This window comes from Caretta caretta, chromosome 7, assembly GCF_965140235.1.
Source record: "Caretta caretta isolate rCarCar2 chromosome 7, rCarCar1.hap1, whole genome shotgun sequence".
Lineage (NCBI taxonomy): Eukaryota > Metazoa > Chordata > Testudines > Cheloniidae > Caretta > Caretta caretta.
In genome coordinates, this window is record NC_134212.1 from 31,629,417 (window position 1) to 31,859,975 (window position 230,559).

General features: G+C 51.3%; 12 protein-coding genes and 1 long non-coding RNA gene across 45 annotated transcripts; 9 read left to right on the forward strand and 4 right to left on the reverse strand.

The window, feature by feature from the left end:
- The first annotated feature begins 639 nt into the window (after positions 1-639).
- On the forward strand, positions 640-11,785 carry LOC125639764 (dual specificity protein phosphatase 10-like). Of its 2 annotated transcripts, XM_048857443.2 has the most exons (5): positions 643-785; positions 3,317-3,390; positions 4,933-6,098; positions 8,278-8,601; positions 9,422-11,785. In XM_048857443.2, exons 1-5 carry the CDS (start codon positions 780-782, stop codon positions 9,691-9,693), a joined length of 1,842 nt encoding a protein of 613 aa, XP_048713400.1. In that variant the 5' UTR covers positions 643-779; the 3' UTR covers positions 9,694-11,785. The 2 variants fall into 2 exon arrangements, with proteins under 2 accessions (XP_048713401.1, XP_048713400.1); XM_048857444.2 differs by lacking the exon at positions 3,317-3,390 and having other exon boundaries at positions 640-785.
- A 935-nt stretch (positions 11,786-12,720) lies between these two features.
- Positions 12,721-18,132, reverse strand: SPINDOC (spindlin interactor and repressor of chromatin binding). Of its 3 annotated transcripts, XM_048857449.2 has the most exons (8): positions 18,053-18,132; positions 15,839-16,025; positions 15,436-15,696; positions 15,074-15,187; positions 14,814-14,960; positions 14,536-14,655; positions 14,018-14,161; positions 12,721-13,768 (listed from the first exon to the last, which is right to left on the reverse strand). In XM_048857449.2, exons 1-8 carry the CDS (start codon positions 18,122-18,124, stop codon positions 13,326-13,328), a joined length of 1,488 nt encoding a protein of 495 aa, XP_048713406.2. In that variant the 5' UTR covers positions 18,125-18,132; the 3' UTR covers positions 12,721-13,325. The 3 variants fall into 3 exon arrangements, with proteins under 3 accessions (XP_048713406.2, XP_074986507.1, XP_048713408.2); XM_075130406.1 differs by lacking the exon at positions 15,436-15,696; XM_048857451.2 differs by lacking the exon at positions 15,074-15,187.
- Positions 18,133-18,410: 278 nt separating this feature from the next.
- ZFTA (zinc finger translocation associated) lies at positions 18,411-30,833 on the forward strand. Of its 2 annotated transcripts, XM_048857442.2 has the most exons (6): positions 18,411-19,705; positions 20,608-21,072; positions 24,342-24,737; positions 25,096-25,521; positions 26,258-26,378; positions 26,694-26,871. In XM_048857442.2, the coding sequence occupies exons 1-6, from the start codon at positions 19,639-19,641 to the stop codon at positions 26,740-26,742; spliced, it is 1,524 nt and encodes a 507-aa protein (XP_048713399.2). In that variant the 5' UTR covers positions 18,411-19,638; the 3' UTR covers positions 26,743-26,871. The 2 variants fall into 2 exon arrangements, with proteins under 2 accessions (XP_048713399.2, XP_048713398.2); XM_048857441.2 differs by lacking the exon at positions 26,258-26,378 and having other exon boundaries at positions 18,415-19,705; positions 26,694-30,833.
- Positions 30,834-33,439: 2,606 nt separating this feature from the next.
- Positions 33,440-73,060, reverse strand: RTN3 (reticulon 3). Of its 7 annotated transcripts, none has more exons than XM_048857416.2 (9): positions 72,802-73,060; positions 57,719-57,769; positions 46,391-48,682; positions 40,566-40,773; positions 38,868-39,006; positions 38,272-38,341; positions 37,588-37,634; positions 37,145-37,203; positions 33,440-35,383 (listed from the first exon to the last, which is right to left on the reverse strand). In XM_048857416.2, the coding sequence occupies exons 1-9, from the start codon at positions 72,827-72,829 to the stop codon at positions 35,338-35,340; spliced, it is 2,940 nt and encodes a 979-aa protein (XP_048713373.2). In that variant the 5' UTR covers positions 72,830-73,060; the 3' UTR covers positions 33,440-35,337. The 7 variants fall into 7 exon arrangements, with proteins under 7 accessions (XP_048713373.2, XP_048713372.2, XP_048713374.2 ...); XM_048857415.2 differs by lacking the exon at positions 72,802-73,060 and adding an exon at positions 68,830-68,962; XM_048857417.2 differs by lacking the exon at positions 57,719-57,769.
- ATL3 (atlastin GTPase 3) lies at positions 69,075-94,413 on the forward strand. Of its 3 annotated transcripts, none has more exons than XR_007357592.2 (13): positions 69,075-69,227; positions 81,947-82,164; positions 82,307-82,450; positions 83,075-83,179; positions 83,785-83,835; positions 85,702-85,758; positions 86,928-87,020; positions 87,723-87,861; positions 89,351-89,478; positions 90,730-90,786; positions 91,412-91,483; positions 91,859-92,328; positions 92,816-94,413. XR_007357592.2 is itself a non-coding variant. In XM_048857445.2 (13 exons), exons 1-13 carry the CDS (start codon positions 69,173-69,175, stop codon positions 92,900-92,902), a joined length of 1,638 nt encoding a protein of 545 aa, XP_048713402.1. In that variant the 5' UTR covers positions 69,075-69,172; the 3' UTR covers positions 92,903-94,413. The 3 variants fall into 3 exon arrangements, 2 of the variants coding, with proteins under 2 accessions (XP_048713402.1, XP_048713403.1); XM_048857445.2 differs by having other exon boundaries at positions 91,897-92,328; XM_048857446.2 differs by lacking the exon at positions 69,075-69,227 and adding an exon at positions 73,287-73,392 and having other exon boundaries at positions 91,897-92,328.
- Positions 94,414-96,333: 1,920 nt separating this feature from the next.
- On the forward strand, positions 96,334-102,676 carry LOC125639768 (phospholipase A and acyltransferase 3-like). 5 transcript variants are annotated; one of them, XM_075130407.1, is made up of 6 exons: positions 96,334-96,543; positions 97,585-97,707; positions 98,660-98,781; positions 100,383-100,485; positions 100,783-101,001; positions 101,689-102,676. In XM_075130407.1, the coding sequence occupies exons 2-6, from the start codon at positions 97,608-97,610 to the stop codon at positions 102,132-102,134; spliced, it is 990 nt and encodes a 329-aa protein (XP_074986508.1). In that variant the 5' UTR covers positions 96,334-96,543; positions 97,585-97,607; the 3' UTR covers positions 102,135-102,676. The 5 variants fall into 5 exon arrangements, with proteins under 5 accessions (XP_074986508.1, XP_048713409.1, XP_074986509.1 ...); XM_048857452.2 differs by having other exon boundaries at positions 96,350-96,543; positions 100,783-101,051; positions 101,689-101,992; XM_075130408.1 differs by lacking the exon at positions 96,334-96,543 and adding an exon at positions 98,470-98,548 and having other exon boundaries at positions 97,583-97,707.
- Positions 102,677-103,788: 1,112 nt separating this feature from the next.
- On the forward strand, positions 103,789-110,160 carry LOC125639769 (phospholipase A and acyltransferase 3). Of its 2 annotated transcripts, XM_048857455.2 has the most exons (4): positions 105,550-105,678; positions 107,025-107,127; positions 108,041-108,309; positions 109,893-110,160. In XM_048857455.2, exons 1-4 carry the CDS (start codon positions 105,664-105,666, stop codon positions 109,992-109,994), a joined length of 489 nt encoding a protein of 162 aa, XP_048713412.1. In that variant the 5' UTR covers positions 105,550-105,663; the 3' UTR covers positions 109,995-110,160. The 2 variants fall into 2 exon arrangements, with proteins under 2 accessions (XP_048713411.1, XP_048713412.1); XM_048857454.2 differs by lacking the exon at positions 107,025-107,127 and having other exon boundaries at positions 103,789-105,678.
- Positions 110,161-114,609: 4,449 nt separating this feature from the next.
- LOC125639830 (phospholipase A and acyltransferase 2-like) lies at positions 114,610-124,887 on the forward strand. Of its 2 annotated transcripts, none has more exons than XM_048857565.2 (5): positions 114,610-114,721; positions 119,298-119,357; positions 121,233-121,335; positions 121,960-122,228; positions 122,843-124,887. In XM_048857565.2, exons 2-5 carry the CDS (start codon positions 119,343-119,345, stop codon positions 122,954-122,956), a joined length of 501 nt encoding a protein of 166 aa, XP_048713522.1. In that variant the 5' UTR covers positions 114,610-114,721; positions 119,298-119,342; the 3' UTR covers positions 122,957-124,887. The 2 variants fall into 2 exon arrangements, with proteins under 2 accessions (XP_048713522.1, XP_074986516.1); XM_075130415.1 differs by lacking the exon at positions 114,610-114,721 and adding an exon at positions 116,214-116,359.
- A 5,065-nt stretch (positions 124,888-129,952) lies between these two features.
- Positions 129,953-132,494, forward strand: LOC125640043 (phospholipase A and acyltransferase 3-like). The gene is made up of 4 exons (XM_048858106.2): positions 129,953-130,055; positions 130,580-130,747; positions 131,358-131,626; positions 132,396-132,494. Exons 1-4 carry the CDS (start codon positions 129,953-129,955, stop codon positions 132,492-132,494), a joined length of 639 nt encoding a protein of 212 aa, XP_048714063.2.
- Positions 132,495-154,822: 22,328 nt separating this feature from the next.
- LGALS12 (galectin 12) lies at positions 154,823-182,690 on the reverse strand. Of its 9 annotated transcripts, none has more exons than XM_075130414.1 (11): positions 182,534-182,687; positions 181,299-181,459; positions 179,092-179,454; positions 177,300-177,388; positions 172,737-172,947; positions 171,596-171,715; positions 171,086-171,124; positions 169,929-169,955; positions 169,314-169,402; positions 168,089-168,251; positions 164,128-164,784 (listed from the first exon to the last, which is right to left on the reverse strand). In XM_075130414.1, the coding sequence occupies exons 3-11, from the start codon at positions 179,143-179,145 to the stop codon at positions 164,638-164,640; spliced, it is 939 nt and encodes a 312-aa protein (XP_074986515.1). In that variant the 5' UTR covers positions 179,146-179,454; positions 181,299-181,459; positions 182,534-182,687; the 3' UTR covers positions 164,128-164,637. The 9 variants fall into 9 exon arrangements, 8 of the variants coding, with proteins under 8 accessions (XP_048714020.2, XP_074986515.1, XP_048714018.2 ...); XM_048858061.2 differs by having other exon boundaries at positions 181,273-181,459; XM_048858067.2 differs by lacking the exon at positions 177,300-177,388 and having other exon boundaries at positions 181,273-181,459; positions 182,534-182,690.
- On the forward strand, positions 169,931-201,179 carry LOC125640019 (solute carrier family 22 member 6-A-like). Of its 5 annotated transcripts, XM_048858057.2 has the most exons (12): positions 177,378-177,463; positions 182,588-182,656; positions 187,050-187,908; positions 193,962-194,065; positions 194,695-194,849; positions 195,433-195,601; positions 196,238-196,361; positions 197,086-197,201; positions 197,856-198,070; positions 198,505-198,613; positions 199,019-199,222; positions 200,247-201,179. In XM_048858057.2, the coding sequence occupies exons 3-12, from the start codon at positions 187,507-187,509 to the stop codon at positions 200,329-200,331; spliced, it is 1,683 nt and encodes a 560-aa protein (XP_048714014.1). In that variant the 5' UTR covers positions 177,378-177,463; positions 182,588-182,656; positions 187,050-187,506; the 3' UTR covers positions 200,332-201,179. The 5 variants fall into 5 exon arrangements, with proteins under 5 accessions (XP_074986512.1, XP_048714015.1, XP_074986513.1 ...); XM_075130411.1 differs by lacking the exons at positions 177,378-177,463; positions 182,588-182,656 and adding an exon at positions 169,931-170,296; XM_048858058.2 differs by lacking the exon at positions 182,588-182,656 and having other exon boundaries at positions 177,374-177,463.
- Positions 201,180-204,350: 3,171 nt separating this feature from the next.
- On the reverse strand, positions 204,351-206,585 carry LOC125640411 (uncharacterized). Of its 2 annotated transcripts, XR_007357775.2 has the most exons (3): positions 206,501-206,585; positions 205,676-205,850; positions 204,351-204,801 (listed from the first exon to the last, which is right to left on the reverse strand). It is a non-coding gene; the product is annotated as an uncharacterized LOC125640411 (long non-coding RNA). The 2 variants fall into 2 exon arrangements; XR_012669239.1 differs by lacking the exon at positions 204,351-204,801 and having other exon boundaries at positions 205,500-205,850.
- Positions 206,586-206,713: 128 nt separating this feature from the next.
- LOC125640331 (solute carrier family 22 member 6-A-like) lies at positions 206,714-221,076 on the forward strand. 2 transcript variants are annotated; one of them, XM_048858797.2, is made up of 10 exons: positions 206,714-207,579; positions 208,908-209,011; positions 210,303-210,457; positions 211,681-211,849; positions 214,167-214,290; positions 214,945-215,060; positions 216,213-216,427; positions 217,442-217,550; positions 218,915-219,118; positions 219,398-221,076. In XM_048858797.2, the coding sequence occupies exons 1-10, from the start codon at positions 207,178-207,180 to the stop codon at positions 219,480-219,482; spliced, it is 1,683 nt and encodes a 560-aa protein (XP_048714754.1). In that variant the 5' UTR covers positions 206,714-207,177; the 3' UTR covers positions 219,483-221,076. The 2 variants fall into 2 exon arrangements, with proteins under 2 accessions (XP_048714754.1, XP_048714755.1); XM_048858798.2 differs by having other exon boundaries at positions 219,404-221,076.
- The last annotated feature ends 9,483 nt before the right edge of the window (positions 221,077-230,559 follow it).

The following is a 230,559-nucleotide window of genomic DNA, read 5'->3' on the forward strand; positions in this document are numbered from 1 at the left end:
GTGGGTGGACAGATGGATGGACAGACAGATACCAGGATAGATGTGTATGGGGATGGATGGATAACTAGATGTGTGCAGGAATGGATGGGTAGCTGGATAATAGGATGTGTATGGGCACTGATAGGTAGATAAATAGATGTGGGGGGTTGGATGAATGGAGATCTGGTTAGATGGACCTGCATGGGGATGAATGGATAAATAGACTTGGATGGATGGATGGATGGATCTAGGGTCCTATGGGGTTAGGTAGATTGGTTGCTTCTATGGGGGTCAATGGATGGATGGATGGATCCAAATCTCTGTGGGGTTAGGGAGAGTGGTCGCTCTCTATGGGGGTGGATGGATCTGGGTCTCTATGGGGTTAGGTAGATCAGTCGGTCTCTATGGAGTTAGGTAGAGCGGTCCGTGTGTTTCTCCAGAGCCCTCCCCCGTGGACAGACAAACACACAGACAGACAGACTGATCCAAGGGGGGCTCCTTCCTTCCTTTCACAATGAATCCAAGCTTGGGTCACGTGCCTCTGTGCCTCACCATCCCGGAGATCCGGGCTCGCTCTCATTGGCTACAGATGATGTCACCCCCTTAGCCCCTCCTCCTCTCCCTGCTCCCTCCTCCCATCAAAGCAAAGCTTCAGCACCAGATAGTGGTGGGGGTGGGGGGAGTAAATAGACAACCCGGGAGGTGGAACCTGCCTAGCCATTGGGGGGACGCAGGGGCTGGCTTCCAAGGACCCCCCTAACCTCTACGCACATGGGCATGAGCCACAGCATAGGGATCTGATGCAGGTAAGAGGGTGGCTGGGTATCCTGTACCCCCTCACCCCTGGGGACTTGGGGGGCTCTGATTGGCACTCAGTGGTGCTAGGGGCTTGGCATGGGGGCTGCCTCTCCCCGGGGGATTTGTTTTGGGAAGGGGAACGTTCTGGGCAAAGGGGGGGGCCAACATCTGGCTGGCTCAAGGGGGCCGGGGTGCGAACATGTGGGGGGAAGGGCGCAGCGCTTTGTGGGCAAGGGTGCAAAGATTTGGAGGTAGGGATAAAGGCGAGCGCGCGCGCGTGTGTGTGGGGGGGGGAACATCCCCGAAAGTGGTGACCCCGCAGCGTAGGGGTTCCTAGCATGGTAGCAGCTTGGGGGTGTATTGTAAAACAGCTGCTGGGGGGGCACACATCTGGAGCGGGGGCGCCGGGCGCTAATGAAGGAAGCTGGGGCCGGGGACCGGTCGGCACCAGGGAAAGGTTAAGCTGTCAAAGGTGGTGACTGGCAGGCGGGGGGTGAGGGGGATCCTGCTGTCTGAACCGAGGGGACACGGGAGGCAGGGGTGCGGGGAGCGGGGATACCCAGCAGAGCTTGTGGTGGCTGGCAGCACGGCTTGTTACGGCAGAGCTTTGGGGCGCGTAGGAGGGGAAGGCTGGAGCCGCGATCATGGGTGACAGACGGGCTCCCACTCCAGGCAGGGAATGCCAGGCAAGGGGGAAGATATAGAACCGTGATGCCAGGCTGGAGGGGGTGATGCCAGGCTGGAGGGGGTGATGCCATGTTGGGGAGACGGGGCAATGCCAGGCTGGAGGGTACCGGGGCAAAGCAAGATTGCAGGGGTGGGTGGGTGCAATGTCAGACTGCGGGGGGGGGGGGCAGTGAATGGATGTGGGATGATGCCAGGCTGTGGGGGCCATGGCAGACTGGGGAGATGGGGAGTGATGCCAGGCTGGGGGGATGGGTGGCAATGCCAGGCTGGGGGTGCAGGACAAGTGTGATGTCAGGCCTTGGAGGGGGCTGAGTGGGATCCTGCAGCTGCAGGTGGTAACTGGGTTCATGGCTCAGCACCATGGTGGGAGTGGGGGATTGTCAGTCTGGCCAGCTGTGACCTTACCTTACAGGGAGCTGGGAGGCCCGTGGGACCTTGTGCCCACTCTGTGGTCAGCGTTGCAGTGACACAAGGGGATATTTTTGGGTTGTGATACCATATTCAGGGGCTCAGGGGGGAAGTTACTGGTGGCACTCCTGGGGCTGGCCAATGAGCTCCTGGGCTTTACACCCCCACCCCCACATGCATGTGCATAACCATGAAAATGACTACTAGAGGAACATGCATAATTGCACTCACCTATGCTGTGACACACACACATGCAGACGCACACGCCCATGCTCAGGTATTCAAAAATAGACACCCACCATAACCTGCAAAGCTTGCACAGACACACACAAAAACAGACACACAACATGCAAAGCTTGCACACACCCCCTCACCAACCACAACACATCCTTACCACAATACACCCTCCACAACATGCCAAAGCTTGCAAAGTGCATGCACCCACCAGAATACACATTCACCACAACATGCACAAGTGCACAAACACAGACTTGCATAACCCATCATGCCAAAGCTTGCACACAAATGCACACTTGCATTGGTGCGTGCTCGCACCACAGCACGCAGAAAAAGTGCACACACAACATACAAAAGCTTTCATAGGTACATATCCCACAGTGCACACTCCCTCTCCCCCATGATGTGCCCATGCAACCCGCTCAGCATATGTATACACACATGGCTGTCCTGACATACACAGGTACCCAATCACCTCATGCTCCTGTTAATTACCTCTCCATCAGAGACAGACAGCTGCCCACCAAAGAGCCACTTGCTCCCAGCACTGGGATTATTTCTCAGCTTGGAATGGGGCAAAATGTGAGAGAGGGTACACCAGCACTGGGATGGGGGCTGCAGCTCTGCTATGGGTGTGTGTGCAGGGAGATGGGAGGGCAGGGCTGGGAGTAAGGGAGCAGGAGGAGTGGCATGGGGACAGGAGCTGGGGGGGGGGTGTCTAGGGACAGGAGGAGACTGTAGCAGTAAGGTGGGGTGGGGGGCATAGGGGCAGGAGCAGCCGCACAGCATTGCCCTTGTCCCTTCCACCACCCCCAGCTAGAAAAGCAGTCTGGACCCTAGCCAATCAGAATTTCTGCAGATGGAAGAACAGCCCTCTCCCCAATCAGTCAGAATCCACGGGGAATCTTTACTGCTGATTGGCTGGCAATGGGTATCACATACTGGGAGATGGGGTGGCCAAGGATACAGCCCCCTGTCTCCAAGAGCTGGGGGTGCTTTGGTTCATGGGGCTAGGGCTGCCCCCTGCTGTCAGAGATGGGGATAGCTGTCTAAACAGTCCTCTGCCCTCCCACCTCCCACTTCTGGGGCCAGCTGGTGAGCTCACCCCTGGGTGGTAACCTGAGGAAGCACAAGAGCCCCTGTCGGGCGCTGCCAGCCCCTGAGCTCAGCTGGGTATTTTTAGAGGTGCCGTGATTTTGCTTTTCAGGGAGGGACTAAACATGTTGCCCCAGGGACCTGGACTCGCCAGCTAAAGAGCAGAGCGTGTGGGCATGCATTGGGGTGAGTGTGCACCAGTTCGTGTGCTCTGATGTAGGTGTGCCTATGCATGCACTGAGGTGGGTGTGCACCAGTATGATTGTGTGCACGGATGAAGTGTGCCCTGGTGTGAGCAGGCACTAATGTGAGCATGCATATGTCCATGAGTACAAATGTGAGTGTGCATGGGGGCAACTGCTGAGGGTGCATGTGAGTTTGACTTCACATAGGCATGTGCATGCATGGAGATGAGTGTGCATAGAAATGTGCATCTGTGCATGTGTGTGTCTGAGTGCATTTGCCAGAAAGCGTGTGTGAGCGTGCATCTGTGGACACATGTGGCTGAGTGTGCAGGAGTGTGTGAGTCCATAGGCCTATGTATAGCTGCGACTGTGCATGGCTTTCCCCTTATGTGGATGCACGTGGATGTCCTTAAGAGTAGCTGAGCCCAGGCCCTGAAGCCCTCGTTAGCCCCTGATCTGCTGGGGAAGGATCCCAGGCTAGAGGGGCACAGACACTTCTCTCTAGTGAGGGGTAATCCCCCGCCCTAGTTCTGCAGTTCTGTCCCTCACATTCCCCCTGCTGCCAGAGATGCTGATGGGAGTAGCCAGCCCCCGTCACCTCGCTTTAGAGCAGAGCTGCTGTCTTGGGGGAGCATGGGGAGCGAGTGCTCCGGAGCTGGCCAGATGGGGACAGGGGAATGTGACAGAAGGTGGGGGTTGTGCGGAAAGCAGAGACCATCACATGTGTGGGGGGGCTAGGGGGATGGGGCATGGACCCTCACTGGAAGACAGAGAGAGGAGTGGGGGGAGGTCAAAGAGTCGCTATGGGGGCAGGAAATGGGGGGAGGGGCTGGGTGAAGATGGGGGGATGGAGTGCTGGTGTGGGGGTAGGCTGAGTTGAGGGACACAGTGTGTAATTTCCCACATGATCCCTTCATGGCCCCAATCAGATATGCTTCGCAGAGGAGCCCTGCACCCTGGCCATGTGGGTGATGTGGGGCTGCTGGTAGCCGGAGCCCCCCCAAGGCATGTAGGGGGTGTTAATCTCTGCCAGAGCCGAGAACAGAGATGAATTGGCCTCTTTGAATCTGACTCAGCCTCAGGGGAGCAGGGGGTGCTTGGAACTGATAAGGCACCAAAATGTGGGAGGGGGGAATCTGCAACTAGGAGCTTGGATCAGGCGGGCCTGCCCAGCTGCTCCCCTGCCCCATTGCTATGTTTTCCCCCTCCCAGCACTGGGATGCAGGCACCTCTGGGGGGAGGGGGACTATTTAACAGCAAAGCCAATAGGGAACCAGAACTCTAGGGCTCCACCCCCTGACCCTGGCTGCAGTGACTGGACCTCACCTGAAATATCAGAGCCAGAGTGTGAAGGGTTAAAAAGCTTTTGGGAGGGTGTGAAATGAGTTTGCTGGGTCTCAGCCCTGGTGCCCATAGCATGGGGGTGCGTGCAGGGAGGCACAGCTTGGCTGGCATGTGGGGAGGATCGCTAATGTGGGGACCACCCCTCTGTGCCCCCTTAGTATCCCACACCCCCCTGACCCTCTCTCCCTCCTCTCTGCAGGTCACCCTTCCCAATGCCTCCCTCACCGCTGGAAGACCGCCTCTCCCTCCTCCAGCGCCCCAAGACCTTGGCTTTGCGCCTCAATCACAGCTTCCCTGCCGACAAGCAGCTCCTGTCGCCCCGGACACGGAGACCCCCGAGCCACCCACCCCCTAAGGACCGAACCGGGGCTGCCCCACCCTATCAGGAGCCCCAGGCCTGTCTCCCGCTCCCCCACTCCCACACCATCGACATCAAGCTGACGGTGGGGGCTGGGCAGAGCCGGGCGCGCGAGCGTAACCTCTCCCTGCAGCTCGACCTCCAGCAGGGCGGCAGCAGGTCCTGCGGGGGGCCAGAGCTCCAGGTGCTGCTGCCTCAAGCCAAGCTCAAGAAGCGCTGCTTTAAGGAAAACTCGCGGCCGGCCAGGGGGGAGACCCCGTCACCTGCTTCCTCCCGCCTCTCCAGCCCTGGTGCGGGCACCATGCACCCCTTGAAAGGCAGCTGCCGGGGCTGCTGGCGCTTGATGCGCTGCGACGACGCCAGCCCCAAGCCGGGGCTGCGCTCCCTGGGGTGCCTGTCGTGCCGCTCCAGCCTCGCCTCCCTCAGCTGCTCCCCGCCCTCGGTCAAGAAGCTGGGGTGCTTGCCCTGCACCCCGTCAGCCCTCAAGTCCCTGGCCTGCCTGGCATGCAACCCCTCGGTCAAGTCGGTCAGCTCCTCCTGCAGCTTTTGCAGCAGCGACCCCATCGTGGCCTACGACCCCACAGCCCAGGGCTCACCCCCCTCCAGCTATGACGAGGACGACTACAGCGTGCGAACCATCTGGCCTGAGGAGCTGGCCAAGAAGATGAGCCGTTCCCGCACCCAGCAGCAGGGGGCGCCCCTGATCCTGGATTGCCGCAACCTGGTGCAGTACACCAAGAGCCAGCTGCAGGGCGCCATGCACTTCAGTGTTTCGGACGCGGCCGGCAGGCGGCGCCTCCAGCAGGGCAAACTGGCCGTGCTGGACTTCATGGCCTCCAAAGACCCCCACGACTCCCTGCAGCGCCTCTGGCCCAAGGAGCAGCAGAACGGCTGCTGTGCCACAGCGGGGGAGACCCCGGCCCCTCCCGAGCCCCCCAAAACCCTGCCCGCCCAGAACCTCCACCTGGTGCTGGACTCGCTCAACAAGGAGGTGCAGGGCAGGAGAGGTAGGTGGGCATGAGGGTGACGGTGCTACCAAGAGGGCGGGAGGTGGTAGGCTGTGGTGGGCAGGCCACAGGTGGCTGGATGGGGGGGGGAGGATGGACAGAGGGTGGGTGCACAGAGGGGAGAAGAGAGAACCTGTCTTCTCAAGGACACCTGTCCTGGCTGAGACCTGACAGGGTTTCTCTCAGAGATTCCTAGGGCTGGGGAGAGATTTCCACCCCCCCAGCCAAGACCCCCTGCAGTGCACCCCTCACCCCCAGGACTCACCCCTCCCAGTGCACCCTCCCCTCTCCCAGGCTTGATCCCCAGACCCCTTGCAGTCCCAGACCCTCCAGCTCCTGCACAGCGCACCCAGCCTTCCCTTCCCGCCCCCCAGCCTTGTACTGCCCCTCCTATGCCCTCCCCTCATCCCCCAGCGCAGGACCCTCTGACCTCATCCCAGCAGGATCCATAGGGAACAGATGGCGGAGTTAAGGAGTGTGGGGGGGGGTCAGTGCAGCTGGCCCAGGCTCCCCCCCTCCCCCACCTGCTCTGAGCCTGTTGAGTGGGATTGATCTCAGCCCAGCTGGTGACATGACATCACTCCTCCCTGCCCCTCCCCCATTCGCTGCAGGGGCACTGACAGCCATTGGATAAAACTGTGACCCCCATTTGTGATGGGAGCCAGGCATTGGGCTGCTACCATCCCCCCAGCTCCTCTAGTTCCATTGGCCCTGCCTTCCCCCAGAGATCCCCCTTCCCCCTAGATCCTCCCGCTCCTTGCCTCAAGCCCCACCCCATACGTCTCTCCCCCCAGCATCTCCCTTCCCCCCAAATTTCCCCCCTCCCTCCACCCCAGCTTGGGCCCACGGAGAGACTCCACCACATTTAATCCAGCTGGCCTTATGGCGCTGGCTGCAGCGCCCCCAGCCCAGCAGCGCCTGCAGGCTGCAGAGTCGGGGTGGGCGTGGGGGGTGCTGGCCCTGCGGGGAGGGCAGTCAGCAGAACAGGGAAATGGCGACATTTTCTCTGCCCCCCCTTGTGCAGCTCGGAGTTTGGAGTGAAGGGTTGTGGGGAGAAGGTCAGAGATTGGGTGTTAGTCTGGGTGGGGGTAGTTCAGGGCTTGAAGGTCAGTGTTGTGGATGTTTGGGGTCAACGGTCAGGGACTACGGTGCTTGGGGTGAGGGTTCAGGGCTTGGGGGACTGAGGCGCTGAAGGTCAGGGGTGGAGGAGGTTTGCAATCCGGCTGGGTTGAAGGTGCTAGGGCTGTGATTTGAGCTGAGTTATGGGGCAGGGCTGGACTTTGGAGGCTCAGGTCAATGGGGCCCCCCTGAGTTTGGGGGATTCATAAACCAGGAGGCTGTCGGGCTGGAAGGGTCTGAGCTTGAGGGTCTGGGGTGAGTTTCTAGTTTCAGGGGTTCTCAAAGGATGGTTTCAGCTGGGGAAGGCTGAGTGTGGATGGTCTGACTGGGGAGTCAGGCGGAGAAAATCTGGATTTGGGTCCTCAGGCCAGAGGGGTTCTGAGTTTGGGGATTCACAGGCTGGCGGGCTCTGAATTTGGGCCAGTCTGAATATGGGGCATCAGCTGGGAGCTTCTGAGATTGGGGGGTTAAAGGCTGGGGGCTCTCAGTGGTCTGACTTTAGGGGGTACAGGCCAGGGGCAGGTCTGAATTTGGGGGGTTCAGGCCAGGGGAAGGTTTGAATTTGGGGGTTCTAACCAGGGGCAGGTCTGAGTATGGGGGTTCACAGGTCGGGGGTCTGAGTTGTGGGGGTTCAGGCCGGGGGCAGGTCTGGGTGTGGGGGTTCACAGGCCGGGGGTCTGAGCTGGGGGGTTCAGGCCGGGGGCAGGTCTGGGTGTGGGGGTTCACAGGCCGGGGGTCTGAGCTGGGGGGTTCAGGCCGGGGGCAGGTCTGGGTGTGGGGGTTCACAGGCCGGGGGGTCTGAGTTGGGGGGTTCAGGCCGGGGGCAGGTCTGGGTGTGGGGGTCCACAGGCCGGGGGTCTGAGTTGGGGGGGTTCAGGCCGGGGGCAGGTCTGGGTGTGGGGGTCCACAGGCCGGGGGTCTGAGTTGGGGGGGTTCAGGCCGGGGGCAGGTCTGGGTGTGGGGGTCCACAGGCCGGGGGTCTGAGTTGGGAGGTTCAGGCCGGGGGCAGGTCTGGGTGTGGGTCCATGTGCCCCCTGAGATGTTGAGCCGTTGCCTGCAGGGAGTGTGGCAGTGGCACCGTCAGAGCCGCTGGAGGAAGCTGGGGGGGTCCTGGAGGGGGTGGGCGGGGACCCACCCCTCACCCCCGACCTGGAGAGCGCCGAGCTGAGTCCCATCCTGCCCTTCCTGTTCCTGGGCAACGAGCGCGACGCGCAGGACCTGGAGCGGATGCTGAGTCTCAACGTGGGCCACGTGCTGAACGTCACCACCCACCTGCCCCTCTACCACGCACAGAGCGGGCACCTGCGCTACAAGCGCCTGCCTGCCACGGACAACAGCCGCCAGGACCTGCGCCAGTACTTCGAGGAGGCCTTTGAGTTCATCGGTACAGGGGGCAGGAGGGTGGCCCTGGGAAGTGGGGAGGGGGGCTGGGGTAGTGTCCCCAGGAGTAGAGGGGGTTGGGGACAGGAGGCTGCACCCCTCAGAACACTGCACCCACTCCCCACCCTGAGGAGATGGGCCAGCACGTGAGGGGGTGCAGCAGGGCTGGGGGAATGCAGGGGACTGAGAGTGCAGGGCATAGTGGGGGGTTCAGAGGATTGGGTAGAAGGGTTGGGGTATGCAGGGGGTTGGGGGGCCGGGGCATAGTGGGGGTGCAGGGATTGGGTAGCAGGGTTAGGAGTTCAGGACAGAGTCAGGAGTTCAGGGAATTGGGTAGAAGGGTTGGGGTATGCAGGGGGTTGGGGGGCCGGGGCATAGTGGGGGTGCAGGGATTGGGTAGCAGGGTTAGGGGTTCAGGACAGAGTCAGGAGTTCAGGGAATTGGGTATAGGGTTGGGGTATGCAGGGGGTTGGGGGGCCTGGGCATAGTGGGGGTGCAGGGATTGGGTAGCAGGGTTAGGGGTTCAGGACAGAGTCAGGAGTTCAGGGAATTGGGTAGAAGGGTTGGGGTATGCAGGGGGTTGGGGGGCCGGGGCATAGTGGGGGTGCAGGGATTGGTTAGCAGGGTTAGGGGTTCAGGACAGAGTCAGGAGTTCAGGGAATTGGGTAGAGGGTTGGGGTATGCAGGGGTTGGGGGTGCAGAGGATATGGTAGCTAGGCTGGTGGTGCCGGGGATAATGGGGGCTGCAGGGGGTTTGGTGCAGGGCTGTGTACAGGGCTGGGCAGGTAAGAGGCACTGACCCCCCATCTCTCCCCTTCCCCCAGAGGAGGCACACCAGCGGGGGAAGGGCGTGCTGATCCACTGCCAGGCGGGCGTCTCACGCTCAGCCACCATTGTAATCGCCTACCTGATGAAGCACACGCTGATGACCATGAGCGACGCCTACAAGTACGTGAAAGGCAAACGCCCCATCATTTCGCCTAACCTCAACTTCATGGGGCAGCTGCTGGAGTTCGAGACGGATCTCAACGCAGGGGTCACGCCCCGCATCCTCACCCCCAAACTCAAGCTCACTGGGGTGGAGACCGAGGTGTAAGGGGGACCTGAGCTGGGCCAGGCCACCCATCTCAGGGCGGGGAGGGGAGGAGAGGGAAAGGAAGTGTGTGCAATAACTGGATGGACGGACGGGCTTCCAACAGGCCAGGCCTGGGGGCCAGATACCAGGGCCCCAATGCCCATCCTGCCCACTCCGTGCCCCATGTGCTGCCAGGTGTCTGTTGATAGAGGGCTGAGGAGAGGGGCCAGTTTTTACCCCAAGACTAATCTCTGCGTGTGCGTGCGGTGGGGAGGGCTGTTGCCTGCTATTTATTGGGGTGTGCGTGTATATTTTGGGGGTCCCCATGGCCTGTTGCTCCCTTGGCCTCTCTGCTCTGGATGCTGCTTTGCTGAAGTCTGCTGCAGAGAAAGGGGGGCCCTACAGGGATTTGGGGGGGACACAGGCCAGCCCCCCCCAAAACTAGCAGTTTTTTTTGAAAACTCAGGATGATCACAGACTTTCTTCCAGACTGATTCACAGCACCAACAGTAGATGGAGTTTTGGGGGCCCCCATAGCCCCCCCCCCATATTCTTTGGACTCTGCTGCTCCATACCTGACCGACAACCTGTTATACTGACTGATGTCTTAAAGTGACAGTAGCACCTTTCCTGTGTACATGGGCGGGAGGGGGTCACATTGGATGGGGAGGTCTCTTCCCCCAGCCCCCAGGGTAGGAGAGATAACCCCCCCCACACTCCCTCCAGAGCAATACAATTTAGTAAATCAGAATAGTCTTCCACTAGGGGATATTTATTTTTAAAGACTTGGGGAGGGGCTCCAAAGTGGGGGGGGCCTCCTTTGCTTTTGTACCATGCTGGTCCATTTCATGAGGCTGCTGGTTACTGTCTCTTTAAAATGCCCTCCTCTGGGGGGAGGGTGAGATTTGTGGGGGCTGGGGAGAATTATGGGGAGGGGGGCGTTTCTTATTTATCTGAGATGCAATAGGAGTTTTTGCCTTTTAACTCTTTCTTCTCCCTCCTCCCCCAAATAGGGGGGCCGCTAGAGTTAATGGTCCTGCAAAATCTGGGGGAGGGGGAATTTCTCTTTCCCCCATTTTAATGTCTTCCAGCCCTTCCCTCTTCTTTCCAGTGCTAAGTTTGGCTCCCTCCCACCACAGATGGTGCAGATATGAGGGTGGGTGGGAGTGTGGGGGAGCCAAAAATTAAGGGATAGGGCCAGTTTCTGTTGGGGGGGTGACAGCAAAGAGGGACCCCTCCCCCTGCACAGAAAGAGGCACTGCCCACAATCCCCACCTCCCTCCATATGCACGCTCATCCAGACCCCCTCTCAGGCAGCCCTGCACACATACTGCCCACAGCCCCTGTGACCTGGGCACGCCCGCCAGGAGCCATGCATGCATGGCCACAAAGTTCCCCATACATGCACCTCCCCCCTGAGCCATGGACATGTGTCCCCTTGTGCCCTTATGAGGTCTCCGGTGTCCTGACACCCCGGCTGGAGCTTCAACCACAGGGATGGACCCACAGGGTCTGGCTCTTAAGGCTGGAGCCTTTCTGCTGGCTGAGCTGTAAGGCCCAGCTGTTAGCTAAGGCTGCAGCAGGGGCGAGACAGGGCCCAGCCCCCACTGGAGGAAGGCAGAGCCCCACCCAGGGCACGTAGTGGGACAGACATGTAGGGGCAGCCACGCGAGTGCATGAACCCACTCACCAAAGCCCCCCTATGCACTCACCTGCCCCGCCCCCATTACACACATGTTCACAAGCTCCCCCCCCAGAGACACCGCTCTCCCCATTCCCACAATCACATCCTGACACAACCACACCCCTGTCTGCCCCAGAGCCAGGCATGCAACCCCCCTGGCCTGCACTGGCAGCTGGCTAGGGGGCGCTGCACCGCCAGGGGCTCGCGAGCGTGCAACAATCCCTGCCCCCTCATCCCCTGGGTGGAGGCTCGTATCGGGCTCCCCCCTTTTCCCCACAGATCTCAGAGCTTTGTATTTAAAGAGACTCTCCCATCCCCAGGCGTAGGAGCTTGGAGGGGTGGGGCTCTGCTGTTTCTCTTTGGAATTTGTCTTCATTATTTATTGAGGCCAGGAATAATTTATTAAACGTGGATTTGTTTTTGTAACAAGGCTGCCATGTGCTCAATTGGGTGGGGGTGGGGGAGGACTTGGGAGGGTGGGGATCTGCGATGTGGGGGGGCCTGGAATGGAGCAGTAGAAGAGGGTCTCCCAGGAGATCTGGGACTGGGGGGACAGGCATGGGGAGGAGAATCTGAGAGGGGGGCCAGCGCATCCACACATGGATTGGGGGCTCGCTATGGGCATTGCCCCAGACTGACCCACTGGGCATTGGGCAGCAAAGTTGTTTGGCAGACGGGGAGTGGATGGGAAACACTCCTTCCCCTTGGGGAGTGGGAGCCAAGGGTCACTCAGCAGGTGCAGGGCACCCCCTGGTCACCACCGTCCTGCAGTATGACCTCGCCTGGAGGGATGGGAGCCCCCCCAACACTTCTGCAAACAAGGGGGGCAATGGGGCAGCCCCCACAGATGCAGGATGTGCCCTGTGTGGGGCTTCGCTGAAGCTCAGCCAGGGGGAGGGTGGTTCTGCTGCTAAAGGGCTGTTAGCAAGATAGACCCCTCCTTTGGCCATGGGAGCCCCCAGCTGGGCTCCAGTTTGGAGGAGACGTGGCACAGGCCAAGCGGCCCCCGAACAAGGAGAGTACCAAGCCTGCCTGACACCCAATGACCCCAGCCTAGTGCCCCCCACCTCACCATTCCACCCCCCTCCCGAGTCCTGCCCCCACCACCTTCCCATACCCAAGCAGCCTCTGCCCACCTCCAGCCTGCTCCAGCCCCAAGCCTTCCTGGTGATGACCCGGCTGCACTGAAGGGGCTTGTAGCCACTAAGACGGTGCCTGAGCTGGGCCGGAATCCAGCTCCCCCAGAGGGCAGCAAACAACCCGCAACACCCAGGGCTGAGGGCTCCTCTCTGCTCCAGGAGAGGGGCTGGAGCCGATCGTAGGATGTGGGGTCAGGGCACCCCAAGGATTAAATGCCACTCGACTTCATCAAAAATAATTTATTGCTCCTGGCTCTATTTACATTCTGTGGGGGTGCCCTCGTGTGGCTGCTCTGGGTAACTGCAGGGGGCATTCATCACACCCCTGCCTAGGCATGGGTGGAGTGGGGGAGACAGGGGTTTGCTGCCCCCTGCAGCTGGGGCTATAATGCAGCTTGGGGAGGGCCAGTTGGCACTGTGCCCCAGCGCTCCCTGCCCCCACTGGCAGGGGGCACAAGGACAGGTATGTCGAGGGGAACAGTGCCAGGGGGCAAGGAGGCGCTGGATCCCCCCAGGAAGTGGAGGGGGAATGCTGGACAAAGGAGGCAGAGATCAAAGGCCATTTCCATAGAGTGGGGGACACCTATAGTGGGGAGGGTGGGGGTGCATCTCAGTGTCCCTGTATAGCTGGGTCGATCGGGAGCGTCCTACCTCACCCCCGAAGATGCTCCTGCCCCCCTGCAGGTCACCCCAGGCAGTATGTGGGCAGCCTCCCCTGTGGTGCCCTGTGCTGGGGTGGAGCGGGGACAGGTCCCTCTTCCCCCCTCAGCCTCACTCCTTCCCCTGCAGCGCCCTGTGCTGGGGAGGAGCAGGGGCAGGTCCCTGGCTCGCTATTCCCCCTTCAGCGCCCCGTGCTGGGGTGGAGCGGGGACGGGTCCCCGGGTCTCCCACACCTCACGGATGGCCCGGCGCACACCCCGAGGCAGGTGCAGGGTCTCGGCATGGCACTGGCGGATGTGGCGCATGACGGTGCCCAGTCGAATAGGCAGCAGTGAGTACTCGCAGACCATGCACACCATGGTGCCAGCACCAGCATCATAGTCCATCAGGAAGTCGGCGCGCCATGCTGGATCAAAGGGCTTGGCCTGGGGAGGGGAGGGCGCTGGTGGGGCCTTGCCCCGCGCCCGCCAGCTCTGCAGGGTGCAGCGGACGGCACTGGGGCTCAGGCGGAGGCGCCGGGTGATGCCATGGTGAGAGTAGCCCTTGCGGCGGAGGCGGGGGACACCTGGGTTCAGATCCTGGCTGGGCAGCGCAGAGACGGGGCAGCTGCCAACTGCAGAGAGGGCAAAGGGTTAATGCTGAGAACCAGCAGCCAGCGCTGAAAAGCAGCTAACTCTGGGGTGGGGGCTGTTTATACAGGCACCCCTCACTTGGCACTGAGATGCAGCTGCCTTTGGGGTGGGGCGTATGGGGGCTGTTAATACCGGGATCCCATGTCCAGCAGTAAGATGCAGCTGCCTCTGGGGTGGACCCTAGTGGGCCACTAGGAACCCTCCCTACTATGCCACCTTGCCACACTCACCTGAGTTCCCTGAGCCCCGTCTCACGGTTCCTGCTTTGCCCAGCTGTTTCTGTCTCTTCCCCAGTGCCTGGGTTTTGCCCCTGTCCCCTGGGCTCTTCTGTTCCTGGATGCTTGGATTCTTCCCTATTTCTCTCCCTCCAGAGGCTGCAGGCAGAGAGAGGGGTCAGCGAGGAGGGGTTGCTGTACCTCCTCTCCCTTCACCACCCACTATGGGTGTCCTTCCCAGCTCTTCCAAGGCATGTAGGTTGGGAAGGGAGTGCCTGCCCCTTGTCTCCCCCTGGGTCAGGATGGGGTCACCAGTGGGTGGGAACTCAGCTGGCCCCCAGCCAAGGGGAACCAGCAAGGGGCAGCATCTGGGGCTGGGAGCTAGCTGAGATCCTGGAGGGTGATCTGTGGGGACTGGGATGCAACTGAAACCCTGGAGGGATAGGACAACGTGGAGGACCCTGCCTTCAGCTCTGCTCTGGGGGAAATGGAGGTGGCCGCAGGGGATGCCCTCTTTCCTACAGCGCCCTCACCTGGCTGGGGTCTGCAGTACAACCTGAGCGTGAATCCGGCTGGGAAAGAACCGTCAGTGAAGAGGCGGATTTCGGGGGGCGCTGAGCTGGGGGCAGCCTCCTCTGAGGGGGACGTTGTCCCTGTGGGGAGAGACACAGCAGTAACGGTGGGGTAGGGACTGTGAAGGAACCAAGGTTCTGGCTCCCAGCTCCTCTGCTCTAACCCACAAACCCCACTCCCCTCCCCGGGAATTGAACCCGGGATTGAATCCTGCTCCCTCTCCCCTCCCACCACTCACCTGGACTCACGGTGCCCCTGTCCTGTCCCTCACTCAGCTGTTTGCTCCTCCGCTCCCTGGCTGGTAACGCCATGCCCTCCACAGGCCCCACGCTCTGTCGTCTCCTCTGGCCCCGCGGGCGCTGCCCGGGCTCCAGGGCCCTAGCATCTGCGATAAGACACCTGGTGTCACGAGAGGCAGCCCCGAAACAAAGGGGATGAGCACCCACACGGCTGAGCATGGTCCCTGACCCCCATCACCCGCCCAGGCCTGGCACTCACCTGGGCGGGGGGCAGGGCGCCCTCTGGGCTGCCCACGTTTCCGGGTCACCGTCTGCTCCTCTGGGTCAATTAGAACCTCAATCTCGGCTGGTTCCCTGGCCCCATGGTACTGACCTAGAGGGGGAGTGAGATTCTGGGATGGCTGCATCACCCCCAGCCCTGCTGGTGCCCTTCGATCCCAACCCATAGCCCCACTGCTCCCTCCCCCACCACAGCTCTCCTGGTGCCCCTGGCTCATGGCCTGCAGTCACCTGCTACCCCAGCCCTGGGCTCCTCCTCTCCCCAGCTCTGCTGGTGCCCCACAGCTCACCTTCTACCCCAGCCCTGGGCCCCCCTGCTGCAGGAGGGGCTGGGGGACATACCTGGGGTGCAGGGTGGGGGTACCCCCTCGGGCAGGTTGCCCCCCTGGCTCCAGGCCTCCAGAATGTTGCGCTTCTCCTCCGGGCTGAGGCCCAATGAGTGGGCGTGGTGCTGCAGAACGTGTTCCCGGGCAGCGCTCGGCCCGCAGGTGCCCAGGAAGGTGCCACAGACCATGCACACGGCCCCGCCGCGCCCCGGGCAGTCTCCCACTAAGTACTCCTGCTGCCAGGCCCTACCAGGCCCTGCCTCTGCTGGTGCTCCCCCTAGCCAGGAAGACAAAATGTGCTCAGGGGAGCGAGAACCCAGGAGTCCTTGGCACCCAGCCCCCTTAGCTCTCACCACTAGACCCCGCTTCCCTCCCAGAGCACGGTCTAGAACCCAGAGTCCTGGCTGGACAGTCCATACCTCTGTCTAGAGGGTCCCTGTCAGCCTCCTCCAGCTTGACCCCGGGGGCGAGGTCGCCCAGGGGGGCACAGAGCCGGGCACAGGCTGCAATTGGCACAGGTTCCTCTGCCTCGCACTTCAGCGAGACGGCGATGTACTCCAGCCGGGGCACCTCTGCCTTCACCTCCATGGCTGGGCCTGGGCAGAGCTAGGCACAATGTGGGGAGGGCGTTAGTCGGGGCACTCAGGAGACCCCACCCCACTCTAATCATTAGACCCCACTTCCCTCCCAGACCTAGGAAGAGAATCCAGGAGCTCAGAGCCCCTTCCTCCCTGCTGGCTGACCTTGGGCAGAGCTCCCCCACCCCCACCTTGCCATCTCCTTCACTACCCCCCCCAGCTCAAGGCCACCCCACCCCCTTCTTATCTCTAGCCACTCAGGCCTAGCAACAGCCCCTTTGTGCTCTCCTGTGGGAGGTAGAGTCCTAGCTATGGGACAACCCCATCCCCAGTCAGGTCACTGTGGCAGGGAACCCCCAAAAGACCTGGTGTCTTGCCTCTCTCAGGCCAGGGGCCTGGATCCACAACTTTTCTATTCTGGGAACTATGTCCCTAGGACCCGCCCCCCAATCCCTGTGAGCCCTCTCCCTGTCCCCTGGACTTGGGGTGCTGGAACAATTTGTATAGTGGGGGTGCTGAGAGTCATTGAACCAAATTGTAAACCCTATGGAAATTTCTTCAAGCCAGGGGGTGCGGCAGCATCCCCAGCTCTAGCACCTATATCCCGGACACTTCATTCCCAACCCTCTTTCCCCACTGACCCTGGAAACCTCCCCTTCTTCCCAGACCCCCATAATCCTGGGCGTCCCCTCTGAAGCCCTCTCCTTTTCAATTCCCCTGCTCTTGGGAGTGCCCCTCTCCCCCAGGAACTGTCAGTGGCAATGACGGTTGGAGCCCTTCCTTCCCAAGTGCTCCCCTCCCCTTTGACCCTGGGATCACCCCCAGATCCTCTCCTTCCCAGACTCTCCAGTGACCCTGGGAGCCCAGTTGCCCAGTTGTCCCTCCCTCCCCTTCTGCGTGCTGCCTTGTGGCTGCCCCACATGCGATGGTAGCAGGACCTTCCAGCATCAGGAAAAAGGAAGGGGGGGGTCACTCCCACTGGAGCCTGTGTGGGGGCTTTAAGGCACCAGCTACAGGGGGGTTAAAGAGGCAGTGATCCTCTCCCAGAGCCAGGGAGGGAATCCCGGAGTCCTGACCCACTGGCTGAAAGATTCCAAGATGGACACCCCAGATTGCAAAAGATTCCAAAGAGGTTTATAACCAATGCACCAGTAAGAAGATACAGCCACCTTGGGGAGCATGGCACAGGGGCTGATTAATAACCAGACATCCTTTGCTATGGAAGAGGGGCTCACAGAACAGCAGACCAACCTGCACCCCACCCTGCAGGAATAGAGACCCCACTGATCCTTCTATGGGTCAGGCCTCCTGCCCCCAATCCATGCACAATGACACCCCCTATTGCAGTCCAGCCTTCTTCTGTAATCCACTCTCCCCTCCAGCATAACCTAGTCCCCACCTGGACCCCACTGGTCCCATAACAGTCTGCTCAGCCCCCTAATTCTCCTTCCACAGGGCCACCCCACTAAATCCCAATGATCCCATGCTAAACCCTGCTGCTGTGGAACTCTTCCTATATTGGATCCCAGCCCCCCAGAGTGATCCACACCATCCACTGGATCCTGAGGCCATCACCTTCTTCCTCCCCAGTATGACCCATGCCTTCCACTGGATCCCAGCCCCTCCCCCCATGTGACCCATTCCTTCCACTGGATCCCAGCCCCTACTTCTTCCCCAGTGTGGCCCACACACCCACCGGATCCCAGCTATCGGTGCGGGAGCTAGGGGGGCTTGGTAGCAGCCCATGGATTGAAGTAGTTTCCATCATATACAGGGTTTATAGTTTGATTCAATGGCTCTGAGCACCCCCCACTATACAAATTGTTCCAGCATCTGCGATCCCAGCCCCTCCTTCCTCCCCAGTGTGACCCACACCCCCGCTTGATCCCAGCCCCACAGCACCCCATTAGATCCCAGCCCCCAGCGCCACCCGCACCCCCCCTACATCTCAGCCCCTCCCCCAGGCTCCCCGCTGGATCCCAGCCCCCTCCCACCACCGGATCCCAGCCCCTCCCCTCGCTGCCGGATCCATCCTGGCGACCCCTCCCCATTCACCGGCTCGCGCTGCTGCTCCCGGGCCCGGCACCATAGAGTTTCGCAAAGGGAGCGGCACCACCCACCTCCCATCCAGCCCCCACAACCTCCCTCTCTATGGTCTCATTGTCCCGGCTCTCCTAGCTTGGGGCTCCCTCCATTGCGCACAGCCAATCGTGAGAAACCAGCCGTCCTAAGCTCCGCCTCCTTCAGCGCCGGCCAATCAGCGCGTGTATACGGGAAGGAATAAGAGGAGCCGGGGGAAGGGGCTGGGACGGGCGCCACCTACCGGCCGAGAGGGGGGATTGCAGGATGTGGGAGGGGAAGGGCGGGGATTGTAGGGACTGAGCCCCGCTATGTGGGGACAGGGATGGGGACTGGTCTATAGGGGAGCATTCTACAGGGGCAGGCAGAGGCCCACCCCCGGCACAGGGAAGGGAAGGGATTGAGCCCAGCCTCACGGACATAGGGAGAGGGAGGGCATTCTGCAGGGGTTGAGTCCCGTTCCCTGAGCACAGGAAGGGGATTCTATAGGGGAGGGGATAGTATAGCGGCTGAGCCCCACTTCCGGGGGACAGGAAAAAGGAGAGGGAATTCTATAAGGGATGGGGATTCCATAGGGGCTGATCCCAACCTCCTGGGCACGGTGGTGGTGGTGGTGGATTTATATGTGCTGGGCTTTGCTCCCCGAGCAGAGCGAAGAGGAATTCTGCAGGGACTGAATCGTGCCCCTCAGGAAAGAGGAGGGGGAGGGAATTTTATAAGGGACAGGATTCCATGGGGGCAGAACCCCACCCCCAGCACACGTATGGGGGATTCTGCAGTGGATGGGCGTGGGAGCAGTGAGACAGTGTGGGGATGGCACTGGGGATGCCCGTGGAGTGGGAGCCAACGTGGGGGGCAGAGGTTTCGCCCAGGCACAGGGATCGGTCCCCTCAGTGCGGGGGCCCTCTGTGCTGCATGGGGTACAGTCGCTCCCAACACCCCCTCTCCATCAGGGTAACGGGAGGCTGCAGGGAGCGCACCGCTCGGTGTTAGAACTGGGCGGTGCATTGATGGGGAATAGCAGAGACCTGGGGCAGTTCAGTGTATCGCAAACGCCCCCTTATAGCTCAGCTCCCCGACTCCCTCCTGGGTTGGGGACTCGAGAGTCGCGTTGGGGGTGTGAGAACTGGGGCTGCTAATAACATCGGAGCCCCCTTATATCCCAACCTTCTACCCCATATATCCCCGATGCCCCTCATATCCCAGTCCCTGCCTTGAGTCCCCGCTCCGCTCTCCAGAGCTGGGGAGGGGACTCAGAGTCGCGGGGGGCGACAGATGAGACCCGGGGGGTGACCCCATCTCCTCCCCCCTACGCTGCAGAAATAGAGCGCGGCCCCTTTAAATTTACCCAGGAGCCCTTAAAGGAGCCCCAGGGGCCCCAGACAGGAATCCCCACCCCGGTCGGAGCAGCCTGGCTCGGCCGCAGCCGCCGTTCGGAGCCCGGGAGCCCCCTCCCCGCGCGGGCAGGGCTCTGCTGTAGCCCCGAGCCTGCCCCGCGGCCCCGGCGCGGATGGACAGGCGGCCGGAGGGGGGCGGGTGCTGACGGACGCACGGACACAGGGATGGAGCCGCCTCCCTCCCCTCCCCCCCGCCGCCCCGTCAAACGGGAGCCCCTGGACCCGGAGGCAGGTGAGAACAAAGGGGGCGGCTGGCGCCCCCTGCCGGCCCTGGGGTGAGCAAGCGCCCAGGGCACCCGGGTGGGGGGGTGACGGCCCCTTTAAGACTCCCTTCAATGGCTCTTTGAAGCCTCAGAACCCCCCGGTCCCTTTAAGACTCTCGCCCCATCCATTAAAGCAGCAAGCCCCCCATTTCAGAGGGAACGAATCCTCTCTCCTGCTCCCCCGTGACCCTTTAAGACCCCTTTCCTTAAAGACACATAGCCCTTACAGAGCAGGTCTCCCCCCGTCACTGTCCACTGCCGCTTTAAGGCCCCCCACCCCATCTTATTGGTCAGGGTTCTTGTCCCCTGCTTCCCTCCCCTCCCCTCAGGTCTCTTAAAGGAGTAAGCTCCTCTGTCCATCCCTTTTATCCTGGGGCCCTAAAGGTGTCTCTAGGGCATTTAAAGGGGAGGGAGCACCCACGTTTTTGCTGGGGACTTAAAGGGGCAGTAACCTCTTCCCGTTGAGCTCTCATGCCTTAGCTCTTAAAGGGGCAGGACCATTATGCCCTTTGCTGGGATCTAAAAGGGCATGGATGGCTCTGGTCACTGGGCTTCTCCCTTTTGGGTAGGGGCACGGACGTTCAGGGTGATCCCTCACCCTTTGCCCCTCTAGGTCTTTTAAAGGGGCAAGAGGCCCTTCTCTTCCCAGGCCATAAAAGGACAACATCCCCAAACACTGTACATAGCTCTGCCAATGTCCCTCAATCCCCACTTGCAGCCCCTGGCCATCCCAGCCCTGGGCTCCCCCCACACAGCTCTGCTGCTGCCCCCTCAGTCCCCACATGAAACCCATCCTCCCATGCATGCACTCTTGCCCAGATGCCCAGGCTATGTTCTCACACATCCCTGCCATTGTGGTCTGTTTCACCAGGGGAATCCCCAAGCCAGGACAACTCCGGCAGCACCGAGGCCCCTGAGTTGATGCTAGGGGGGTCCCTGTCATGGGGGACCCCCAAGGATCACCCCCTGATGGCCTCAGGGGGGCGAAAGTACTCAGATCACTGTGAAGAGCGGGCATCTCGGCCTGGGAAGAGCCGCATCCCCGGGCGGGACCATCGGCGCTATTATCACGAGCACTGGCGGGCTGAGTACCTGATGGACTTCAACCCAGCACGGCATGGCATGATCTGCATGGTGTGTGGCAGCGCCCTGGCCACCCTCAAGCTGAGCACCATCAAGCGTCACATCCGCCAGAAGCACCCCTACTCAGGGGGCTGGGGCCCCCGCGAGAAGCAGGTCATCATCCAGAGCTGGGACGCCCATCTCGGTCTGGACGGGGAGTCTGAGGGGCACGGAGACCCCGCCCAGGCACCTGACAGCTTGCAGGGAGCACAAGGTAGGGCACAAGTCCTATGCCCCAGGCACCCCCCACCATGCAGTCCTCCCCACTGTTCCTGTGCATCTCCATCTCTGAACACCCATCCCCCTGCACCTCTGCGCCCCCAGCACTCCTCCACTGCCCTAGGCAACCCTCTCCCCTGAGCACCCATTCCCCTCCTAGACACCCCTCCCCTGAATACTCTGGCCCATTTCTCAATCCCTGGGCAGCCTTCCCAAGTATCTCCCCACCTTTCCTATCATAGAATATCAGGGTTGGAAGGGACCTCAGAGGTCATCTAGTCCAACCCCCTGCTCAAAGCAGGACCAATCCCCAACTAAATCATCCCAGCCAGGGCTTTGTCAAGCCTGACCTTAAAAACTTCCAAGGAAGGAGATTCCACCATGTCCCTAGGTAATGCATTCCAGACCTTCACCATCCTCCTAGTGAAAAAGTTTTTCCTAATATCCAACCTAAACCTCCCCCACTGCAACTTGAGACCATTACTCCTCATTCTGTCATCTGCTACCACTGAGAACAGTCTAGATCCATCCTCTTTGGAACCCCCTTTCAGGTAGTTGAAAGTAGCTATCAAATCCCCCCTCATTCTTCTCTTCTGCAGACTAAACAATCCCAGTTCGCTCAGCCTCTCCTCATAAATCATGTGTTCCAGTCCCCTAATCATTTTTGTTGCTCTCCGCTGGATGTTTTCCAGTTTTTCCACATCTTTCATGTAGTGTGGGACCCAAAACTGGACACAGTATTCCAGATGAGGCCTCACCAATGTCAAATAGAGGGGAACGATCACGTCCCTCCATCTGCTGGCAATGCTCCTACATATACATCCCAAAATGCCATTGGCCTTCTTGGCAACAAGGACACACTGTTGACTCCTATCCAGCTTCTCGTCCACTGTAACCCCTAGGTCCTTTTCTGCAAAACTGCTGCCGAGCCATTCGGTCCCTAGTCTGTAGCGGTGCATGGGATTCTTCCGTCCTAAGTGCAGGACTCTGCACTTGTCCTTGTTGAACCTCATCAGATTTCTTTTGGCCCAATCCTCTAATTTGTCTAGGTCCCTCTGTATCCTATCCCTACTCTCCAGCGTATCTACCACTCTTCCCAGTTTAGTGTCATCTGCAAACTTGCTGAGGGTGCAATCCACGCCATCCTCCAGATCATTAATGAAGATATTGAACAAAACCGGCCCCAGGACTGACCCTTGGGGCACTCTGCTTGATACCGGCTGCCAACTAGACATGGCGCCATTGATCACTACCCGTTGAGCCCGATGATCTAGCCAACTTTCTATCCACCTTACAGGCCATTCATCCAGCCCATATTTCTTTAACTTGCTGGCAAGAATATGTGGGAGACCGTGTCAAAAGCTTTGCTAAAGTCAAGGAATAACACGTCCACTACTTTCCCCTCATCCACAGAGCCAGTTATCTGAAGGCAATTAGATTAGTCAGGCATGACTTACCCTTGGTGAATCCATGCTGACTGTTCCTGATCACTTCCTCTCCTCTAAGTGCTTCAGAATTGATTCCTTGAGGACCTGCTCCATGATTTTTCCAGGGACTGAGGTGAGGCTGACTGACCTGTAGTTCCCTGGATCCTCCTCCTTCCCTTTTTAAAAGATGGGCACTACATTAGCCTTTTTCCAGTCGTCCGGGACCTCCCCTGATCGCCATGAGTTTTCAAAGATAATGGCCAATGGCTCTGCAATCACATCCGCCAACTCCTTTAGCACTCTCGGATGCAGCGCATCCGGCCCCATGGACTTGTGCTTGTCCAACTTTTCTAAATACCCCCAAACCACTTTTTTCTCCACATAGGGCTGGCCACCTCCTCCCCATGCTGTGCTGCCCAGTGCAGCAGTCTGGGAGCTGACCTTGTTCGTGAAGACAGAGGCAAAAAAAGCACTGAGTACATTAGCTTTTTCCACATCCTCTGTCACTAGGCTGCCTCCCTCATTCAGTAAGGGGCCTGCACTTTTCTTGACTTTCTTCTTGTTGTTAACATACCTGAAGGAACCCTTCTTGTTACTCTTAACATCTCTTGCTAGCTGCAACTCCAAGTGTGATTTGGCCTTCCTGATTTCACTCCTGCATGCCTGAGCAATATTTTTATACTCCTCCCTGGTCATTTGTCCAATCTTCCACTTCTTGTAAGCTTCTTTTTTGCATTTAAGATCAGCAAGAATTTCACTGTTAAGCCAAGCTGGTCGCCTGCCATATTTACTGTTCTTTCTACACATGGGGATGGTTTGTCCCTGTAACCTCAATAAGGATTCTTTAAAATACAGCCAGCTCTCCTGGACTCCTGTAATACTGTATGATGTTATTCTCCCAGGGGATCCTGCCCATCAGTTCCCTGCGGGAGTCAAAGTCTGCTTTTCTGAAGTCCAGGGTCTGTATTCTGCTGCTTTCCTTTCTTCCCTGTGTCAGGATCCTGAACTCGACCATCTCATGGTCACTGCCTCCCAGGTTCCCATCTTTTGCTTCCCCTACTAATTCTTCCCGGTTTGTGAGCAGCAGGTCAAGAAGAGCTCTGCCCGTAGTTGGTTCCTCCAGCACTTGCACCAGGAAATTGTCCCCTACGCTTTCCAAAAACTTCCTGGATTGTCTGTGCACCGCTGTATTGCTCTCCCAGCAGATATCAGGGTGATTGAAGGCTCCCATGAGAACCAGGGCCTGCGATCTAGTAACTTCCGTGAGTTGCCGGAAGAAAGCCTTGTCCACAGGCATGTACCCCCACTCCAGAAATCCCTCCTCCAGTCTGTGGGGGCACCTGGGCCTCAGTGAGGGCTCTCTCCCCGCACCCCCTGGGGAGTCTACCTTGCCCACATCCCCACTAGCACCAGGGACCTGGCACTCCCCCGTGCCCCAGGCACCTTTCTTGTTGGGCAGCTAAGGCCCTTCCCCTGTAGGGGGTGCTCCACTCTGCCCTGGTACGAGCCCATGTGGTGCCTAGCCCTCCCATTTGTGATGGGGGCAGCTAGCAGCTGGGGGGTTCGTGGGAGGGCACGGCAGGGGATGGGGAACTGGGGGGTGACCGCATCTCCATGTGTATCTCTCAGGGGGGCTTAGGGGGCGGGGTATGCAGGAGAGCTGGGGTTCAGTGTTGGGCAGGAAGGGTTAGGGGTATCTGTGAACCAGGGATACACAGGCTCCTCCAGGAGCACCGTTGGCAGGGGCGGATACAGCCTGTGCCCCATGCCCATCCTGCCCAGGGGCTGGGGTCAGGGTTAGGGGAGTGCAGGGCGCTGACCTGTCTGTCTCCCCCAGGGACACTGTTGGCAGGGGGTGGGTTCCGGCGTCGGCGCCGTGCCCCATGCCCATCCCCACGGGGGGCTGCCCGGCGGCCGGCGGTCGGGGGGAGGAAGGCATCGCCCAGCGCCCGCCGGCTGGAGCGCTACGTGCGTGAGTCCCTGCAGAGCTGGTTCCAGGCCGAGTTCCTCATGGATTACGATGCCCAGGGCAACCGGCTGCGCTGTATGATGTGTGGGCGTGGGCTGCCCAGCCTCAACCTGGACGACATCAAGCGCCACGTGCTGCAGGCTCACCCCGCCTCGCTCGCCTTCAGCCCCGCTGAGAAGGGCGCCATCCTGGAGGCCTGGAACTCCCGCGCCCTGGTGCTGGCCACTGGCAAGGGCTGGGCGCCGCAGGGGGAGCACCCTGCAGGTGAGGGGGCAGAGAGACCAGGGTAAGGGGATCCCCTTGTGAATGGGGGGCCTGGGAGGACTGGGGTCGGTGGGGGGGAAGCTGGAGGGACTGGGGTGGGGACTGGGGAGCCTGTGGGTGAGGGGAATATGCCCTCTCTTGTGTCCCCTCTGAGGGGGTGGGCTGGGGTAACAGCATGTGTCACAGGTGGGGGCAGTCCTAACCTGTGATGGGGAGGGCATGTGTGAGGGAGATCTGTGGGGATGGGGGTGGGAGCAGAGTCTGTCTGTGCTGTTGTGGGACAATCTGTCTGTTCCTATGGGGCACCCACATGTGAACACCCCCCAGCACCTCTGTCTTGACCCCTATCTCTCCCTAGAGCCCGATGCCCCCTCCCCTGGGGACCTTAGCGGTGAGGCCCCTGAGCCATGTTCGGCAATGGCTGCCCCAGAGCCAGAGGAGAGCAGCTCTCTGGGGAGCTGGGCCAAGGAGGAGCCTGTGGCGCCATGGGAGCTGGATGCGGGGGGGCCACTGCGGGGTAAGGACCATCGGCGCCATTTCCAGGAGCACTGGCGGCTGGAGTACCTGATGGACTACCATGGCGAGCGGCATGGGCTGGTGTGCATGGTGTGTGGGGGAGCACTGGCCACCCTCAAGATGAGCACCATCAAACGCCACATCCGCCAGCGGCACCCTGACTCCACCCTGCTCAGCCACCAGGTCAAAGCCCTGATCGTGGAGGAGTGGAACCGCAAGGTCGCCCAGCTGGTGGAGATGGGGGCACCCCTGCCAGAGCAGGCCTCAGGTGAATGGGGGTTGGGGCTGGGGCCAGCCAGCTGTTGGCCTTCCCATGGGTGCTTGAGAAGCTGAGGAGCAAGTCCTGCCATCCAGCCCTGGGCACTGGGGTGTTCCATGGGGCGGAAGCTGAGGGCCACACTCTGCCATCCAGCCCTGGGCAAGACGGGTAGGGGGAGCTGCTGCTAGCCTCTCATGGGGAGAGGGACAAGCAAAGAGGATCCAGGGCTGTGTGGCTGTCTCAGAGTGGCCAGGGACAGGGTGACGGGTCAGATGGGGGCAGGGCTGCTGGGGACTCCCTTCCCCCAGGGAAGATGCCAGGGGGTGCCTGGTGTCCAAAGCAAGTGCTAGGGCTGCAGGGCGTAGATGCAACTGGGACCACATGCAGAAGCCCCGTAATCTGAACAGTAACAGTCCTGGTCTGCCTCCCTCTGCTACCTGCAGTGCATGTGCTGCGAGGACCAGAGCCCCACCTGGTGGCAGCAGGTGGTACTGCACCCTGCAGCTTCCTCCTGCGTTTCCCCCACAGTAGCCCTGGGGTATTGCATCCTGCAGGAGCGCAACAGGTCCCCCTAGTGGCAGCAGGAAGCATTCCACCCAACAATGAGCGCCCCCCCCCTCTCCGGTGGTAGTGGGTGGCATTGCACCCAGCTGCAGCACCACAAATAACCCCCAGTCACCAGCGGAGGAGCTGCGTGCCTGACCCACCCCAGGACGTGTTTGAGCACTGGCTTCTCCCAAACCAGCTCTTAAAGGACTGGATCAGAATCAGCACCGGAGAGGCCCCTCCCCCACGCAGAGCCAAGCTGGATTGGAACCAGTGTCCAAGAGGCCCTGCGTCTGGGCTGGATCAGAACAGCACCATAGGTGAATGTCCCCTCCCCCTTGCAGTCAGGCTGGCTCAGAAGCCATGCTCTAGAGACACCCCCACACCACCCACTGCAGCTGGGCTAATTCCCCCTTCCATGGGGAGGGAGGTGGGATGTGCTACGTACCCCAGCTGTGCTGTGATCGCTGAGCCATCGGGGCGGGGCCCTGGAGCTCTGTTGTGGAACCACAGGGTCAGCAATTCCATCATGCCCAGGGATGTGGGAATGAGGCCTGAATCTGTGCAGGGGGTGGGGCCAGGGGGGCCAAGCACGGTACCTAGCTTGACTTGACCTCGCTTTGTCGCTTTTCCAGGAGACTCCCAGAATCCTTTGCAACCATCAAGCCCCGAGGAGCTGGATGAGGATGTGCAGCTGCTTGCAGAGGGGGAGGAGGAAGAGGAGGATGAGTGTGTGGTGGTGGTGGGGACGCCCCCATCCACCCCACAGAGCCCCCCTGACCCCACAGCTGGCCCCCCGCTGGGCCCGGCACCTGCACCACGGCGGGAGCAGCGGCGGAACTACCAGCTGCATTGGCGCGTGGAGTACCTGATGGACTACGACGGCAGGCGGCACGGTCTGGTGTGCATGGTGTGCGGGGGGGCGCTTGCCACCCTCAAGGTGAGCACCATCAAGCGCCACATCCTGCAGGTGCATCCCTTCTCCTTGGACTTCACCCCAGAGGAGCGGCAGACCATCCTGGAGGCCTACAATGAGACCGCCCTGCGCTATGAGCCTGCCCTAGGGGAGGAGTCTGAGGTTAAGCCCCACCCCTTTCTCCAGGCCACTCCTGCTGGTGGGGAAGAGGCAGAGTTGGCCTGTGCCCCACCCACCAGCACAGCATAGTTGATGGACAGGACTCCATCTTGACTCTTGGGAGCAGGGGTGGGGGGTCCAGGCTATGGACAGACACCCCTTGCTCAGGGGGCTCGTTTGGGAGCAGGATAGGGGGTTCTGCACCCACCCATGCTACGGACATTGCCCCAGGAACTACACAGCACCTTCCCCCACCCCCACGCATCTGGTCCTCACGCACTGATACTCCATAGCCCAAGCTTGGGGGTGGGGGAAGGGCCTCACACGGCCCCCTGTAGCTTTTAATCCCCCCACCATCCGAGCTGGGGTGGCACAGAAATGGGGTTGTTGGGGCTGGGGGCGCATGGGGCTGGAACCCAGCTGCTCAGCGAGCCAGTGGAGAGGGCATTTGCAAGACATGGGGGTGCGGGAAAGGGATGGAATCATCTCCCTGCCCGGGGCAGGCACTAGTGAGCACAGGGGCAGCTGCTCTATTTAAGGGGCCAGTTCCAGACCCCTCCTGGGACTCTTCCTGGCCCCCAGGGTAGCTGGTTTGAAAAGCTGCTGCTGCCAAATCCCAGCCTCCCCCAGTTCCCGTCTGGCCTCTGAATGGGGCCTATCTCTTCCTGTCCCCCAGCCCCAGCTGCAGGGTTTCACTCCAGCAGCCTCTTCCTGGCACAGGAGCAGGCTGGAATCCATGTCCCTCGGAGCTAATTGGATGTAACCCCAATGCTTCCTTTCCCCCACCCACTCCAGGGAAAGTGCCACCCTCTGTGGAGAGTCTAGACTGGCCTTTGCAGTTGTGTGTATTACCTTAATTAGCTGCCAGAGTCACCGCACCTCATCTAGATGCAACATCCTAAGAACCTTCCTTGGGCTGAAGTTAAACTGACTCTCCCCCGCCAGCACCAGGGGGCCCTGGTAAGTAACCCCTGCCCCCCGCTAAATGCCAAGCAGTGCCGCTTACGCGAGCCAGGCGAGGCCTCGGCCCCCATCGCGCGTGGATGGCTGCCCAACTGGAACGCAGCGTTTTGCACTCACTTCCAGCCGGTGTAAAATGGGGAAGCAGGGTCCCTGCCTTGAGCCATGCGGGCTGGAATTTCAAGCGCTGGAGCAAGGCTGCGGCTGGGGGCCTCAGATGGGGATAAGGGGGTCAAGGCTGGGCCGCAGCTGGGGGTGGGACTGGGGGCAGGAGCAGAGCCACAGCTGGGCCATGGTGGGGGCCAGTAGCCGGGCCCCTGGCTGGGGTCGGGGCTGGAAGCTGGAGCTGTGGCTGGGGGTGGAGAAGAGCTGGGGGCAGGGTGGGGCTGGGTGACACTTCCTCCCTACCCCCTGTTGGGGCTGGCCTGGGCCTGCTGCACCGCCCAAACGTGCCTCCTTGCCCCCATGGGGTGGGCGCACCCCACAGTTTGGGGACCTCTGCCCTATGGGAAGCTAAGATACTTCTGATTCCACCATCAGCTCGTGGTAGGGGGAGCTGCCACGCAAAGACAGTCAGTAGTATGAGCTGAGATCCGCACTCTTTGCTACCGTCTCAAATCTACAGATGGGAAAACTGAGGCCAAGAGCAGCTTAGGGACTTGCTCAAGGTCCCCGAGAAGGTGTGGGGCAGAGCAGGGAATTGAACCCAGGTCTCCTACTGACCAGTGCTCTAACCACTAGGCCCATCTTATGCATGGGGGAGCAGATGTCTCTCTGTGCTAGTTCCCCAGAAACATCTTAGCTCGGTGGTCTCCCAGATGCCGATTTGATGGGGCAGAGCAGCAACTCCTGTGAATCAGCATAGCTCCTGCTGGCTTCCACGCAGCTGATCTCAGGTCAGTGCTGGATCTGCCCCAGGTGCCCGCGCCCCCCACTGCCAGCTAGGAAAGGATGCGTCCTTCTCTGCTCCGGCTGCCAGGCTTCACAAGGGTCCTGTCCTAAGCTCCCAGCTGCCCCGTGTGTGACCAATAGCCCTGTAGCCCTCCACCATGCAGGGGCAGCATCTGTTGAGTGGCAGCGATCCCTCCCCTTTGTTCTTTGTTCTGTACTAGCCCCCCTCTCCCCAGTGATGGGGGTGGGGATTGATGTAGGTGCCTGGGGCACTCCTGCATGCCTCTGTCTCTAATGTGGGCTGGCAAGGGGATACTGAGCTAGATGGGCCTATTGTTGTAATGTGGGGGGGAAGAGGGGGACCCTGGCTGCGATGGGCCCTTTGGGCTGAGCTGGGGCAGGGAGGCGTGGCCCGATAGGGTCATTAGTCTGATGCAGGGTGAAAGCTCTTGGCAAACCCTTGGCAGTCTGGAGCAGCTGGACCCTGACTGCCACAGAGAGACAAGGGCAACGCTGCCACCCCCTCGCCTGCCCGCCAAGGCTGCTTCTGCTGGCGGCAGAGAATGTGATGCTGCTATACGCTGAGCACACTGGGGCCTGTTCTAACTGCTGCTTTGCAAACACTAGCAAATGTGCCCCTCCCTGCTGCATTCAGGGACAGTGTTAAGTGGCTCCCATTTTACAAGGGGGAAACTGAGACATGGAGGGGCTTTCTGGAAGATGGCCCAGCCTTGCAACTCCAGGGGCTGGGAGATCCAATGGAGACAAATCCACCGGCAACCACTTGTTACTTGTACCCTTGCTCCTAGCCTGCTCTGAGCAGGGTTACTGAGCCAGCTGCTGATCTACGCTAGTGCACCCTCCCTCCTTAGCAAAGGGGTAGAGAGTTACCCTAGAGCATGTGTGGGAGCCCTGGGATTACACCACCAACCCCTTTCTGCTGCCCCTCTCACTTCTCCTCCAAGGCACTGGGGCCATTCAGTTTTGCTCATGCTGCTCTAACCATCCATATTTGGAAATCTTTCAGTGCTTCCCCACCCATGTGTCATCTCTAGGCTGGGGGAGGAGGGGGGACTCCCCTCCTGCTCTCTCAGACACAGCAGCTGGCCCCTTGTGCTGGGGCAGCTCTGCTCACGTGCGCCCAGGCTCCAAAGTGATGGGTTTTTAAGCAGGCCTCCTCTTCGGAGTGCACCAGGACAGCCCCCTTTGGGGCTCCATCTCCGAGCAGCTGCATGAATTAGGGTGCTAACCTCAGACTTGGGAGACCTGGGTTCATTCCCAGCTCCCCCATAAGCTTCCTGGGGGAAGTCACTTAGACTCAGTGCCCCTCTCTCTACAATGGGGCCAATAGCACTGCTCTGCCAGAATGGGGGGGAGGAGGGATGATAAATGCATTAAAGATTTGGGGGTGGCTCAGATCCAGTGGTACTTTAGATGAAAGGTTCCAGCTGATGGGCTGTAGGGTTGGATGGATATTTGAGGGTAGATAGGTCCCACTGGTCTGATCTGGGAGCGTGGGGGGGGGGAGGGGGGGGAGACAGCCTAGCTGGGCCCATTGCTCTCAGATAGGGAAGATGCTGGGGGATGGGAGGGGCTCGACAGGCCTCTGGTTCTGATCCATGCTGCATAATCTAGACAAAAAAGATGCTTAGATGTTACAGCAGAGTTACTTTAGCATGGCTGGAGGGGAGTGGGGGGCGGGGGGAGTGAACTGGGGATAGAAGCAAGGCCTCATTCTACCCCAAGGAGAAACCCAGCTCAGGCTGTGACACTGGAAGGGGGCAGAGTTGGCAAGTTATTATCTAGAGCCCATCATGCAGGGCTGGATCAGCTGCTAAACACCCCCCCCGCCCCCCCCCAAAAAAAAAAAAGAAAAAGGGAGAAATAGTGCCCTATTGCAGGGGACACTCCTGTAAGCTGTGAAGAGTGGAAACCCAGCCATAGTGAGGGGTAGTGCAGAATTCCCTACAGCTGAGCGCTCCTCTCCCCACCCAGCTCTCAGCTGAGAAGGGGCAGGTTTTCCTCCTCCCAGCCCAGCTGTGCTGCAGCCCAGAGGTGGCAGTGGGAAAACGGGGAGTCTGATGCAAATCTAACAGCACTACCATGAGCCTTGCTTTTACTGCCCCATGGCAAGCCCCTCCTTTCAAGGCTAGCTTTGGGGCTCCAGCCAGTACTGTTGCCCCTGCCTGAGCTATTAAGAGCTGGGTGTAGTGATGGGAAGGCAGGAGCATCAGGCAGCTGGTAGAAATACCCATGGGTGCCTTTGCAGGAGAGACCCAGCTCCCTGCATTCTAGACTGAATGGCTCTTTCCTGCAAAGTTGACAGGGCTAGCGAGAGGTTCCTCCCGGGTAGCTAGTGTTCAAGAGCTGCCTTTGTGTAATCACGCTTCCTCTGTGCATGTGGGAAGTGAGGTGGGTGGGGGGCTGCGTTCCCTTGTGTATGCCTGGACACCAGCAGCACTAGGGCCCATTTGTGCAGGCCCACCCCAGCCCCAAATGGCAGTCCAGCAGCTCTTCAGCCCCAAGGTAGAGGCCTGAAGAGCAAAGCAGGACCATGAGCCCAAGAATCCCTTACCCCACGCTGCAGGCTTGCTGGGAGGGTGGAAGACACAGAACATTCCAGGCCTTTATGGGTAACACGTCAAGTGACACCAAGCCCCTGCCCCATGGCATGGGCCTCCTTTTTCACAGGAGCCGCAGGCTCTCCCTCTGGACTCAGAAGCTGCCTGCACGCTGGAGGCATTTTGCTTGTAGATTCTTACTGTGGTTTTAGAGCTCACTCCAGCATCCCAGAGCACGGTCTAGTAACCACACCTGATGTGTTGGAAGTGGTTATCCAAGGGGAGTTCAGAGCCATCTTCTTGCGCTTCCCTTCTTCCATTCCAGCTCTGTATATACCCTGCTCTAGAGTGCAGGGAAGGTGGGTTCTTAACATACAAAGATATGCCAAGTTAGGACATTTTGCCATTGTCTCCATTGCTGCGGGCAAGTCCAGCAAAGCCGGTTCCAGACTCCCATGTGAAATCTATAGTGAGGGGTAGCTGCCATCTCTTTAGGTTTTTGTATCTTACCAGTGTAGGTACCACTAACATGGTAGGTCACCAGGCATGGGAGCACTCACACTTGCCAGCGTAGGAGGTAGGTGGCCCAGCTGAGAGGCCTCACGCTTTCCAGAATTTTCCAGGTGTAGGGAGCATAGCAGCTTGAGTCAAATCTCAATCTTCCCTACCAAGAATGGCATTGCAAAAACCAGGTGGCAGGTTGGTGTCATGAGCTACGGACTTAGCTGTGCCCAACTTGACTAGACGCTACAATCATCTCAGTTAAGACCTACCTGAAGCCTGAGTGGTTTCGAATGAAATGTTTTTATACACCACCCCTTCCTCCCCTCCAGAGAGCAACCTGCTCCTTGTAGCTACCATGTAAATGTTGTTATGAATTATATTTATATGCCTATGTTACACTTTAGTGACAGTATTGGAATATTTGTATGTGGTCCTCGTGAAAAGGTGTTTTGCATCAGTATGTTTTTTTATATGCATATGTTTTGTAAACATGTTAAATAAAGCCTTTCAAATGATGCAGTTTTGAAGTGCATTAATTCACGGTGTTACTGCCTTAAAAAAAACCCTACTGCCAATGCTTCTCCACTACTTAAGTCTGCAAGATCCTTGCTTTAGGCATTGGGTCAATTATAATTCTTTAGGGCAAAGAGGAACGTTCAGAAGAATAACTAAATGGTTCAACTGCAGAGTTTTGGGCACTGCTCGAACACCTGGTCTAGCGCAGATGCTTAGTCACTTTAGCTGTCTTAAAAATGGTTTAGTTTCTTCCTAAACCAGGTGAACTGAATGGGCATAAAAACAGATTTAATCATTCAGTGCTACACCTCAGTGCAGACACTCTTCAAAACTGATTCGAGCGTCTGAGAGGACTTTGGATTCCTCTCGAACTGAGTTAGGTTGGTGCCCTGAGCTAACCAAACAGGGGTAGAAACAGTCACTTAAAGTGGTGGATGAGGTGAGTGAGTGTTTATAGTTCAACAGCAACTTCAAAATACCACACAGTTATTGCGCCAGGCAGTATGTCCGTGTTGCCATCTTTTCATAGGGGTCTCAGACCGACCACTGATACTTGCCTGCAGAGATGAGGTTTAGCTTGATGATAGAACGGGCCTGAGGAGTGGAGGTGTCAATCACGATCCTCAGCCCAAAGCTTTTAAGCACTCAATCGCTCGGCCTGAAGAGAAGGCCTGAGATCCTGACATCAACAGAGAGAGTGGAAGAGCCAGAACAGCTTCCCACGCCCAACGCTCGGCTCCCCCAGTGACAGGCGAGCCATGGGGAATGCAGATGGCTTGCGTATCCCAGCTGCTGAGGCTAACTCCATCCCACTCACCATCTACCCCTTGACAACCTCCCAAGACAGCTGACACAGGAAATGAAGCCAGTGGGGACCTGTCCATGGTGTTTTTTATTAATACCACATCATTTGCAGTTTGACAGGAACCGGGTTGATCTCCCGGGGCACTACTGTAATTTATGCTGCACGCACGCACGCACACACACACACACACACAGCTTCGTTAGTAGTTTGTTTCCGGTTTTCTGTCTACATGTTCTCTTTTAAAAAAACAAATTGCCTGGCACAACGATCTGTTCAACGTATCTCACAACAGCAGTAACAGAACAGACATAAGAGCTGGGCCAACCGTTTCCAGTGCAGAAGAGGTCCTGGGGAAGGGGTGGAAAGAAGTCAGGGCAGGACAATCAGTGCAGTTTCCACTGGGGAAAGCAGAGAACGTGGTTTGTTGCGGTGATGCTGAGAAAAGACCAGGGCAGGAGCAAAGAGGCTTTGAATTCCCTGCACTCATCCCCACAAGCTTTGCTTGGGAGGAAGAAAAGGTGGCCCAGCTTCTCAGGCCTGGGGGCACAGTCCCTGTAATAGACTACGTGCATCTAGGCTTTGAGTCAACTGGGCTCAGTTCAAAAGCAGAGTTGTATTTTTTGTGTGCACGCTGCCTCGCAGGGGTCAGAATCCCCATCTCCATGAGCAGATGCTTGCTAAAATGAACCCTGGGCTGCTCCAGGGCAGCCAAAGCCTCCCTTCTCCCTGCCACACTAAACTGACCTGAGGGAGGGGAGAATCCCCCTCGCCCCCTCATGCTGAACAGCTCGTTCATCCACTGGGCATTTTCCTTCTATTCCTGCTAGCAGTGCCTCCCCTGGAAAAAGCAATAGGGGTGGGCTGTTGGTCTAGGTCTCTTGCACCGGGGCGCAGCAGACTGGTTAAAGACTGACTCCTTCTGACCAGAGGAAACTCAAAGCTACCTTCCAATAAAGTTCAGCAAGTTAAGAGTGTACAAAAAATACAAATTGTGAAATACGCAGCTCTAAGACCATTCTGCACACTAGAGTGTTAAGTACCATTTCTGCACCCAGCTGGGGTTCAAATGGACCTTTGCTCCCTGCCAGCAGAATGGCACGCGGGCAAGGCAGCATGGGGCACTGTCTCGGTAGTTCAGCTCTCAGTGGTCACCCGCCCTCCGGGGGCTGAGATAGGGGTTATGGCAGCAGAGGAGTCACATGCAGAGTTCGGCAGGGGGTGAGGGGGTTGCGGGATGTTGTTTTTTCCTCTACACAAGTTTACAGCAGTGTACAGCAGATACAGACATTTTCATCTCATAGTAAGAAATAAAAGGTACAACCTGGGAGACGGGTGGGGAGCACGTTGCAGGAACTGGAGAGGAAAGGGATGAACCAGACTAAAGCACAGAACTGATGTCACGTGGGGGTACAAACCCCCCTTTCGATCAGCAAGGTTGAGGGGGCAGTTTCCTGGACTTCCCACCCCACCCCTTTCAGTACAAGTCCCTGACCCCCAAGGAGCCAGCTGGGAGAGTATTTTGGAAGCAGGGAATGCAGAGCGCCACTCTGTGGAAGTGCAGGAAGCCAATGAGAGGGAAAGAGGGATGTCTCCCTGCAGCGATTCCCCTTGGCAGGCGGGAAAGCGTTTGGCCACCCTGCCCTCATTGGAGGCTGGGAACTGAAGAGGAGCCAGTGTTCAGAGCAGCATTGGGTTGTTCCCTGTGATCGGGGACAAGACCCTTACAATCGTTTGGCTGTGCTGAGGCCTCCCCTAATGGCTTTGACGCCAGGTCTCCTTTAGTCTGGTGCATGTTCTGAGCCCAATTCTAGGCTTAGAAAAGCAAATGCCAAATAATAACAAGAAACGCTTGGAATGCAGGCTCAAGCTGACTCAGCATGTTCCTTCATAGGTACAAGTAACAATGGTTATAACTATCGCATGGAGTTTAGTAATGGCTGGATCCTTGGGCTGCCCACCCACCCAGCTTATTCTGGCTTTTTCTTCACCATTCCTGGAAGTTTTGCTTGGATCCTACAGGAAAAGAAGTGGGGAGAGGGTGAGTTTGAAGGGCCAAGAGGTCAGCTGGATGCTCATTAACTTATGACAGGCTAGTGATTGGATCATGCAAGATGTTTATGAGGCTACACGCTACAGGTCCGGAGGCTTTGGCTCAGGCAGCAGACACCCATGCTTTGAGGTAGTGGGTTCTCTCTCTGCAGACATGCCTGGGTTGTCACTGCACTAGATTTACTGAGGACCATCCCTGTGGCTCTCTCCTTTCTGTTCAGCACCTGTTCTGAAGAGCATCTCATGCCCCAAACGCTCTTGTCTCGAGGGCTTGTGAAGGAATTTAGCCCTCATGGAAGCTGTGGGAGAATCAGACTAGACTGTAAGCTTTTGGGGCTGGAACAGTCGCATGTATGTACACAAGGACGAGCGCAGTGGGGCCCTACGCTGGGAGCTACTGGAATGCAACTAAGGGAGGGATTTGCAAAGTGTCTAACTCCCCCTACAAGTCAATGGCAATCAGGCATTTAAAGGAGAGGTGGCCAGACTATGGTTTGTGAGCCATAGGGGGCTCTTTTACAGTTCAAGTGTGGTTCCTGAAGCCTACCATGCCCCCCCTTCTCCACCTAACAGACTGGTGGGGTGGGGAGCTCAGGGCTTCTGCCCTCTGGTGTGGTTCTGAGCTTCAGCCCTGCGAGGTGGGCCTGCTGGGCCCCAAGCCTTGGCAGGTGCCTTCCACGGGGCAGAAGTCTCACGCCCCACCACCTGCTGCAGGGCTGAAGCCCCAAGCCCCGGCAGGTGCTCTTGAGGTTATGAAGATTATCAGAGGGTCAGTAAGTTTGGCCACCCCGATCTAGAGTGTCAGATGGAAACAGGCCCAGTAGCTGTAACTGCCATGCCAAACACCAACACGCCCAGCAGAGATGCTTCTCTTCTGCAGTAGGAAGCAGGGCTCACCAGCAGTGTTCCCTCAATTTTTTTATGTCCACGTGCGGAGTGAATTTTGTTATGTGCACCAATATGGAGGTGATGTGTGACAAATCACCTCCATATTGGTACACATAACGAAATTCATGTGATGGGAGTGGGGCCGAGGGATTTGGAGTGTGGGAGGGCGCTCAACGCCAGGGCAGAGGGTTGGGGTGTGGGAGGCGGGGTGGACTCTGGGGTGGGGCCAGGGATGAGGGGTTTGGGATGCAGGCTGCCCCAGGGCTGCAGTGGGGAGAGAGGACTCCCCCCAGCCCTCTTTCATGGCAGCAGATCGGGGCCAAGGGAGAAGCGCCTCTCCGCAACTGCAGAAGCTCCAGCTGGGCTGGGCCAAGAGAGGGGCTCCTCTCACCAGTGGCTCTGGTGGGCCTGGGGAGGGCCAGGGGCTCCTCTCTCCGAGCCACAGCAAGTCCGGGACAGGTCTGTGCTGGGGCCAGCAGGAGGGGTGCCTCTCCCCGCCACGGTAGGTCTGCACTACTTGCCTCCAAGGAAGCCTTACTAGCCAAGAGCAGTTTGAAGAGACAATGAACTTGCATGGTCCATATGAAGTCAGCAGATCATGTGCACCCCAACCCCTACTTAGCAATGCCTCTCAGTCAAGGATCATTCACAACAGCTACATCCAGTTCAGATGGGGCCAGTACTGCTGCACCTAGAAGCCCCACTATGCTAGCAGCTTACAGACAGAAGGTCCAATCCTCAGGAGAGGATGAGTCCTCTGCCCGGGACTCCTCTCAGATGATAGGGAAGGTGCTATTTTGATAGTGGGGTTTTTAGAGAAGTGTGAAGGGGACTCACTTTGCAATAATCGACTTAGTCTGGTCCCGGGCGATTCCAACGTAGTGATCGATCTGCGTCTAAGGAAGAACCAATGGGTTAGGACAGCTGGAAGGGGTAGTAGTAGACAGACAGCAGTAGTGCTTCCCTTCATAGTTCTCTGAATGGCTGCCTCAGTTTACCTTTTAAGGCCAGATGGGGCCATTACAATCAACCTGAACTCTGTAACATAGCTACCAACTTAGCATAACAAACTTTAGCTAGGACCATGGAGACTCCTGATATGTCTGCATTTCTCTTCTAACAGAGCTACTGCCTTAAATTCACATGCATCACATGGAATTCTGACAAAGTCCATTGCAGGGTATTTTTACAGTGTTTGGAGGAGGATCCAGTGCCTCAGGCATCTGCTAGCTAAACAAGCTGCTAAACGATGCGTGTGGCTGGAGATTGTGATGACTCACCTTATATTTCTCATAGACAACTGGAATACCGAAAATCAGCAATTCTCCTGCAAGAGACAGACAGGTCACTGGGAAGACAATAGCTCTTTATACTCTAGCTGCCCATGGAAACATACTGCCTTGTGTAAGGTGCAGCACTGTTGGTTCCAGAGAATTACTGCAATGCAGTCAGCATCAGAACAGGGTTCTATCTATGGTATTTATATGCCCTTTTTACTTCAGCCCCTCACCATCTCTAATCGATCTATCCTCCCAGCACCCCTGAGGCAAGGTAGTGCTGTTTATCCCCATTTTACAAATGGGTAAAAGACACAGAGACCAAGTGACTTGCCCAAGGTCACACAGGATATCTGTGCCAGAGCAGGGAATTGAACCTGGTTCTCCTAGGTTCCAACCCAGTGTGCCAACCACTTGGCCATCCTTTTGGCTCCTTAATACCCATTAGTTAATGTTGAGGGGTGCTCAGCAACCCCATAGCAGAGTAGAACCCTGGTCTCCTAACTGCGAGTCCCTGCCCCTAAGAGAACTAAGGGATTAAACAGAGGTTCATTGGTTAGGGATGGACAAACTAGAAGCTGATGCAATGGCTCCCAATGCCTAGTCTTTGAGGTCCATGTTAGACCCAGAAAATGCCCCCAGTGCACAGAGGACCATTGCCTTCTTGAACTGTGGCCGCTCTCTTACCAAGAATGAGGAGGGTGATCCCATTGAACACAGCCCCGACGTACGTCATCAGCCACATGACAACTGCCAGCTGTGAAGAGAACAGTGGAGTTCTGTTAACGGGACACAGCCATGCTGCTCAGCAGCGCTGACCTGCCTCCATGCAGGCTAGATCGGTGCCACGTTAAAGCACCAGTTGCTGTATGCTGATCTGGGCACCTTGGCATCGAGTTTTGTTTTATTAGAAAGGTCACAGCAACACTTGGATTCTAAACTCTTTGGGGCAGGGAATGTTTGTTGTGTGTGTACAGCACCTAGCACAAAGCCTGGCCCATGACTGGGGCTCCTTGGCGCTGTAATACAAATTCCTAATATTATTTCACCAACTATCTTCCTCAGGCAATGACCTGTCCCACTGATCTCTGGTTCATCTGTTTGCGGCGCTATTTTCCCACTTCAGATCTGTCCAGAATTTAGCTTGGGCTACAGAGCTCTAAGGAAAGTACCCTCTCTAAGGAAGATTCCCAAAGGCAGGTATCATCAGAGCCAGGCTTCCCTCCTGAAGAGTCACTGCCCAACAATACCCTCTGCCACTAGGGAACCCCCCCCCCACTAACCTTCAGGGAATCCACCAGGTCCTCTACCAGGAAGAGGCGGATGATGAGTTTGAGAGCTCGGTTGACGTGCACCATTGCATCATTCACGTAGTTATGGAAGGCCTCTGAAGAGAGCGTGATATCTAGGTCCAGGTAGGCTCTGGAAGAACAAGAGAATTGCACCCAATGAGAGACGTCAGCCCTGTGCTATCAGTATGACTCTCCCCCCGCCCTCAGTGCCAAATCATGCGCAGAGGTAGAGGAGTGTGCTATTGCTTATGGGCTAATGAATCCTTTAGCTCAGGCAGTACAGCCCCATCCTTTTAGATTCAGGGATCTCAAGTTTAAACCTCACAGATGATATGTCCAGGGCATTGTTACTCAGAGAGGACTAACAAGGTAAGAAGCCCCAATGGACTAGCTCCTTCCAATGCCTTCCATGAGGAGCAGAGAACAACACTGAGCAGGGCCCACAGCCAGGAGGAAAGGGAAAATTCTTTGGGATTTGACCCTGGAAGTTCAAACCCGGTACATTTGCTACGAGAACCAGATAGGGTGAAAGAAAGGGCAGTGGTGGGGAACTGGGACAGCACCATCCTGAGTGATAACTGAGGGAAGGAGAGGTCTTCAAACACATTTACACTTGCTTTGGAAGCGCCTGCCACATTTGAAGTGCCATCAGCAGGATTAGTGTGGAAGAACATCCCAGTACGGTGAATCTCCAGAATTGTGTGGCTCTAATCCAGTTAGTTCTTCCCTGGAGGATGTGGACATTCGCATTGTTTATGCACAGACCCCTTCACTGTGGCCTTGACATGAATATTGATGTTGAGAGGTATTTGTGAGAGAGGAGATCACAAATTGTCCACTCTGGGGCAAGGGCAGTCATGTAATGTTTGTACAGCACCTAGAAGAAGGGGGCCCAGCCTAGCCGGAGTGTCTAAGTACCACAATGATATAAAACGGATAATATGGACACCACCACTGTTTGGGTTCTAAAGCCACAGGTTCCACCAATTACTTTGGGAATCTTCTCTGCTGCAACCACTGGCAAAATAAGGGCTTGTCTACATGGGGAACTACTCCTGATTAGCTACCTGCATGGATGCTCTGATTCTGGAATAAAAGCACTTTACTCCAAATTATCTTAATCCACTTCCAAAATTCCAAATTAACTGTTCCTAATCTGCTTCAAATTCACATCCAATTTTATTTCAGATTAATTTTCAGGATTAGATAAACCCTAAGACATTTGCCTGATTATGGTAGCCACAAGAGACTGCAAGTCAGGATTGTGACCCCACTATAAATACACATTACAAGGCAGTCCCTGCCCCAACAAGTTTACGTTTAAGTAGTTTTGTTGCCCCCATTAAAGCTTGCTGTGTGTATAACAATCAGGATGCTGCTAGAAGCCCTTACTCCAGCAGGGGGCACAGATAGCTAGTATCACAAAGTCACTCCATTATGTGCAATGGTTCCGGTGGGGTGGGATGGTACCTAGCTCATGAACTGCAGAGCAGTCGCTCTCCTGGCACAGGATACAGATTAACCAGAAGAACAGAAGGGAACATGATATTGTGTGACCTATCTTGCTCCTATTTCCACTATACCAGTGCTACGACATGCTAAAGAGCTCAGGGCAAGTCATTCCAGTTAGCTATGTAACTGGAAGGGCAATCCAACGGCCACACCTCTAAGAATAAAAGATTGGCTTACTTGAATGGATGTCCCTCTTCAGACTTCTGTACGGCCTGGATGACAGACTTGTAGACTCTAAAGCTGATGGTGACTGACAGCAGCGCCAGGATGAGGTAAGAAACCACGCTGATGACGCTGAAGGCGGCCAGAGACAGCAGCATAATCAGTGACGTGCCAAAGACAAAGCCTGTCTTCTTCACATCCCGCCAGAAGATCAGATCATGCACTGCCAAGGAAAGGGACAAAACAAGGGGACGTTATGGAGGCAGGGGTAACAGAGCAGTGGAGAGTGCTGGACTGTGGGGGATCCAGCACAGGCCCTTGTTAAGTAATCCTCACTCTGATGTAGCTTTACTGGCCTATTGCATAGGTTCCCTTGCACTATACACTATGGACAACAGGGCCAGAGGCCCAATCATAGTCATTAATGTTACATATCTGCAAATGCATTCAACAGGTGTATGCTTCTTTAAGGAAGCCAAGAAGGAAAATCCTTTCAACTAGTGTTTTTTTAGCACCAGGTAATCAGTCTCAATACAACATATCTCACAGAACACAGGGGATGGGCTCAAAGCCAGACAAGTGGAAACAAACCCAAAGCAGAATTCTCTTAGCTTTCAAATACTCAGCCCCACTGGAGAGAAGCAAGCATGAGCCTTGCTTCACACCCAGGAAGTGGTGATGTTAAGCAGTTTGTGTGAAGTCACTCTGCAATATTAGCAGCACAACTGGGAACCTCCCATCCTCTGCTCCTGCTAGGCAGCGTTACCCTGTCAGAGAAGTGGGACTGTCCAGAGTAAGCTGTCATGAGACGCAGTCTGAGCAGGAAAATGCCTGCTTGTCAGTCACAGTGACGGATTAAAATCAAGTCTTTAAAAACAGCATGTAAGTTTGCATGGAGAGCATTTCCTTTATCACTGAAGATTTGTGTCTGAGTAAGGGCCGCTCCCTTCCATCACATCCATTTCTTCAAAGCCTGAATGTGCCAAGAAGTCAGCCCTGTGCCTCAAAGGCCCTGGAATGGTTGGGATATTGCAACACAGCATTCTGATTTTGCTGGAGGGTTAAAGAGCAAGGCCATGCAGTGATGCACCAAGAAATATGATGGAGGGGGTCACCCGAATGGAGGAAGGCTAGCAGTCAAGGACACTGACTGTAAAATGAGAGGAGCCTGTTTAGTGCTGAGCAAGTCTTAGCAAAAGCGACACACAGAGCAGAACTGAGTGAGCCGAGCTCCAGAGACTGGAAACACAGCTGCAGTAGCTTCAAAATGTCCATTAGCTAGGATGAAGTCATCACAGTCCACCTACTACACTACCTACCTCCCTCCCCCCGGTCTCATTTTCAGTGCAATCCATTGTATGTTTACCCCAGGGGGACTGAAGACGAGTAACACTGGTCTTTCCCCAAAGCTCACACACCAGGTTAAATCACACCTACGCAGCCTTCTCATAGTACCCAGCCACCACACGCTGGTGTTGGAAGCATCAGCCCCTACCCATCACCAAATCCACAGCGGGGTCTGCGGTGCGTACACAGCGCCCACTGCTGTGGTATTGAAGTACTGATAACATGGGTGACATGTTCCACTTACAATGCAACAGCATCATCTGCAACTATCTTTGGACTAACTTCTGCACCACAAATTGCTCTCTAAAGCTCTACTTTACAAATAAGCTCACTTCTTTAACAGCTGCTTAGAACTGCAATTAGGGAACCTGGTCCAAGCCCAGGGTTTAATCTCAGTTCAGAATAAGGCAGATCCCTTTATGTATTCCCTAGATTCGAAGGGCTCTGTTTTTCCAACCCTCGTAAATAATGTCACCAGACAGGAGAGGCACGATTTGGGTGTTAATTCCTTTGCCTGCAGTATCCTGCTTCCGCTAGAAGAGGGAGCCATTGTCATTAATGGCAGCCTGAGGACTGAAAAAACACTAAGCTGAAGAAGGATTTGCAGCAGTCCCCAACTGGTTTTCCCCTGCTGTTTATTCTACTAGAGACTGGCTGCTGGGGGGTGTGTGTGGGGGGTGTGTGGAAGGGGGGAGTAGTGTAGAAGAAAATTGGGCAGCCAGTCAACCAGCACCACTCCCAGTAATACTGGCCCTAATCCATGCTCCCAGCTCAAACTCTGCAAGAAAGTGATTCAAGTCTACTCCAGGCAGAACAAAAAGAAAAGGAGGAATTTCCAGGGTTTACCCCATGTTTTTCATTGCTGCTTTAGAGAAGTTTAAGGGTTTGGTGAAGCCTCAACTTTGAGGGGGAAGGTTTTTTGTTTTGTTTAAATATCCAGAGCTGAACCCCGCTAGTGCGGCAGCTTATTTAAAAACAGACCTAGCAGTGTAGTGTGTGGGGCAGTGTGGTTAAAAAACAAAACAAAACAAAAAACCCCCAAACTCTCCCTTCTGGCCATCTTGAGATTGAAACCGAGCAGACAGCTAGCCGTCTGGTTGTTTTGGAAAAGGATAAAGGGTGTCCATTTTCTCAAGTTCCTCTCCCAGGCAGTTTCTGCACCAGCAGCTTGGCATAATTGGTTTTCAGTAACTGTCAGAGCAGCCAGAAGGGAAGCGTGGTAGGAGAGGAAGTGAGAACAATCTAAGATCTCTAGGTTTGAATTATAATGCTGCTGAAGGCAGATTACAGGCTGCGGCAGATTTAGTAATTTTATTTTTACGTTGTGCAAGCATTAAGGAAAAAGAGCCAGGGCTGATGGATGAATTGCGATGAACATGGGAAGTGCAATAACTCAGATCAGAGGTTAAGGAAACATTCCAGAATCTCTAACAGACTTTGGCTCCATCTGATTGCGCTATCTTTGCTTGCCTATTTACAATCCCCAGCCTCCTGCTGGTCTGAGGATCATAGGCTGGAATCAGCTGCACCTTCATGTGTGTACAGTATTCTAGCTTGAATTCTTGTAGCCAAGCAAAATATGAATGCGGTGGGTTGGAAGGGAGGAGGCATATTAGGAGCCTGAATTCCTTTAGCATGCAGCAAGGACGCTATATCCACTATGAGCACAGGACCAACTGCTCAGGTTGTGAAGGCAGATGCTTCAATCCCCTTTGGTTCAAAACAAAGCCCTTTCCACTCGAATTAAGCTCCTACACTGCACAGGAACCAAAAGAAGTTAATGGAGTCTGCTTCGTTCTTTAAAATTCGTCCCCAGCCAGATCCAGAGCCCTCAGAAGAGGACAGAGGAGGCATTTACAAAGCAGCACAAGGCTGTTACTGTGAGAGACAGGAGAGGCGCTCTCTGAGCTACGAAGGAGCCTGGCAACTGGCCAAAGATAAATTTATAAAAAACTCTTTTCAAATGGGTCGCTCTCTCCTGACCTGCAGAAAAATAGTTTATCCATAAAGGGATGCCTGACTGTCAATCTCACATGTAACAATGCAGAAGGGAATCACTTCTGCCAGCCAAATTGCTGGAGAGAGCGAAAGCCAAGAACCACAGTTTGTCTGCACTGTATTAGACCAAACTAGAACAAAGGAGAACAAAGCCAGCCTCCCATGGAACGGGCAGGAAGAAATACACCGAGGGGGTGTAACTGCCTTGGTCACATTCTCATCACAGAGAATTTTGGTTGGCGATTCCTAGGCCATCTCTGTTATGCCGGAATTAGAATCCAAGCATCTCTCAAACATACATGTGTTTTTAGCCCAGTATCCAAGGATAAAGCTCTCCGCACAACAGCCATACGAGGTACCTGGATCTCTTATGTCAACAAAACTGCATCATACCTCACTTCTGTGAAGGCTGGCTGCACTTGATGAAAGCAATGCCTATGGGCGAAGTGTGGACTAGTATTTACACAACAGCATCTTTTTGTTTCCTGCCCACACCTCAGGTGAGTATGTTTGTCAAACTAAACTCAACTTCCACTTGGCTTTCCTCTGTTACTTAAGCTTTCCTCACTTCCCTAGAAAACTGTGGGATTCCTGACCTTGCATTTGTGAACATAAGATCAATGACGAGATGGAAATCACTCAGGTCATTTAAAACCCCACAGAAATGTATTCTTGCATGAACATTCCTACACTGGCAGTCTTATCTCCAGTTCCTATGAAAATATACCCCTCTGTGGGCTGAATAGAAGATTTAAGAGATTCACAGGAACCGGATATGGAAGGGTCTCATCTCCCTGGCAGTGCAGGATGCAGATTTGCTCATTACAATGTATTGTCTAATGCCCAGGACAAGCAATGTGTCTTCCACTGCTTCCCTTGAAACTTATTTCTCTCCGTTAGCCTCCCAAATAACTGAACTGTCCTTGGTGTTTACACCCTTTCCCAACTCATACTGTCCCCTCCCAGGACTTCCATTGAATCTCAAGGAAGGACATATGGTAGCTTAACATTTTTGAAAACATGACCCTAAAGGAAGATTACACATCCTGGGCCCCACCTCCAGTCGACTCAACCACGCTCTCGGCTTGCCAGTATTTAATTGTTCCTTGCATTCAGCCAGCATCTGAACACCAAAACAGGGACTGGTCACACTGATGCTCCAAAGACAGAAGCAATTTCATTCAGTGCAGTTCAACAACTGTTCAGAACAGACTCTGGCCCCTCACATTAATGGGAATGTTACTTGTGTCACCAGTGCCATTCCATTCACTTGAATGGACACTAACTGAACCCACCTATAATCTGTGCATAAATTTCTTCCCAATACCCCTGTTATTTTATGTCCATACACTAGATAGTGGGCTTTGAAAACCAGATTGAAATTTATCTTCCCAGCATAACCACACTGGAACTGTGAACAGAGTTTCTATTCAGGCCTCTTTCCAATACATACTTCCCTGCCAAGCCAAGCCTTTATCTTCTGTTAAGAAATTTTCACAATAATCTCTTATAAAATAATCGGTGCTTGTGTTTGCAGACATTTCGAAAACGAACCACATGATGCAAAAGCCTCAGGGGCTTCACATTATTAAAAGAACTGTTTGTGGCCCTGAGTATTTGCTATTCTAGTGGGCCATCTGATTTGTGTGTAATATGGATTAACACAGAAATACTAGTGGAATGGACATTGGTGGGTCTTTTATTCCCAACCTCCTATGCCCCAAATTATTCCCCAAGCAGAGTTCTGACCTCAAGACTCCAGGCAATCCACTTGGGACATTGTTATTGGTGATTTTACATGGAAGGCATTCAGAAAATAAAGAAATGGGTAGCAGTAGATTCAGATTATAGAGCCAGAAGGGAACACCGGGATCTAGTCTGATCTCTTGTATAACGCAGGCCCACAGGACTGCCCTGAATTAATTCCCCTTTGCTCTGATTCAAACCTTTCAGAAAAACATCCAGTGTGGATTTAAAAATCCACCATAGCCCTTGGTAAATTGTTCCAATGGTTAATTCCTTATTTCCAGGCTGAATTTGTCTAACATCAGTTTCCAGCCATTAGATCTGGTCAGACCTTTGTCTGCTCAACTGAAAGGCCCTCTATTGTCAAATTTCTGTTCTCTGTGTAGACTCATCAAGACACTGCTTAACCTTTGCTTTGTTAAACTAAACAGATAGAGCTGCTTGAGTCTCTCACTGTAAGGCATGTTTTCAAATAATTTACAACTACAAGACAGACAGACTTCAGCAAGCAAACAGCTCTGTTTGGAGAATGGTAGAAAGCACATGGACATTCATGAAGAAAAGTTCTCAAGGAAGGAGGAAAACATGATTAAAACCACCCAGAACCCGAGATGTGCTCTTATACCCACAATGCAAGTTAGCTGGTTTCCTTTGTAAACCTAGATTTCTAAGGGTATTAACAAGGTGAGTGTCTGAGAAGCAAATAAGGACAAGAGACTGGTATTGTATTTCCAATATAAAATGTTTACCTGAAAACCCAGTCAGTAGCCTCACTAGGGCATGTTCTACTGGAGATCCAGCCACACTATCCCAGACAGCTTCTTTGGGGATTTCACCATCAGTACTAATGTGAGCTGTGGTAGGGGCAGGCTTCATATCTGTTTGCTGATGGATGCAGAGAGGTCTCTTCTCCAAGGCAGATTTCTGAGCAGGTGCTGAGATGTCATGGTCCTGTGCTGTTCTTTCCCCTCCCGGTGGGGAGATTTTACTTTGTGTTGGAGTCTGCTTCTCATCCAGTTTTCCACCTAGTTCTTTGAGGGCCTTAATTGTCAGCTGCTCCTGCTCAAAGTCTTGAGCTACCATGGGAGATCTTTGAGAGAACAAAGGTTTCTGGAAGCTGCCCTTGTCATCAGTGATGCTTTGCACAACATAATCACCATCCACTTTCACATCTGACCTATTTGCCTCTTCTTTACAAAGAGATCTTCCTGGAGGAGTGGTTTTCAGAGCTGCAGTTTCAGCCTCTGAGAAGGTTTCTGTCAGGTCCTCCAGAGACTCATTACCCTTGGACTTCAAGCATTCCCGCATGAAATCCACAAAGTTCTCCCCACGTAAGGCATCTGGATGCTCTTGTTCTTCCAAATTACCCAAGGGCAGAGAGAGGGGGACTCTCTCCTTTGGCATGTTTCTAAGATCCTTCAGTGGAGCTGCTGTTGGAGAAATGCTGAGATTTTCACCAGTGTTGAGTGGTTTTCCAAGGAGACCTGGATCCCAGCTGCTTGAATGCTGCATATTTATAGACGTCAAGTCCAGAGTGGACGACTTAGGATGCTTTGCTTCAGCAACTGGACTCCCTCCAACAATGTCTGGATGTGCTTCTATAGTTTCAAACTCATCCGTGAACCCCTGATTATCTTCTGGTGTCTTAGAGGGTGAATGACTGTCTCTGCTGTGTTTGTGCAGCTTGTTAGGTGCCTCTTCATTATCTGCAATTATCCAGTCTCCTGTTTTGCCAGCAGTAACTGGAGCTAAGGTCAGCTTCTCCACTGGTGCCACGCCGCTATCTGTGGGTTGAAGGACAAGCTTCTCATTTCCATAGGCCAAATCTACGGGCACATCCTCTATCACTGTGTCATCAGATTCGCCAGAGCTGTCTGCATCTGTGATTTCAGCCAGGCCAGAACTTGGCCAGCTCCCATCAGCCTTCAGTTCAACTGCAGCCGGTGAAGCAGTCTTCATTTTAACAGCTTCTTTGTCCAGAGGAACATGTTTCTCAAATCGAGGCTCTGCTAAGTCTGTATATGCTCTATCTTTCTGCTGGACACTGACAGCGACAGGATGAGGGGAGGGTGCTTTGCATGCTTCTGTCCTGTTGCCTGCTGGCTGCGTAGGAGTGCTGCCAACCTCTTTGGAGGGCATTGCAGTTAGGTCTGAGGTTTCAGCGATCTTGTCAGAATGCTCTACTTTAGGAATCAAGTCCCAGTTCAACAGCTCATTTGTGAAGCTGTGCATCTCGCGTACACATTTGGACACTTCTTCCAATGCAGCTGTTGTACCTGAAGACTGGCGAGACAGCCCGGGTCCTGTTGGAATGCTGTTCCCGCTACGAGTTTTCACCTGGAACTCACAGACACGGTCTTCTGGGATATCCGTAAGAAGCTCTCTCTCACTGTGCATCACCCAGTTGCTACTGAGATCGCTGGAGTTGCTAATTAATGAATCCTTGTACTCTTTATCAAATGCTGCTTTGTCGATAATCACCTCAAATGGCGATTCGGGAGAGTCTTTTTCTATAGTGGTCTCTCCACCAGATGGAGTGGAAGACTGCGGATAGACACCTTTGATCAGCGATTGCTCAGCATCTTGCTTCTGGTCAATCAGGAAAGTAAATCTGGATTCACTGCCTGTAGTGACACTCTTGGTTTGGTCCATAAAATCTTGATCCTTACGTCTGCTTTGTTCAGCCTTACCATTTTCTGACAGGCAGATACTGGTGCCCTTCACATACGTTTGTTCTGGGGAACTAGTTGAAATCATCGGGCTGTAGGAATGAGGTTCTGCTCCAGTAGAAAATGGGGAGCTTTCCGACCCAGGGGACCCAATGGATGTTGCCTCTATTCCAGAATCGGCACTTGGCCCACGGAAGCTATCCATTCTTTTGTTGTCTACAGCAACCACCAGTTCTTCCACCTCATTTGAGGGAGGGGGCTTGCTGTCTATTTCTCTGCTGCTGTCTGCCCGAGCTGTCAAGCCAAGGGTTTGGTTTTCAGATCCCAGAATCCCTGAAGCTGCCTTATCAGAGAGAGGAGAAGCTGTCCTCTCTGAGGCCAGGATTTGAGAGAGGGAGAGATTCACAGAATGCAGTTACAAGTTAAAAGTCAAGCAGGCAACATGCTCTCTTGGGATCTAGGGGGGGAAAAAGACAAGACCCGAGACACCAGCCTTGGCAAACATGCAGGGAACTGCCAGCCATAGGACAGGAAAGCCACGTTACACAAGAGGTTGCAATTTACACCAATACTTTCCAAGCTGCCAGTTTACAGCTGTGATTTCATAGCACATGAAGGGGAGTGTTAAGGCCTGCAAAATTAAGTACGCAAAGCAGCGGTGGAGGAACTTATGCATGCTGAGCGGGTTAACAATAGCAATACAAAATAAGTGTCTGAACTTTTTGCTGCATGCTACTTAAGGCATTGATGGGACTGCAAAACAAATAGTACAGTTCCAATAAGAGCCTAAATTCACCATCACGCAAATTAAAGTGACTCCTGAAAAAAACTGAAAGCATCAGGACACCTGCACTGTAATGTCAATACTGTAGCTATTGCCTCTGAACTATTCACCTCAGTATATGGAAGGAGTGCGTTCTAGTTCGCTTTCTATGTGGAGTGGAAGGCAACTAGTCCTCCCTTGCTCCACTCAAGCATGTGGGTGGGGTTCTGCCCTGTTCTTGCAGCGGGGGGGGGGGGGGGGGGATGACGCAAGAACGTTAGTGGCAACATACCCTGCAGAGCTGGGATGGCAGTCCCATCCCAATAGTGTCTAGAAAGGCAGTCTGGTTATACCATCAACAGGTGGTGTCTCATCTAGCACTTGCAGTCTAGAGTGCGGGAGTTTATAGGGTGTGTCTCCTACCATCACTCAAGTCTCCTTGAGCTTTGTGTGTGCTGTGATAAAAGCTTCACCCAGTGTTATTGCAGATGCGCTCAGAGCAGTTTCTCTGATTGCACTGCCAACGGAACTAGTCTGGGCTACATGCAGTGTAGAGACACTCCCTCCAAACAGAATTACAATTGTGAAAGGAGCAGAGGTTGGGCCAATCCCTTTGCAGGTGGGAGAGAGTGCGCCTCAGGCACAATTTGGGTCTATGTGGCTGCAGTTCCTTAGCGATTCAGCCATGCCGATCAGCTTCTAAACAACTTCATACAAGATGAATCAGAGCAAGTGCCTGGGAAAATGTGTGCTGCATGCTTTGAAAAGCACAGCATAGAAGAAGGCTGCTCAATGCAGAACCGTTAGGATTTCACATGGAATGCTGTCCACTTTCTGATTAAGTTATTTACATTAAAACATGTTGCTGTTTCATACTGAACACAGATGTAACAAGGCATAAACCCTTGAGATCTGTCTTAACCTACATGCTAAGAGGACACCTGCGATGAAACTGACTACTTTCCTACCACCACCACAACAGGCTTCCCAACACAACACTTCAAAGAAGGGGTTTGGAAAAATAAATGGCCAATTTATTTTAATAGTTTAGCTCATACCTACATAACATTCATTTCTACTATCTGTTATATGATCTGTTGAGTCTGGAAAATGGTCACTTATACCCACTTCCCTCTCTGCTGAAAGATGCAAAAACATAGATTTTTTTTTAAAGCACACTATGTATATTTCTAGCTTGTCCAGGAACATCTGTCAGGATATTCTGAACGTCTAATCTGAGGTAAGTATGCTTTACACTGCTCCACACTCACAGTTCAGGCAATATACAGCTTCACACATGAAAGTTAGTCTCCAATATAGGGTTAACATTGCCAGCAGGATCACAAATGATGTAATGTATTTGGATACGGCCTGCTTGCTGTGCAGGCTCTGTGCAGCAGTAGATATTGACAGGGCTTGCTACAATTATATGAAAATATTACTAGCATCCTAAAAGGGAAAGGTTTTTTGTATGGTAAGTTATCTTCTAGCCCTCTGGGGCACCTGGCATTGCCCACTGTCAGACGGCAGGACAATGGGCTAGATGGACCTTTGGTCTGAGACAGTAAGGCCACTCTTATGTTCTTAGATGGCCAATAGGAAACATAGCTTCCCATGATTTCAAAGGGAGGTTTTGGAATCCCCATCAATGGAGGGTTATAAGAACAGGTTAGACAAACACCTGTCAGGGATGGTCTAGCTTTACTTGGTCCTCCCTTAGCGCAGCAGCTCAACTAAAGGATCACTTGAGGTCTCTTCCAACCCTACACTTCTATGACACAGAATACACCCAGTTCATTCCGTGTGGCACTCATGCACGTTCAAGGAATCCAAGCCTGAACAAGGAGGAGGGGGTCGGACAGAGCATGAGAGGATTTAAGGGCAGCTGCCCTGAAGTTTTAAGCTGCCTGTACATAGCGGTTCTGTCTAAACCAAGCTTACACTACAAGGAGTAGAAACTATTTTCCTGTGTGCCTGATTTTCAGAGCCTAATGCTCTTGAAGTCCAAATGAGAGCTTTTAACCTGGCAGAGGACTGTCACTGTGAATTTTGCTTAGTGTTCAAAATTTCTACCCATTTTCAGAAGGTGCCCCAAGACTTCTCACCACATGAGAAACACCTCAAGTGTTCAAAACCCAACTTTGAAATTATCTTCCTAACATTTCAGCTGGTAGACCCTCAACAGCCATTTTCCACAGTAGCCCTATAAACTTAATACCAACATTCAGGAAATGTCGTTCTGATGCTAGGAAGTTGTTACCTTAGAGTAGTAAAATGTGCTATGCAAGTTGGAAGAGTGACCACTACTACACAAAGCATCATCCAGGTATTTTCTGGATTCATCTGGAGGAAAACTGTACTCATTTTGAAGAAAAATTATGGTTTAAGTGAAATGAATTCCTAAGTTTACTAATGTAGGATGACAAAACTATGTGTAGATCACGAATGGCCCCTCTTTACAGGAGAGCACTGGCAAAACATGCAGCATGTTTCTCATACTTTTGAGTAACAAGTTCTTCCCAACTCTGCCTGCATTCTCCCACATGGGGACACACAAAACTGTTAGGACTTGAAGCAACAAGGTAAAGGATGACAGAATTCAGCCATGAAATTAAAGGTGCATCAGGACTTTTCTAGATTAAGAGTGTGTGGCAGTCACCCTTGCAACTGGAAGTCTTGGCCAAGATGTAACAGCTTTCGGAGGTACAGGGATGGAACGTTGTCCTTCCTAAGGCTAGAACTTGAGATATTAGACGGAGCTGGTATATTCTAATGCAGTGGTGCTCAACCCACGGCCCCCGGGCCACATGCGGCCCAATTAGCACACAACTGCAGCCCCGCAGTGTGCTAAAATAAACTGGGTCTTGGCTGCCCGGCCCCAGCTGCCTGGCCCTGCGTGGCGGGGTCTGGGTCCTGGCTGCCCAGGCCCAGGGGTTTGTTCTTGGCCCCACTCTGAGGGGTCTCTGGGCAGGAAGCACTGGGCTTAGGGGTCTGGGGCAGCCCACAACTGTAAATCTGTTGAGAACCATTGCATTAGAACAATGGTTTTTAACCTTTTTTCATTTGCGGACCACTAAAAAATTTCAAGTGGAGGTATGGACCCCTTTGGAAATCTTAGGCACAGTCCATGGACCCTCAGGGGGTCTGCTGACCACAGGCTGAAAGTCACTGTTCTAATGGATCTATAAAGGTTCATTTCATCAAAAGACAAGGCTCTACAATTAAAAGGTTCATCTGAAACACAGGCCTCCTATATGTGATTGACTTGTATTCTCCAAATCAGAGTATGCATAAAGAAAGACACTAGAATCACACTACAAAACCCATATTAAAGTCAGGAAACTTGGAGAGAGTGATCTTTTAGTTTCTAGGGGAAAACACTCAGATGTTTCTTATGGCTTGAGGGATAAGAGACTGAAGGAAAAAATATTCATAGAGTAAGGCCAGAAGGGAACATTAGATCATCAAAGTCTGACCTCTTGTGTATCACAGGCCAGAGAATTTCATCCAGTTTGCACTGAGCTCAAATGAGGCTCTGTCCCTGTTAACTGATGATGCATGAAGGTGGCATGAAAAGCTGCCTTTTAAAAAACTGTTTCCTTTTGCTTTTTTATTTCAAAATGGAGGATCAAGACATTTCTACCCAACTTCTCTATGGAAATATGAAAAATTGTTAGTATCTGTTTAAACTGCAATGGCAAGCACACACTTAGGGAATACTGATCTGATATGCAACTCCTCTGTTATAGCCATAGGACTGCCAAACTGGACGAGATCTGGGTCCCATCTAGATCAGTATCCAATCTCCAAGGGTCCAGATGCTTCAGAGGAAGATGCAAGAATCCCACAACAGGTTTCCTCATTTATAAAGTCGAAAAACAGGTCTAAGGTACTCAATTGCCCTCTCATCTCTTTAATATGAGCACTTCACAATTGTGAATATATTTATCTTCGCACCCCTTTGTGAGGTAGGGGAAATGTTCTTATCTTCATTGTACAGAGGGGAAATTGAAGCCTAGAGAGACTAAGTGTATGTCTACACTAGAAACACTACAGAGAGCACAGCTAAAACACTGTAGTGCAAACACTTAACTACAGTGATAGAAGGTCTTCCTCGACCTAGCACTGTTGACACTGGGGCTTAGGTCAGATTAACTAAGTGTCTCAGGGTTGTGATTTTTTCACATCCCTGAGCGAGGTAGCTAGGTCAGCCTAGCTTTCTAATGTAGACTAGACCTAAGTGACTTGCTCATGGTCACACAGGAAGTCTGTGGCAGAGCAGGAAATTAAATGTGGGTTTCCTGAGTCCCAGGCAAACTCCCTGACCTGACCACCCTTCCTCTTCAGGTTCAAAGCCATTTTAAGAAATCCTACAAAAGCTACCCTTAGAATGGGAGATATCTGTAGGAGCCTTGCTCAACTTACAGGTCAAATCAACTTGCTATGCACTCTTCCACATGATAGAATTCAGTGTTGAGGTCATTTCTCTTTCAGATTTGAGAGTTAGCTTATATTTGATTCTCCGTCCGAAGTGTTCTGCATCTTGCTGTCTATACCACTTGCTTAGTTGGTTTGCATAAATTCATAAGTAAAATTTGCTACTTCAAAGTCTAATGGTATGTTAGCTGATGGAAAAACATGAATTTACATCGGAGATCTGTAGCAAGCTAATTAAGTGGTGTAGCAACCACTACATACTTATTACTTTAATAGGGTAATAGACACTTGATTCCGAACCTTTAACAGCATGTGCATACACACAAACACGCACGCACCCCCTAAGTGATTAGCTTGAAAAAAATATTCAGGCTTTTTTTGCCACTGAACTAACGTGTGTTATTTCTAATCCAATCACATACAACAGACATGAAGATTGAAGCTAAAAACGTGCAAAGCAGTATCAGCACCTGACAGCCACAGCACCAAGATAGGAAGTTAGCCAGCAGACACTTTGCAGTCAAGCCAGGTTGCAAAGGACTTTAGTAACGGGGACAGAATAGAAAGAAAAATGTTTTTTAAAAGGCTGTAACCGGCTAACAACTTTGTTCCCACCGCTTGCCCCAAAGTTCTTCAGTATTGCAACTTCCTATTCCAGATGCCTGGAGTGTACTGTGTCAGCTGGGTGAATTGGTTAGACAGCCAAATAAAGAATGTGTTTCTGATACTGCATAGCAGGCTTTACCTTAGATTATCCTATTCATGTACGTCGGGAATCAGCTCTTTTCCTTAGCCCTTTTTGAAGGAGGGTCAGCTATGAAGTTTCTTAACCTTCTGGTCAGCTAAGGCATGACAATCTTTCATTCTACCCTGGAGTTCTGGCTGTCCCTTACATGCGGGGATCACAATTTATTCAAGTTCAACTGTGAAATCAGGGTTAAACTAGTAACTCTGGTGGCTCCAATAGACCCAACCTTTTGTTTATCAAGTTAAATGAACAGCACCTCCAACGACAGGCTGATACAAGCGCTAAGCTGATGCACTCATATCTTGTCTGAATACTTCTGGTGTTTCCAGCACCCGAAGTTTCCTAAATTTCAAAAGGTCTGTGCTGAAAAATTAGAATTGGTGGATGCAAGTTAAATCCATATAAGAACACTCCTAGATTACAGACTCTTTTGCTCCATTTGGTTTTTAAGAAATTGTACTGCTAAGGGATTGGATCTAGTTGAATTTGCCTATAACTATCATAGGTCTTGTCTTTACGGAAAACTTGTACCATTTTAACTATGCCGGGATAGTTAGAGCATTAAAACATCCCCTCCTCCCCCCACAAGTGCAGAGGCATTTATATCAGTATAAAGGTGCTTCCTGATAATATACTTATTTCTATTTAGGAAGGGAAATAAATTTTACTGGTATAAGACAGTTATACTAGTAAAAGGATGCATCATATACCAGGGGTTGTACTGGTATAACTGTGTCAGTTAACATCACAGCCTCTAAACAAAGTAATTATACTGGTACAAAATCTGTGTGTAGACCAAGACTTTGGTTTAGTGAATGGCTTTGTTCCTGAAGAGCAGTGGTTTTCAAACTTTTTTTCTGGCGACCCAGTTGAAGAAAATTGTTGATGCCCACAACCCAATGCAGCTGGGGATGAGGGGTTTGGGGTATGGGAGGGGGCTCTGGGCTTGGGGTGCAGGCTCTAGGCTGGGGATGAGGGGTTTTGGGTGCAGGAGGGGATTCTGGGCTGGGGCAGGGGGGTGGGGGTCAGGGCTCTGGGCTGAGCCGGGGATGAGGGGTTTTGGGTGCAGGAGGGGGCTCCGGGTTTGGGGGGGGACTCAAGGCTGAGCCAGGAGGTTGGGGTGCAGGAGGGGGTCAGGGCTCTGGGCCAGGGATGAGGGCTTTGGGGTGCAGGAGGGGGCTCTGGATTGGGGGGGCTCAGGGCTGGGGTAGGAGGATCAGGGCATGCAAATGGGGTGTGGTCTTACCTGAGGCGGCTCCCAGTCAGCCGTGCACCAGGGGTGCTAAGGCAGGCACCCCGGAAGCGGCCAGCAGCAGGTCTGGCTCCTAGGCAGAGGTGTGCAAGCGGCTCCACATGGCTCTTGCCCGCAGGCAACACCCACCTCCTCCCAGCTCCCATTGGTCGGAAACCAGCCAATGGGAGTGCGGAGCTAGTGCTTGGAACTGGACCAACAGCTGGCTGCTTCCTTAGCTGGGCAGCACCGCCAACAGGATTTTTAACGGCCTGCTCAGTGGTGCTGACCAGAACCGCTGTGACCCAGTGCCTTACATTCTGCGATTCAGTACTGGGTGGCGACCCAGAGTTTGAAAACCACTGCTGTAGAGAATGGAAACTTAAGTCATTTCCGACCTCAAGCAGTTTTTGTAGCTTAAATTCCTCCTTATACTAACAAACTATGGGCCAATAGTTTATCTCCCCATCCCAGGTTAGAGAAAGGTGGCATATTAAGGTATCTGTTGTCTAGTCATTTCTATTCTGTCAGCTGCTGCACTTTAGCATCCTATTAAGTATATGGTTCAGAAAGTATATTTGGTTGCTTCACATGTATAGGATGGTATCATTTGCATTCATGACAAGACATGGGATGAGATATGAAATGGTGAGAGGACACAGCATTCCCCACTCCTACCACTGCCTGAACTATACCGGTATCAATTTCCTCCAGGGAATCCACAGCATAAGCTAAAGCACTGATGCATTTGCATTACTGTACTTACTGTTAGATGCATCACTATACGGTGGGTCAGAATTTCATACCAACTGCAGGCTACTGTAGCTACCAGAGAAGACATAGGGAGAGGCTTTGCTATTCTCTCTCCTCAGCTGTTAGGTCAATGCCACTAAGGCACTGCATATACTAGTAGCCAAGATGTTTTGCCAATACCAGTTCTGGTGGGGTCCACTGTTAGCAACCAATTTAATCAACAGGTCACAATTCCCAGCTTTTAGAAACATAATCCTACCCAAGCCTAAGCAGAATTATTCAGAGGAACAATCACTTATTTTAACTCTGAGCTGAAGGGATTTTACTGGGATTTTCTAAACAGGTTCTCCACTGACCAGGTTCCCAGCACAACATACACCTTTCACTAATCAGACAGAACCTATCATCTTTGTAAAATGCTTTCTGGTAGATATCATCCCCATTCCACAGACTAGCAAATAAGGAGGGGAAGTGACTTGCCCAAGGCCCATATGGCAAGTCAATATCAAAGCTAAGGGTAGAACCTATGAGGCTCAGTCCAAGTTGCCTTCTCTAACTACTAGACTACTACTTCTCAAACTGGGGGTTGGGACCCCTCAGGGGGTTGTGAGGTTATTACATGGGGGTCGCAAGCTGTCAGCCTCCACCCCAAAGCCTACTTTGCCTGCAGCATTTATAATGGTGTTAAAGACATAAAAATGTGTTTTTAATTTATGGGGGGGGGGGGTCGCACTCAGAGGCTTGCTATGTGAAAGGGGTCACTAGTATAAAAGTTTGAGAACCAGCGTACATGCTTCCTCCCCTCAAAATAATGAAGGGCTTATAGCAGGACAAATAAAGCACAGTGTTCCCCTCCAACTTTCTCTGCATTCCTTGCAGGACTGCGCCCAAGAAATGCGCAGACTACAGTGCCAATTCTCTATCAGCAGCAGGATGAAAAGAAAAGCCACAACATAGTATGGGCAGCCAGTCCTACATGTCAGCCGACTGCCTCCCTGGATTATGGTACTAATCCACAAAGAATTCAGCAAAAGACAAGACTATCAGTAGTTTCCCAGGAGTTTTCCACACGAACAGCAGCAAACCTGTCCTGTTCTCCCAAACCTCTATTTCTTCAGGGTCGTTATGTACATTAGGAAATCCTGCACATGCTCCTTGGCTCACAGCTATAGATCCCTTTTGCCAATTTGCTGTTGATAGCATTAGCTAACTGCTGCATGAGGAGGGAAGAGCAGGTCTTTATCTTTCTTACACGAAGAAGAACATATTATGCACTAGCAACCAGGCCATAAGAGAGTAGCTTGGCTGCACCAGATCATTAGCCAACAACTGCTGAGTGGTTCACATGGTGAACTGTTTTGAAGCTACTTATAGATTTTTAAGGGATAATTCTGGACAAGAGAAAGCCTTATGCCCCAGTTACAGCCTTTCTCAACATTTTTCTTTTATTAGCGTACAAGAAAATGACAGACTTGCCTTGTGAAGTCGTAAAGAGAGAGACAGGCTGAGAGGAAGAAACAAAGGAATCTGAAAGAAAATATACAGGATGAGAATTTGACAGTTATACACACTGCTTTGCAGTGAACCTCAACAGGTGCAGAAATGCCACTGTGGGAGAAGAGTTTCTTAATCCATTCACTCACCTTTCTGCAACAGCTCATTTACTTTTTTTTTATTATTATTAAACGAAGCAACTATGAATATTAAGCCAAGCAGTCAGTTTCACCCCATCTGCTTAGAAAGGATACGTCTCCATAATATACTGTTCCATAGTTACTTTATGAGGGAAACGGGGGACAGTCAGTGCTTGTGTGAATTCATTAGGTTTTTGTTAGGGTTTTGCAAGTGTCTTCAGTACTATGTGCACATCTTCTGAAGTGGTGGTAACTGCATCAGCTACACCCATCTAAGAAATGGGTTTTCAGTGCTGCCACAATAGACTCTTAATGCAAGTGACACCAATGCAAAAAAGCTTGAACACGTGTTAGTATATGTGGGGTTACTGAAAGATGCTTCCCTTGTTAAAAGTTTGATTCCCACTTGTCTTAGCTGTAAACTACACATCTCCCCAAACCCACTACAAAACAAGTTTACTCGAATGAAGGCTGCATGGGAAGGGTACCATAGATCCATTCTAAACATCCAACTTCAAAGACAATCACCTCTGGCAACTACATAGTCCACTTTCTTTAAATATGGTTTTCTATTCTCATAGCATCTCCTAACAGGGATCTAAAACAGCCTTCATTAAAATCAGACACACATTATACAAAGAAAAAATACATTTTAATTCTGTGCTTCCTAAAAAAGAAATACTGAAGTTCTATTACTTCATTTAACGTGTGCACTTTATCTCCAAACCAAAACCCCACCATTACACCACTGTCCCATAATGCACCAGTTCTTATCTTAAGAGATATCCAAAAAGACTGTCTAGAAACAAGGGGATTTATTTTTATTTCCACCTGCAACAGCAGAAAGGAAGTTGTTGGACTCTATTCTAAGAAAGACAGCCAAACCTGTGGAATTTTTGTCTCTCACATGGATGTGAAAACATGGCCTTTAGAATTTAAACTGATTTAACCATATAAAGGATGAGTTCATCAGTCTCTGCATATGAAATTTCAAAAGCTTATTCTTCACATTTGAAGTACATGGTATACCATGTACTGGATGCAGCATGGTCTAGTGGACTGAGCATGGGACCAGGAACCAACTATACTTGTTATGATCAACTTCCTGTGTGACCTCAAGCAAATGCCACCGCCTCCATTTCCCACCTCTAAAGCTTTAATCTTGAGGTCCAATAAAAAGCAGTAGCACAGAAGAGAATAGAACCCTGGAGTCCTTACTCCCAGTCTCTTGCTTGAAGCACTAGACTGTGTTCCCTCTTTGTTGGTTTTTTGTTTGTTTTTTCAGAACCAGTCTATCCAACTCTTCAGATAGCTGCAGGCGACTCATTTACCTTCCGCTATAATCCTGTGGAAACAGAAGGACAGCAAGTTCTGGAACTTCAGGAACAAAGTTGCAAACGTTTTGCCAAGAATTCCACTGGGTCTACACAATGGGAAGAGAGTCTACCAGTCTAACTTGAGAGCAGTCTCACTTTCCCCCCTCAAAAGCCCCCTTCTTAACAGCAGATTTTAACATAAGAACTATTTATTTCTGCTTTGCATAAACAAAAATGGCTGTTTATAGTTGTTCATCAGTCATGATTGGGATGAGAAGTCCTGCACAGGGTCTCCTATTGACAAAAGCATATTGTGTGGCTTCAGATTGCATTCTTCAGTCCTAGGTCTGTGTAGCTGAACAGAGATCCAATGGAGGAATTATGAAGATTCTTTTACCCTCAAACCCCGTGCTTGTATTCATTATGCTTTTCAAACCCCAGATGCTCTACCAATGAGGCTATTTAATGTCTTTACCCATAGGAACAGCCTTCAAGTAAACATTTATTTTGATTTCTCAGACTTTGTAAGAAGCTTACAAAGAGTTCTCAGAAACCAACTGCAAGCCTGACATTTTTCATGCTTTGAAACTCAGCTTGTTTTACGACAGACCCTGAATCTCAGACAAAAAAAAAAAAAAAAAAAAAACCAGTACGGCTAATAGCTATAGGATTTTGTAGTTTCAATGGACTGCAAATATTTTCTACCTGGCTGTATCACCTCTCAAAATGCCAGAAAGCACCCCAAAACAAAACAATTAGCCCCGTCCAGAAGAGATATACCTTAGTATATTGATCCCTGAACAAGCCCTTTACTAAGGCCTAGGATTTTCAAAAGTCACTAGCGATTGTGGGCATCCCACTTTTTGGTTAACCAGTTTGCCACACTTTAAATGGGCCTCATTCAGTAAAGGAGGAGCACCTGCCCACTTCAGACCAAGATGCTTTAATGGTATCTTAAGGTGGGCACCCAAGAAAAGTTGAGTCACTCAAAACCACTGGTTACCTGTGAAAGCGTTGGCCTAGTGCTTCTTCTACTTATTTCCTTGTTACACCCTCCTGCCCTTTTATATCAGGAGTAACCAACAGGTTTTAACAAGAGATGCTCCAGTGAATTGAGGCTTCCTCTACTCCACTAGAAAGCCTGGAGCTGTAGTGTCTCAGTGTTTTTAGTCTGAGTGAAGGCTTTAGGTGCAAGCCTAACAACTATTAAATGCTGTCTAGGAAGATAAAGCTCAACTAAGTGACATCTGCTCCCTTCTAATGATGGGCCGGAGAATGGTTTGTGCTGTGGTCAAAGCTTCTCATTTTGGAGCTGTGACTGGGTGGAAAGGAACACGTGAGCTCTCTTCAGCAGGACACCTGCGAAGACAGTCTAGCCAAATGGATTATGTATGGAAGCTATAAGGGCAGGCTACCAGCATGGTGATAAATCTGGTTTAGAGAGCACATAATGCTGGGAGCTACACTCACATTCAGACAGATTAAGTGACCCATGGACCATGTGTTCTATTGGTATTATGAGAGGCCTGTAGATTTAGACCCAGTGCTTTAACACTGGAGATACAGCAATATTCTTACAATACATGAAGAAATATCTAACAGGTGGAGCATAGCAAATTAACCACAACTGGTATGGTTATACTAAGACTTAGCAGGATCTAGTAAAATAAAACACTCTCGTGTGCCAGGAGACCCACACTCTCACCCTGTTTCTCAGCACTTGTTATATGACATCAGAGCACATCACACACTACATGACTCAATACTCTTATCTATAGTACTTAACACAACTTATTGTAAAGTGCTTTCAGATTTTTGGATATAAGGTGCTGAGTGCTAAGCATTACTGTTGGTACAGTTCTGGGTCCCCAGTGGTCAGATGCTGCCTTTTATCTAACGGGAATGGATTATGTTATAGATATACAAGTGTTTATTGTATGAACACAGTACGGCACAGTATAACTAAGCAGCGTGATCATTATTTACCTAGTCAAAAATGGTGCTACCGTTTTCCATCAAGAACCTGTGATATGTATGTCATCTTTCAGCCTCTCTAAACCAAAGTCAAAGATCTTACTTTCTGGTTTGAAAGACAATTTGCTCTTCTTATTATCTCTGGAATTACTTTATTGCTCTGCGTGTATTACTACTACTTCTGTTCTCCTCCATCATCAAGCCCGTAATTTTTACGTGGACACTGATAAGCCTGTGACCTTATCTGCTACCAAACCAATTACTTTAAAACTCCCAGCTAGGCAACAACCTGTTGGATTCTGTAAGCAGAGGGGCAACTTATCTCTTAGATAAAGCCATTTCGGCTAGCTGAGTTGGAAAGGACTTCTGATTCATAACATGCAGCTTCGAATTGTCACATCAGATGGGTTTTATTATTTAAAAGTAAGTTACATTCTTTAGCTTCAGAACTTCATTCGTCAGACACACAGCCACTGGTATTTTCGGTGTTTCGAGATTCAATTTTTCATTAGAAATTAGTGCTGGTTTCACAGCCTGGAGACAGATGTCCTCCATATTTATCATACAGCAAGCAGAGCACAGATAACAGCAGTGCATGCTTCTCCAGCTCTGTCCAACCCTCTCCAAAAAGACTATCCTATCACTGACCTGCCAGCTGAGATGAGGAGACCATCTGCAGAGACTGAAGGGGGCAGCTGTACCCTTCTGGGAAGTTTCAAAGTTAGCCTTTGTTAACTAGTAAAGAATGTCTTAGCTAGTCCTCCCTTGAATTAATCATTGATCAGGGAGCTGCCAGTTATGGTGGTAACCAATCACCAGCACACTGCCCATACCAGCACTCCCCCATTAATGCAGACATGGAGTTGGAATTCTGTCTGGCATTTCTTTGGTGCCGAATACAATGTACACCCAAAACAAGAAGGCAGTCTGGCAACTTTGCCCTTCTGTGCTATGGGAGAGAAATTAGGATGTCTTACACAAGATGGAGCATCAGAATAGCAGACATGCCTGCTGACAGCTTGGCCGCTAACCTCACATTTGTGAGGCATGTGATTAAATAAAGTTATTGTTAAACTTGATCTGAGTTATGTTAGAAGTTCAATTTCAGGTCATGGAATGGTTATTTGACACAACTGCATATGCACCATTGTGTCACATCAGTCATTGAAATAATGGATAAAAATAATTCAAAGCAAGCATATTATTTTTATGAAGAGCTACAAAGCAGTAATAATAACTATGAATGAGAGGGGATAGCTACATATTTGACACTAATTCCACATATTGATGCTCCGCAATGTTCAAATAGCAAGCAAGAAGTGGAAGAGGAATATGAACAGCAGCTACACCTCTGAAGCCTTTCATTTAGTTGCAGTCAACCCCCTCCAGCTATTTAAAAGAAAGTTTTCTAGGGCTCAGAGAAGCTTTCAAGGATACAGAATGCTTGTTACTCATCCAAGAGACTAGCTTCTGAATCTCATCTAAAGGGCATTTTAACAGAAGAATAATGCTTAAGAAACTACTCCACCATCCTCATACAAATTCAGATACAGTTGAATAGGCTTTTCAGGCACCTCTTACACCTTTTTTTTACTTTATGTTTCTATTAAATCAAGTGGAGATTTCTACTCCAACTGCCTATGTAATGTCCAGTCATGGATGTAGCAATTTTATCAACCTTAACTAGCTCTCGGAATCAACCAACAACATTCAGGGGGGGTCTCCTGGCCTGCAGATTCCTCCACCACCATTTCTTTGTGCCCACCTATTTGTATAAAGCCTTGAAATCAGGTTTTATCCATGAATCTGTACTGTTTGATAACAACAGACTGTGTGGTATAAGCTTCAAAAATACTATGCTTGTTAGACCAAAAGGTTTTTCAACCTTAACCATGGAGTCTTGATCACTTTTGTTGTAAGCCATCCCTGTGATTTTCCATTAATTAAGGGCTTGTTTTTGTTGCTAGGACAAATGCAGATCTCCCGTCAACAGCAGTTGTGAAAGAGCGGCTACTGAATGTGGCACTAAGTACCAGTGCTTGGATGAAGTGTTTCCATGCCTTTGCCTTTACCACTTAGTGGAACCATGGTGTATGGTACCAGCAGAGTTTTCTTACAGCAGCATTGCCATAATTAAGGGTTTCAGTGTTTCTTAATATCTGGCCTCTCATGCATCTCCCATTGGAGAATATTGAACAGGATTGACTTGTTTTGCCAACCAAAGTCAGAACCACCAATAGCGTCCTCCTTCTCCCTGACAGAGTTTTAAGGACAGCCTGGATCATTATAACCGCTCACTTCGAGATCAGGGACTGGATGGGGCTCTCTTCAGATCCTCTTTACACCACTTCATGAACATCCAAAGGGAACACTAAGCAAAGCACTCCTGCCTATCCTCCCAAGAAATCAGAAGTTAAATCTAGACCTTCCATACAGCACCAATACTACCATGCCACCTGGATTTAACGCTAAACAATAAAGTTCAAGACTTCTGTCATCCTCTTCAATATTGTGTAGTGTCTTAGAGCCACAAAGCCTCAACCATTCCTACCTTACAAAGGTCATCTGTAAAAGAGTAAACAATGAAAAGTTACTTCCGTTCACAAATGAAGTAGTGAGTCCATTCTTAAACAACCACGTGTGTTTTCATCTTCTCATTTCAGATACTCTATCCACTTACCCTTCCATCTAGCTTCATATCACTACGATTTCCACTTCTTTAAGCCAATTTGTTGGCTTAAGGACAGTTTCAAATTTTTCACATTACTCTGAGCAGGCTGTTTCCCAGCCCACACAATGAAAACATCCAGGAGTAAAGCCCAGATGCTTTCTCCTTAAGAGGATCACACATCATTTTGATTTTTCTAGCTGTAGAACAGGACTGATTTGTGAGACTGTCTGGTAACAGTGCAGTCTCATATGGACAGCGGATGTGTTTTTCCCATTGTTTAGAAGAAAATGAAGGTTCAGGAGCAACACAATAAGCCTGCAACCAGCACTTACTGCTGCAGACTGCATTCAGGAGCACAAATGCTCCTACAGTGGTCCTGCATTGGCAATATTGCAATTACAATATCACTGTAGGTTTCAGAGTAGCAGCCACGTTAGTCTGCATTCGCAAAAAGAAAAGGAGGACTTGTGGCACCTTAGAGACTAACCAATTTACCTGAGCATAAGCTTTCGTGAGCTACAGCTCACTTCATCGGATGCAACATGTCTATTCAAGACACTGCCAGGCTCTGAAACACTTCAGTGATGCAACAAGCAGTAATGCCAACTACTAGCTATATAGGTTTCTTTCCAAACAATGCCCAGGACAGCACCCTGATGATACAAGCAGCCCTGCAGCTGGTTTGGTATGATAAAGAAAGCAAAAAAGGCCTGCCTTCTTCTTCTGTCAACTCTTCCATAATTAAGTACAGTAACAGAGTGAAAAGTTGCTGAGAAGTCTATGGTCAAAGTTTGCATATTTTTCAATCTCAGGATTGTTTTCCCACATTCTCCCCTAGCAAATCTGACCACTGGAGAAAATAAACTATTATTATTTGCAGTAAAATATCATGGGGGAAATTGAGACACAGCAAGGTAAAGTGTCTTGTTATAGTAACTCCGTGACAGAGCTCACAAATGATTTTTTACACCCAAGTTTCTGCGCTAGTGACTAGACAAACCTCAATCTCCCTGCCTTCTAAGACCCAGAGAATTATAAAGCTGATTCCCTAACGGCAAAAAGTAAAGTATCTATAAACAGGGCCAATGATTTGCCTTAATTGGGTTATGATTTGTATTCCAGTAGTGGAGAGGTTCCAGATGAGCTCAGGGTCCCATGTATAGTGCTAAGTATAAAAAAAAAATCTTTGCCCCAGAAAGCTTCAACTGGATAGACAAAATGTGAGGGAAAACTGAGGCACGGAATGGAAGGTACTTTGCTCAAGGTCAGAGCAGGTCACTGGCAGAGCTGGGAATAAAACCCAGGATTCCCAAGTCCCAGTTCAATGCCCTCATCATTAGACTACATCACTTCCATATAGCTCTCAACAGAAACCCTATGTATTAGGATTTCTCTGGAACATTGAATGTTCTCTGATATCTTCTTCAGGCTATGGGGGGGAAAAGTGGGGAGGGAAAGAAACGTGGCCAAGGGTAACAATTTTTAGAGTGAACAATACTGCATCTTGAAATGAAATGCTAAACACGTGGGCAGGGTAGCGTGGTAATCATGCCGCATCATTTAAAATAGTGTATTAAAGTTATCTTACAGGCTGAATGACAGGGATAAGGCAAGGCCAGAAAGTACAAGGCATTTTGCTGGGTTATAGTGGTAACTATAAGAGTGCTTAAAAAAACTGTTTTCAGTGTAAGACAACCCTGATGACATAAGGTGCATATGAGTGGTTTGTAACCAGTAATAAAATCTTAATTAACTTCTTTGCTATGGTTTAAGTCAGCAGAAGTCTATACATCTAAGGAGTTACTGTATAATATTAATAGTGTTATTCTCTCTTACTAAGCATGCAGAAAATCTGATTTTTTCAGAAGTGCTAAGGACCAACAACTCTCATTGACTCCAACTGGATTTATAACGGTGCAGCATCTCTGAAACTCAGGCACAAGTCATTATGCAGAAACAGTTCCCTATACAAACAGATGATTTTAAATCTACAGAAACGTTGCCGTTTCAAATGAAGGCGATAGTCCACGTATTGGACTAACATCACACAGATTTTTTTATTTGCACTGGGATTTGAAAAAAACCCGCAATGCAAACAACATCTAGAACAAAAAGAAAAATCCAGATAAGATATACAAGTTACTGTAATAAACATTTGGTTTTGTGAATGGAAAAAAAAAAGCCAGGTAGATTTAACCAACACTTTTAAAAATGCATCTGGTAGACTACCTGTGCTTTTAGTATAGATACATTAACAAGCATTGAATTAGCTTAATCCCTTGGGTACAGATGGGTAAGCTGAACTGAAGCGAGGGCAAGTGCTTTGCCCAAGGTCACAAAGCAAGTTACACCCAGGATAAGAACCCAGGATTTCTGACACCCACCCCATCCCATGTTCTAACCACTAGACAACACTGCCTCTCCAACAGCAGAAGACATGGATGTTGCATGCAAGTTGTACCAAAATGATGTGGCATATCATCCTGCATATGTTTTCATCTGAGTTTAAGGGAGAGACTGTGCATATTTAATCTTCTTGGGAGACAGAGTCCACATCTGATTCTAGAAGTAACATGACCCTGAAGCCATTCTGCCTCCTGATTACAACTTGTCTGTTAAACCATGATGCCAATGGCCATCAAGATGGCTCAACATTTATAGAGCACTAGCTTATCTGGAGGATTTGAGAACAAAGGTTTGTGAACCACCTCAGCTATCCTAGGAATCAAACTATTGTGGTGAATCAGAGAATAAATAGCCCTCAAATACTGGGTGAAAGGGCTGCATTTCAGAACAGACAGGGTGACGGATTAACCTATAACCATGAAATCAAAGCACTGAACTGCTGAGTAATAACCTCCCTTTGCACCCCAGCTCAGGCTCCAAGTAAAACATCTGGGAGGAAGGGGTGGAAAAGCAGAATGACGCAAAGTACCAGAAAGGCATATATTCAGACTTCAGCCCCACAGCATGGGAGTATAAAGCATGCTGCCTCATACTGCTTCACTTGCCCTTAACCCTATAGATCTGCCCTGCTCACAAGTAGGAAAGTCATTTCATCTCCTTTGAGATTAGATTTGCTTGGCATTTCAATAGGGTGTTGGGGCTTTATGAGGAAAGGTGGAAGCTGCTATATAGCTCAGACAGTAAGATGAGCAGTGTCTACAGCCACCCTGGAAAACCAGCTTTTCGACCAAATGAAATGAATTCTATTTAGTGAGAAAAACATACCAGGCTGGTATATTCTTACACAGGAGACATGGAATATGGTAAGCAAGTTAAAAAGGAAGCCCTGTGCCATGAATTTTTAATGCTAATCAATCATTTTTTGCTCTGGATGTGTGTGTCAAAAGATGAAATTGTGTCTATTATTGTTATGGCTGTTATAAGAGGCTCTGCCCCTTTAAGAGCTGACACCTGCTCAGTTTCTCCCTCCCTCCCCTCAGGAAGGCATCTGCACTGCAGATCTTTGCAAGGGAAGCTAGCTTGCCAGCTCCCAACACCGAGCCTGACAGGGATACAAAGGGAACTAAAGCACAGCCTCCTCCTCCTATTTTGGACAGCTCCCCCTAAATGAAGGGGGGATTTAACCACACACTGCTTTGTTTGATATGCTCTCCCTCCACCCCCACTCCATTTAATGAGCTGCAACATGACAAAAGGGAGCATTTGCAATTGTTACCACCCCCTCAAAAACAGAGATCACTGTAAGTTTCCACCAGCTCCCCACCCCCTTCCACCTGCCCTGAGAAATGTCTGACTGAGAAAGGGATTTTTCTAGGAATTAATGTGTATTTCCCCACGACCCTGGTATTAAACAATGCAGGAAGATGGGGTGTGTGTATACATCTTGCATCATCAGCCATCCACCCCTTGCGGAGCAGTGGTCCAGCGGGTATTGTGCCCTCCTCTCCACCCTCCATGATTTTTAGACAATGCCTGCTGTTTTGGGGCACTCCAAAGGCAGAAGTGCGTTGCTCTGCAGAAGTGTCCTTTAGAGACAGAGATGGTAAGAGTCATCCCCAGTTTGGGACGTTCAGCAAGGTCTGGGTGGGGGTGAACACCACCAAAGACAAAGAGAATCTGCCCTATCCCCTCCCTTCAGTTCAGACACTGCTCCCTGACCCAGTCCCCGCATCCGGAGGAGTCACTGTCAGAATTAAACTACAAAGTGCAACACAGACATTCCGCAATCCCCACCACTCCAATCTGAGTCCTCTGCCTCGATCCCCTTCCACCCACCAAAACTCATCCTGCCCTAAAATCACACCCATAACCTTCCAAAATCCACACTATCCATTCAGCCCTAATCCAAACCCCACAATTCTCTCCCCACCATCCCCGAATGCTAAACCATGCCCTAACTCCCGCTATCACCCCAATCCAATCCACCCCACCGTAGTCTCAGCCCCCTGAAAAACAACCATGCCCCTAAACCCAGTCCCTCGAGCTTCTCCCAGCCTCCCTCTTCCACCCTCAATTCAAGCCCCACACGCCAAAAATCTACCACTCTTGCACTTCAAAGTCTCTCACTAGCCCCCACTGACAGTAAACCTCAGCCCTACCCCCAAATCCTACAGCCCTGAACCAAAGCTTCCCCACGCCCCTCGCCTCGATCCATCCTCCTGCCTGAGTCCCCTTACCCCAAATCTCAGCCCCCTAAAATCTTACCGCCCGCTCACCCGCCAAACCCAAACTGCCCCCCAGCCCCTAATGCCAGAGTCCCCTTCCTCCTCTCCCCACCTCGCACCTGGGCTGTTCCCACCTCTACGCCCGCCCGCCGCCCACGTTCCCCGCCCCGGCTGTCATCAGGCTGTTCCCCGCCGGCTCCTCGGGCTCTGCCCACCCAGCTACTTACCCGGCTGTGCCACCTCCCCCCTTCCCCAGCCTCTCCACAGGCTGTTCCCACCACTCGCCGCCGCCCCCTCCCCAGTCCCCCGGCTGTTCGCGCCCCAACCCGGCTGTTCCTTGACCCTCCCCCCGGGCTCTTACCGGCGCAGGACTGGGAGCTGGTCCCCTTACAGTCGCGGCCGCCCGCGGGGATCGGGGTGGTACTCGGCTCAGAAGGGCCCCCTCCAGCGGAGGAGGAGATATACGGCGACTGGGTGGCGGGGTCGGCCATCTCCGCGACAGCAACGGGAGCCTCAGCACACTAAGCGTCCGTCCCTCACGACGCGAAGATACGGACTAGACTGACACGGCGCAACGGACCTCAGTCCTCCTAGGACGGATTAGGAGGACTGCTCACTGCGCATGCCCCATTGGGGAGGGCTAAGAGGAAGGCGTACATTGCGCAAGCGCTTGTAGCTGGAGGCTGGACGGTTGGGCACCAGGCATGCGCCAGTGGAACAGAGTGGGCCTCGCAAGGCGCAGGCGCCAACGGACGCGAGGTATTCACTGCGCGGGTTGCTGCGCCTCCTGTGTTTTCGGGTTGGAAGCTGCTCATTACGCTGTGGGCAAGGGCGGAGTGCCTCACCCTTCTACGCATGCGTAATGGCTCTCTCAGCCTGAAACAAAACATATGCGCTCTGGGCACCAGAAAACCAGACTAGGGCGGGTGACGCCGCACTGAGTCCAGACAGGAGGGCGCATGCAGCTCTGAATTGATTCTTTGGTTTGTGTTTAATGAGAAGGGAGAATTTTTCTTTATTTCCCTCCCCTCTTTCCCATCATTTCTCTCCTTTTCCCCTCTTCTTATTTCGTCCGTTCCCCCTTTTGTCACTTTCATTTTCTCTATTTTCCCATTCCCTCTTTTCTCTTTCAGTTTTCTTTTCACCCTCCCCTTCTCTCTCACATAAAAAAAGACATTTAAATACATTTCCTTTCAAACAGTCCCTCCCCAGAGCAGTGGGGCTGGGACTTAACACGCCACTGAGGTGTATGGGGTGGCTCCCCTCTGAGTGATTGTCACAGGCAGGCATGGCTGCGTTGGGCATACTCAGGATGGCTCAGGCTCTCTGTAGAGTTGACAGATGCCACAGCATTAGTTACAACTGGATCATCCTTTCAAACTTTTCTTCACAACCACTAGAAACTTCCTTTGTTTTATAAATGGAAACTGAGCTTTTGATGTAATCATATGACTCCAGAAGCTGCCATCCAAAAGTGCCAACAGCCCTGCATGACTGCACCAGCGCTGTGATCATTCCAGGATTGGGGCCTACATTAGCTGTGAGGATTGCTTGCTTCGGATCTGGCTGGAGCTATCTGCACTTTGCTGCTTATCAGTCTGGTTAAGATAATGTCTTTTGTTTCCTTATCACACTGATTTTACCTTTCCATTCTCTGGTTAAGGCATTGGGTCACCGCATGCCCCAAAGGACAGGCTATCAGTGCCCTTCAGGGCAAAGTGGGAGAGACTGCATTTCAGGTATTTGAATATGCTGCAGCCTTAACTTCATCCACTCTAGGTTCTGCTGATGCATCAGAAATTCCAAAAAGTTGCTGATGCATATTTGCTTTCAAACCTATTCCCAACAGGGCTGTTTCTCTTCCTGAGTGCCTACTGGAGGGAATCTTGGTTTCCACATAGAGAAATACCACATCATTCTGCTGCAGCATTACCTAAGAGATAGGATCAGAGAGGGAGTGGCTTCTAGTGCGTATAGGAACAACCCGGAGTCAGAAATTCTGAGTTCTATCTGCAGCTCTAGGAAGGGAATAGTGTCTAGTGGGCTAGAGCAAGTGGAAATAGGGAGTCAGGACTCCTGGGTTCTATTCTGAACTCTAGAAGGAGGAGGGTGTAATAAGACTTGTAGGCTCCTCAATCAGCTTCTTCCTGCACTGTGTTTAGGGAACAGCAGTGTACCACGCTAGGGCATGGGGCCAGCATGGAGTATGAGGGAAGAGTGCCCCCTACTGAAGCACTCACTATGCAGCACAGTGCCCAGTAGTGCCTCACTGGGACACTGGAGTCAGCACTGACTCTGAAGGCTGCTGAGCAGCACAGATGCCACATGTAAAATTGCTGGGGAACAAATATTTTCGCCAGAGAAACTTTTAGACATTTTGTAATAAATAAGTTAAAATCTTTAATTAAAGGCTGAAAGCAAAATTGTTGTTTTTTAGGACAAGAAAGTTTCATAAAAGTTGCACAAACATTTTCCATCCATTTCAAATTCACTGTCCTCTTGCAAACAGCAGAATTGCCACCCTTTCCACCCAAACATGAGAAAAGATAGTCCAGTGGTGGGGACCTGAGCCTTCATCTTGAGAGATCCATCTTCAATTCCCCATTCTGCCACAGACTTGCTGTGTGACCCTGGGGAAGTTGCTTTGTCTGTGCCTCAGTTTCTTCATTTGTAAAATAGGAATAAATAGCACTACCTTACAGCGGGGGTTGTCCATTATAGAATACGAGGTGCTCAAATACTATGGTGATGGGGGCCAGATAAATACCTTAGATTATTATAATACCTAGCTCTTCTATAGCACTTTTCATCAGTAGATCTCAAAGTGTTTTACAAAGGTCAGTATCATTATCCCCATTTTACAGATGGGGAAATTGAGGCATATGAAAGTTACTTGCTTGGCTTGCTCAGGATTACTCACCAAAGCAGAGGCAAAGCTGGGAACAGAACCCAGGCTTCCTATTTCTTAGCTAGAGAGAAACATTCAGAAATCATGCACTGGGCCTTAAAAACATCAGTTTAAAAATCAGATGTTCTGATTATAAGACAGAGTTGCCTGCAATACTGGGGGACTGGACTCAATGTCCCAGGAGTGCTTCCTTGCAGTTCTGCGTTCCCATGACAAGGCAGGACAGGGACATAATTTCCCTGTGCCATTGAGACATATGTTTAACCTACTAGTTTGGCGTGTTTTATGCATCCCCTCTATGCTCAATCTGCAGGAAATGTGGCTCTCTTACAGCTCTCGGGTGTCTTACACCCCCTACCCTGGCTTTCCATAGAATATAGCAAATTAAAGGTCTTGGGGCTTATCAAGGTGTTCCATGGCCTAGGCCCAGGGCATCTCAAGGTGCCTAAAGCTCCAGAACAAAGACTGTAGTTAACAACTTGGCCTTGTTAGCACAATGCTGCTATCTGCAATAAGGGTAAAACTTGTCTGTAAAGGGGCTGGAGCTTTCTCAGGGGCTGGTACAAGGCTGTGGAATGGACTGCCCCAGGAACTAAGGGCCATTCCAAACCTCCCCACCTTCTGCTCCAAATGCCAGGCTCATTTCTTTGACTTTGCCTTCTCTAACATAAACATGTATATACACAAGGCGGTCCAACATATTGTAGGTTTTGTCAGCCAAGCTCATTGCACACACCAGGGCTCCTTGCATCCCTCCCTTCTCACCCCAAGATGCCTGTGTGCGACTCTCCCATTCCCCTTGATTTCAGGTTTCAGAGTAGTAGCCATGTTAGTCTGTATTCGCAAAAAGAAAAAGAGTACTTGTGGCACCTTAGTGAGCTGTAGCTCACGAAAGCTTATGCTCAAATAAATTTGTTAGTCTCTAAGGTACCACATGTACTCCTTTTCTTTATTTCAGGAATCCTTGCAACCTGTCCATCATCTCCCTCATGCCAGGGGCTCTCTATCCCCCCATTTTACCACACACCATACCAGTGTCTCCCATTCATGTCAGGGACTCTGTGTGGCCCAAATTCCTCACATGCCAGGGACTCTGTGCCTCCTCCATTCTTCCCTTCCTGCATACTAGTGTCCCTCATTCTCCCTGCTATGCCAAGGGCTTTGTGTGGCCCCCATGCCTGCATTTAAAGCAGGCTGGGTGGCAAGGTTAACTACAGCATTTGAAGGAGCTGTTTAGAATGGCTGCAAGGTAGCTGCAATATATGAGCTAAGGGAAGGAGTCATGTATAGCTACAAGGCAAGGACAATGCACTGACTAAATTAGAAGGAAGGAACAAAGCACAGTTAGAGGAGAAAAGCCATGCACTGGCTGCAGGGCACAGGTAGCAGGGACGGGCCATGCACGGACTGCAGGGCAGGGCTCACCTGTCTTTGTGGATGATGCTCCTTTCATACAGAGCCCTCTGTGCAAAACTCCACCAGTGCCTTGTAGTCAATCTGTGCCCCAGCCTTGCACCCCAAGGGGCCAAGCACCCTCTCTTGCTCTGAGAAGCCTGGGTGTCAGCCTGGACTCCGCTCTGAGGTTGCTTTGAGTGGCATGGGGCTCAGAGCAGCACAGGTCCACGGCGTGCGACCCTAGGATGTGAAGAGTTACTCTTCCCGAGGAGGCTGCCGGGAGCCATAGGCCATGGACACCTAGGGATACCCCAGGGAAGGACAGGGGCTGGCCTACATTTCCCAGCATATACCTCCCCATGTAGTGAGAGAGCCCGCCGCGGCAGTTTTTGGGACTTGTAGTTCACAGGCGCCACAGTTTATTAAAATGTACCAGAGGGGAGTTCAAAGGGACTACATCTCCCGGCATGCCTCTCTGGACGGTCGGCTCTCTGCTTCCCCCCGCCCGCCTGGCGGTGGCCCCGCCCATCTCATCCTGGCCCCGCGGTGTGGGGTGGCGGCTCCATGTTGGTCTTTACGCGGTGGCTGCTGCAGCGAGCGGTGTCAAGCTGGAGGCGGCCGGTAATGGGGCCCCCTCCCCCCGTCTGGGTAGCCTGGGGCCCCCTATGGAGAAGGGGGTATAAGGGTCTCCTGTGGTGAGGGAGTTCCCCGTGGAGACGGCGGGTGGGGCTACGGGGTCCCCTATGGAGCTGGGGTTCCCTACAGAGAGAGGTGGGGATATGGGGTCCCGAGAGACACGCGATCCCATATAGAGAAAGAGGATTCCTTACATAGAGAGAAAAATGAGACCATGTGTTCCCTTATAGGGAGAGGGCATATGTGGCTCCCAGAGAGGAAAAAGGGGGCTATAGGGTCCCCCATATAGAGAGAGGGGGGCAAGTCACAGGGTCCCCCATAGAGAGAGGAGGCCATAAGGTGATTATGCAGTACTAGGGAGCTGACTAGAGCAGGCACCCCAGTGTACAGAGCAGGAACTATATGTGTTTCTATAGTGTCCCCATGACCACCCTACATCACGACTTGGGCATCTCCCTGGATGAAAGGCCCCCTTTATACCAGGACAGTTAGAGTCCTTGAACCACTTTGGGATCTATATATGTATGTAACTGGGGGCCTGATTCTGCAGTGGAGCACAGAGCAGTCTTGGTTCACGTGGTCTGTTGGATACACCACTTGCTTGGGAATCAGGACTCCCTATGTTCATTTCCTGGCTCTGTCACTGTCCTGCTGGGTGACTTTAGTCAAATCACTTCCCCTCTCTGTGGCTTAGTCGTCCCCCCCCCCCCCCCCGTGAAATGGGGAGAATGCTACTCTTCACCCCCCACCCCAGTAGGGCAGGATTGTTCCCTGTAGCCATATTTCCCCCACACCCCGTTGAGGCAGGATCTTTCCCTACAGTCTTTGCCCCCGCACCCAGGAGGCAGGAACGTAAAGGGATTAGAAGGGGATGAGAAGGATGCAATGTGAGGTTATAAAGTTTGACCCTCATTTGCTTAAGGAGTATGACCTCTGGTTGATGATGGCTGTAATGTAAATGATGCTGAAAGTGCTTTGACTTCTAGTCTCGATGGGATAAAGCCATGTCTTGGCCAAGGGCTGTGATGGTACTGAAAGTGCTTTCTTCCACTGCCACATTAGGCTGGAACCCAATATCTGGGTACAAAGCTCTAAACCATGCTGCTTCATGGCCACTAAGCATCTGGGGGTCAAGTGACCCCATAACTGCTGGGTCTTCTTTCACCTTTCTCAGAATCAGCTTCTAGAGGCTATATGGGTCCTATAGCAGGGGTTCTCAAACTGGGGGTTGGGACCCCTCAGGGGGTTGCAAGATTATTACATGGGGGGTCGCGAGCTGCAAGATTATTACATGGGTCCCTATTACATGGGGGGTCGCGAGCTGTCAGCCTCCACCCCAAACCCTGCTTTGCATCCAACGTTTATAATGGTGTTAAATATATAAAAAAGTGTTTTTAACTTATAAGGGGGGGGGGTCACACTCAGAGGCGTAGTATGTGAAAGGGGTCACCAGTACAAAAGTTTGAGAACCACTGCCCTATAGCCTAATCCAGTGAGGAAGAAGGGATGTAGAGGAAAGATAATCCAGAGGGTGTGGTGCTAGGGAAACCTGGGTTCAAATCCCTGTTTGGCCACAGACACCCTCACTGACCTTGGGCAAGTCACTTATCCACTCTGTGCCTCAGCTTCCCCATCTATAAAATGGAAATAATAGCACTGTCCTGCCTCACAGGGCAGTGTGAAGATTATGAGATGCCTAAGGTAACGAGGGCTCTTTAAGTACCATAGAGAGGTAGATAGATCTTTCTGTGAGACGGTGGCAGAGGCAAGTATGATGCAGACAAGGACTGGGCAGTCTTTCCTTTCACCTAGCTCTGTTGTGGTCCTCAATCCTGACACCCAGTCCCCCTGTGAGGTGATCGTTTACATCATAGCTAGATCCATCTCCATGTCTGTCCATCTGTCCCTACATACACCTCTCTATCATGTGTGCCAACTCCTATGCTGTCTTGAAGAGCAGTTGAGGTGAGGCATGATTAGCTGCTTATGAAACATCGGGCTGTTTTCCTAGCACTGCATTGGGAACTCGTAAGGAGCCCTTCTGCCATCCCCTGCTTACTTAATGCGAACCAGGCCTGGATTTCCTGACTGAGGGCAGGGTGGGGAGTGCAGGCTGAGTAGCTCTGTGTTTTCCACTCACTGGCAGTGGAAACTACATGCAAGTAATTTTTGGGTGTGTGTGTGTGGTGCTGCCTTTTTCCCTTTCACGGAAGTACGTATTTCAAGAGGAGATGGGGGGCGTGGAGGGACTTCAGGCCATAGCTTAACACTTAGTCATCTGTGCAGGCAGAGTTTTTGTAACTGCTTTTGAGTGAATTTAATCTTGGATGAAGGAAGCATTGCAAGAGAAGCCTGGGGCAAACCCCTCTGTATGCGTCAGTTTCCCTGCCCTGGTTAACTTCCAGTTGACCTGTGTTGAGCTACGTTTTGACACCCTTGCGTTGCATATGTGTGGCCTTGCGAGTGTGTTGAGTAGGGAAATGTTGCCCTATTGTGCAAGTGTTGTGTTGCTTTGCAGGGCCAAGGTGTGGCAAGGCAAATGTGGTGGGTTGTGAACCTTTTGTGATGTGCTGCAGAGACGTTAGTGAGGTTGCTGTCGGATCCCACTGGACAGTGTTGCAAATGCATTGTGTTGTTGTGTTAAATTGTCAAGAATGCTTTGCGTCACCAACACATTTTGTTGTGAATGCTTGGTGGTGAGTTATTTGTAGTGTGGTCGTATATACAAGTCCCAGTCATGGATCAGGACCCCATTGTGCTAGGCAGGGTATAGAAGCAGAACAAAAAGCTGATTCCTTCCCCAACGAACTTCTAGTCTAGGTATAAAACAAGAGACAACAGGTGATACAGACAGATGGGGAGGAGCACAAGGAAATAATGAGATAATCCAAGTCAGCATGATAGGCTGTTGTCCCAGTCCACCAACATAACTGTTGTCAAGTATTTTGTAGGTGTCATGACAAAGGAAAGTTTGAAGGAGGATAACGAGGTGGCTTTGTGGATGTTTGCACTGTGTTGCAAGTGGTTTGTACTGCAAATGTGTTGTGTTCCGAATCCTTTTTCTTGCAAACGCATTGTGCTAGTTTGCAACCAGCCTGCCTTGCTAACACCTTGAATTGCTTCTCTGAGGCTCAAGATGCCCCCTGCTGACTGAACACCTGTGGCCCTGTGTAACCAGTATGTCTCCCTGAGCATGTTACATTCTTAACACTGCTCAACTCTGGTTCCTGTGCTCAGGGGTCCTGGGCTTACACCATGGACTCTCCTAGCCCTGAGGCCCTCTCATTCCTTGCCCTTGTGACATTTTCCTCGGCACTGTGCAAATTTGATTCCAGGCTTGTTGCCTGCACTACTGACCGGAGGATGGCGCCAGCATTGGGGTGACAGGACTTTGCTGAGCCTCAGAAAGGTTGTTCTTGTTTTTTCCCCATCACTGCTCAGCTGCTGACACTGGGTGAAACCTCTGAGAGAATGGTTTGAAATATTGGCTTGTGTTTATATTGTGTTGGCATTATTTGTTTATCACACAGGAAATGAGAAGGTCGTGCTTGAGAGTGTGTGGCATAATGCAGGGCCAGGATAAGCTTCCTCTTCACCCAGCTCTGCCAGTCCCCCTCAGTCTGGACCTACAGCTCCCTGTCCCAGCCTTGGGCTCATCCTCTCTCCCCCACACCAGCTCTGCCAATGTCCCGTAATCCTGACTTACAACCTTCCTGCTATCCTAGCCCTGGGGTCCTCACACACACAGCTCTGCCAGTGCCGTGCAGCCCCGTGCTTTCCCTGTTCTGCGCTCCCCATACAGCTCTGCTGATACCCTTCAATTCTGACTTACAGCCCCTTCTGTCCCACTGCTGGGCTCCCCACAGACAGAGCTGTCGGTGTCCCTATGTTCTGGGCTGCTCGCTCACTGGAGATGTCAGTCACACTGAATCTGTTCCTGCAAGTGGCTTTGGGACCTCTGTACTCACTTTACTTGCTGCCTGAATCACAGTTAAACCCAGGTTTCAGAGCAGCAGTCATGTTAGTCTGTATCTCAAAAAGAACAGGAGGCCTTGTGGCTCCTCAGAGACTAACCAATTTATTTGAGCATAAGCTTTTATGAGCTACAGCTCACTTCATGCATCTGATGAAGTGAGCTGTAGCTCTCTAAGGTGCCACAAGTACTCCTTTTCTTTTTAGTTAAACCCAGGTGCTCAGAGTTCTTGTGTGTTAAATTAGTATGACATTAACGGAGTCAGAAAAAGAATGCTAACTGCTCTTTTACTGCACTGGGTGGCGTAGATAAAAAGGAGCTGTGTGTGTTGTTGTTTACTATGTGCATTACAGCAGATGCTTTTCCTGAGATTGGGGCCCCATTACAGTTTGTGCATTATTAGTAGTATTATGGTACTGCCTCAAGGCTCCAGTTGAGATTGGAAGGTCCCCATTGGGCTAGACACTGCACAACCTCCTCCCCAACTGAGATTGGAGGGGCCTGGTTATGTGGGGAGCCCCATTGGGCATGTGCTTCACAGACCCCCTGTGATCAAGATTGGGGGGGCCCCATTGGGCTGGGTGCTGCAGAGAGAAAGACAGCCAGAGATGGACCCTGCTCACAAGAGCTTGGATTCAGAGATGTTTGCCTGACCTTTCACGACCCATTGGTTCAAAGGAGGAGCAGGACCTGTTGAGGCACTGTCTCCAAAATCTGGTTTGTGACTCTTTCCCAGTCACTCTCGTCCTTGAGAAGAGCCTGGCCTGGAATCCAACAGCTTTTGAGCTAGCGGACCTGGTCAGGGTTTGGCTTCCCTAGACATCTGTGGATGCCAGCAAGATGTTTGGGTCTTTCACTGGCCTTAACCACTGAGGCACTAGCTGGTCTAGGAAAGACTTGATCTGGGCAAAACCAGTCCCTCCTGCAGGCAAGATTTCAGGTTAGACGATTCCAGTTGGTTCCCAGATGGGATCTTCTCTCTTCCCCAAGGGAAGAACACAGAGCAATGGCATGTGCTGTTATTAAACGAAACCCCTCCCAAAACAATCCACTCCACTACATGAGAAATTCTCCCTGCCCCCAGGGAGAGGATAAACCACATGTGACACATGTCAGTCACGTGGGGCTTAATTCACAGATACTAGAGTGATGATGGCAGGGTAAGAACCTGTACAAAATAGAATGGAGCGGGAGGGAAAAGCAGCTGAGGAAGGAGCCAGCTGGGGAGAAGGGACTGTCCCATGCATGAGAACCCCTTTTGCTAACCATCACCTCCACGCTGCCCCGATCCCCTGGTGAGATCCTGAACTGGACTAGCTGCAGATCAAAGCTCCCTTTTCTAAATTCTGGAACTAACCAGCAACATTGTGATCAAAGCATGGGGTAGCTGGGTGCTTATGTCTTAGGGCGAGTCACTCCCCTCTCTCTCTGCCTCTGTTGTTGAAAGAGGATCATTCCATACAGGGAAGGGGGGTTGGCATGGATGCCTGCAAAGTGCTTTGATGGTGAAGAGCCAAGGAAAGTGGAAAGTTTTATCCAGAGGTATAGATTGGGTGTTAGAGTTGCTCAGGGACTAGAGTCCTGGTCTCCCCACTTCCTTTCTCCAATACTTTTGCCCCTCAGATCTCTTTCCAGTCCAATCCTAACCTATGGATAATCATCTGAACACAAGCTTCCAGTGCAATGCTGTGGCCAAAAAGGCTAATGAGAATCTTGGATATATAGACACGGGAATCTCGTATAGGTGTAAGGAGGTTCTGTCTGTATTTGGCACTGGTGCGACCGCTGCTGGAATGCTGTGTCCAGTTCTGGTGCCCACAATTCAAGAAGGTTGTTGATAAAATTGGTACAGAGAAGAGCCACGAGAAAGATTAAAAGATCAGAAAAACATGGTTATAGTGTAGACTCAAGGACCTCAATCTGTTTATCTTAAAGAGAAAGTTAAGGGGTGACTTAATCACTGTCTAAAAGTACCTGCATGGGAAACAGCATTGTTGTAGCTGTGTTGGTCCCAGGATATTAGAGAGATAAGATAGGGAGATAATTTCTTTTATTGGACCAGTTTGTAGCTCTTTGTAGCTTGAAAGCTTCTCTCTTTCACCAACGGAAGCTGGTCTAATAAAAGAGATTACCTCACCTGCCTTGTCTCTCTTCATGGGCAACCAGACTTTGATAGTGGGCTCTTTAATCCAGCAGGCAAAGGTCTAAAAAGACCCACTGGCTGGAAATTGAAATTGGGATTAGAAATAAGGTGCAAATCGACTAGTGAGGGGACTTGACCATTGGAACAACTTCACAAGGCCTGTGGTGGATTCTCCATCGCTGGGAATGTTTAAATCAAGGCTGGATGTGTTTCTAACAGATCTGCTGTAGTTCAAACAGGAATTAATTTAGGGCTGGCCTATGTTATATAGGACGTCAGGCTAGATGATCACAGTGGGCCCTTCTGGCCTTAGAATCTATGAATGCACCTGGCCCCATTTGGTGCCCAAACCTGCCTCACATGATGAGGCAAAGGGTCAGACCCTTGGCTGGCACCAGTCAGATGGCGAGTGGGCTGTGCTCATTTACCCCAGCTGAGGAACCAGCCCAAGGCAGCTCTCTCATGGCAGCATTACACTTTCTGGCATATTTATCAATCACACTAATTTCATTCAACTGGAAGTTCTTTGGAGCAGGGGCTGTCTCTTAGTTCTGTGTTTGGACAGTGCCTGACCCCACGGGGTCCTGGTCCATGTCAAGCTCTTGCCATCCAAAATGATACTTTGTGTAACTCCACCACATTAGCAAGGTTCTCATCAGCATCGTGGTAAAATCCCTCTCTGTGGAATTTGCTGCATGAGGTTGTGCTAAGATAACTGCTTCCCTGTGGCCCTGGCCAACAGAGAGCCATTGTGGTACAAAGCAGCTGCCTAAAAACAACACTCTTTCCTCCACGCCCCAATTTTCATTCATTAGTAAGCCCATTTTGCAGGTGGGGAATTGGAGGTACAGAAGGAGGAAGTGACCTGCTCCAGGTCGCATGGGGAATCTGCCACAGAGGCAGGAATAGAACCCAGATCTCCCGAGCCACCAGGGCCTTAACTAGGACTAGGACTTCTGAGGACATATCCCATAGTTCTTTGTGCTGCAGTATGATGAGCTGCTCTGTGATTCTTTCCCAGTGAATTGTGGGAGAACATGTCTGTCCTGGGGACATGGGGAATTGTGGGAAGGCACGGGAGGACTATCAACCTGCAAGTGATTTTGCCAGCATCCTCACTGCAAAGTGGGCTGGTTACCAGCCTGAGTGAAAGCAGAATCTGGGCTGTAATCCACCCCCGAGCTGGGCTACTAAATTTGGGGGAGAGGGTTTTGTATGTGGATGGGAGAGGCGTTGGGATAACACCCAGGTAAGGAGCCTGGCAGTGAAGACCTACTCTGAGGACAGGGTACAACCGCAGCAAGAGAGCACCAACTTCCACCTGCTTGAGCCAATTACTCTGACAGAAAGTCTCCCAGACTGGCACATGTTCCTTGGGCTGTAGGGGTGCGTATTCAAGGCTCTGACTGGTGGCCAGGCCACTCTCTGAACTAATCCTGCCCCTGCAGCCCCAATGGGTTCAGGGGCGTGACTGGCAACAGGGTGCCGCTCGGTAAAGACTGCAGCAAATATAACCCAGCCCCATCTTGCTCTCCAGACATTTCTGGTTTTAAGCCTTTCCTGTCCTGAGAAAGGAGCAGATGATCCAAGCTCACTCTCACCAGCTGGGACTGCCTTGGGACATCCCTCCCTTGGCTGTGTCCTGCCCCTTTGTGTTGTGGGTTGCCCTGAAAATGGGGAGGGGATGGGGTTGTTATCTCTGGTGCAGTGTTGACATGGAGTATGGTAACCTCAGCCCTTATGAACTCCTGGCATGTGTGTGTGGTGGGGAAGCAGCCAGGCTTGTGATGGGAGCTCTGGCCCTTGGGGCTTTATATGGTATCCCTGATGCCACGAGTTGCTGCTGGGCTTGGGTTTTATCATCCAAGATGCTGAGTGCCCCCCAGGCAGCAGGACTGGGGCTCAACTTGTATGTAGCCAGGTAGTTGAGCGTTCCCTGATCAGCTTGATGTGGAAAGTACAGGCCCCAGTTTAGGAGAGGAGGGCCCTGTAGCCACACAAGTGCATCTCTTCAGACTCTCCCAGGCCTTGGGAACAGGAGACAGTCACAATCCCTTCCGTCGCGAAGGTGGAACTAAGCCCTCCAGGTCTGTGTTCAGGAAAGGAAAACAAGAAGCTTTACACCCTAACCCCACCCTTGTGCTTGGGGGATTTCTGATGTGTAGATCAGCCCAAGGCTGTGGTCCCCAGCTGTACAGAGAGGAATATAGGAATAGTCGTATTGGATCATCCCCATGGGCCTATCTAGCCTCATATTCCATCTCTGATCAGCATGAAATGCTTCAGAGAAAAATGCAAAAAAAAACCCTGAAGCAGCCGGATGTGGGATAATCTAAACCCCTGTCTGGAAGATTGTTCCCAAGCCCCACCTCCCCTAGGGCATTTCCTAAGAAGCCCCCCAAGCAATGTATTTGTGCCCACAGGTGGGGACACCATGGGGCGAGGGAAGCCTGGGCCAGTGCAGATTGTCTTGGTGCACAAAAAAGCCCACTCCTTTGAGCTGGACGAGAAGGCGCTGAGCGGGGTGCTACTGCAGGAATCTATCCGGGACATGGACGTGGTGGTGGTGTCGGTAGCTGGGGCCTTCCGGAAAGGGAAATCTTTCCTGCTGGACTTCATGCTGCGTTACATGCACACTCAGGTAAGCTCTGTTCCCGTGATGCCCTGCTGCTGCATTACATGTACACTTGGATGAGGCACTGCCCCCTTCCCACAGTGCTTTGTCTCCAGCTGACCCAGCCTTGTTCTCAGCTGAGAATCCACCCCTCTTGCTTGTTCTGCAGAAGGAAGGCGGCACGTCCAACTGGCTGGGGCAAGAGGATGAGCCCCTGATGGGGTTTTCGTGGCGTGGGGGCTCAGACCCCGAGACCACTGGGATCCAGATCTGGAGTGAGGTGTTCACCGTGGAAAAGCAAGATGGGAAAAAGGTAAGGGCAGGGAATGGGGTGGGAGGATGGGGGTGGGGAGTGTGTCTGGTTGGGTGGGGGGAGCGTGCATGGGGGGATGCTGCACCTTTGTGAGTATGATGCACAGATATGGCTGCACCCCCAGGCTTGCAACATTATGGAAGATATTTCACAGATCCTGGCGGGCAGCCAGCCTCTGATCTGCAGCCAGACCTCTCCTCTGCCTGCTTTGGTTTGGCCCCCTGCCGTTTGCTGCAGGCTGGTGCAGCTACACACTGAATCAGCAGGAGGGTGCGACCTGGGCCAGGATGGCATTGGGTCAGCAAGTGGATCCATGTGCCATGCTAGGGGAAGGGCTACTGTTAGTAGCTGTTGGTGCACCAGGGGCGGGGGGTGTGTAGGTCTGGGTGATCCCATCTTAATGCTAAGCCTGGTGACCTGTGGAAGGGGCAGGCCATACTGATGGTGCCCCGCATGCCCTTGCTTGGATGCCGTCTCCCCACTTGGGAGGGTAGCATTATCCCCACATAATGAGCTGGAGCTGGGCACTCCCTGGGTTCCAGCATGGGGATGTTTTGGTGTGCTTTTTCTCTGGTTTCATCTGGCCCACACCCTTCTGTCCCAATCTGTGCCCCTCTCCCCCAGGTGGCAGTGGTTCTGATGGACACCCAGGGCGCCTTCGACAGCCAGTCGACCGTCAAGGACTGTGCCACCATCTTTGCCCTCAGCACCATGACCAGCTCCATCCAGGTGGGCCCGGCAGAGTGGAATGCCCTGGGGTTCGACAACGGGAACCATTCGTAGCCTGGAGGTGCCTGGTGTGCGGCCCTGCGTCTTGGTGTCATCAGGCCATGGGGCTGCGCACAAGGGCTGCCATCTCCCAGCCCTTAGGGGAACTGTGCAGATGGTCACCTCATGGCTTGGGACCTTAAGCGGTGCAGTGGGGGCTCTGAGCATGGCGTGTGGCTGGGAGAGCTCTGCTCCCTCTGAATAGAGTGGGTGGCGTCCCCCCTTGCTCCGGGCTGGTGAGATTTCGGGAACTTGCTGAGATTTCAGGGTGGGAGTTTGGGAGCCAGGAGCTTTAACAAGACACAATGTGCTTGGCTGGGTGATGCGGGAATAGCCTTAGGGCTGGGGGTTCTCGCTTACAAGAAGAGGCCAAAGAAAGTGACATGGAGATGGCTAGGAAGGGGAGAGATGTGGACACCATGCTAGGATATCAGCACCAAGACAGGGGAGCTCAGTGGCAGCATCCCTATCTGATTGTCTGGCAGGATGGCAGGGGAGGTTTGAATCTCAGCTCTGCGGCTTCCCTGAAGGGGGCTTGACATTAACAGCACCTTCTTTCCTTGCAGATCTATAACCTATCCCAGAACATCCAGGAGGACGACCTGCAGCAGCTTCAGGTAATGGGGGGAGGGCCTTGTAACATGAGGATGTGGCAGGGAGGTTAAACGCAGAACTGAGGGCCAGAGGAGCTTCCCCAGACAGCTGGGGTGACCCAGAAACAGTTCTTTGAGCTGCAGCACCTGACTGGCTTTGGTAGGCCTGGCTGGGGTGTAGGTGAGGCAGGGCTCTTACTTAGCCTGGAGTTGCTAGGTACATGGCGCCTGGCACTGGCTGTATCTCCATCTGGAGCGCCAAGAGAGTAATGCCAGCTCCAAGCTGGCTGTCTGGGGCAGCAGGGTAAGATCTGTCTCTGCAGATACGGGATGCTGGATCCAAAACGGCCAGTTCAATCCATGATGTATAAACAGGGGAGCTGTGAGTCGGAGCAGGGAAGGGATTTTACCTCTGAATACGTCATTGGTGAGACCAATACTGGAGTAGTGTGTGCAGTTCTGGGGTGCACTTTTTTAAAAAGCACGTTGAAAAACTGGAGAGGTTGCAGAAAAGAGCCAGAGAAATGATCAGAGGGCTGGAGAAGCGCCTGACAGTGAGAGACCTAAGAAGCTCAATCTGTTTAGGTTCTCAAAAAGAAAATCAAGAGGTGACTTGATCACGGTGTACAAGTAACTTCACGGGGAGAAAATCCCAGGTACTAAATGGCTCTTTAACCTAGTGGGGAAAGGCGGAACAAGAACTGATGGCGGGAAGTTAAAGCCAGGCACATTCACATTAGAAGTAAGGCACCAGTGTTTCACTGTGGGGGCGATTTTCCTTTGGAACAAACTCCCAAGAAAAGTGGTGATGTCTCCAAATCCAGACTGGAGGCCTTTCAGGAAGAAGCTTTAGCCCAGTGGTCACCAACTGGTCAATTGCGATCTCCGGTGGCGTAGCGGGGCTGCCGCTAAGGCCCTGGGGAGGGCAGGGGGCAGTGGTCTCAGCACACTGCTCCTGCCAGCAAGCTCTGCCTCCGCAGCTGCCATTGGAGCTGCGGGGGCGGTGCCTGCAGAGGGGGCAGCGTGTGGAGCCACATGCCCCCTGCCCCCCTCCCAGGGGCTGCAGGGACGCATTGGCCCCTTCCTGGAACGGCATGGGCCATAGGGCCGGGCAGGCAGGAAGCCTGCCTTAGCCCACCCACAGAAAGTGCCACCTGGCGAGAGGCTGCACCCCAGCCCTGAGCCCCCTCCTGGAGCCAGCACCCCATACCTCCTCCTGCACACCAGCCCTGAGCCCCCTCCCACAGCCAGCACCCCAAACCACCCCCTGCACCCCAACACTATGCCCCAGCCCAGAGCCCCCTCCTGCACCCAAACTCCCTCCCAGAGCTTTCACCCCCTCCTGCACCCCAACCCCGTCCCAGGCTCAGCCCGGAACCCCCTTCCACACTGCAAACGCCTTGGCACCAGCCCAGAGTCCGTACCCCCTCTCAGACCCCAACCCCGTGCCCCAGCCTGGTGAAAGTGAGTGACGGTGGAGGGGGAGTGAGCAGGGCAGGGCTTTGGGGAAGGGGCAGGGCCTCGGGGAAAGGGCAGGGTAGATCCTGGGTTGCCGTTAAATTCAAAAAGTGATCTTGGGGGTAAAAAGGTTGGATTTGACTAAAACAGTAGTCTCCAAGTTTCTGGGCTACAGTACTGGGGGGAATGGTGACATTATCTGGCCTGTGTTATACAGAAGGTCAGACTAGATGATCTAATGGTTTCTTCTGGCCTTAAAATCTATGACTCTGTGTTGACCCATGGTGGCTGTTATGAGCTGATGACCCATGGTATGTGTGTGTGCATGTGGCTTTGTATGTCTGATGCGTTCCCTGTGATCACCTTCCCTGCCCACTCCAGCTGTGACAGCCTTGTCTTGTCCCTTAACCACTGGTGTCTCTGCTTTCTCAGCTCTTCACAGAGTACGGGCGCCTAGCCATGGACGAGATCTTCCTCAAACCATTCCAGGTACACCCTGCGGCCCAGCCTGACCCCATGTCCCAACTCGGCATGCCCTAAGGGGCAAATGAGCACACAGGCCAGGTGGGGGAGCTCCTTGCTACGCAGTCCTGTGTGGGGAACTGGGTTAGGCCAGGGCTCCAGGTATCCAGACGTACCTGAGTGCAGGTATCCAGGGGTTTTGCTCCTTGGGCAGAGGTTTTTGATCGTTACCCACAATCCAGCAAGGCACTGGATTGGAGTGTGACTGCTTTAGCCTACTTGTTGTGTTATGGAGCTGTTGGTAGTCCGGATACAAACACTTAACCTCTGGATTTAAGCATGAGTCTCTGCTCTCTGAATAGGTGCAGCTGCAGACTGTGCACTAGAGGGGCCCAGTTACTCCTGTCTGAGGCTCTGTTGTCTGTAGTTCTCCATGGTCTCTTCTCCCCAGGGAGTGTCATCCCTCCTCTCCCAGGCCGTGGAGATTCACATGGATTACTGCTTCTGGTGGGGAGTCTTTTTCATCCCAGTCTCAGGCTGAGCAGCTGGAGAAAATACAATGCCGGGCCTACCTTCCCTCTGCTCTAGCTTCTGGCTATGCCCCCTTTCCCGCAGCTGTCTGTAAGGAACACCTGTCCCCTTCTCAGCTATATCTGATTAGTGAACAGGGCTGGCTGACTATAGGACCTTGACCTTAAAGTGGCAGGACACCCTGTTATAGAGGGATTGGTGGTGCTAACCAGCCTCAAAGCACCAGTGGTTCCAGTCCCCTCTAGCAGGCGTCTGTTAAATGAATTTGAAGGGTCACAACCCACTTCCTATCACAAACGCTGATGGAGCATGGAGACTGAATTCCCATCTCCCCCTAGGGGGACACGACTGGGGCAGGGGTGGGGAAGCTGTATCTGTGACTTAGGCTTCCCAGGCAATAAGCACACACATGAATCCCATTCTCCCCAGCTCTGAGGCCTCACAACCCCCACCCCTCATTGAAGCAAAGCCCTGTGTGATATCTAGGTGTCCATCCCTGCTGTGAATCAGTTCTGCCCCCTATAGAGGGACCAGGAGGTGGTGCCCCCTGCTGTCACCCTGTTCTGTCACTGTTGGCCAGTACAGTCCCAAGCTGGTGGCACAGAGCAAGCATGTCCCCTAAGCCCATGGCTGACCCCCCCCCATGACCTGCCTTCCCATCTCAGACCCTGATGTTCCTGGTCCGGGACTGGAGCTTCCCTTATGAGTACCCCTATGGCCTGGAGGGGGGAAAGAACTTCCTGGAGAAGCGGCTGGAGGTAAGGACTGGCCGGGAAAGCCACATTGGCTGCAAATCATGAAAGAGGGTTGGTGTTTGGTCCGAGTGGGTGAACATGCTTGGGGCATCACTCAGTTGAGGGCCATTTGCAGCCCAGAGCTTTGAGCGTGTGATGTAACTCACCTGCCCTCCAGAAAGTGGGGCCTGGCCTCCTGCCCTGAAACTGGCTTGTCCCATGGGCCTGTCTCAAGCCATGCCCCACAGGGGTCCTTGACTCTGTTGATTCCATCCCTTCAAATGTTGCTTCTGCTTTATCCCTTGGCTTTTGGGCCTTGGCACCTCGCTTGTGGTCCCTGCAGGATGGCTGAGAGCTGAAGTCAGCAGGGTTGCATGGAGGGGAGGGGTGGGGGGGATAAATCTGTGCCAAGTTTAGCCCTTTATTCCTGTGGACTGATCCCCTCCCCCCCCAGCCCCCCGGCTTCCATCTTCACAGCAGAGTGGTTCAGCAGCACCCCCTTGGGTAGCTATTAGTGGCTGCGTCAGAGGGGATGTTCTCCTGCACACCTCAGCCTTGGCACTAATCTAGGTTGTCCAGCAAGGCAGGGCAGGATCTTTGAGTCTGGCTCATAATCCCCCGGACAGCCCTTGCTGGCAACAGGGTGGGAGGACTCCTTCCCCTAGCACAAGGGTGTGGCTAGCTGGGATGACTGATGGCATGCGGGAGATGTCGGTCTGCTGGTAGGTGAAGACCCATCAGCATGAGGAGATCCAGAACGTCCGCAGGCACATCCACTCCTGTTTCACCAATGTCAACTGCTTCCTCCTACCGCACCCAGGGCTCAAGGTGGCCACTAGCCCCGGCTTTGATGGACGACTGAAAGGTAGGCCAGGCGCAGAATTGACTCCGCTCCTACTGCAATCCAGAATGGATAACACAGCTCCCCTTGCATGGACCCAGTCTAGCCTGTTTCTAACCGGGGCACTGTGGGGGTTGACAGGACTTAGGCCACAACCACTGGGAGCTGGAGCCCGGCCTCCAGGATCTGCAGGCTCAGCGCTGGGGAATCTGCATTTACTTAATTATGATCCCTTGCAGACTGGGTTTTAAAGGGGCTTCATCATCTTCAAATTCCCCTATCTGACTGCAAAAAATGTACTCTGCTCAGGTTACAAGTTGAGCTGGGTAAATAATGGATTTTTCATTGGCTGTTCTGAAAAAAAGGGGAAAAAACGAAAAAATTTCTGAAAGTTTTGGTGAACCAAAAAGTCAAAAAAAAAATTCATTTGGGGTCGATCATTTTGATTTTTGTGCTCCCCCCCCCAATTAAAATGTTTAAATATCAAACGCAAAGTCATTTTGAAGTGAAAATTGGTTTTGTTTTTTTGTCTTAAACAATTTGCCACAGTGGACACAAATTCATCAGATGTTTCTGTCTACTCAGATCTGCCTTTTTCGCTGAAAGAAGTTGTGTCAGAAAATTTTGCCCAGCTCTAGTTAAAAATAGTGATTATATTGAATTGTGATCATGCCTAGGAGCCCTAGTCATGGGCTAGGACCCATGGTGCCAGGTGCTGTGCAAACAGAACAAAAACCTGGTCCCTGCCCCAAACAGCTTACAGTCTAAGACAAGAGACAACAGCTGGATACAGCCTGATGGGGGAGCACAAGGAAACCATTATACAGCCCCAGGCAGCATGATGGGCAGTGTTCTTAGTGCAGCAGTGACCTAACTGTTGTCAAGGTTTTTGTAGGCCTCCCATCAGAGGAGAGTTTTGAGGAGGCATTTGAAGGCGGACAGTGAGGTAGCTTTGAGGGTGTTTGTGAGTGTGTGATGGGCAGCATGGGAGGAAGCACAAGCGGACATTTCTGAAAATGTAACAAGTGGGTGATGCAGGCTCCCTGTAAGTCACTTAGCTGCTCTGTGCCTCAGTTTCCACATCCATACAATGGAAATAATAGTGCGGCCCTCTTTCATAGTGAGGATAAAACATCACAGATTGGGAGATTAGCTCAGATATTAGTGATGGGGCCCAGATAATTACCTATGAGATCTGAGCTCAGACTAGGTTTCAGTCTCACCGAATTTCCTTTAATTGATGGGGTGTTTTAACTCCTGTCGTATTTGTTAGGGGGCTGGGCATGATTCAGCACTCTTCTGGAGTTAGCCACCAGCCTGGGAGACTGGACTTTGAGTCCCAGCTCTTCCACAGACTCTGTGTGATGTCGGGGTGAGTCACATCCCCTCTCTGCACCATCTGGGAAGTGAGGCTGTTTCACAGGGGGCATTGGAGGAGAAATTCAGGCATTCTGATGCAAGTATATATATGCTAGTTTCTTGACATGTCTCATTCCTTCCCGCCTGAGCCCAGACATTGCTGCCGAGTTTAAGGAGCAACTCCAGCAGCTCATCCCAATCGTGCTGGACCGTGGCCAGTTGTTGGAGAAGGAGATCAATGGTTCCAAGGTCACCTGCCGAGGCCTGCTGGAGTATTTCAAGGTGGGCAGAATCCAGGATGAATGTGTAAATGTAGCTGTTCTGATGCATTGCCTTTCCCGAGCCAGTAGGTGGCAGCAACACTAAAGCCTCTGGCCAGCAGCCTTTGCAAACAGCTGGTTGGCAGTCAGGATTTCCATCCTGCAGGGAATTCCAACATTTGGGCATTTTTAATTTTTTTTCTGCAAATTGGAACAAAAAGCCAAAATTTTCAGCCAACTGAAAATGGACACGTTTTAATTGGAGACCCTGGAAGCGTTTTGATAAGGTAAAACATTTCCTTTTTACTTGATCATTTGGATTCTTTTCATTTAGACTTTTACAATTAATATTTTAATATAATATCTCATGTTTATTGTAATTAGCATTGTATATTATGTATAATATATATTTTACATTATATTAACATACATAACTATCCATTATATATATTAAATATTTCAACATAATGTAATTATATGTAACATATACTAAATATAATATACATGTTACGTTATATTAGAACATTTGTAATATACAGTATATAACGTGTACAGATATATTATATACGTGTGCCTTAATATAAAAGTCCAAACAAAATGATCAAGTAAAAATGAAACGTGTTTGTTCTATTTCGTTGAAATGAGCAGTGACATAAGTTTTGAAATCTTCCCGTCAAACTCTATAGAAATCACCACCCTCCTGCGAAAAGTTTTTGATTTTGAAGAAACTTTTTTGATGGAAGTCTGTTGTGTTGCAAAATCGGTGACTAGCTGTGGTTACAAACCTTTCCTGCTTCAAGAAGCGAGGGGAGTTGGGGGAAACTTCCCCCATCACTGCAGGGATCCTGGCAAATTTCTGGTGCTGCCCCTATCAGAGGCAGGATCCAAGAGTGGATGGTCCAGTGATCTGATCTGGGCTGGCTCTGTTCCTGTGATGAAGGTTCCTGGGGCAGACACTAAGAGATGAACGGGCACGGCCTATGGTTTCCTGTTGTGGGGTATGTGAGGTTGGAGCACTTACCTCGTATTGGGGAGACCTGAGTTCAAGACCCTGCTCCACCACAAATGTCCCAGGTGACCTTGGGCAAGTCACTTAGCCTCTCCGTACCTTGTGTTCCCTATGTGTAAAATGAGGAAAATAGCACTGCCCTGTCTCACAGGGGTGTAGTGGGAATAAATACATTAAAGATTGTGCTGGGAGCCAAAGAAGTGCCTAGCCTAGACCTCCTAGCTCTATACCTTGCTTTCATTGCTGTCACTGTCTCCCTCCCAGGCTTATATTAAGATCTACCAAGGAGAGGACCTGCCTCACCCCAAATCCATGCTCCAGGTGAGTTTGTTTGATTGGGGTAGCCAGAGCCAAGGGGAGGGGGCCAGTGAGTGGACCCTGAGGCCTCTTCTGACTCTGGCCTTTGGGTAGGAATGGCAGTGAGTGCTTCCCTGCGATGAGCTGAGCAGCATGCACCGAAGATCAGCTGCCTTCCCCTGTCTCTGAAGGCTCCAGGGGCTGCGTCCCTCTGGAGGGCTGGAAGTGACTCCCATACAGAAAGTGAGCACTCCTAGCCCCTGCTGGCCCAGAGACATCTTTCCCAGGGCAGGCAGCATAAATCCAGCCCTGCTTGCCCCTGGTGTCAGTTCTCGGCTGGAAGATGCATCCTGCTTATCAGCCCATGCTGTGGGTCAAAACTACCCGCTGGGTGCCAGAGGGTGCTGTTGGTGGAGACCAAAGGGGGAAAGGGTTAAGTCTGACTGCTAATGCAATCCAACTCCCTAGTGACAGCAGATGGAACTGCACCCTGCAGGTCTGTACCAGCCCCAGTGCCTCCTAGAGGCAGCAGGCAGTACTGCACCCAGCAGGGCTGCAGCAGCTCCAGCACCCCCATAGGCATCAGGTGGTACTGCATGATGCCATTGGCAGTGCTGATCAGTGGCTTGCTTTTGCCTTCTCTCTGCAGGCCACCGCGGAAGCCAATAACTTAGCAGCTGTGGCCTCTGCCAAGGACATGTATTACAACAAGATGGAGCAGGTGCGTGAGTCTTGGGGGCTGGCGTCCGTTGGGCAGCCAAGATCGGTGTCCGCATCGTCAAACCATATATTCCGCTTCCCACACATGCTGGATGTCGGGTTCCGCCTGAGCCCCCGGTGGGCCTGCTTATTATCAGCAGGACTTGTAAAGATATTGTTAGAGGCTGGAAAGAGAACCCCGGAGTCCTGACTCCCCGGCCCTCTGCTCTAATGCACAAGACCCCACTCCCGTCGTAGAGCTGGGGATAGAACCCAGTTGTCCTGACTCCATCCCTCTGGTCCCTGCAGTTGCTGGTGAGCTTGGGGGAGGGTGGGGGCGGGGCACATACTGCAGTCAGGGATATTCTGAACTCTCATAGGTTCCGTTTGGGCACAGAGATGCAACCTCCCATATGATGCTCCCTTCCCCCCCAGATGTGCGGGGGCGATAAACCCTACATCTCCCCGGAGATCCTGGAGGAGAAGCACCAGCAGCACCGTGTGTCAGCCCTGGAGCACTTCCAGAAGATCAAGAAGATGGGGGGGAAGGAGTTCAGCCAGCGCTATGAGGCGGAGCTGGAGAAGGAGATGGGTGAGCTCTTTGAGCACTTTGCCAAGCACAACAAGAGCAAGAACATCTTCAGCACCTTCCGCACGCCGGCCGTCATCTTCAGCGCCATCGTGGCCCTCTACTTGGGCTCGGGCCTCACTGGCTTCATGGGGCTGGATGTGGCTGCCCAGCTCTGCAACTGTGTGGTGGGGCTGCTGCTGATTGCCCTGCTGGCCTGGGGCTACATCCGTTACTCAGGCCAGTACCGGGACCTGGGCGTGGTCATTGACACCACCGCCGACTTCGTCTTGGAGCAGGTGGGCAGCACTTGGGGGGGGGGGCACTGGGTAGGCATGGCAGGGGGACACAAGAGATGGGAGATGCGGGTTGGGGTAGGGGATGCCTGGGATGAGGCAGACTAGGCCCGGTTGGCATGGGTGGTATGGTGTGTGGGACAGGGGGTAGTAACTGTTTAAAGGGAAGGTGGAATTGGCAAGCCCGGGTACTGGCTGGTCCTTAGGGACTGATAAAGCTCAGCCCCACTGATAATGTGGCAACGGTGAAGTGTGGCTGAGGCACTGCAGGGTGCAGTACTGCCTGCTGCCCCGGTGGGGCTGGGCCGGAGTTGCAGAGACCTTTCCCGCACCGGGAACGTGACCACCCTTCACCTCTGACCTCCCCCAGAGCAGGGAAAATAGGAATTTGGCTCACGCACGCAGCAGCCGTTTCACCCATTAGCCCAAGGCGTAGTGGGACTTTCCAGCCACCCCACCAACCAACCTCTCTCCTGCACCTTTTCTCCAGGCCACTTCCCGCATGGGCAACACCACCCAGGCCGCTGTAGCTGACACATCGGGTGCAAGGGCTCCGCCTGACAAGAAAACCCAGTGAAGCTTTCATGCCAAGGCTGAGCTGGGGCTTCACAAAGTCCTGTGCTCCTGCTGCAGCTGCTGCTGGCTGCAAGCGGCTCCAGGCCTGCGGATCTCGACTTCTCTCTCCTTTCATTCCTGTTTCTTTCCCCCTTCATCTTTCCTTTGCTTCCCCCCTTCTTTTTTTGTTTTTTGTTTTTGCACTTTAAAAAAAAAAAGACCAACTGCAGCTTTAACCTCCTACCTGTACCAGCCAGTGCCTTGTCACCGGGATGGGGCATCCTCCCCACCAGACTCGCATTCCTGCTCCTGGGAGCAGCCCCTGGACTAGAGACCACGTCTGGATCCCAGCTCCTTAATGGTTACTTCTCATCACATGGGATCGGCTCCCCTTCAGCAGTGGGTGTGGGCAGGTGCTGTTGTACATTGCTAGGTTTCCCCCTCACTTCCTGCTCCGACCTGGGAGGTGCAGACGCTTTGGTGTCTTCCCTCCAGCCCAGCGGAAGGGATGGATCCTCAAGGCCTGAGCAGAGTAACCGTCACTGTTCCTCATTTCCCCTCCCTGCCCCTTGTGCCTTGGTAGAACTGAACCGTGTCGTTGGGCCTCATGGAGGAGAGGGGAACCTCCCTCAACCAGCTGCTGCCTTAGGGTGGGGTGGGAATGGTACCAAAAAATACAGAGACACCCCCACCCTTCCCCATGCCAGAGAGAGCCTTCAACCCCCAGCATGCTGCCCAGCCCTAGCTAACATCGGCCAAGGGCCAGTGAGCCCCATGATGTGATTCTGGTGCTGTGCTGCCAGCCAGCCTGGGCTCCTTAGGCAGGGCCAACACTGCTTCTAGAAGTGCAACCCACCCGTGGGCCCCTGCCTGCATTGAGAGAGACTCCTAGCCTGTGTCTCCAGTGTGGACCAACATGGTCTATTCAATTTCCAGCCACACTTTCCCCCGTCCAGTGTTAACGCTCCTCACCACCACCATTGCTTTCGGCTTTGGGGCAAAACGGGGCTTTCTGCTCATGGAAGATATGCCCAGAGGCTCCTTTGTGCTGACAAACCCAGTCCTAACTGGCAGCTGTGTGCTGTGGCTCGGTCCCGCGTGGGGTACCAGTTAAAATGCAGTTTTGCCCACGTCGGGGTGGATGGCCTACTTAGCGCCACATGGGAGCTCCCTTTGCTAATGTCTCTTGCTGAGTGACCTTAGCCAAAGGGCCTTAGCCCTTTTGAGTAGGGAGCTTTTGCTATTGGGGCATCACGCTGCAAAATCCTTAGCCTCTTATTGGATTGTCTGTTTTCCCCTCGCCGGGACCTCCGACACCATTCGTCAGTCAAGCAGGTCACGGCCTCCCCTCTCCACTGCTGTCTGGCTGGGGTCAGTTGGGCAGTGCCAGGATCTGTGATCCGAACCAGGGGACCAGACGCCACCCATTCCCTGCCCAGTCTGACCCCAGCCCCTCCAACCGCCCCAGCCCTGAAGCACTCTCACATTCCTGCTCATGTAAAGCACAAGAATAAAGCTCATTCCATTTTGTGATCACAGCGCCTCATTTTGGGGGGAGATCGGGGCACATTATTTCCTTGGGAGGCTGAACCCTGGTTAACCCCCCCCCACCCCTTGCTTCCCAAGCCTTGTTCTGCTGGAGATTTCCTTGGCTTATCAAAATCCTCATCAGTGTTCTGCCTCCATTGGGGGGCCTGGATTGGTGTTGCAGGCATCTGTTTGTGGGAGAGGTAGAACTGCCTTAGCTTCCTTTGAAATTCCCCAGCCCAGGAGCCATCTATGCTTCTGGTCACGTTAATATTGCCCATTTCAAGCCTACTATCTGCCGCCTTCTCCCTCTCCAGCCATTCGCTGGTGCCTCAGGCTGGTTCCAGCCGGGCATCCCCCTGAAGATGCCCTTCCAACTGGCCCCCTGTGAAAGCTGTCGGGTGCCTGGATTTCAAGCCTCAAGAGAAGGGACAAGTACATTGTGGGGGGGTGAAATCTGCAAAGGCTTTGAAGAAGGTTGGAGTGAAATTTAACTAAGATGGACCAACTGGCATCAAGATTCTTTTGGGGTGGATGGATGATTATGCTGGTCAGATTTTCCCCCATTGTGCTAGCTTTGGAAAATTCCTGTCCCAGTGTAAGAATTACCTGTGGCTTCAAACTGGTCACATGAAAAGCTTTCGGGGGGGCGGGAGTGCCTTCTCCAGACGTTAAAAGAAAAGCCACTGTTCTCTGAGAGTGTACCAATAAAGCCAGGCCCCTTCAGTTCTTAGCTCTGCAATGTCATCTTTCAGTTTCCAGTAAGGCCTGTCAGGACATCACACGACCAGCTCTGTGTTACTTCTTTCAGCAAAGATGCAGCGTGGTGAGGCCACGGTGTCAAGCTAATGCTTGCTTCTATTCATACAGTTGCAGCTGAGCACCTCGTAAACAGCAGATTTTATCTTAGTGGCACTCTGTGAGGCAGAATGCCCTATTCCCATTTTACAGATTGGTTCTCTGTGCCTCAGTGGACCCATGTGGCCTAGTGAATAGAGCGCTGGACTGGGAGGCAGGATATCTGCTTTCTAGGCCAGGTTTTGCCACTAGCCTGCTTGGTGAGCTAGTCACTGTCTCCCTGTTCTTCCATCTGTGAAATGGGGATAATGAGACTGACCTGAGTAAAGTGCTTTGAGATCTATGGATAAAAAGTGCTCGAGATGATCTAGGGATTGGTATTCTAAGCTGATGTTAGACAAATTCAGGCTAGAAATAAGGGTGTTTTTTTTTAAAAAAAAGATTTGCTGTAATTAACCATTGGTGTCTCTTGGGACATGGTGGAGTTTCCATCTCATGGAGTTTTTAAATCAAGACTGGAGCTCTTTAAAAGCTATGGGTAGGCCTTGATGTTGAAATCCCTGGGTGAAGTTCTTTGACCTGTCCTGTGCAGGAAGTCAGGCGAAATGATCTTCTGGCCTGAAAAAGCCAGGGATCAAACAATGTGGGGGTTGTTTAGTCCATGAATTCAGTGTATGCAGGGGGGCTATGGCTGCCCATCACCATAGTAGCAGGGCATCTTTGATGTAAAAATGACTAGGGAAGCCCAGACTGGCCTTTCCTGGAATCTCTGCTGCTCCTTTTCCCCGCAGTGCCTGAAGGCCCCCCATTGCATGTGGGGGTGATTAGAATAACAATTTTACCCCAGACTCCTGCAATGCCCAGGGAGGCCGGGGGCGGGGAGGTTCCCTGGCTCCAAGTGTCCCTGTCCTTTACAGCTGTGCAATGTGAGCCTGGCGTTGCACCCCTATAATTTAAATCCAGATGGGACCATGAGATCATCTAGTCTGACCCAGGCCTGAGCCTCACTCAGGTTGCCCTGTGCTGAGCCCCATGACTTGTGTCTGACTAACGCGTCTCTCGTGATTGGCTCCAAGGGGGAGGAAGGGGCGGACCGTCCTGCCCCCAGGGGGACGCCAGCCGGCTGCCTTGCTCCCTCCCCCAGCCTGGCCCGCGGGCATCATCCAACAGGGCCCAGCGCCGTGCTGGGCGGAGCCAGCGTGACCTCGCCCTGCGCTGGTGACAGGCTTCAGCCCTGATCCCTGCTGCGTTCGTTCCGCTGCAGCCCTCGGCCTCATGACGCACCCCTGGAGCAGAGCGCTGGGCCCGGGACCCTCTGCCGCCCGCCCCGCAGGAGAGGTTTGTCGGGGGCTTGCCTGAAAATGTGCCTGTGGCCCGTCCCCTCCTCCCCGCGTCCCGGTGTCCGTCCCTGCTGCCCTGGGACCTACCTCCCTGCGGCTCCCAGCCGCCCGCTCCCGGGCTCCCAGTGCTCCTCACCCCTTGGATCTGCTCCGTCCCCGGGCTCCCAGTGCTCCTCACCCCTTGGATCTGCTCCGTCCCCGGGCTCCCAGTGCTCCTCACCCCTTGGATCTGCTCTGTTCCCAGGCTCCCAGCCTCCCCCTCCCGGCTCCCAGTGCTTCTCATCCCTTGGATCTGCTCTGTTCCCAGGCTCCCAGCCTCCCCCTCCCGGCTCCCAGTGCTCCTCACCCCTTGGATCTGCTCCGAGCCTGGGCTCCCAGCCTCTCCCTCCCGGGCTCCCAGTGCTCCTCACCCCTTGGATCTGCTCCGTCCCCGGGGCTCCCAGTGCTCCTCACCCCTTGGATCTGCTCTGTTCCCAGGCTCCCAGCCTCCCCCTCCCGGCTCCCAGTGCTTCTCATCCCTTGGATCTGCTCTGTTCCCAGGCTTCCCAGGCTCCCAGTGGTCCTCACATCCCTTGGATCTACTCCCCCCAGGCTCTCAGAGACATGCCCCCCTTGCCTCTGGGACTTGCCCCCCCACCGCTGGGACCAGTTCTCTCCTGGGCTCTAAGCACTCCCCTCAATAGCAGGGATTCGCTCCCCCCAGGCTCCCAATGCCCTGCACCCTCTACCCTGGGATCCAATCCCCACTGGGCTCCCAGTGCCCCACCCTCCAGCACCTGCTCCCTGGGCTCCCAGCATCCTCCTTCCCTTGCCCCTAGCACCTGCTCCTCATCCATTTGTGAACTTGTTGCCTGGGGAAAGATCATTTCCTTCCCCCGCAACAGGTGCTCAAGCTGGGAGTTCTCCATCCTTGCTGGGAAGGGCTGGGGCTGCTGGCTGCAGCCTGGAAATAGTTGTCTTGAAGGGTGGTGGTGCCTGAGCTGGTGGCTGGGCTGGTGATTGGTTATTTGGGCCACTGTTCTCTCCTCTTTCACACCAGGCAAGGGAAAGCGCCTGGGGCTCATGGAGCCGATAGAGAAACAGATCCTCCCCAGCCCCCCGCGCACACTGGGGCAAAGCGAGCCTGAAGCGCTGCCTGGAGTGTGTGTCACAGCAGCCTTGGGTAAGTAGCAGTGGGAGGTGCAAAGGGGGGTGGGGGTGGGTTTAGCCTGATTCCACACTCCCACAATCCGAGTGTGCAGTGCAGCTGGACGTGTGTGTCACATTTGCATGACTGGTGATGTGAGGCACAATGCAGGGGACGGGGGGAACCAGCCAAGAGTCTCCCCAGGGGCTCAAAGAGCTGCACAATGAGGGCTCAGATGGCTCCCATCGCCCATTTTGTCCATGTAAATGGGGGAAGTAGACATGACTCCCCCCCTCCCATCCCAAGAAACACCCCCTTGGCTAGCACGTGACTGCTCTCTGGACTCGTGACCAGCCCCTGACCCCTGTTGTAGGGCGTGGATTGGGGGTGTGGCTCTTCTCCAAGCTCTAGGAAGCCAAGTGTAAATTACAGCAGCCTCGAGGCTGCTCTACCCCACATTAGGAAGTGGGGGGTAAGAATATGGGAAGTGCAGAGGGGACTTAAAGCCTCATCTGTGTCCCCCCATTCCTGCCCGACTGCTGAGAACCAGACCGTGTATGTACAGTGGAGACCATGGGAGAGACTCCCCTCATCCAAGGTGAGGCTCTATCCCAGCATGTCAGGGATCAGCTGCCTCAACCAGATAAAGGAGGGAGGGTACAGGTCCCCCCATGTTAATTCATCCCAGCTCCCATTACCAGGGGGTGATTCCTTTGGATGACTGGGGATCTGGCCGGACTGTCCTAACCCTGCTGCTAGGGACAGTGAATACCAGACTTCCCTGAATCTGCCCTGCAGGTGTCTTCCCCTACATCAGTGAGATCTGGGGCAGGCAGCAGCCTGCATGGATCATTCAGTCCTGTGACCTGCCACCAAGGTAACCCCATTGTGATGGGTTCGCTTGTCATGACTAGGCTGAGCCCCCACCCAGCTCCCTACACCCATGGGCTGCAGCCCGGCCTCAGCACCCACCTCTCTGTCTCTGTAGATGCATCAGTGAGCTGTGGCTCTGCGCAGTCTGCCTTCGAGACCCTAAGGCCTGTAGACGACGAGATGAAAAGAAGCCTGAAAACAGAGGCCCGCGGCTCCTTGAAAACATTCCCTGCCATTGTGAGCATTGTAGGCGCAAACGGGGCCCAGGCAAGATGTGCAGTGCCCACCATGCTCTCACTGTGTCTGTGTGGTGCCCGGTGCCCCAGGTCCAGCTCTGTGCCTGGGGATCCAGGATGCTACCACAGTAGGAATAATCAGTACTACTGATCATTCATAATTAATTGGGCCCTAGCTATCTATTGAGCTTTGGGTTTTATCCTGCTGCCTAGCACTGTAGCATCTGGGTGCCTGCCCTGTAAAATCAATGGCAGTAGGGGTCTTTCTGCTACTTCCGCCGGTACCTTCCCCTCTCCTCCCTGCCCCTCGGTTCAGGGTCTGTTGTGCTGTACAGAACCTTGATCTCTGCTGAGGTCTGCACACTGCCTGGCACACAGTGGGGGGCCTTGATCTCAGTGGCGGGTCTGTGCAGTGCCTGACTCCTCAGTCCTGAATGAGATCAGATTAGGATTAGGCTCTGCACAGGATCCCAGCTGAGAGACAGCCTCTACCCCCAAAGAATTTACAATCAAAACAGACAAAGGAGGGGAAACAAAGTCAGAGACCTGTTCATGGCAAAGCTGGGGCAAGGAACCAGCTGTCTTGAGTCTTAGCCAGTTCGCTACCCATTAGACCACCCAGCCTCCCCTGGAAAGCGACCAGCGGCTCCCTGAGTCTGGATGGCAGTCAAACCCGGAACAGGAAAGATGCGCAGTGGAAAGGTCTTAAGAAAGGTTAGATGAGTTGTTGACTTGGCCTCCCCCCCCACCCCCACCCCCCCGCAGTTCAAACTGGGTCTGGAATGGCCTTGCCACGTGTCGTGCAGCCTGGGGCACTCTGGCTCCCATTTTGCTGCACTTGTGCATGTTTTTCCCTTTCTCCTCGGCTCTCTGGCATTTCTCCAACCTCAGCACTTTAGCCCATTGTGTGTCTCTCCCACTGCTAGGAGGCCCTGGTTGGGGAGCCAGGCTCCAGAGGCTGGAAACCGCGGCCACTCCAGCCTGGAAGCTTTGATCCAACGTGTTGGAAAAGGAGATAAGGCACAATATTCCCCCCACCGAGGCTGATGTAATAATAATATAAGACCACCTAGCTCTTACATAGCACATTTCATCCCTGGCTCTCAAAGTACTTTACAAAGGAGGTCAATATCATCAGCCCCATTATACAAATGGGGAAACCGAGGCACAGAGCAGGGAAGTGACTCGCCCAAGGTCACCCTGCAGGCCAACAGCCAAACTGGGAATAGAATTTAGGTCTCCTGATCCCAATCCAGTGCTCTATCTGCTAGACCCCGCTGCTCTGAAGAGAAACCAGAGTGGTGGATGGGAATTGGGTAGTATCCCTTTACAGCATCCAGAAGCCTTCTTACGGGGTTCCCTGTGTTCTAACTTCTTCCTGCCCCAGCATGCCCACATGGTGGTATTGCTTTTTGCAGTGACTGGCACGTTTTCAGCCTCTGCCTGAATTTTCTCACCATTTCAACAGTCTGGCCTCACACCCTCCATCGTTTGCATTGTGAGACTGTGAACTACTGTATGAATCATGCAGGACGTCCCGCCACATTGTGCATCTGTGCCAGGCCTGACCATAACATACCTCCCCCATTTCCTTCCCTGCAGGCGGAGCTGGAACTGGGGGACATGATTGAGATCTTCCGCTTCGGATACCAGCACTGGGTCATCTACGTGGGAGACGGCTACGTTGTTCACCTGGCCCCCCCCAGTAAGGCAGCAGATGGGCCTGATTTCACCATTGCCCAGCCCCCTTACGCCACTGTTCACACCAGTGCAAAGTGCTACCACTCTGCTCGATGGAGCAGGGCGACTTGAGACAAGAATAGAATCGGGGGGGGGGAAGGGGCTTAATGGTTAGAGCAGGGGGCCTGGGAGTCAGGATACCTGTGCTTTAGCCCCAGTTCTGGATGGGGAGTGGGGCCCAGTGGTTGGGGGGGGGGTAGGAATTGGCATTCCTGGGTTCCATTCCCAGCTACCCTTCACAGTGTCTCTCTCTCATCCCAAGGTGAGATACCTGGGGTGAGCTTTGCCAGCCTGATGTCCACGCTGACCAACAAGGCCCTAGTGAAGAAGGAGCGTCTCCTGGATGTGGTAGGGAAGCACCGCTACCGAGTTAACAACAAGCATGACAGGAAGTTCCCCCCACTGCCATCAGGGAAGATCGTGCAGGCCGCCGAGCAGCTGGTGGGCCAGGAGATGCTCTACAAAGTCACCAGTGAGAACTGTGAGCACTTCGTCACTGAGCTGAGATACGGCGTGGCCAGGAGTGACCAGGTGCGGGGGCTGGCTCCCTGTCATCCTGACAGGATGCCTGGGTTCTCCCCCAGCTCTGGGAGGGGTGAGGGGTCTAGTGGCTAGAGCAGAAAGACCTGTGAGTCAGGCCTTTTGAATTCTCTGCTCAGCTCCCTGAGCATCCCTGGGCCACTCACTTCCCCCCCCCTCTCTGCCTGTTTCCCCATTTGTAATGACCCTAACTTAGGGGTAAGAGGCAAAGGACGCTGGGGTGGGGAGCATTTGGGATTGAGGGGCCCAGGGCTGAGATCAGGATCCCACACTGGTCCCTCCTGGCTTTGCACTGGGGCAATTTAGCATCCAGTATAACTTGGTGTAATTGGTCCAGATGGCATTGCAGACCCCTAATGCTCTGCGAACATCATCCCTCACTCTTCCAGGTGCTTTTGATCTGCAGAGCTCAATGTGCTTTACAAACTAGGTCAGTATCATCACCCCCATTTTACCAATGGGGAAACTGAGGCACGGAATGGGGGGAAGTGACTCACCTAACAGAGCTGAAAATAGAACCCTGGGGTCCTGATTCCCAGTCCTGTGCTCTAGCCACTAGGCCCCATTGCCATCATTCATCAGCCTGTCTGTCCCCTCCTCCTGATCCCCTTCCTCTCTTGTCCTACAGGTGCGGGATGTCCTGGTGGGGGTGAGCGTCGCTGGGCTGGGGCTGGCTGCTCTGGGCCTCCTTGGGGTTGCAGTCCAAAGGAGAAGACGCCAGAACCAGTAACGGACTTGAATGGATCAGAGGGGTTTGGGGTTTTTTGGTTGTTTTTTTTTTTTTGGTCCAAGCAGAAGAGACTTTGCAGCCGTTTTGGGGGTGTGGTGGGAACTTCATTTGTGTTGCTCTGTCCCCTCTTTCGGGCGAACACCCTCCCCATCCCCTGCCGGCATCAGCACAAGAATAAAACCAGGAGATTGGTACAAAGTCACCTGGATCGTGGCCTGTGGGGTGTGTGGAGCTGGGGGAGCTGGCCCATGTGGGGGAGCTGGCCCATGCTGGGGTCTTTCTGCCCAGTGGGGGCACTATTTGTGAAGGTGGATGGGTTTGCTGGGGAGTTCAGGGGGCTCTGACGCCCACTACTGGATCGGCTTCTTTATAACCTCCCAGTCCCTCTGTGGTCAGGTGACACCTTCCTCAGCCTGTCCAGGTGATCCCAGCCCACAGCCGGGTGACTTTGTTGCCAGGCGACCTCGCCCTGATAAACCAGTTCAGCTGACTCAGAGCGAGCCTGCTGTTTAGAGCGGGTCTGTTTCAAAGGTTGTGCATTTAGCCAGTGATGCTCCCTTACCAGCCCTTTGCCACCAGCTGTGGGGGTTTCAGCCCAATGGGAGGTCACAGGACAATGGAGACAGTAAAGAAGCTGACATCGACACATGCAGAGAACACCCCCTGTCAAACAGAAGTCTTAAGCCATACATACACATTCCCTGGATCATCACAGCTGGCCCCTGCCCTGAAGAGTTTACAATCTAAATAGACAAAATGAACACAGCACACCTGGCCCAATACGGCCCTTATCCCGGTCAGGGCCTGTGAAGCATTCAGCACGGTGTGGGCCCTTACCGTGGTCAGGCCCTCTGGTCGTTACCGTAATATAAACCATAGAAATGACTCTCTCCAGTGTAAGTGACCCTCACTAGCCTCGGCGTCTGGATTCTGTATTTCTGATGTAACTAATTTTCCCTAATAACACCTGGATGGTAGGTATGCACTTTGTGTTGGATGTCGGTACCTTGGGTACATAACTGGGGGGCAGTGAGTAGGAGCGAGGTGGTGGTTTTATCTGTGAATATGGCCTTGGAGAGACCAACTGTGGAAAGCTGTATTCATTTCTGGGGTGCATATTTTAAAAAGGACATTGAGATATTGGAGAGGATGCAGAAAAGAGCCAGAGAAATTATTTGAGGTTTGGAGAAAATACCTAGCAGTAAGAGATCTTGGCAACTCAATCTGTTCGCTGTCTCTAAAGGCGGATCAAGGGATGACTTGATCACGGGGTGTGTGTCTCATTGTGGGGTGCAATTCAGACCAGTGAGAGGCTCTATCACTGCTTATAATATACCCCTGGGGGCCCCAGAAAGCTTCTGCTACTTGTGGCTGCCTGCATAGGACACACACACAGCCTGCAGCCAGCACTCCCTATTCTGTAAGCCGTGCAGCTCAGATTCAACCACTTTGACTCAACAGCCTGCCAGGAGTTATCACAGACACGAGCTTGTCTTACCAGCCTTGGTTGATATTAGCAGGTGACTCCAACAAACACCCCAGTCACAAACCTTCCCAAACCCATCTGCTCTGAAATGTCCCGCCCTCTCCTGCATCATCCAGAGGAATTATAAGATCCATTTGCTCCTTTAAAGAGACAAAAGCCAATGGCTACAAGCCAATAAAAGCATCTAAAAGTCAAAAATACATCTAAAAATACAAGCATCTAAAAGTCAAAAACTTGATCTAGCATTGTTCAGGATGGCTTTTCTCACCCCCACTCTTCCAGCAGCGTGGTGGCTGACACCCCCAGGCGGCAAGATCTTCTCCACAAGCCCCAAAGTGCTGATTCCTTTGTCTTCTTAGGTGAAAGAGAAAACTGGGGCGCTACCAATAGGAACCTCAACCCTAGTACCCTACCCATAGCAATCCTAATGCTAGGGCGAGGAGTCCTACCCATAGGAAACCTAGCCCTAGCTCCGAGTACCCTCAGGGTTCCTATGGGCAGGGTACTCGGAGCTAGGGTAAGGGTTCCTATGGGTAGGGTACCCCGCCCTCGGGTTAGAGTTCAGCTGGGTAGGGCTCCCCGCCTAGCGTTAGGGTTCCTTTGGGTGGGGTACTTGTAGCTAGGGTTAGGGTTGCTATGGGTAAGGCTCCCGGCCTATGGTTTGTGTGCCTGTGAGTGGGGTACTTGGAACTAGGGTTAGGTGTTTTCTGTCCCTTTCTTTTACAGTCTAGTGAAACTTTGTGAACAATTCTTTTTAAGTTTACACCGCAAAATAAAACGTAGTGAAGCTGTGAGGAAGGCAGCATGGAGTCTGCTGGTGGTGAAGGCACCCTGCTTTTTCTTTCCCCACTGGTGCTGGCTAAAATGCAGATTGTTCTGTTTCTTGCGATCTCCCCTTTGTTAGTTTGATGGCTGTTTACAGCTTATGTTTAAAATTAGGTTAAATCCACATTCCTTTATTTATCGATGCCCCCTGACGTGCCTGCTTTAATCACACGTCAGTCATAGTCCCTGCAATATTCATAACTCTTCCTACCCACTGTGTACATGCATCACGCAAGAATATTAATGCTCAGTGAGTTATTGGTTTGCAAACGATACCTCACAAGGCCGCTATTTTGTACGAAGATTATTGCAATAGTGGGTAGCGAGTGAATACAGGGGTGTTTTAGGGTCACAATAAGTAACTTCATGGGGTGAAGAGCCCAGGTATTAAAGGACGCTGTAGCCTGGTGGAGAGAGACAGAATGAGAACCAAAGGCTAAGTTACAGCCAGACACATTCCACTGACAAACAAGGCATCAGTGTTTCTCAGGGAAGGCGATTTCCCATTGGAACCACTTACCAGAGGAAGGGATGGATTCTCCAGCTCTTGACCTCTTCAAATAAAATCTGGATGCCTCCCTGCAAGATGCTTTAATCAAACACACTTTATTGGGCTCAGTACAGGCAGGATGTGGTGAAATTCTCCAGTCTGTGCTGTGCAAGAAGTCAGACTGGATGAGCTCATCATGGTCCCTTCTGACCTTAAACTATGACGCTATGAACCTACAGAACTCATTGCTGAAATGAGACATACTGGCTCTCTCAAGGTGCACGTGCACCTCTTTCCTTTGATCACACACATGGGGATGGATGGGAGAAGGGCTAAGAAGGGACAGATCCCCTCCCCCTGTTATCTTGCTCCCCACTTCCCTGAACCAGCCAGTCCTGCTCTCCTCATGGTTTTAATCTCATTATATGCTAAAGTACAATGGCTTTGTCTTGGCGATAGAATTGAGTGAAATCTGTTTAACATCTCACCTTTAAATCCTAAGCAAGACAAGGCCTGAGTTGCGTTGAAAAACACAGTAGCCCCAACCCTGAAGCAGGGGTATAATACCTTAAAAACATGGTAGCTCCTAGGTTTTGACACCCTTAAAATGGTTTAAGTAGCTGTGGTTAACAAGGTGTTACATGTGAATTTAAATGCAGGATTGCACTGCACACAGATGATTTCCCCTAGTCTAGACCTGGTGCCTGGTCACGAGGGAAGCAGCCTGTGTTCTCTGCACTCCTGAAAGCCAATGGGTGGCAGTTTTCACAGGCGTTGGCAGGTCAGGGCAAAGGCTATGGGGAATCTAGGGTTTACTCTGACTGCCTAACTCATGTGAAAGCTACAAACTGCCTTGTCATCACTACCGTGTGACAGCTAACATGAATTAGGGCCTCACTTTTTTTTTTTAAACGAGCAAAGTCACAATCTTTATTTGGCTCTATGCTGCTGATTAGGCACCGCCCAGCAGACACCAGTTCTCCAACGCCAAAGGAAACCAAAAGTGAAATCCCGGTGCAGAGAGTAGAGGAGTGGCACAGAGAAACTCACTCGGCCTTCCAGACCTGTGGAGATGCCTCCGCTGTTTGTGAGTATCCCCATGCAAAAAGCCATGGCCAAATCGCTTCTAAGGCTCTGGGTCCCTTTAGGCAGCGGTTCTCAACCTTTCAAGACAGCTGTTCTCCTTTCAGGAGTCTGATTCCAGCTCCCAGTGGCGGGGGTTGGGCTTCAGCTCCACCACCCCTGGCTGAAGCCTGTAACTTAGCTTCACGGGGCCCTCTGTGGAGTGGGCAGAATAAACAAGTCATTGTCTGAATGACATTTTAGTTTGCACTGATTTCGCCAGCGCTTTTTGTGTAGCCTGTTGTAAAACTAGGCAACTATCCAGCTGAGTTGACATCCCCCCTGGAAGAGCTCTGGGGTACACATACGCCTGGTTGAGAACCACTGCCTTCGGGATGTCAGTGGGGAGCCTGACACGCACCAGCTCTGCTTGAGAACCCGTGCTAAAACTAGCAGGGTGGACCTTGTGGCCCAGGCGGTGGTTCAGGCTAGCCACGCAAGCAAAGACCCAGGATGTCAGGCGGGCTTGGAGGCAGGTGGCTATCCCGAGACACTGCTCATGCTGCAATGGCCACGTTGCTATTTTTAGCACGCTCGCTGGAGTGGAGTTAGCGTGTGTCAGTTACCCCCAGGCTGGGAGGAATGGTGCCAGCTGCCGTGCAGACATCCCCTTCACGTGAGCTTGGCTCAACGCTTGGGCTGGCTGCTCTGGGCGCAGTTTCCTACAGGAGCTGCAGGGAGGTGGTTGCTGGGGCCTCCCGCTGGACAGCGGCTCAGAGTCCCAGGGGAGCTAGTCCTGATGCCAGGTGTCTCCTGAGGGCGGAGAGAGGAGCCCAGGTCCCTGGCTAGTGGGAAGCTGGATAGTGTCAGATGGACAGGTCTCCCCAGCTCCCATGTCCTCCTCTGCCTGGCCTGGCGTTCCTGCTTGGGGGTGGGGGAGGGCAGTAGAGGGTGGTTAGTGGGGCATAGGGGGAGCTGGTGGGAGAGATTAACAGGGAAGAGAGGGGTGGGAGGCACCAGCGGGGTGGAGGGAAAGTGAGAGATGGGGGTGTTAGCAGGGGAGCTGGAGGATTAGCAGTGGGAGCTAGGAGTTTTCGGTAGCAAGGGGAGCCAGTGGGGGTTAATGGGGGTAGGGGAAGCTGGCAGAGGGGATTAGCAGGGGATGGGGGAGCGGGGGGGGGTTAGCAGCAGTCAGGGTGGAGGCAGCGGAGGGGAGGATGGACGGAGGATCTGGTGGGGGATTAGTAGGGGGAGGCAGTGAGGGGGTTTTGTGGGCATCTGGGGGGTTAGAGGGTTCAGGGGCAGCCAGTTTGGGGGTACTATCAGGGCTTCCTCTGAGCATTCAGTTTCACTTGGCTCTCACTCCTGCAGGAGGAACCAAACCCTGGGGACCTGCTAGAGATTTTTCGCTTTGGATACCAACACTGGGCCCTCTATGTAGGAAATGGTTACGTCATCCACCTGGCCCCCCCCAGTAAGGAATGGCCCTCAATGAGGGAGGAGGGGAGCTGAGCCTGGGGGGCGGGAATTGGCCTGGGCAGGGCAGAGGTGTTGGGCATCTCAGGCGGTGAGGGGGGCAGGGGGCTCCATACCAGACGGGGGTACGTTCACTGTGATCCAGCAGGAAATCTGGCCTGGATTATCATGAGTCTTTGTGGGGTGCCTCTATTTACTGGGACTGCCTGAGTTTCTGAGCCCCGGCGAGTCAGGCAGCAGGTTGAGGGACACGGGGAGACTGGGTTGAGGGGATGGATGGGGTGTCTCAGGCTAGGCACCTCCACAAATGGAGATGCCCCTAAAAATCACTAGCTTTTGAAAGCATCACCCTGTGCCTCTGCCCGCCCAAGCCTGCGTGACGCTCAGATGGCCCCAACATGCCCCCCAGCCCCAGGCCTGCCCTGTAGGCATGGGTCACACTCCCAGCCACTGCCTTCAGGGACAAGGCTCTTCAATCCTGTGACCTGGGAGAGGGGAACCCAATGCCAGTCTGGCTCCTGCATTAGGAAGATGGTGGGAACCCAATGCCAGAGGGAGAACGAAACAGTACTCTCACGGAGCCGTGTGCCAACCCAGTGATGGGGACAGATCCGACTGGCATAGGCGCTGTGGGAAATCTGAGAGCTAGAGAGAGGGTAGGTATGCGGAAGGATGGCTGGATAGCTAGAGGCGTGTGTCTGGGGATGGATGGATAACTAGCTAGAGAGGGTGTATGCAGCTCTATACATCGACAGACGTGGATAGATAGGAACATATAGCAATGGATAGACGGGTGTGTGTAGGGGGATGGATGGGTGGATAGAGAGGGATGGATAGAGAGGGTGTACGGATGGGATAGATAGAGAGTGGTATATGGATGGTTAGATCAGCTGGACAATTGGCACCCCCAGGTGAGTACGCAGGAGCTGGCTCCTCCAGCATCATGTCCGTGCTGACCGACCGAGCCATTGTGAGGAAGGACCGTCTCCGGTACGTTGCTGGTGGTGACAGGTACCGAGTCAACAACAAGTATGACGGGAGGTGCTCGCCGCTGCCGGTCAGCAAGATCCTTATGGAGGCCGAGTCTCTGGTGGGCCAGGAGATGCTGTACAGCGTCACCAGCGAGAACTGTGAGCACTTCGTCACCAAGCTGCGCTATGGCCAGCCCATGTGCGACCAGGTACGTACAGGTGGCCCTCTCACGCGCTTGTCACTGCCTTCCTGAAGGGTGGGCTTGGTGTAAGCCAGCCACACCTACTTGGTCAGGGTCTGGGGTGGGCAGCGCTTGGCACAACAGGGCCCGGATCTCCCTCAGTGTCTGGGCAGCACCCGGCACAACAGGGCCCGGATCTCCCTCAGGGTCTGGGCAGCGCCCATCACAACAGGGCCCAGATCTCCCTCAGGGTCTGGGCAGCGCCCATCACAACAGGGCCCGGATCTCCCTCAGGGTCTGGGTGCTCCTTGTGCTGTGCAGCAACTGTTAGAGCCCTGGCTTAGTCCTTCCTCGTGGAGGACTGGTCACCAGGCTGGTGCATGGGCCCAGCCTTTGGATCCCCCGTGTTTTCAAGCAGCGTCTAGTCACTGCCTCTAGTCCTGGCCTTGCTGGCACATGGCCAAGGTACCCCTCCTTGAGATCGTAGGACTCCTGAGCCCAGCTGCCCTAAAACTAGTGCTAATCTCCCCAGTAGCTTCTCTACACACCCCAGTAGCTCCACCCAGGTTTATAATTTAGCCCTTTGGGGACTGTGTTGCAGATAAAGCAAGGATGCTTTGCAAAGGAAAACAAATGCAAATGCTTTGCAAAGGAACTTAACCAGACTCTCTCTCCCCCTTTTTGGGAGGCACAAGAGCGCTACAGATTTGTGGAAAACGCACCCAACACCTGAACGCAATTCCCTTCCTCAGAGCCCTGCCCACTCCTGAGAGTCTCTTGGGTTCTGGTAAGTGTTGTTCAGGGAGGCCAGGGCACTCCTGCTCAGCCTCCTGGTTCTGCAATGGCCTGGCCCCTTGGCTAGAGCCCATTGCTTTGAGAAGCCACTTCTGGAATCTCTTTCCCGCCTCTCTTCTTATGCTGGGCTTTTCCATGCTCGGGTCCCGCTGTGTGCTGCTGGGCACAGGAGCTGTTAAACGTCCATGACAAAGAACGCCCCAGTGGTGAGGAAACTGAGGCAGGGAATGGTGTGTGGGTGTTGGGTCTACCTGGATCTGTAGATCTCTTGTGCTGTCTGAATAGTGATGGTTGCAAAAATCCTTCTGCAAGTCTGTATCTGCTGCCTTCCACTGTCATGTGTCTCAAAGGGTTAAACTATAAACCAGAGTGCCCTGCCCACAGGTGGGGTTCTGGGAAAGTACCGGCATAAGCTACTGGGGTGTCTTTGGGCTGGGGGAACACTGTAGGCCTAAGGTACCTGGGGTCCAGGGTCCCACTTCAGACAGTCTGTGCCCAGGAACTGGGTCAGAGAGACCAAGGAAAGGGACAGTGACTGAAGTCTGCCCAGACAAAGGAGAGTGTAAAAAACACACAGCAGCCTGGTGAGTGTCCAGCAGGGGGCGCACTGCCTTGCCCAGGGCAGGCTAGTTGAGGTGATGGTGTTGTTCCAGCTTTTCTGACACAGTCTGTTTTCTGCCACTGAATGGATGGCCTGACCTGCACAGATGGTTGCTGAACACTAGCTGTCCTTGTAAACTCAGTGGGCACGGACATAGTCCCCAGACCGGGGCTCCCTGGCAGCTAGCTGACCGGCTCCCCTTTCTGTCCCGCAGGTCAGGGATACCATGCTGACCGTGGGTGCCGCAGGGCTGGGTCTGGCTGCTCTGGGGATCATCGGAGTCATGGTCACAAGGTCCAGGCGTCAGAACCAATAGCACTGACTCCCCTCTGGACCCAAGGCCTGGAGCCTCTGCTGCAGTGGCCCTCAGAGCGGGCTCCTCGTGGGGAGCAAGCTGGACTGGCCAGCATCATCCTGTCCTTTGTATGTCATCAGGTTTTTTGGACTAGACATCTCATTTAAAATAAACGAATCTATCCTCACACGTTCCTCTCTGTCTGCTCATTCCAATTTCACCCAGATATGTGGGGTGTGGGGAATGGTACTCAGATCCTCGTAAATACCCACCCTGCGGGGTGGATTGTGGTGCTGAGTCTATGTGCTGCTCTCCTGGTTTGGTGACTCTTGAGTCATGTAGGCCCGAGGGCCAATCAGTAGGATTGCCAACTTTCCCATTTCTCAAAACCGGACGTTACAGCAGCTCCCACCAGGGATCCTCCCCCACCCGGCAAGGGGCCAGGCCCCTCTCTCTTATCCTGGCGGGAGCTCCTCTGGGCCCGCATCCCGCTCGCTCAGGGGCCAGGGCAAAGTGCAACCAAAGACGCCTGCCTCCAGCTGGGGGCAGACCAGCCCCTTCCCAAGCTCCCCTCTCCTGCCTGGCAGGTGCTGCTCTATCCTGGGATCCAGCTGATGCCGCCAGGCCTGATCCTGCTGGGGGGGAGAGGGGAAGGAGCTGTGCCACCCCATTTTTGCACCCCCCTGCTGGCTCTGCACCAATGGCAGCTGCGCCTCTGCCCTAGACGATTACAGTAACTGGACATTTGGTGTCCACTCAGTACTTCAGACTGTAGATAGAATCAATCCCCTTAAAACTGGGTCAAAAACCGAACACCGGCTGGCAACCCTACCAATCAGTCCAGGCTGTGGGGTACCCCTAAGTCCACATAATGGCCCGGCCATAGGGACTTATTACTGGAAGGGGCCTCCTGGTGTAGCCCTCCCTAGAGCTAGCTTCAGCATTTATTTTATTCAGCAGTACCGCAAGGAACCTACAGGCCTGTTTCCTGTAAGACGCTGACTTCAGCAGTTCCCATAAGGCTTGAGGCCTGTGAACTGTGGCACAGATAAATGACCTAAGGGTCACCCTTAAGTTTGGGGAAACTGCGAATAGTGTTTAAGGTGAAGTTTGTCCATTACGACAGCAGCCAACCACAGAAACCCGAGCTAACATCAGCTTTGGGGATATTTTAGGCTGGGAACATCTGCAGATGTCCGACCACAAGAGGGCCATGGCAATGAACTGATGGATATGATAATGAGTTGAGATCCTTAATCTACTAACCCATCAGAGAAGGGCACCACCACACTGGTAGGGTGAGGAAATATAAGGAATGGGGGGAGAACCCCTACTGAATATGCATTAGGCATAGTGGCATCAGCGCAACATATGGGCAGGAGGCGAGAGAGAGCTGTAGCCCTTGGGAGGTGCCAGAATGATGGCCACTGGTGACGAGGAGGAAGGTGATGAGGAAGATAACGGCTAACATTTCAGGTTGTTCTGCAAGGGATGGGGTGAGGAGATGGACATTCAGATGTACATTCTGTAGTGTCTTGATCTACCTTGCTGGGTTAGAGGGTTTGTGACTTTGCTAAATGTACTGTAAATACAGAAGGGTTCACAGAGTGTGAATGTTGCAACTAAACAGTCATTTTACTAATACTGGGGCTGATCTTGGGATAAGAACCTGTCACACTTCAGAAGGATAACTGGGAATTCGTTAAGTAATCAATATAATTAATTTACAATTCATAGATCAGGCTACACTGGGTCACCGAGTCCAGTCTCTGCTGGTGCAGCCAACTCCATCACAGAATCCCGGTCAGAAATGTATCCAGCTCTGGCTGCCAGCTAGTTGGGTTGTTTCCCCAACACCCCTCCTACTGGGGTGTATTTAGAGAGAGAGCAATCCGAGCCCTCTCAGCCTTCGCCTGGCCAGGCCAAACAAAGCCCAGCTCGTTCAGTCTCCTTTCATAAGATCAGCTCTCCAGTCCCCTCAGCAGCCTAGGAGCCCTTCTCTGCACCTGGGCCAGTTTGGATTCATCTTCCTTGAAGCAGGGTGACCATATTTATACATCCAGGACTCCCCGGACATCAAGCCAGAGGTCATGGTCCAGGAAGAACTCTGGAGGGGTATATTTACATTGCAATTTAAAACCTGCAGCTGGCCTGTGCCAGCTGACGAGGGCTCAGGTTAAGGGGCTGTTTAATTGTGGTGCAGTTGTCCAGCTCAGACTGCAGCCCGAGTTCTGGGACCTTCCCACCTCGTAGGGTCCTAGAGCCTGGGCTCCAGCCCAAATATCTACACCACAGTTAAACAGCCCCTTAGCCCAAGCCCGGTGAGCAGAAGTCAGCTGGCATGGTTAGTCTTAGCAGCTCAGCTTCGGCCAGTCCCACCCACAGCCCGTCAGCAGAAACAACAAGCACCTCCTAGCACCTGAAACACTGCCATCTCTTCCTGCTCCATACATGGTCTAACCACTAGAGGGAGGCAATGAGCCAAAGGGCTTTAGCCAGAGTGCTGCTGTGTTACTTGGGGTGAACAGACTGGGGTTTGTATCGACACATGCCAGCTCTGTGATTTGCAATCAATTAAATTAAATTTGGGGGTTGGACTAGATGACCTTCTGGGGTCCCTTCCAACCCTGATATTCTATGATTCTATGATATTCTATGAAAACAACACAATCACCTCCTCCAATTTTACTCCTGGGGGAGTTCAGTGCCAAAAAAATAAAAATTCTGAAAAATGCAGCAAATTTTATTTATCAAAACAACACTATATAATCATGCCAGTTTCAATTGTTTTGGTAATTTATTTCAAAATACCTGTCAGCAAGTATGTCTGTAAACAATACAGTGACACACAAACATTCCCCCAGGAGTAGAGTTAAAGAAACCCCCATGACAACCCAGTTCCTGCTTCTCTGCTCCCGCCCCCCGCAAAACCCAGCCATGGCCCCCCAGCCCAGACACTCACATCCCTTTTCCCCGCAGAGGCCAGCTGCGGTTCCCCACCCCCCCTCCAATTCAGAAGGAGAAACAGCCTGATGTTGGGTCCTGAGCTTGCAAGAAGTTTCCTGTGCACTGCCGCCTCCTTCCTTCAGGGCCTGCTGGAAACTGCGGCTGCTGGAAACTCTCCAGTTGCCTCCTCCTCCCCTGTATTCTATTTGCCAGCTGGGCTCTGCCAGGTCCAGTGGCCCCTAGTGGCGGCCAAAATCTCTGCAGCCCATTTCTGTGGGGGGGAAAGGAAATTCTGCATGCTCAACATTAATTTCTGCAAAATTCTGCACTGCGCAGTGGCGCAGAATTCTCCCAGAAGTATCCAATGGGAATTGTACCAGCGACCACTGGGGCTAAAAGTTGCAACAGGGGATCTAAAATGGGAACTTTGGCATCAAATACCAATCCTCCTGCTCCACCCCCTTCCTCCACACCTGTAAAGTATGACTGTGTGGGTAGCAGCTCCCGATCATGCTTCAAACATATTCAGGATGCAACTGAACACTGTAGCTTAGCCTTGTGCTAGTTGCAGACACCTTCTTAAGTGCTGACCTAGGCCCATGATATCAGAGCATCTCATGCTCGCTAACATGCAACTTGATGGCCTTTTTCCTGTTTGTCTGGAATGCGATAACTTGAGAATGACACATCAGCTCAGTTCCAGGCATTCCACACAAGTCCCCAAAGACCCAACCATTGGTAATGGCCAGGTTGGCTTTGGCTCAGTGCTGATAGAGGACTATAATATCATGTATGGTATGGGAGAAGTGAATAGGCAGTGCTATTTACTCCTTTACAGAACACTACAACTGGGGTCACCAATGCCATTAATAGGCAGTAGGTTTAAAACAAAGGAAAGTACTTCTTTACACAATGGATAGTCAACCAGTGGAACTCATTGCCAGGGGATTTTGAGAAGACCAAAACTATAACTGAGTTCAAAAGAGTATTAGATAAGTTCATGGAAGATAGCCATTGGTGGACCTATTAGCCAAGATGGTCAGGGATGCAACCCCATGGTCTGAGGGTCCTTAAACCTCCAACCACCAGAAGCTGGGACTTGATAATTGCCCTGCTCTGTTCCTTCCCTCTGAAGCATTTGGCACTGTCCACTGTCAAAGAAAGAATACTGGGCTAGATGGGCCACTGGTGTGATCCAGCATGACTGATGTTCTTATGAAGTGTAAGCATAGAGGTGGATGTTCCTGCTACTCCATGTGAAATCAGACTTGCCCCATCTGTTGATTAAAATTCTGGTATCCTTCTCAAGGCTACTCACCAGCTCAAACTTTATAGATTGGAGGGCAGAAGATATGGGTACAGTGCATTGTGGGAATGCTAGTGGAGGACTATTCAGATTTGATACCTGGTACCTGCCCCTCCAACACATCCACATTGAAGAGTGGGGCAGGTATAGGGTAGGCCTCAGCTGACCCAAGCACGTACCCATATCCCTCAGGTGAGCTAGTTTGCTCAACATCTACTTGCCCCGAGCATGCACTTCAGGGGTTTGAGTGTGGACAACAGGTGGGTTTGGGCACAACTTCAATTCGGACACAGGTAGAGTTAGCAGCATATACGTACATGACCTTCCCATGGGCTGGAATCCAAGCTCTGCATATCCAACCCACGTGGTATTTCCCTTAGATAAATCCAGTGGCAGAATGAAACTGAAAGCTGACAAGAGGGTGTGGAAAGCACAGTCAGGAAAGCCAAGGACCTCCGATTCCGACCTCCAGATGCAAGAGACATCTGTCATCCCTGTAAGTACTGGAGGGTCTAAAGCAAGGTACTGCAAGAGGGTCTAAAGCAAGCAAGTGATACAGCTCCAGGGGTGGGGGGGGTTAACACAGGATGGCCAATCCTGGGAACTGTTTGTCCAGCAGCTCTGGGGCAGTTCTATCTGTTCTAGTTCAATTTTTTTCTCCTGTAGCAGCTGTGCTTGAGCACCTGTTTCGGCCCAGGGGTGCTGGACCTGCCAGCTGCCCTGTGCCAGGGTGATACAAAGCAAACAGCCATGGGAAAGTGGCAGCAGCCCTGAGCTTGGCTCATGCATCTCAGGAAGATTGCACGGTGTAGGGAGGCCAGGCTTACACCCAGGGTTAGAGTTGCTGGACTGTCTCGCCCTCACCAGCAGCAAAGGGACACAGGAGTGGAAGGGATGAGTGTGTGTGCATGCACTCGCAATGTGGGCTTCTTGTGGCATGCAGGGCTCAGACTGGGATTGCACGCAGCGATGTAGTGCATTGTCACCTCTCTCCACTTGCTGTCTTGTTCGCCAAAATCTTGTCTTTCATAAAAAAGGAAGTCTCCTGGTGTCCTGGTTGAGAAACAAACCTAAATATATATGGACTGAGTGTAACTGATGCAGCGACACCTGCTTGAATCTGCCGAGAGTCTGAGCCAATTGCTCTGAGAGGGGGGAATTGAGTGTAGCTAGGAGTGTATGGGCTGAATGCTGGCACCGCTGAGTGACATCTCGTCTGCTACTGGTCAGGTTTGGGAACATGGAGTCACTTTGTCTTTAAGTCCAATCAGCCTGGCTATGGGATTTCACACGGTGGCCCCATCCAGGGGTCTTCATTGGAATTAAGCCAGGGATGAGGCCTGGCAAGTCAGAAAGGAGGTGGCATGAAACAGGAGTATGCACAAGGGATCATCCTTTTATTAGCCTCTAAACTCCAGGGCTGCTCAACTCCAGCCAGTTCCATGTCAGGGCTCCTGGGTTCTATTTGGCTTCCGGGAGGGAGTGTGAGTTTCATGGCTAGAGCAAACCATGGCATCAGGACACCTGGGTTCTACTCTTAGTCTCACAGAGGGGAGTGGTGTCTAGTGCTTAGAGTGGGGGATAGCGTCAGAGCTCCTGGATTCTATTCCTAGCTCTGGATGGGGAGTGGGGTCTAGGAGGTTGGGGAGGTGGGAGGAACTGAGAGTCAGAATTGCTGGGTTCCATCCCCTTCTTGTGGGCCAGAGCATGGGAGACTGGGGAACCATGACTGCTGGGTTCAATGCCCAGCTCTGCAACTGTCTCCCTTTTCTGACCATAAATCCCCAAACAGCAGAATCTTAAAGCATATTCCCCTGGGGATCTGAGATGCACCGTCTCAGAGCTGAGTTTGCCCTTTTCTATGGGTCTTCTCCCTTCCCCTCCAAGTCAGCAGCAATAGCTGGGCTAGCTGCTCTTTCCATGGCAGGGCTGCTGTCACCTGATCCCTCCCCCAGACTGTCCTGCCCATGTGCCCTGCAGCGTGAACTCGGGGCTGTCTGTGGCTCTGACACCCATCTTCAACCTCTTACGCTCATTAAAGAGGAGCGCTCCTCTCTCGGCCCCCAGCCCCACAAGGCAGGCTGAGGATCCAGGACCCCGCCACCAGGCCAAGACGATCATGCCTCTTTCCTCTGTAAGTACTGGCTGCAAAAAGAGCCCCAAGAACCGTCAGTCAAACCTTTTAGCTCAGCTGATCTCTGCAGCTGTTTGTCTGTCCCAGCTGGGTCATGCTTGTCCTAGTATCACTCTCTCATTTGTGGGGTGGGTTCAACGGGGGCAGGGCGTCTGATTACTGGGTCCCCCATGAAGGTCAGCTCTTGGCATGTGTCCTTGAGTTAAATATAGTCTTGGCTAGGCTGGCTGGCAGGAAGAGGAGGTCCTGTTACATTACATCTGGACTCGTTTCCTCTCAATGGAGTGAAATCAGGGAATATCACCCTTCCTCAATTACAGTGCCGCACTCTACCCTCACAAACCAGCTGCAGAGCAAGAGGGATTTGGTTGCTTAGTTGCCAGTCATTCAGACCGCTTGATCTGCGGGAATCTCTTAAATTCTGGGCTGATTTGCTCAACACTGTTACAACAGATAGCAGGCGTATCCTGCAGTGGGTGGTATGAGGCAGACAGACCTTGGGAGCTCATCTGGTGTTGGCTGGAAAATGTTGTGGTTTCTTTTTCCGTCATAGAAAGTTTTTGATGAAATATCAAGCTTTTTTAAATCAAAACTGGCTGAAAATTGAATATTTTTGGGCAGAAACTATGTATTTTTAGCCAAACACTGAATAATTTTGGCCAGAAAACGAACAGTTTTGAATAGGGTGACCATATGTCCCGTTTTGACCGGGACAGTCCTTTTTTTAAGCCCTGTCCCGGCTTAAAAGTTGGCAAGAGCAAACGGGACAAATGTGCAGTTTTGCCAAAAAAGTGGGGTGTGACCCCCAAGTAGGGTGTGGAGGAACGCGAGGGGTGGAGGGGGGAGCAAGTGGCACAGTCAGCCCTGCGTGGGAGAGAGGGCTCAGAGGAGCAGCGCGGGCTGAGCCAACTGCGCACGGGCGGGCAGCAGAGGGGGCTCAGGCCAGTCCCGCACGTGCGGGGGAGAGGAGGGGCTCGGGCCGGCCCCATGTAGTGTCCCGTTTTCCCCTTGGGAAAATATGGTCACCCTAGTTATGAATCAAAATTGCCAGAAACTGATTTTTGGCCTCAAACTGACAAAATATGAATATGTAAATCATATATTTTCAGTCAGAAACTACCAAAAGTTGAATATTTTTGGCTGAAAACTGCATATTTTTGGCCAAACCAGAGATTTTTTCAGCCAAAACTGATGAAACCAAAACAGTTTCACTTTGTCACAGAAATAAAATCACTTTTTGGTCTTTTGTAGGAAATATGATTTTTAAAAATGAAAACTTGAAGATGAACATTTCTTTCCATGAACATTTTTGTTATGTCAAACCCCAATTTTCCTTTGAAAAAAACGTTTTGATGGAAAATATATCCCTGGCTCCTATTCCGAGTGGTGAAGGAAAATCCCAATTTTTGAGCCAATCTCATAATGTCTCTTGCAGCTGCACTCCTGAGTTTGAACATGCAGGGTTGTGGCAATACTGTAACATTTCTGTTTTAAAATCCATTTATATGATTTCTGGCTATTTCCCCTTGCAACACCCTAAACATTTCCTCTCTGTGATGGGGTTCCTGGGGTATAGCCTGGCCTGTGGGACTGCTGAGCCCTCTGTCCCTCCAACCTGGGGTATCCTCACACACTGTGATGCTGTATCAAGTTACAAATCTCTGGCAGGTACTGCACCTACACAGCCATCCACAGACAGAGACACATCCAACAGAGTTACATGAATGCTTCTCCCAGCCACTCATGTACCCTCAATAGGGAGGTTCCAGCCAATTCCCACCAGCTCCCCAGCCTTGTACCCCAGAATTGTACCATCCTGCCCTGGTCAGAAGCCTGACCAGTATAAATTCATTACCCAGTCCACCCACCCCACTCCCATAATGTGGAGAGGGCACAGAATAGCCTTTGTAAACTGAGCTGAGATTTCCCAAGCACTTCAACCAAAACACAGTTTTAGGTAAAATAGAAAACATATTTGTTAACTATAGAAAGATCAATTTTAAGTGCTTATAAGTAGCAAGCATAGAGATCAAAGTTGGTTCCCTAAGAAATAAAATAAATTCACAGTTTAAGTTCTATAAACGAAACAGGATTTGAATCAAGCAGTGTCTCACCCTGATAGATGGTACAAACATGTCACAGAGCTTCAATACAAAGGCTGGAACTCTCCGCCAGCCTGGGACCACCCTCCCCAGTTCAAAGTCTTTGTCCCCCAGACCTTTCTTCCAGATGGTGAATTGGGGGGTGAGTGAGGCCAAGCCACTATGTCACTTCCCCTCTTTAGAGTTTCTTCCAGCTTGCTGGAAAGATCTATGGTTGTGACATGGGTGTCCGCCCCCATTGGTCAAGCATTCTCCATCCTCTAGGTGTTCTCTCTGAGAAATCTCCATTGTATACAGCTCCTGGGATAGTGGATTCTCTTTAATGGGCCATCAGCACATCTGGCTATTCCATTGTTGTACCTGAAAGGCTGGTTGGGGGTATTCCCAACCTCACAACACAACACACATAGCAAAACTTCATAACTGCACATACAAGGATAACACATACAATCCAACAGGATAGTAATGTTCAACAGATCAAGACCTTTAACATGATACCTCACAAGACATAGTTTGTGCAAAACATATCAATTATATGACAGGGGTGAGTATGGGGATCACAGGGTGTGGCTTTGAGGTTCAGAGTGCCACGCTCTCCTTCCTTGATGATACTTATGGCAATGAATCTGCCTCACGTCTGGTCTAATTTTAGCTTTTCTTTTCCAGCAATGAGCTAAACAGGTTCCCCAGGAACCACAACAATCTGGTGTCCATTCATGCTACTTAGATGCGATGCAAACACTTACGTTTCTTTTATCAGTTTCTGAGGATCTACATAGGTGACACATTTGAATTAGTCAAGGGGAAACTGAAATCCTAATTTCTTTAAAATACAGAGACTCTGAGAAAATAAGCCATTCTGCTTCTGAAGCTCAACGAAAATGCCACTTAAAGGGGTAAGTACTAACTGAAATGGTTTGTATACCAGAATAACTTGCAATTGGGCTTGTCCTTTATTCATAGATTCATAGAACCATAGATTCCAAGACCAGAAGGGACCATTATTCTATGATTATGATAATCTAGTCTGACCTCCTGTCTAACAAAGGCCAGCAAACTCCCCCAAAATTATTCCTAGAGCAGAGCTTTTAGAAAAAACATCCAGTCTTGAATTCAGAATTGTCAGTCATGGAGAATCCACCATGACCCTAGGTAAGTTGTTCCAATACTTAATTACTCTCACTGTTAAGAAGGAACATTTCGACTTCGACAAATTGCCATTTGCTGATGGAAAAACATTGCATAGAATCATAGAATCATGGAACTGGAAGGGACCTCGAGGGTCCAGTCCCCTGCATTCAAGACAGGACTAAGTATTATCTATACCATCCCTGACAGGTGTTTGTCCAACCTGCTCTTAAAAATCCCCAATGATGGAGTTTTCACAACCTCCCTAGGCAATTTATTCCAGGAAGTTTTTAGTTTTTAGTTAGGAAGTTTTTCCTAATGTCCAACCTAAACCACTCTTGCTGCAATTTAAGCACATTTCTTCTTGTCCTATCCTCAGAGGTTAAGAAGAACAATTTTTCTCCCTCCACCTTGTAACAACCTTTTATGTACTTGAAAACCGTTATCATGTCCCCACTCAGTCTTCTCTTCTCCAGACTAAACAAACCCAATATTTCCAATCTTCCCTTATAGGTCATGTTTTCTAGAGCTTTAATCATTTTTGTCGCTCTTCTCTGGTATTTCTCCAATTTATCCACATCTTTCCTGAAATGTGGTACCCAGGACTGGACACAATACTCCAGAAGAGGCCTAATCAGCACAGAGTAGAGCGGAAGAATTACTTCTTGTGTCTTGCTTACAATACTCCTGCTAATACATCCCAGAATGATGTTTGCGCTTTTTTTGCAACAATGTTACACTGTTGACTCATATTTAACTGATTTTTTGGCCCCAAACTGACAAAATCTGAATATTTAAATCACATATTTTCAGTCAAAAACTTTCAAAAGTTGAATATTTTTGGCTGAAAACTGCATATTTTTGGCCAAGATAGAGATTTTTTTCAGACAAAACTGATGAAACCAAAACAGTTTCACCTTTTCACTGAAATAAAATCACTTTTTGGTCTTTTGTAGGAAATATGATTTTAAAAAATGAAAACGGATCTTTTCCATGAACATTTTTTGTTATGTCAATACCCCAATTTTCCTTTTGAAAAAAATGTTCTGATAGAAAATTTCCCCCTGGCTCTTATTCTCAGCGGCAAAGGAAAATCCCGACCAAGCTCCCAACCCCTGCATAACCAGAAGAGGGTACAACCTCAGATCTGCCCTGAGATTCCAGGCCCAGCATGCCATAGACCTTAGTGATGCATGAACAAATAGCCCATCTGGAGACCCTGCCCCAGGTGCCTCCTAGTGGTAGGGAGAAGTGCCCCTCATAACCCACATGCTTGAGCCAAATCGCTTCTCCAGCTTCTCTTAGACACCCAGCCTCTGAACCACTCACCCTTCTGCCCATTTTAGTGGCTAACCCCTCTCTCTGGTTAATTGCACCATCTTCATTGTACATTACACACCTCCCCCGCATCTGATCCAGAATCTGTTACAGCTGCAATCTGGACCAGCTGGGTTCCTTAGCTCCAGGGGCAGAAGCTGGTGCTTTGGGCTCTGGTGTTTACCAGGTCAATCCCCTCTAGCAGTTGGATCAGCCACCCTGCTATGTTCTCAAAGTCTCTGCGGTGAGGGATTCCGTGGCGGAGAGGTAGGTAGGTAGGTTTGCTCCTCCCCCTCCCACTAGTCATGCTGATTTTGCTCCAACAGGAGGAACCGAAGCCTGGGGACCTGATTGAGATTTCCCGCTTTGGATACTGGCACTGGGCCCTCTACGTGGGCTACGGACATGTCATCCACTTAGCGCCCCCCAGTAAGCACCCTGCCTGGCTCTGTCAGTGTGTGTGTTTGTCGGTGGGGAAAGAGTGAATAGAGGGTGCTGATATAAGGCTATGCCCAGGGCCAGGGCCAGGTTGTTGGTATTGGGGATTGAACCTGGGACCTCTAGGTCTAAGATCATTAAGCCATCAGGGCTTGAGCTCATATAGATGGTATATTGCTTTAATATCCTCTTTCTTGTATGTTACACTTTGTTCCCACTGCTAAGACTAAACACTACTTTGGTGTAAGTCAGTGTCTGGTCACTGCGCACACCACAGGTCATAGGGGCCCAAAGGGAAGAACCGCAGGTGCCAAACCCAGTTGGACCTGCAGAGTAGGCAGGGCTGATCAACAGGATGCCATAGCCCAGGGCTCTGTTTAAGAGTAGGAGAATCATATATGATTCCACCCCCAGAGAGGTAAAGGCACGAGGCCTGACACCTGAGAGGGTGCACTGGGGACAAAGGTACAGCCAGCCCTGTAGCTGGGACACGTGCCCTGCTTGGCTTGGTCTAAGACACATCCCAAGTGATGGAGACTCCAGGGAGGGATGGAAATCTCAAAGTCCATCCAGATCTGTTAGCACACGGTCCATGTGTCTGTTCTGGATCCCCAGGTGAGTTTGCCGAAACTGGATTCTCCAGTCTGATGTCCGTGGTGGCTGATAAAGCCATGGTGAGAAAGGAACCCCTCTGGGCGGTGGTGAAAGGCGATGACTACCGGGTCAACAACAAGCATGACGGGAAGCTGCCCCGGCGGACTGTGGACCAGATTATCCAGGAGGCAGAGTCTCTGGTGGGGAAGACGATGCCATACAGTGTCACCAGCAAGAATTGCGAGCACTTCGTCACCAAGCTGCGCTACGGTGTGGCCAGGAGTGACCAGGTGGGGGGCAGAGTGGGCCCAGCTGTGTGTGTGTGTTTGTGTATGTGTGTACACACACATGCCATGTGAAGCCCTGCTATGTGTGCACCTGTAACCCACACGCCTCCTGGGTGTGGTGTTCTGTCCCATCTAGTGCCACTGAGACCACTTAGAGATTAATGAGTCTGCTCTCCAGCCTTAGCTAAGGGCTAGTTGGATTTTAGCTCATGCAGTAGAGGCTCATGCACTAAGCTCCAGAGGTCCCAGGTTTGAGCTCACCTACCGGGGGTCTGTCGGTGTTGCACACAGACCCCGTCCGAGATAGGGGCCCTGTCGTGCTGGGCTTTGTACAGACACACAGCAAGAGACAATCCCTGCCCTGATGAGTTTACAATCCAGCTAGACAAAGGATGGGAAGGGAGGCCCAGAGCAGGGAAGGGACTTGCCCAGGGCCAGGAGTAGAGCCTGGAATAGAACAAAGGGGACCAGAGTTAAGCTGCCTCCAGTGAACTGTGGAGGCCGGATGCTCTAAAATGGACTTTAACTCAGCGTGGTTCTTGTGCCATTTATTGCTGTGTTTAAAACCCCCTGGGCGATCCGGGGCCTCCTGACCAGGTTTTGTCTGTGCTTTGCAGGTCCGAGATGCCATGGTTGCAGGGGCAGTGGGGATCGTGGGCGTAGGAGCCCTTTTAGCGGTTGCTACATTCATTGGCACATTGCTCTCTGACAACAAGCAGGAGGATGAATAATGCAAACATCGGCCTGGGCCAAAGACCTGAGCAAGGTCAATGGGAGCTGATCTTTACTGGAGCTGGTTTAGCTTCTCACCTGCTTTCTCCTTTGGCATCACTGCCCTTGGGAGTTTGTTCTAATGGTTAATCACTTGCATTGTGAAACACTGGTGCCTTATTTCTAACTGGAATGTGTCTGGCTTTAACTTCCAGCCACTGGGTCTTCTCCTGCCTTTCTCTGCTAGGTTAAAGAGCCCATTAGTACCCGGGATTTTCTCCCCGTGAAGGTACTTATACATGTAACCCTTCTGCCCGTCAGAGTTGGCAGCAACAAGGGCCGGGTTCAATATCTAGGGGATCCATTCGAATAACACAATGCAAACTGGCTCGAGCCCCCACCCAGTGACCTGGGACAAATATATACCACCCCCGCTGGGTGCCTCCAAGAGGCAATACTTCCCCTCTCGCAAGCACATAGTCTGAGTGTAGCAAAAGCCTTTTAATAACAGAGAGAAACAATGTGGCATTATGTTGGGGAAACACCACCAACAGGATTCATAACACAACCGATGAGCAAAAAAAAAACCCACCCCAAGCAAATTGGGGCATGCCCTTTTCCCTTTGGTTCTTGAGTCCAGCAACCCCAAATCACCCAAAGTCCCAAAAGTCCAATGCCCCAAAAGTCTCTGTCCCTGGTCAGGGCAGCCCCAGAGTTCGAAAGTTTATCTGCGGAGCTTTACCTCCCAACCTGGGTGGAAATGGGACGGGGGTAAGAGGCACCTTACATGATCTGAAGCTGACCGCCCCATAGTAGCGCTCCGCTCCGTCAGCCGCCCCACGAACTCCTTCGCTCAGCTGCGCTCCGCTCTGCCAGCCGCCCCACGAACTCCTTCGCTCAGCTGCTCTCCGCTCTGCCAGCCGCCCCACGAACTCCTTCACTCAGCTCCACGGCCCACAAGCAGCTCCTGCCATCCACAAACTGCTCCGCGTCAAACTGCTTCACCAGCCAGTCCGCAAGGCACTCCAGCCATCCCGCAAACTGCTCCACAATATATCTTCAGGCTCCCCCACTACTTAACACAACATTCAGTGATTTCAGCTCTTAGGTGAATTCAGCTTGTAGTAGGGGAGCCCCAGTGCTGGTGCACTGTCAGCCCAAAATGAGCTCAGCAGCCTATAACTAGACTTCTGATGAAATCAAAATTAGCTCTGATATTCCACAGCGGAGAGAGGAGGAAGTGCAATTAGCATATAAGGCCCTCACCAAGAGGCCCATGCCACCAAGTATTAATACTTGTCCCCAGCCTCTCTCTATTCACAGTTTTGGAACCCATGACCCTTGCCTAGCGAGTGCTACTTAGTTGATGGTGAATCCCTCCATCATAACAAAAGGCCACATACGGTTCCAAGCACAGTTCCCATAATCAGGATAATAACAATTTATTCTTTCTGCCCCAATAACAGAGACACTGGGGATCCCACAGCAGCCAAAGTGACCATTTGGGCAGCTATGGTCTCATTCTAGGCGTGGTGGGTGTGCCTATGCAAATGAGATCGGCCCCTGAAGTTCTTTTCCACAACTTGCCACACCTCACCACCAGCTGTCAGGGTGGAGCTCATCCTGACACTGCTTACATCCAAAGTAATCAAGTCACCTCTCAACTGAAGCTAAACTGATTGAACTCTTTAAAGCTCTCCCTGGCAGGCATTTTTTCCAGCCCTCAAATCATTTTTGTGGCTCTTCTCTGCACCCTCTCCAATTTAGCAACATGAATGTTACAGCAACTAGTGTTTTCGGACAGCTGGGACATTCTTGGTGAGTGTGTGTATAAATCTAGCCAGCGAGATTCTGCAGCAGATCTACAAGCTTGCATCAGCATTAACATATTGTATGGGTCACGCTGAACCACATGTTGTTAAAGAAATAAAAGCATTGCTCACATGCCTGACACTTGGGTACAACCGCTCTCTGAAGGTATTAGACACAAGTGTGTTTAGCAAACACTCCCGAGGCCTATTCTACACTCAGGAGAAGCCCCAGATCAGCAATATTGTCTTGTGATATTTGTTGCTTTTCTTCAAGCCCCAGCTCCTGGAGTCATGTGAGTTTGAGGGAATCTCAGCTTACAAAAGGTTTCTAGACCTCCCTTGTGTAGAGAAGGGCTTGAACCACGAACACCATGGCACCAGATGGCAAACACAAAGAACCCCAATAGTTGTACTTGTTAAAAATAATTCACACCTCTCCTGATCTTGGGTGGGGGGAGCTGACTCCATGGTTTTGACTGTGATGATTTGGGGCTGGCAATACTAGAACTCCCATCAGCATAATTACTGCAAACTCCAGTTAGTTCCCTGATTGCTCAGTCAGGGCCCTTCCTGCGCATGCTCCTGAGCTCTGTCATACTGAGGGGAGGCCCCAGCCGGGGCCCCAATCAAGCAAATTCTTTAAGTGCATGCTTAACTTTAAGCATCCAAGAAGTACCATTAACTAGCTGGGCATGGATCAGACCCACTGCCCTAGCAAAGGAATGCCCCATAGCCCATTTCCCAACCCACTGAGCCAGCCAGTCCCCCCACCCTAGCACTGGCCTGGAGCTGCCACCGCTGAGCAAGGAAAAACCCCGTATCCCATTCCCCAAATCCCTGAGCCAACCGGTCTACCCAATGTCAGGCTGGATTGGAGCTGGCACCCTCTAGAGAAGAAAGGGCCCAGATCCCATTCTCTACCCCCCCTGAGCTAGCCAGTTCCCCACCCTGGGGCCCGATTGGACCCAGCACCCACTAGCATTTGACCCACCCACAGCCTGGGCCACTCTGAAACTGGAGCCCGCATGTAAGGTCAGTATCTCACTTTCAGTTCCCTTAGCTGATTCTTTCCTGAAATCATGTGGCTTGTTAGAATTTGAGCAGAAAATGTCAATTGGCCGAATCATCAGCTACGGAAGGAAAATACACTCCAGGCCCTGGTCCCTGGTGAGGCAGGCAGCCAGTCTCCCAGCCTCATGCTGGACTGGAGCTGGTGCACCCTAGAGGGGAAAGGCCCCGTCCTCCATTTCCTGCCCCCCAAGCCAGCCAAGCCCCTTGATGAGGCAGGTTTGTAGCTGGTGCCCCTATCACAGATCCAGTGGAGTTCCCCTCCCTGGCCACTCTCCAGGCTGCCCTGGGGGGAATCCCCAGCCTCTGGATCCCTAGAAATTTTAAGCTTCCCTGGGTCTCAGCAGGCTGCAGCCATGTTTCCTCCCTTTGCTGCTGTGGCAATTGCCTGGGCCCCAACCCGCAGTCTGTCACCCCTTCACAGAAACAGAGCCCCTCAGCCCACCTGCCTTAAGCCCCCACCTCCAGTGCTGACCCCAAGACACCCCAATTGCTTAATCACACCTCTCCCAGACTCCCACCAAAGGTGTGCGCCTTCCAGCTCCCCATGAACTCCCTCTGGGGCACAGGGTAGGTGTAGCGCATAAAACAGACACTCTGCACACAGTTCTGCGACACTGCTGCTCCTTCCTTATGCACACGAGAGAGACACAGATCCACACAAAAATAATAACTCCTCCACGCATGTCCCGTCCCTTGTGAGTGCGGGGGCCACCTGCCTTCAGGTAGGCATGGTCCCCCTGCCTCAGGTTCCCTCCCCTTAAGCCTGTGAAAAATCAATGGGCAAAAAGCAAACAGTGCAGCTCCTGCCCTTTATCATTTTCTAGTCTCTGGTCAGGTGACTTCCTGGGAAACCTCAACAGGGGACTCCCAACAGCAAGATCTGGGATGATGACAACCAGTTCATTGTTTAGAGCGCCTCCTCTCTCAATAGCGGAGGGTCCAGATTTAACGACCTCCATTGTTAGGCCTTCCCCACCCCCCCACCCCCACTGGAATTTTGGTCCAACCTGGAGGTGAGAGGCCAGCAAGGAAGGCAAAGGGGCTGCACCTTCCACATGGAGTTTGCCACTTGGGAAGGCTATGTGCAGAGAGCTCAGAATCTCACCCAGGATCCCTCCGTTGTACAGACAGATTCCCGAAATTGTCACAGCATGGCACAGACACTCAATGTAGATGCAAGTGGGGGATTGGTCCCGCTATTGTGGGAAACTTTCCTGACTATACGCTCCCCCAGTGAAATGGGCTAGCGAAAGGATCTGAGTCCTCACTTCCACTCCCCCAGAGGCCTGCCTGACCTCGAGGGCTCCCCTTCCACTCTCCTGTGTGGCAGAGTCCTCGTAACCCTGACAAGGCTGGGCCCAGGATTCCTGTGGGGCTCAACCCCCAACCTTGTTGTGGTCACTTAGGGCAGGGTCTAGGGTGTCCTCACTCCAGGGTGCTCTCTCCGCACTGGTCGCTTCCCTGACCCACTGATCATTACATACAGTTCAAAACTAATACAAATTAGTAAAGAGCAACCAATGGAAAAAGCAAGGGAAAAATGGGACAGGCGAAAGGAAAACCCATCCCCCCGCCATGTGGCACAGGGACACCACAATCAGCTGTCTCTGGAACGTAAGGGCCATTCACAGCCTGTCCCTCACATGTCCCAGGCCCCTGCCCAGGCCCTGGCTGTGCTGCAGGGGTGCAGTGGGTCAGTCACTTGCTCTGGCGGTGGCCACACGCCCTCTGGCGCTAGGTGGCAGGACCCTTCTTCCCCCGTCAATCCCCCCTGCTGTCACTGTTATGATCCCCCCTCCCAGTCCGGCCTGCAAGACCTTCTGGCTGGGGACGTGTCCCTGCGCTGGGCTCATTGCCCAGGGTCCCCCCTTGCTCTCCCCAGCTGCTCACCACACACGGCTCCAGCCCCAGCACGGCTGCCACTACACCTGAGCGGCTCCACCCTGCTCTCTCCTTAGCTCGCCCCTCTGGCCAGGCAGCTCCCGCTCACTCAGAGGATGGGACCCCTGCCCCGGTCTCCTGACTCCCTATTGGCCTGCCTGCCCTGTCAATCAGACTGACCTGGAGCATTGGCCTCTCCCCATTGCCCCTGGGGACTGTCAGTCTCAGGGTCCTGATTTCCCATCGACCCTTCCCCTTTCTTTCGGTACTGGGAGCTGGCCAGCCAAAACCCCAACTAAGTTTTAGTAAGGGGCCAACAGTCCCCTTCCACAGAGGCTGGGGGAGCAGGATGAGCAGACACAATACTTAGCACAGACACATGGAACTGAGATCATGACCCCCATCGTGCCAGCTGCTACACAGATCCCCACCTGAGATTGGGGCCCTGTTGTGCTGTGGGCACTGCACAGACATCAACCAAGATCGGGGTCCCTGTTGGGCCAGGCACTGCACAGACGCACACAGAGGCTATGCTCTGAGGACCTTACAATCTAAATGCACGAGACAGCCAGAGGAAGGATTATTTTGTAACGGGACCACTCAGCACAACAAAAATAAGTCTGCTCACAGAGCTGCAAGCCAGGAACTGGCTGCTTTGGTTAACTACATCGTTCACAACAGCCTGGGGAGGAAAACACCCACCCACTCAGACAGGAGGAAGGGAGAGATGGAGCATGGCTCTATAGCCCATAGGACTCTGGGTAACCCAGTTAATACAGGGTTAACTTTACTACAACTTATTATCTCCGTTTTGCCATTGGAGACACAGGCAAGGGGGGGCCTGTGATTCTCATAAGGATTCAATAGCTTTCTAAATTAGAATGCAAGTATTCCAAGGCTTTTCAAATGAGGCAACAATTCCAGTGGGTAATTTCTTGATGCTCCTTTGAATATCTCAGTTTAAGGCCTGCGCACCTCACAGATGTTGTACCAGCATCAGTGTGGCTGTTAGGGATGATATTGTTAACAATACAGGTACAACCGCTAGTGTGCATGCAATTAGACCAGTATAAAGGTGCCTCATTCTGTATAGATTACTGCCCTGCAGGAAGAGGACTAAGGAAGCAGGGAGGCAGTGTGGCCTAGTGGATAGTGCAGTGGCCTGGAACACAGGTGGCCAGGATTCCTGGCTGTGCCACTAACCTGTTGGGTGACCTTGGGCAAGCCGCTTCCTTGCTCTGTGCCTCAGTTTCCAAATCTGTAAAATGGGGGTAATTCTGCAGAACTGCTTTGAATGCCAAGTGTTACAGAAGAGCTAGGTAGCTCTCTGCTACAGGTCTAAAGCACCTCTGTAAATGCTGTACAGAATAAACCGTTCACTCACCAGACCACTGGGGAAATCCCCCACCAGGGTGGGCAGCGGTTACCTGGTAACCAGAGATGGAGCACACAACCCCCTGTGATGTCATGATAAGTCCTCCACATCCCCCTCCCCAACAGACAGTGTTACATTAACCCACTACAGGGAAGGCGTGAGCGCCTCCTACAGGTAGTTAGTGGTGGACAATCCAAGGACGGAGGGGGTGTATAGCTGAGAAGGAGGATGGGCCAGTGGGACCGAGGTGTCCTGAGCTTTGATCCCATCTCCTGCTGTAGTGCTGGGTAATTGCTTTGGCCCTGGGTTTTCTATGAGAGGCAGCGTGGTCTGTTGGGCGGGCAGGGGGAAGTGATACAAGGAAGTATTCAAAGCCACATAACAGAGCCAGGAATAACTCCCGGTATCCTGAGCCTGAGTCCAGCACCCTAGCCACTGGGCCCACCTGCTTCTGCTGTCTTGGGGGTTGTTATCAATATGGCACATGCCTTTGTTTTAGCTATGCCAATAGGAATCCCACAATGCGACCAAGATGAATGATGAGACGCGAAATAATTCCACCTCCTGCATCAGGGTGAAGATCCCCTCCGTCCACGTAAGTGCAGCCACATGCCCAGCCACACTCATGACTTTTGCTCATGATCCGGATAACGCTGAGCCCTGAAGTCAGTGATACTTTCTGGGTCCTGTGCCCTCTAGTGCCTTCTGCAATATTTGAGCCACAAAAAGCCACCCAGGGAGAGCCACCCCTCCCCCCACCTAGCTCCACAAATAAACAGGGTTATGGTTCCCTTGAGCTTAGGTTTCATGGGGTCAAATCCAACCTGCCAGCATCCCATTAAAGAGCCTTAATATGTCACCAAGCAATGTCTGCAGGGATGGTGCTCTTCATGATCACCCCCACTCCCCAATATTATCTGGCCCTATCAAGGAAACCTCAGTTACAAGCCAACAGCAAGATCCGGGATGAGAATGGAAGCTGTGGGGAAATTAGGCACATGGGACTGTTATCAGAGAACGGTGGAGTGACTCTGCTTAAATCAATGGGGTTAGGGCCAGATTCTGCTCTCAGTGCCCCTGGGGTAGATCCAGAGTCACCCACTGACTGCAATGGGGGTCCAGGCTGGATTCTGATCTCAGCTCCCCCTGGGGTTCATCTGGAGTCACCCACTCACTGCAATGGAGTCAGTCCCGGATTCTGATCTCACTTATGTCTGGTGTAAATCCAGAATAACTCCAGTGAATTTAACAGGGCTGGGGCCAGCTTCTGATCTCCTGCACTCTAGTCCAATCTAGCATAATCCCATTGAAGTCAGTGAGGCCGGGGCTAGATCTTGCTTTCATTTATCCTGGTCTAAACCTGGAATAACTCCAGATTGATAGCAATAGAGTAAGAGTCAGCAACTTATCCCACTGGAAACCCATGGCGTCACTCCAGATTGATAGCACATTCCAGCCCTCCGTATTCATGTGTTCTTGCTGATGCAACTTTCCTCTTTGGAGAGCCCTTTCCTATGTGGCCACGATTCACCATGGGTCTCTAATGGGATCCCCATATCTCCTCTCCGAGGTGGAACTCAAACCCGGTGACCTGATTGAGATCTTCCGCTCATGCTACCAGCACTGGGCAATCTACGTCGGTGATGGCAAAGTCGTTCACCTGGCTCCTCCTTGTAAGTGCCCCCCTCCCTAAAGGGGGAGGTGTCTTTTGCTGGAGGCTGAAGGTGGGTCCCGGCCATGGGAGTGCCTTAGGGGTTTCTATCTGCAGAGGAGCCAGTGCTCTGTGCAGGATTTGGGGATCCCATGCCATGGGAGCTGCAGCCCTTATGTGCCTTGGAGGCCAGCTGCATGGACGTTCAGCAGTACTGACTGCCATACAGCAGAGTGTAGTACTGCCTGCTGGCACTGGGGGGAGCTGGAACAGCTACAGCCCTGAAGAGTGTGGTTGGGCTCGCTGCCACTGGGGGACTCAGTGCTCCAGCCTCCAGAGGCTGCACTACCCCTGGCTGTCCCCTGCTGGTGCGGAAGGGGACTGCAGGCAGCACAGGGTGGAGGTGCAGAGCAGAGATTGGCTGTATGCAAAGCTGCCTGCTGCCTCTGCTCCTGCAGCCACAGGAAGGTGTGGTTGGGTGGGGGATGCCCACGTATCAGCCACTGTTCCCAGCCTCCAGGGATGCGAGGAGAGCTCTGGGGAGATGCAATTTCCCCCAGGCACCATGGAATCTCCCTGCGTCATACCCAGCTCAGTGCCGACTCAACGGATCTCGCTCTCCCCCACCCAAGGTGAGCACCCCACGGACGGCGTTGCCAGCGTCCTGGCTGCCCTGTCCGACAGAGCCTATGTGAAGAAGGACTGGCTGGAGGACGTGGTGCGCAAGGACCGCTACCGGGTGAACAACAAGCACGACGAGACTCACCACCCGCTGCCAATCTCCAAGATCGTCCGGCGGGCCCAGGAGCTGGTGGGGCGCGAGATGCCCTACAACCTGACCAGCCACAACTGTGAGCACTTCGTCATGGAGCTGCGCTATGGCGTGGCCATGAGCGACCAGGTGGGTGTGAGAGGGATAGGGCCTCACACCAGCATGGTGACCGTGACCCATGGATCGAACCTGGCACCCCCCAGACCTAAGCGCCTGAGCCTCCTGGGACAGCAGCTGGTCCTTAGGGGTGAATGAGACTCAGCCCCCCCAGGAATGTCATTGCCTTGCAGCGTGGCTGATGTACTGCAGGGTACAGTTCCGCCTGCGGCCCCAGGATCTCCTCAAGTAGCTGCAGCCCCCTGTGTGACCACTATCAATTCCCCACTCTCCCCCAGCACGAATTACTATTTGGTATTTGTTTTGTGGTGGCACTTAGGAACCCCGCTCACTGACCAGGACCCCATTGCAATAGACTCTGTACAAACCCAGTCAAACCCAGCGTCGGACCCCCTGCAAAACGAATCCAGCAAGTTCCCTTCCCCTGAAATGATTGCACAACCAGAGCATGTCAGCGGCTACCTCTGTTCCCCTGCCTTGGTGCCTCTTCACAGCCCCAGCAGGCTGCTGCTGCCTCCTTTCCTTTAAGTATTACAGCTCTGCGTTAGTAGCAAGAGGCTGTAGGGGCAGGCGGGGGAGAGCGGGATTCATGCCCCTAGGACGGAAGATCTTGACCTATCCTGTGGCCTCCCTGGACGGGGCTTTTGCAGCAGGTGCTGCTTGACGTCTCATGGGCTGGCCGGACGTCTCAGCCTTCCTTTCCACCTCGCTTGCCTCAAGCCTGTAAATGACCCCACATGGGAACCCCCGTGTCTGATGGGCACTTTGTTCTGTTCTGCAGGTCACAGAAGCAATAGCCATGGGCACTGTGGGGGTGATGGGAGTGGCGGCGGCTGTGATCAGATCCATGGCTCAGAGACGCAAGCATCGGAAGGAGTAGCAGCAGATGGAGGGAGCGGGGTTCGTACCTGCACTGGCTTGGGGCGATTAACCCAGCTCTCATCCTTTATCATCAGATTGTTTTCAGTGCAAGATGAAAGGTAAATGAGATTTCGTGAACAAAGCTGCCCCATAGCTGACACCCAATTGTATCCCAATAAACTCATCTTGAGACCCCTGCATCTTGCTGTCTGGGCTGAAAACATACAGTAATGTGGCTCATAGCTTGGTCACCTTGTGCTGTGGTTTCCCATCTTCTCTCCCATGCTAAGCCGGGTTGGGCTGGCTCAGTGTATTCATGAATGATCTCCTGGGAAATTGCACTGATTCAACAGGGGACGCTCTGAGTGAGGTGCTCCCTTTCTGATGTAACCCAAGATCATAATCATGAAAGATCCCAAGGCACTTTTGTGAAAGAACCTCTAGGGTTTTAACCCTCGGGTCCTGGTCAAATACCCAGGGGGGTCATTTCATTCTGTCTTCTTAAATTCCTCCCTGTAGTTTCAAATGGATACAGAACTCACCTGGCTTCCTTAGCGGGTGGGTAGTATTGCTATTAAACATTTGTAGTGTTCCACTCCAGAAGCAGCTGCATGTTATTGCTGGATGAGGGATCCCTGTACAAATAACCCCCATGCCTCACCCCAGAGATGGCTTCATCTCAGCTCTGTGTGGTGTAGAGAGGTTTGGCTAGAGCTCATCTCTCTCCCAGAGCGGAGGGGGACCACACCGCCTTGCTACTTCCTTCCAGTCATTGACGGGGAATTAGCTTGGCCGCGGGAGTCTATTGCCGCGGCTGCAGTAGAGGCAAACACAGCCAGTTATTCGTGCCCGGCCCGTGGTCGGCGGGCAATAGTGAGTCAGTGGCTCAGGCCCTTGGGCAGGGGCTGAGCAAGGCAGGTAAACAACAAGCCCAGGCCCTTGGCTCAGAAGGGCCTGGAAGAGGGGGAGACTGCCATCCACAAGTTGGGTGGCAGGGGGGAGGCAGGCCCACCCACTCCACTGCGCCCCACCCCGGGGCCCTAGCAGCGGCAGAAGGCCTGCTGTTGAGTCAGTGGGGATCCTGGCTGCAACACACTGACCTAGGCTCTGGCAGTGCTGCAGCCAGACTCGGGTCAGCTGCCCCCGGGCCACTTCCAAACTCCCCCTCTGGAGGTACCTAGGTTAGGACGGTGTCTTCCGGGGGGTCAAGCACCATGGGGTCCTCTGGGTAACTGGCGAAGGGCAGGATGGGCAGCTCCTCAGGGCTCTGGTTGGTGTTGGGCATCGGCAGGTCAGGTCGAGCCTCGGATCCACTGTAGGTTGCTGGGATCTCCCAACTGGGAGCTAGGCCAGAGGCATCTGGCCTCTCCAATGGCTGCGCCTCGAGTGAGCTCTGGGGTCGGGCTTTTATACTTCCTGTCCTGCGCCTTGACCTCTGGGGGGTGGGCACGGGACTTGCTGGCTCCACCCACTCTGGTGTTGGGAGGGGCTCATCCCTCTCCGGGTCGGCAGGGAACTACACCGCCTCGCTACAGCTGGATAAACAGCTCCTGCACCCCACCAGAAATAGCTGCATCTCAGCATCGGACGAACAATCCCTGTGTAAACATCGGTCATGTTGCGTCCCAGAGCGGGCTGGATTTCAGCACTAACTGAGAGATCCCTGTATAACCTGCTGCAGCACAAACCAGTGCTATTGAGCTGGCTGTAAGAACTCACTTTGCTCATCTGAAAATGTATTATTTAAAATTTGGCAAATTTGTGTTAATTTTGCCAAATTGTTGGTTAAAAAAAATAAATAAAAATTCAAAACTAAACCCTAAACATTTTGATTTTTTTAGTTTCAACATTTTATTTTAAAAAATTTAAAAAACCATGTAGAGATGCTTGAAACAAAACCTTTAGTTCGCCCCCAAATTAATTTTTTTCACACAAACTTTGGATTCTCCAAAAATTTTTAAAAATTCATTTTTGGGTCAACCCAAAAAAACCATTTGTTGTATTCATTTATTTGTCAGAATTGTCAGCTAATTAAAAAATCCATCATTCACCTATGTCGTCTTATAGCCCACACACTGTGTCTTTGGCCGCCCTCTAATGGCTGTTCTGCAAAGAGGTTTATTATGAGGTGGCTAGTTAGAGCCTTTGAACTAACAGATACATGTTTTCAAGCTCACTTCTCCTGGGTCATTGGATCCAGTCCCTGCTAGCACAGCCAACCCCGTTATAGAATCCTGCTCAGAAACGTATCCAGCTCCATCCTCACACGAGCTGAGGGTGTTTGCCCCCCACTCCTCCAATGGGGAAGCTGCTCCAGAACCTCCTTCCTCTGATGGGTAGCAACCTTCTTCTCCTCTCCAACCTCAATTGATTCCTGGCCAGTTTATCTCCAGTCATTCTTGTGCCAACATTGTCCTTTAGCTTCAATTGCTCATCTTGCTGCTTGGTGTATCCATAACAGTCCCTCCTGAGCCCCCCCTGCCATTTTTGCGGTTTTACACAATCCCATTTTTCCTGTTTATAAAAAGTGTTTAAAACACATTTTTTTCTCTCTGCTCTGCTTTGATAGACCCTACACTCACACAAGGGAAACTGACTACATTGGGGAAACAGGGCATGCAATCATGCCATTTAATGCACAAAAGCGACAGATCAAGACAACAGATTTTTTTTCCTCTCCATTCTCTTTTGGTTCTTGTTATTTTGGTTCTTGGCATTTGTGACTTGGGCTGGTTGACAAGTTTCCAATGAAACCTTTTCCCATCCAAAACTGGGGTTTTGCCATGGGAAAAAATAGCTTTCAGTGGAAATTTCCAGCAGGAAAATCGAAACAAAGCAGATTGTTTCAGGCCAACATTAATCTTTTCCTCCCTCTAATTTGCCAGGCTGCCTTGTGTGAGTTCTAGTTCTGGGTCTCTCGTGCTTTCCATTTTCCCCTGCTCCCCATTGGAACCACATCTTTCATGAGGCACAATGGCCGTCCCCGGTGCTGAGCTGCTGCAGGGCATCATAGGGAGCCCATGAAAGACCCGAAGACCTGGAACTACAACTCCCTTGAGGCCCACAGCAGCTCAGGCAGATGCAGAGATTAATGCTGACCTGAAGTGAAATGTTTCCATTCAGGGATGTTAGAATTGTTTCATTTTGTTTCATCAAAAATTGAATCAAAAATATTTTGGGAATTTTTTTGTTGCACAAGCAGGTTTCAGACATTTTGACTTTTTGTTCTGATTCAGGATGAAAACTAATGTTGGCATTTCCTGTGGGACAGAAATTCCATTTTTTTTAACAGTTCTACTTTTAACCAAAGTGAGCAGGAAAGAGTTAATGGTTGCCATCAAGCATGTCTTTGATCTAGGAAGTCACAGACCTCATTACAGCTTATGAGCCTGCTAGCTGCCCTGCATTCAGACTAAATGGAAGAAGCAATTAAATTTCTTTACATAGTGAAAGATGAAACAATAGAAGCCACTGCCCAAGACTCTGGGCCTCTTGAGAAAGGCTGGGCAAGAAAACTCAGGGATAAGGAGAGGAGTTTTCCTGGGAGTGATTGAAAACACAGGGGCTAGGGCATTGTTTGGTTCAGTTGTTTGTGTCAGAGCAGAGACAAAAAAACAAGCAGAAAGCGGAAAGAAAGCCAGAGAAGCACTAGTAGCGTGGCCCTGAGGGAGAGCTCCTTGGGATACAGGACTGTCAGGAGAGGCAGGCATCTCTACACTAAACATGCCGAGTTCTTCCAACCTTTCCTCACGGGTCACATTTTCTAAACCTCTGATTATCATTGTTGCTGTCCTTTGGACTCTCTTCAATTTGCCCATATCCTTCTTGGATCCTCCTAGCTATCCCGCTAGGGCTGCGTTGGGGATAGAAAGTAGCCATCAATGAGTAGTGCTGCTTGTCCCAAGAACTCAACCATCATAAATCAGGCTCCAAGAAGTCACAAGATACTTTTCAAATAATAAAGATGGGGTTCTGTTCATTTGCATTCAGGTGTTCAAGCCTCTAAGGGCCACATTTTCAAGTTTTTCTCTGCACACATGTGGGTTAGAAACTTTATTTTCTTTTTATATGAAAGCTGAGAGTCTTGTGTAATCACAGGACTCCAAAAGCTGGATATTTAAAAAGAACTTCAAATATCATGAGACTCGCAATGAAATTGTTGCCAGCTCTCACAATATATGTGTACACGTGGTTGCTAGCTGATATTTGGGGCCTGGCAGTGTTGTTTCTGTTAAGGTGAGGAATTGATGATCTGAGTCAGGTGTATTCCTTGGTACAAATTTGTTTTTTTTACAAGGAATGGACACACAATCCTGTTTCCTTGAATGTAGTAAAAACGAAGAAACAGCTGGCAGTTTCCTTGCTCAGAACTCCCTGAGTCTGCCTCCCCAGTGGGCTGTGTGCCCAAGAAGCCCTGGCTCTCTGCTTCTGCTCAGTATCACGCTCATGACTAGATCCCTGTGTGGCGTGACGGGGTAAGGCCAGATGACTATAGGAAAGTAGTGAGAAACAAGTATATTAGCCCCAGGCTAAACAAATCCGTGTTACCATGGTAACCAAATGGCAGTTGCTCCAGGTCAGTTAAGACACCTGGGGCCAATTAAGATCCTTCTAGAAAGCAGTGGAGACAGCTAGGTAGATTGGGACACCTGAAGCCAATCAAGGGCTGGCTGGAACAAGTTAAAAGCCTCCCAGCTAGTCAGTTAGGTGTGCATGTCAGGAGCTGTAGGAGGAAGCTATACTGCTGGAAAAACTGGTAGTACAAACCCTATCAGGCACAAGGAAGGAGGCCCTGAGGTAAGGGTGAAGTAGATGTTGAGGAAGTGGGGGGCTGCTGTTGGGAAGTGGCCGAGGGAATTGTACTCATCCTGTTTCAAAAAGTCAGCTACCAATAGCTGCTACTATTAGCAGGGCTGTCCCTAGCGATTGTGGTGCCCTATGCAGCCCCCCCCGGGGGGGGGAGGCTGGCCCTGGGCCTCTGGGGTGTGTGTGTGTCCCAGGCCTCTGGGGGGGGGTGTAGAGGGTGTTGTGCCCAAGGGCTTTGGGGGGCAGGAGCAGTCAGCACAGGAAGGCAGCAGGAGTTGGGCCTGCCCCTGCACTCATGGGGCAGCAGGAAGTGGAGTGACCTGGCCCCAGCCTGCTCTGCTCCCAGGCCTGGGGGAAGGGGGGGGGGGAACTGCCTCCCAGCACTCACCGGTGGCATGGCTGGGAGCTGGCATAGTGGAGGGGGCTGTGGCTGGTTGCTCCGGTGACTGCAGGACGGGCCTAACTCCTGCTGCAGTCTCCTGGGATGCATAGCTGAAGGGGTGGGATTTGGGGTGGGAAGAGGTGGGGGCTGAGGGGAAGGGGTGGGGCAGGAGCACAGGCAGCTACCCTGGGCTCTGCTGTACACAGCCCATGAGCGACTGGCTTAGCCGTCCAGGGGATCGGGCTGGCTGCTGGAGCTGGATGCAGCACACGGCTGCGTAGGGCACCAGGAAATTTGGGGCAATTTGGTGCCCCAAATTTCCTGGTGCCCTACACAGCTGCATAGTTTGCATATGGGTAGGGATGGCCCTGACTATTAGGGTCCCTGGGCTGGAGCCTGGAGTAGAGGATGGGCCTGGGTCTCCGCCCACCCCGATTAATCACAGAGACTGAGACAATAGAGATTGTGCGAGGGAGGGTTGCTTCTTCCCACCTCCCTTACTGGCTTACGATGAAAAGGGCTCAGTAGGCTGTGACCCTGGCCTCTAGAGAGAAGGGCTACATGGAGGGTCACAGTGAGTCTCTGAGGCTAGCCTAATGTGCCTGGCAGCGCGAGACCCACTGAGACAAGGTCGAAGCTTTTTCACAGCAGATACAAAACTGTGAATCCGCATCTGCCAGAATCAACGTGCATCTGACCTGTGATCCACTAGCCGTCTTTTATGTGTACCCGCATCTGTGCCACACCTGCAGCAGCAAGCAGTCTCACAAGGGCTAGTAGCTGGGGAGAGGGGTGGAGATGAGTGAGTGGGGAGCGGGGTCTTGCAGGGAAGAGGTGGTGCCAGGGCAGGGACTGGGGGTAAGGGGTGGTGGAGGGGTAGGGTCTCAAGGAGAAGGGGTGGTGCGGAGGCAGGGGGAAGGGGCAGCAAGGGGGTGGAGTCTCGAGAAGGGGCAGCACGGGGGTGGCACATCGCGTGCTGCTCCTGGGGGCTCACAAGCGATGGCATGGCAGCAGCAGTGCATGTTACATCACAGCGGGGCGAACGGTTGGGGCGCCAGGGCCCTGCCTGTTTCAATCCCCATGACTCGGTGGTGGCTCCCACTGCCCAGGAGCCAGTGGGCTGGGAGCATGGGCAGTGCTGCCGGACTGGGCCATGGTGGGGATGCTGGCGCTGCCCAAGGGGCCTGATCTGCTGGACAGGAAGTGGTGCAGTGAGCGGGTGCTGGACAGCCCCAACTTCAGCCACCCCAGCCCCTGGCTGTTGGCCGCCAACCCTGAGGGCACTGTGCCCCTGCCACCCACAGGCTGCCCGAGCTGGATGCTGTGGGCCAGGCGCCACCGATGAGTAGAGCCCTGCGTGGTTATATCCGCAACCAATCCACTATCTGCAGAAATGATCCATGGATATCTGTGGATTTGCAAGGCTCTACTCATGACTCCTTCTCTTGGCTTCCTGCTTCCAACACCCATTGCCTAACCCCTGCTAAACCACTTGAGTTAGCTCTGGCCTGGCCATGTGGCTTAGTGTCTTCAGTGGAAGTCCCACTGTCTGCAGCTGGTTTAAACCATGTCAATGAGCTTCATTGCTCCTTATATTGAGCCAGAAAGAAGGTGCTTGACATCCCCATTGTCTTTGGGGATGAGACCCACCTTGATAGCAGCCATTAGCACCATTCAGCATGGCAATATGATGTAGTAGGCACCAGCAGGGACAACTGGAAGGTGGGTGTGGGCTCTGGCCATATGAATGAGCTCACAACCTGCCTTTCTGTCTCTGATCTCCAGATGGGGGGGGTGAAGGGATAGCTCAGTGGTTTGAGCATTGGCCTGCTAAACCCAGGCTTGTGAGTTCAATCCTTGAGGGGGCCATTTAGGGATGGGGCAAAAATTGGGGATTGGTCCTGCTTTGAGCAGGGGGTTGGACTAGATGACCTCCTGAGGTCCCTTCCAACCCTGATATTCTATGTGACTGAAAGGCCTGGCTTGGGCTCTGTTGCCTCCATCAATGGCCAGGCGGAGGTGAAGAAACAGCTCCTCAAACGTGTTGTAAGGAACTGCATGACAAGACCCTGAATGTGTGTCCGGTGCCCAGAATCATAGCCCAGGCAAACAACAGAGATGGGGAGAAAAGGACATATCAAGTCTTGGCTGAGAACTGCGAACACTTTGCTAATGAGATGCGCTGCAACACAGCAATAAGTGACCAAGTATGTAACTGACTGGGTGTGGGTTATTGTTACCTGTGTCTGTGGGATAGGCAGGTCCACGTGCTGATGCCTAGCAAGGAGAACAGATCTGAGGGAGGAGCAGGGAGGGGACTGCAGCAGGTGCCCACGACTCCTTTGATGCATGTAAGGGACCTTTAGCAGGTATCGGATTTCTGGTGAGGTGAACATCGAGGTTGTTCCTTTGCCGACTGAAATTTCTACCAGGCCTGGCTTAAGACAGTTGGGGCACTAAAAACATTATGACCAGCACTAGCCCTTGCCCCTCTGCAGCATAAGCTTCCATGCCACCTGCTGCCAGCCCCCAGGCCTCCACACTGACATCACACACGGCCCCCCGGCTACCCCAGCAGCCCCTGTGCACCTCCCATTGCCATCCCTCACCCTCTAGTACCAGTCTTCATGCTTTCCCTCACCTCAACCCCCTCCTCTGCCACAGACTTCCTCTGTGACCTTGGGCAAGTCATTTAGTCTCACTATGCCTCAATTTCCCCAGTTATACCATGGGGATAATGGCACTGCCCTGCCTCCCAGAGGTTTGTGAGGATAAATACACTAATGTTCGTGAGGCACTCAGACATTACAGCGGTCAGGGTTGTACAAATACTAGAAAACCCACTGAGCTTTTCTGAACAAAGCAGACATCTACAAACCACACAGCCTGACTGCTGGATATTTTTCCAGCCCTCAGTTGATGCTCCATTTTAGTCTGAGCGGTTTGCCAATGTTCAGCGCCTTCCTGGCTTGATTCCATTAGGAGGAGAAATTGATAACACATGTCAGTCCTATTCGTTGGTGTAATCCTATGTATTTACAAAGAATGCACAAAAATCCCAGTTTCCCTGAATGCAGTAGGAACAAACATAGACGCTGACTTCCACTGTTCCCCGCTTCGCACCAGACCCCACCCCCACTTCACCCAAGTCCCCACCCAGCCTCTTTCTGACCCCATCCCACCCGTTCCTGTTCCATTCAACCCCCTCCCCTGCCTCTTCCTACCCCCGCTCCTCCCAGCACCTCCTGCATGCCGCTGAACAGCTGATCACGGCTGGCAGAAGGCGCTAGGAGGGAGAGAGAGGAGCTGATCTGCAGAGCTGCCCATGGGTGCTGAGCACCCACTGTTTTTTTTTCCCGTGGGTGCTCCAGCCCCAGAGCACCCATGGAGTTGGTGCCTATGGGAACAAACAACATCTGGTAGTTTCCTTGTTCAGAAATCCAAGCCTGTTTCAAGTGAACTCTGTGTGCCCAAGAATCCCTGTGTCTACTCCCTTTTAAGGTCATGCTCCCCTTGCTTCTCTTGGCTTTCGATCTCTCACACACATATGAATCCAATCAATCCCCCAGCCCCTATGTATGCAATCAGTCCTCCTCCAACCACTTAGCTCAGCTTCTGATCAGCCCGGCCTTGGACCCTGGTTTCTTATTGTTTCAGCTATCACTACCTAAAGGGACATTTAATTGCTGCTTCCATTTAGCCTGAAGGAAAGCTAGTTAGTAAACCCAGCAATTTTTACAGTCTGTGATTTGTCTAAAGCTCAGCGGCAGCATTAACACCTCCTGCATAATGCTGTCTTCAGCCAGCTAGGATTGTTATCTGCAGCATTGACGTTCAAGGTTAAAATGCTTTATTTGCAGTGTGCTTTCCCCCGGCCCTCCCCAGGAGAAGCCTATTGAGACAAAGTGCCAATGAGCAGGCTGCATTCTGGGAGATTCTTGAGTTGTCTGGAGTCTGCCTGACTTATCGGGGATTCTTTTTGTTTCCAGGGTAATCGTGCAATGGACGTTGGTATTGGTGCAGAGATAGCAGTCATAGGGTTCAATATTCTGGCTCTCTTCTTTGGACAGCGGTAGCATCGTTGAACTTCTTCAGGCCAGAAACCATGCAGAAGAGAGGTTTTCTGTTCAAACAATTTATCAGCATGTACAAAAGATACAGATCAGGGCCATTGCAATGGAAACCAAAATAAATATTATACCTAAGAATTATGTCATTAACAGGAGTCTTGTCTCTTCAGTTACCGGTCAGTGGCCCAGAGTAGATAATGATTGTTGGAGTATTCTCTGAGTATCACTGAGCACCAAACTCAGAAGAACTGCTGCAGATGGAAGGAGTGGGGTTCATACCGGCTCTGCCTTGGGGCATTTCAGCCAGTTCTCATCAGACTATTTTCAGTGCCAGAGGAACGCTGAATGAGATTTCAGGAGTAAAGCTGCTCCACAGACTATGCCCAGTTAGAAGACTAAATCACTCATCTTGAGACCCATGTGTCTCGCCGTCTGGGATTAAAAGACGGAGTTACGTGGTTTATAGGTCATCGTGTACTGAGGTTCCAAAGCTAGGCAGGGCTGGGCTGGCTTCAGGCCTACATGAGACATCCTAGGAAATTTTACTGATTCAACAGGGGGTGGTTTTCTAAATGAGGTACTATCTTTTTGATGAGATCAAGCTTCAAGGTGCAGCAGAACTGCCCTAATTCCATTGTATTCAGAGTCTTTATTTGGACCTAAAAATTCACCAGTAGTTTGTGATACGTAGTTAAAGTTTTATTCTATAGTTACAACCCTTTATTAGTGATTTACTCTTCTAATTAAAGACAAGAAAGAAGAGGAGGATGTAGCCCACACCTACCCCAGCCATTCCCTCCTTGGAAGAGGGTCACAGGGTAACTCTGTTGCTATTCTATGCCTTGGGGAGTGAGACGGGGTGGGGAGACCCTATCCAGTGTGGAGTGAGTTCACCCCATCCTTCGAGCTGCCCTCTGTCCCAAGACTGTGAGACCTAAGGGCAGAAGTCCATAAAGTGGACTTGATCCACAGGGCTTTAAGGCCCAATGGCCAGAGTCTATGGAATTGCCTTGCTCCACAGGGCAATAGGGTCATGTGACCTACATCCGGGGGGGGAGGGAGCCGTTCTCTGCAGGACAGTAAGGCCTAGTGGCCAGAGTCCATAGAGATACCAAGGGTTTGCAAGGCAGTAAGGACTAACAGTCAAAGTCAATAGAGATACCCCGGGTCTACAAGGTAGTAAGGCCTAGCAGCCAGCATCATTAATGATACTTTGGGTTCACTGGCCACAAGATCTAGTAGCCCGAGTCAATGGAGATACCTCTCTGGGTGTGGCTGTATGGCCTAGTGCTTGGAGTCAACAGGGTTGCTCTCTGGGTGGGGCTGTATAGCCTAGCGGCTGGAGTCAAAGTCGCCCTCTGGGAGTTCACCCCATCACACACCCTCCTCCTCAAAAGGGCACCCAGTGGGGGCTCTTCTTCTCCCCCCTCCCCACCTATCCTCAGGAAAAAAAAAATCGGCGTTGGCATATGCTTTCCCATGGTGATGTAGTACCTGAAAGTCATATAATTGTAGGACAAAATACCAGCGCGTGATTCATGGGTTTGTGTCCTTCATGCTATTTAACCATCGCAGGGGTGCATGGTCAATGATCAGTCGGAATGCATTTCCTAACAGATAATACCGCAGAGCTTCTATGGCCTACTTAACAGCCAAGGCCTCTTTCTCAATAGTTGCAAGCTGTTCCCAGAGAAACCCTCTACTTGACTTAGGTACCGCACAGGGTGTTCTTCCCCAGCTACTGCCTGTGATAATACTGTCCTGAGGCCCGTTTCTGAGGCGTCTGTCTGTAAAATGAAGGATTTCTGAAAATCCGGGTGTATTAAGACTGGTCCGCTGGTCAGTCATTCTTTCAATGTTCGCAGGGCTGCCTCACATTGGGACCACCATTGGACCCTCTGAGGTTGTGAATTTTTAGTTAGGTCCGTCATGGGGGGCTGCCAAGGTAGCAAGTCAAGGACGAAACACCGGTAATATCCAGCCAGGCCAAGGAATTGCCGCACCTGCCTCTTTGTTGTTGTGTTGAGCCAATCGCGCAGGGTCTTGTTGACCAGGGGACGTAAATGTCCTCCCCCCACGGTGTACCCTAAGTATGTCATCTCGTTCTGCCCGAGGTGACATTTTGTAGGGTTGGCCGGAAGTCTAGCATGCTTAAGGGCTTGGAGTACCTGGGATAGGTGTAGGAGATGGTCTTCCCAACTGGTGCTGTACATGACGATGTTAATGAAGGTGGTGGTGTATTGCTCATGGGGTTGTAACAACCGATCCATGAGCCGCTGGAAGGTGGGTGCAGCTCTGTGGAGCCTGAACGGCATTGTGATAAACTGATACAAACCAAAAGGTGTCGGGAAGGCTGTCTTAGGACGAGAGTTCAGCATCAGGGGGATTTGCCAATATCCCTTAGTCAGGTCTAGAGTTGACAGGAATTTGGCTCCTCCTAGATGTTGCAAGAGTTTGTCTATTCATGGCATGGGATAGGCATCAAAACAGGAAATTTCATTCACTTTCTGGAAATTGATTAAGAAGCGCACTGAGCCATCTGGTTTTGGTACCAGGACTATTGGGCTTCGCCATTTGCTGTGCAACTCCTCTAAAACCCCCAGGTCCAACATGGTTTCTCCTTCCTCATGGCTTCTCACATCTTCTGAGGCAGGGGCCTATGGGGATTGCGGACCTTCTGACCGGGTCTGGTGGCAATATGATGACTTGTAATCACTGTTCACCCCAGACAGGATAAGACATTGGGGAAATCCTGCAGTATACCCTGCAATTGCTCCCGTTGGGCTTCAGTTAGGCCCGCTCCCATTGCCACTGGTCAGGCCTCCAGAGGGTCATCAGTGAGCGGTCCCAGCTCTGGCTAGGGCAGATAGCCTACTTATCAACCCCTTTCTCTAGCCTTCCACGCCTTTAGGAGGTTGACATGATATGTGTGAGTCGCCCGCTGTTGTCCCGGTAGTTGGACCTCATAATCAACCGGCCCGACCCAACGAGTGACCTTGAAGGGGCCTTGCCATTTAGAGAAGAGCTTGGATTCAGCCGAGGGCAATAGGAGCAGATCCCGGTTTCTCTGGGTTCAAAATTCCAGAAGCGGCCCCCTTGTTACATTACTGCACCTGAGCCTGCGGTGCTTGCATCAGGTTCTCTTTCGCAAAAGTTCCTTGCAGCTGCAGCACATGATGGGCCACTCCCTTTCCCCGAGTCTCCTGTTCTTCTCATCCTTCCCTGCGGAGCTCAAGGAGACCCTGGGGTTGCCGTCCATAGAGGAGTTTGAAGGGAGAGAACCCGGTTGATGCTTGGGATATCTCTTGTATGGCAAACAACAAAGCGGGGAGTAGAGCATCCCAGTGGTGGGGAGCTTCCTCTACAAATTTCCACCACATGTTTTTTAGTGTCTTATTAAATCTTCCCACCAAACCATCTGTTTGGGGATGGCACACGGAGGTTCAGAGGTTCCTTTGGGCGGGGCTGACTCCTAGCGGCCGGAGTCAATAAAGTTGCCCTTCAGACAGGGCTGTATGGCCCAGTGGTTGGAGTCACTAGAGTTGCCCTCTGAGCAGGGCTGTATGGCCCAGCGGCCACTTGGCAGGTTATAGGCCACCATTCGGGGGGGAGGAGGGTCACGGCCACGTAGGGGACCCGGGCCGTCCCTGCTCCACCACGTCCCAGCCCAGGGGCCTTCCAGCAGTGAGTGCATCCACCACTAGGTCAGTGGGGATCTGTCTGCAACATGATGACTGGCCTTGGGATGGCTAGTCCCCCCCGGGCTACTTCCTACCTTGTCCCTCCTGTTGGCAATCTGCACATCTTTGGGGTCTCTGGGTTCCTCGGCCGGTGTAACTCCCTGTAGTTCAGACCTCCCTGGGGCATCCTCAGGTAGCTGGGCACCTGTTTGGGTCTCGGCGCCTCTGGCTTCCGCAGTCCAGGGGTCCAGTGGTTCCAGGGCAGGAGCCAGCAAGAAGCGTCCTTCCTCTACGGCAGTCAGCCCAGACTGAGACGGGCTACTCCCTCTTATACTGCTGCTACGCCTGGAGCATGCCCAGTAGGGACATGGGGGCATGGCTTCCTCTGCCCACAGTGCAGAGTTAACCCTTCCCTGTCCAATGCAGGGTGAGTTCACCCCATCACATGGAGATTCCTGTCCTTCTGGGCCCCTGTGGAGCTCTTCCGAGCTAAGCCCATATTCTGAGAAATAGGCTTGCTCCCCGTTAATGGTAACACTACATTCCAAATCCTTCCTGCACCGTCAGACTTCCCTTAGGGCTCTGCCATCCTCGTCAATCATGCTGGTTACTAGACGAGCTGTGTCGTTGTGTTTCTATAACTTACCTTTGCTCTGAGCATTGGCTGTTGGCCTGTCACTCTACCCCCAACCTGGGGGACCAGTGGATTGTTTTCCATCTGGTCCCGAGCCTTTGACCAGGGGCTTGGGTGGCCCTACCGCGGGCATAGCTCTCAAGGTCCCTAGAACACGAACACACACACACACACACCCCTTCTCACCAGGCCAAGGCACCAGCCCCAGGCAAGGAGGAACTCTGAGTTACATTTCAGACAAAGCATTTGTCCAGCCTCCCAGTCGAAATCCTTATACTAGTGTAGCCCTTCTGCAAAGCGTCACTGGCAACAACAAGGACCAGGTTCAAATATCCAGGGCTCCTCTTACAATTAAGAAAACACACGTGCTCAAGTGCCCCCCAGAAACCTGAACACCTGCCCTGGTGTCCGTCACAGGCAGTCCTTGCCCTCTCACAAGCTCCCAGTCTGGGTATGGAATCAAGAAAGCTGTACTGAGCCTGGTACAGATCTATAGGAGTTTGTTACCCCAGCCTTCACACAGTCTTGGGAGGACCCCTTGTCCTCCACCAAGCCCTCAGGTTAGGCTTGCACAAGGGTGAGCTCTGCAGCTCTCCGAATCTGAGACTAGGCCTTCTGGCTTCAGACACACTATATCTCCCGGCAGCAAGTCCAGCTGAGTTTAGAGACTGATCCCTCTGCAGGGAGCCTGCAAACAGTGAGAATCTGCAGCCACACTGTGCAGCCTTTTCAGAGCAAGAGAGCAATTCTTAGACACGTGGAATCCAACATCAGCATTGATTCCTTCGGTCAGCATGGAAAAGCCAAGCTTAAGAAAAGGGCCATATGGGCAGAAGCAACTGGCACAATATCCCAGGCTTTCCTGGGATCCAGCCAGGCTCTCACTCTGCGCTCCTGAGCCCTGTGTGTGTGTCTCTCTGGCAGTTCCCTTAAAACACAATTAGTTGACACCTCCTGTTTGATCCCAGTTGCAGGCCTGCTGTTTCCACATCTCTTCCTGCTGTGGCTGCCAGCTGTTAAGATCTCATTGTGACAGGTTGCCCCCCTTAGGATGACACCTGATGTACTGGGATACAGCTGAGCCCGCCTGTCCTGCAGGTCTAGGCACCCTTTTTACTTGTCTTGCTGAGCCAGGCTATTAAGCCTCCTCCAGCACACACACAGGCAGGGCCACACACAACTGCAGAATGAGACAGAGACAGAGACCAGCTCTGGGAAGGCTCAGCTTAAAGGACTTGCCCCAGCATTCAGGTCTCCTCCTCCCTTGGAGTGCAGTCCCAAAGGTATATTATGAAATCCGCCACCTCCCTCAATGTGGAGGAAGGTATGCACAGCCTCTTACCCCCTCCCCCAATTATGAATTGCACAAACTGGATTATAAATAAGAAATAAAGTTTAACAACTACAAAAGGTGGATTTTAAGTGGTTAAAGAGAGCCAACAGAACAAAGCAGATTACTAAGCAAATAAAACAAAGCACGCCAGCTAAACTTGTTTCACTAAAGAAATTGGTTACAAATAGTAATTTCTCACCCTAGATATTGTTGCAGGCAGATTACAGAAAGTCTTGAAAAGCAGCTGCACTGGCGTGCAGCTTGAGACCTCAGGTATTATTACTCACAAGCTAGATGCCCTCCCAGCTTGGGCTCAACCCTTCTCCCCTCAGTTCAGTTCTTGCTTCCAGGTGTTTTTCAGTGTCTTTGGGTGGGGAGGCAGAGGAGAACCGTGATGATGTCACTCCCCTCCCTGCCTTATACAGCTCTTGTGTATGGCAGGAACCCTTTGTCTCCCAGTGGAAAACCTCCAAAAGGGGAGGAGGGGTATCCAGTACAAGATAACTCAGACCCAGGTCTCTGCATGGCTGTGGCAGCCATTGCTCGTAGGCTGTCTGGAGCGTCCACAGGAAGACTAAGCTCTTTTACAGTCAATTGTCTTTGCTAATGGGCCCTTAGCACTATCTGAAATTCTCATTGTTGTACCTGAAGGGCTATAGTTGGGGATACATTTGAAATACGGATACATAGTCAACATTCCTAACTTCAGATACAGAAATGATACAGACATACATATTGGATAATCACATTCAGTAAATCATAACCTTTCCAATGATACCTTACAAGACCCATCTTGCATAAAGTTTCTCTCAGTTATGTCATATTCATATCATAAGCATATTTTCATAAGGAATATGGAATGTAATGTCACATTCATGTCCCCATTGAGGCTCTCATTGTCTCTTCCGGGCTTTCCATTCATGTGTGTTGGCCCCAGCCAGTTCTTCTTAACGATCCCCACCTACCCAGTAGAGGTGACACTGAGCCATGCCTCCCTGCCCTCTCCCATTGGAGAAGGCAGTCCCCTCACACCCACTCGTTCTCCACCCACTTTGCCAGGAGAGTGGCATGGCTAAACTGAGGTACGCATATTGTTCATAAAAATATTACAAAATTTCCCACATTCTCCACAAAGAGGAAAGGAGCCCAGCACTAATTTGGGAAAACACAACAATAAATCATCTGTATGTTTCTACAAATAGTAAGTCAACCCCACAGTGTCTTGGACAGTGGTCCTTTGCGTTAGCTTCCCCACCTGCCAATGTGAACAAATGCTCTTCAACTCCCCTGGCTTTTTCCCCTCTGTGCATCCCACTCACTAGCTATGGTCAGTGGTTAGTGAAGTCCCAGAGTCCAGGTGTATGCTTGGCCAGGTCCATCTACAGCCCCTAGGGGGAAGGAACTTCTGCAAAGAGATCCTGTGCTGCCGTCACTAGCCCCAATGCCATCTCTGCACGGTCTCCTCTCGCCATGCCACTGCATCTAGCCACAAAGCTATCTCTGCCATCACCCCTTTGTGTGCCATCAGATCTGGGTCTTCAGGGCACCTTTAGCGATGTCAGCTCTGTGGGTTCTAGGTAGGAGCACCTCACCCTTTCTACATTATCTCTTACCACAATGCCAGATCTGGGTTCTGAGGCTCCACTGCCTAACTCTGCCACAGCGATTTCAGCTCTGCCATGGCACCATAGAAAGGGTTTAAGAACCAATAGGACCTAGGACATGGCCCATGACAACAGATTCACTCCTCTTTGAAAGCTCAAAAGATCCTTTCCACCCTCCTTTTAGCCAAACTCCACTACCCAGTGGTCCGTGATTGAGATCCTGGTTATAGTGACCCCTCACTCAGGCCATAATCAGGACAATTCTGGTGCCCATTAGCCAGACAATAGGGCTAACAACATTTCATTTTCCAAATAGCCAAAACTGAAGAGAATTTTGACCCAAATGAACAAACTGTCCACCTGGGCATAGTGGGTGTCACCCATTCACATGAGGTCTGGCTCATTCTGGCTCTTCCTCCAGTTCATCAATAGATGGCAGGAGGGATCTCCTTGCTCTGTGAGTGTTAGACCACAGGGCTGAATCCTCTCCTCAGCCAAGGATGTATCATCCCAGCAAGTCACACACTCAGTATTTCTCCCTTGTCTTCTTACAAAGCTCCCTCCTGTAACTACGGGCCGGTGAGCTAAGGGTACCCGTTCCTCACTAACAAACCTGGGAGTGTTGTAAGTTGCCTCACCCCAGCCCTGCCAGCTCTCTGTGGGGGTTCCCTGGGGTACTGTATTTAGACCCCTTCTACACCTTACCTCTGGGTAATCTCATCCACAAACACAAATTCAACTGGTATCTCTCTGTTGACAACTCACAGGTCTGCTACTCTGCTCCACAGCTGTCTCCTATCCAAAGGGAAATCTTGGCCTGTCTCCCCAACATCCCCTTATGGATGTCTGGCTGGCAGCTCATGCTCAACATGGTGACAGAGAGCTCCTAATCGTCCTCCCCCAGCCCTCCCTGGCACCTCCATTCTCAATCACCATGGACACCACCACCATCTTTCCTGTCCTTCAGGCCTGCAACCTGGCCATCATCTTTGACACTGATCTCTCTCAAGCTCCTCACATCCAGGCTGTATCTGTATCTCGTAGACTCACTCTGAGATACAGCCTTTCCTATCCATCCACACTGAAATTCGTCCAGGCTCCCATTAACTCACATTTTGGTAATTGTAACGTCCTTTTCTCTAGCCTTGACATATGCAACCTTGTCCCCCCCCGTGGCGTGCTGGGGCTGGAATACCATTCCAGCTCTTATATAGAAACAAAATGGCATCCTCCACATAGCGTGACCTTGCACGCCCCATATCAGTGGAGTCACGCTGACTGGGGCAGGATACCGGGACTTGAAAAATAATCAGGACTGCTCCTCTGGTCCTGCTCATATCCATTCAGAATGCTGCTGCAAAGGTCATTTTCCCAGCCCATCACTTTGGCCAGGACATCACCCCTTTCTATGCGTCCCTCCATTGGCTCCCCATTTTCTATCACATCAAATACAAGGTATTTGTCTTCCCTTTCAAGGTTTGTCACAGCCTACTCCCGCCTGACGTATCAGCTCTAATTTGCTATCGAGAGGCTGATTCTCACGTCTGATCAGCCCATGATATCAGTCTTTTACCTCTCCTAACATCTCTCAGTGAAAATTTGCTATAGCTTGTACCAAGAGAAGGTAACTCATTTTGGGTCAGAACTGTGATTTTTTAAAGTTGACAATGTCCCTTTAAAGCACAGGATTTATGGAGTCACATGAGAGCTAGGATATGTGACAAAATCTGACAGTGAAGAGTCAGGTTAGCTGTCATGATGCCAAGCATGAGTTTATAGTGATTAAATCGTGTTTGGAGTCATGTTAGCTAATGGATAAACTCTGGTCAGTGGAGGTGCTAAACAGCTCAAAGAATTCACAGTCTGCGTTGCGTCTTTGCCCTTCCCACAACATTAAGAATATGAGGAATCTACACCGATGCCGTTGGATTCCAAATAACCATATGTACTAGCTATACACAAACATGTAAGACCTAGCTACAAATCTATAATGCTACTCTGGATGGGTTTTGGAATACAGAACACGTCTAAATACACAAAGGAAGGATTATCATCTCCATTTTACAGATGGGGAAAATAACACACAGAGATTAAGTTACTCATTCACTGTCAATAATATGTGGTGGAGTCAAGAACTGAACTCTGATCTCCTGAGTCTCACACCTGTGCCATAACCACAAGGCCAGCCTATCTTTACTGCGATAAGGCTACCTTACCGCTAACCAGCCACTGGAGCTTGTCTGGAATTTTTAATTTAATTGAGGGTTTTTTGATTAAAAAAGTATCAATCCCTCAAAACCAAAACAGTTCGCAGAACACGACCACCTTCGATGCATTTCCCAATGTGAAACAACGCCCAGAAACAAAGTTTTGAATTTGCTGAAATGTTTCCATTTGACATTTGTTATGCAAAAATTTCCAGTTCTCCGTTTCCAAATGACTTGTTATGAAATCTAAGCGAGACTGAGAACTGGGTGAAAGAAAAGAAAGCTGAAATTGACACTAAAGTTTTGAAATTATTGAAATGAAATGTTTCAACTGATCTGAAACAAAAAAAGTCTACATTTTCAGCCGGGGATATAATATTCACAGACCAGCTCTAGTCCTGGGGGCTGACCCAACCCAGGCTCTGTAGGTGAGGCGCAAACCCTAATGCAAAGTGAGCTGCAGGCATGTTGGAGAGACTGGGGACTGAATTGGCCACAGACACTGGCCTTGGAAGGCCTCTGGGCTGGGAGATTGGGGGGAAATTTGTGCTGATGCTGCCTGGCCAGGAGAATAAACTGGAAGCGTGAAGCTGTTGATTATTAATGAATGCACCAAAATCCTCTATTGCGCCCCGTACAATGAACTCCTCATTTGCTGACGTGCTAGGAACAGGCTCTCAGTGCCAGGAGAAGAGCAGTCGCCCTTCATGGCTGCAGCTGCCTTCCATTAATTCTCTTTTTATGGCCAGAGATAATGGGATTGTGAGGACACCAGCAGAGAGGTCAGGCAGGGAAGATTAGGAAAGGCTGATTATACAGCTCTGGGCCAGGGCCACCCAAGCCCTATAGAGCAGGATGCTGCAGACAGACTGTAGGGATTGTGGGGGTAGAAACTTCACAGAGGGGCAATTCTTCTTTCCCTGCCAGGCCTCTCAGGAGATGGGTCATATCCCCTTCCCCCAGATAGCAGAGGCCTGTAGTTACTCTGTCAGAGCCAATATCGAATGCCGCCAATCTAAGCTGAGGTCTCCTACTTGCTTCCCTAGTACATGTAATATTAACAGCTTTGAGGAAGAGGTGCAGGTGCCTTGGAGGTTTGATTTAGAGGCAGACAGAGAGGAATCATTTCATTCAGAGCTGGCATGCAGCTGCCTCTGATTTGGGACATGGGGGTTGTTTTATACAGAGAATCCCTTGCCTGGGTCTGGGAGGCAGCCACCTCTGGGACAGGGTGCAGCAGCTGTTCATATGGGGATTGCTCCCCCAGATGGAGATGCAGCAGCCTCTGGAGTGGAACCCAGCTGCTGTTTAACAGCAACTCAGCAGGCTCCATGTCAGCCTGAGTTATTGGTAGGGTTGGCAACCTTGCAATATTAAAAAAACTGCAGCAGGAGTGCTGGTATCTCCCGTGCCCTGCCTCTTCTCCCCCTCCACCCATCACTTGCTGCTATTCCCCTCTCTCCCCTGCCCGGGTTGGGAGGGACTTGCCTGCGGAGCCACAGCTGGGAGCTGCAGCTGCCCAGCGCAGGCGGTCCTGGCAATGTGGAAATACTTCAGTCTCCTAATTTACCTTTCCAGAATTGACCTTCTCCCTCCAGGGCCCAGAAAACAACAGTAAATGTTTAAAAACTCCCTAAGAACTAGGAATTCCAGGTCTGTTACATTTGGATTGCATCCAGATACCGGTGTCTGAAAGCAATAGCTCCTACTAGCGGTGGTCGAAGGCGGTAGCAGTCAAAGCTAGCAGGTACTCAGTCTATAGGCAATTTACCCAAAAAAGCCTCTAGACTTCCCTCTCCTCTCCCCCGCACCCTGGCTCCTATTAAACACATAACAGGTCTATTTGTGTTCTCTAAGCTTAGATCCAATAACGCAGCAAAACGCAGGTGAATTTTCATGTGGGAGGGGGCCAAAGGCACCCCCATGACCTCAGGGCAACCTCCCACCTACTCCAAAGAGCTTGTTAAGTTTGATGTATCTGTGAATTGCACTTAAATATAGCTATCCCTGAGATGTGCATTGTAGCTGGAGGGATAATACAGCAAGTCTCAGCCAAGCAGAGGTGTGGTCCCCACGTCACAGCCTTTCCCTGCGCTGTGCCTCAGTTTCCCCATCTCTCCAATAGTACCAACCCAGCTCTCAGCATGGATGAATGAATTGACATCTGTCCAGGACTAGGTACAATGCTATTACGCTGTTGTATCCCATGCCCTCTCTTCCCCTCCCAAGTGGAAGCAGCAATCTGGGGCATAAATCCTCCGAGCTGGATGGATTTAGCCCGTGTTAATCCACCTGCTCAATCTGCTGCTGCTACTCAGCTTCTCTGCATCACTGGTCTCGAGTCACTGGCTGGAACCGCGTTGATGAGCTGATCGATCAAGGGCCTGGCTTCATACCCCCACATCCCGCTGGGCAGGACCTGAGCCCCAGCACGGACCCAGTCACTCGCCAGCTGCCTGACGATCAGGAAAGCTGGAAAAATTCTTCCAGTTCAACAGCTACTTCAGGCCCAGCAGCCCGGCTGGTGAGTGAGCCCTTCCCTGGGATCCTATGGAATGGGGAGGGTTGTGGGTAGGCATCCCACAGACCCTGAGCTGCTAGGCTTCCCAGGTCAGGCCCTGGAGAGCTACTGCTCTGGTATCCTTCCAGGGGTAGAACCCAGGAATGCTGGTTTCCAGGACAAGCCCCACCCCCAGATTCAACTCCCTTCCCACAGGTGAGGATAGAACCCAGGAGTCCTGAGCCCCAGCCCCCTCCTTAAACATTAGACCCCACTCACCTCCTGGAGCTGGGAAATGAACCCAGGAGTCCCTAGCTCCCAGACCCCACTGGTTCTAGAACCAAAGAGGAAGAAACCCCCACTCCAACCGCAGCATCCCCAGGCTGGCTTGTGCTTGCAGCAGCTGTGGGGGGAGGGGGGGAACACGACAGTGTTAGGCGTATTTATGCCAGTGCCTACCTGCCCCATGCCTCCCCGCCCCCTGCAGATTGCCTGAGCCCAGCTGGGCCTGGGCAGAGAGGGTGTTTCTGTATTTACAGCAATAGGATGGGGTGGGTTTTTATTGCAAAGGTTTAGAAATTGCTGCACGTGACGGGGGCCTGGGGTGGGAAGAGGGTTGAAATACTTGGGTGCCAGTTCCGTGATTGGTAGGAGGAGAAGGGGATTAGAGGGAACAGGGCCTGCCTGGAAGCCCTGAGGCTCTACACACAGTGCAGAGTATACACACCGTGCCTGCACACACTCACCTGCGCCCCAACACACATGCCATCTGCAGGTGCTCTCTACCCCCAACTATACTTTCTGCACTCACTCATCTACCCCCCGCCCCAGTTTATATGTGCTCCCCTAGCATACACCCTGTCTGCATACACACACCACCCCCACACTGCTTCACACACAATACACTGGCCACACATTCCCCCCCACCCAATACTTTCCCCAATCTACAGAGCACGCAAATACACACTCACTCCGTTCCCCACACAAATGCACAATTACACAACCCACCATATACACACTAGCACCCCAACAGATTAGACACACACCAACACGTTACACACAGCCCTTCACCCCCCACCCCATATAATACACTCACACCCTTTTGCTAGTAGCACATCAATGTATGCTCCCCCCCCCCCCACACACCCCAGCACATCCCATACCCACAGACAGACCTTCATACACAAATGGGCACCTGACATGCGTTTAAACACACAGCTGCAGTTAACTGAGTATCAACACCTCCTACCAGCCATTCCCTGCATCTCCTGCTGCTACCCCAGCTTTGAAAGGGGAGTGGGGTCTAGCGGTTAGAGCAGCAGGGGGTTGGGAGGCAGGACTCATGGGGTCTACCCCTGCCTCTGGGAGGGAAGTGGGATCTAGGAGGCTCTGGAAATCAGGATGCTGGACTTCTATTCCCACCTCTTACAGGGGAGTGGGGTTCAGTGGTTACTGCCTGGGAGACTGGGAATCAGGAGTGCACAGTTCTGTTCCCAGCTCTGGGAGGGGAGCGGGTCTGTGTTATTGCAGTGCTTTGAGAACTTACCTTAAAAGGGGTCCGTGCATCAATGATCTATTACAAATTACCCTACAGGGCCCAAGTCTGCTCTCATGTCAGCCTTTGAATGTCCATCCCTTGGGTGCCTGCGGGGGGAACTGGCTACCCCCCAGCAGGGCTACTACAAGTGAGCATTCCTGGAGCCATCAGTGACTCCTCAGTTACTTGGAGATGTGCAGGGGCCAGTGTGGGGAAGCCCTGGCCCAGGGTTTCTGAACCTTTTTCTTTCTGAGGCCCCCCACAACATGCTATAAAAACTCCAGGGCTGGGGGAGGTGTACTTTGACTTCTATTGGTGGGGGCAAGGGCTGGCAGGGCTTAGGCCAGCTCCACACAGTGGGGTCCAGGGAGTGAGTACCACCTCCGCCCCCTGACTCACCTCAGCAGCTCACCCAGCCTACTGGGTTGTGGGGGGATTTAACCAAAATTTATATATATATATAACTCAAAGGGGGGATTCAGATCAAAAATTTGAAAACCACTCAGGCAGAGGATAAGCTCAGGATGCAGGTAGAGGGGTAGCTAGGGGCTGTGTGCAGGGAGGGCTTCCCCCCGAGTGCTCTGACACCCCAGAGCTGGGTCCCCATAACCAGGGCAACTCTTACCGGCTGCATGAAGTGTCTAAGGAGACTGGGAGTTGAGGAGCAGTCGCAGAGACAGGGGAGCTTCACGGCTGCCTGCTTCATGGCACCACGAGCCAGAGGAGCAGCTGCCCCGCACTGCCTGCCTCTGCCTTCCCACCTTGGACCTGACCAGAGGGTGGGGCCTGAGGGGGCCCAGGGGCAGCACATGGAGATCTGTGGCCCCCCCCACCCGCCTAGGAGCCAGACCTGCCGCTTCTGGGGCGCAGCACGGTGTCAGAACAGGTAGGGACTAGCCTGCCTCAGCCAGGCAGCACTGCCAATGGGACTTTTATCGGCCTGGTTGGCGGGGCTGACCAGAGCCGCCGCGACCCAGTGCCTTCCGTTCCGCAACCCACAGTTTGGAAACCACGGCATTGAATCATGTGCATAATACGTCGCACACGGAGCTAGTGTAACCCTCTGGCAAGCGTGGGCCAGGGTCTCCCTTCTGTGCTGATTCACTGAGCTGTTACAGGCTACAGTTGTGGAGCTTCGACTCTTTAGCTTAAGCTGTACTAGCTCGTGCTTTTGGCTCTGTAAGTCCCTGGTTTGATCCCTGGGGTGCTGCCAAAAGAGTGACCATCAAATTAGCACAAAACATGGTAGCCACAAATCCACTTAGCATGATCCCTGTTAGCAGCCCTCTGGCGTGGGGTGGGAGCTATTTCCAACAGGTTGTATCTTCATTCACAGGCAGGGTCAGGAATGGAGGATGAGGATTTAGCATTATCCTGAAGAGGCCTGGTTTTCTGGGCATGCCAGCTAGCTCCGAGATACAGCAGGATGATCGGAAGAAGTGTCACTTTCATGCGTCTGGGATAGCTGCTCCTGCTCCCAACACCATCTACTGGACAGTGGGAACCATAAGGGGAGATCCTGGTGCATCATGGGATATGTAGTCTGACCAGGAAACAGAGCTTATAAAGGAGAATGGGAGTATGAGATGCCCAAACTGCAATTCCCAGGAGGCACCACGGCAGCTCAGCAAGAAGGAAAACCATGGTGCCTCATGGGAGTTGTATCCAATCAGGGAATCCGGCCTGTAAAATCCTGGGAACTTGAGGTATTGCAGTGGCATTTTAGAAAAGAAATATTTGGGGTTTTGGATAAATTTTCCTTTTTTTTTAAATCTTGAAATTTTCCATGGAAAAGTGACATTTTTGGCTACATTTTCTGCAGGAAAACAAACCAAACATTTTCCAACCAGCTCTTGTTTCCACATTTTTTTTTAAGTGTTTCATTGCAGAATGGTTGGATTCAAAACAAAAATCTTGGTTTTGAACTGCATTTTGATTTAGAATTGCCATTTTGATGTAAAGTGACACGCTAAACTAAAATTTTTGTTCTAATTATTGTTTTATTTCAGAACACTGATCCAAACATTTTGGTTTTGAGTCTCGCACCCCTGCCCCCAAAAGACAGTCTGGTTTTGCCCCCCCCAACATTTTCCCCCAGCAGAAAATAATCTATTTTGATGAAACCACGATTTCTGATGGGAAAGTATGTTGTTCAAACAAATTTAACCCAGCATTAATTATTGTATAGTAACTGTTATTTCAGTCCATATAAAGTGCTGCTACTGTTGTTATGCAATGGGCCAGATCACAGCTGGTAGAACGTGCTACACTGATTTATCTCCACTGACAATCTGGACCCATGTACTTTAACTATCTGATCACATGTAATACCACCACCGCCTCGCTCTTATCTAGTGCTTTTCATCAGTAGATCTCAAAGCACTTCACTAGTATCATTATCCCATTGTACAGATGGGGAAAACTGAGGCTCATAGAGGGGAAGGGACTTCCCGAAGGTTACCCCACAGACCAGTAGCTGAGTAAGGAATAGAACGCAGATCTTCAGAGTCCTCAAGGTTTGTCTACACTACAAGGCATAGCTATGCCTCTGCAGCTGAGCAACCATAGTGTAGACACTTCGTACAACAATGGAAGAGGATTTTCCCATCACTGTAGTTAATCCAGTTCTCTGAGAGCTGGTAGCTAGGTCAATGAAAGAGTTATTCTGTCAACCTAGCTGAATCTAAACTGGAAGTTAGGTTGACCTAACTACAACATTCAGGGTGTGAAATTTTTCACAGCCCTGAGCAACTTTGCTCTAATTTTTAAGTGTAAACCAGGCCCCACTCCAGTGCTCTAGCCATTAGATCACACTGCCTCCATGTAATGAAATAGTAGTTAATATCGCAGACTAGTTGGAAAACGATTCCCCTCCCGCCCCCACCCATGGAAAAACCCAAAGCAAAGGAAAAAAAAATAGTCCCCCATCCCCTGAAGAGTTCAATTTTCTGCTAAAAAATAAATGAAACTGGAATTATTTCAATTAGGAAATGGCACTCAGGTGCCTCATGGGAATTGTATTTTGGGTGCCTCATGCTCTTGTTCTCCCTTACAGGCCAGGCTCTCTGGCTGGACTATATTCCCCGCAATGCACCACGATATCCCCTCTTGCTGAGGGCAGGCAGTGCATCATGGGATTCCTGGCCATAGTGAATCGAGTTTTCAGCCAGCTCTTATCACAGATCCATATGCTCCCACTGGGTGATGTTCACCCCTTTGTAAAGGGGCCAGCACAAGGTTTAGTCTTAAGTAGTAAATAAGATTTGTGCTGGAACATGGAGTAATCCATATCTGTCCCTGATCCACAGAGGCTATGGTTCTGTTACAGCTCTTCATTTGAGAGATTCTCTCTTCAGCTCACACTGTAAAGACGTGTGTTTAGCCATAGATGTCCCCAGTTCAACTCTTTGCATTGGTCAAGATGGTGGCTAAGTGGGGGCTTTAACGAGTGTGAAATTTCACCCTTAAGGAGTATATGGAGCTTCAGTATTAACTGCTATAACATTATATGTTATCCTCTGGAACTCATTGCCACATGATTTCACCAAGGTCAATTTCTTCCTATCCAAGCCACAGTGAAACCAGATTGCTTCTAAACTTTGTTGGTATTCATCCTTGCCTGTCATTGCTTACCTCACATGATGCCTTTTCTTCCTGCCCCAGCCATGTCCAGGGAGCAGACTGAGTCAGTGGTGAAGACAGTAGAGACCCTGTTGGCCGAGGCGGAGAAGCTGAAGAACCATTGCCGTCGCCAGAACGAGGACATCAAGCTGATCATGGAGGAGCTGCAGCGGGAGAACAAGGAACTGGCTCAAAACTATGAGCAGGCCGAGCACGAGATGGAGGAGATGCGCAAGGCCCTCAGCGAGCTCATGGATACCAAGATAGCCTTTGAGGCACGCGAGAGGCAGGTGCGCAAGCTCAGCAAACAGCTCTGAGTCAGCAGGACGTTTTCACTCCCTTTCACCCCAATGGGAAGCATCATCTCCATTCCACTCAGGGACATGGATTCCCCCCCACCAATCACACTCATTCTTTCTGCCTGGTGAGGGCTCATCATCTAGGCCTCAGTTCACCTCCAGTCACATCCAGTGGCTCCAGCCTCCATCGCTGGCTTAACTGCTACCCACCCAGTGGCTGACGAGGCCTCAATTCACCCCCACTTGTGTCCATCACCTCAGCAGCTCAGTCTCCCCTTAAGGCTTCCATGGATGTATTGCCCATTGTGTGGCCATAGGAGGCCTCACTTCAGCCACACTTACGCCCATCACCTCTGGCCTCCTAACTAATCCAACCCGTCGTCAATTAGTTGCATTATGTTAGCACGCCCCTACTGAGATCAGCCCCTTCAACCAGCACTGCACAGATCCATAGCAAGAGATGTCTCTGCCATAGGGTTACCATATTTGAACATTCAAAAGAGAGGAGACTCCACTGAGGGGGGAGGTATTTGCTCGCGCCCTCCACCCCAACTCCACTCCTTCCCCTCCCCCATTCCAACCCCTTCCCCAAAGTCCCTGCCCCAACTCCACCCCCTCCCTGCCCCATTGCACCCCTTCCCCAAATCCCCACCCTGACCCCCCCTCCTCCCCTGAGTGCACTGCATACCCCCTCCTCCCCCCTAGCCGCGTGAAACAGCTGTTTTGCGGCGCAAGCGCTGGGAGTTAGGGGGAAAAAGCGGGCACTCTCTCGAGCGATCAACATTCACTTTCTTTCTCAAATGATCAACTTTTCTTTGGGGAAAAATAATAATGGCAAAATCCCAGACATTTTTAGATATTTAAAAATTCCTCCCGGATGGCGATTTAAGAACCAAAAAGCTGGACATGTCCGGGAAAATATGGAAGTATGGTAACCCTACCCTGCCATAGTGTAAACAAGCAATGGAGTCTTTTTCCAGCCCATTTCACAGCTGGGGAAATGGAGACACAGAATTGGCAGTGACTTGGCCAAGGATGCACAGGAAGTCTGCAGCAGAGCTGAGAATTAAACCCAGGCATCCTGAATCCCAGTCTATTGCCTAGCTAGCAAGGCCCCCATTCCTCTCTAGTTAAGTGCGGTGTGGGGTTTGCTTATCTGGTTCTAAGCATGGTGACCAACTCCTCAGCCACTGTAAATCAGTATTGGTGTCAAGGGGGTGTGTGCCAATTTACACCAGCCAATGAGCTGGCCTATGGCCACACAAGCATCCAACCCACATAGAGTCAGGGTGATAACATGATTTGATCATGCATGGCTGAGACGAGCCTGTTACAGCATTGAAAATATGAGGGTTGTAACAGGGGTTGATCATGCATGTACAGACAGGGCCAGCATGCTGCTATGGTATGCTGCAGTCCTGTATAAGGATCAGGGTTACAACTGGATCATGTGCATATGGATAGGACCAGCTTGTTATAGCAACCTATTATAGCCATGTCTAAAGAGAACATATACTGATCTCTATCAAGCTGTCCAGCAGTGGCTCAGGAGCATGAGTACCAGCCTTAGGCCCGACTGCTAAGAACCAGGGCACAAATCCCAAAGTGGCGGTGGGTTCTGTACTTCCATTTCACCGATCAATTGTCAATTGTGCACTCCTCACGCACTAGAACAGCCTAACATGGAGTCACAGACAGTCCCCTTGAGTACTCTGGTCTGTCTTTCCATGCACATAAGCTTATCTTTGTGATAGATGGTCCTATACACCAAGAATCATAGCAATATTTAGGTCCCCAAGACTAGTCACTTACCCCAAATCCACTGCACCAAAGACAATACTTGTAGCCAGTCCTATAATAAACTATCTGAAGATTTATTAAATTATACAGGAAAAGGAAATGAGAGTTACTTACAAAGTTAAAGCAGGAAAACAGATACACACAAGTGAGTTCCAATCTTAAGGTTCAAAAAGGTAATAGAAGCATCTACAATAAGCAGGCCCACCGACAGCAATTCCAGGCCCCAGGACAGAACAGTGAATAGGGCCCCTAGAAAGGGATGGCTGAGGTTTGATTCGTGCAGGGCGGGCTGGAGCCAGAACCACCCTGTGGTCCAGCATCGCCAAGGAGCTGGACCACAGGGTGCACGCACGAGCTGCGGACGCGGTCCGCCTGACGTTTGGGCAGTGCTGCGCCGGTGCTGCCGGGGCCCAGCGAGGCGCTGGCTGTGCTTTTCTGGCATGGCCAGGGCTTCCACATGCCCACCCAGCTGCCTTCGCTGTCACCAGTACATCAGTACCGACTGTGTGGGTGCTCCGGGGCTGCAGCATCCACGGGAAAAAATGGTGGGTGCCGAGCAGACCCTCCTCCTCCCCCCAGTGCCTCATGCTTGCTGGCGGGCCCTGCCAATCAATGCCCCCCCCCCTCCCTCCCATTGCCTACTGAAGATCAGCTGTTTCCCGGCATCTGGAGGCACTGAGGGGGAGGAGTGAGGGCACAGCGTGCTCAGGGGGAAGAAGGAGGAACTGGGTGGGGAAGGGGCAGGAAAGAGGTGGGGCAGGGTGGAGTCTTTGGAGGAGAGGTGGAGTGGGGGCGGGGTTTGGGCGGAGCCAAGGGGAAGTACCCCCTGTCAGATTAAAAATTTGGCACCTCACGCACGCCTTGGAGCCCTGCAGCCCACCCGGCCAATTTAAAAGGGCCCGGGGCTCCCAGTCGCCGCCACCACTACCGCAGCAGCGGTGGCCAGGGGTCACTGGGCCATTTTAAATTGCCTGGGACCCTGGACAATTGCCCCCTTTACCCCACCACCCCCCGTCGGCAGGCCTGCCAATAAGAAAGCCCTAAAGGACATATAGAGCTAACCCAGGCTAAGCAGTGGGCATCTTTTGCTTATGCCTGGTAATTCTTGCCCCCCAGAGTCCAAGCAGCATGAAGATACAGTTCCTCCTTGTTAGGGCTTTTTATTCCCTTCCCCACTTCTGCTTTGAGCTGCAAGCTCAGCTGATGGGAGGAATTTACTTGGACAATTCATCTTCATGGGAGAGTAAACAGTTTTTTGTCCTCTAATGTTCCACTCTAGTCTGCTGGCATGGATGGGCCTTCCTTGTCAGCCAGGACATAACTCCTTCCATGGCCACCAGCATTTCACACTAGTTAATCTAATGTCTCTCTCCTGTCTGGTGCTTTACAGTTACAGAAGCTTAAACATGACCTTACAATATGGGATACAGTGGCTATGAGTGAGATTACTGCATGCAGCCACCCACAAGAATTCAATGAAGTCTAAACACTAAGCATATTCTTAGTATTGTGGAAAATAGGTATTACAATTCTAACACACAAGTGAGCCAGACTGGTTCCAGACATATATTTGTCAATGTCCACTGAGGCATGGGGACCATGGCATGAGCTGGCATCTGGTCTGCCAACACCACAGTCCCATCAATACAACCAAGCCCCTGTATTATTCTGCTCTACCTTAAAATTTTGCTGCATACACTCTCCCTGTGTAGTTGGCTGGGTGATCCATTGCAAACTTACAGCAACCAGGTGGAGCTCAGACCAATGGGATCAGCTAGCCCCATATCCTGTCTCCAAAAGCTGCTAGACACAGCTTCTTCAGAGGAAGGGGCAAGGAATTTCCATCTTGAGTTGTTTTTATTCTATGTCCATTTAACCCCTCAGGATCCTTCCCCCTTTGTACATGATCTGCAAATAAAGAGCCTGATTTCTGAACTGGAGGCAGGGCTTGCTGCTGGTGGTGTGAGGAAGGTGGCAGATAAGTGGGGGAACCCGATCCAAGACTGCCCCACTCCCCCTGCACTTACTCTGCTTTTAGGCAGCCTGGCTCTAAGGGACCAGATGTTCAGTATGTGGCTCTTGAAGCTAACCTCATGCAAAGCCACCAGTAATGCCTTTCCTGGGGAAGGCAGGGAATTTGTAACACCACCACTTACAGAAAAACCAAACCAGCGCTAATCAGGGGGATTAGCTCTGTGTACAAGGCCTCTGTGCTTAAGGGAGGGGGAAGCTCAGATCCCACTGTGTAGAGGCAGGGCCTGATCTACAGTTACACCAAGGCCTCTGAGCCCTTCTTACGGGAAACCAATCCCCTGAGAACAGCTGCTCGTGTAACTGGATGAGAGCTGGTCAAAGTGTGGCACGTTCTGATAGAAAACAAATTTTGAGTAAACTGAAGCTCTTAGTGAAGTTGTTTGGATTTTGATGAAACTGATTTAAAAAAAAAAAAAAGTTGACTGTCAAAAGGTCCTGTTTTCCAAAGAAACATTTTAGACCTTCTGTTTCTCAAATTTGCTTCTTTTTTAAAAATACAAGATTGAAAAAATAGTGGAAATGGAAACTTTTGTTTCTATGGACCAAAAAACCCCACCGCAAACCCCACACACCACAAAGCTGGTTTTGCAATATCTTTGGAAGTTTTGGCTCTGTCCCAACTCAGCTTTCTCCATCCTGCGAAAAATCCTCCTGTTTCTGACCAGCGCTCAACAGGCCATGCCTGAGTTACGCAGCAAGGACCCAACTTGGGATCCCCAAGCAGGCACTTCCGCTGCCTCAGCTATAAGACCCCACTGAGTTAGCTGAGGCTGTAATAGGTTCGTCAACTCGCCTGTGGCCCAACCATCACGAACAGAAGACACACCACCACACTGAGTGGGTGCAGGTTACACCTGTGAGGGGGTAGATTTGGGATGTGGCCAGTATGCCTTTCATTATGGCTGGTATGCCCTTCACTGACTGCTTGCCTCAAGGCCCATAGGGAGCCATCAGGCCCCAGAGTACAGGTGGGAAAAGGACAGACGTTTCTTAAAGCTAGAAGCACAGGAACTGGGAATCAGAGGCCAACAGGCTCAAGGCCTCAAGGTGTTTAACATTTCATGTGGGACGGCTCCACACCCCACCCCCAGCACTCAGCATCTCCCTCCCCCCACCCCTGCCAGTGGCTCAGCAGAGTCAGAGCATTGCAGAAAAGGGACTTTATTACAATTAAAATAGCAAACAAACTATCCTTGATGGAGAGCAAATATACATGCCAAGGAAGAGCTGGTGCCCAGGAACATAACCAAGCCCTTTAGAGCAAGCCATATGGCAGCTGCAGAGAACCAGGTTGTCCCACTAGAACCACGCGGTGCATGTCCAGTGCTGGAACCTGTCACTCCATGCAAGGAAGAGTCCTGTCTGCATTTTATGCCACCCAGGAGGGCACTAGAGGATGCCTCTAGGACTGCCCCTTGCTTACCTGCTTCTGCCACCCTGTGCAAAGAATGGAATGAATGCTAAGGAATGGGCCTATCTTCTAGCCAGCCCAGTCCATGGGGGTTCAGGTGAGTGGAGAATCAGTGGGAAGGGAGACTGGATTATCTCACTGGGACAGCCCCACCACCCCATGCAATAGTTCCTTCAAACACACAGGGCTCAGTCCAGTCCATGCAGTCTGAGCAGAGCCCACAAGACTCCTGGCAGTGAAGGGGTCAGGAGAGGACACTGTAGAGTGTGACGTCACCCTCTATCCACAGCTCTGTGATCCGGTCCCAGGAGAGCGAAGGCGTGTCATACTGGCCCAGGGGGATCCCGTTGAGTGCCAGTTTGAAACTCCCCTCCTCACAGACAAGCAGCAGCTAGAAGAGGATTGGGAGAGGTTTGGCAGAGAATGTGATGGCAGGTATGGGCCAGATCCCCAACTGGTGTTAATGAGAATCACTCCCTTGGAGTCAATGGAAACAGGACTATCTCAGCGGAGGATGTGAGTCTGTATTTGTGTAGCAGTTACAATCCCTCACCCCCTTCCCAGTTGGCTTGCTGAGATGCAGCTACCTCTGGAGTGGCACGTCACTCTCCTCCCCCCTGCCCACCTTCACATAGCTCGGCAGAGCTGCAGCCACCTGTAGGGTGGGAAGACAAGAGTCAGGGAACTGTAACATGGGGGAGGATAGAGGAGGGATTCTGATCAAGGGACTCCACGGTCTGCCTGTGAAGGACTGAGGCAGCCCAGAGGTTGCAGGGAACTGAAGCTCTGGGCTCCAGGTTCAACCCACCCTGCCTGAAATTTTTCAGGGGCAGGGGGCCTGGGAGGAGGGGGCTTTCAGTCCTACTGATGAGCCTACAGGGCATGCTGATGGCAGCTACCCCAGCTCAAGTGATGGGGCTGCAGAGAACATGTGCAGAAGCCCTGTACTCTGTGCCTCCTCCCTAGGCTACATGCAGCCCCAGGTGAAAAACAGGGTGCTGGAGTCTCCAGTGGCTGGACCCTCAGGAGATCCCCCAGACAGTATTACAGTTGCCAGACCAAACTCTCAGAGGCTAATTAATTAAGATGAGCTATTATCAGAAGGAGAAAAAAAAACTTTTGTAGTGATAATCAAGATGGCCCATTTCAGACAGTTGACAAGAGGTATGAGGATGCTTAACATGGGAAGCATGGGAAATAGATTCAATTAGTGTAATGACCCAGCCACTCCCAGTCTCTATTCAAGCCTGAGTTAATGGTATCTAGTTTGCAAATCAATTCAAGTTCAACAGTTTCTCCTTGGAGTCGGTTTTTGAAGTTTTTTTGTTGCAAAATTGCCACCTTTAAGTCTGCTACTGAGTGACCAGACAGTTTGAAGTGTTCTCCTACCAATTTTTGAATGTTATGATTCCTGATGACAGATGTGTCCATTTATTCTTTTGCGTAGAGACTGTCCGGTTTGGCCAATGTACATGGCAGAGGGGCATTGCTGGCACATGATGGCATTTATCACATTGGTAGATGTGCAGGTGAATGAGTCCCTGATGTGATTAGGTCCTATGATGGTGTCACTTGAATAGATATGTAGACAGAGTTCGCATCGGGCTTTGTTGCAAGGATAGGTTCCTGGGTTAGTGTTTTTGTTGTGTGGTTGCTGGAGTGTATTTGCTTCAAGATGGAGGGCTGTCTGTAAGCGAGGACTGGTCTGTCTCTCAAGATCTGAGAGAGTAAGGGATCATCTTTCAGGATAGGTTGTAGATCTTTGATGAGGCACTGGAGAGGTTTTAGTTGGGGGCTGAAGGTGATGGCTAGTGGCGTTCTGTTATTTTCTTTGTTGGGCCTGTCCTGTAGTAGGTGACTTCTGGGTACTCTTTTGGCTCTGGCAATCTGTTTTTTCACTTCAGCAGGTGGGTATTGTAGTTTTAAGAATGCTTGATAGAGATCTTGTAGGTGTTTGTCTCTGTCTGAGGGATTGGAGCAAATGCGGTTGTATCTTAGAGCTTGGCTGTAGACAATGGATCGCGTGGTGTGGTCTGGATGAAAGCTGGAGGCATGTAGGTAGGCATAGCGGTCAGTAGGTTTCCGGTATAGGGTGGTGTTTATGTGACCATCGCTTATTAGCACCGTAGTGTCCAGGAAGTGGATCTCTTGTGTGGATTGGTCCAGGCTGAGGTTGATGGTGGGATGGAAATTGTTGAAATCATGGTGGAATTCCTCAAGGGCTCCTTTTCCATGGGTCCAGATGATGAAGATGTCATCAATGTAGCGCAAGTAGAGTAGAGGCATTAGGGGATGAGAGTTAAGGAAGCATTGTTCTAAGACAGCCATAAAAATGTTGGCATACTGTGTGGCCATGCGGGTACCCATAGCAGTGCCGCTGACTTGAAGGTATATATTGTCCCCAAACGTGAAATAGTTGTGGGGGAGGACGAGGTCAAAGTTCAGCCACCAGGTTAGCCATGACATTATCGGGGATACTGTTCCTGTTGGCTTGTAGTCCATCTTTGTGTAGAATGTTGGTGTAGAGGTCTTCTGCATCCATAGTGGCTCAGATGGTGTTTTCAGGAAGATCACCGATGGATTGTAGTTTCCTCAGGAAGTCAGTGGTGTCTCGAAGATAGCTGGGAGTCCTGGTAGCATAGGGCCTGAGGAGAGAGAGTCCACATAGCCAGACAATCCTGCTCTTAGGGTGCCAATGCCTGAGATGATGGGGAGTCCAGGATTTCCAAGTTTATGGATCTTGGGTAGCAAATAGAATACCCCTGGTAGGGGTTCTAGGCATGTGTCTGTACAGGTCTGTGCCTATGCTTTTTCAGGGAGTTTCTTGAGCAGATGGTGTAGTTTCTTTTGGTAATCCTCAGTGGGATCAGAGAATAATGGCCTGTAGAATGTGGAGTTAGAGAGCTGCCTAGCAGCCTCTTGTTCGTATTCCAATTTATTCATGATGACGACAGCACCCTCCTTTGTCAGCCTTTTTGATTATGACGTCAGAGTTGTTTCTGAGGCTGTGGATGGCGTTGTGTTCAGTGTGGCTTTTTGAGGTTATGGGGCAAGTGATGCTGCTTTTCCCCAATTTCAGCCCGTGCACATCGACGGAAGCAATCTATGTAGAAGTCCAGTCTGTTGTTTCGACCTTCAGGAGGAGTCCATGCAGAATCCTTCTTTTTGTACTGCTGGTAGGAAGGGTTCTGTGGGTTAGTATATTGTTCAGAGCTGTGTTGGAAATAGTCTGAGTCGGTGTCGTTGAAAGTAGGATTCTAGGTCACTGCAGAACTGTATCATGTTCATGGGCCTGGAGGGACAAAAGGAGAGGCCCCGAGATAGGACAGACTCTTCTGCTGGGCTAAGAGTATAGTTGGAAAGATTAACAATATTGATTATCACTACAAAATCTTTTTTCTCCTGCTAATAATAGCTCATCTGAATTAATTAGCCTCTTAGAGTTGGTCTGGCAACTTCCACCTTTTCATATTTTCTGTATGTATATATATCCTCTTACTATATGTTCCACTCTATGCATCCGATGAAGTGAGCTGTAGCCCACGAAAGCTTATGCTCAAATACATTTGTTCGTCTCTAAGGTGCCACAAATACTCCTGTTCTTTGCACATAGGGATGTTATTAGTCAGCCTGAGCCCCATTTGCTACCCCTGCAAGAGACAGACCCTGCTCCTTCCGTGCCAATAGAGCGTTACCTCAAAGAAGCGCTGGGGATGAAAGGGGAAGCAGGCTGCCACTTTCTCTGCATGGCTCAGGGCCTCATCTGGGAAGGAGCTCCACATCAGGGCTCTGGTTCTGAAGCAGGCTCTGAGTCTTAGGGGCACATGGGACGGGTCTTCCCTCAGGCTGAGGCTGAATCTGCAGCAAAGGTTTAGCTCAGAGACACGGTAGGTGGGGGCCACCGGAAGCTTGGCAGGGGTCTCAAACACGCAAGCCGCAGGCAGCCCGCAGGGTTCTTTAGTGCAGCCCGCCAAACTCCCCACGCCCTGCCTCCTGCGCATCCCTCTGCCTACCCCGTAGCGCCATGAACTCCACGCTGCTCCCTGAAGCGCCAATGGGAGCTTTGGGGGAGGTACCCGGAGGAGCAGCAAGAGCAGCACATGCACCCCACCCCCCCTCCCCCCGAGGGACGTGGTTCCGGCTGCTTCCTGGAGTGGAGCAGAGCAGCGCAGGGCCAGGGGCCAGGGCAGCAGGCAGCGAGCCTGCCCTGGCCCCGGTGCACACCCCTGCCACCCCGGAGCCACTCTAGGTAAGTGGTGCTGGGCTGGAGCCCGCACCCCAAACCCCTCCTGCATACCAACTCCCTGCCCACCCCCTGCTGCACCCCGCACCCCTCCTGCACCCCACACCCCAACCCCCTGCCGCACCCCAACCCCCTGCCCTGAGCCCCTGCCACACCCTGCACCTCTCCTGCACTCCCTGGGGGTGGGGACAGGGCCGGGGGCAGCAAGCGGAGGGGGGGTGTCAGTGATGCAGCCCTTGGGCCAATGCACTAGTCATCATGTGGCCCTCATGGTCATTTGAGTTGGGGACCCCTACACTAGTGTGTATCACAGCTGTCCCCTGCTGGGGAGAGCATGTATTTATGGAACGTGGTGCAGAACGACTTTCTTCTAAGAGCTGCAGCCAAAGACTTTTCCACTGATGTCACTCACCAGGATTCCCCTCTGCTTCAGCAAGAGGGCCCTGGGCCTTTGTCATGGGTTCCAGGCCTGACCAGGGTGGCAGTTTACGCTTCTGCCATAGCACCGTCTCCAGGGCTCTCTGAGGAATCCCTGGGTGGATTTCTCTGCATAGCACAAGCCAGAGGTCAGACGGGCTGATCAGAATGGTCCCTGAGGAGTCACACCTAGTGCAGCAGATAGGGAGCTGGGGGTTAGATGCTGGTCAAGGGGGAGTGAGGTTTGGACAGATACTTACTCCTCTGGCACTGGGCAAACCAGTCCTCTCACTGTAATGGTATCTCTTGATGCAAGGCCACAGGGGAGCGGGTGACAGTATGGCACAGCCTGAGGAAGGAAAAACCCAGGTGCCATTATTAGCCTTTAAGCCACAGGAGCAGGGAGTACAAGCCCCAGTGGGACCCTATGTAGGAAGCTGGGGCGGGGGGGGGGGCGGAAGAAGGGGTCTGGTGATGGCTTTGTAGAGATTATGAACCCATGGGAGGGTGGGAAGTGTGTTTGTGTGGGGGGGGAGAGGGGGAGTTGTCACTGGAACCTCTGGATCCCATGGGATCCAGAGGATCGCCCCAGTTTGTGGGAAACCCAGTCCCTTGGGATCAGGCCTGGGGTACCCCAAATTATCACTGGGACCAATCCAGCAGGCCCCCACAATACAACCCTCCATGGTTAAAGCACAGCAGTGCTGGCATCCAGTGCAGAAGTCCCCCCTGCAGCCCCATCCCTCTGCACATGCAGTTGCTAGCAGCTGCAACCCGACCTCAAATTTCAGCCATCCCCCCATCCTATCAAACCCAGCTGCCTTACAGGTGCAGGAACCTGCCCGTTAGAGATCACAGAGGCAGGCTTCACTCACCAGCTTGGAGCTGTTTAGCTGCATTGGCTAAAGGGAGGAAGGAGAGGAGAAAAAGTTAGAACAAGAGAGGTGCACTTGCATGAGGACATGCCTGTTGCACGTGCACAGAGTCCTCCACTAGCCGCGCACTCGGCGGGGGGGAGGGGAAGAGACCAGCACACACACCCATGGAATGGTCTGTAGCTCAGAACCTGCATGGGGCTGCGTGGACAATTCAGAGTCAGACAGACTGTTGCACTGCTGCAGTGATGCGTTATTAGAGGCTGAAGTCATTGGGCCCGATTGGACGCTCCGGTATCGGCTGCATTCAGGGAACGGCACCAGGCACGGCACAGATCCCCAGATGGGTTGCTACAGGACCCAGGACGGTAGGTCATTCCCTCTATGCTAACACCCTCTCCTCCCCTGATCCGTCAGCTATGAGATGCAAAAGGACCACAGATTGGAAGCTCTTTGAGGCAGGGACTGGGTTTTTGCCATGTATTTGTACAGCACCTAGCCCAATGGGGTCCTGGTCTGTGACGGGGGCTTCTATGTGCTACCATAATACAAATAAGGGAAGACACCAAGTCCCCCCACCCACACCTTGGCTTTGCCAGGGTGTGTGGGGGTGTGGCTGGGGCAGGCCCATGCTCTGGCTATTCTGCCCCCCTGCAGAGCCCCATGGGGGTCATGGAAGCAGAGACAAGCCCAGATGTGTGTGATCGGGGAGGGCTGGCTGAAGGGCCCCTAAGTTGGCTTCCCTACTCAGCTGACACATCAGGGGATGGATAGTCGTCTGCTGAGCTATCCACAATGGGACGTGTGCTGGGATTTATCAGGGACAGATGCCTAAATTTAAGACCAAGAGTTCCCAGAAGGGCTGGCGATTTGGGGGTGATTCATATTTCAGGGGTTGCTGCTCAACTCCAGGCACCTGATGTTCAAAGCGACCAGTGCTGGCTCAACAATCAGACCCCGTTGGGAGTGTCTACAGCCAGGCACCCCCCTTTAATGTCCCTAGGCACTTTGGAAAACCTCAGCCAGCTGCCCCTGCAAACAGATCGCGGTTGTCTCATAGGAGGGAGGCTCGAGCTGGTGCTGATGATGGAGGGAGCACTACAAGGGAACACCCGCCGGCCCATTGGGTTGGTGCTGAGACATTCAGCTGGACTCACATGAGCAACAGGGTACTCAGTTCGGCTGGAGTCAAAGGGCTGCCCATGCAGGAGAGAGAGAGAGAGAGAGAGTGTTAAGGACTGGGGCCCTGATCCACAGCTGGTGTAAATTAGGGGTTGCTCCATTTGCGTCCCTTGGGCCAGACCCCCAGCTGGTGTAAATTGGGGTCTCACACCTCATCGCTTCTTGGCTGAGCTCATTGTGCACATCAGAGCTCCTTACATCCCTCCATCCCCCCTCCCCCTCACAGCTCCCTGGCTGCTACCCTCCCATCCCCTGCTCTTTCAGGGACTTCCTGCAACTCCCATCCCCTTTCTCATGCCAAGGGCTCAGGGTGTCCCCAACTGCCCCCATGCTTCTGTGTGCACCCTCATTCCCCCTACACCAGGGCCTCATCCTCCCCCTCCCCCCACCAACAGAAGTCGTGTGCCCTGTCCCCGCCCACTGACTCCCCTCCCCGATGCAGGGTGCCCCATCACCCTATTGGTTTGCCCCACAGAGGGGATTACATTGCTGCGTAGGAAGGCCATGCTCTTCACCATGATGTCACCAAACACGCCCAAGGTGTCCACTCGGGCCAGGGGCAGGCGGGAGTGATACTGGAGGAAGTGCTGCCCATTCACGCTCACCTGGAGAGAGGGAGAGGGGAGGAGTTCAGCTCCCAGAATGGGCAAGATCTCAGCAACCAGCTGGAGTAACCATGGTCACCAGGGTGTCAGAGGGGCCAGTTACACCAGCAGGTGTAAATCAGCCACCAGCTACATCTAGTTACACACGCTGAAGGTCTGGCCTCTTTTCTTTCCCCACCCCTAAGTTACTGGGTTGATGCTGCTCTCAGTCACCCCAGTGTAATTCAGGAGGGCCCCCATGAAGTCATGCCAGTGAGATCTTGGGCTAAGCCAGCAGAGAGCCAGGCTCACCCCTGTATGTCTCCCCTATTCAGGAGCTGCCAGCGCTAGCATGAGCAGGCTGAGGGGCTGTCCCACCTTTAATGCCCCCCAGGGGCACAGAATAGCCAGAGGGCAGTCCTGTCCATGTCCTCTCCCTGTGCCAGGGCTGCTGCAGAGGAGCCACCTCTACACTTGGGAGCCCCCTGCACCAGAGCTACTCCAAGGGGACCATTCCCCCCCACCCCCAGCGGCCTCCTTTGCACCAGCACTCACTGGCATTAAGGGGCTGCAGGGCAATGTTGGACAGGGCCCCTGGGACCTGAACTCCTGGTGGGGGAGGCACTGAGTGCATGCTTGCCCGAACGGGCTGATAACAGGGGTCAGAGACAGCCTGCAGCCTCTCTGTGCCTGTCACCTAAGGGAGATCATCATCCCACTGCAGCTCCAGTTACCACCCTGGAACTGCTACCACCAGCCCACTGAAGGCTGGGGGGCAAGGGGGCAGAAGACCTGCCACATAGCCACGGGAACCCCCCAGCCTACCAGAAGGGAGGGCTTGTAGCCATGGAAATCCCTGGCCCCCATTGGGGTGGGGACACATGTAGAGCCACAGGAACGCCCAAGCATCCCAACACCCATCCGGCAAGACTGGGAGAGGGGCCTTTAGACATGGGTGGGCTTGTGCCCGCCCACTTCCCAGGATTTCCAATAAGGCCCCAACACCCAGCTACAAGCTAGGGCTCCACCCACCACTCCTCACCTGTACCTCATCCTGCCCAAAGAGGAAGAGCAGCTGGAAGGCCTCTCCCCTCTTGAGGGGGAGGTGGGGGAACTTGGTCTCCTCCAGCCAGCGCCCGTTCTGCAGGGTGTTGCAGATTACGTGGGGCCGGGAGTGGAAGCGGGGGTTGAAGTGGATGGCAATGTCTGGCCGGGGCATCAGACTGCAGCCACACTGGAAATCCACCTGGAACCTGGGGGACAGAGCACAGAGTGAGAGTGGGCAGGGGGCACTACATGGACTCCTGGGTTCTCTCCCCAGCTCTAGGCAATGACAAGACTGACCCTGCTGGAGTCCAGGATATTTGCAGACCTGGGGCCTGAACCTCAATTTGGGGGAATGAAGGTAGCTGTCAGAAGCACAGACCTACAAATACACCTTGAAAATAGGATGTTGACAACTTCTCTCTGCCCATTTGCCTATCTGGTGGCAGTAGCTCTTACGCCTACTCCAAACCTTAGCTCCCTCTCGGAGCTGAAGACTAGGAGAGTCAAGAGGTGGGACATCTTGTCTGGGGAGCATTAGTTAAGCTTCTGTTAAAATGCACAGTTCCCCAGAGAAGGAGAACTCTGGCACTGGAGAAGGAACCTTCCAGCTATTGCTAGTTTCTCAGACCAAGGACTCCAAAAAATTTTTTACGGAAAAGACTTCATCTCGTAGGCCTGCTCAACACTTAAACTTAGATCGACCTAGCTATGTCGCTCGGGGCTGTGACAAGTGTCACACTCTGTGCGCTGTGGGAAAGTTGACCTAGCCCCTGGAGTAGACGTGGCTAGGTCAAGAGAAGAATCCTTCCATTGGCCCAGCTACCACCTCATGGGGGGGGGGGGTGGATTAGCTGCATCGATGGAAAAACTGCCTCCTGTTACTGTAGGAAGTGTCTACACTATGGCAGCTGAAGCATCATAGCTGCGCCATGGTAGCATAGACATGCCATTAGTTTACAGCAGTGGTTCTCAACTTATTGCCCCGGACCTTGCCACGTGCAGTGGGCCGGCTGCCCCGTCCCTTGACCCCAGAGCTCGCAGGGCCAACCAGGAGCCCTAGACCCTCCCTATGCGGGGCTGGCCAGCTGTCCCGAGCCCAGTCCTCTGCCGTGTGGCTGCCCCGGACTCCACAGCTTGCAGGACAGGGTGGCTGCCCCAGACCCCCACCCCCATCGGGCCAGCCGGGAGCCCCAGACCCCACTGGGTAGCCCAGAACCCTGAGCGCAAGGCAGCCGGGAACCTGGTGACCTTGGCATGCTGGCAGCCTTTAGCACATTGCTGAGCTGGGCCGCAGCTGTGTGCTACTTCGGTTGGAGGTTGAGAACCGCTGATATATATAATATGCACCCCAACTCCAAAACTATAGATCTGTTTGCCTTATGAATCAGATCTACATCTGTGAACAACCTGTCTTGTTCCTCTAATGTAATGTTTCATATCCTACAATACGCCTTGAAAGATTTGAAATAAAAGTATTCAAGTTCATCAAAGAATATACAGAACACATCTACCAGATTAAGACAAGGGGGTTTGTTTCCTTTGTAAAGGTCTGTGCACTAGACCAGTGGTGTTTAAACTGTGGGTCGCGACCCAGTACTGTGAGGCACTGGGTCACGGCAGCTCTCACCAGCACCATGGACCAGGCTTTTAAAAGTCCCATTGGCGGTGCTGCCCAGCTAAGGCAGGCTAGTCCCTACCTGTTATGACACTGCACTGCGCCCTGGAAGCAGCCAGCAGCAGGTCTGGCTCCTAGGCGGAGGGGTCACGGGGTTCCATGCACTGTCCCTGCCCCAAGCACTGGCTTCGCACTCCCATTGGCTGGTTCCTGGCCAATGGGAGCGGGGGGGGGGGGGATGTGCTTGCGGGCAAGAGCCATGTGAAGCCACTTGTGCGCCTCTTCCTAGGAGCTGGACCTGCTGCTGGCCACTTCCAAGGCACAGTGCGGTCCATGGCGCCAGGACAGGCAGGAAGCCTGCCTTAGCACCCCCGCTGCACCGCTGACTGGGAGCCACTGCAGGTAAGCCCGTGCCCTATCTAGTGGACATGGACAGAAGCAGCAGAGAAACTGAGAAACCTGAAAGCCAAGAGCCACTTGGCAAGTGACCAATAGAAATCAGAGGACGGCCCCCTCCAATAAGCCCTCAAACCAGAGTATATAAAAATTGAGGTCACCAAGTGGGACCCCAGAGTTTTGATGAATCCCCCTGTCATACAGGGTCACAGAACTAACAAGAGCTAACTGAACCCACAAAGAAGCTGTATAATCCCTAGTGAAACCAATACTCAGAGGTTTAACAGAAGAAAAAGCAGCGAGATTTCGCTTCAAGGATTGTATTTCTTCTGTTTTTAGCATTAATTCCTGTAGGTTATCTTGCTGAGCCCGTGCCCTATCTAGTGGACATGGACAGAAGCAGCAGAGAAACTGAGAAACCTGAAAGCCAAGAGCCACTTGGCAAGTGACCAATAGAAATCAGAGGACGGCCCCCTCCAATAAGCCCTCAAACCAGAGTATATAAAAATTGAGGTCACCAAGTGGGACCCCAGAGTTTTGATGAATCCCCCTGTCATACAGGGTCACAGAACTAACAAGAGCTAACTGAACCCACAAAGAAGCTGTATAATCCCTAGTGAAACCAATACTCAGAGGTTTAACAGAAGAAAAAGCAGCGAGATTTCGCTTCAAGGATTGTATTTCTTCTGTTTTTAGCATTAATTCCTGTAGGTTATCTTGCTGAGCCAACGCTCTTTAGCAAGACCTCAAGTAACCAGGGTTTAGAGATTGTAAATATTGCTATAGACATGGCCTCCTTCGTAAGTCCAGGCAAACTGACCTAAGAGATTTGAACTGTAAATGTAAGCAATTGCTTTTGCTATTCTAAACCAATCCATCCGAACAGGCAGGCCCGCTCCCTTAAGAGACAAATGCCTCCTTACTCCTTGGAGAGATACTGGAAGGGTGATAAGTGTGTTAGGTCCTAAAGAACTGGTGGCATAAATAAAAATAATAAGAAATCTTGGTGATTTTCATTGGTCCTTGGTGTAACTGCTGAGCCTCAGCCATAGTCCGTCACAAGGGCTCAAATAAATTGGTTAGTCTCTAAGGTGCCACAAGTACTCCTTTTCTTTTTGCAAATACAGACTAACACGGCTGTTACTCTGAAACAAGACAACATTGTGTGGTCAGTACAGGACTAGAACACTGGTGGTCTACACTTGATTAATGAACTATTGATTATATGCTGATGTGGTTCTGAGTGAATAACTGAACTGTTGATTGGTTGAGAATAACCAAATGTCTTGATTTAAGCAAATATTATTCAAGTTAAAAGTTGACCTGAAAAGAACCCAGCACTGAATTAATAAGCTAATGCTCCTTGGACTCAATAAAAAAGAATTTATGCCATTCCATTCCATTCTAACATTGTCTATAACACATATCCAGTTGGCAAATCTAGTTTGTTAGATTTCAGCAAATGCATAAAATTAACCCCATTTCATGCTTAAACCACTTGTGTGAAGTGGAGCCACCCAGAGTGGTTCTCACTCATGCTTCCCTAGGAAGAAGAGAACAGCACAGAGCACCCTAGCCACCGGTCAAGGAGGGACTAGAACCCTTAATTCCCTGCTTGGAGGCTGACTCTGCTGGAGTCCAGGGATTGCCCAACCCCAACCCTTGGTAGCTTCAAACTGGAACTGGGAAAACATTTTTGGCTGAAATTGTTTTGTTTTGTTGGGGGGAGGGGTGGCAAGGAAATGAAGATTCAGCAACACTAGAAGATTTTGCCAAAAACTGTTCATTGGGGGGGGGGGGGGGAATCCATTTTTTTTAAATTGATATTTTCAGTGATTTTTGTTGGTTTGTCTTGAAGTTGCTGCTAATGTTATTAAATTCAAAGATGTTAAAAAAATCATCAAAACTCAAGCATTTTGTTTTGGATCCAAGTGAACGTCCCCATTTGACCCTAAAAAGGGGTCATTTTCAAAATCACCAACAAAGTAGAAAAAAGCCCAACTCTACTTTAAACTGACTTTGTCCCCAGGAATAAGTTAGAGTTGCCTCTAGGCTGCTCTAATCCATACCTCCCGCATGCCACCTGGAAAGCAGATACTAGCTGTAGCATAATGCACTCTGACAATGGCTGGGGTGGGGTGGGAGTATAACCCAGGTCCCCCAAGTCACAGTCCAGTGCTGTACCAATAATGCCATGATTCCTCTGACCTTACACCAGTCAGGGATTCCCTTACATCAGGAGAGCATTTCCACCGACTTATGCTGCAAGAAAGGCTTCACTGTAGCTAAGAATCAGGCCCATAGAGTGGCATCATAGATAAGCAAATTCCTGGCCCAGCCTTGTAAGGGACTGGAAGGATCCTGAAACTCCCTGACTAAAGGAAACTCTAGCTACAGCTCACCTGAGCTCTGTAAAATCAGAGGGTTTAACACAATTAACTCCCAGCAGCCACTGAACTGGTGCATTTTCTGTCTGACTGCAGGAGCCATGAATCAAGGGGTTTGAGTAGGATGAGAAGCCTGAGCCCCAGGGAAATAGCCTTTTACCTTTCGGCCTCTGCAAGGACCATGCCCTGCACCAGAACCATCTTTCCATGGGTCAAGCCACCGAAGATCGTCGTGATGTACGGGAGCACCTGGAATGGACAGAGAGGTGGAGGAGAGGGACCCATATTGGTGCTGGAAATGGGAGAGTCTGGGAGCTCTGACTGGTAACACTGGACTCTTGGGTTCTCTCTCCAGCTCTGGGAGGAGAATGAATATAGAGAGTTTGAAGGCAGGGAGAGGAGGCTCTCATCTGTGCTCAGTTGGGGCTGGGAGACAGGACTCCTAGGTTCCATTCCTAGCTTTGGGAGGGGAGGAGAGCAGCTAGATCAGGGGTGCTGTGAATACAGATCTCCTGGGTTCTATGCCCAGCTTTGAGAGGAGAATGGGGTCTCATGGATGGCATCTTAAAACAGGAGCAGATTAGCTGGGGCAAATGGGAGTTAGAACTTGGGTGTCTTATCTCCAGCTGATTCACTGTGTGACCTTGCACAAGAAACTCCCACTTCTTCCTCTTTCTGTGCCTCGGTTTCCCAGGGTTTCAGACACCAGTTATTGCTTTAGCACAATGGCTAGTGGTCAGTGCTGGAAAAAAAATCTAGTCAAACCAAAAGCTACAGGGGTGGGGGGAAGTGTGATCAGACACACAAGGGTATGAAAATAATACAGCCCCTAAGCCCCAGCCCTTCTCCCCATTGGTGGAGGCTAGTTGACCAGATGATTAAAAGCCAGAATGTTTTATCTGAACCCCACTAAACTTTGGGGAGAATTGAGGGTACAATGGATTCAGGAGCTAAAAAAACAGCACCTTTTTGTAAAGCAGATGCCTGGCAGCAGAGCCACAACTCCAACCTCCTGGGCTAGGAACTGACTTGATTTAAGGAAACTAGCAACCGCCTGCCTGGTCTCGGCTGAAGTTTCTGTACCTTACAGAGTCTCACATGATCAGTCCAGAAAGGCTCAACAGAAAGACATTTGTGCAGACAACAGCCAGATGGCCAAAAAGTTTAGTGATAACCTGATTAGCCCCTTCCCCCCAAACAAACAAACACAGCTGCACAGAGGAGCTTAAAATGAGATTCCATCTAAACTAGTCACACATGCAGGGCTTGGGGTTTAACCCTTTAAAAGTCAGGTTTTCTTTAGACTTAAGATCAAGCCAGACAGTCCCCGCTGCAGTAGGGACTCAAGGAGCCAGCTTGCCAGGAAGGGAGGTCAGCTGTCAGATATCTGACAGCACCCTTCTTGAGATCCGTTGAGAAAACAAAAAAACCCACAAAGGCATGTTTTAAAGTAAATGGCAAACACCCACCCTCTGGGCAATCAGAGCCTTTGTAAGGGGCCTTGTGTCAGGCACCCCAAGGTTTGAGACATTCAGAGATCAATTGCCTCTTTTGGGGAAACAAAACACAACTTGGCCCATGAGGGAAAGAGAGAGGAGGGGGGAACATTAGCTTGGGAGCTTTCTGGGGCAAGGACTGCTTCTTTGTTCTGTTTGTACAGCATCTAGCACGGTGGGGTCCTGGTCCTTGAGTTAGGCTCCAACCTACTACCACAATACAAACAATGGGAGTGCAGGAGCTATAATCTGCTCTCAGATCAGATGCACCCCTATAAACCTGGGGGCTGGAGCCACTCCTTTCAGTTCAATACCTTGGCTCTGGACTGACACCCACTGAACACAGCATGATTCAGCTATAAGAACACATGAAACTGGGCAAAGGCCGGAAGTAGAAGTGAACTGATCTTCAATTTCATTGCACGCTGGCTGCCCCAGGGCACAGAGATTACTCACCGGGTGGAAAACTGGGGGCTGGAGGATGAAATCTACCGGAGGACTGGGGCCCATGGCTTGAAAATCCTAAAACCCAATAGTTATCTTCAGCTTCCAGCAGGGAACTTTAGAGCTTGGAGCAGTCACATGATGCAATCACACTGGGTGGAGAGAAATTTGTAACAGCAATCCACCCCAGCTTGCCTCCTAGACAGATTTTGGTTCTTTCACATTCCATGCAGGGTCCTAGTGCCCTCCTCCATTGTCAGGGAAATGCTGAGCCAGATCTTCAGGTGGTGTTGATTGGCTTACAGCCATTGGCACCAGTGGAGGGTCTGACCCACTGAGTGTTTGCGCTGCTGACTCGTGCAGTGTCGCTAAAAACTGAGGGTAAAAAAATCATGAGTCAGCAATATTGCCAGCCCCAGGAGTTCATAAATCATGAATCAGCTCCCTCCAAGAAATCATGAGATTGGCTTAAAAATCACAAGATTAGAAAAAAACACACTAATAAATGCTGGGCTTATTTAATTTACTTTCTGTTTATTTATTGTTTTTAAGCCTTTAGGGATCAAGCTTCTTTTGGCGTTTGCAATATTTTAGGGGTGGGTGGGTGAGATGACATATTTCCCCTGCAGGGAATTCAGCTGAGACTAGAAAACTCATTTTACTTGGGATCTGAGGTGGACCTTGAACCCCAGTTCCTGCCCGTACAGGCTCCTAAGTTCGCGTGGAAGTCATGAGATTCTGAGTGTGGCTCGCTGGCTTTGCAGCTAAAGCACTAACTGAGGATGCAGGGCATCTGGTTCAATTCCCAGCTCTTCCCCCACACTCTCTGTGTGACCTTGGCCAAGTCACTTAATTGATCTGTGCCTCAGTTTCCCCATCTGTAAAATGGGGACATAATAATCCTTCCTTTGTCTATTTTGACCGGGAGCTCTTCGGGGCAGGGGCTGTCTCTCCCTGGGGCTGTGCCTTGCCTAGTATGCCAGGGACATGATCTTGGCTAATGCTTCTGTGGGCCACTGTAACTAAGTAATATAAGTAATTAATAATAATGTGTCAGGAATAGCTTGCATGATTGGCCTCTCATTTAATTTCTTTGGAGGAAGAAACATGCTCCCCAAGTGTTGCATAAATTCATGCCCTTTTGTCAGTCACAACAATAAACTTAAACAAACAAACAATTATTTAAAAAATTTAGGTTTCAGAGTAGCAGCTGTGTTAGTCTGGATTCGCAAAAAGAAAAGGAGGACTTGTGGCACCTTAGAGACTAACCAATTTATTTGAGCTCACGAAAGCTCATGCTCAAATAAATTGGTTAGTCTCTAAGGTGCCACAAGTCCTCCTGTTCTTTTTAAAAGTGTAATTTCCCTCCACCAGATGGTAGTGTTGTCCCAAAAGTTTTTCATGTGATTTTGTGGCTAAGTTCCACCCAAGTGGGATGCAACGTAACAGGGTCCAATTCTGCAAAGGTTTAAGCCTGTGCATAACTTTAAGTAAAGTTGTAATTATTTGTATTACAGGAGCACAACCGAGAATGGGGCCCACATCATGCTGGGCACTGCATATACCCTGAAGTAGATAGATCAGGACCCCATTCTGCCAGGCATTGCACGAAGAGTGAAAGACAATCCTTGTAACCAGAACAGACTAAGACTAGGGAAGGGAAACCCTCAAAGTCATACAGGGAGTCAGTGGCAAATAGAAACCAGAAACAGAACCCAGCTCTTCTAGGCTAGGGCAGCACAGCTGGTGCAGGACCTTTGACCCTGGAAATGTTCAACTGTAGATTAAGGGGCCATCCTATTACCCGGAGAAAAAAACAGACTCAGCAACTTCCGGTGGCTTTTGTCCCAGGAGCTGCTTGGAAGGATCAGGGCTGGACTTTGATGCTCATTTGTTTGTTGACTTGCCAGACTGCGCTTACAACTCATTTGTGGGGTGATCACAATCTTCCCAAATGGGTCTCCAAGCAGGTTCCTTGTTAGGATCATTCCCTAACAAGCAAATTTGCCCCAGGCCATCTCTCTACCGACTGGCTCTCCAGATGTTGTTCCTGCAGATCCAGCTGTTTCTCCTCAGTTTTTCATGGTCTTGACAGGGGCCATCATACCCAAATGTGCCATGAAACGCCCCACTGCGGTGACACAAAAGTGAAACTCTGGGCCCCACAAAGTCAATGGGAGTTTTCCAAATTACCTCAATGGGGGTAGGATTTCACTCACACTCATAGTAGGGAAGGGAACTCACTCCATTGCACCAATTGCTGGGGCGGGATTCTCTGGCCCGTGTTATGCTAGATGATCTAATCGTCCTTGCTGGCCTCCAGGACAATGTGTAGATGAATCTGTACGCTGTCTCCGAGAGGCCAGAGTGAGATCTAGAACTGAGAGAACACTAAGCATTGGGGTCTGTTTTACATCTCACATACAAATGGATCGATCTATCCCTGCCTCCCACCCTCCCCACACATCCATCTACATATAGATATCCATCCTGATATACCCATCCTCTCTCAGCACCCCCCCCCCAATTGGTTGATAGAAAAGTTTTGGCCCCAAACTCCGGAAAGCAGAAAAATTTGCCTGAAAACTGAAAAATTTTCAGTTTGGGGGGTTGGTTTTCAATTTTCTAACAAAAAAATTAAAACTTTTCAAGGAACGCAAACATCATTCATGACAATTTCCATTTAGTCAAACTTTAATATTCCATTAAAAAAAAAAGTTCAGGTGGAAAAAGTTTTTAGCAGTCCCTATTCACAAAACCCCTTTGAGGCAGAGACGTTCATTACGGCCATTTTTAAAAGGTAGGAAACTGAGGCACAGAGCATAAGTGAAGTAGTGTGTAGGAATAGGGTAGTATCCCTTTAAATAATTGGTGCTGTAGTGGTGCTCACCGTGTTCTATGTTTTAGAACCCAACCAGGGAATGTAACTAGGCCTTGCATGTTTTGTGTCCTCAGTAACCACTGTTATTTGGACCCCATTGTGCCTGTGTGGTTGCTTTGTGTTATGTAAAGAGCTAAAGGTCATTTTCTTAGCCTATCGCTTTGACTCCGGTCTTTGCATCCCTTCACTGGCTCCCCCTTCTCTTTCACATAGACCTAAGCCACTTGTCTTCCCTTTCAAGGTACTTCATGCTCCATCCCCACTTGACCTATCATTCTCATCCGCTATGGAGGTGATGACTTCTGCCTCCAGCCAGCCCATGATGCCGGCCTCCATCGCCCAGTGCCCACTAGTTACATTTTCACACAAACCCCTTCATGCTTTCTCCTCTGCTGCCCCTCGCACTTGGGAAGAGCTCCCTGTAAACACCCACAAAGCCACCTCACTGTCCACCTTCAAACTTGTCTCAAATGCTCCATTGCCGGGAGGCCTACCAACACCTTGACAACAGTTAGGCCACTGGTGGTCTGAGCCCACAGCCTGTCAAGCTGACAGTGATTGTCTCCTGGTTACCTTCTGCTCCCTCGTCTGGCTGTATCCAACTGTCATCTCTTGTCTTATCCTTAGATTGGCAGCTCGCTGGAGGAGGGGCCATCTTTTTGTGCTGGGCCTAGCACAATCGGATCCTGCTCCAAGGTGCTATGATAGTGCAAATATCACAGACAACAAGCGACTTGCTCAAATATCTGGACTAGAACAGGGAATGGCAGCGCGATCTCCAGAGTCCTAGGGGAGGGCCCTAGTCATGAGGCTGCATGTCCTCTCCGGAAACTAGCTTAACACTCTGCCAAGTTCCATCTGACCCACTAACTTGCCTGAACCAGCTGGAAAAACACCCCACCATGACACCAATGCATCATGGGTCCTCGACCTTGGTCAGCGAACCTTCACCAGGGTTCTGATTACAGCTCAAAAAAGACGACCCAACAAATTCCAGCCTGGTCCAAAGGGTGGCTGCAGCCAGGAGAGCGGTGTAGGAATGAGGTGGAAGGGAAAAGGTCACGTGAGTCGGCAGGCGGTCATGCATGGCATGAACTAGCGATGGGCTGTGGAGCTGAGAGCTCTGAGGTCTAGGCTTGCCTTTGCCCCAAATTGCCTTGGGCAAGTCATTTCCCTCCCCACCCTGTAAGCTTCACCAGGGCAAGGTCTTTCACCAAGGTCTTGCCTAGACTGGGCAAATCCACTGTGCTGGGCTGATACATGTCATCATGACCAGCACAGCGGGGCTTGAGCTGGGAACCTCCAGAGCTGAATTCACGAGTCGCTACAGGCAGACTTTCCAGCAGATACCTGTAACAGAGCCACCACCCCGGTGAATCACACCTGAGTTATGCTACACTCAGATGGGTGAAAGTGAGGCACCGAGCGAGTGGAATCTACTTGCCCAAGAACACACAGGGAACCGGGCCCAGGTCTCTGTCTTAGCTCAGTGCCTCAACCACAAGACAGGCCTCCTTTGCCCCACAGGAGCCTAATATTCACCTATGCAGCAGCCACCAGGGCTCAGGAGCGACGGTTTTTGCCACATCAGACAGTAGGGGTCGCCCACTTTGTAGATTCTGCTGGTGGAGCACCCTGCAAACACTAGGGGCTCCTTGCATCCCTCCATTCCCTCCACAGCTTCCTGGGTGCCACCATCCCAACCCCCTCTAGTTCAGGGACACACTGCAACTCCCCAGCCCCTTCCTCATGCCCTCCCGGCCGCAGGGCAGGCGCTCTGTGTGCTCCCCCTTCCCCCCATGGCAGGGCCGCTGTGATCAATTTGACTCTGCCACAGGGTACTGGTGAGCTGGCTCTGTGCTGAAAACCTAACCATGTGGCATCAGCCTCTGCATCACCTTAGCTCCTATACCAGTGAATTCAGCAGCTGAACCTTCCGGACCTAGTCAGTTGGCTGCATGGGCTGGGTGGGTATTTCTTCAACTAGCTTGGTGGTCTAGTTGTTACACCAAGGGAAAGTTAAGTAGGGGCCTTCTCACTGTAGGATCTAAGCATTAGGACTCCTGGGTTCTAGTCCCAGCTGTGGGAGGGCAGTGAGGTCTAGTGGTGACAAAGTGGACTGGGAGTCTGGTCTCCTGGTTTTTGTTCTCTGGAAGCCTAGCGGGTTAGAGCAGGGGTGGCTGGAGGTCAGGACTCCTGGGTTTTATTCACTGCGATAGGAGGAGAGAGTGTTCTTTCTGCTCTGCACAGCAGTAAGGAGTTGGCAGATCAGCTCGTCACTGGCCCCATTCTTGCTGTCTAATGCTTGTGCCAAGCTTCAAATAAGCCAGCAACTTACAACATGACGAAATGGTTCAGCCATCGGCAAATCTGCTTTGCTGGCCCTGCCAGGAGAAAGGCTGCTGCTTCCTCCCATCGTAGGCAGGGTCTTTGGGGATGGGGCAGGGGATTTATGCCATAGGGTTCTGCCCCACCCTAACTCCAAATCGAATTCCCCCAGTGCAGCCCCCTTGCAATGAGCTGCAGCTGAGAAGCTGGCCTTCGGCCCCCTCCATAACACAGTGCAGAACGGAGTGGGGTGTCCAAGTTCAGCTAGTTTGGCTTTCTTTGAGTTGGGTTATGACACTGCATTGAGACTTAGGAAATCCGGGTTCAATTGCTAGCTCTGACACATTCTTCCTGTGTGACCTTGGGCAAGTCACTGCATCACTCTGGGCCTCAGTTTCAGCTCATCTGTGAAATGGGGAGAATGATTCTTCCCTTGTCAATTTACAGTGTAAGATCTTTGGCGCAAGGGCTGTTTCTCACCATACATCTGTGCAGCATCTGGCAGGATGGGGCCCTGATTTCTGCCAAGGTCTGCACAGCACCTCGCATGGCAGGGCCCTGATCCTGGCAAAGGTCTGTGCAGCGCCTGGCACGATGGGGCCCTGCTCTCCATCAGGGGGCCTGTGCAGTGCCTGGCCCAACAAGAGCCCTGATCTCTGTTAAGACCTGGGAGCGCTACTGTAACATAAATATCAATGATCGAAGAGGTAGAAGAGGACAAACTGCAGCTGCAATAGGCAATAAAAGAGACCGGTGTGTCTGTTTCCTTCTTACAAAGCACCAGTCACCGACTGGGACAAATCCTGCAGCTCTTACTAAGGCTAAACTCCAAGGCCCAACGTGTTCTTCGTACTAGGACAGGGTCCCTTTAACTAGTGACTAGCAAGTACTTGCCAGTTTAGCAACCCCCAACACTGTCCAAACTCTATTCAGTGTGACCATCTAATCTGGCCCTCGTAGTTGGACCGGCTTTGAATAATGAGGCAGTAGCCATGAAACATTATGTGGTAAATTATCGAGGCTCTGAATAAAGTCAGTTGTCTGTGGCATGCAGCTCTATAGAGATGCATTGATTGGCAGGTCAACCGGTGATGCAGCTGGGAGGTAAATGCCAACATCTTCACGGCCTTTGAATTCGGGGGGGCCAAACCATGGCCCAGTTTTCAGTCGCAGCTGAAGCCAGTGGGAACTGTGGTGGTGCAAAGATAGGTGCTGAGGTACTATGGTGATGAAGGCAGATCAGAACCTCCATAGAACAGAATATGCATAGACCTCGCCCAAGATTGGAGCCCCATTGTGTTTGGTGCTGCACAGACCTTGGCCCCATTTTGTGACACAAAGCGATAGACTGACCCTGCCTCAAAGAGCTCACAGTTTAAACAGATAGCTGGGGTAACTGAGGCACGAGGAGTTTTACATCTGGGATTTTTTCCGGAGTCATGGTCCAGTGCCTTACCCATAACACCATCCTTCCGACACAGAACTAAGGCCATGCAAATATCCCTCCCACCCCCAGGGACTGGCCTATAGTGGGTGTTTTCCCAGGCTAAGGAGTTCAGGCTTTGAATGGAGCAGCTCCACCCCCAGGTCTTGACACACAGTCCCCTGCATCTGTTACCGCCTCTGCTTTTTGTGTAACTACATTTGGCTTTGACCTGTTACCATTGGCTCTGCTGAACCGATGCACTGGTTGACATTCCTAACCAGCAGATGAACAATGGCCTTGTGGGAAAGAACTGGGACCCAGGAGATCCCTTGAGCAAATCACGTAATCGTTCTGTGCCTCAGTTTTCCTGTTTGTAAAATGGGGGAGAATTATCTTTCTTTGGCTGTTTAGACTGAGCTCTTCAGGGCAGGGACTGTCTCTTGCTGTGCACCCATGCAGTGCCTACCACACTGGGGTGGCCTGCAATCTAACTGGGGTCTGTGCAGCGCCTGGCACAAGAGGGGGGTCCTGATCTCAGTCAGGATCCATGGAGCACTCAGCACAAGAGGGGGGTCCTGATCTCGGTCAGGCTCTGTGGAGCATCCTTCATGACTGGAAGGGGTGGGGGTGGAGGGCCCTAATCGCAGGTCACCTGCATCCCAGTCCACTGTCTTACCTGCAGGGCCATCTTAGATTTAATTTTTCCTCCACTTTCCCAGATCAACGTGCTCATGCAGCCGTCTCTGATGGCTGAACCCAGGTAAATGTGTCACAAGACACCCGCAACGCTCCCCAGTGGGAGAAACCAGACCTAGGCACTTTGACCTCTAGAACCCACAGGCCTTTTACCAAGCCACCCAGAGCCCTGGTCGTGTAAAAAGCTTGTACATTTCTGAACACAGTCCCTCCAGCAGAGAGCACTGGTGCATTTCCTTTCTCATCCCCTCTCCAATTCCAGAAGGCTGGCTTCCCCTGACTTTGCTCTGTGGGGATGTCACAATTCTGAGCCCCAAGCCTTAGACTGAACCTGTCCTCCAGCGAGACCCAGTGCACTTTCCTCTGCTGCATTTTTCTCCATTTTCCCCTTTAATTTTTTTCAGCTTTTTTCCCTTTTCATTTGAACTAATCCCTTAAAACAGGAGTATAACTTTAACCAAATGAGCTGATTAAAGCTTATATAATCCTCTCAAAGACCCTTAAATCAGGATCTCTTTGCCGCAAGGGGGAAAACAGGAATCTAGGAAGGTTTCACCCCCCTAGCAAAGGTGCCTAGTGACATTTACAAAGCAGATGACTGATGGTGGATTTTAACAAGCCCTGTTTTGTTTGCCATAGAAGGGACACCGGTTCTGCTGGGCTACATGGAAGATTCACAGACACAGGGACTTTAATCTCAAGCCACAGGTACAAATCCATGGCAGAAGCACCTCGACCAAACTAAAAAGCTCTTTTGCCAGCTCTCCTGTGGATATTTCAGCACTGGGAGCAACTCCGCAGCAGCGTCTTAGGTAGACGCCAAATCTCTCCAGGGCTCCACGGACTCTTCCATCAGCCTTCTAAAGCCCCAGTCTGTTGCACACCAGATTCCCCTTGAGGGGAGTGACCTCTGGACTGCTGGATCTAGGAGCGTGACGTTCAATTACAGAAGGAGTTGCATTAGCTCAGAGGCAGCAGCAGCCCTGTAATCACCTTTTGGGTTTGAGATCCATGCAGCTCTAGAAGTATTTTGGATCCTAGAGTATTTTTTGTAGCCTGGGGTTATTTCTGAGGGCAAGGTGCTTCCAGCGGGACCATGTCTTTCGCCGAATTCTTACACCAGGTGGGCGGCATGGGACGTTTCCAAATTATCCACACAATGTTGCTTACCATCCCCATCGTGCTGATGGCCAGCCACAACCTCCTGCAGAACTTCACCGCCGCCATCCCGGGGCACCACTGCCAAGTCCATATCAATGCCAACAACACCCGCTACGCTAATGCCACCCTGCACCTGGGCTCCCAGGACCTGCTCCAGGTCACCATCCCCATGGACAGGAACCGGCAGCCAGAGAAGTGCCGCCGTTTTGTCACCGCTCAGTGGCAGCTCCTAGACCCCAATGTCACCGAGCCCAATGGAACTCAGCTGGACACAGAGCCCTGCACGGAAGGATGGACCTACGATAGGAGCGTGTTCACCTCCACCATCATTACCGAGGTGAGACATACTCCGCTGCTAGGAACTAGGTGGAATGGGCATGTTGGGGGTACCAGGTGCCATTAATGTCCAGGTGCTCTGGAATCAGAGAGAGGAGGATCGCATACATAACTAGGTAGACAAAGGGATGCGTATGGGACAAAGAGACACAGCGGTTTGTATGGGGACAGAGATACAGCAAAACACAAAATCTTCAATAAGTTATTGGAATGTGTTGGAGACAACTTGTTTCAAAAGGTGAGGAAGTGGCTGGGGGGGAGGGGGGAGCGGTGTCGGCTATTTTAGACTTGATTCTGACTAGCCGAGGAATTGGTTGAGAATCTGAAGACAGAAGGCAATCTGAGCGAAAGTGATCATGAAATGAGAGATTTAGTGATTCTAAGGAAAGGAAGGAGTGAGAGCAGCAGAATGAGGACAATGGACTTCAAAAAAGCCCATTTTAACAAACTCAGAGAACTGGTAGGTGGGGTTCCAGGGGAAGAAAATCTAAGGGTATGTCTACACTACGGAATAAGGTCGAATTTATAGAAGTCGTTTTTTTAGAAATCGGTTTTATATATTCGAGTGTGTGTGTCCCCACAGAAAATGCTCTAAGTGCATTAAGTGCATTAACTTGGCGGAGCGCTTCCACAGTACCGAGGCTAGAGTCGACTTCCGGAGCGTTGCACTGTGGGTAGCTATCCCACAGTTCCCACAGTCTCCGCTGCCCATTGGAATTCTGGGTTGAGATCCCAATGCCTGATGGGGCTAAAACATTGTCGCGGGTGGTTCTGGGTACATATCGTCAGGCCCCCATTCCCTCCCTCCTTCCGTGAAAGCAAGGGCAGACAATCGTTTCGCGCCTTTTTTCCTGAGTTACCTGTGCAGACGCCATACCATGGCAAGCATGGAGCCCGCTCAGGTAACCGTCACCCTATGTCTCCTGGGTGCTGGCAGACGCGGTACGGCTTTGCTACACAGTAGCAGCAACCCCTTGCCTTGTGGCAACAGACGGTACAGTACGACTGGTAGCCGTCATCGTCATGTCCGAGGTGCTCCTGGCCACGTCGGCTGGGAGCGCCTGGACAGACATGGGCGCAGGGACTTAATTTAGAGTGACTTGACCAGGTCATTCTCTTTAGTCCTGCAGTCAGTCCTATTGAACCGTCTTATGGTGAGCAGGCAGGCGATACGGATTGCTAGCAGTCGTACTGTACCATCTTCTGCCAGGCAGGCAAGAGATGAGGATTGCTAGCAGTCGTATTGTACCATCTTCTGCCAAGCAGGCAAGAGATGAGGATGGCTAGCAGTCGTACTGTACCATCTTCTGCCGAGCAGCCATGAGATGTGGATGGCATGCAGTCCTTCTGCACCGTCTGCTGCCAGCCAAAGACGTAAAAGATAGATGGAGTGGATCAAAACAAGAAATAGACCAGATTTGTTCTGTATTCATTTGCTTCCCCCTCTCCCCCGTCTAGGGGACTCATTCTTCTAGGTCACACTGCAGTCACTCACAGAGAAGGTGCAGCGAGGTAAATCTAGCCATGTATCAATCAGAGGCCAGGCTAACCTTCTTGTTCCAATAAGAACGATAACTTAGGTGCACCATTTCTTATTGGAACCCTCCGTGAAGTCCTGCCTGAAATACTCCTTGATGTAAAGACACTCCCTTTGTTGATTTTAGGTCCCTGAAGCCAACCCTGTAAGCCGTGTCCTCAGTCGCCCCTCCCTGCGTCAGAGCAACGGCAAACAATCGGGCATCTGAGAGTGCTGTCCAGAGCGGTCACAATGGAGCACTCTGGGATAGCTCCCGGAGGCCAATACCATCGAATTGTGTCCACAGTACCCCAAATTCGAGCCGGCAAGGTCGATTTAAGCGCTAATCCACTTGTCAGGGGTGGAGTAAGGAAATCGATTTTCAGAGCCCTTTAAGTCGAAATAAAGGGCTTCATTGTGTGGACGGGTGCAGGTTTACATCGATTTAACGCTGCTAAATTCGACCTAAAGTCCTAGTGTAGACCAGGGCTAAGGGAAAAAGGAGTTCAAGAGGGCTGGCCGTTTCTTAGAGACAATATTAAAGGCACAACTGCAAACCATCCTGATACACAGGAAAGACAGTAAGAAAGGTAAGAGGCCAATATGGCCCATCAGGAGATCTTCAATGACCTGAAAATCAAAAAGGAAACCTACAAAAAGTGGAAACATGGACTAATGACTAAGGATGTGTACAAAAGAATAGTGCAAGTATGAAGGGACAAAATCAGAAAGGCTAAGGCACAAAGCAAGTTACACCTAGCAAGGGATATAAAAGGCAATAAGTGAAGATTCTATAAATACATCAGGAGCAAGAGAAAAGCAAAGGAAAATGTAGGTCCTTTACTTAGCAGGGAAGGAGAGCTGCTAATGGATGACATTAAAAAGACTGAAGAGTTTAATGCCCATTTTGCTTCAGTCTTCACTGAAAAGGATAATTGTGACAAGATGTTTAACAGATTTAACATTAAGAACCAGGGGGAAGGAACACAAGCCAGAATAGGGAAAGAACAGATTAAAGAATATTTAGACAAGTTAGATGTATTCAAGTTGGCACAGCCAGATGAAATTCACCCTAGGGTACTTAAGGAACTACCTGCAACAATCTCAAAACCGTAAGTGTTTATCCTTGAGAACTCAAGGAAGATGGGTGAGGTCCCAGAGGACTGGAGAAGGGCAAATGTACCTATTTCTAAAAAGGGGAATAAAGAAGGAATCATAGAATCATAGATCAGTCAGCCCACTACAATACTTGGAAAGATACTGGAACAAATTATTTAACAATCAGTTTGTAAGCACCTAGAGAATAATAGGGTTGTAAGTAATAGCCAACATGGATTTGTCAAGAACAAATCATGACAAACCAACCTAATTTCCTTCTTTGACAGAGTAACTGGCTAGTGGATGGGGGGAAGCAGTATATGTGATAGGTCTTGATTTTAGCAAGGCTTTTGACACAGTCCCACATGACATGCAAATTAGGGAAATGTGGTCTAGATGAAACTACTATAACAGGGGGGTGCATATCTGGCTGAAAGACCATTCTCAGAATAGTAACCAATGGTTCGCTGTCAAATTGGGAGGATGTATCTAGTGGGGTCCCTCAAGTACTATTCGACATTTTCATTTAGTGACTAGGATCATGCAGTGGAGAGTATGTTTATCAAATTCGCAGGTGACACCATGATGGGAGGAGTTGCAAGCACCTTGAAGGGCAGGATTAGAATTCAAAAGGACCTTGATAAGTTGGAGAAATGCCTATGTCACAGGGTGACATCAGTTCTCTAAGAAGGAGCAGGGCCAATGCACCTGTGCTTGGTCAGCGTATAATGATTAGAGGGGGACACCTGGGTGCATCAGGTCTCATCAGTTAGGAAAGGGCGTAGAGAGAGTAGACATGGGAAGCCGCTGCTAGCTCCCTGGGAATAGGGACACAGGCCAGAAGCAGGAAGTTCTGTGGATGGGAGGCCGTGGGAACCTGCTGGGAGAGACCTGCTGAGACAGAGCCAGGGAGCTGCAAGAATCAGGGAATTCCTAAGCGATCCCTGGGAGGGGAGGCAGGGGAAACCTGCTGGGGGGAAAGGGCCTTCCAAGGAGAAAGCCCTGGGAGGTGGTGCTCAGGGAACAGAGCATGGAAGATTCCTGCTGGAACCACTGAAAGGTAAAGGGGAAAAACCCCTGGAAGTAGGGTGACCATATTTCTTAAAGTAAAAACGGGATGGCCCAGAGCTTCCACGAGCTGCTCCCCCTGTTCTCCCCCTGTTCTTCCACGAGCTGCTCCCCCTGTTCACAATTCCCCTGTTCTCCCCTATCCCCCCACGGACAGAGCTCACCAGAGCTGCCCTCCCTATGCCGTCCAGGGCTGAGATGGACTCACTGAGCTCTGTGACACCTGCGGCGGGACTGGGGCTGACCCACCGAGCTCCACGCTGCCCAGGGGGTCAGCTCTGAAGAAGGCAGCACTGCCCGTCAGCAGCAAATTTCTCTGCTCTCCTGCTGGCAGGCAGTGCTGCTTTCAGTTGAGCCCCTGGACAGTAGCCCCCACCCTCCACTCTGCCTTGCAGCCGGGACAAATGCACAGTTTTGGGGGAAAAGTAGGGACGGCCCGGACAGAGCTGAAAAATGTATGTCCCAGTTTGGCCGTGATGGTCCCAGTCACCCTAGCTGGAAGCTGTAGCCCAGGGTGGGCTGAGGAACTGTTTGTGTTGCGTTTGCCCAAAGCCTGGAGAAATAAAAGTGCCTGAGAAGAGACTTCGGGAGCAGCAGTGGGGTCTCTGGGAGCTGGGAAGCAAGGCAGCTTGTTACAGTCTGAAATCAACACAATGAAATTCAGTAAAGGCAAGTGCAAAGTACTGCAGTTAGGAAGGAAAAAAACAATGCACAGCTACAGAAAGAGGACTAACTGGCTAAGCTGTCATACTGCTGGGAATGAGCTGGGGGTTATGGCGGACCACAGACTACAGAACATCACTTCCATGAATCCCAGTGATACTGATCAACACCACAGAAACTCTACAGTCCAAAATTACTCTGAAGGAAGTACAAAGGCCACTGCCTGGCCACATGGCACTGGGCTCTCTCAAGCTACCTGCTGGGAGCTAACATGCCCACAAATGCTTTGCTCTAATGACTGGGGTTCTTGGTAAAAACTGCCGAGAACATATCTGCAGAGATTTTGATTTGTTAGTCTATCCATCCATTTCCTTACGCACCCCTCCATCTACATGTCCTCACAATTCCTGTGGTAACTAAATGTCTGACCCCTTCGTGGCCTCCTCTAGGGCACCCCCACTAAGGTCTCAAGCCTCCGGTCCTCACCTCTATTGGGATGGAGTCCCACAACTCTCTCCCCCCAGAGCAAACTTGCCATTCTTCTTGCAACTCACTGTGATTATCCCTGCAGGCCTGACTTGAATTCAACACCTGCAGCTCTGCTTACCCAGGGCCCTGCCAGCTATCCGAAAGCAAAGTACAATTTATTCAGAACTAAAGCATTACAGAAAACCATACCTTGAAAACAATCAATAGTTTATACATGTGCCTGTCTTATCTGGCAGTCACCCATCGTCCAAATGAGGTAGGAACACAGTACTTCAAACCCTCCCTGTGCCTTTTGGGCACAGCATTATATCACTTCTTGGATCAGGTGAGAATTATCACTTCAGACCTTTCTCAGTCCTCTGTGTGGTCACCTTTGTCAACCAGTTCAAACCAGGTTATGCAATTTCCCCAGGGGCTGAGGCTTCTCCAGACTTGTTTAACCCTGTTACTCACCCAGGAACCTGGAATACCAACCCTAGCCCATACAGATAACGGACAGCATTTATACAGGTGATATAGTAGTGTGAAACACATTCCATGTGTCTGTAATATCTATCCCCAGACACACCCATCATCTATCACCATACAAACCCCTCTCTGTTTCTCGTAGGCCTATTACCATGGTGTTTGTTACTGTAATTGCTTTTGCAAAATCAGCATCACCAGTGCATCTTTTGGGAGGGGAGAATGGTCAGGGCAGGGATGGCAGCCAGGGAAAAGAACCCCTGGGCTGCTCCACATATGTGCTGCTTCCCACAGCCCCTGGGAGGAAGAGAATAGCCAGAGTGCCGTGCATTCTGGCCAGGTGCCCATTCTTCCCCTGCATCAGCCCTTATTCCAGCTCCACACCAGCCAAGGAGGCATCCAGGTCAGTGGGGATTCCTAGGAGGCCACACCACTCACTTTAAGGCTCCTTTATGTTGCCAGAGAGGCACAGAGGGGCCTAAGCATGAGTGAGAATCAGCCCCAGTGATTCCAGTGGGAGTTGCTCCAGGGTAATGAGAACAGGACACCCGTGACTGTGTTGCACAACCACAGCATGTGTAATGACAGCAACCACTGGTGTACATAGACACCAGGCACCTCGGACACTTTGTGAGTTCACAGCGCACTGGCTGTGACTTGTTGCAATGCTCCAGTGCTTTAGGATCTGACCACCATCCACTGGGCCTCTGCAGAAATTACTGACTTGCTCTCTGTCTCCCTTCCCCCACTTGCAGTGGGACCTGGTGTGTAACTTGCGGAAGTTCCGGCAGATGGCGCAGTCAATCTACATGGCTGGGGTGCTGCTGGGAGCACTCGTGCTAGGCGGTCTCTCTGACAGGTAAGCTGACCTGGGCAGCACAGGGCAGGGACTCAGGAAACCTGCGTTCTATTCCCTGCTCTGCTGTGTGACCTGGGGCAAGTCCCTCCCTCTCTCTCTGCCCCACTTTTCCTTTTGGTACTCTGTCTGTTTGGGGCAAGCTCTCTGGGATGGTCTCTCACTTCAGCTCTGGGCAGTGTCCAGCACAATGGGGCCCTGATCTCAGTCAGGGGCGGAGCAGCGCCTGGCACAATGGAGCTTTGGTCTCACTGTGGGTCTGTGCAGCACCTGGCACAATGGAGCCCCAGTTTCATTTGGGACCTCCGGTCCTAGTGAATTAGCCCAATGATCTGTGTTATACAAAAGTCAGACTGGACAATCTAATGCTCCCATCTAGCCTTAAAATCTGTCAACCATCACTCCACATTGTCCCCATCTTGTTCATGGTCTGTCGTCCATGGCAACCTAGCTGGACATGCCATTGGAAGCCAATGGTCCTATCAGCCCCAAGAATCACCTCCTCTCCAATCACATCATAGCCCATTTGACCCACAGCTGAGCCCTGACCAGCTCAATGCCTGTTACTTATTCCCTTCTCTGTTAACTCAATGCCTGTTACTTATTCCCTTCTCTGTCCCTCTTTGCCATAGGTTTGGACGCAAGGCAATGCTGATCTGGTCCTTTCTGCAGCTGGCTGTCATGGGAACCTGCACGGCCTTCTCCCCCAGTTACATCTCCTACTGTGTCTTCCGCTTCCTGGGTGGGATGGCGCTATCTGGCTTTGGGCTCAGCATCGCTTGCCTGAGTAAGCCCTGCCTGTTTAGCAGCTAGGTCTCAAGTGTCTCACCTCAACCCATAACAGATACTGTGACTGATGTACTAAAAGGTGCAATACCACCTGCTGGCACTGGGGATCTCCTGGGGGCTCAGTACACCTGCATGACCCAGGGGCCTGCAGGTAGCAAAGGGAGGAAGTGCAGAGCATGGAAGCAGGCTCCCATGGGGCTATTTCAGTTCAGGGTATTGGGCTGTTTGTACATTCTCCTTGCTACCACCTGCTGCCACTGGGCTATGGGCTGAAGCAGCTCCAGCCTCACAGGGTTGTAATACCATCTACTACCACTGGGGGAGCTGCAGCACTGGAGGCTGCAATATCCCTGGCTATCACTGGGGGTCTGAAGGTAGCAGGGGCAAGAGTTGCTTTCTCCAGCATGGCTATTTCAGCTCGAAGTACAGAGCTGTTTTCACATTCCCTCTGCTGCCTCTTCTCTGTTGCAGCCCTGCAGGGTGCAGTAACATGTGGTGCCAGTGGGTCCAAGGAGAGTCAGGGCTAGCAGTATCCTCGTCACTGCCCATGGGCAGGTTAAACAAGGTTCCTTTCCTTGCAGTTGTGGAGTGGATCCCCACTCAGTTCCGCACCATCACCATTGCCATCACAGGATTCATCTATACCCTGGGCCAGATCCTGCTGGCGGGCTTGGCATATGGCATCCCCAACTGGCGCTGGCTCCAGCTGACTGTCTCTTTGCCTTTCTTCTTCTTCCTCATCTATTCCTGGTACGTGTCTCTGGAGAGCTCTCCTTCTAGGCGCAAGTGCTGTCCTCTTTCCTTGTGGTTGTTAGCAGACAGGATGGGGAGCAGTGTCTAGTGGTTAGAGCTAGGAGTCAGGACTCCTGGATTCTATTCTCAGCTCTCAGAGAAGCAGAATTACAGCAGGGAACTAGGAGTCAGGCATTTGGGTTTCAAGAGGATGGTGCACAGAACTCCTGGGTTCTGTTCCTGGCTCTGCTGCTGACTCCCTGGGCAAGTTCCTGCTCCTGTCTGTGCCTCATTTCCCCCCTCTGTAACACAGATAATTATCTTGTGCTGCATTATTTCAGCTGATCCTGCTTTGAGGACCCCATCGAAGTTGTGGGTCACATCACTGACCTTTCAGAGTAGCAGCCATGTTAGTCTGTATCTGCAAAAAGAAAAGGAGTACTTGTGGCACCTTAGAGACCAACAAATTTATTTGAGCATAAGCTTTTGTGAGCTACAGCTCACTTCATGGGATGCATCCGATGAAGTGAGCTGTAGCTCATGAAAGCTTATGCTCAAATAAATTTGTTCGTCTCTAAGGTGTCACAAGTACTCCTTTTCTTATCATTGACCTTGGTTCTGCAAGAGAAACATTTGACTATCCTTTTTCAACAGGTGGTTCGCAGAATCTGCCCGCTGGCTGGTTCTGGCAGGTAAAGCTGACAGAGCAGTGAAGGTGCTTCAAAGGGTCGCCAGAGTGAATGGGAAACGGGAAGAAGGGGAGAAGATTACCACAGAGGTAAAGAGACCCAATGGAGTCTTTAATGAAGGGCTTGCTCCTCAGGTGGTCTAAATGGACACAACTCCACTGGAGTCATTCATTTACACCAGCTGAGGATCAGGCCATTTAACCTTTTAATCTATCAGAGGACACAGAACTAGGGCCTGTCCCACCAGATTTCTAGCACTGGGCAAAGGAGATTGAATAAAGCCTGATTTCAACAGAGAGCTGGCCCAGCTCTAGCTTCCTCCCTTGCTCCAAAGAGATGTTAACTTAGTCCCCTGTGGATATTTGTCTATGTTATAAAACCAGCACATCATTTCACACGATTGGTAGTCTGGGCTCAAAGGAGGCCCAGGGCTGGGATAGCAGCTAGGGCTGTGGGTCAGGATTGAGGGGCACTGGCAGAGTGAGTGGGGGGTAGGGTTCAAATAGCTGGGTGGGGGAGGGAAAGAGCTGTATAATTGAGCACTGATCTTAGTTGTGGCCTCTTGGTGCTACCATAATATTACTAATAGTATCAATAATATCAGGCCTGTATGGTCAATACATGTGGACTCTATATCCAATCATAAGTAGGTCTTGTTGAATTGAAACCTGAGGTCCATGAGAGTTTGCCTCAGTAAGGAATGACTAGCTACCATTTGCCGAAGCAAGGAGCCATTTGCAGGTCCTGTGTCATCACAGCTGAATCCATGGGGTTGTCATGGGCTTCCCGACTGACCTTTTTGTTCCCTACTAGATCCTAAATTCCAAAATGCAGAAGGAACTGTCAATGGTGAAGTCATCCTACACTGTCTTGGATCTGGTACGCACACCTGCCATACGCCGGATATTCTGCTGCCTCTCAGTTGTGTGGTAAGAGCACTCCTTCTCTTCGTCCCTGATCCTAAATCTGGATCCAAATTAGGTTTGGCAGACCCACTCTTGATTTGAATTCTAATCCTGCCCTTCAAAGTGCTTGCAACCCCTTCCATCATGGTATCGCCTACAAATCGATACTTAGTCCATTTCCAAGCATAGATAATCCACAGATTTTGGACATTTGTCTGCCTAAGGGTTATTCATCCATGCTTCAATCCATCCCTAGACATACTCAGTCTGTCTGTCTACCTTATGTGTCTATCTAGCTCTTATCTTCCAGTCTGTCAGGTTCTTATCAGGTCTGTGGGTTTTCTCTCTAAAGCTGGTGCATTTTAGGGCCCTTTGTGTGTCCATTCAATCCTGGGCATCCCTGCTTTGAATAATGCCCCCCACACTGTGTTACATCACTGCACACACCAACCAGAGCACCCACAAGTGTAACACTAAAATTTCCCCTGGCCAACTCTATCTTGGGGAGGGAGGGCCTTGTGGCTGTTCACAGGGCTGGCACAAGGGCCTAGATAGTGCTAAAGTCCCATCTAGATTGGGCTTAAATTGTGACTAGGCCTGGAGCTAAATCTCACCGGGCTGCACACTCAACAGGACTCTCACTCATCTCTTTGCCTCCCTCTCTATGGTGAACGGCAGGTTCTCGACCAGTTTCTCCTATTATGGGCTGGCCATGGATCTGCAGAACTTTGGCGTCAGTATCTACGTGATCCAGTTGATTTTTGGAGCTGTTGACTTCCCGGCCAAAGTGTTGGTCACCATCTCCATGTCCTACATTGGGCGCAGGATCACGCTCTCAGCCTTCCTCTTCCTGGCTGGGCTTGTCATCATTGCCAACATCTTTGTGCCCAGAGGTGGGTTTGGTCCAGTCCACATACGACAATGCTTAGCGCGTAACCTCCAAGAAATGTCAATGAGTCTAAAGTAACTCAAACAAAGAGTAATTGACTCCCTCAGTCATACCTAACCACCTATCTATCTCCATACACAGCCACCTATCTGAATAGTCCTGAGGTAGGCGCGAGTGAGGTCAGAGCGGAAGAGGACAAAACAATCAAGATGAGAGATGGAGGAGATTCTTACCCATGGGAGAGAGGGGAAAGGCTGGGTCTTGGAGAAGTGACGAAGGAAGAAAGAGCAGGGTTGGGGATATGCCAGGTGAAACAGGGCAGAGGAGAGAGGCTGCCAAGGTTACAGTGCTGGGATGCAGAATGGAAGGGAGGCAAGGGAGAGCTCGGAGTTTGCAACAGGGTTCTAGCCCTGGATTCTCCTTGTCCCCTCTTTGCAGAGCTGCAAATAGTCCGCACATCACTGGCTGTGATTGGGAAGGGATGTCTTTCGGCCACCTTCAACTGCGTGTTTCTATTCACAACTGAGCTCTACCCCACACCGATCAGGTAAGATGCTGTATTTCCAGCTGACCCCTACTGAGCCCTGCACCCCATTCCTTGCAGCACAGTGCCCCCTAGCATGGCACTGCAGCATTGGAGTCAGCACTGACTGAGAGGGGAGAGTATACCCCTAGTGAGCCCACACCCTGCCTCCTGCAGCACAGCGCCCCCTCGTGCCATGCTGGGACACGGGGGTCTGCACTGGCTGTGAGAAGACAGCATATCCTACTGAGCCCTCACCCTGCTCCCGGCAGCACAGCGCCCCCTAGTGCCATGCTGGGGTCAGCACTGTGAAGGGTGAGCAGCACATCCTGCTGTGTCACTGTTTAGCATTCCCACCCAGCAGTTCTGCACTCCCAGTACTGAGCTGACCCTTCTCTGTTCTGGATGGTTATTTCCCTGCAACGCCAGGCAGACCGGACTGGGCTTTGGCAGCACCATGGCCCGGGTAGGAGGTATTGTGGCTCCCTTGGCCAAGATGTTGGATGAATACTTCTCCTTCCTGCCGCCAATCGTCTACGGTGCTGCCCCAATCATCTCTGGCATTGCGGCCACCTTCCTCCCGGAGACTCTCAACCAACCACTGCCAGACACTGTGGAGGAGGTGGAGAGCAGGTTGGTCTGATGGAAGGTCTCCCCGCTCTTCCTGTCTGACTCTGGCACCTGCGGCCAAGACAGGGTTTGGGCTCCAAAGGCCAAAACACTCAGCTGGTGCTTGGGATCAGCCCTGTCCGCCCCGCAGCCAGCCAGACAAATTGTGCAGAGAGTTGTTATTATTTGTATGACTGTGGCACCCAGGTGTCCAATCATGGCCCTGGACCCTGTTGTGCTAGGTGCTGTACAAAGGGTTTCCTGATATCCTCTATCCACTGACTGATTCCAGTGAGTAGAAAGAGACTGGGCTTGTATGTCAAAAGATAGATAGCTATCCAGGCTCCCATCAGACCAGGCGCTGCACAGACCCCATCCAAGGTTGGGGCCCCTGTTGTGCTGGGCACTGTATAAACGCACAGTGAGACAGATTTGTCCTGAAGATCTGACAGTCTAAATCTGTGACAGTCCAAAATGTGGGGTGTGCCAGAGGAACATTTGTGGGGGGCGGCAGGGCCTGGGCCAGCTTCCGGGGGAGCAGGGAGGGAGTGCCACCCAGCCCAACTCTGCTCCCAACTTTTGCCTGGCCCCGGCCCCAGCCTCAGCCCCTGTCCACGGCTCCGTTCCTAGCCTCAGACGTGCCCCCAGCTGGGGACCCCCTTACCCCTCTCTATGTCCCCCCTCACCCCTCAGAACTGCGGTCCTGCTCCCAGTCCCAGCTCAGGGTGTGTGTGCACAGACAGGGGTAAGAGAGGGTGCAACAATGAAAAGTTTGGGGACCACTGGTCTAAATGGACAATGCAGGGAGTGGGGGAAACAGAAGTTGCCCAGTGTCACAGTAGGTCAATAGCAGTCTCCAGCCAGAGCACCAACCACTAGACCACAGGGTTTTTGAGTGGTATAATGCCCTTGTATTGTTCCTCTAGTGAAGTTCAGCCCTGGTGACTAATGTCTGAGCCTCATTTTAGTATTCAGACTGGCTGAAAAATAACTTATGCCTGTTTTGCCTCTCTGCTTCATTGGTATTTCCCCCCTTCTTTCATCAAAGGTCCCGAATGAAGAGGGGTGAAGACACCAAAGAGAAGATTCCCCTTCAGAACCAGGAGAAAGTTCTGCTCAGAGAGACTTGCTGATGGCACTCGGCCCCAGATGCCTTCGGGATCCATTGGGGTGGGGGGGTCGCAGCTGCTCAGTTTCAAATATTCCGTCATCCAATTACACACGACTCTCACAGGTAACAACTTGTCCCTTGAGACCCACACACAGGGCAGGTTTTTGCACACAAGGATTCAGGGGGGAAAGGGGTTAAATCTGCACCACAGCTTCGGCGAAGTGTTGCAAGAGAAACCTACTGGGAAAGGAATGTGCGGGCTGATTCAAAGCTCTCAGGGGCAGGCAGGAACCCTCCACCCCCAGGGCTAACCAAAGCTCTGAGCATGCCAAGGAGCACAGCGATGCCCTTTATCTCCACGGTGACATCAGCTTTCTGTAATGCAACCTGTTCCCCCGCTGCTTTGAAAGGAGTCCGGGACAAACTCTGAACCATGCATTTCTGAATGCTCAGCAACCACACAGCTGCACAGGGAATGGAACCAGGGGCTAATGTAACTCAGCACCGACACGGATATCATTATACTGTGTTATCTGGCTGATGTACAGCAGCACTGCCGGCTGCCACTGAGGCATGTCCTGATGGCGCAGGACACCTGACCACTACTGGGGGGCTGCAGATAGCAGAGGGAGGAGGCATAGAACAGGAGATACAGACTCCAGTGGGATATGACATGCTCCCTGCTGCTCTCAGAGGCTGCTCTGCACCTGCCTGTCACAAGAGGGGGATAAAGATTATAGACCCCACTGGAAATACAGCAGGGATGGATCTGTCCCAAAGCTTGTGTTTCAGCCTGTGCACTGGAGAAAACAAGTCGTTGTATAGTGGGGAGCAAACATGGCCCTATAATAAACACACAGTCATTTCACAGCACAGTGTCTTGTGATGACTTAACCTCTGAGCCCAGGGCTGGTCCAGTGAGATGCAACAGATTGGGGGGAAATACACGCAACAGTGCATGTGAGCCTGTCTGCCCCCTAGTGTCTTCCTCTTGCAACTACAACAGCATGCTGAGCTGTTTTAGCTCAAACAGTAGTAACAATAATGTGCTTTTTATTAGCAGAGCTCAAAGTGCTTTACAAAGGAAGGGAGTATCATTATCCCTGTTTAAAGGTGGGGAAACTGAGGCACAGAGCAGGGAAACTGACTTACTGAAGATCACCCAGCAGCAGAGCCAGGTCTTCTAAGCCACAGGGCAACGCTCAGTCCTCTAGGTCACGTGGCACTGGGCATCAGTGGTTCGACTGGCTGCTTCCAGCTGCCTCCTCCATGTCTGCCCCATTCTCCTGTCTCTAGAAACCCATAATGCTCAATCCCCATAGCTGTTAATTGCAAATACTTTCCTCATTGTGAGCCCTGTGGCAAGAAAGCTCCATAGATGGAGAAGTTGTGAGGTGAAGCTTTCTCTGTAGTGCTGTTCCCCTCGGCCCCAGTGGTTTGCCAATATTCAGGGCCTTGTAGGGTTGTTTCCATTAGCAGGAGAAATTGATGATTCAGACAGGTATGTTCTGGGTAGGTTTTCATAGATTCACAGAGTTTGAAGTCAGAAGGGCCCATTATATAATCTAGTCTGATTACCTGTACTGAGCCCAATAACTTGCGTTTGGCTAAAGCATCTTCCAGCAAGGCAGCCAGTTTGGATTTGGAGACATCAAGTGATGGAGAATCCACCATTCACCTCAGGAGTTTGTTCCAATGGCTAATCATTCACACTGGGAAACACTGTTGCCTCCAATTGGAATGTGTCTGGCTTTAACTTCCAGTCATTGGTTCTTGTTCTGCCTTTCCCAGTAGGCTAAAAAGCCCTTTAGTACCTGGGATTTTCTCCCATGAAGGTCCTTGTACACGGTGGTCAAGTCACCTCTCAATCTTCTTTTCCTTGAGAAGCTAAACAGAATGAGCTGCCCAGGTCTCTCACTGTCAGGCATTTTCTCCAGCCCTCAAATCGTTTTTCTGGCTCTCAGCTGCACCCTTGCCAATTTTTCAACATCCTTTCAAGAATGTGAGCACCAGAACTGGATGCAGTATTCCACTCTGGGTCTCACCAATGCCTTATACAGAGGTAAAAATCTCCTCCCTGCTCCTACTCACTACTCCCCTGTTTATACAACTAAGGATCGCATCGCACTGGGAGCTCATGATATAATCTAGTTTAGGGGTCTCAAACATGTGGCCCATGGAGTTATTTCCTGCGGCCCGCCATACCTCCCCTTTCCCCCTGCCCCGTGCGCCACACCCCCGATCCTCCGCCTACCTTCCAGAGCTTCCCACCGACAAACAGCTGTTTGGCAGTGCTTAGGACTTTCCGGGAGCGAGGGGGAAGGAGCGGGGATGTGGCGCGCCCAAGGGAGAAGGCGGAGAAGAGGCAGGTCTGGGATGGGGATTTGGGGAAGGGGTTGGAATAGGGGCAGGGAGGGGGGCGGAGTTGGGGTGGGGACTGTGGGGAACGGGTTGGAATGGGGGTGGGGAAGGGGTGGAAAGAGGCAGGGCAGGGGCAGGGCCTCATGGAAGGGGTGGTGTGGGGGCAGGGCCAGGGGCAGAGGGGGGCGCTTTTGTATCTTTGTATGAAAAGGTGTCAGTGATGTGGTCCTCGGGCCAATGTACTAGTCTTCATGTGGCCTTTGTGGTGATTTGAGTTTGAATCCCTGATCTAGTTTATTCACAAAGAATGCACACACAATCCTGTTTCCCCAAACACAGAAGAAAATAACAACAGCCAACAGTTTCTCGGCTCAGAAATCCCCAAGTCTGCCCCACCAACAGGCTCTGTGCCCAAGAAGCCCTGCCTCTCTGCCTCCTCTCAAGCTCCCACAACTGCTTCTGGCTTCCTGCCTCCAGCACACACAGGCTGCAAAACCATCCTCCTAGCCCGTGTGTCTGCAATCTGGGAAACCCCTCAGCAGGCAGGGCTTAGCCCTGAGCTCCCAGAGGGGGTCACTTCATTCTTTGTAGCTGGTGCTACTGTATAAAGGGGCTTAATTGCTTCTTCCACAAATTGAAACAGTGCTTGGCACACCCATCAGCTTTAGCAAAGTCTGTGATTATTGTTCAGGAGTTCTCAAATTTCATTACACCGCAACCCGAGGAGAGGGGACCGAAGCCTGAGCCTGCCTGAGCCCCACCACTCTGGGCTGGAGGACCAAAGCCAAAGCCCAAGGGCTTCAGCACTGGGAAGTTGGGCTTGGGCTTCTGCTTCAGCGTCGGGCCCCAGCAAGTCTAACGCCAGACCTGGTGACCCCATTAAAATGGGGTCGTGACCCACAGTTTGAGAACCCCATATCTTTGGTTTTAATGCACCTTGAAACTACAGTTGACTCTTATTTGTAAATAAAGATCTCTTAGGAAGAGAGGCTGTTAAATTGTTGTTGTTGGGTTCATACAGAACTATGCTCAACTTTTGTAAATTGATTTTAGTTAGAATATTAGACTGGGATTTTTCCATTTACCAGTCAGGCAGCCCCCCCGAACCAGTAAAGGACAGTGTGAGAAAAAAGGACTCACTTGATGGCTGTTGTTAATAATCCCTAGTTCGTGCCTAGCGCTTTGCATCCATAGTTCTCAAAGTGCTTCACAAAGGAGGTCAGGGCTGTTATCCCAGATTTACAGGTGGGGGTGGGGGGTGGGAGAGTGGTTTAACTTGTCCCAGTAGCCCTTTTCAAAACAAAACGTTTTGTTTTCAGTTTCTAAATGGCTGTCTTGCGTTTTTTATTTCTACTGGGAAAAAAAAAAAGACAAAAAAGGTGGAAATTGAAAGACACGTTTTCAGTCACCTGGCTGGAATTTTTTCTTAGGTTTATCGGTCCGTAAACTTTTTGGACATTGCAATTTTTTTGTCCAAACGCGAGATGGGAAAAAATTTCAAAATTGTGACGCTTCAGGAGGGAGGAGGAAAAACTTTCCCCGTCCAGCTCTACCCCCAGCCCCACATCTGCCCCTTTGCCAGCCCAGCAATGAATTATGCACCGTCCCAAACCCCACAGCAATTCTGCCCCCCAGCCCCATCTCTGCTCCCCCCGCAGCTGCAGGGGTTCTTCACCCCCCTTTCCCAGGCCTAGAAGGGGCAGCTGCAGTGAGGTTCCCCTGGCCCCTTTCCAGGCCAGGTGTTGCTGGAGGGAGAAAGGAGGGGGGAGGAGCAGGAGAGCCATCCCATTGTTCTGGGGAGAGGAGGTTCTTGGACTGTGCTCAGGACTGTGAGTCGCCCTGTTACCCCTGCCTCCAACGAAAGGGTGTTCCCTGTGGAAGCTGGGTGTCAGCTCCCTCCCTCACGCACTGGCCTCTGGGCAATGCCAGCCCTAACCTGGCCTTGCAGGGTACCAATCGTTGCACCCCAATCCCCGAGTCCCTTCAAATCGTTCCCCTGCGAGATCCAGCTCCTGCCACTGGCTACTCCCAGCAATCCCAGCACCTCTGCCCCCAACGGTGCGGTGGGCCCCAGGGTATCAGTTGTACCTGAAACCACTGCTCCTGCAAGCCACACAGCACTGGCCAGCACCTACAGGGAAACACAGAAACAAGAGAAAGGGGTGGAAATTGGTGGGGGAGGACGAAGAGAGGGGCCAGGCCCTGGTTTGCAGGGGGGAGGAGGAAGAGAGGGGCTTGGCCATGGTTTGCAGGACGGGGCAGGAGGCATAAGTGCTGGAACTAGAGCTGTGGAGGGTGCTGCAGCACCCTTTGGCTTGAAGTGGTTTTCATCATATCCAGGGTTTACAGTTTGGTTCGATGGCTCTCAGCACCCCCACCGTAGAAATTGTTACAGTGCCCCTGGGGGGAGGAGGAAGAAAGGGGCTGGGCCACGGTTTGCACTCAGTAGCTGCTCCTGCAGTAGCCTCCGCTCCTACTTCCCTCCCCGTGACAGCCGCCGTTGATTCTGCAGTGCAGATGGCAGAGCTGCCTCTGAGTCTGCCCGGGTCAGACAGGGGCCTTCAGAGAGCTGTGGGGCAGGGCACAGACCTGCTATGTGAGCTCACATTGCCCTGCTCAACCCCACAGAACAGAACTGCCCCCCTTCTGCTGAGCTCCTCAGCTTTTCCCTCCCCCCAGGAAACAGACGACATGACCCAAAAGAAATATCTGTCCATCCATCTATCCCCCCACACATCCCCCATCCCTATATGTATCAATCTATCTGTGCCAGTCATTGGTACCTGGGAACCAAGACAAACAACAACCCATAACGCACCAGTCTTAGGATCATATCTCATTTCCTTTTTACTCAGATATTATCCTTCATTAAACCTCCCCAAATGACTTGATTGAGACCCCTAGCACTTGAACTGCAAGGCATAAGTGGCAGCATGTAACAAACAAAGGACACCTCCACTAAGCCAATCAGCCAACTAGGTTGACTCTGGCAGTACTGGACATACCAAGCAACTCATCAGGCATCAAAACTACACCACAGCAAGAAGAGCCTTGTGACGAAGAATGGCCTCAGAGTTAATGCATAGGATGAGGAACCACGAATTCAGGGCTCCATCCCCAGTTCTGTCGCAGACACTTGGGCAAGTCATTTCGGCTCTCCTTGTGCCTCAGTTTCTCCATCTGTAAAAGGAAGATAATGATAGAGCAGGGCAGGTTTTCCATCCAGAGAAAATTAATTAAAATAAATAAATAAAAATATTTCCAGCCTGGAATCAGGATGAAAAGTTGACATCTCAAAATATTTCAAAATTAAAAAAAAATAAATAAAAAATTTTGGTCTGGTCAGTCGAAACATTTTGTTTATCTTTCAACCATTTTGTATTTTCCAAACATTTTTTACTATAATTAGCTCAAATTTCTAAACAAAAAGTCATTTTACACTGAAAAACTGAAATTTGTCATCTCCAACTTTTCATCTTCAAATCTTTTTTCTTATGATGTTTTAGAGTCAAGACATTTGTCAAAAATGACACTTTCCTGCAGAACATTTCCTGCAAAGACCTGTTGCTAAAAATTTTCAGACCAGCGCTAATTACAACCCTCCCTTTGGTCTGTCTTGTCTATTTAGACTGTAAGCTCTTTGGGACTGGGATGTCTCACACTAAGGGGTTGTACAATCCCTGGCAACAGTCTCAGCTGCGTCTATCCAGGTGGTATTTTAAGAATAGTGACAACTCAGGACAGAGGCGGGATTGTGGTATCTCAGCTAAATCTGGATCCTTTTTCGTTTAAGTTAATTTCTAGCCCTGTGGTGTGAATAATATACTCACCCAAAGGCAATCTGGTTTAACAGCTTGGATCAGTGTGTTTGTCACCTCTGCACTGGAAGCATTTGGCGCGGTATCTAGCACATTGCTTTCAGACTTTTTCTTTTTTGGACTTAATCCATGCAAAACAAAGTACAATTTTAACCAAGTGACCTGGTTAAGGCCTTATATAACCCTCCGAGGAATATATAAACCCCACCTGCTTTTCCAGAGGGTAAAATGCAAGGATCAACGTGGAGTTAAGCTTGGCAAAACCATTCCCTTATGCATCTAAAGTTCATAAAAAAGGTGTGTGGAGTTTTCCTGCAGCTGACAGGAAACTAGGAATGGTTGCATGGGCATTTTTGCAACAAAGGAGAAACAACGTGGTAGCACACTCAGTTATTTAGGGAGAATACAACTCAATGCCTCTTCTTTGGAAACTACACCCTCAAGAATCCACAGACACTATTTGCCAACAGCTGACTTCTTCTAAGAAGTGCTGCCCTTTATGGCTGTCTTTGAAGTTGTGAAGTGGAATACAAGCTGGATTCAAATTAACGTCTTTCTGTGTAGATATTTTGATCGCACAAAGTTTAATTTTTACAAGTAATTGACCTATTCAGGTAACCTCGGTTATTCGAGACCCATCACTTTTGCTTAACCCAGACGGTTAGTGTTGAATCTCCCAACCCGGCACCATGAGTTTTGCCGAGCTGTTGGACCACGTCGGGGGGATGGGTCGCTTCCAAATCATCTATACTATCTTACTGGCTATCCCAGTTTTCATGATGGCTAGCCATAACCTCCTGCAGAACTTCACTGCTGCCATCTCTGCGCACCACTGCCATGTCCATATCAACATCAGCAACACTCCTTACACCAACCTCACTGGAAAGCTTGCTGCCAAGGACCTCCTCAGGGTCTCTGTCCCCATGGACAGCAAACAGCAGCCAGAGAAGTGTCACCGCTTTGTCACCATGCAGTGGCAGCTCCTAGACTCCAACGCCACCGTCACAAACCTAACCGAGCTGGAGACTGAACCCTGTGCTGATGGGTGGGTGTACGACAAGAGCATTTTCACCAGCACCATCATTACAGAGGTACGTGAGAGCAAGACCTGCTGCAGTGCGGGTAACCAGCTCGGAAAAGGATGCTGAAACCATGGGGTGGAAGTTGGGGTGGATGAGTTGAAAATATTTTTGTTGGAATCATGCCTTTTCATAGATTTTTGCAACTAAGTTTCACAGTCCTATGGGCAGAGCATGTCATAGTATCTATCTATTTATCCTCCTCTTCCTAGTATCTGATCGTAAAATTTGCACCAACCTACAGCCCCTGCATGTCTATTGACATCAGCTTGGTTTCAGCCTAAATCAGTGCAGAATTTCATCCAGGGCCATGTGCTGTTCTCAGTTACATTCTGGCACCCCTGGTGACTTCAGTCCATGCAGCTTCAAGTGGCTGCCATTGCATAGGCGTAAAGGAGAGCAGGACACAGCCTTTATGCTTTACAGAGTCTTGATTCCTTCAGTGTATCGGTCGGAGGAAGCTGTGGTTGCACTGGTTGGGGTGGGAATTCCCCCATCCATTGTGCAGTCAGTTTCCTCTCAATTAAACTGGACATAATCCACTAATCCACATTAAAGGAACCAAGAATGATGCTAAGAGTTAGCCCTGCTCTCCCCTGGATCTCAAAGGGCTTTACAATAGAGACTAAACCTTACTATCCCATCTCACAGCTGGGGGAAACTGAGGCACAGCGAGGCAACATGACTTGCCCAAGGTCACAGCAAGTCAGTGTCTGAGCTAGGAGTAGAGGTCCTGGTCTCTTGAATGCTCACTCCATTCAAGACCATCCGCCTCACATGGGATCATTATATTTGATCCTACATTAACATCTAAAGGACCCATTCTGCCAGGAACTGCAGAGACCCTAGCTGAGTTCGGGGACTCACTGTGCCAGATGCTACACAGACCCAAGCTGAGAGTGGAGCCCTGTTGTGCCTGGCACTGCACAGAGCCCAGCTCAGACTGGGGAACCCTTGTGCCAGATACTGCATGGACCCCAGCTCAAATCAGGGCCCCATTGCACTGGGCCCTGCACAGACCCCAACTGAGATTGTGCTGGGTGGACCCCCAACTGAGACGGGGGCCCAGCTGTGCTGCATGCTGCACAGAGACAAAGACAGGATGATCCTCCCTCATTTTACAGATGATGGACATTGAACCTCAGGGAGATTAAGGCTGTGATGCCCTGCAGATTGTAATGATTGCTATGGAGACTGGCTGTCTAAATGCCATCAATGGTTCTGAAAATCTCAGCCTAAGCCAGGAATCAAACCCAGCTCTTCTGAGCCCCAGTCTGGGGCCTTAACTACAACCCAGTCTTCCTCCTGGAGCCAAACTTTGTTTTCTCTCTCCCTTACAGTGGGACCTGGTGTGTGACTCCCGGCAGCTGAAGCAGATGGCTCAGTCCATCTACATGGCTGGGATCCTGGCGGGAGGCATCATCTTTGGAGGTCTGTCAGACAGGTGAGAGCAATGTCATTATGAAGCAGAGCAAGGCTGATTCCTGGCGGAATCAGGAATCTCGAGCAGGAGGAGAGAAGTTACTGTATCTCTGTATTTGGCACTGGCGTGACTGCTACTGGAATCCTATGTTCAGTTCCGGTGTCCACACTTCCAGAAAGATGTTGGTAGGTTGGAGAGCGGTCAGAGAAAACCCACAAGAATGATTAAAGGCTTGGAAAATGTGCCTTACAGTGAGAGACTCCAGGAGCTTGATCTATAAAGCAAAGGTTAAGGGGTGATTTGATCACAGTCTGTAAGTGGAGCCCGGTGAATTCTTTTTATAATTGTATATTTTATTTTTGGGGGAATTTCTTGTTATTTTTGTTTTGTTAATTTTATCCATGCAGGGGGATCGGGTCCTGCCCCTGGGGGTTGGGAGGCCCCAAGGGGGGCTGAGTCCTGCCACCAGGGTTTGGAAGGCTCTGGGGGAGATGAGTCTTGCACCCCCGAGCCTGCCCTGCACTCATCCTGCAGAAGCGGCTGTTGGGGTCCTGTGCGGTGTGGTTGGGCCTGGCTCTCGACTCAGGGTGTTGTTATCTGGTACACGGGGTTGCAGTGCTGTTTAGGTTTGGCAAGGCGCTCCCCCCACCCCCTCCCCATTCAGAGTGGGGAGCCAGGCCAAGCTTCACAGGATAGGAGCTGTCACTGCAGGGTGAGTTTTTTGCTTTACTTCATATTATTTCACATTTGCAAAAAACATGTGGCTCTCTATAAAGGTACTGTACCTACACGGGGAGCAGCAATCTGATAACAGAAGGCTTTTCCATCTAGCAGACAAAGATCTAACAAGATCCAGTGGCTGGAAATTGAAGCTAGACAAATTCAGACTGGAAATAAGGTGTACATTTCGAACAGCAAAAGGAATTAACCATTGGAACAACGGCCCAAGGGCTGTTGTGGATTCTCTATCCCTGGAGATTTTTAAATCAAGATTGGATGTTTTTCTAACGGTCAAATACCAGCCAGGGGATAACCCTACTGCCAGGGGCCCTAGATTGCCTTAATTCAGCCCTGCAGGCCTCATCATTAGCAGCTACGGCACGACTGACATTAAGTATTTTCATCAATAACCTTTTGTCACGTGCCACAGAGCTGGTTTTAGAACTGGGGCCTCCTGCCTCTTTGCCCATTCCCCTAGCCAGGAAGCCATGCCTGTCAATGGCACCAATAGTTCCTTGCACCAGGTTCTGAACATACTTGCCTCAGTATCCTGGGTTTCCCTCACCTGTTCTCTTGGCTTTTTTTGGCTCAGGTTTGGCCGCAGGTCTCTCTTGATCTGGTGCTACTTGCAGATGGCTGTCACGGGCACCTGCACTGCCTTCTCGCCCAGCTTCACTGCCTACTGCATCTTCCGCTTCCTGACCGGAATGGCTTTCTCGGGCATTGTGTTGAACGGTGTCTCTCTGTGTAAGTGTGTCCGGCACCTGCCATCCCCAGACACAAGATGAGCTGGTTACTGGGGATGGACGGAGGTGCCTTGTTCCCGCTGCTGATAAATTACTCTGTGGTGGGAGCACAGAGAGACCAGAAGCACACATAGCTTGGGTGGGATGTCCAATGTCTCAGCACCAAAAATTGGGAGCTAGATTTTCCAAGAATCTTAGCTCCCATTCCAACCTGGATTTACCAAAGCACTCAGCAGCTCCCATTGGGTCACTGATTGCCACAACTGACAAAGACCTGAACATGTTATTTAGGAGGTATTATGCACCTCGAAATCTGGCCCTGTTCTCTCTGAAAATGTGGTACCTAAACGAGAATTGAGTTCTCTGGAACAATCCCACCTCTGTGTGCTTCTGCAGTGCCAGAGCACAGGAGATGCCACAAAACAGGGCAGCTTCCAATAGCATGCAGGTCCCCAAGAATGGAATGGAAGCTATTTTGAGCGGTGTGCCGTCATCAGATGACAATGATTCCACAACAGAACAGAGATTCCACAATACATCTTCTACAGAACAGGCACAGGCTATGTGCACCAGCCAGGAGCTACAGAATGCCCTCCTCATTACTAGAAAGTCCCTTGCACTATACAAGGTATACAGGTCCTCTAGGAACTGGAGGACCCAGGGGCAGCTGGGTATCAGAGGCTAATGGGACTCAGCCTATTCAATTATATAACAGCTGTGTATTGTGGCTGATGTACTTCAGGGTGCATGTCTGCCATTGCAGGGTGTTAGAGCTGCTGCAACCCTGCAGGGTACAGTACAGCCTGCTGCCGCTGTGGGGTCTTCTGGAGTGTTTGTAACCCTGCAGAGGGCAGTACTGCCTGTGGCCACTGGGGGACTGGTGCTGCTGTAGCCCTGCAGGGTACAGTACTGCTTGCTGCCACCAGGGGACTGGAGTTGCTGCAGGGCACAGTACTGGCTGCTGCCATGGGGAGGGGGATGGAACGCCTCCAGCAGTGTGCAGTACCACCTACTGCCACTAGGTGGGACGCAGCTAGCAGGGGGAGGAGGCATGGATCAGGGAATGCATGTTCTGGGGAGCTATTTCACCTCAGCCTCAAAGAGCCAGGGATAGGCTGTTTGTACATGCTTCCTGCTGCCTCCACTCATGCTTGTTCTCACCACTGGAGGTCATCAGCCCAAGGACAGAGAGATTATTTTCCCTTTGTGTATGTCTCTCCCCAGCTGTGGAATGGACACCCACCCGCACACGGGCTGTTGTGGGCACCATGTATGGATACTGCTACACGATCGGGCAGTTCATTCTGGCTGGGGTGGCTTACGCTATCCCCAACTGGCGCTGGCTGCAGCTTGTGGTGTCTTTGCCCTATTTCATCTGCTTCATCTACTCCTGGTAGGTTAGCTCACCCTTATCCTTTCTGATCCATTCCTCTTCCATCGTGCTTTTCTCACTGGATGCAGGAATGAGACAAACTTTAAGCAAGTAGAATAAACAAATCTCTTATCCTGGTTCTCATACTCTTGCCTCTCGATTACTGCATCATCCTCTTCTCCGGCCTTGGCAAATGCAATCTTGCTCCACTTACATCCATTCAAAACACTCCTGCTAAGATCATTTCCCTGTCTCATCGCTTTGTCCATGTCACCTCTCTCTTTGCAGCCCTCCACTGGCTCCCCGTTCTTCATCACATCATACATAAACTACTCATCTTCACTTTCAAAGCCCTTCATACCCTACTGCACCGTACCTATCTCATCTGTCATCCACTAGCACAATGCCAACTCCCAACTCCCATTGGCCCATGATGCCTGCCTCCGTCGCCCGCTTGCTAAATTTTCAAACAAGCACCTTTGTGCTTTCTACCATGCTGCCCCTCATGCCTGGGAGGAGTTCCCCTGTAAACATCGGCAAAGGTATCTCATTGTCCTTCTTCAAATCCTTCTTCAAACTCTCCTTTAATGTGAGGCTTACAAAAAAACCTGACGACAGTTAGGCTGTTGGTGTGCAGAGACCATTGCCTATCATGCTGACCAATATTGTCTCGCTGTTTCCTTGTGCTCCCCTGTCTGTATCCACCTGTTGTTGCTTGTCTTGTCCTTACATTATAAGCTGTTAGGGCCAGCGACTGTCTTTTTGTTCAGCGCCTGGGACAATGGGGTCCTGCCCCATGACTGGGCCTTGAGGACATTATGGCAATACAAATAATGAACAAAGAACTATGAAAGCTGTGGATTTTCACACCTGGAATTGTTTCAGCAAACCAGGGAAATGGCGAGACTAAGAGGATAACATATGAATAGAGAGAGTTGAAGATTTGATGTCTTAAATTTTTTTCCATGAAAAATGGCTTCCCCCCCAAAATTCTGTTTCCTTCAAAAATTTTCAACAAAAGGAAACATTTTATTTTAGTTTTCAGGATGGGGGGGGGGGGGTGTGCTGAAAAACAACCATTTATTTCTAAATTTGTAAATTTTTTGACACAACAAAAATTTTCATTTCAGTGTTTTGGAGCTATTTTTTTCCACTTTCCCCCATTTTCCAGTGGAAAATGAAGACAAAAGGAAATAAAAGAGAGGAAATAATTTTTTTAAAAAAACCCTCCCAAAATGGAGACAAAATGAAAACTTTTGTTTTGCTGAAAAAAATTTAAAATATTGTGAAAAATTTCCAATGAAACCAAAGCTACTCCACCCATAATGTCACTACTCAGTAATATGAGGAACTGACCTATCATAGGTATTTATCTGGCACCCACCACCATGGTATCTAGGCACATCACAACGTTTAATATATTTATCCTCACAGCTAGAGCTGGCTGGCAAAAAAATATGAGATTTTTTGAGACTTTGAAACATTTTCCCATCCTGAATCTGGCCAAAAGTCAAAACCAGGAAAACTTTTGTGAACTGATAATCTGAAAAAATATTTTGGTCGGGTCAGCTGAAATGTTTCCTTTTGATAATTTTGAAATTTTTCTTTTTGATCTGGAGCTTGTTTATTTTTTACCCTTTTTTTAAGTGTAAATGATCAAAAATTTTGAAACAAAATTGTTGAAACTTTTAATTTTGATAAAGGTCAAATTTTGAAACTTTTTCCATTTTTTTTTAAATCAAGAGCTTCATTGAAACTGACCTTTCCCTGCAAACAGTTTCAGTTTGGACAAATCCGCATTTTTCAATGGAAAAATATTTCCGCAGAAAAGTGCCAACCAGCTGTAACCAAAGCAACCTTCTGAGGGAGAGCAGTGCTATTATCCTATTGTACAGATGAGGGGATTCAGACACAGAGACAAACTAAGTGACTTGCAACGGTCACACAGGAAGTTTGCAGGGGAGCAGGGAATTGAAGCCAGGTCTCAGCTATCATCCTAACCATCCTTCCATCCTGATGCATGCCAAGGTGCAGTACCATCTGCTGCCACTGGGCAGTCTCCTGTGGGACTGGAGCTTCAGGTTGCAGTAACACTTGGCTGTCACCAGGGGGCTGCTGGTAGCAGGGGGAGGAGATAAAGCAGCGAATGCAGGTTCCACTGCGGCTATTCCACAACATGCTCCCTTCTGCTTCTGTCACTGCTTGTGCCCTGCACTGGCTTTGGGCACTGCCCCTAGCGTAGAAGTACTGCACCGTGCTCCAGTGGGGCTGATCCCACTGCAACAAGAGCAATGTGCGTGTTCTTTGCAGTTGTGTTTTCAATTCTTCTGCTACCCAGGTGGTTCGCGGAGTCCGCCCGATGGCTGGTGATAGCTGGCAGACCTGATGAGGCAGTGAAGCAGCTCAAGAGAGTGGCCAGGATAAACCGGAAGAAGGAAGAAGGAAACAAACTCAACATAGAGGTAAGACTGGATCTCAGAGAGGCTGAGCGCTCCCACCAACTCCAGCGGCTGATATAGGCACGTGGGACAAAGATATAAATCAGCATGGCTGCACTCGTGTCATTGGGACTCTGCACGTGTACACTAGTGGTGCAACTGGCTTTAGTGCTCCCTGAGCAATGGTATTCTCACCATGGTCTGACTTCTTTCTCGTACAATGGGATTCCCATATGTACAAGGTATCTTCTATCAATCTCTCTACCTATAGCCGTACATACATAACCACCTATCCAGCCATCTATGTATCCATCTCTAGACATAAACACACATCTTTTATAAATGTATATTCATACACATAATATCTCTATTCATCTCCATCTATCTATCTGTTATCCTCACACACATCTCTCTAGCCATCCATCCATCCCCATACAAATGTTTCTATCCATTCAACTATCCATCCATCCCCATGCACACCCTTCTATCTAGCCATCCATCCATCCCTTCCTAGACGTACACATTATTTTGTCTGCACTGAGGCCTGCTCTGAGACAAGAATTTTGGCACCACTGGATGATCCAGAATCTCATTCTCTCCCATTCCCCTGCTCTGTTTCCAGGCCTTTCCCACAATGGAGGCCCCATGCCGTTACCCAGAACTCTCTTCTCTCCCCAGGTCTTGAGATCCAACATGCAGAAAGAAATAGCCTCTACAAAAAGCAGCTATACCTTCATTGACCTGGTGCGGACCCCTGTTGTACGCCGGATCTCCTTCTGCCTCTGCTTTGTATGGTTAGTCGGCTCTTGTGATTGCACAAAGCAGAAGCTGAAACAATGATATGAAGCAGCCTGCAGCAAGTAAACCAGGCTTGACAATTTGCTGAGGAACGCGGCAAATAATGGATTTTTTGACCTGCAGGCAATTCCAAAAAATCAGTAAAAAATCATTTTGGGTTGAACAGAAAACCATTTTTTTCTTAATTTTTGACTAATCAAAAAGTTGAAAAAATCAAATGAAACATTTTGTTTTGATTTCAAATATTTTAAGATTTTTTAAAAATAAAATTAAAGAAATGTTTGAGACAACGATTCATTTTGAACTAAAACTGAAAATATTTAGATTTTTTTTTATTTTTGTTTTTGTTTTGGGGTGCTTTTTTTTAACCTGAAACAATTCAGCAAAAGGAACATGAATTCCCTAAACATTTTGATGTCGCTGAGTCTGCATTTTGAGCTGAAAAAAGTTTTAGATGAAAAGTTTTGTTCAGCTCTACTAAGCCCCACTGATGTTCCACTTCACCCCAGGGCATGTCAGTGACAGCCAATTTCAATCAGCATGACAGTCAATTTCACCTTGATTGAATATCCCACTAGATCACAATGCAGTATGTTATAGCTAGACTTCGGTAAATCCCACCTGGGGAGACAGCATGTAGAGAAAACCAACAGGAGGCACTTCTACCCAGAAGCAGGCTTAGGACCCAAGAGTCCTGGCTCCTAGTCTCCTGTTCCTACTACTAGGACAAAAGTACAGAGCTGGGAAAAGAACCCAGGAGTCCTTGGCACCTACACTGTCCTGTTCCAGCTATTGGACCCCTTTCCTCTCTGAAGAGCTAACAACAGAGCAAAGTCCCCTCTTGCTCTAACCACTAGGCACCACCCTTCTTCCAAAGCTGGAAATAGAACCCAGGAATCCTGGCTCCCAGCTGCTCCCCAGTCTAACTCACTAGACCCTAATCCCCTCACACAGCCATGAACAGAACACAGTGCAGTCTACCCACTAGACTACACTGTCACCCAAAAGCTGTGAAGAGAACCCAGGGGTCCTTACTCTAACCACTAAACACATTTGCAGGGCCTATTGCTGAAAGGGAACATGCTTGTAACAAATAAACTCAATGATAAGGACCCTCTAAGTATCAATACCTGTCTGCTTCATTCCAGGTTCTCCACAAGCTTTGCCTATTATGGGTTGGCCATGGACCTGCAGAATTTCGGTGTCAATATCTTCTTGATCCAGATGGTCTTTGGAGCTGTTGATTTCCCAGCGAAGTTCATCTCAGTCCTCACAATCAGCTTCATCGGGCGCCGGTTCACACAGGCATTGACCCTCATCCTGGCTGGACTCTCTATCCTAGCCAACATCTTTGTCCCACAAGGTGGTTACTTGGTGCCCTGGATTTTCAGGGTTAGATCCAGAAGTGTTCAAGCCTTTGTCAAACCAAAGGTCCAAAACCTGGCTAATATGGTCGGCTGCAGGGAGAAGAGCCAGGAGAGTGGTCCATAAGGGCTAATGGGGCTCAAGCCAACCGATACGTCACAGCTGTGTTCTGTGGCTGAGGCCCTGCCGGGTACAGAACCACCTTCTGCAGCCAGGGATTGAAGCAGCTGACACGTGTTTATGACACCAGTTGCCATGGCACTTCCCCATGAAACAACCTGAGAGACATATTCAGCCTGACCCAGGCTGGCCTGTTGCAAGATGGTTGCGAAGTGGATGAGCCGCTGTCTGGGAGGGGTAACAGACACAGTTTCACAAACAACACTGGGTGGATGGTTATTAGTATTTAATCATTGGGTAAGGTGCTGCACAGACCCCAGATGACATCAGGGCCCAATTGTGCCAAGCCCTAAAGGGAGATACAGGCCCTGCCCCAAAGAGCTCACAATCTAAACAGACGCAACACAGAAAGGAATATCACTCTTATTTCTAGATGGCAAACTGAGGCACAGATCCTCAGCTGGTGTAAATTAGCCCAGTCCCATTGATTTCTTGCCCCTTTTGGCTTTAATGGAGCAACTGTGGATTTGGCTCCATTGACTCCAATGGAGTTACAGCCAATTTGTACCGGCTGGGGATCTGGCCCCATTGACTCCAGTGCAGCTATGCTGATTTACACCAGCTGGGGATCTGGCCCCATTGACTCCAGTGCAGCTACGCTGATTTACACCGGCTGGGGATCTGACCCCATCGGCACCAGTGCAGCTATGCTGATTTACACCGGCTGGGGATCTGGCCCCATTGACTCCAGTGCAGCTACGCTGATTTACACCGGCTGGGGATCTGGCCCCATCGGCACCAGTGGCGCCATCCCATTAGCTCCTGACCCTTCTTGAGCATGTCAGCCTTTTCCCATGTGCTAACCCCTCCTCCACTGTGTGCTTCTCCCAAGATCTGAAGACCCTGCGCACCGTTCTGGCTGTCTTTGGAAAAGGCAGTCTCGCTGCCTCCTTTAACTGTGTCTACCTCTACACGAGTGAGCTGTACCCCACAGTGATTAGGTAGGTGGAAAAACCTCAGAGAGTGCAGCTCAAACTTCACATGCAGCCCCGCGGAACAGCAAAACCAGAGCCAAGTGACTAGTGACTAGAGTTGGTTGGGAATTTTTCATCAAAATGTAGTTTTCTGACGGAAAAAGCTATTTCATCAAAGCCAAAGCTTTTCACAGGAAAGGGCTGTTTAGAAAAAAGTGGGGGAAGGGGCAGGAAGGTTGGATATTACATTTGCAAAACGAAAATTTCAGTTTTTCTGGCTGGAAACAACTTTGTGTTTTGGAATCTGTATTAAAAAACAGCAACCCCTTTTTTGTACTAATTCATAATGGTCGAAATCGAAACAAAATGATGTGATGGACCCAAACCAGGATTTCTGTATACTGTTGAATTCCCAAAATTTTTTGAAATTTCAATATTTCATCCAGATTCAGAACGGGGAAAATGTTTGAAATCTCAAAATTTATCATGGGACAGGAAAACAATTTCCCAACCAGCTCTACTAATGATTTTGGGCACCTCGGATTTTAGGAGATGCCCACGTTAGGACACCACCGCAACTGGGTCTGATTCTCTGCAATTACTGAGGATGTGCCATCTGAAAAGTGAGGGCCCTCTGAGGCATCTCAATCTAGTCACCCAAAATTGCCCTTCTAGGAAATAGGAATTGCCACATCAGATCAAAGATCTAGCTAGCCCAGTCCCAGCTGCAAGAAACCCTGCACTTGTGTGGTAACCTGCCCCAAGGAAAGTTCCTATTTGTTATGTTAGCACCTAGAGACCACACCAGAGCCCCATGGTGCCAACTGCTGCACAGACCCTGACTGAGATCGGGTCCCCATAGTACCAGGTACTCCACAGATCCCGAGTAAAATCAGGGCCCCCATTGTATGAGGCACTGCACAAACCCAAATTGAGATCAGGGCTCCATTGTGCTAGGCGCTGCACAGACCCCAACTAAGATCAGGGCCCCCTTGTGCCAGGTGCTGCACAGACCCCGACTGAGATCAGGGCCCCATTGTGCCAGGTGCTGCACAGACCCCAACTGAGATCAGGGCCCCATTGTGCCAGGTGCTGCCCAGACACAGTGACAGCAGTCTCTGCTCCTCACAATCATAATAGACAAGACAGACTGAGGGTGTGAGGGGAAAGAAATGAACGGAGAGAGGAAGTGACTTGCCCAAGGCCATGAGCAAGGTGGCAGAGCAAGGAAAAGAACCCAGGTGTCCTGACTCTGTAGTCACTCTACTAGTCCACAGGGCCTAGCTGAGAGGTACTGCTTGGCTTATTGCCCGTGAGCTCCTTAGCCCAGATTTTTCTCATCACTGTGGCTTATGCTAATAGCTCTGTTTGTTATGATTTCAAATTCACAGGCAGACCGGCATGGGTTTGAGCAACACCATGGCACGCCTGGGCAGCATCACTGCCCCATTGGTGAAGATGTTGGAGGAATACGTTCCCTTCCTGCCACTGATCATTTATGGAGCTGCCCCAATCATCTCCGGCATTGCAGCGACCTTCCTGCCAGAGACGCTCAACGTGCCATTGCCTGAGACCATAACGGAGGTGGAGACACGGTTAGTAGAATCTACTGGGAGGCAAGAACAGTCGCCATGATGCACCATGTGGGGGCTTTGTGATATAGACATGGGTCCACTGAGATAGAGAGAGAGAGCACAAACAAGAAGTGATAGGCATGATTAGATAGATAATCTGATCCCATTGACTCCAGTGTAGCTATGGCTGGTTTACACCAGGTGGGATCTGGCCCCTTAGCTCCAAGCATGTTTTAAGCCAAGTACATCTCTTGATGCTTGTATAAATGTTAATATTTACCGATATTCTTTTTCATTGAGACCCAGGCATCTGAGAGGTGAAGAACAACAGATGAAGATCCTTCTGAAACCCACCATGCCAGACCCAGCCAAGGAAGCCAGTTAAGGAAAGAAAAATGAGCAACTGTTGTAGGGTCTATGGGTAAAATTTTCAAAAGTGCCTAAGTGTCTTAGGAGCCTATGTTCCATTTTCACCAGTGACTTAGCCACTCCCATGAGAGACGGGTGCCTCATCTTCCTGGGCACGTCTGAAAATCCCACTGGGCACTTATCTGAATCTCTTGGCACCAAAACACCTTTGAAAATGTGGCTCCCAATCACTTTTGAAAGAGGGGGCTTAGGCATGTTTGAAGACTCTCCCCTGTTTTACTGTTTTAATCATGCCAGAAGTATTATGCAGGCATCAGTGACAACTCCATAGGGGTTGAATTTTGCACTTAATGCAGGGAATCAACCTCTTCAGACAGCATGTTGACCTCCAAGTCACAGCAAGAATTTATACCATGGGACCTGCTGGTGTGCAAGGTGGGGGACACGACTCAATTACTCTATGTAGCTCCTCCATGTAGTTCCAAACCTGCTGTTGCACTTTGCTGGGATCCAACATATTGTACCCAACAGCTCAGCAAATACTTTTGGGCCAGATCCTCAGCAAGTGTTAATCCATGTAGTTGAGGATTAGCCCACTATTGCAGGACAGTCATGTGGTGGCAATTCTTAAGGGAATTCTGTAAGAATAATTATAGAAATGGTGGCAGAATATAGGAACTGCCAGACTGATCACAGCCAAGGTCCATGGAGTCTCTCCGACAGCGGTCAGCAATAGATGCCTCAGAGGAAGGTGTGAGAACCCTGAAGTGGGCAGATATGTCATAATCTCCCCACCATCAAGTCTCACTTTATCTTAAACAGTCATTAAAATTGGGCAAAAATGGATTTTTCAGCTCACTCACAATTTGGAAAAATCAAGGGAAAAACACGATTTGGCTGAAAATGAAATTGTTCAAAATTTTCAGCAAATCAAAAAGAGTAAAAAATTGGTTTCAAACTAAACATTTTGCTTTGATTGCAAATTGCTTTTCAACTTTTTAGTATTTTTTATAAAAAAACAATTAAAGGAAATTTCTAAATGAAGTTGTTTCAAATTGAAAAATCAAAACATTTAGACTTTTTTGGGATTCTCCCTCGAAACAAACAATTCAGCAAAACCAACATGAAATCACGAATCACTACAGTGTCACCAAATCTGCATTTTTCATCCCAAAACAGTTTTGGTTGAAAAATTTCACACATCTCTACTAGTCACAGATTGGCTTAAGGCCCGAAGCATGAGGTTTATATGCCTTCTAAAACTCTTTGTTGTATTATTGATAGTCCTGTTACCCATAGAGATGTCCAGTTCCCCTTTGAATCTTGCTAAGTTGTGGCCTCAATGTCATCCTGCATCAATGAGGTCCACAGTCTAACACTGTCATGTCAGAAAGGATATTTCCTTTGTTCAGTTTTGAAAAGAGGGAAGGAACCCAGGCCTCCAGATTCTCAGCTTCCCCTGCCCTAGCCCACTACATTTCACTTCCCTCAGAGTCAGGAGTCCTGACTCCCAACCCCCCAACAAATACACACTCTAACCTCCCCTCCCATTCCAGAGCTGGGAATGGAACCCAGGGGTCCTGACTCCGAGCCCCATCTGCTCTAACCATTAGACCAGAGCTGGGAACAGAAATCAGAAGTCCTGACCCTCATTCCTGCTGCTCTGACCCACTAGACTCTATTCGTTCTGGAACTGGTAACCAAACCCAGGAGTCCTGATTCTCAGCCCCTACAGCTCTAACCACTAGACCCTACTCCCCTAACGGAACTGGGAATGGAACCCAAGAGTCTTGATGCCTAGTTTTAACCACCAGACCACTCAATTACACCAGTATAAATCAAGACTGAAGGTGTGACTACAGCTTGAGCAGACATACTGAGCTAGCTTTACTCTCCCTAGCTCAGGTACCAGAGCAATACTTCAGCACAGGCTGACCAGCCTGTCTGGAACCCTGGGTCATTATTCTCAGGGCTAGCCCATGCTGAAGCATGCACTGCTGCAGCTTCACTGTTCTGGGAGCCAAGCTAGCTAGATTAAAACAAGCTAGGGTATGTCTGCTCGAGTTGCAATTGCAGCCTATGACTGCAGCATAGACAGACCCTAACTCAGCTGCCTAGGTTGGATTTGAGCATCTGTCTCCTTGTCCCCATGCTTTGTGTTAATAAAATGCACATTTCCACGTTAAAAAAAATCCAGTTAACAGGATCAAAATGTGGCTAATCCTGATCCATGTAAGGTTTAAACTCCACCTAGAACTGGGGCAAAAGCATCTATTTACTGTACAAAGAAAATACCTATGTGAAATGCTGTCACAAATAAACAGTTTCTGTTGCACTTGGCAGTGTTCTTCTTGAAGGGAGGGTTCTGCATTCTTTGGAAGCTAGGCTCAGGGTTCAAGTACAGATGCTGGTTCTGGTAACATCCTCAGTCCCTGGGGTGCTGGAGGCAACACAGTCATCCCATACAATCATACTCTGCCCTTCTCTGTGGTCTCAAAGGGCTTTTTGTGTATTGCTTAACCAAGCCTCACATCCTCATGGGAGTTAGGTGAATATTATTGTACCCATGTTATGGAATAATAAAGTAAGGCACAGAGCAACATGACCGAGGTAAAGGATGGAAAGTCAGTGGCAGAGCTAAGGATAGAGCCCCAGAGTCCTGACTCGCAGCGCCCCCCCACCTCACCTGACTGAGGTGTGGATTGCACCCTCAGCAAGTTTGCAGATGACACTAAACTGGGAGGAGAGGTAGATACGCTGGAGGGTAGGGATAGGATATAGAAGGACCTAGACAAATTAGAGGATTGGGCCAAAAGAAATCTGATGAGGTTCAACAAGGACAAGTGCAGAGTCCTGCACTTAGGACGGAAGAACCCCATGCACCGTTACAGACTAGGGACCAAATGGCTCGGCAGCAGTTCTGCAGAAAAGGACCTAGGGGTTACAGTGGACGAGAAGCTGGATATGAGTCAACAGTGTGCCCTTGTTGCCAAGAAGGCCAATGGCATTTTGGGATGTATATGGCATTGCCAGCAGATTGAGGGATGTGATCGTTCCCCTCTATTCGACATTGGTGAGGCCTCATCTGGAGTACTGTGTCCAGTTTTGGGCCCCACACTACAAGAAGGATGTGGAAAAATTGGAAAACATCCAGCGGAGGGCAACAAAAATGATTAGGGGACTGGAACACATGAGTTATGAAGAGAGGCTGAGGGAACTGGGATTGTTTAGTCTGTGGAAGAGAAGAATGAGTCGGGATTTGATAGCTGCTTTCAACTACCTGAAAGGGGGTTCCAAAGAGGATGGATCTAGACTGTTCTCAGTGGTGGTAGATGACAGAACAAGGAGTAATGGTCTCAAGTTGCAGTGGGGGAGGTTTAGGCTGGATATTAGGAAAAACTTTTTCACTAGGAGGGTGGTGAAACACTGGAACGAGTTACCTAGGGAGGTGGTGGAATCTCCTTCCTTAGCCCTGGTCTACGCTAGGACTTTAGGTCGAATTTAGCAGCGTTAAATCGATGTAAACCTGCACCCGTCCACACAATGAAGCCCTTTATTTCGACTTAAAGGGCTCTTAAAATCGATTTCCTTACTCCACCCCTGACAAGTGGATTAGCACTTAAATCGACGTTGCCGGCTCAAATTTGGGGTACTGTGGACACAATTCGATGGTATTGGCCTCCGGGAGCTATCCCAGAGTGCTCCATTATGACCGCTCTGGACAGCACTCTCAACTCAGATGCACTGGCCAGGTAGACAGGAAAAGAACCGCAAACTTTTGAATCTCATTTCCTGTTTGGCCAGCGTGGAAAGCTGCAGGTGACCATGCAGAGCTCATCAGCACAGGTGACCATAATGGAGTCCCAGAATCGCAAAAGAGCTCCAGCATGGACCGAACGGGAGGTACAGGATCTGATCGCTGTTTGGGGAGAGGAATCCGTGCTATCAGAACTCCGTTCCAGTTTTCGAAATGCCAAAACCTTTGTCAAAATCTCCCAGGGCATGAAGGACAGAGGCCATAACAGGGACCCGAAGCAGTGCCGCGTGAAACTGAAGGAGCTGAGGCAAGCCTACCAGAAAACCAGAGAGGCGAACAGCTGCTCTGGGTCAGAGCCCCAAACATGCCGCTTCTATGATGAGCTGCATGCCATTTTAGGGGGTTCAGCCACCACTACCCCAGCCGTGTTGTTTGACTCCTTCAATGGAGATGGAGGCAATACGGAAGCAGGTTTTGGGGACGAAGAAGATGATGATGATGAGGAGGTTGTAGATAGCTCACAGCAAGCAAGCGGAGAAACCGGTTTTCCCGACAGCCAGGAACTGTTTCTCACCCTAGACCTGGAGCCAGTACCCCCCGAACCCACCCAAGGCTGCCTCCTGGACCCAGCAGGCGGAGAAGGGACCTCTGGTGAGTGTACCTTTTAAAATACTATACATGGTTTAAAAGCAAGCACGTGAAAGGATTACTTTGCCCTGGCATTTGCGGTTCTCCTAGATGTAGTCCTAAAGCCTTTGCAAAAGGTTTCTGGGGAGGGCAGCCTTATTGCGTCCTTCGTGGTAGGACACTTTACCACTCCAGGCCAGTAACACGTACTCGGGAATCATTGTAGAACAAAGCATTGCAGTGTATGTTTGCTGGCATTCAAACAACATCCGTTCTTTATCTCTCTGTGTTATCCTCAGGAGAGTGAGATATAATTCATGGTCACCTGGTTGAAATAGAGTGCTTTTCTTCAGGGGACACTCAGAGGAGCCCATTCCTGCTGGGCTGTTTGCCTGTGGCTAAACAGAAATGTTCCCCGCTGTTAGCCACAGGGAGGGGGGAAGGTTGAGGGGGTAGTCACGCGGTGGGAGGAGGCAAAATGCGACCTTGTAACGAAAGCACATGTGCTATGTATGTAATGTTAACAGCAAGGTTTACCCTGAAAGAGTGTAGCCACTGTTTTATAAAATGTGTCTTTTTAAATACCGCTGTCCCTTTTTTTTTCTCCACCAGCTGCATGTGTTTCAATGATCACAGGATCTTCTCCTTCCCAGAGGCTAGTGAAGCTTAGAAAGAAAAAAAAACGCACTCGCGATGAAATGTTCTCCGAGCTCATGCTGTCCTCCCACACTGACAGAGCACAGACGAATGCGTGGAGGCAAATAATGTCAGAGTGCAGGAAAGCACAAAATGACCAGGAGGAGAGGTGGCGGGCTGAAGAGAGTAAGTGACGGGCTGAAGACAGGGCTGAAGCTCAAATGTGGCGGCAGCGTGATGAGAGGAGGCAGGATTCAATGCTGAGGCTGCTGCAGGACCAAACCAGTATGCTCCAGTGTATGGTTGAGCTGCAGCAAAGGCAGCTGGAGCACAGACTGCCACTGCAGCCTCTCTGTAACCAACCGCCCTCCTCCCCAAGTTCCATAGCCTCCACACCCAGACGCCCAAGAACGCGGTGGGGGGGCCTCCGGCCAACCAGCCACTCCACCACAGAGGATTGCCCCAAAAAAAGAAGGCTGTCATTCAATAAATTTTAAAGTTGTAAACTTTTAAAGTGCTTTGCTTAAAGTGCTGTGTGGCATTTTCCTTCCCTCCTCCACCACCCCTCCTGGGCTACCTTGGTAGTCATCCCCCTATTTGTGTGATGAATGAATAAAGAATGCATGAATGTGAAGCAACAATGACTTTATTGCCTCTGCAAGCGGTGATTGAAGGGAGGAGGGGCGGGTGGTTAGCTTACAGGGAAATAGAGTGAACCAAGGGGCGGGGGGTTTCATCAAGGAGAAACAAACAGAACTTTCACACCGTAGCCTGGCCAGTCATGAAACTGGTTTTCAAAGCTTCTCTGATGCGTACCGCGCCCTCCTGTGCTCTTCTAACCGCCCTGGTGTCTGGCTGCGCATAACCAGCAGCCAGGCGATTTGCCTCAACCTCCCACCCCACCATAAACGTCTCCCCCTTACTCTCACAGATATTGTGGAGCACACAGCAAGCAGTAATAACAGTGGGAATATTGGTTTCGCTGAGGTCTAAGCGAGTCAGTAAACTGCGCCAGCGCGCCTTTAAACGTCCAAATGCACATTCTACCACCATTCTGCACTTGCTCAGCCTGTAGTTGAACAGCTCCTGACTACTGTCCAGGCTGCCTGTGTACGGCTTCATGAGCCATGGCATTAAGGGGTAGGCTGGGTCCCCAAGGATACATATAGGCATTTCAACATCCCCAACAGTTATTTTCTGGTCTGGGAATAAAGTCCCTTCCTGCAGCTTTTGAAACAGACCAGAGTTCCTGAAGATGCGAGCATCATGCACCTTTCCCGGCCATCCCACGTTGATGTTGGTGAAACGTCCCTTGTGATCCACCAGAGCTTGCAGCACTATCGAAAAGTACCCCTTGCGGTTTATGTACTCGGCAGCTTGGTGCTCCGGTGCCAAGATAGGGATATGGGTTCCGTCTATAGCCCCACCACAGTTAGGGAATCCCATTGCAGCAAAGTCATCCACTATGACCTGCACATTTCCCAGGGTCACTACCCTTGATATCAGCAGATCTTTGATTGCGTGGGCTACTTGCATCACAGCAGCCCCCACAGTAGATTTGCCCACTCCAAATTGATTCCCAACTGACCGGTAGCTGTCTGGCGTTGCAAGCTTCCACAGGGCTATCGCCACTCGCTTCTCAACTGTGAGGGCTGCTCTCATCTTGGTATTCATGCGCCTCAGGGCAGGGGAAAGCAAGTCACAAAGTTCCATGAAAGTGCCCTTACGCATGTGAAAGTTTCGCAGCCACTGGGAATCGTCCCAGACCTGCAACACTATGCGGTCCCACCAGTCTGTGCTTGTTTCCTGAGCCCAGAATCGGCGTTCCACAGCATGAACCTGCCCCATTAGCACCATGATGCATGCATTGGCAGGGCCCATGCTTTCAGAGAAATCTGTGTCCATGTCCTGATCACTCACGTGACCGCGCTGACGTCGCCTCCTCGCCAGGCATCGCTTTGCCAGGTTCTGGTGCTGCATATACTGCTGGATAATGCATGTGGTGTTTAATGTGCTCCTAATTGCCAAAGTGAGCTGAGCGGCCTCCATGCTTGCCTTGGTATGGCGTCCGCACAGAAAAAAGGCGCGGAACAATTGTCTGCCGTTGCTCTGACGGAGGGAGGGGCGACTGACGACACGGCTTACAGGGTTGGCTTCAGGGAGCTAAAATCAACAAAGGGAGTGTCTTTACATCAAGGAGTATTTCAGGCAGGACTTCACGGAGGGTTCCAATAAGAAATGGTGCACCTAAGTTATCGTTCTTATTGGAACAAGGAGGTTAGCCTGGCCTCTGATTGATACATGGCTAGATTTACCTCGCTGCACCTTCTCTGTGAGTGACTGCAGTGTGACCTAGAGGAATGAGTCCCCTAGACAGGGGAGGAGGCAAATGAGTACAAAACAAATCTGGTCTATTTCTTGTTTTGATCCACTCCATCTATCTTTTACATCTTTGGCTGGCAGCAGACGGTGCAGAAGGACTGCATGCCATCCACATCTCATGGCTGCTCGGCAGAAGATGGTACAGTACGACTGCTAGCAGTCCGTATCGCCTGCCTGCTCACCATAAGACGGTTCAATAGGACTGACTGCAGGACTAAAGAGAATGACCTGGTCAAGTCACTCCAAATTTAGTCCCTGCGCCCATGTCTGCCCAGGCGCTCCCAGCCGACGTGGCCAGGAGCACCTCGGACATGACGATGACGGCTACCAGTCGTACTGTACCGTCTGCTGCCACAAGGCAAGGGGTTGCTGCTACTGTGTAGCAAAGCCGTACCGCGTCTGCCAGCACCCAGGAGACATAGGGTGACGGTTACCTGAGCGGGCTCCATGCTTGCCGTGGTATGGCGTCTGCACAGGTAACTCAGGAAAAAAGGCGCAAAACGATTGTCTGCCCTTGTTTTCACGGGCAAGGGAGGGAGGGAGGGAACGGGGGCCTGACGATATGTACCCAGAACCACCCGCGACAATGTTTTAGCCCCATCAGGCATTGGGATCTCAACCCAGAATTCCAATGGGCAGCGGAGACTGCGGGAACTGTGGGATAGCTACCCACAGTGCAACGCTCCGGAAGTCGACTCTAGCCTCGGTACTGTGGAAGCGCTCCACCGAGTTAATGCACTTAATGCACTTAGAGCATTTTCTGTGGGGACACACACACTCGAATATATAAAACCGATTTCTAAAAAACCGACTTCTATAAATTCAACCTTATTCCGTAGTGTAGACATACCCTTAGATATTTTTAAGGTCAGGCGTGACAAAGCCCTGGCTGGGATGATTTAGTTGGGGATGGGTCCTGCTTTGAGCAGGGGGTTGGACTAGATGACCTCCTGAGGTCCCTTCCAACCCTGGTATTCCATGATGGTATGATTCTCACCACTAGATCACACTCCCTTCCCAGAGATGGGAACAGAACCCAAGACTCCCAGCTATCAGTACTCTACTACTCTAACCACAAGATAACACTCCTCCCGGTGTTTGGAACCAAACCGAAGCATCTCCGTTTCCAGTCCCCTGCTCTGATCACTAGACTATACTCCTTCCTCCCCAAATACGCAATAGAATCCAGAAATCCAGACTCTCAGTCCCTCCCATTTCCACTGCTAGATCACAAAGCCCTTGTAGAGATGGGAACAGAACCCAAAAGCCTTGACGCCAAGTCCCCGCTATGCGTCGCTAACCCACCAGATCCCATTTCACTCTATTCCCAGAGCTGGCAATAGAACCAAAGAGTCCTGACTCCCAGTCCCCCGGCTCTACCCATTAGACCCTCCTCCCCAGCCACATCTGGGAATAACACTCAGTAGCCCTGACTCCTAGGCCCCATGCTTTAGCCACTAGATCCCTACTCACCTCCTAGAGCCAGGAATAGAACTCAGGAGTCCAGACTCCCAGCCCTACCTGCTCTCCCCACTAGACCCCACAACCCTCCCAGAGGTAGGAATAGAAGCCAGGAGCCCTGACTCCTTGCCCACTCCCTCCTGCTCTTACCCACTAGACTCCACTCCCCTCCTAGAGCCAGGAATAGAAGCCAGGAATCCCAACTTGCAGTCCCCCTTGCCCCACACAGCCCAGTGGAGCACAGAAAATAACCCCATGTCATTCCACATGAATGGATGACTGCTCTCCCAGAAATGCCCTCTGGGCCCAACAGGGAGTTGTGGGGTGTGTGACTGCTAGTATGAGCCATTGAGTTAACAACACCTTGTGACTAAGGCTGTGAAAGGCCTACAGATCCAGTCATCAGCATCTGACCTTCGTACAACACAACAAGCAAATGATCAACCACTGCAGCCTCTGGACCATATCTTGCCCTTGAAAACAGCCCAAAACTGGCTCTACATAGCACCCAAGCTGCTTCCATGCCCCCTTGCCCAAAAAAGACTAAGGACAAGCAGCAAGACTGGGAGACCCAAGTAATGGCTCCTCAGACAACAACTCATTTTCATAGTTTCATACCTTTTAAGGCCAGAAGGGACCATAGATCTTCTTGTATCACCTCCTGTCTATTACAGGTCAGAGAATGTCATCCAAATACCCCTGCACTGAGCCCAACAACATGGGTTTGGCTAAAGCTCTTACAGGAAGGCATCCAGCCTTGGTTTGAAGAAGTCAGGAGATGGAAAATCCACCCCTTCCCTTGAGAGTTTGTTCCAACAGTGAATCACCCTCACTGTGAAATAAAGGTGTCTTATTTCTAACTGGAGTTGGTCTGGCTTCAGCTTCCAGCCTTTGGTTCTTGTTCTGCCTTTCTCTGTTAGGTTTAAACTCTATCTGAAACTGGGGTGAAAGCATCCTCAGCATCCCTTTAGTACCTGGTATTTTCCTCACATGAAGGTGCTTTACACTGTAATAGACTCACCTCTTGATCTAAACAGTCTGAGCTTTCAAGTCTCTCACTGTCAGGCATTTTCTTGAGCCCTTGAATAATTTCTCTGGCTCTTTTCTGCACCCTCTCCAATTTTTCAGCATCCTTTTTAAAAAGCACACCCCAGAACTGGACGCAGCATTCCAGTATTGGTCTCACGAATGCTATATCCAGAGGTAACATCATCCCCTTGCTCTTTCTCACTGCTCCCCTGTTTATACAGCCAAGGAACCCAGGAGCCATTTTTGTACCCGCATTGAACTGAGAGCTCATGTTGAGTTGTTTGTCCACCCCGAGCTCCTTTTCAGAGTTGCCACTGCTTTCCCGGACACAGGCCCCCCTTCCATAGGGGTGGTCTTCCTTCCTTGCTGCTAGATGTGTCACCTTGCATTCCACTGCAGTAAAGTGCAGTTTGTTTGAATGATTACAGGAGCCAGGAGTCCTGCTCTTCCCTTCTCTATTGTTGCTCTTTTGGCCCAAGCATTAGTCCAATATTCAGGGCCTTGCAGGGTTGTTTCCTAGCATGAGGAATGGATGATACGAGTCAGGTCAATTCTTTGGTGAAACCTTGTTTATTTACAAGGTACCGTTTCCCTGAACACCAACAGCAGCAAGCAGTTACCTTGCTCCTGAATCCCCACATCTGCTCCCTCCCTCCCCAAGCTCTGTGCCCAAAAAGCCCTCCCCTGTCTCTCTGCTTCTCCCCTGGGTCACACACAGAACTGCTTCACCTGGCTTCCTGCCTCCAACATACACAGCCTAGCCCCCTCCTTTGCAACCAGGGAGAGCCCTATCCATCTGCCTGGGTTAACACTGGCCTAGTCACATGGCTTAGTGTCTTGGGTGGAAGTCCCATTGCCTGCATATTAAGGGGCTTGATTGTTCCTTGTTTTGAGCCTGAAAGACTGTTAAAATTATCCTCCACTGAGCATCTGAGATAACCCATTGTTGGGATGAATGGGGGCTGTTCAAACCTCTCCAAACTATGGTGCCAGGCTCTCTGCCGACTCATCTCTGCAATGGTTACATATGACTCATATATTTGAGACTTTCTTCAAAACCATGACAGCTGGAGATTAGTGACGATGGAAACATTTCTGACAGAACAGTTTTCCATTGAAAAATGTGGGTTTTGTTGACATTTAATGTTGTGTGGGAACATGTTGATTTTGATGAAAATTTCAAATGGAAAAAGTCAAAATG

What these genes read in the sequence shown, in the direction of transcription:
- LOC125639764 (XM_048857443.2), top strand. An exon ending in GCGTGTGGGCATGCATTGGG is followed by an intron (nt 3,391 to 4,932) that starts GTGAGTGTGCAC and finishes TCCTCTCTGCAG; the next exon opens with GTCACCCTTCCCAATGCCTC. An exon ending in GGAGGCCTTTGAGTTCATCG is followed by an intron (nt 8,602 to 9,421) that starts GTACAGGGGGCA and finishes CCCTTCCCCCAG; the next exon opens with AGGAGGCACACCAGCGGGGG.
- SPINDOC (XM_048857449.2), bottom strand. Translation starts at nt 18,124, where the DNA reads ATGGGAGGTGGGTGGTGCCGCTCCCTTTGCGAAACTCTATGGTGCCGG. An exon ending in ACCCCCACCCTGCACCCCAG is followed by an intron (nt 15,188 to 15,435) that starts GTATGTCCCCCA and finishes CTCCCCCTCTAG; the next exon opens with GTCAGTACCATGGGGCCAGG. An exon ending in ACGGGGCTCAGGGAACTCAG is followed by an intron (nt 13,769 to 14,017) that starts GTGAGTGTGGCA and finishes CCCTCTCTGCAG; the next exon opens with TTGGCAGCTGCCCCGTCTCT.
- ZFTA (XM_048857441.2), top strand. Translation starts at nt 19,639, where the DNA reads ATGGAGCCGCCTCCCTCCCCTCCCCCCCGCCGCCCCGTCAAACGGGAG. An exon ending in GCCCCTGGACCCGGAGGCAG is followed by an intron (nt 19,706 to 20,607) that starts GTGAGAACAAAG and finishes CTGTTTCACCAG; the next exon opens with GGGAATCCCCAAGCCAGGAC. An exon ending in GCAGGGGGAGCACCCTGCAG is followed by an intron (nt 24,738 to 25,095) that starts GTGAGGGGGCAG and finishes ATCTCTCCCTAG; the next exon opens with AGCCCGATGCCCCCTCCCCT.
- RTN3 (XM_048857415.2), bottom strand. Translation starts at nt 68,959, where the DNA reads ATGGCCGACCCCGCCACCCAGTCGCCGTATATCTCCTCCTCCGCTGGA. An exon ending in ACCTGGTGGATTCCCTGAAG is followed by an intron (nt 38,342 to 38,867) that starts GTTAGTGGGGGG and finishes TTCTCTTCACAG; the next exon opens with CTGGCAGTTGTCATGTGGCT. An exon ending in GATCACCCTCCTCATTCTTG is followed by an intron (nt 37,635 to 38,271) that starts GTAAGAGAGCGG and finishes TGTCTCTTGCAG; the next exon opens with GAGAATTGCTGATTTTCGGT.
- ATL3 (XM_048857445.2), top strand. Translation starts at nt 69,173, where the DNA reads ATGCGCCAGTGGAACAGAGTGGGCCTCGCAAGGCGCAGGCGCCAACGG. An exon ending in CCATGACCAGCTCCATCCAG is followed by an intron (nt 83,180 to 83,784) that starts GTGGGCCCGGCA and finishes CTTTCCTTGCAG; the next exon opens with ATCTATAACCTATCCCAGAA. An exon ending in TCCTGGAGAAGCGGCTGGAG is followed by an intron (nt 87,021 to 87,722) that starts GTAAGGACTGGC and finishes GTCTGCTGGTAG; the next exon opens with GTGAAGACCCATCAGCATGA.
- LOC125639768 (XM_075130407.1), top strand. Translation starts at nt 97,608, where the DNA reads ATGGAGCCGATAGAGAAACAGATCCTCCCCAGCCCCCCGCGCACACTG. An exon ending in GTGTGTCACAGCAGCCTTGG is followed by an intron (nt 97,708 to 98,659) that starts GTAAGTAGCAGT and finishes CTGTCTCTGTAG; the next exon opens with ATGCATCAGTGAGCTGTGGC. An exon ending in CAAAGTCACCAGTGAGAACT is followed by an intron (nt 101,002 to 101,688) that starts GTGAGCACTTCG and finishes CTTGTCCTACAG; the next exon opens with GTGCGGGATGTCCTGGTGGG.
- LOC125639769 (XM_048857454.2), top strand. Translation starts at nt 105,534, where the DNA reads ATGCTGCTGATTAGGCACCGCCCAGCAGACACCAGTTCTCCAACGCCA. An exon ending in TGGAGATGCCTCCGCTGTTT is followed by an intron (nt 105,679 to 108,040) that starts GTGAGTATCCCC and finishes TGGCACCCCCAG; the next exon opens with GTGAGTACGCAGGAGCTGGC. An exon ending in GCCAGCCCATGTGCGACCAG is followed by an intron (nt 108,310 to 109,892) that starts GTACGTACAGGT and finishes TCTGTCCCGCAG; the next exon opens with GTCAGGGATACCATGCTGAC.
- LOC125639830 (XM_048857565.2), top strand. An exon ending in CATCCACTTAGCGCCCCCCA is followed by an intron (nt 121,336 to 121,959) that starts GTAAGCACCCTG and finishes CTGGATCCCCAG; the next exon opens with GTGAGTTTGCCGAAACTGGA. An exon ending in GTGTGGCCAGGAGTGACCAG is followed by an intron (nt 122,229 to 122,842) that starts GTGGGGGGCAGA and finishes TGTGCTTTGCAG; the next exon opens with GTCCGAGATGCCATGGTTGC.
- LOC125640043 (XM_048858106.2), top strand. Translation starts at nt 129,953, where the DNA reads ATGGTGCTCTTCATGATCACCCCCACTCCCCAATATTATCTGGCCCTA. An exon ending in CGTTCACCTGGCTCCTCCTT is followed by an intron (nt 130,748 to 131,357) that starts GTAAGTGCCCCC and finishes CCCCCACCCAAG; the next exon opens with GTGAGCACCCCACGGACGGC. An exon ending in GCGTGGCCATGAGCGACCAG is followed by an intron (nt 131,627 to 132,395) that starts GTGGGTGTGAGA and finishes TCTGTTCTGCAG; the next exon opens with GTCACAGAAGCAATAGCCAT.
- LGALS12 (XM_048858062.2), bottom strand. Translation starts at nt 177,592, where the DNA reads ATGGAACCTAGGAGTCCTGTCTCCCAGCCCCAACTGAGCACAGATGAG. An exon ending in CTGAGTACCCTGTTGCTCAT is followed by an intron (nt 169,956 to 171,085) that starts GTGAGTCCAGCT and finishes TCCTCCCTTTAG; the next exon opens with CCAATGCAGCTAAACAGCTC. An exon ending in ATCCCCAGCGCTTCTTTGAG is followed by an intron (nt 164,785 to 168,088) that starts GTAACGCTCTAT and finishes ATCCTCTTCTAG; the next exon opens with CTGCTGCTTGTCTGTGAGGA.
- LOC125640019 (XM_075130411.1), top strand. Translation starts at nt 187,507, where the DNA reads ATGTCTTTCGCCGAATTCTTACACCAGGTGGGCGGCATGGGACGTTTC. An exon ending in GCTCAGCATCGCTTGCCTGA is followed by an intron (nt 194,850 to 195,432) that starts GTAAGCCCTGCC and finishes CTTTCCTTGCAG; the next exon opens with TTGTGGAGTGGATCCCCACT. An exon ending in GTGGAGGAGGTGGAGAGCAG is followed by an intron (nt 199,223 to 200,246) that starts GTTGGTCTGATG and finishes CTTTCATCAAAG; the next exon opens with GTCCCGAATGAAGAGGGGTG.
- LOC125640331 (XM_048858797.2), top strand. Translation starts at nt 207,178, where the DNA reads ATGAGTTTTGCCGAGCTGTTGGACCACGTCGGGGGGATGGGTCGCTTC. An exon ending in GTTGAACGGTGTCTCTCTGT is followed by an intron (nt 210,458 to 211,680) that starts GTAAGTGTGTCC and finishes GTCTCTCCCCAG; the next exon opens with CTGTGGAATGGACACCCACC. An exon ending in ATCTGCTTCATCTACTCCTG is followed by an intron (nt 211,850 to 214,166) that starts GTAGGTTAGCTC and finishes TCTGCTACCCAG; the next exon opens with GTGGTTCGCGGAGTCCGCCC.